Source organism: Coregonus clupeaformis, chromosome 13, assembly GCF_020615455.1.
Source record: "Coregonus clupeaformis isolate EN_2021a chromosome 13, ASM2061545v1, whole genome shotgun sequence".
NCBI lineage: Eukaryota > Metazoa > Chordata > Actinopteri > Salmoniformes > Salmonidae > Coregonus > Coregonus clupeaformis.
The window spans coordinates 37,186,742-37,415,957 of NC_059204.1; the positions used below are offsets into that span (position 1 = coordinate 37,186,742).

The window sequence follows — 229,216 nt, forward strand, 5'->3', positions numbered from 1 at the left end:
GACTCAGCCCGGTCCCGGTAACGGTCCACCCGGTCGGTTGTTTGTGCCTGAGTCGGTTCGTCCTGCTGTCCTCAAATGGTCCCACGCCAGCAAGATGGCTTGTCACCCTGGCGTGGCTCGGACAATGGCGTTTCTTCGCAGACGTTTTTGGTGGCCTGCCATGGCCGAGGATACTCGGGGTTTTGTTGCTGCCTGTCCAGTGTGTGCGCAGAATAAGAGTACCAATCGGCCCAGCTCTGGACTACTTCACCCCCTTCCTATTCCCCGGCGACCATGGTCGCATCTGGCCCTGGACTTCGTCACTGGGTTGCCCGCTTCTGAGGGGAACACGGTCGTTCTGACTATCGTGGACAGATTCAGCAAGTTCGCCCACTTTGTGCCAATTGCCAAGCTTCCCTCTGCCTCGGAGACGTCCGAGATCCTGGTTAGGGAGGTTTTCAGGGTCCACGGTTTGCCCAGTGATATCGTTTCCGACCGTGGCCCTCAGTTTACCCTCTGCTGTCTGGAAGTCCTTCTGTTTGGCCATTGGAGCTACAGTCAGTCTCACATCTGGTTTTCACCCCCCAATCCAATGGTCAGGCGGAGAGAGCCAACCAGAAGATGGAATCCACGCTACGCTGTCTGGTCTCTTCCAACCCCACCTCCTGGGTCTCTCAGTTGCCTTGGGTTGAGTATGCCCACAATACTCTCCCTACATCTGCCACTGGGATGTCTCCCTTCCAGTGCCTGTATGGCTACCAACCTCCCTTGTTCCCTTCTCAGGAGAAGGAGCTCTCAGTGCCTTCTGTTCAGGCCCATATTCGTCGTTGCCACCGGACCTGGCATCGGGCCAGAAAGGCACTCCTTAGAGTTTCGGACCGGTATCAGCTCCAGGCGAATCGTCGCCGGATCCCCGCTCCCACCTACACCATCGGAGATAGGGTCTGGTTGGCCACACGGGATCTTCCCTTTACGGACTGAGTCTAGGAAGTTGTTACCGAAGTTCATTGGTCCGTTTGTGGTGGAGAAGGTGATCAATCCAGTGGCAGTTCGACTCAAACTACCGAGGACGCTCAGAGTCCATCCCACCTTTCATGTCTCCTGCCTCAAGCCTGTCTTCCTCAGTCCTCTGTTGCCTCCTCCGCCTCCTCCTCCTCCTCCTCGGATGATCGGAGGTGGTCCTGCCTACACGGTGCGTCGCATCATGGATTCCAGACGGCGGGGCCGGGGTTTCCAGTATCTCGTGGACTGGGAGGGGTATGGTCCTGAAGAGAGGAGTTGGATTCCGCGGCGACAGGTCCTAGATGCTGACCTCATCAGTGATTTCTACCGCCTCCATCCTGGCGCTCCGGGAGGTCCGCCCGGTGGCGTTCGTCGGAGGGGGGGTACTGTAACGATCCCGGCAGTCTGAGTCGGGTCCTGTCTGGTGACTAGTTTTCCTGTTCGTGATCTCCAGTTTCCCGAGGGTTCGGGAACGCTCCGGGGAGCTCTCTTGTTTTCCGCACCTGCATCCCATCAGCAATCTGCACACCTGGTCCTGATCATCACCCTTCTTAGGCTCTGGCCAAACATCCAGTTCCTGCCGGATCGGTTAGCCATGAACAGTAGGTTTATCAGAGTATCAGTCCTAGAGCTTCTAGCGTTAGTTTTGTTGTTTTGTACCTTGTTGGTTTATTGTTGACTTACCTCCGTTTTTGTTCCATCTCCAGTCACTCGTCCGGAACCCTCACCCTACCTCTGCCTGATGGTCGGCGGCTGCCGAGCCATCATTGGACCAACACCTGCACCCTCAACAACTCATCCACGCCGCCCGCTCTGTTCCCTGGATTATCCTGCACCTTTTTTGAATCTGTAATAAACCCTCACCTTCGTTCAACTCTCCTTGTTCTGGTCTGCTTCTGGGTTCTGTCTGAGGGAACCGTGACACTTTAGGCATGCTGCAAGGAGGCATGAGGACTGCAGATGTGGCCAGGGCAATAAATTGCAATGTCCGTACTGTGAGACGCCTAAGACAGCACTACAGGGAGACAGGATGGACAGCTGATCGTCCTCGCAGTGGCAGACCACGTGTAACAACACCTGCACAGGATCGGTACATCCGAACATCACACCTGCGGGACAGGTACAGGATGGCAACAACAACTGCCCGAGTTACACCAGGAACGCACAATCCATCCATCAGTGCTCAGACTGTCCGCAATAGGCTGAGAGATGCTGGACTGAGGGCTTGTAGCCCTGTTGTTAGGCAGGTCCTCACCAGACATCACCGGCACAAACCCACCGTCGCTGGACCAGACAGGACCAGCGAAAAGTGCTCTTCACTGACAAGTTGCGGTTTTGTTTCACCAGGGGTGATGGTCGGATTTGCGTTTATCGTCGAAGGAATGAGCGTTACACTGAGGCCTGTACTCTGGAGCGGGATCAATTTGGAGGTGGAGGGTCCGTCATGGTCTGGGGCGGTGTGTCACAGCATCATCGGACTGAGCTTGTTGTCATTGCAGGCAATCTCAACGCTTTGCGTTACAGGGAAGACATCGTCCTCCCTCATGTGGTACCCTTCCTGCAGGCTCATCCTGACATGACCCTCCAGCATAACAATGCCACCAGCCATACTGCTCGTTCTGTGCGTGATTTCCTGCAAGACAGGAATGTCAGTGTTCTGCCATGGCCAGCGAAGAGCCCGGATCTCAATCCCATTGAGCACGTCTGGGACCTGTTGGATCGGAGGGTGAGGGCTAGGGCCATTCCCCCCAGAAATGTCAGGGAACTTGTAGGTGCCTTGGTGGAAGAGTGGGGTAACATCTCACAGCAAGAATTGGCAAATCTGGTGCAGTCCATGAGGAGGAGATGCACTGCAGTACTTAATGCAGCTGGTGGCCACACCAGATACTGACTGTTACCCCCCCCCTCCCTTTGTTCAGGGACACATTATTCAATTTATGTTAGTCACATGTCTGTGGAACTTGTTCAGTTTATATCTCAGTTGTTGAATCTTGTTATGTTCATACACATATTTACACATGTTAAGTTTGCTGAACATAAACGCAGTTGACAGTGAGGACGTTTCTTTTTTTGCCGAGTTTATATAATGTATTCTTCTTTAAATAACAAAAACATATCACTTGAGTAAAAGTTCTGAGGTGCAATGGGGTGTACAGTGTCCTCTGAGAGACATAGCAGAGACATTCACCAGCAAGATCACATGTGGTTGACAAAGACAATTCATTAAGAATGAAAATGGTAGGATATGAACATTGCAAGCAGAGTGAAATTTGAAAATAAATCCTCAATTCACAATTGAAGGTCTAACTGCTCTTCTGTTAGCAACAAAGATGTAGAGGCCACAAACAGAATAAGGAACTTCATAGTGTATCTAATAGGGGTGTAACGATCCATCTACTACATCGATGTATCGATTTATATTCCTATGATCCAACTACATCCATCTGTGCTCGGCGAGTTGGCCTTTTGGACAACATATATCAATCTAACATTGTTTTAAAATGTAATAAATCGATTGTATCGATACTAGGAAATAACCCATTGGATTTAAGCACGTCAGACTTTATATGGATGTTTTTTCTTAGCACTTTTAATGATAAAGTCTTTAAACATTACTCGATTCAGTCTGCCTATCCGTGACGTCATCGCCCCGCGCCAGCAGCAGCGCAAAGGCGTAAAAGACAACAAAACATAGCATGGCGGACGACAGAGGAGAAGCCGACGAGCAAGAAATTATCAAGCCACCATTGCGGTCCTTACAAGAAACAGGAATCTAGGAAACTTCACCTGAACTGTCCAGTATCCAGGTATTTATTTCAGTCACACTGGTTGAATTTTTGGCTAAAAGGTTACTGAATCGATTTCAAGTCACTGAATCGTTTCGGATCGTATCGTTCTAAATGAACCAATATCGTCCTTGAATCGTATCGACAACCACGAATCGTGATACAAATCGAATCGTTGTTAAAACGAATCGTTACACCCCTAGTATCTAATACTGTACTATAAAGGTGTATGAGAAACAGTAAATACATTATTTTCTAACTTACTAAATAGGCACATGCATGCTAAAGGAGGAAACCCTAGCCACATGGCTATTATTACTGTTGCACTGAAGGTCCAGATTTGAATTCAAACCATTGCTCTCTGGATACACTGGAAACAGTCTTCACCTACATTAGTCATCTCTGGGAATATACCATTTGATCAATGGGGAGAATTAGCCTATCTGGACCTTGTTGTTGGACCTCAAGGCTGACAATTTGGTAGAGATTATAGTCTCAGATTGGGAGAATACAATTGCATTGGGGGAAGCATAAACTAGAACAATCGCTGTTGCACACACACAAACTCACATGGGGCAAGAAATGGACTGTTTGAATGGTCGGGAGCTAGACATGGTCAAATCCATTCATATGCAAGTAAAATGCGCTAGGGTGCTGAGTTGTATCAGAATTACAACTCCAGCTTTCACTGGGCCTTTACTGTATCACCCAACAATTATCAAGAATAATTCAATTATTATTATTTTTTTATATAGTATTTCTAATCATAACAACATTATTAATATTCACCATCAATAACAATACATTCTTACGTTTACGTCATTTAGCAGACACTCTTATCCAGAGCGACTTACAAATTCTTCATATTAAATGTAACTTAAATAATAATAAAAAAGAGCCCAACTAGCTAGTTTGATGATTTCTGAAACATGAAATCAAAAGAACAATATACTGCCTTCAAATTCTACTCAAAAGTGGGAAATACGAGGTTCCGACTGGGAAATAAGCACTTGAACGACCCTCCCAAGTCAGAGACAGAGAAGATACCCAATTCAAGAGTTGCGACGTTTCATCACTGACCTTTCATCTTTTCAACCATAAGATGATAAAGCAAATAAATGTTTGACGCTGTCAAACTTATCAGTGTGGATAATAGCTAGTTTGACCATATTGTCAAAGTTAAGCAAGCTAGCCAACATTATCATTAGCAATGTTAGCTAGCTCATCTTGCTAGATGAAATCTCATTGGTTGAAGAATTGCTCTGACTTCTAAAACAGGACTTACGACTTCATAACTGGGAAATTTCCCGGTCCTGACAAGCATCTGAAGGGAGCAATATTCCATGGGACTTGGGACAGGCTGGTTCAGGTCAAGAAGGGGGTAGTGTGAGACATATTGCTCTTCCATTGTCACAGACGAAACTATATGAGAAATCTGTCAAAGAAATAGTTAAGATAACGGTTAGTTGAGGAAATCCAAAACATTTTAAAAAATGGTATGTTTTTTGTGTGCAGCGTTACTGCTCTCTCACCATGACAACACTTCCTGTTGGGGCACCTCCTCTTCCTGAGGGCCTGGTCTCTTGAGCATACTGTCCTCCTCTGTACATACACATGAGTTAGGTTCATACAAATTAGCATGTAGACCACATTCACCTCCCTGTTTACAGTTGGACTAGGCCTAAATGAAACAATCGACCAATCATGCCTCATACCATTCAATTAGGTTTCTTGATTAGAATGATATTAAAACAACATGGATAAATGTACCACTCAGGTGTCCAGCTTCTTCGTCTTCCAAGAGGTTGGCAGTGGAGGCAGCATTACCCAGTCTGGTAGAGGATGTTAAGGAGAGTGGCAGGTGTTTATACATAATACTAAGCCTGCCAGTTCAGAGTCAATGCCATGAAAGGACCTAATTCAGTACAGCCCTAATGGTACGAAAATGTATGCACTCACTACTGTAAGTCGTTCTGGATAAGAGCGTCTGCTAAATGCCTAAAATGTAAATGTAATGAAGCCCAGCATATGACCCGCCAGCTGGATACTAAACAGGACTTTCCCTGGAACTCAAACCTACTGACAACAATAGAAACAAAGGCAGATATTACAGCCACTCATCAACATGCAGGGAAGTCTCTGAGGGATAGTTAATTACATCTGTACAATGCAAGCGCATCTGTTCAGTTCATTTGAAGCTCACTGTCACTTCTGGCAAGGACAAAAGACACATTGGGCAATGACTCCTGAGCATGGAGGCCTGCCAGGGAGAGGATCGTCTTGAAAACCCAACCCTAGGCAAGGGTCTGGTTTCAGTGGCCGACTCTTTTGGCAACTTCAATAAGGGAAAGAAATCTGGGGTGGGTCCTCTCAACAAATCACAAGGCAGACATGCCAGAACGTCACGATTCGAAACCAAAGTTTGCAGGCAAAACCTTTGCAGGGGTTTTCATGAAGTTTGTTGATGCAAACTAGCCACTTGCGAAATGCACTCATTAAAAATAACCTCTGTGATCTTTATCTTGCTAGCTACTATTTTGTATTTTATTCAAGCGGATAAAGTAGTGACGTAGTTCCTCTATGCCAAGTCCGTCATTGAAACCAGACCCTAGTCACTGTTGCCTAGGGTGGAGTTTCCGAGACTAGGGAAAGGAGGGGGGAGGTGATGGGTGGTGTAGGGGACCACTGGTGAAGTGGAAGGATACGAATGGTGTTTCAGGAGGGCTCGTCTTTTCGTTTTTCTTCTTCGGGTCTTTTCAGCGAAAGCTCTAGCGATTTCAAAAAGCTTATTCCGCGTAGCTGTGGAGGATTACAGGATCAAATAGAAAGTGTTTTTTAATTTAATATGATTGTTCTGATTTGAGAATGCATATGTCCATGAATACATAATTATATATTTAAAAAACATCTTATTAACATCTTTATTCACTGATTCAAGTGCAGCGATGGTAGGAAAGTTGGTTTTCCTATAGCTTTCTGGAGCACTGACTGTGAAAGGGTCATGTCCTGCAAATGTGTGTTGATTTATCTCAATGATCTAGCTGTATATTGACAGCATCCATCATTTACAGTTCCACACACTGCTAGAACCATTTCATGCTAACTGGACATGCCCAATGTGGAAAGTTCTAATAACATTTTGAATTTGGGAGTGATAAAGACACACACATTGAGAAAATGATTTGGTTATGCCCCAGAGAGCGGAGATTGAGTGTTCTTACATTTGCCCATGTGCTTGAGTTTGTCACGGAACAAGGCATCATCTGTAACATTGATGCAGGCCTCCCCAGAGCCTGAGGCATAATTATCTCCTAGAACACAAACAAGCAGTGTGAAATAGACCACACACAGAGACATGCAAGTTCAGAGAAAGAGACACAGAGACGCACACAACAACTGAGATGCACAACAAGTCACATTTCCTCTGTGTGCCTTCAAAATATGGTGTTTCACTGCAGGAGCCTACACAGGCCCCACATGAAGAAACCTGGACCTTTTCAGAGTGAGCTGGAACGAGAATGTAGATAAATGCTATGGAGTGCAGATTAATGATATCTACCTGGAGAGGACATCCCCATGAAAGCTGGTGAATGATGGGACTTGGATGTCTTTGACTCATACTGCAGCCAATCTAAAACAGAGAGAGCCGATGTCTCAGCATCAATGGAGTTATAAGCATGGAGGCACGTAGCAGGACCTGGCAAGCCTTCCTTCATGCACTACTAGAGAAGAGGTGGAGGAAATGAGGAGGAAAGCACTGCCATGACAGAGACCTTCTTTTACTGACTCTTCATAGCTTGATTGCTTGTGATGAAAGCATAGTGATATCATCACTAAGTACTGTATAACGTTTCTATGTGTTACTGAGTGTGTGCCTGGATGTGTGTGTGTGTGCACACCTCTCTCAAGGGCGATGAGGAACTCGCGGTTGCGTTGCAGCTCCTTCATAAACTCCTCGTTCTGCAGGAAGAGGGCTATGCGCTCATCCTCCAAGAACTGCTTCAACTTCCTCTCCTGGTCCGTCTCCATGCCAACCTGGCCCGCCCTGGCCGCCGCCCCAGGCTCAACCTGCTGCGTCACGGACAACAGGGAGGAAGAGCAGGATGGCTGGGTCAGACTAGTCTGGGTTAGGCTACTGTGAGAGCGCTGCAGGAAGGGAGGGACCAGAGAGAACACTGTTAGACGTGTCAAAGTCCTATGTGGTCTGCAAGTGATGGGAGTGTGGGTTAATGGTCCATTAGGGCGGCTGACCCATAAATCTACCTACTGGCAGACTGTCCAGCTGCTGAGGCAGGATCCGCAGGAAGTCATCAGGGAGGTTGCCTAGTAACGGTGGGTTCCAGTTCCTGTAACTTCCAACCTGCCTTTGACTGGCAGGAGGGGGTGGACCAGGAGGGGGCTGGCAGGGACGGGATTGACTGGCATCAAAGCTGGCAGAGAGATGGGAAAGGATATTGTTAGTCCCATAAACCTGTCTGTTTATCTTATTTCTTCTCACATGTTCCCTCCTTGGAACACATAAGATGGACTACATCTAACAAAAGTATCACTAGTATTAGGTCTACGGATCCACCAAAGTTAGGGCACAGTACAGAACATGGATTTCATAGCTGCTGCAGTAGCATTCATTAGACAGCATGTGGAGCATTGACTGCATTAAGAACCTCTTGGCATTCAAAGCACGCCATGAATCGCTGAGCAGCCATATCATGTATTAGATATTGAGAAAGCACCAAAGAAGAATATATGCATCTCATCACTCATGTAAATAATGGTTTAAGAGAAAATGCATTCATTAATTCACACTATCCTAGCCATCTATCATTCTCCTTTAAGTGATGAAATGAGTTAAGAGCCAGGCAGACAGCCATGAGCCCTCCCTCCTTCCCTCCCCTTCTTCTCTTGCCTGGGTGGTGGTGAGGCTGTAGGCAGGACCTCATCTGGGTACTTCCTGTCGTAGATGTGCATGTCATAGGAGGGCGGGGAGTAGACCGGCGGGGGCTCCTCGTCAGAGCTGTCCGGCTCCAACGTCCGCTCCAGGATCTACAGTTCAGGGGAACCATTGAGAATGTTCTAAAAGGTCTTGAAAATCCCATCAGATGGCACATTTGGACACTTCAAAGAGCAGAATAAATGAATAACGAATCTGTATTATAACTACTCATTGGCAATGCAGCACAGCCTTTCTGCCCTAAATTAGAGGCATTGTGAGCGCTTGGTATTGAGCTGTTTTATTCAACTCGACCAGCAGCACTCTTTGGTTTTTATACTGTATTTAATAAATGGTTGATATAAATTAACTTTACTTTGAAAATAACAGCCTAGCATGTTAGGTAGAATATGCTCCACTGAGTGTCCAAAACATTAGGAACACTTGCTCTTTCCATGACATAGACTGACCAGGTGAATCCAGGCGAAAGCTATGATCCCTTATTAAAGTCACTTGTTGAACCCAAGAAGGATTTTTAAACCTTGAGAAAATTGAGAAATGGATTGTGTATGTGTGCCAATCAGAGGGTGAATGGGGAAGCCAAAATATTGAAGTGCCTTTGAACGGGGTATGGTAGTAGGTGCCAGGCACACCGGGTTGTGTCAAGAACTGCAACGCTGCTGGGTTTTTCACGCTCAACAGTTTCCCATGTGTATCAAGATTGGTCCACCCCAAAGGACATCCAGCCAACTTAACACAACTATGGGAAGCAATGGAGTCAACATGGGCCAGCATCCCTGTGGAACACTTTCGACACCTTGTAGAGTCCACGCCCCGACGAATTGAGGCTGTTCTGAGGGCAAAATGGGGGGTGCAACTCAATATTAGGAAGGTGTTCTTAATGTTTTGTAAACTCAGTGTAATTATTAAGTACAGCTCTTAATCTTCTCCTCTTTCTCTCTCAGGTTTTTCAAAATTATTTGGGGGAAATAAACAAAACAGTTAATATCCTGTGTGGAGCATGGTGGAATACAGCCAGAGTGCACAAAGGCTAATAAAAACACAAAATATGTCTGGAACTGAGAGACCTGCAGTAATTTAATCAAATACAAAGCGAACAGCTTGCCAGTCCAATATTGCACTTGATACAATCTTGTTACTACTCAGCAAGAGTTTATGTATCAGCACAAAGGGAGTTCATGACTGTCCAAAGGAATGGCTAGTCTTGGCTGTCCACAGCAGTCACCCCATTGTACGAGAGACCATAAAGTGTGTACCTCTTGCTATTGTCAAGCTTTTGAAGATAGCTTATCAAAGCTTTCTGTCCACAATAGCAGTGCATAATCACATGCCCTCCAGAGAAATGCATGTCACCTACTACAGAAGCATATTAAGAGCAACATCAAATAATTTTCCCTCCCCAAGAACAACCATCTGGTTTGAAGAGAGGCAAAGAGGCAAAATACAATGAAATAAGGCGTATGAATGAATAATTACTATTGGGTGAAAAAGTAGTTAACAACCTTGACAAACATTTCATGATATGGTCTCAGACTATCTTAGGTTGTGTTCATTTAAATGTATCTGGGCTACCCACTAGTTCTCGTACCAGTGCCCCTGCCCCCATGCAGACGTACCTCAGGAGGGATACTGTCCTCTGAGTCGGAGCTGTCGTCAGAGCCGTGTCCGTCCAGGCTCATTTGGAGCAGCTGGTTGATAGTGGAGTCCACGGCTCCGTGGTTGGCCCGCAGCACACACTCTATCACCTCCTGCTCCATGCTGGGGAACATGGTCCTGAAGTCCTCCATAGCCTGGTTGAACTCCAGACACCGCACCGTTCGCCCACCCCCACCGGGATTACTGTTGTTGAGTTCAGCTGGGACTGGGCTGTCGCTGTGCGCCGACACATCACCATGGTTACCACTGCTGCTGCTGTGGCGGCGGAACAGGCTGGTCATCATCCAGAGAGCCTCCAGCCTCCGCACGGCGCCCCTCCTCCGCGCCGGCAACACCACCCGAGAAATGGTGGCTCCTGGTCCCTGGACGGTGGGCGCCCACCGCCTGCCTCCCCTCCCCAGGCCTGGCTCAACCCTGGCCTGCTGCTTCAACTGTGCCTGTCCACCTCAGGGCCCTCAGCCCCGCTATCCTCTCATCATCACAACACCACAGACAGCCATTCTCTCTTCTTCTTCCTCTGTTTTTGACCCAGATGCATCCAATGCTGTGAGGATGTGGTGCCTTGTCTCCCCAGGCAGGCAGTGTGTGGAAGACACAGTGCTATGTTCTCTCTGAGCAGAGGTGGACTAGAAGTGCCCTAAGACTTACAGCCCACGCATCCCTTCAGCACCTGCAGTGTTGGGAACAGAAACAGGATGTCAGGAACAGCAGCCATGTTGTGGAGAAGCAGACAGACATCATGACTGAGCATCACAATGAGCAGCGGTGCAAATTGACAAGTTCCTCTCGAGCAATAGCCGAAGTGTGTGAGGTTATATAAAAGAAGGCTACACATTTCTTGATGACACACACAGAGAGAGAAAGCGGCGTTACAATGGCAAAGGTGCATAAAGATAGCAGCCCCCCATGTTCTTCCCACAAACGCCTCATTTGCTAAGTTCGCCGTATTGGTTCAAAACTTTTGTAAAACATCACAGTACAGTTGAAAAATATATGGCAAATAGAAATCCTATATGGATGGTGTTAAGAGATAGATGGGTGGTGTTGAATGGAGTTGAAGGATGGGACTAATAACAACTAACAACAACTAATAACAAGATAACTAATAATGTAAGCATACTGTGTCCATAATAAGTATATAGGTTGTAGGTTGGGAGCTTTTGTGAAAGAGCACAGTTAGAAAGATATGGCATATAAAAGCAAACCGGATGGACATCATGAAAATGATCGGAGAGGTTGAGAGTAGAAGAAGTTCAGGATAAAAAAACAAACAAAATATAATTATTGTCAAATTGACTGTGTCCATAAAATGTATATAGTAAGTATAAGCTGGAAATAGAGGCCTAAGCATTGTTGTTCACTAGTTTACTCCAATTAGGGAAAGGGTGGTGGGGTTGGAAAGTAATGAAGGGGAATATATTTTTAAAAAAGGATATGTATGTGTATGTATGTACAGTGGGGAGAGTATTTGATACACTGCCGATTTTGCAGGTTTTCCTACTTACAAAGCATGTAGAGGTCTGTAATTTTTATCATAGGTACACTTCAACTGTGAGAGACGGAATCTAAAACAAAAATCCAGAAAATCACATTGTATGATTTTTAAGTAATTAATTTGCATTTTATTGCATGACATAAGTATTTGATACATCAGAAAATGAGAACTTAATATTTGGTACAGGAACCTTTGTTTGCAATTACAGAGATCATACGTTTCCTGTAGGTCTTGACCAGGTTTGCACACACTGCAGCAGGGATTTTGGCCCACTCCTCCATGCAGACCTTCTCCAGATCCTTCAGGTTTCGGGGCTGTCGCTGGGCAATACAGACTTTCAGCTCCCTCCAAAGATTTTCTATTGGGTTCAGGTCTGGAGACTGGCTAGGCCACTCCAGGACCTTGAGATGCTTCTTACTGAGCCACTCCTTGGTTGCCCTGGCTGTGTGTTTTGGGTCGTTGTCATGCGGGGAAGACCCAGCCTTGACCCATCTTCAATGCTCTTACTGAGGGAAGGAGGTTGTTGGCCAAGATCTCGCGATACATGGCCCCATCCATCCTCCCCCTCAATACGGTGCAGTCGTCCTGTCCCCTTTGCAGAAAAGCATCCCCAAAGAATGATGTTTCCACCTCCATGCTTCACGGTTGGGATGGTGTTCTTGGGGTTGTACTCATCCTTCTTCATCCTCCAAACACGGCGAGTGGAGTTTAGACCAAAAAGCTCTATTTTTGTCTCATCAGACCACATGACCTTCTCCCATTCCTCCTCTGGATCATCCAGATGGTCATTGGAAAACTTCAGACGGGCCTGGACATGCGCTGGCTTGAGCAGGGGGACCTTGCGTGCGCTGCAGGATTTTAATCCATGACGGCGTAGTGTGTTACTAATGGTTTTCTTTGAGACTGTGGTCCCAGCTCTCTTCAGGTCATTGACCAGGTCCTGTCGTGTAGTTCTGGGCTGATCCCTCACCTTCCTCATGATCATTGATGCCCCACGAGGTGAGATCTTGCATGGAGCCCCAGACCGAGGGTGATTGACCATCATCTTGAACTTCTTCCATTTTCTAATAATTGCGCTAACAGTTGTTGCCCTTCTCACCAAGCTGCTTGCCTATTGTCCTGTAGCCCATCCCAGCCTTGTGCAGGTCTACAATTTTATGCCTGATGTCCTTACACAGCTCTCTTGTCTTGGCCATTGTGGAGAGGTTGGAGTCTGTTTGATTGAGTGTGTGGACAGGTGTCTTTTATACAGGTAACAAATTCAAACAGGTGCAGTTAATACAGGTAATGAGTGGAGAACAGGAGGGCTTCTTAAAGAAAAACTAACAGGTCTGTGAGAGCCGGAATTCTTACTGGTTGGTAGGTGATCAAATACTTATGTCATGCAATAAAATGCAAATTAATTACTTAAAAATCATACAATGTGATTTTCTGGATTTTTGTTTTAGATTTCGTCTCTCACAGTTGAAGTGTACCTATGATGAAAATTACAGACCTCTACATGCTTTGTAAGTAGGAAAACCTGCAAAATCGGCAGTGTATCAAATACTTGTTCTCCCCACTGTATGTACAGTGGGGGAAAAAAGTAGGTATGGTGTTCTTTGGATGCAAGTAGGTATGGTGTTCTTTGGATGCAACTCAGCATTCTTTGTCCTCCAAACACGACGAGTTGAGTTTTTACCAAAAAGTTCTATTTTGGTTTCATCTGACCACATGACATTCTCCCAATCCTCTTCTGGATCATCCAAATGCACTCTAGCAAACCTCAGACAGGCCTGGACATGTACTGGCTTAAGCAGGGGGACACGTCTGGCACTGCAGGATTTGAGTCCCTGACGACGTAGTGTGTTACTGATGGTAGGCTTTGTTACTTTGGTCCCAGCTCTCTGCAGGTCATTCACTAGGTCCCCCTGTGTGGTTCTGGGATTTTTGCTCACCGTTCTTGTGATCATTTTGACCCCACGGGGTGAGATCTTGCGTGGAGCCCCAGATCGAGGGAGATTATCAGTGGTCTTGTATGTCTTCCATTTCCTAATAATTGCTCCCACAGTTGATTTCTTCAAACCAAGCTGCTTACCTATTGCAGATTCAGTCTTCCCAGCCTGGTGCAGGTCTACAATTTTGTTTCTGGTGTCCTTTGACAGCTCTTTGGTCTTGGCCATAGTGGAGTTTGGAGTGTGACTGTTTGAGGTTGTGGACAGGTGTCTTTTATACTGATAACAAGTTCAAACAGGTGCCATTAATACAGGTAACGAGTGGAGGACAGAGGAGCCTCTTAAAGAAGAAGTTACAGGTCTGTGAGAGCCAGAAATCTTGCTTGTTTGTAGGTGACCAAATACTTATTTTCCACCATCATTTGCAAATAAATTCATTAAAAATCCTACAATGTGATTTTCTGGATTTTTTTTCTTAATGTGTCTGTCATAGTTGATGTGTACATATGATGAAAATTACAGGCCTCTCTCATCTTTTTACGTGGGAGAACTTGCACAATTGGGGGCTGACTAAATACTTTTTTCCCCCACTGTATGTATGTATATGTGTATGTGTGTGTATGTGTGTATATATGTGTATGTATAATATATATATATATATATATATATATATATAAAACATGGGGGATTGGAAGTGATGCAGACAATTACATTGATGGAAGTTCCAATCTATCTGCAATATTAAGTTGATCTACCCCCTAAAAAATAAAAAAAATTAAAGTTTGCCGTATTGTACAGTGCACTCAGTTACTCTTTTTTTGCGTCGGCATTAGCACAGTATACATGATCCCAATTCTAGCTCCAATTTGAAAAAACGAATGAGTAGATTGTGCTGATTTATTGGCACATGGAACCATGTTGCGTGTGTAGTTTAAAAACTCTGAGGATAGTGCTCAAACAACGTCATCATATTTTAATTTCTCTATCTTTTTTCTCCATTCAGCTGTGGGTCCCTCTCAGGCAGAGTCGCTGTCTGATAGCATTACTTTCCCGACCTCGACACCCTGCTCACTGCATCAGCCCCACCACCCTAGGCGTCCGCATTCCCACGGCAATGCTTGTGTCCCCAGGCACCATAATAGAGTCAGCCAGTGCCAGGGGAGGGCAGAGCACCGTGACCCAGAGGGCAGCCACATGCACGGCCTAAGTAGGTTACAGAGACACAGTGACGCCCAGGCCGGGCGGTGTGACTATGAAGCCAGCCTAGCCCAGCTGCGCCTCATCACAGTCAGTCAGTAGGCATTAGACAGTGTCAGATTAGGGCCAATAAGCGTTCGCAGAGGCACTGGATCAAGTATTGTTTAAATGCTAGTAGGGCCTGAGACTCGGAACAGGTGGTGTAACTGAACCTGGTACCCTGCTGCTGTATTAGAGCACAAGGAGAGCAGGCAGATTGTCCCATATCTCTGCTCTAGATCATACTGCACTGCCAGGGGAGGTCGTTTGAAAACATAATGGAGCACTCAGAATGAAATAGGGCAGTGTGACGTGAACCTGTGAATCACAGTACTGCACCAAGGACACACTGCTCTGCTCTGCACTGTCCTATGGATTGGCTGCGAACAGTTCTAAGAGTTTCTGCTCAAAAAAGTTTTCTAGACGTCATGGCACACCATTACCATATGATCTGATACAGAGAAGTGCCACAGTTCAGCAGAGGCCAGACAGTGACCATACAAAAAGAGTCAGAACATACATTAATACTTTCGCTTTAGCATAATTGATGTTAGGCTAAACTGAATGAAAGACAGGATTGACTTACAGCAACAGATTCACAAGCAGAATAACTAGTCAAGCTCTTCTTCCAGATACCTCTCTGGGATAAAATAGGCCTAATCCAACATCCTACAGGCAGACATCAATTGAAGCCAGTGAGCTGTCTGGGGGGAGAGAGCCCACAGTGTCAAATCAATCATCTCAGAGCTGGCTGAATTATATTCCCCACACACTGATCCCTCACGTTTCACTATTCAACACTAATCTGAACCTAGCGCCCAGCTATATTTAGCACCACAATCCACGACAGCTCTTTGTCCTCATGTAGGCTGTTGTAGCTGCTTACCGATATGGGAGCCAGGGGAGGACTGCTTTGCTCTTGTGAATTACACGCAGCATAGGGCTTTCTTACGTCACCCATTACTAATGCCTGCTGGTTTAGGCCCTGAGCTGATTACATACAGTGGGGAGAACAAGTAGTTGATACACTGCCGATTTTGCAGGTTTTCCTACTTACAAAGCATGTAGAGGTCTGTAATTGTTTATCATAGCTACACTTCAACTGTGAGAGACGGAATCTAAAACAAAAATCCAGAAAATCACATTGTATGATTTTTAAGTAATTAATTTGCATTTTATTGCATGACATAAGTATATGATCACCTACCAACCAGTAAGAATTCCGGCTCTCACAGACCTGTTAGTTTTTGTTTAAGAAGCCCTCCTGTTCTCCACTCATTACCTGTATTAACTGCACCTGTTTGAACTCGTTACCTGTATAAAAGACACCTGTCCACACACTCAATCAAACAGACTCCAACCTCTCCACAATGGCCAAGACCAGAGAGCTGTGTAAGGACATCAGGGATAAAATTGTAGACCTGCACAAGGCTGGGATGGGCTACAGGACAATAGGCAAGCAGCTTGGTGAGAAGGCAACAACTGTTGGCGCAATTATTATAAAATGGAAGAAGTTCAAGATGACGGTCAATCACCCTCGGTCTGGGGGCTCCATGCAAGATCTCACCTCGTGGGGCATCAATGATCATGAGGAAGGTGAGGGAACAGCCCAGAACTACACGGCAGGACCTGGTCAATGACCTGAAGAGAGCTGGGACCACAGTCTCAAAGAAAACCATTAGTAACACACTACGCCGTCATGGATTAAAATCCTGCAGCGCACGCAAGGTCCCCCTGCTCAAGCCAGCGCATGTCCAGGCCCATCTGAAGTTTGCCAATGACCATCTGGATGATCCAGAGGAGGAATGGGAGAAGGTCATGTGGTCTGATGAGACAAAAATAGAGCTTTTGGTCTAAACTCCACTCGTCGTGTTTGGAGGAAGAAGAAGGATGAGTACAACCCCCAAGAACACCATCCCAACCGTGAAGCATGGAGGTGGAAACATCATTCTTTGGGGATGCTTTTCTGCAAAGGGGACAGGACGACTGCACCGTATTGAGGGGAGGATGGATGGGGCCATGTATCGCGAGATCTTGGCCAACAACCTCCTTCCCTCAGTAAGAGCATTGAAGATGGGTCGTGGCTGGGTCTTCCAGCATGACAACGACCCGAAACACACAGCCAGGGCAACTAAGGAGTGGCTCCGTAAGAAGCATCTCAAGGTCCTGGAGTGGCCTAGCCAGTCTCCAGACCTGAACCCAATAGAAAATCTTTGGAGGGAGCTGGAAGTCCGTATTGCCCAGCGACAGCCCCAAAACCTAAAGGATCTGGAGAAGGTCTGTATGGAGGAGTGGGCCAAAATCCCTGCTGCAGTGTGTGTAAACCTGGTCAAGACCTACGGGAAACTGATGATCTCTGTAATTGCAAACAAAGGTTTCTGTACCAAATATTAAGTTCTGCTTTTCTGATGTATCAAATACTTATGTCATGCAATAAAATGCAAATTAATTACTTAAAAATCATTCAATGTGATTTTCTGGATTTTTGTTTTAGATTCCGTCTCTCACAGTTGAAGTGTACCTATGATAAAAATTACAGACCTCTACATGATTTGTAAGTAGGAAAACCTGCAAAATCGGCAGTGTATCAAATACTTGTTCTCCCCACTGTATAGGGCCTACCGGTAGTAGACAAAGGACTGTTTGATTAAGCTCTGTGATGAAAGACAGACACAATGGACAACATGTGGTGATACAGTGGCTTGCGAAGGTATTCACCCCCCTTGGCATTTTTCCTATTTTGTTGCCTTACAACCTGGAATTAAAATGGATTTTTGGGGGGTTTGTATCATTTGATTTACACAACATGCCTACCACTTTGAAGATGCAAAATATCTTTGGGGGAGCGTGCATAACTATTCACCCCAACCAAAGTCAATACTTTGTAGAGCCACCTTTTGCAGCATCTCTTGGGTTATGTCTCTATAAGCTTGGCACATCTAGCCACTGGGATTTTTGTCCATTCTTCAAGGCAAAACTACTCCAGCTCCTTCAAGTTGGATAGGTTCCGCTGGTGTACAGCAATCTTTAAGTCATACCACAGATTCTCAATTGGATTGAGGTCTGGGCTTTGACTATGCCATTCCAAGACATTTAAATGTTTCCCCTTAAACCACTCAAGTGTTGCTTTAGCAGTATGCTTAGGGTCATTGTCCTGCTGGAAGGTGAACCTCCGTCCCAGTCTCAAATCTCTGGAAGACTGAAACAGGTTTCCCTCAAGGGATGGTGTTCTCGGGGTGATGAGAGGTGTTGGGTTTGCGCCAGACATAGTGTTTTCCTTGATGGCCAAAAAGCTAAATTTTAGTCTCATCTGACCAGAGTACCTTCTTCCATTTGTTTGGGGAGTCTCCCACATGCCTTTTGGCAAACACCAAATGAGTTTGCTTATTTTTTTCTTTAAGCAATGGCTTTTTTCTGGCCACTCTTCCGTAAAGCCCAGCTCTGTGGAGTGTACGGCTTAAAGTGATCCTATGGACAGATACTCCAATCTCCGCTGTGGAGCTTTGCAGCTCCTTCTTTGGTCTCTTTGTTGCCTCTGATTAATGCCCTCCTTGCCAGGTCCGTGAGTTTTGGTGGGTGGCCCTCTCTTGGCAGGTTTGTTGTGGTACCATATACTTTCCATTTTTTAATAATGGATTAAATGGTGCTCCGTGGGATGTTCAACATCTTACATTTTAGTCATTTAGCAGACGCTCTTATCCAGAGCAACTTACAGTTAGTGAGTGCATACATTTTCATACTGGCCCCCCGTGGGAATCGAACCCACAACCCTGGCGTTGCAAACGCCATGCTCTACCAACTGAGCTACACGGGACTACACAAAGTTTCAGATATTTTTTTATAACCCAACCCTGATCTGTACTTCTCCACAACTTTGTCCCTGACCTGTTTGGAGAGCTCCTTGGTCTTCATGGTGCCGCTTGCTTGGTGGTGCCCCTTGCTTAGTGGTGTTGCAGACTCTTGGGCCTTTCAGAACAGGTGTATATATACTGAGATCATGTGACACTTAGATCGCACACAGGTGGACTTTATCTAACTTATTATGTGACTTCTGAAGGTAATTGTTTGCACCAGATCTTATTTTATACATATGCACCCACCACTTTTCCTTCATTTATTTTTTGCATTTTTCCAAACAAGTTATTTTTTAAATTTCACTTCACCAATTTGGACTATTTTGTCCATTTGTCCATTACATGAAATCCAAATAAAAATCCATTTAAATTACAGGTTGTAATAAAATAGGAAAAACGCCAAGGGGGATGAATACTTTTGTAAGGCACTGTAGATAGGCCTATACACAAATATTATGATCTTTGGCTAGATAGGCCTAGCCTAGATGTTTTGGATTTAGCCAATCAATATGAAAAGAGGGGATCTCTGACAGGAACCTCAAAATCCTCCTCCTGAGATAAGGTATCATTGTAGGCAGCGATGTAATCATATGAGAAAATGACAGTGTAGGCTACATGGTATACATTGTTGGCAGTATGGCCTCCTCTCCTGCAGTGAATAGCTCATTAGGACTATGACACTCCCCCTACCATTCTAATCATTAAACAATCCACAATTCTTTTCTCACCTTCCAATATTGCATGGATTGGACAATTGAATATGGCAAGGATGAATCAAACCACTGTATTTTTGATTCACCAATATACACTGAGTGTACAAAACATTAGGAACACCTGCTCTTTCTATGACATAGACTGACCAGGTGAATGCTATGATCCCTTATAAAAATCCACTTCAATCCGTGTAGATGAAGGGGATGAGACAGGTTAAAGAAGGATTCTTAAGCCTTGAGACAATTGAGACATGGATTGTGTATGCGTGCCATTCAGAGGGTGAATGGGCAAGACAAAATATTTAAGTGTCTTTGAACGGGGTATGGTAGTAGATGCCAGGCGCACCGGTTTGAATGTGTCAAGAACTGCAACGCTGCTGGGTTTTTTATGCTCAACAGTTTCCAGTATACCTCCAGCCAACTTGACACAACTGTGGCAAGCATTGGAGTCAACATGGTCCAGCATCCCTGTGGAACGCTTTCGACACCTTATAGTCCATGCCCCGATGAATTGAGGGTGTTCTGAGGGCAAAAGGGTGTGCAACTCAATATTAGGAAGGTGTTCCTAATGTTTTGTACACAGTGTACAGTGAGCTCCAAAAGTATAGGGACAGAGACAATTTTGTTGTTGTTTTGGCTCCGTGCTCTAGCATTTTGGATTTGAAAAAATACAATAGTGGAGGCTGTCAGCTTTGAGTGTATTTTCATCCATGTCGGGTGAACCGTTTAGAAATTACAGCACTTTATGTACATAGTCCCCCCATTTTAGGGGACCAAAAGTATTGGGACAAATTCCCTTATACTGTATGTGTATAAAAGTAGTCAAAAGTTTAGTATTTGGTCCCATATTCCTAGCAAGAAATGATTACATCAAGCTTGTGACTCTACAAATGCATTTGCTGTTTGTTTTGGTTGTGTTTCAGATAATTTTGTGCCCAATCGAAATTAATGGTAAATAATATATTGTGTCATTTTGGAGTCACATTTATTGTAAATAAGAATAGAATACGTTTGTTTCTAAACAATTCTACAATAATGTGGATGCTATCATGATTACGGATAGTCCTGAATGAATCCTGAATAATGTGGGTGAGAAAGTTACAGACACAGATATATCATACCCCCAGCAAAAATGCTAACCTCCCTTGTTATTGTAATGGTGAGAGGTTAGCATGTCTTGGGGGTATGATATTGGTATGATATTTGTGCGTCTAACTTTCTCACTCATTATTGATGATTCATTCAGGACTATCCGTAATCATGGTAGCATCCAAATGAATGGAGAAGTGTTGAGAAACATATTCTATTCTTATTTACTGTACAATAAAAGTGACAAAATACATTATTGGGCACAAAATAATCTGAAACACAACCAAAACAAACAGCATGTGTATTAAAGTAGTCAAAAGTTTAGTATTTGGTCCCATATTCCTAGCACGCAATGATTACATCAAGTTTGTGACGCAACAAACTTGTTGGATGCATTTAAGTGAATTTGAAGTGGCGTGGCGAGAAGCTGTCTCCGCACCACGTGCTCTCACCACTGGTGTCCCCCAGGGCTCAGTTCTAGGCCCTCTCCTATTCTCGCTATACACCAAGTCACTTGGCTCTGTCATATCCTCACATGGCCTCTCCTATCATTGCTACGCTGATGACACACAACTAATCTTCTCCTTTCCCCCTTCTGATAACCAGGTGGCGAATCGCATCTCTGCATGTCTGGCAGACATATCAGTATGGATGACGGATCACCACCTCAAGCTGAACCTTGGCAAGACGGAGCTGCTCTTCCTCCCGGGGAAGGACTGCCTGTTCCATGATCTCGCCTATCACGGTTGACAACTCCGGTTGTGTCCTCCTCCCAGAGTGCGAAGAGCCTTGGCGTGACCCTGGACAACACCCTGTCGTTCTCCGCTAACATCAAGGCGGTGACCCGATCCTGTAGGTTCATGCTCTACAACATTCGGAGAGTACGACCCTGCCTTACACAGGAAGCGGCACAGGTCCTAATCCAGGCACTTGTCATCTCCCCGTCTGGATTACTGCAACTCGCTGTTGGCTGGGCTCCCTGCCTGTGCCATTAAACCCCTACAACTCATCCAGAATGCCGCAGCCCGTCTGGTGTTCAACCTTCCCAAGTTCTCTCACGTCACCCCCGCTCCTCCCGCACACTCCACTGGCTTCCAGTTGAAGCTCGCATCTGCTACAAGACCATGGTGCTTGCCTACGGAGCTGTGAGGGGAACGGCACCTCCGTACCTTCAGGCTCTGATCAGTCCCTACACCCAAACGAGGGCACTGCGTTCATCCACCTCTGGCCTGCTGGCTCCCTACCTCTGCGGAAGCATAGTTCCCCCCTCAGCCCAGTCAAAACTGTTCGCTGCTCTGGCACCCCAATGGTGGAACAAGCTCCCTCACGACGCCAGGACAGCGGAGTCACTCACCACCTTCCCGGAGACATTTGAAACCCCACCTCTTTAAGGAATACCTGGGATAGGATAAAGTAATCCTTCTACCCCCCCTTACCCCAACCCCCTAAAAAAATAATAAAAATAAAATAAAATAAAAAAAATACATTGTAAAGTGGTTATCCCACTGGCTATAAGGTGAATGCACCTATTTGTAAGTCGCTCTGGATAAGAGCGTCTGCTAAATGACGTAAATGTAAATGTAAAATTTGTCCCAATACTTTTGGTCCCCTAAAATGGACTATATACAAAAAGTGCTGCAATTTCTAAACGGTTCACCCGATATGGATGAAAATACCCTGCACTTTAACCTCATAGTCATTGTATCATTTCAAATACTTAGTGCTGGAGTACAGAGCCCCCCCCAAAAAAATAATGTCACTGTCCCAATACTTTTGGAGCTCATTGTATTTAGTGCGTAAAGGCTTTCCAAACCAGTTTCTTTTTTTATTCATGAATATTTTTCCTTACCCTAAATAATATACAAGCTCCGTATTTTTTTTAATCTACCAATTGGTGCTGAAAGTTTGATGAATATTAGGGCTGTGACGATACCAGTATCCCAATATTTCTTCCATGGCAAAAATGGAAACAGTCTTTGGTCCTCTAAAAACCTGGTGTATGTAGAATATTGTGTGCTATAGGTTGGAAAATAAATAAATGTGACTCTGGATGACAACATCATCCAGAGTCAAGCCCCTCACCACCAGAAGTTTGCATTCTCTACATCTTAATGTATGCAGTCTACTGCCAACAATAGATGAGATTTGCTTGCTCGCCAGAAAGAGTAATGCAGGGGTTTTATGTTTCACAGAGACTTGGCTAGATCCTTCCGTCAAAAGATTCAGAAATAGAAAACTTCCTAATTACCCGAAAGGACAGAAATCGGAGAGGAGGGGATGTGTGCATCTATGTCAGAGCGGACATTAGTTTTAACATGAGAACTGATTTAAACCATGATCGCATGGAATCAGTTTGGCTAGATATACCATTACCTAAGAGCAAACACATTTTGGTAGGGCCTCTGTATAGACCTCCAGACCAGAGTGACTTTTATGAGATCCTTGAAATGTACAGTACCAGTCAAAAGTTTGGACACACCTACTCATTCAAGGGTTTTTCTTTATTTTTACTGTTTTCCACATTGTAGAATAATAGTGAAGACATCAAAACTAACACATGTGGAATCATGTAGTAACCAAAAAAGTGTTAAACAAATCCAAATATATTTCAGATTTTAGATTATTCAAATAGCCACCCTTTGCCTTGATGACAGCTTTGCACACTCTTGGCATTCTCTCAACCAACTTCATGAGGAATGCTTTTCCAACAGTCCTGAAGGAGTTCCCACATATGCTGAGCACTTGTTGGCTGCTTTTCCTTCACTCTGCGGTCCAACTCATCCCAAACCATCTCAATTGGGTTGAGTTTGGGTGATTGTGGAGGCCAGGTCATCTGATGCAGCACTCCATCACTCTCTTTGGTCAAATAGCCCTTGCACAGCCTCAAGGTGTGTTTTGGGTCATTGTCCTGTTGAAAAACAAATGATAGTCCCACTAAACACAAACCAGATGGGATGGCGTATCGCTGCAGAATGCTGTGGTAGCCATGCTGGTTAAGTATGCCTTGAATTCTAAATAAATCACAGACAGTGTCACCAGCAAAGCACCCCCACACCATCACACCTCCTCCTCCATGCTTCACGGTGGGAACCACACATGCGGAGATCATCCGTTCACCTACTCTGCGTCTCACAAAGACATGGCGGTTGGAACCAAAAACTCAAATTTGGACTCATCAGACCAAAGGACAGATTTCCACCGGTCTAATGTCCATTGCTCGCGTTTCTTGGCCCAAGCAAGTCTCTTCTTCTTATTGGTGTCCTTTAGTAGAGGTTTCTTTGCAGAAATTCGACCATGAAGGACTGATTCATGCTGTCTCCTCTGAACAGTTGATGTTGAGATGTGTCTGATACTTGAACTCTGTGAAACATTTATTTGGGCTGCAATCTGAGGTGCAGTTAACTCTAATGAACTTATCCTCTGCAGCAGAGGTAACTCTGGGGCTTCCTTTCCTGTGGCGGTCCTCATGAGCGGCAGTTTCATCATAGCGCTTGAGGGTTTTTGCGACTGCACTTGAAGAAACGTTCAAAGTTCTTGAAATTTTCCGGATTGACTGACCTTCATGTCTTAAAGTAATGATGGACCGTCGTTTCTCTTTGCTTATTTGAGCTGTTCTTTCCATAATATGGACTTGGTCTTTTACCAAATAGGGCTATCTTCTGTATACCACCCCTTCCTTGTCACAACACAACTGATTGGCTCAAATTCCAGGTGACTACCTCATGAAGCTGGTTGAGAGAATGCCAAGAGTGTGCAAAGCTGTCATCAAGGCAATTTTAAAAAATTTATATTTTACCTTTATTTAACTAGGCAAGTCAGTTAAGAACAAATTCTTATTTACAATGATGGCCTACACCGGCCAAACCCGGACGACGCTGGGCCAATTGTGCGCCGCCCTATGGGACTCCCAATCATGGCCGGTTGTGATACAGCCTGGAATCGAACCAGGGGGTCTGTAGTGACGCCTCAAGCACTGAGATGCAGTGCCTTAGACCGCTGCGCCACTCTGGAGCAAAGGGTGGCTACTTTGAAGAATCTCAAATATAACATATATTTTGATTTGTTTAACACTTTTTTGGTTACTACATGATTCCATATGTGTTATTTCATAGTTTTGATGTCTTCACTATTATTCTACAATGTAGAAAATAGTAAAATAATAAAGAAAAACCTTGGAATTAGTAGGTGTGTCCAACCTTTTGACTGGTACTCTATGTACTGCATACTGTGGCTTTCTAAACTCTGGAGTGATTCTCCTGGGTGATGTAAATACTGAGCTGCCCCCTGTATAAGGCCTTGTCTAACTTTTGCAAAACTTTGACTCAATGAGCCCACAAGAATCTGTGACACCAGTCAGACTGCTATTGATCTCATTATGGTATCAGATAATCACAGGATATCCCAAAGTGGTGTAATTGCATATGGAATTAGTGACCATTTCTTAATACACTGCACTAGGAAAGTGAGAAGAAACCTGGTAAATTGTCACAATACCATCTGGACCAGATCCCTCAAAGACTATGACAAAATAACAATTTAATAAACTGCTAGGACATGTAGACTGGTCTGATGTCAAAGAAAGTGAGGATGTTGATAGACCATGGAAACTCTTCCAAGGTAGATTTCTTATTACTGTGGTCAAGCTGGCACCCCTAAAAAGGACAGAACCCTGGATCAGTAGGGAAATCCTTCATTCTATCACCTTGAGAAACAATGCTCTAAAAGACTGAGGTCAAAATTGCCAGATTCCTTCAATCAATACAAACACCTAAGGAATATAGTGCAAAGGCTAGTTGACGAAGTGAAACAGTCCTTCTATAAGAGTGAAATCCAGGACGATAAAAACAACCCCAGTGAGCTCTGGAAGACTCAAGGATCTAGGCACTAGCAACAAGCCAAAAACAGTCAAACAGTATTGGACTGAACATCAATGGCACTGTAACCTTTGACAGAGCACAGGTGGCTGATAATGATTATTTTCATTTTTTACCCCACTTTTCTCCCAATTTCAATTATGATCTTGTCTCATCGCTGCAACTCCCCAACGGGCTCGGGAGAGGCAAGGGTCGAGTCATGCGTCCTCCGAAACATGACCCGCCAAACCACGCTCCTTAACACCCGCCCGCTTAACCCGGAAGCCAGCCGCACCAATGTGCCGTTCAACTGACGACCGAAGTCAGCCTGCAGGCGACCGGCCTGCCACAATGAGTCGCTAGAGCGCGATGAGCCAAGTAAAGCCCCCCCGGCCAAACCCTCCCCTAACCTGGACGACGCTGGGCCAATTGTGCGCCGCCCTATGGGACTCCCGGTCACGGCCGGTTGTGACACAGCCTGGGATCGAACACGGGTCTGTAGTGACGCCTCAAGCAATGCGATGCTGGGCCTTAGACCGCTGCGCCACTCGGGAGGCCCAGGTGGCTGATAATTTTAATGAATTTTTCACCACCATTGACATCAACCATGTTGGCCAACTCCCAGAATGCTCTGGCACCCTTGAAAACCATCCTTTTCAAACCTATTTTTCAGCTAAGGGCAACTCCGAAGGACAGTTAGCATTTTCCCAGGTTTCAATCTCAGATGTTACAAAGACTTACAGTGAGGGAAAAAATATTTGATCCCCTGCTGATTTTGTACGTTTGCCCACTGACAAAGAAATTATCAGTCTATAATTTTAATGGTAGGTGTATTTGCACAGTGAGAGACAGAATAACAACAACAAAAATCCAGAAAAACGCATGTCAAAAATGTTATAAATTGATTTGCATTTTAATGAGGGAAATAAGTATTTGACCACCTCTCAATCAGAAAGATTTCTGGCTCCCAGGTGTCTTTTATACAGGTTAAGAGCTGAGATTAGGAGCACAGTCTTAAAGGGAGTACTCCTAATCTCAGCTTGTTACCTGTATAAAAGACACCTGTCCACAGAAGCAATCAATCAATCAGATTCCAAACTCTCCACCATGACCAAGACCAAAGAGCTCTCCAAGGATGTCAGGGACAAGATTGTAGACCTACACAAGGCTGGAATGGGCTACAAGACCATTGCCAAGCAGCTTGATGAAGGTGACAACAGTTGTTGTGATTATTCGCAAATGGAAGAAACATAAAAGAACTGTCAATCTCCCTTGGCCTGGGGCTCCATGCAAGATCTCACCTCGTGGAGATGCAATGATCATGAGAACGGTGAGGAATCAGTTCAGAACTACACAGGAGGATCTTGTCAATGATCTCAAGGCAGCTGGGACCATAGTCACCAAGAAAACAATTGGTAACACACTACGCCGTGAAGGACTGAAATCCTGCAGCGCCCGCAAGGTCCCCCTGCTCAAGAAAGCACATATACAGGGCCGTCTGAAGTTTGCCAATGAACATCTGAATGATTCAGAGGAGAACTGGGTGAAAGTGTTGTGGTCAGATGAGACCAAAATGGAGCTCTTTGGCATCAACTCAACTCGCCGTGTTTGGAGGAGGAGGAATGCTGCCTATGACCCCAAGAACACCATCCCCACCGTCAAACATGGAGGTGGAAACATTATGCTTTGGGGGTGTTTTTCTGCTAAGGGGACAGGACAACTTCACCGCATCAAAGGGATTACCTTTATTTAACTAGGCAAGTCAGTTAAGAACAAATTCATATTTACAATGATGGCCTACACCGGCGAGTGGTCATTTTATTAATTGTTCAGCGGTCTTATGGCTTGGGGGTCGAAGCTGTTAAGGAGCCTTTTGGACCGAGACTTGGCGCTCCGGTACAGCTTGCCGTGCGGTAGCAGAGAGAACAGTCTATGACTTGGTTGACTGGAGTCTTTCACAATTTTTGGGGCCTTCCTCTGACACCGCCTAGTATATAGGTCTTGGATGGCAGGAAGCTTGAACCCAGTGATGTACTGGGCTGTACGCACTACCCTCTGTAGCGCCTTATGGTCGGATGCCGATATGGTAATGATTGACCTACAAAAAGCATTTGATACTGTGAACTATGATATTTTGTTCCACAAACTGTAAGCAATTGGTTTTGGCACCAACTTCTTATTATGGGTGAATTCATACCCAACTGATAAGGTCCAAAATGTGTATGTGTGAGTGACACTGTCTGACGCTAATGAGATAAACTGTGGTGTCCCCGAAGGGGAGCATTTTGGGGCCTTTGCTTTTTTGCTCTACATAAATGACATGGACTTTGCCTGTTCATGCCCTCTGTTCCTGTATGCGGATGATTCTGCCCTCTTGGTTTCACATAAGAATAAGGAGACTGTTGAAAAGACCCTAAGCACTGCCACTATGACTATGCTTGTATCTCAAGGTTCAGTGGCATAAAACTTCAAACGGCCCAAAACAAACTAATGACAATTATACTCGAGCTCAGCCCTCGGACGCACATTGGTCCTAATAATTTCAGGGAAGTGAACTGGCTTACAGTTGATCTCTGGGTGGTGCAGATTAAACAGTTGGTTTTTAAAGTTATACATGACCTTGCCCCCAGTTACCTGTCTGGTTATTTTAATTTCATTAGAGACTCTCATAGCCATCACACCAGAACCAGTTTTGCCAATATCAGACCGTTGCACTATAGAAGCATGGCTAGAAAAAGCTCTTTCCATAACACTGGTGCAGAGGAATGAAATGGTATACCAAACCATATAAAATCCATCCCTACGCGAGGAAGTTAAGATAAACCTTAAGAAATGGTTTATGGGCAAAATTCTTTAAAACTGCACAGGCTTAAAGGAAGTATAATTGTTTCAATGAATGTTACTTTGTAATCTATTTAATTACTTTTACAGTTTCTTCCCTATTGATGAGATGTATTTTGTTTTCATGTTAATATAATAATATTGTGTATGTTTTGTTTTAATGTATTTTCATGAGGAGCACAATGGAATACGTTTTTGAATTTTTTTGTGTCATCCTCAATGACTTTAATGGCATTGTACTTCTGATAACCAGGTGGCGAATCGCATCTCTGCATGTCTGGCAGACATATCAGTATGGATGACGGATCACCACCTCAAGCTGAACCTTGGCAAGACGGAGCTGCTCTTCCTCCCGGGGAAGGACTGCCCGTTCCATGATCTCGCCATCACGGTTGACAACTCTGTTGTGTCCTCCTCCCAGAGTGCGAAGAGCCTTGGCGTGACCCTGGACAACACCCTGTCGTTCTCCGCTAACATCAAGGCGGTGACCCGATCCTGTAGGTTCATGCTCTACAACATTCGGAGAGTACGACCCTGCCTTACACAGGAAGCGGCACAGGTCCTAATCCAGGCACTTGTCATCTCCCGTCTGGATTACTGCAACTCGCTGTTGGCTGGGCTCCCTGCCTGTGCCATTAAACCCCCTACAACTCATCCAGAATGCCGCAGCCCGTCTGGTGTTCAACCTTCCCAAGTTCTCTCACGTCACCCCGCTCCTCCGCACACTCCACTGGCTTCCAGTTGAAGCTCGCATCTGTTACAAGACCATGGTGCTTGCCTGGAGCTGTGAGGGGAACGGCACCTCCGTACCTTCAGGCTCTGATCAGTCCCTACACCCAAACGAGGGCATTGCGTTCATCCACCTCTGGCCTGCTGGCTCCCCTTCCTCTGCGGAAGCATAGTTCCCCCTCAGCCCAGTCAAAACTGTTCGCTGCTCTGGCACCCCAATGGTGGAACAAGCTCCCTCACGACGCCAGGACAGCGGAGTCACTCACCACCTTCCGGAGACATTTGAAACCCCACCTCTTTAAGGAATACCTGGGATAGGATAAAGTAATCCTTCTACCCCCAAAAAAAAAAAAAAAAAAAAAATTGTAAAGTGGTTATGCCACTGGCTATAAGGATAAGAGCGTCTGCTAAATGACGTAAATGTAATGTAAATGTATCCACGTGTGGTTGTATTGTGTTAAAACTGTCAAATAAATCAAACAAAAAAACTTTGGTTTCCAACATTTGGTCTGTTTCCCTAAATAAGTTAAATCCCCTTCGTGTTTTGTTTCCTTGCCACGATACTAACCAGTATCGTGATACTGGTATCGTCCCGGCCCTAACGAATATGCGTGTATTTACATGGCTTTCTTTCATTGATCCCTAATAGTTTCTATGTGAGAATTGCCAGAATAATCTTAAATACAAAAAATATTTTGCGGGCTACGCTGGCCTGGTATGGCCCTGTGACCTTGTGCACTAACAGGCACATCCAGAGCAGTACTGCAAATATATAGCTCTGGAAAAATTATAAAAGCCTACTACATCATAAGATTTATACAGTGCTTTTCTGAAACACAATGTGTTACAATAATGAAATAATACAATAGGGGGGAAATAAATGACAAAAATCAGCTAACATGATAAATAGGTGATTATAGCATGCAGATGCACCTGCCATTGAAATAGAATTGACCCCAGCCATGTACACCTGAGCCAGGAGCGGCAGCATAAGATCAAATACCCTGTGATTTCTCCTGCCCGTGGTACACCCATGGTATGTGGCTAGTGAAGCACGGTTAGTGCTATCTTGGTTCCTTGGGATGTCCATACCCTGACCTTAACCCTCTTACATTTCAACTTCAATGGGGCGACGTCAGAGTTGGACGTCCCAAGAATTCCTGATAGCAAGTAGTACACCAGTGAAGCACGCGACTTCTCATCCCCCCTCTTTATGACAGGCTAGCTTGTTGGTTATCTGCTAGCTAGCTGACGAGTTGACAGATAGTAAGCAGCAACATGCAAACCTGTAAAAACAAAAACTACTATCTATAAGATACCTAACATTGAATAGCGTATTAGTATATAAAACAAAACGCGACACATTTGAATTTGTGTATATTTGCGCAATTGAAATGTATCTAGATAGCGTTTGTAAGCTACGGTACTGCTTTGCTAGCATGATGTGTGAAACGTAAACCCCCTTACCAGGTGAAGAGCGGACGAACATCTGAAGCTAGAAAAAGACGTTAGCTACCCCGTTCCTATTATCAACATTTAAAAAAACAAAAGTGGTTTTGTTTTCTCTGGGCGCAAGTTGCAGTTGCGACCGAATGCTGTGCTGTCATTCATTGAATGATGGTCCTGACGGTGACTGGTGTCGTCTCCCTCTTACCACTTCTCTAAGACCGTCAAGCCATCACACGCAAATTCAGTTCGGCGCTGATAGCCTTGCTTGACCATGGATTTGGGCTTCAGACAGATGGAGCAAGAGAGGAGCCTAGTGGAGAAATATGTAAATCGCACATTGGGGCCAAAGGGCAACAAAGATACTTTTATCAGTGGGCGCGCGGGGTCTTCTTTGTTATTCGATTTTTGTAAATAAGGATGTTTGGATAGGGGAAAACAGCAATTATGCATCCTACGTCCCATTTGATTTTATGTATTTAAAAAAAATCATTAGCATAGCAAAATTGTAATAGCCTAATTTTGGCTGTTATATGTTATTAACTGGTGTTATATGTTAATTCATAATAGATTCACTGCAAAATAGTTGTCTTCATTCATGAAAACCAGATGGTTAACATGAGGCAACTCATATGTGGACAGTTGCCCTCTATGGGACATGAATCCTCTTTTGGAGAGGACACAGACAAAATGCTCGAAACAAAAAACACCCGCTTCTTACTTCAAGAGATTGTTTTTCCTTTGGGGTACTCACAATTCAATTTAAACTGAGCCTCTAAGAATGGTCACACTTGAATGAAATTGGTTTTTCGGTTGGGTAAGTTATGATTGGCTCTCAGATAAATATTAAGAACATTTACAGCAATAAAACACTAATTTCATTTTAGCTGATGGTCAGCTGATAACATAATCCTGCAACAACAGAGAATATTGTCTACTGAATTATACTAACCAAATAATGTAGATATTTTCTAAATGAAAACAATACGCAATATTTAAGATTAATCTCCTTTATCTCTTCAAATATTTTACCATTTTAAATAGGGAGCATCATCCAGCCACCTTGAACTGTGTACACATCAAAAGGAGGATCAGCTGAAAATGAGGGGGCAATTGACATTCGACCTGAATAAAATATACAGCACATCAGTTGTAATTTATTCTGCAGCAGGAAATAAAGACTGGAAAGGTCATTCATGCAACATCAGTAAATCAATAAAGCATCTATGGGGAGGTTTCACACACAGATTAAGTTTAGACTTGGACTAGGTAGCAATTTCAATGGTGAATCTCTATTGAAAAATATTTATAGTCTGACTAGGCTTAATCTGTGTCTGGGAAACCGTCCCTTAGTGTCTCAATCGCTAAAAAAATGCCCAAAATAATGGCAAAAAAAACACTTAAAAAGCCAAAAATGGCACAAAGCAATCTGAGAAAAGAGGAAACGATATTGGTGTCAATTAAGTGTGTGAACATCTGTACTACTGTGGGGTATGAGTGTAGAGGCTCTAATGAGTGGAACAGCTAGCCTCCCACTGCAGGCGGACTCATCAGGAAATGGCACACAGCCACAAAACCATCATGTTTTATAGTTATTTTATTTAGACAACCCAAATAAAAAGGCACATAAAACATTGCACATGTTTACGTAGTAATTTCACAAACATACATTTTTAAAAATGTAGGAATGTTTTACCTTTCTGCTAATCAGAAAGCCTAGTCTTCATAGGTATATACAAAATTACTGTTGTTAATGTTCTAATACAAAAGATTTATAAAAGGTTATCTTATCTTTCACGTCTATTGTAACTACGACATCCTCAGAACTAAAATATTTTTGTACAAAGATATACATTCAACTGCCTTCACAGAGGTCCAAGAATTTCCAAATCATTGTTATTGTCTTCTTGTTAAAAATTATGAAATGTTCAATTTAAAATATTCACTTAGTTGTATCTCATAATTGTATCAAATTTGGCAAACAGAATACGCAATTACAGTGCATCTACTCAATGCATAAGAAAACACTTATCATTGGACTTCCTTTGAAAAAAACTCAGGGGAAAAAAACGTGCATGCATCTTGTGTGTGTTCTTTCAGGACATACAGTGCATTCGGAAAGTATTCAGACCCCTTGACTTTTTCCACATTTTGTTACGTTACAGCCTTATTCTAAAATTGATTAAATAGTTTTTTCCCTCATCAATCTACACACAATACCCCATAATGACAAAGTGAAAACAGGTTTTAGACAGTTAAAAAACAGAAATACCTTATTTACATAAGTATTCAGACCCTTTGTTATGAGACTCAAAATTGAGCTCATGAGCATCCCGTTTCCATTGATCATCCTTGAGATGTTTCCACAACTTGATTGGACATGATCAATTGATTGGACATGATTTGGAAAGGCCCACACCTGTCTATATAAGGTCCCACAGTTGACTTGACAGTGCATGTCAGAGCAAAAACCAAGCCATGAGGTCGAAGGAATTGTCCGTAGAGCTCCAAGACAGGATTGTGTCGAGGCACAGATCTGGGGAAGGGTACCAAAACATTTCTGCAGCATTGTAGGTCCCCAAGAACACAGTGGCCTCCATCATTCCTAAATGGAAGAAGTTTCGAACCACCAAGACTCTTCCTAATGCTGGCCGCCCGGCCAAAGTGAGCTATCGGGAGAAGGGCCTTGGTCAGGGAGGTGACCAAGAACCCGATGGTCACTCTGATAGAGCTCCAGAGTTCCTCTGTGGACATGGGAGAACCTTCCAGAAGGACAACCATCTCTGCAGCACTGCACCAATCAGGCCTTTATGGTAGAGTGGCCAGACAGAAGCCACTCCTCAGTAAAAGGCACATGACAGCCCGCTTGGAGTTTGCCAAAAAGGCACCTAAAGGACTCAGACCATGAGAAACAAGATTCTCTGGTCTGATGAAACCAAGTTTGAACAGTTTGGCCTGAATGCCAAGTGTTAACTCCTGAGTGGCGCAGTGGTCTAAGGCACTGCATCGCAGTGCTAACTGTGCCACTAGAGATCCTGGTTCGAATCCAGGCTCTGTCGCAGCCGGCCGCGACCGGGAGACTCATGGGCGGCGCACAATTGGCCCAGCGTCGTCCAGGGTAGGGGAGGGAATGGCCAGCAGGGATGTAGCTCAGTTGATAGAGCATGGTGTTTGCAACACCAGGGTTGTGGGTTTGATTCCCACAGGGGGCCAGTATAAAAAAAAAAATGTATTCACTAACTGTAAGTCGCTCTGGATAAGAGCGTCTGCTAAATGACTAAAATGTAAATGTAAGTGTCACGCCTGGAGGAAACCTGGCAGCAGCAGGGACTGGGAGACTAGTCAGGATCGAGGGAAAGATGAACGGAGCAAAGTACAGAGAGATCCTTGATGAAAACCTGCTCTAGAGCGCTCAGGACCTCAGACTGGGGCGAAGGTTCACCTTTCAACAGGACAACGACCCTAAGTACACAGCCAAGACAATGCAGGAGTGGCTTCGGAACAAGTCTCTGAATGTCCTTGAGTGGCCCAGCCAGAGCCCAGACTTGAACATCTCTGGAGAGACCTGAAAATAGCTGTGCAGCGATGCTCCCCATCCAACATGACAGAGCTTGAGAGGATATGCAGAGAAGAATGGGAGAAACTCCCCAAATACAGGTCTGAATACATATGTAAATGTAATGTTTCATATTTTTATTTTATAAATTAGTAAACATTTATAGAAACCTGTTTTTGCGTTGTCGTTATGGGGTATTGTGTGTAGATTGATTAGATTTTTTTTCAATTTTAGAATACTTTCCGAATGCACTGTAGTATCCTGTACTTTACATCACACAGCACAAAAACCTTGCAAAGGTGATATGACCAAGTAAGAACGTCTTATCTAGTAATGGTAATCTAAGGGTCTCAATGCCTGAGATGTGCTGCAGAGGCCATGTTGGCCCGACTAAATTGTGTCCACCCTTCGGCTGCAGTAACACTACAACATGATCTAGTAGTTCATTACTTTCATACACTTCTCAAAAACCATTAGTGTTTTGTTCTCAATACATCAGTCACCTCATCCATCATCTAATCCATAAATCACCATGACACAGGCGGAGACAATGGATTTTTGTTCGAAAATATAATTACAGATGACATGATTATTAAAATGGACGGCTATGTTCACAAAATTAAAGAGTTCTTAGATCCCTAGTCTTTTTTTTCTTTTAGCAAAAAGGTATATGGTGAGTTAAATATTTACAAAGTAACATGGGAAAGGATCAAGTTGTGTTAGATGTGAATTAAATACAACAAAAAAAGTATATATATATATATATATATATTACGTTTCCAGGGCTACTCTCAGCGAGTTACCTGAGCAGAAGGTCCATACTAATCGGGGTCCTCGAAAACGATAAGAAAAAGGGTATAAAATATTTCTAACAAAACTATAATCCGTCACCAACATGATAATGATAATAATCGTTTAAGAAATACAAATTTGTGAACTTCAGGACCATTTCCTCAATGGCATTTGTAAGCCACTAGATGGCCCTGTTTTTATGTAGGCTGATTACCTAACACCAATTTGATCTTTGATAATACTGCTGTTAAGTTACACATGGGATATGCTTTCAGTGCAAGACTCATTCCTCTCTCGGTTTGTGTAAAACAATTGACATCAACTGATGACCAAATAAAAGAAGCACACCTCTGCCATCCCTAACAAAGATAAAAAACTAGCCTAACTGTACACATCTTTAACAGTCAAGAGGGACTATTTCCAGATATCCACTTCAACAAAATAATACAGATTCAGTTGATGGTGAGAATACATTAACATGTACCTCAAGAGCATACCTCTTATTTGAAAAACAAAAGTTATACAGCTGTGAAAAAAGAATAACCCTCCGTCCAAATGGAAGTCTTAGTCCCTTTTGTTGGACTCATCTCCTAAAAATATTAAATAATGATTAGCAGGCTATAGATAAAACAACTTATAAGAAACACCCATTGGCTTTGCAAGAGAACTTCTGGAACAATAAAACCAGCAATTCATACTTATTGCATTAGTCCTTTTAAAAATGATCCTCTTCCAATTGCAAAGGTATGAGATCGAAGGCGTTTAGCGAGGCTTGAGAGTCCTCCCCTCTTGTTCATCCTGCCCCGACTGTAATGTTGACATCACTGTTTAACACTTCATCGACTCACTACATCTAGGTTTGAAGTCATTCAGATAATATATAAAACCCTACCTAACTTCTACACAACTGTTCTGGTTCTCTTTTCTGTGATGTAGCATTGGTTGGGGTGGAGCCATGTGTCACAAGTAGGCTAAATGTTAATTTCCAGGTCTGAGGAGTGGGCACGGGGTCAGGGGTCAGGGGAAAGATGGGGGTAAGGGGGAGGCGTCATCATTTCTTGTTTTACCAGGGTGGGGACGAAGGCAGGACTTGGGACAGAAAAGGCATACTCTCCATGGACCTCATGGCGATGTTGAGGGGCCCGGACATTGTCATGGACATGGGGGTGCTGATGGCCAGAGGGTGGGCGATATTCATGTGTGCTGTGGAAGGGATGTTGATCGAGGCGATGTTGACGGGCCCAGTGATGGTGACAGGGTGCTGGAGGCTGACGTTCACTGTGTTGGTGGAAATGTTCATTTGCGACGCTATGGTGACGGGGTTGTTGATGGAGTTTCCCCGGTTCATCGTGGTGGTGATGGGGGTGGAGGCTGTTACAGGTGTGGCTGACGCAGAGTTGTGGATGTCATTACTGTCTAGAGAATGGGATAGAGGATATAGTGTTTAAGTTCCACTGCTAAACCAAATCAAACAAATACCTTTACACAGATTTACTGGTTATTCCCCACCATTAAAACAGAGGGAGGAATGCTGTCTGTACTCTGGACTATTTCGCACAGATTATTTTTTGCAGTGTACAGAGATTATTTTTGTAGTATATGCCTTCAGCGTTCTTCTCTTTTACTGCTACTGCCTTGACTCACCTGCAGCACCGATTGAACTAAAACTGACCATAATAGTAATAACCATTTCCCACTTTTCTTTAAAATGTGGCAAATACATGCTCTTCTAAAAAACAAATACTGAAGCAGGTAAATCATGTACAGGTTAAACTGTTTAAAAAATGAAACATCTCTAGTGGTCATTCTTGCTGTACATAGTATAGTAAAACAGTTTTAAATTAGGGCACAGAAATCTCCAAGACAACATTTCTATGAATGCAATGTTGATGCAATGTTTGTAAATGATGTGACACACTGTCATGCAGCGTTTCCCCTATATTAATTTAGCAGCCGCGCATTTCTGAGTTTACCCACATACTAACATCTATTTGCCTTATACTTGTGTGTGTGATGTGACTGTGTGTATTCTTGGGTTGCGGGCAGGGGGTTGGGGTAAGGTTTGGTTTTCACACAATGCTACATTATTATTACCTTTTCGTCCCCCTGAGGAGTTCCACTGCCAGTCCCCTATTCAGAAATAGACACACAGCGGTTATAACGGACTGTCTGCAGGCTAGCCAAGGCTGCTGCGCTAGGGCCAGGGTGCCTCTCTCTCAGTGCACTCTGCAGGCCCCACTTCAGGTGGGCAAGGTTGGTACACACACCAGAACGGTGGGCACACACCCTGGCCTGCTAGTCCATAGGTGGAGGAGGGAACGGGCCATAGGATTACTGTGGTGAGAAGCAATATCCTATTTGTAGAGTTCTCTGTGCTGTATATGTCTGCCTTGTGATGTGGACCCTTGGGAGAAGGGTGGCAGTGCTTGTTCAGATGGCAGCTAATGCAGAGTGAATAAACAACATAGTAGTGAAGGCCTTTCCCTTCAGTGGCCAGGGAAAGGCCTTGTTGCTTCTACTGTCTGTGTAACGGAAACAGGAATCTGAGAAATGTTGATTATACTTTGTTATTGACTACACCTTTTGAGCAGTGATTCATGTGTAATGCAGTGTTCTCCAGATGGGAAGAGATGAACAGGGTGTCGGCCTACATGTTCCACAGCCACAGGAGAATCAAACCAACAGGTTGGCTAACAGCACTTTGACAAATGGAAATTCACAGATGACCAAACAGGAAATACACACACAGCTATAGCGTGAAGGCTGAGGAAGAAGCCAGTTATTGGGCTGTACTTGACAACGCTATGTATTATACACTTACAGTATACACTGCGTGTACAAAACATTAGGAACACCTTCCTAATATTGAGTTGCACCCCCTTTTGCCCTCAGAACCGCCTCAATTCGTGGGGGCATGTACTATACAAGTTGTCGAAAGTGTTCCACAGGGATGCTGGCCCATGTTGACTCCAATGCTTCCCATAGTTGTGTTAAGGTGGCTGGATGTCCTTTGGGTTGTGGACCATTCTTGATACACATGGGAAACTGTTGAGCGTGAAAAACACGGCAGTGTTGCAGTCCTTGACACACTCAAACCGGTGCACCTGGCACCTACTAACATACCCCGTTCAAAGGCACTTAAATATTTTGTCTTGCCATTCACCCTCTGAATGGCACACAAACACAATCCATGTCTCAATTGTCTCAAGGCATAAAAATCCTTCTTTAACCTGTCTCCTCCCCTTCATCTACACCAGGGTTCTTCAATTCCGGTCCTGGAGGGCCGAAACACCTCTGTTTTTCACCCTCTCCTTCTAATCAGGGGCTAATTCAGACCTGGGACACCAGGTGAGTGCAATTAACTACCAGGTACAAATAAAAAACAGAAGTGTTTCAGCCCTCCAGGACCGGAATTGAAGAACCCTGACCTACACTGATTTAAGTGGATTTAACAAGTGACATCAATAAGATTCACCTGGATTCACCTGGTCAGTCTATCAAGGAAAGAGCAGGTGTTCCTAATGTTCTGTGCACTCAGTGTATTTAAATGGTTACGGTACCAGGGATTTTTCTGAATTACTTACTAAGCAGTAATAAAAAAGTAATCCTGAGTCCATAACACCAAAGATATCAATAACACTAACGAGAAAGACTGATGGAAGAGCAATCCTCTGACAAAAACCCTGCCCCCCTCTTCTAATTCTCGTGCAAGTTGCACAAATCAATTGAGTGGAGATATCACTGTGTTCCACTTTCCTCTGCTCCTTTGTGCTCAAACACAAGCCAATTGCTGAAAGCGCTTTAAATTTAGAACAGATTTTTGCCACAGGCCATTCACTTCTGTCAAGCAAAATATGTCAAATTACATACCACGTGCAGACAAAATAAATATTAAAACATAAAGTATAGCACAGCGTATACATCTCTCCACTCAACGGATTGTAACATCCAATTCATGTTTGAAAACAGAATGTAACTCAAGAGAAAATGGGGAAAATGTAACTAGCAAGGAGGACATGGTAATGCCTATCATGGTAAATGTCAGGTGGGACCTTCTATGTCCCGTAGATCTACTACACAGAATGAAACCTGCCTAAGGTTAAAGTCAGCACCAATCAAACATGAGATTTTCACTGTAATGTGAAGTCACCAAGTGAGGTTATCCCTGGCTTCTGGTACACCTACAAATTAGTGGACTTGGCTATTTCAGCCACATCTGTTGCTGACAGGTGTATCAAATCGAGCACATAGCCAGGCAATCTCCATAGACAAACATTGGCAGTAGAATGGCCTTACTGAAGAGCTCAGTGACTTTCAAGTGGCACCATCATAGGATGCCACCTTTCCAACAACTCAGCAGTTCGTTCTACCCTGCTAGAGCTGCCCCGGTCAACTGTAAGTGCTGTTATTGTGAAGAGGAAACGTCTAGGAGCAACAACAGCTCAGCCACGAAGTGGTAGGCCACACAACCTCACAGAACGGGACCGCCGAGTACTGAAGAGCGTAAAAATAATCTGACCTCAGTTGCAACACTCACTACAGAGTTCCAAACTACCTCTGGAAGCAACGTCAGCACAATAACTGTTCGTCGAGAGCTTCATGAAATTGTTTTCCATCTTCCATGGCCGAGCAGCCGCACACAACCTTAAGATCACCATGTGCAATGCCAAGGCTGGAGGGGTGTAAAGCTCGCCGCCATTGGACTCTGGAGCAGTGGAAGCGCGTTCTCTGGAGTGATGAATCACACTTCACCATCTGGCAGTCTGACGGACGAATCTGGGTTTTGCGGATGCCAGGAGAACGCTACCTGCCCCAATGCATAGTGCCAACTGTAAAGTGTGGTGAGGAGGAATAATAGTCTGGGGCTGTTTTTCATGTTTCAGTTCCAGTGAAGGGACATCTTAACGCTACAGAAATACAATGACATTCTAGACAATTCTGTGCTTCCAACTTTGTGGCAACAGTTTGACAAAGGCCCTTTCCTGTTTCAGCATGGCAATGCCCCAGTGCACAAAGCGAGGTCCATACAGAAATGGTTTGTCGAGATCGGTGAGGAAGAACTTGACTGGCCTGCACAGAGCCCTGACCTCAACCCCATCAAACACCTTTGGGATGAATTGGAACGCCGACTGCGAGCCAGGCCTAATCACGCAACATCAGTGCCTGACCTCACTAATGCTTGTGGCTGAATGGAGGCAAGCCCTCGCAGCAATGTTCCAACATCTAGTGGAAAGCCTTCCCAGAAGAGCGGAGGCTGTTATTGCAGGGGGGACCAACTCCATATTAAAGCCCTGATTTTGGAATGAGATGTTCAACGAGCAGGTGTCCACATACTTTTGAACATGTAGTGTATATCTTGTGATATGTGTTGTCCATAAGTGAAGTGGTGTAGGCTATGTGCTGTGTTTTTGATTTTGTGTGTATGTGTATGCCAGGAGATGCTGTATGTTGCGAGACACATTTCACCTAAAGGGACAATAAAGTATTAAATCAAATCAAATAAATTAAGAATGTAAAACATGAAGACAGTTCATTTAAGTTGGGAGGGGGGCAGTGGCTGGTGAGATAGGGCTGACGTGACGTACCTTTGTTAGAGGAATTAAAGTTGGTCTGGCCGTGTGTCTTTAGATGGCTGGTGATGTAGGCTGCACTCAGCATCTTGCCGCAGATGTTGCAGGTGACCTTCCCTTCATGCCGGATCATGTGGGAGCGCAGTCTGTCTTTGGTGGCGAAGGCAGAAGTACAGGCCTGGGGGAGGACAGGAGAACAGGACGGGGTCAGAAGGTCAGGCCAGAGGCACACTACTATTCATAGGGCCACCCAGCTTCGTGCTCCAGCTTGGTGCCAAGTGCAGCTTTATTCATTTATCTAACACAGCCTGCTTTCATCATTCAGACTGCATGGAACATGTCCAACTTTAAAGGCTTATGGATCATCATAAATCTCTACTGGGGCCACAGGGCATAGCCTACTGGAGTATGCTGTCATGAGCAGACTGCCATTACGGCACTATCTATGACTAATGGGCTCATTTTAAAGACACTAGTCGAGCACAGTTATCTTTATTCCTTTCAGTGCTGGAAACTAACAAGTACTGTCCGAGCTGGCAGAGAAGAAAGTGCAAAGTGGGAGAATTCATGCTAGCTGACAGACATGCAGCTCAAGTTGTCAATAATGAGCTGTTGACAAGTGGCCCTAATAAGGCCACACAGTACAGTTCTCTCTCTCGCTTACCGTTACTTGGCATTTGAACGGTCTTTCTGAGGAGTGGACATGCTTCACGTGGCAGCTCAGGTGGTCTGGCCTGGAGGAGAGAGGAGAAAAAAGTCACAATCTTGCTGTAGAATATTAATGGACACACAACAGTCTGTTTTCGGCCCTTTTCCAGTGAGACTCCACTGTTCACACAGCCCACTCATCGCAGCTCCCAGAGGTACCATTAGTTGGACTGAAAACCCGGACAACAGCAGACAGGCTAGGAGCTAAATCATTTCATCACTGTCATAAGGAATGATGTGGAGAACTCCAAAACTAACAGCTGGGCCAAAGCGAGACAGTTTCACACTGGTAGTGGTTATGTTACAAAGGAGAGGAGTCAAGTGGAATCTTTTCAGGAGTGCTGTGAACCAGAATGACTTCTCTTCTTTTTCACTGTTAACTGAAGAGGACAGCAGCTTCCACACAGAGAGAGAGAGAGAGAGAGAGAGAGAGAGAGAGACAAGAGAGAGAGGGGAGCGAGGGGAGCGAGAAGAGAGAGCGCCTGCAACCTGGCAGGCTGTCTGACAGTGACTCTGAGTTGCGTTATTCTGCCGGCCTCTCACTTTTCAGTGTGCCGATAAACCTCTGCGTCACTGTGTTGGAACCAAGCCGGGTTCTTCCCTTAACTGCCCAGCTCTAAGATTACAGTTTGGACAGACAGCATAATGTAGGGTGTTCACCCAACCCATAAAATTATTATTTCATTCAATGTTTATAAAAAAAGATTCAGTCAATAGAGAATTGCATCAGAAATAAAATAGTCCAAACCCTATGTCTACCATATATGGTTAACAAGTTACAGACAATTTACTCCGAGAATTTAGCATGATTAGAGTTAATACAATGTCATTACGGCCATAGTCAAAAAGTGGTCGCTGCTCTAAAGAAATGTGTCACTGCTCCGCGGGCAGAACGGCACCAACTTCAAAATGTCAACTGACAAACTAGCTAGTGGCTGCAGGTTAGTGTGTGATAATAGGGTTTTTCTAAATTAAATCTGCAGACTACAAAACAAAAAATTGGGTCTATATATTAATTTACAAAGCTAACAGACTGAGTTTAAAATATCTACCCTCCCAAAGACAATCTGTTCCAGTTCATGGTGTATTTATGAGTCTTTCCCTTTAAAACGCCATTGAAAACAGCCCCTCAAGGTTGAATGACCTGGGTTAGAGGAATACAATACCACGGATCTGGTGATGAAAATTACATGAGTATCAAGTTGATTTTGATTGTTCCAAAGCATGGAAACACCTCTAAATGTTACCACCTCCCAACGCCGAAAAATGGAGGAGATACAACCAACCGTTTAAATTAGCAATGGTCACAACAAACTAATGTTCTTATTTAATCTAGGGGTGTGAACGTTTAAACGTTAAAACATTTAAAGCTGCAATATAACTTTTTGGGTGATCCGACCAAATTCACATAGAATGTGTTATAGATCTGTCATTCTCATTGAAAGCAAATCTAAGAAGCGGTAGATATGTTCTATATGTGCTATTTCTATGCTTCCCTTAAGTTTTGTTTTTTTGCGTCTTTTACTTTCGGTTTTGTACACCACCTTCAAACAGCTGAAGATTAGAGCCCAACCGATATGGGATTTTTGGGTCCGATACTGATTTTAGGGAGGGAAAAGTAACCGATTACAATATATCTGCCGATATGTTTTTTTGTGTGTTTTTTTGGTGGAATGAAACAGACCTTTTTTTCACAAATTGTGCTCCAAAGGATTAACATGTACTCTAAATTACGACTCTTAAAGATGCATGATGCAGAAATCGCTGCGCTGGTTCGCATAGTTCGCTTAATTTCAGTTTATGTGACAAAACAAGAAAGTATAGTGTAGAGAATCATTGTACAGTGTGAAATATATTTTCTATAAACAAAAAAATGTATTTTCAGCTGGTGTACAAAACTGAAAGTAAGACGCAAAAACTAAATTTAAGAACGGGAAGCATAGAAATAGCGTACATAGAACATATCTACTGCTTCGACTTGTTTTCAATGAGAATGACTGATCTAGCACATATTTCTATGTGAATTTGAGTGGGTCACCCAAAAAGTTTCATATTGCAGCTTTAACTAGTTTACATGATAACCACCAAAAAGCAACTATATCCTCTATAAATACAAAACACTTGTTCAGTTTACTTCAGGTACAACGTAAAGATTTGTCTATCTAGGGCAGTGGCTAAGACTGCAGAAGTGTTTATGCTGAAGCACCACAAACACACTAATAAAACTTTGTCTCAAAGTAAATCTGTTCACAAACTATGCAGTGAAAGTTCAAACTATTCAGTGAAATGTAATAACATCGAGTTTGTAATGTCACCACTATGTGTCAGCATTGAGTAGATTCACTACAGCGCTTTACTACAGTCAAAGTTCATTTAAAACAAAAACTTTATGGCAACCTAGCAATGAAAGGGTTTCCACTAGTTACCACAATCACAAAGTAAAAATTGGCGATATCGTAAAAATTTATTAAAACAAAACATAGCTTTTTGGTCTTAATTTGAGGTTAGCAGTAGCGTTCACATTTTAAGAAGATAAATTGTATAAACCCTTACAATTACATTTTAGTCATTTAGCAGACGCTCTTATCCAGAGCGACTTACAGGAGCTATTAGGGTTAAGTGCCTTGCTCAAGGTACGTAACGTAACAAAATGTGGCGAAAGTTAAGGGGTCTTAATACTTTCCGAATGTACTGTAAGTAACGTTAGCACAGATGGCTAGCTAGCTAGGCTAACTACCTTGCTGGCTAGATAGAGCCTAAATACATTGCTGGCTAGCTAGTGAGCATGTGATGAGGACAGGGCTGCTTGCTTGGTGAAGTGTGTTACCAAAAATTGTCACTCAAACAGAAGGGGGAACTAACAAAGAGTCACTAACAACCACCAAAACAGGTACGTTCTAGGAGGGGTAATGAAAATACACTCATGGGGTGTCCACTGAAAGTAGACTAGCAACAACAACAGACTAGACATCCACCATGAGCGCCCACTAAATTTGCCCAAGAAGAGGCAAACAAAAGAAAAACCCACAGCAAACTTGAAAACAGGAAGCAAACCAAAAATTGGAACAGGGATGATCAGATAAAGGATTGTTTTTCTACAAATGAAATAGGGAGAGCCAACTAAAAGCTGTTAACCCTCCAAGACAAATGGAGCACTGTGCCAGGACAGGTGAAACACCTGACTAACAAGATGACAAGCCAGCACAGGTGTAACACATACTAACACGCTGACACCAATCGGTGCGCCCAACGTGCTAATGTCCAACCTCGAAATATAAATGGAAAAACCAAAGCGTACTTTACTTATTCAAATACGCTGTCGCTGGCTGTGGCAAAATACTCACCATCAAACCACCATGCCTCCTCTTTCTCACGTCTTGACTTGCTTCCATTCAGCCACAAGAGCATTAGTGAGGTCGGGCACTGATGTTGGGCGATTAGGCCTGCCTCGCAGTCGGCGATCCAATTCATCCCAAAGGTGTTCGATGGGGTTGAGGTCAGGGCTCTGTGCAGGCCAGTTAAGTTCTTCCACACCGATCTCGACAAAGCATTTCTGTATGGCCCTCGCTTTGTGCACAGGGGCATTGTCATGCTGAAACAGGAAAGGGCCTTCCCCAAACTGATGTCACGAAGTTGGAAGCACAGAATCTTCTAGAATGTCATTGTATGCTGTAGAGTTAAGATTTCCCTTCACTGGAACTAAGGGGCCTAGCCCGAACCATGAAAAACAGACCATTATTCCTCCTTTACCAAACTTTACAGATGGCACTATGCATTGGGGCATGTAGCGTTCTCCTGGCATCCACCAAACCTAGATTCATCAGTCGGACTGCCAGATGGTGAAGCGTGATTCATCACTCCAGAGAACGCGTTTCCACTGCTCCAGAGTCTAATGGCGGTGAGCTTTACACCACTCCAGCCGACGCTTGGCATTGTGCATGTTGATCTTAGGCTTGTGCACGGCTGCTCGGCCATGGAAGATTTCCTTGTCAAAAACGTAAAATATTAATGACCGATTTCTTGAGTTTCTATTTTGAGGAAGTGGCTACGGCGTCTCAAGATGGACAAACAGTACTATATTTTTCTTGTTTTAAAGCGTAGGTTGAAGGTATGCGAGCACACTCGTTCGGTTCACCTAGCAGAGTTTGACTAGGCACCAGCTGAACCGAAGCATGCAGAAGCCTCAACTTGCCACACAGAGCCTCGAGCTCTATTACTGTAGCCTAGTGCTGGTTTTATGACTTGTGATTGGACAACAACAAAAAGCTACACGCGCCACTCTCGTGAAAACCAAGAACAGCAGCATCATAAATGATAAGCACGATGTAGACCTTCTGTATTGTGAATTCACATGGAATTTTATGACTTTTTCTTATCGCTTTAACAGAAAACCAATAAAAATGGCAGTTTAAACATTAAGGAATTTCCTATTTGTCACATTCCTAATTGAATCACTGTTAAGTAAAAGCACATTATGGTTGTAATATTATAGAGAACAATCTAATGGTTAGTTATATGTGATTCATAATGAAATAGTTTTCTTTGCCCTATGTTTAGACATTAATTTAGTAGCACCCTCTTGAATTTACCTGTATTTCACTAATCAAATCAATTTTTATTTGCCACATTCGTCGAATACAACAGGTGTAGACATTACCGTGAAATGTTTACTTACAGCCCTTAACCAACAATGCATTTATTTCTTAATAAAATGTAAAATAAAACAACAACAAAAAAGTGTTGAGAAAAAAGGAGCAGAAGTCAAATAAAATAACATTAGGGAGGCTATATACAGGGGGGTATCCTGTCAATGTGCGGGGGCACCGGCTAGTTGAGGTAATATGTACATGTGGGTAGAGTTAAAGTGACTATGCATAAATAATTAACAGAGTACCAGCAGCGTAAAAAGATGGGGTGGTGGTGGGGGGGCAGTGCAAATAGTCTGGGTAGCCATGATTAGCTATTCAGGAGTCTTATGGCTTGGGGGTAGAAGCTGTTGAGAAGCCTTTTGGACCTAGACTTGGCGCTCCGGTACCGCTTGCCGTGCGGTAGCAGAGAGAACAGTCTATGACTAGGGTGGCTGGAGTCTTTGACAATTTTGTGGGCCTTCCTCTGACACCGCCTGGTATAGAGGTCCTGGATGGCAGGAAGCTTGGCCCCAGTGATGTACTGGGCCATACGCCCTACCCTCTGTAGTGCCTTGCGGTCGGAGGCCGAGCAGTTGCCATACCAGGCAATGATGCAACCAGTCAGGATGCTCTCGATGGTGCAGCTGTAGAACTTCTTGAGGATCTGAGGACCCATGCCAAATATTTTCAGTCTCCTGAGGGGGAATAGGCTTTGTCGTGCCCTCTTCACGACTGTCTTGGTGTGTTTGGACCATGATAGTTCGTTGGTGATGTGGACACCAAGGACCTTGAAGCTCTCAACCTGTTCCACTACAGCCACGTCGATGAGAATGGGGGCGTGCTCAGTCCTCTTTTTTTTCCTGTAGTCCACAATCATCTCCTTTGTCTTGGTCACGTTGAGGGAGAGGTTGTTATCCTGGCACCACACAGCCAGGTCTCTGACCTCCTCCCTATAGACTGTCTCATCATTGTCTGTGATCAGGCCTACCACTGTTGTGTCGTCGGCAAACTTAATGATGGTTTTGGAGTCGTGCTTGGCCATGCAGTCATGGGTGAACAGGGAGTACAGGAGGGGACTGAGCACGCACCCCTGAGGGGCACCCGTGTTGAGGATCAGCGTGGCAGATGTGTTGTTACCTACCCTTACCACCTGGGGGCGGCCCGTCAGGAAGTCCAGGATCCAGTTGCAGAGGGAGGTGTTTAGTCCCAGGATCCTTAGCTTAGTGATGAGCTTTGAGGGCACTATGGTGTTGAACGCTGAGCTGTAGTCAATGAATAGCATTGTCACGTAGGTGTTCCTCTTGTCCAGGTGGGAAAGGGCAGTGTGGAGTGCAATAGAGATTGCATCATCTGTGGATCTGTTGGGGCGGTATGCAAATTGGAGTGGGTCTAGGGTTTCTGGGATAATGGTGTTGATGTGAGCCATGACCAGCCTTTCAAAGCACTTCATGGCTACAGACGTCAGTGCTACGGGTCGGTAGTCATTTAGGCAGGTTATCTTAGTGTCCTTGGGCACGGGGACTATGGTGGTTTTCTGGATTTTTGTTTTAGATTCCATCTCTCACAGTTGAAGTGTACTTATGATAAAAATTACAGACCTCTACATGCTTTGTAAGTAGGAAAACCTGCAAAATCGGCAGTGTATCAAATACTTGTTCTCCCCACTGTGTGTGTGTGTATATATATATATATATATATATATATATATATATATTCTCTGTTCGTAGGAGTAACATGAATTTGTGCATGAGGCAGAAATAATGCGGTGCGACTTGAGTTTTGCCATCAGCTGGAAGACGGTGTCCCTTTTTGGTCAGTGTCAGCGGTGGAAAGGGAGAGTCGAGGGATGATGAGAGGCGGACCCTCAGTCTGCTGCTCTCTCCTTCCGCTGACATGCAGGCCCAGTAAATTTTTTATAAAAAGCAAATTATTTAAAATATATGCTCACTCTGCTGTGCCTCACAAGTAATACAACAACTGATCTATTACCGGTGTGATCATATAGCCTACCTCAAATTATGAAATATATATACTACCGGTCAAAGGTTTGGACACACCTACTCATTCCAGGGTTTTTCTTTATTTTTACTAGTTTCTACATTGTAGAATAATAGTGAAGACATCAAAACTATGACATAACACATATGGAGTCATGTAGTAACCAAAAAAGTGTTAAACAAATCAAAATATATTTGAGATTCTTCAAATAGCCACCCTTTGCCTTTGCACACTCTTGGCGTTCTCTCAACCAGCTTCATGAGGTAGTCACCTGGAAGTCATTTCAATTAACAGGTGTGCCTTCTTAAAAGTTAATTTGTGGAATTTCTTTCCTTCTTAATGCATTTGAGACAATCAGTTGTGTTGTGACAAGGTAGGGGAGGTGTACAGAATATCCATATATGGCAAGAACAGCTCAAATAAGCAAAGAGGAATACAGTCCATCATTACTTTAAGACATGAAGATCAGTCAATACGGAACATTTCAAGAACTTTGAACGTTTCTTCAAGTGCAGTTGCAAAAACCATCAAGCGCTTTGATGAAACTGGCTCTCATGAGGACCACCACAGGAATGGAAGACCCAGAGTTACCTCTGCTGCAGAGGATAAGTTCATTAGAGTTACCAGCCTCAGAAATTGCAGCCCAAATAAATGCTTCAGAGTTCAAGTCACAGACACATCTCAACATCAACTGTTCAGAGGGGACTGTGTGAATTAGGCCTTCATGGTCGTATTGCTGCAAAGAAACCACTACTAAAGGACACCAATAATAAGAAGAGACCTGCTTGGGCCAAGAAACACGAGCAATGGACATTAGACCGGTGGAAATTTGTCCTTTGGTCTAGAGTCCAAATTTGAGATTTTTGGTTCCAACCGCTGTGTCTTTGTGAGATGCGGTGTGGGTGAACGGATGATCTCAGCATGTGTAGTTCCCACTGTAAAAAAACATGGAGGAGGAGGTGTTATGGTGTGGGGGTGCTTTGCTGGTGACACTGTCTGTGATTTATTTAGAATTCAAGGCACACTTAACCAGCATGGCTACCATAGCATTCTGCAGCGATACGCCATCCCATCTTTTTTGGGCTTAGTGGGACTATCATTTGTTTTTCAACAGGACAATGACCCAACACACCTCCAGGCTGTGTAAGGGCTATTTTACCAAGGAGAGTGATTGAGTGCTGCATCAGGTGACCTGGCCTCCACAATCACCCGACCTCAACCCAATTGAGATGGTTTGGGATGAGTCAGACGACAGAGGGAAGGAAAAGCAGCCAACAAGTGCTCAACATATGTGGGAACTCCTTCAAGACTGTTGGAAAAGCATTCCAGTTGAAGCTGATTGAGAAAATGCCAAGAGTGTGCAAAGCTGTCATCAAAGCAAAGGGTGGCTATTTGAAGAATCTCAAATATAAAATATTATATTTGTTTAACACTTTTTTGGTTACTACATGATTCCATATGTGTTATGTCATAGTTGGTCTTCACTATTATTCTACAATGTAAAAAATAGTCAAAATTAAGAAAAACCCTTGAATGAGTAGGTGTGTCCAAACTTTTGACTGGTAATGTATAATTATTTTAATGGTCCGAACAACAGGGCAATTCAAGCAAAACATATATGCGGTGATTATGTATTGGGCCAATAGCCTACTGCACAAACCTCATTGCTACAGTACTGTTTTAAATAGGTTAATGTTGCATAGGCTTACGTTTAAGTCATGTTCGAAAACAATTCTGAGCGGTATATCTCGGCTTGCATTTTGACTCAGAAGGTGATCTTGACTCTTGACCACTGGAATCCATTTACTCACAGCAATCCTTTGCTCTTATTTGAACAACTAACAAGCTGTAAGAAGAGCCCTTTGCTTCTTGGAAAGGTTTTCAATGGTGATTTTGTCCATTTGCCATTACTCATGCCCACAGATTACTAGTGACGCATAGCTGGAAGTAGTGAGTGGATGTTGCAGTAAATGTTGAAAGAGGCCATCTTACAAGGCCACTGTTGGCTATGCCTGGAAAGACTGGAATGCTCAGTTATTCCAGGTGGGTCAGACTGGGCCCTGTAAAGGTGCATCGTATGCGGTCCGTTCCCAAATTTTGATGCACAAATCAAAGCAGCCTTTCCCCTCCCCCCGCCTCACTCCTCTGCCTGCATGCCTGTCCTCGCAGGGGGGAACTCTGGGACACTGGAGTTGAACTGCTCTCTAAAGCGTGACTGTTTAAACATGTTGGGGACCACAAAGGCACTGAGTCAAGACCATTCAACGCTAATATAAATCCATGAGGGCAGCAGCCAATGGGACGTGCACAACGTTAACGTCACATTGAACAACAGATGGTCATACACTCTCCATCTCAGTGTATCTCTAAGTGCTTGTCTAACACCATATAGAATGTGTTGGCTAATAACCGTGTACTAACATGATCTGAATTAGCTGATGTTTGATTTCAAATGAGATTGTAATAAATAGCAAGCACTTCTACTTGAAATATGTGGCAGCTAGCGAGTGTTAGTGAATGTGCATGGCTGGGCCTGGGGCCTACCTGGAGAAGCCTTTCCCGCACACGGAACAGACATAGGGCTTGTGGACTCCTCCGTCGTGCGAGCGCACGTGGTAGGTCATGCGGTCCTTCCTCTTGAAGCGCTGCTGGCAGATGGGGCATTCGTAGGGCTTCTCGTCCGAGTGGGACAGCTTGTGACGGTTCAGGTGGTAGACGTCTCGGAAGGCCTTGCCACACATCTCACAGCCATGGTTCTTCTTCACTGGCTTGGAAGGCTTCTTGGGCTGGCTCTGCTGGGGTACGTTGATCATAGAGGCTGGCGACATGATGCTAGTGGCTGGAGACATGATGCTGGAGGCTGAAGACACAGAGGAGGTGGCCGTGGTGAGCATGCCTGCGATGGTGGAGATGTAGGAGGGCTGCCCGCTATTCTCCCTGGGCAGGGTAGAGATGAGGGGCACCATGGTGGGGGCTGTCTGGGCTGTCTTCTTGGGCCGCGACACCATCTTGACGCCCGTGTGGCAGGACTCGTGGCGCCGCAGGTGGTAGCTGTCACGGAAGGCCTTGTTGCAGTAGCCGCAGATGAAGGGTGTCTTGCTCTTGTGCTCCTTCTTCACCACAGGCATGGGTCCCCTGCCGCCGCCAGTCCCGCAGGCCACATTGTCTTTGAGGAGCTCGGCGGCGCTGGCGGGGGGTTTCTGGTCCAGGGAGATGGGCATCACAGGCTTCTGGTCCACCGGCTCGTTCCCAGAGTTGAGCAGTGGCAGCAGGCTGTTCTGGGCCACCTGGTGCTGGTGGTGGAGGGCTTCATTGGCCTGCTGTAGAGACATTACATTAAATCACAGCAAGGTGAAACACAGATCAACAACACAGTTCAATTCTCAATCAACACAATATTACAGTATTACCAGTAGCCTGAATGTCTTTCTAGCAGGTGGCCCTTCCTGTTGGAATGGACAGGGTAGAACTATAGGTTGAAAATACCAGCCTTTCTTGCTCTGTCTGCTACAGGCTAGTTATAAGAGACAGAGCACTGAAAGTTCAGGTTTTATTTGTGTTACTCAATACAGCCACATTCACCTCACATCCTTTCTCCTTTATGTAACCCGGCACTTTTTGGAGATTAGCCTACATCTTCACATTCCTCCTTTATATAACCGCTTTTGCGGTGAGAAAATAGTTTGGAAGGAAATTAATTTAGCATTAGTCTCTCTTTGTGTTGTGTTACTGGCTTACATAGCCTACTGGGAATACCCTAATCTGGGAGCCATTCATATGCAACAACTATTGAGAACAGCTTAATCTCAATGCCTTTCAAAGGCCACATCTTAAAATGCTCTGGTGCTGCTGGGGAGGCTTTGCTTTGGTGACTTGTCTGCCTCAGCCATAGCCTGGGCCTAGAAGCTCCATGTGTTTGCACAACACATGGAGATTCAACACGGTCTCTGTGCGGTGGTTCTTCAATTTCACCCTGAGAGCTTGTGCCCTTTCTGAAGTTAGTTCACAGCTCCGCTGAAGTGACGCTTGAGAGAGTTGGAGAGATAGAGCGCGGCTGTCTGCGGGTGTGACTGCGAGAAAAGCCATTTCATCGAAAGCCACACCAAAATAGACAGCGAGTCCTTCTTTGCGCATGTGGCATCGCAGAGTAGACCACGGAGGACAGAACAGAGCAGTCAACAATTCCGCCCCTCTGCTGAATGACTAATGACATGCAAGCAGGACATCAGTCAGCCGAAACATTGCAACTAATACAATGGGAGGAGAAGACCTGAAAACATTCAATCAGATAATCATCACAACAACCCTGGTCTCTAGTCTAAAACCACACCAACTAGGAAGAGAATTTGCCAAAGCCCTTTACTGCACGTAGTTGCTTCTATGCTCTATTGACTTCCAAGTCCCTGATAAAGAATCACCTTTGTACCGAGCCACAGTATTGATGTGTGGAGAATCTACTTGATGAATCACGCGAAAAAAGCAGGGTCAGTGATTGTTGGTGTTTTACAGGGACAAAAATAGGCCCTGGCTCTGTCATTAGTGAGGAGGCACACAAACAGCCTGCTGCTGCTTAGGAATCCAAACCTGCTAGCAAATATGAAAAATGATCCCCCACCATGATGGTGCAGACTCTTCATGTGACTGCAAAAGTAGCCTGCCAAAATACAGGCAGGCAGTGGAAGAATTCAGTTCACTGCCTCCAGCAGCAGCCTGGGCATGAGCTCAGCTAAACCAGACCAGACAAGGTGTTCTCCTGGTAAACTGGGTGATTCTCATGAAACCAGTTTTAACCATGGCAGTAGCAAATTGAGTTAGAAAACCATGATGCATCTGCAACTATTAACCATCTATCATTCTGAAGAGTGTTTTGGTAGTACCCAATTTGCTAACTACCATCAGGTCCTAATGGCCTGGTACTTAGGGCTCTATTGTCCCCTCCAATCACTGTGACATCAATGCAAATACAATCGAAAATCACATCAAACACTTATAATCAAAACACTATCTTCCTTTTACAAAACTCACCTCACTGTGATGATCAATTTGAAGAACTACAACAGCAGGTTAAAAGTGTAAAACATGGTTGTTGTGGATGTTGTTTCAAAGCCTAACACACCGAAATGGACAGCGTTTTCTAATGTGATAATTAATTCAAAACACCCATAGCATATTAGAGCTTATGCATAGGCTTACGAGCCCAAGCCAGAAAGAAAAACCTGAAATAAAATTATGATTGTACTGTTATATAGCCTACTGCATATTACGCATGGCAGAAAAACATACAACAAAACTGATTTAAGATGTCTTTGGTACATAATTGGTCTAGCCTATACAAATTCAAGTAATCACCTTTGAGTGTGGACTGTATTATTATGCATACTGAATGGACTGGTTACCTTATGCTATGGTGGAAAATGTATATCCATGAGTATGGGAGAGAATGTATAGCCCTAGGCGATGCTGTTGGCTCGTTGATTTTGCAGGGCAGCTTAAAGTTCGCCTACAATGAGTACATTTGTATTTGATTTTGAATAGCCTAGTAATAGGGTATTGTTTATATTTTCATAATTAATTGGGTGATACATTACCTTTAGCTATACAGAATATCTCACCACCATGCATTTCCATCTCCTCCTCTCTCTCCTTTATTCTTTTCTAGAGCATGCAGACGGGCTGTCAACAGTTTAGTGAAATATGTTTCATTGCGAAAACATGTTACTACTGATGTTCCCGAACAGATTTCACTTGGTTTCCCTAATTAAGCACTGGGTATCTGCAGGAACAAGGTTGGAGAGCCCATGGCATACAGAGTGCGGACGGAATATCACCTGTCGGGGCAGGGAGAGCATGCTCCTCAAACACTGGTTGATGCTTGGAGTGAATTAAGTGTTTTTATATTTATTTCTCAGCTGCTCATCTTAAGCACATGCTCGGCTATTAAAAACGAAGTAGCCTACAAAACGGACCGGCGGAAAGCGTGCAGCCTCCATTCGCTATTCGAGTGCATACAGATGACATGTATTTTTCCCCATGCCCCTGTTCCTGCCCATTTGATAATGGGCCATTCTAATTAGAAACTAATTTGACATATTAGTAAAGATTAGATTCAATTGAGAATAGTCTGATGTGTGAAAATATGATCACTTGAGAGAACAGAGCGCAAGCTCTTTTTTTGCTACTTTCTCAAATCATCAATAGCCTATAGTTGCAACATGCAGCCCATATATGTTTTGATTTCTAAATTGCCAAATAACTAAATCTAGCATATTGGACCAGTTTCAAAATATCACTTTTACGCTACACATAGCCACTTCATATGCGCACTCGCTCTGTAATGGGAAAATTATCATTTTTATTTTATTCAGCTAAGTTAAATGATATTCTTCTTACTATAAAATCATATACATTTAAATAATGGCACGGGGCATAAGCATATCTTGTCAGCTAAATGAATAAGCCTACAGCCTATGGAATGGAGCATAGCCAGATAACATAGGCCTACAGTAGGCCAACTCATATTCTGTTCTTCTGAAATACATTTTCTTCATATCATGTTTCTTTAGACCTGACTAAAATAAAATATTGGATGTATTGTGATGGTGTATATTACATTGATTTAATTTTTTTTTTTTTATGTAGATGTTCCAAAGGCACGAATCAGCAGCTTGTATGCGTGGAGATGCTAAACGTGTTTATGTTAATTAACGGTCAATTACCGGGAGACCGGCAGGCTTTTGCATGACAATAACTGGCTGACAAAATGTCATGACCGCCACCGGCCTAGGCATGAATGGACTTTAGTGATGTGATCAATTGTTTGCCGACTCATAATGGCTGTCTCCTATTACTTGCAGATTGAGCTAAGGGCCTCTCAATACTGAAAATATACATTTCTCATACTGCATAATTTTTTTGGTCCGTTTTGGTAATGAGAACCTTAATTTCGGTAATGATAATAAGCAAATTCTAATGTATAGTCAATGGGTGTGCTATGCTGCCAACTTTAATTATTTACTAGGACCACTGCTTACACCTATTGTATAGATTTTTGAAAAATATCAGTTATTTGATTAAGTAGGGGTTGTCAAGAAATATGGGTGTATAAACCCCATTTGAATTGACTTATAGCCACAATCTGGAGTTTGTTTTTCAGCAAAGAGCAACCCCTCCAATTAAAGGAGGATATTTTATTTAATTTTTTATGTAACCTTTATTTAACTAGGCAAGTCAGTTAAGAACAAATTCTTATTTACAATGACGGCCTACCCCGGCCAAACCTGGACGACGCTGGGCCAATTGTGCGCTGCCCTATGGGACTCCCAATCACGGCCAGTTGTGATACAGCCTGGAATCAAACCAGGGGGTCTGTAGCGACGCCTCAAACACTGAGATGCAGTGCCTTAGACCGCTGCGCCACTCGGGAGCCCAATCCCCCATTGTGACATGTACCTGTTTTAGCACTTACCTATACTGTTGTTTGATTTCCCAAGGCAGTCTTGGTCCATACCCCACATATTTAGATACTTTATAAGCATATCATGTTATACCATTTGCCCAAAGGGTTCCATTCAATTTAGAAATACATCTAAAATACCTTTGAACCACACATATCCACGTCATAACACACCAATATTACCTGTTAAGACCTTAGAGAAATTACCTTTTCTAAAAAAAAAAAGAAAGTCACATTTTTTATGCTTAAGTCCACATTTGACTTTTGAAAATACTTATACTTATGCTAAAATAAGGGGTATTTTTGTCAATTGCATTAAAATCAGTGATTTTAGTATTATGCAAGTAATTAACAAATTACAGTTTGATGTATCGGGTTACTGAATCTCTAATAGAGCTCAGTACAGTTTTTCAATGGCAAACTACGCAACACTCCGAAAAATGCAGTCTCATCTCCGAAACCTGCTTATGATTACCGGAATGCACCAATATTAAGGAAATATTCAGAAAAATAAAATGTATACTTTAGTAATTTTGACTTAATCTGATAGTGCGGCTTTTGTTCTTTATCCTTTATCCAAATATGTGTACATATAAATAACATGTATACAGAAGTAATCACAAAAAAACAAGATTCAGAAAAGTTTGTGTTGTGGTAATGAGATAAATTACAACATTTTAATGTAATTGTACATGTATTCGTTTTCAGTGTTATGTTTAACCTTTACATTAGATGAGCAATGTTAAAAAATATTAGAAATGGATTTGTTTTACTTTTTTGGACTTTTACTGCATTGGTAGTAGTGGAAATTGTGGTAAAAATGCATAATATCTGATCAATAAACATAATTATTAAATAGATAAATACAGATCCTAATCTTAGTTATCCAAGAGGAAATATGTTGGAGTTTTTTCTTCTTCTTTTTTTTTCACCTTTTGGGAGGGTCAAGTGCCAGTTTTGTGAGAATCACCCAGCTAGTAGCTCAACGTTACAATAGAATTCATTCCAAACGTGCTCCTCAAACATTAAACTATAGAATTGACAGAAAATATCAAATTAATAAATGAATAAGAAACAGATGTGTTCGTTAGACCAGGGCTCGCCAACTATCCTCCTGTAGATTTTCACTCCAACCCGAGTTGCAACTAACCTGATTATTAGAATCAGATGCGCTATATTAGGGTTGGAGCGAAAACCTACTAGACAGTAGCTCTCCAGGAACAGGGTTGGAGAGCCCTGCGTTAGACAGTCGAGACAGGCCACCCACTCTCTTTCTCAGTGGTCTGACTGCGTGGGCTTTGGGGCTGCGCAGGTCAAGCCACAAGCTTAGTTTCCGTAGGCACCCTTCAGGAAGCAGAGGCGAGACACCAGGTAAGAGTGAGAGCCACAGGAAGCCACCAGTCTAACCACAGCGGTGAATCTCTGCCATATTGCACCAAACACACCGAGGAAACCTGCCATCCACATAGGGAACAGCCACATTCACCCAAAGCAGCCCAATTAGAGAAGAGCTGGCGGAGAGGGGAGAGGCCTTAATGTGCTGCAGTTTTAGAGAGAAGAGCACATGGTTGTACTGCACAGCAGGCAGAGCAGAGGTCCCCCGCTGTGCGAAAAGGTTAGTGACGTCAAAGCTGGAAGCTACCCACGTCGACTGACATTAATAAATAAATCACACGCAGCGCTGGAATACTTAGTCTGTCTGCCTGTCTCCTCCTCAGCTTCAGTGCAGACTTTCGGTAATACTATTGGTAATACCGGTACTGAACACTATTTTCTAACCCCACAGCCTCTGTAATCCGAAGGTTAGTAATGCTAACAAGTACATGTCAAATCCCATTGAGAACGCTAACGAGCACATAGCGAACATTATATACAGTCTCTGAACTAAACTATTTTCAGAACCGACATCCCAGCTCATAAAGTTATACAAGTAACTCAAAAAATACTACTCACAGTTTCCTGCACACACAAATATTAGACAGCGAGGCTCTTGATCCAGGAATTCTCTGCTGTTACCAAGCGAAGCTTGATTTTGGAAGAAGCTAACCACCTAGCTAGACAGAGAACTAGGTACTAAAATAGCAAACCAAACACACAACTGCAGAGCATTTAGCACATTTTAGACAGTTAACTTAATAGTTAAGATATCTAGCTGGCAAACATTTAGTTGTGAATTCCATACTGTATCTAGATCACCTGGTGCGTACTGCACAACAGTGAGTTACTCACAAGGCTCCGGTCTCTTGTCATTTTGTGCTTGTAAAACAAACACCACGTGACTGGGGACTACTGGTAAGCTTCATAATGAAAACTTGTTAGCGGTGAAATGAAGAACACAATGTTTTTTTAAATATCCTAACGTATTGCACAAGTTAACTGCAGGTATTTACTTAAAAGAGTTGCTACAAATATTCAAATTGATGAACAAATCTTCAAGAAATAGTTAACGGTATTGAAAAACCACCCCGTGGCTATTTCCAAATACCCCGGTATACAGTATACCGCCCAAGCCTACTAAACAGCTCTCTAAAATCTAGATCAGGCCTTTGCACTACACTTCAGGGGAACACAGACACACTGCACCAGAACCAGACAGACAGGGGCATGTTTTAAAGAAAAGGATCCTCTGACTGTGGCAGCACTGTGTGTGCAAGATCATGGACAACAATTTAAAAAGTGTATCATAATAATTGAACATGTTTATCTAGCTAAATATAGGCTACTAGGTTATTATGGTAATGTTCCCTTCAGGTAATCTATGATTAAATTATGCAGAATGTAGGTCAATGTACTGTCTTCTAGTGTAGTTCAAACAGTCATGTGACAGTGGCCAGTGTAACATCTGCAGAGCTTATAGGCCTGGCTGGATGGATTTAGCATCCAGCTCTAGAACATAATCAGCAGAATGGCAAAAAGAGCTGCTGTGTACAAATAGAGCCAAGCCCGCCTGTTAGGGTTCATTATTGCTGTTCAATGGAGCATTTAAAATAAGTGAGGCGGACCACACAAATAGTGACAGTTTCATGTAAAGCCTCTGCATGGTCAATCCGGATTTCTGAAGTGGCAGTACAGCATTTACTGCGATGCAGCCTCCGCAGACTTCGGGGCTTTCATACTTCTTGCCCTTACCAGAGCAGAGCTATTGTGAAGGAAGTTGTCAAGGAAGTGAGTTTGTTTATACAGGACGTACTACCGTCAACCAAGCATGTCAATGCAGAGCCCTTCGCATTGTTACAAAATTTGAGAGGCGCACAGCGATGCGGTATGGATATTGATTTGGCCTCTGCATGCCTCCGGAGGCTTGCGTCACACACTCCATACGAAGCCTCAGACCACATTTTCAGATCAAACATAAATTGGCTTTTAGGTTAGCCTACCACTTGACTGTCATCATTCAACAGCTTCAGAGGCCAGCTTGTGGGCTACAGGCAATTCCACGGAAATGGAATTGCGCGGAGACGCATATTCTTCACTTAAAATGTATGCAAAACAAAAACCATTGATTTCAACATTTAACAAACCATACAACTCTACGCACAAGGACTACTTTTAACAATTTACAAAAACACATTTACTGGAAGAACTGTGCAGATGTAAAGTTTGTTTCAGAAATGTTGTTATGTGTCCACGTTTTCCAGAAATTCTGTAAAATATCTGCTCCGAATTAAGATTCAATGTCTACAGAAAGAATGGTTATTGAACTACAGTAAGTGAAGTGGACTTACACGCGGTAACAGAATTGCGTTAACAGATTTTCATCATGGGTCCTTGATCTGTACTACACAGAAATGCATAATTATGGATATGAATGTCATTCTCTTCATGATGATGTATAATAAAAAGGTATAAATATGCAATATCCTCCTTTGCATATTTGGGTATTATTCTACACACTGGCTATTATTGTAATGAGTTCTGCCCCAAACAAGACCAAATTTGGTTGGTCCGGACCAAATCTGTACCAATCATAGACTTCTGTTTCACAAGTTTGGACATCAAAGTACAGCACAGTAGAGTAAAGTAGAGTTCAGTACAGTAGTGTTCAGCACAGTACATTATAGTGTACTCAACTCTAGTGTGCTCTAGTGCTGTCACGATACCAACATTTGACAAATGATACGATACCAGGCCAAGTATCACGATACCGAGTAGTATTGTGATACCAAGGTGGCCTAGCATCCTGTTCGCCCCGTCCCCCGGACACTTGTTACCATTCTCAAAAAACCTGTCACTGAAATTCACACTTCTACTCAATACAACACACTGAATTTAATTTCACAGTGTTCAGTGTATAATAGAATGCTGCATAGAATGGCTGATTTGCTCATATTTGCAAAGGCCTACCTGTGATTTGACTGGAGGAATGGAAGGAAGGAATACACAGTGCATTCGAAATTATTCAGAACCCTTCCCTTTTCCCACATTTTGTTACGTTACAGCCTTATTTTAAAATTGATTAAATAAATAAAAATCCTCAATCTACACACAAAACACCACAATTACAAAGCGTAAAAACAGGTTTTTAGAAATGTTCGAAAATGTATTAAAAATAAAAAAAACAAATACCTTATTTGCACACACTACCGTTCAAAAGTTTGGGGTCACTTAGAAATGTCCTTATTTTCGAAAGAAAAGCAACTTTTTTGTCTATTAAAATAACATCAAATTGATCAGAAATACAGTGTAGACATTGTTAATGTTGTTTATGGCTATTGTAGCTGGAAACTGCTGATTTTTTATGGAATATCTACATAGGAGTACAGGCCCATTATCAGCAACCATCAGTCCTGTGTTCCAATGGCACGTTGTGTTTGCTAATCCAAGTTTATCATTTTAAAAGGCTAATTGATCATTAGAAAACCCTTTTGCAATTATGTTAGCACGGCTGAAAACTGTTGTGCTGATTAAAGAAGCAATAAAACTGGCCTTCTTGAGACTAGTAGAGTATCTGGAGCATCAGCAATTGTGGGTTCGATTACAGGCTCAAAATGGCCAGAAACAAATAACTTTCTTCGGAAACTCGTCAGTCTATTCTTGTTCTGAGAAATGAAGGCTATTCCATGCGAGAAGTTGCCAAGAAACTGAAGATATCGTACAACGCTGTGTACTACTCCCTTCACAGAACAGCACAAACTTGCTCTAACCAGAATAGAAAGAGGAGTGGGAGGCCCCGGTGTAAACTGAGCAAGAGGACAAATACATTAGAGTGTCTAGTTTGAGAAACTAGGTCCTCAACTGGCAGCTTCATTAAATAGTACCCGCAAAACAGCAGTCTCAACGTCAACAGTGAAGAGGCGACTCCGGGATGCTGACCTTCTAGGCAGAGTTGCAAAGAAAAACCATATCTCAGACTGCCCATCTTAATCATTTATTTTTATTGGCCAGTCTGAGATATGGCTTTTTCTTTACAAAATGTGGAAAAAGTAAAGGAGTCTGAAAACTTTCCGAATGCACTGTACATGCATAATGACATGCATGTTATTGTGTCAGTAAGGGGAAAACACTGCATGAAACCTTCTTTACTCTTCAGTTTCAACCTCTCTTTCGTAACGTCTGAGATCCCCAGAGATTGGAAAGCTGCCGGGGTCATCCCCCTCTTCAAAGGGGGTGACACTCTAGACCTAAACTGTTACAGACCTATATCCATCCTGCCCTGCCTTTCGAAAGTTTTTGAAAGCCAAGTTAACAAACAGATCACCGACCATTTCGAATCCCACCATACCTTCTCCACTATGCAATCTGGTTTCCGAGCTGGTCATGGGTGCACCTCAGCCACGCTCAAGGTCCTAAATGATATTATAACCGCGATCGATAAAAGACAGTATAATAATAATAATAATAATAATAATAATAATAATAATAATAATATCGATAAAAGACAGTATAATAATTATAATAATAATAATAATATGCCATTTAGCAGACGCTTTTATCCAAAGCGACTTACAGTCATGTGTGCATACATTTTTACGTATGGGTGGTCCCGGGGATCGAACCCACTACCCTGGCGTTTCAAGCGCCATGCTCTACCAATTGAGCTACAGAGGCCGTCTTTCATGGACCTGGCCAAGGCTTTCGACTCTGTCAACCACCGCATTCTTATGGGCAGACTAAATAGCCTTGGTTTCTCAAATGACTGCCTCGCCTGGTTCACCAACTACTTCTCAGATAGAGTTCAATGTGTCAAATCGGAGGGCCTGTTGTCTGGACCTCTGGCAGTCTCTATGGGGGTGCCACAGGGTTTAATTCTCGGGCCGACTCTATTCTCTGTGTATATCAATGATGTCGCTCTTGCTGCTGGTGACGCTCGGATCCACCTCTATGCGGACGACACCATTTTGTATACATCTGGCCCTTCATTGGACACCGTGTTAACAAACCTCCAAACGAGCTTCAACGCCATACAACACTCCTTCCGTAGCCTCCAACTGCTCTTAAACACTAGTAAAACTAAATGCATGCTCTTCAACCGAACGCTGCTTGCACCCGCCCACCCGACTAGAATCACTACTCTCGACGGGTATGTGGACAACTACAAATACCTAGGTGTCTGGTTAGACTGTAAACTCTCCTTCCAGACTCACATTAAGCATCTCCAATCAAAAGTTAGATCTAGAATTAGCTTCCTATTTCGCAACAAAGCCTCCTTCACTCATGCTGCCAAACATGCCCTCGTAAAACGGACTATCCTACCGATCCTTGACTTCGGCGATGTCATTTATAAAATAGCCTCCAACACTCTACTCAGCAAATTGGATGTAGTCTATCACAGTGCCATCCGTTTTGTCACCAAAACCCCATATACTACCCACCATTGTGACCTGTACGCTCTTGTTGGCTGGTCCTCACTACATATTCGTTGCCAAACCCACTGGCTCCAGGTCATCTATAAATCACTGCTAGGCAAATCCCAGTCTTATCTTAGCTCACTGGTCACCATAGCAACACCCACCCGTAGTCTGCACTCCAGCAGGTACAGTGGGGAGAACAAGTATTTGATACACTGCCAATATTGCAGGTTTTCCTACTTACAAAGCATGTAGAGGTCTGTAATGTTTATCATAGGTACACTTCAACTGTGAGATACGGAATCTAAAACAAAAATCCAGAAAATCACATTGTATGATTTTTAAGTAATTAATTTGCATTTTATTGCATGACATAAGTATTTGATACATCAGAAAAGCAGAACTTTAATATTTGGTACAGAAACCTTTGTTTGCAATTACAGAGATCATACGTTTCCTGTAGGTCTTGACCAGGTTTGCACACACTGCAGCAGGGATTTTGGCCCACTCCTCCATACAGACCTTCTCCAGAACCTTCAGGTTTCGGGGCTGGCGCTGGGCAATACGGACTTTCAGCTCCCTCCAAAGATGTTCTATTGGGTTCAGGTCTGGAGACTGGCTAGGCCACTCCAGGACCTTGAGATGCTTCTTACGGAGCCACTCCTTAGTTGCCCTGGCTGTGTGTTTCGGGTCGTTGTCATGCTGGAAGACCCAGCCACGACCCATCTTCAATGCTCTTACTGAGGGAAGGAGGTTGTTGGCCAAGATCTCGCGATACATGGCCCCATCCATCCTCCCCTCAATACGGTGCAGTTGTCCTGTCCCCTTTGCAGAAAAGCATCCCCAAAGAATGATGTTTCCACCTCCATGCTTCACGGTTGGGATGGTGTTCTTGGGCTTGTACTCATCCTTCTTCTTCCTCCAAACACGGCGAGTGGAGTTTAGACTAAAAAGCTATATTTTTGTCTCATCAGACCACATGACCTTCTCCCATTCCTCCTCTGGATCATCCAGATGGTCATTGGCAAACTTCAGACGGGCCTGGACATGCGCTGGCTTGAGCAGGGGGACCTTGCGTGCGCTGCAGGATTTTAATCCATGACGGCGTAGTGTGTTACTAATGGCTTTCTTTGAGACTGTGGTCCCAGCTCTCTTCAGGTCATTGACCAGGTCCTGCCGTGTAGTTCTGGGCTGACCCTCACTTTCCTCATGATCATTGATGCCCCACGAGGTGAGGTCTTGCATGGAGCCCCAGACTGAGGGTGATTGACCGTCATCTTGAACTTCTTCAATTTTCTAATAATTGCGCCAACAGTTGTTGCCTTCTCACCAAGCTGCTTGCCTATTGTCCTGTAGCCAATACCAGCCTTGTGCAGGTCTACAATTTTATCCATGATGTCCTTACACAGCTCTCTGGTCTTGGCCATTGTGGAGAGGTTGGAGTCTGTTTGATTGAGGGTGTGGACAGGTGTCTTTTATACAGGTAACGAGTTCAAACAGGTGTAGTTAATACAGGTAATGAGTGGAGAACAGGAGGGCTTCTTAAAAAAAAACTAACAGGTCTGTGAGAGCCAGAATTCTTACTGGTTGGTAGGTGATCAAATACTTATGTCATGCAATAAAATGCAAATTAATTACTTAAAAATCATACAAATGTGATTTTCTGGATTTTTGTTTTAGATTCCGTCTTTCACAGTTGAAGTAAAAATAAAAATAAAAATTACAGACCTCTACATGCTTTGTAAGTAGGAAAACCTGCAAAATCGGCAGTATATCAAATACTTGTTCTCCCCACTGTATATCTCACTGGTCATCCCCAAAGCCAACACCTCCTTTGGATGCCATTCCTTCCAGTTCTCTGCTGCCAATGACTGGAACGAACTGCAAAAATCTCTGAAGCTGGAGACTCTTATCTCCCTCACTAATTTTAAGCGTCAGTTGTCAGAGCAGCTTACCGATCACTGCACCTGCACACAGCCAATCTGAAATTAGTCCATCCAACTACCTCATCCCCACATTGTTATTTATTTTGCTAATTTGCACCCCAGTATTTGCACATCATCTTTTGCACATCTATCATTCCAGTGTTAATACGAAATTGTAACTATTTTGCACTATGGCCTATTTATTGCCTTACCTCCATTATTTACTACATTCGCACACACTGTATATATATTTTCTGTTGTATTTTTTACTTTATGTTTGGTTTACCCCATATGTAACTCTGTGTTGTTGTTTTTAATCGCACTGCTTTGCTTTATCTTGGCCAGGGCGCAGTTGTAAATGAGAACTTGTTCTCAACTGGCTTACCTGGTTAAATAAAGTTTAAATACATTTTATTTTTATTTTTTAATAACACTAACTATCTCTCTCTCAAACACGCACACACTGCTCCCGACTTTTAAAACGTTAGCACCAAACAGAATTTAAGGAGCACCAGAAAGAAACACATTCTTGATATAGTTTAGCCTTACATTAGGCCTATATGGATCCTACCTTTGAAGCACATCTCATGAGTAGCAGACCCTATCCTTTTCTTCCTGTGCCAATCAAATTAGCCTAATCCTAGTGTCAAGTTGCTAGGTTGTTAGCTAGCTAAGAAACATGACTGAACAACGGTGTTTGTTATCAAACCAATAATTAGCGACCAGGGATTAGTTTAAAACGGCACACGACATGGTTTGTGAAATTATATACACTGAACAAAAAATATAAACACAATATGTAAACTGTTGGTCCCATGTTTCATGAGCTGAAATAAATAAAATAAATAAGAATTGCTGAAATTATTCATCCATTTTGTGCACAAATTTGTTGTTAGTGAACATTTCTCCTTTGCCAAGATAATCCATCCACCTGACAGGTGTGGCATATCAAGAAGCTGACTAAACAGCATGTTTATTACACAGGTACACTTTTGTGCTAGGAACAATAAAAGGCAACTTGTTTTGTCAGACACAGATGACATCTCAAGTTTTGAAGGAGCATGCAATTGGCATGCTGACTGCAGGAATGTCCAACAGAGCTCTGGCCAGAGAATTGAATGTTAATTTCTCTACCATAAGCCGCCTCCAACGTCGTTTTAGAGAATTTGGCAGTATGTCCAACTGGCCTCACAACCGCAGACCACATGTAACCATGCCAGCCCAGGACCTCTACATGTGGCTTCTTCACCTGCAGGATCATCTGAGGGGCGGGAGGGTGCTGAGGAGTATTTCTGTCTGTAATAAAGCCATTTTTGTGGGGAAAAACTCATTATGATTGGCTGGGCCTGGCTCCCCAGTGGGTGGGCCTATGCCCTCCAAGGCCCACCCATGGCTGTACCCCTGCCCAGTCATGTGAAATCCATAGATAAGGGCCCAATTAATTTATTTCAATTGACTGATTTCCTTATATGAACTGTAACTCAATAAAATCTTTGAAATTGTTGCAAGATGCGTTTATATTTTTGTCCAGTATAAAATAAGCGTAAATCCCAATAGAAAGAAAAAAGGCATCTCTGGTAATATGGGTGATATTTTTTTAACCGTTTAGGTTAGAGACAAGCCGTGCTCCATTTTCCCTCTCTGACACGCAGAGGCTGCATGACAGTGAACATGCAAAGTCACTCGGACTGGTCTGTGCTCTTGGTTACAACAAGCGATGCAATGATACAATGTTACAACAAAACTGACTTCAAACATTTTATAACAGGCGCCAGCAGGTTCTTTAGATCGGTAGGGCTGAAAAATGTTGTAGTTTCATATGAAACGGAACTAGGGTATTCTAAAATGTTGGTATCATAGGTATCATGATGTTTTGGTACCGTGATATTACCAAGGTACCAGTATACCACTAGTGTGCTCTACTGTGTACTGTAGAATACTGTACTAGAGCTGAGACGATAAACCGAAAATGACCAAAATTGCCTTCCTCTTCCCGAAGCATTTTGCTTAAATTGCAACTTTTTTCGGTGATTTTGCTAGACAATGTTCCTGTAGATTGTTCTAAAACCATGAATTGGTCAACAGTAATATACAGTGGTTCATCAATTAAATGTTTCGAGCTTATACCGTGACCGTTTGTGGCAGATTGTGGTAAATTGTGTCATTCTGTCATTGCACCACACTATCACAAGGGGGAGTTAGAATGCTGATCTATCGGTAGTCTAAACTGTGGCACAAATGGACTATCTTTTCGTAAATGAATGGAGGTGTGAATGTTTCAGTCCGAGAGTCTCTCTTCTCTGGCACTAGAGTCCTGCATCAGGCAACAACAAAAAATTAGCTAGCGGGTGGAACTTGGGTAAATACAAGGGCGCAATTACACTTGACATGTGGGCCGACGATGAAACACGGAGTCCTTCTTTGCTTATGTCCAGCGATGATAGGGAGGGGAAAAAGGTTGCCCATATTTTCAAGACCTGAGCTACTTAATTAATTAATGAAATGTACTTGTTTATTTAGGCAATTTAATATATGCGTTTAGGCTTGGCCTATTTAGTAGGCTATTTCGCGGCATAAAGCTATATTTGTCAGCATAAAGCTAAGTGACTCACTCATTCGTGGCTGTGGATCAAAATAAATAAGTCTTACCTTGTTTCAAAGTAGCCTAACCAAAATCCGACCATAGGCTAAACATTTCCTCATTAACATTATGCCATTGAAACCAGCATTTTCTCTTGTTCTGTTGGTTTTCAAATAAACATTATTTTCGATGTCCAGAAGCCAAACACACAATCCTAATCATATTAACAACCCATACTAGTTGTTAGATCTTCACTCTTTTTAAATTTCTCACAAATATTGGTATCTAGGTCACATGAAACCACTCGCATTTGAGGCGGCGGTGGGCTTTGGGAGAACGGTGCGCTTTGAGAACGTGTTTTCCAGTCTGTTGCATTTTTGGAACATCCATGCGAATAGCAGCAGTGTGCGATTGTTGCACTTATAATGTGAAGAAATAGTTGTCAACATTTTAAGCTAAACGTTTTGATCGGTTGTATCTGCCTCGTGGGCGTGGCTTTTTAATTACAGGGTTTGTATGAATTTTGTATTTATCGTCCCAGAACTGGTCCAGTCGGTTTTGAACAGGCCATTACATATTTTTTAAGTAATCCCCGGGATGGTGGGATGCCTATAATTGAGCCCTGAGTCACTGTAGCAATTGTTGTTAGTTTATTGTGTTGAATTCTGTCTATTGTACTTTGTCTAAAACGATTATTGATGTGCCTGTTTAAAGTGCGCATTTATGTTTTCTACTAATTTGCGCCTGTGCATCTTGTTCTTGATAGGACTGCTTGGAAAATATAAGTTCTCAAAGGAATTCTCAGTTGTGTGAGTTGTCTAGGCCTGTTTACAGTCGTTTTGCCAATATCGTTTGGTATATTGCTCTTTATTTGGACATACATTTCATCCTTTTTGTCTACTGTGTACTGCGTTCTTGGACTCAAACGTTAGCTTTTTTTGTAAATATATTTGTCACATATTCACTACTCTTAGCCTATAATAAAACCTTACTTCCATCTTTATCGAACCAACTGCACACCCTCTGCATAAGCTATCTTTTTGTTAAATGTGATGTTTCTGTTTCTCTGTTCCTTGTTTCTCTCTTCTCTATGCTGGAGTTATTTTAAGAACTTGATGGTAAAGCAATAGTCTAATAAACTTGACATTAACTTGAATCTTCCCTCTTCATTTTACCCACAAAGAAAATCACCTATAGTCTAGTAAAGCATATTGTTTTTTATTATTGCCAGTATAATTGAGCTAATAATCTTTCTTATATTTTCCATTCAAATTCGATGTTTACACTCATTTGGTAAGGGTAATTCAAATCGTGTAGTGAAACATTATTTGCTGTTGGATCAAATAAAGGTATTTTTGATGTTGTCTGTAGAGTGGCTAGGCAGCATGCAGCTTTGACATGCATCGTCCAAACAGCGGCTGAAGGGCAAATGAGATCTAATGTGCAAACGCTCTCCATACTACATCGGCCCGATATCGGGCTGACGTCGGCGAGATGTGTGTGCTGTCTGGGTAGGCTATTTCGCAGCATAAAGCTATATTTGTCAGCATAAAGCTGAGTGACTCACTCATTCGTGGCTTTGGATCAAAATAAATAAGTACCAACATTCTTTCTGATAGTCTTTCATAAAGAATTGTTTTGAGGGCCTCCCGTGTGGCGAAGCGGTCTAAGGCACTGCATCGCAGTGCTAGAGGTGTCACTACGGACCCGGGTTCGTTCACGGGCTGTGTTACAAACGGCGGTGATCGGGAGTCGCATAGGGCGGCGCACAATTGGCCCAGCGTCTTCCGGGTTAGGGGAGGGTTTGGCCGGGGGGGCTTTACTTGCCTCATCGCTCTCTAGCGACTCCTTGTGGTGGCCAGGGTGCCTGCAGGCTGACCTCGGTCGTCGGTTGAACGGTATTTCCTCCGACACATTGGTGCGGCTGGCTTCTGGTTTGGCAGGTCATGTTTCGGAGGACGCATGACTCGACCTTCGCCTCCCGAGCCCGTTGGGGAGTTGCAGCGATGAGACAAGATCGAAATTGGGGAGAAGAATGGGGTAAAATACAACATAATCTGCTCTTGTTGTGTGTGTTCAATAATTTGTGACATTGTGGTTACAATGAAGAACGTAAAGAAAATAAATCCTATTCAAATTTAATAATCAGATGTGTGTTGCAAGCTTGTCATTTTTCCTTATTCTTTTTTTGTAAGATTTTATTATATATTTTTTGACAATAAAAAACACACATACAAACGACAACTACTTCACGCCTGCCCAGACCCACCTGCTCACACCCCCATTTCCAGCGGCAGCATCACTCTCCGCCACACGGCCTAAGACCTATGGGTTTAACCTTCTGAATGAATGATTATATTAAAGATAGAAGCCGCCTCTTAATGAGTTCCGAGAGCCGATCCGCTACCCAACAAAATAATATCCATTTATTTAGCCTAATTGTTTTTATGAGTACAGACAGTATTATTTTTTTATATTATTAATATTTTCCTGCATTAATTGATTTGTCTGCATGTCTATTCAACATTTGGCTAAAAAGAAACCATGCCATGAATTAAGAACAGATACACTACCGGTCAAAAGTTTTAGAACACCTACTCATTCAAGGGTTTTTCTTTATATGTACTATTTTCTACATTGTAGAATAATAGTGATGACATCAAAACTATGAAATAACACCCAAAAAGTGTTAAACAAATCAAAATACATTTTATATTTGAGATTCTTCAAATAGCCACCCTTTGCCTTGATGACAGCTTTGCACACTCTTGGCATTCTCTCAACCAGCTTCATGAGGTAGTCACCTGGAATGAATTTCAATTAACAGGTGTGCTTTGTTAAAAGTTAATTTGTGGAATTGCTTTCCTTAATGTGTTTGAGCCAATCAGTTGTGTTGTTACAAGATAGGGGGGTATACAAAAAATATCCCTATTTGGTAAAAGACCAAGTCCATATTATGGCAAGAACAGCAAGAACAGTTGATGTTGAGATGTGTTTGAGAAAAAGCCATATCTCAGACTGCCCATCTTAATCTTTTATTTTTATTGGCCAGTCTGAGATATGGCTTTTTCTTTGCAACTCTGCCTAGAAGGTCAGCATCCCGGAGTCGCCTCTTCACTGTTGACGTAGAGACTGGTGTTTTGCGGGTACTATTTAATAAAGCTGCCAGTTATGGGGGCCTACATAGGCTACTGTAAAATACATTTTTGTTTTTCTTGGAATAGAAACACCAGCGCCGGAGAAGATGGCTGCCGTTTTACAGCCCTCTAACCAATTGTACTATTATGTGTGTTTCCGCATTATTTGTAATTTATTTTGTACATAATGTTTCTGCCATCGTCTCTTATAACCAAAAAGAGCTTCTGGATATCAGGACAGCGATTACTCACCTCGTATTGGACGAAGATTTTTTCTTCAATGAGGCGGCCGCGAAGGATATCATACAGACACCCGACAAGGCCCAAATCCCCGTCATTCGCGTGAGGAAGAGACGGAGATATCGTGGACGTAGATCGGGGTGCCTTGTAAGGATCCGACGGCGAGCGAGTAAACTGCCTCTTCCATCAACCCTATTAGCCAACGTTCAATCATTTGAAAATAAATTGGATGACCTAAGATTACGGTTATCCTACCAACGGGACATTAAAAACTGTAATATCTTATGTTTCACCGAGTCGTGGCTGAACGACGACATGGATAACATACGCTACATCGGCAGGATAGAACGGCTGACTCCGGTAAGACAAGGGGTGGCGGTCTGTGTATATTTGTAAACAACAGCTGGTGCACAAAATCAAATACTAAGGAAGTCTAGAGGTTTTGCTCGCCTGAGGTAGAGTATCTTATGATAAGCTGTAGACCACACTATTTACCAAGAGAGTTCTCATCTATATTTTTCATAGCTGTCTATTTACCACCACAAACCAATGCTGGCATTAAGATTGCACTGAATGAGTTGTACAAGGCCATAAATCAACAGGAAAACGCTCATCCAGATGCAGCGCTCCTAGTGGCCGGGGACTTTAATGCAGGGAAACTTAAATCCGTTCTACCTAATTTCTACCAGCATGTTAAATGTGCAACCAGAGGGAAAAAAAAACTCTAGACCACCTTTACTCCACACACAGAGACGCATACAAAGCTCTCCCTCGCCCTCCATTTGGCAAATCTGACCATAACTCTATCCTCCTGATTCCTGCTTATAAGCAAAAACTAAAGCAGGAAGCCCCAGTGACTCGGTTAATAAAAAAGTGGTCAGATGACGCAGATGCTAAGCTACAGGACTGTTTTGCTAGCACAGACTGGAACATGTTCCGGGATTCTTCAGACAGCATTGAGGAGTACACCACATCAGTCACTGGCTTCATCAATAAGTGCATCGATGATGTCGTCCCCACAGTGACCGTACGTACATACCCCAACCAGAAGCCATGGATTACAGGAAACATCCGCACTGAGCTAAAGGGTAGAGCTGCCGCTTTCAAGGAACGGGACTCTAACCCGGACGCTTATAAGAAATCCCGCTATGCCCTCCGACGAACCATCAAACAGGCAAAGAGTCAATACAGGACTAAGATTGAATCGTACTACACTGGCTCTGACGCTCGTCGGATGTGGCAGGGCTTGAAAACTATTACAGACTACAAAGGGAAGCACAGCCGCGAGCTGCCCAGTGACACAAGCCTACCAGACGAGGCTAAACCACTTCTATGCTCGCTTCGAGGCAAGCAACACTGAAGCATGCATGAGAGCACCAGCTGTTCCGGATGACTATGTGATCACGCTCTCCGTAGCCAATGTGAGTAAGACTTTTAAGCAGGTCAACATTCACAAGGCCGCAGGGCCAGACGGATTACCAGGACGTGTGCTCCGAGCATGTGCTGACCAACTGGCAAGTGTCTTCACTGACATTTTCAACATGTCCCTGACCGAGTCTGTAATACCAACATGTTTCAAGCAGACCCCCATAGTCCCCGTGCCAAAGGCCTCTAAGATAACCTGCCTAAATGACTACCGACCCGTAGCACTGACGTCTGTAGCCATGAAGTGCTTTGAAAGGCTGGTCATGGCTCACATCAACACCATTATCCCAGAAACCCTAGACCCACTCCAATTTGCATACCGCCCCAACAGATCCACAGATGATGCAATCTCTATTGCACTCCACACTGCCCTTTCCCACCTGGACAAGAGGAACACCTACATGAGAATGCTATTCATTGACTACAGCTCAGCATTCAACACCATAGTGCCCTCTAAGCTCATCACTAAGCTAAGGATCCTGGGACTAAACACCTCCCTCTGCAACTGGATCCTGGACTTCCTGACGGGCCGCCCCCAGGTGGTAAGGGTAGGTAACAACACATCTGCCACACTGATCCTCAACACGGGGGCCCCTCAGGGGTGCGTGCTCAGTCCCCTCCTGTACTCTCTGTTCACCCATGACTGCATGGCCAGGCACGACTCCAACACCATCATTAAGTTTGCCGACGACACAACAGTGGTAGGCCTGATCACCGACAACGATGAGACAGCCTATAGGGAGGAGGTCAGAGACCTGGCCGTGTGGTGCCAGGACAACAACCTCTCCCTCAACGTGACCAAGACAAAGGAGATGATTGTGGACTACAGGAAAAAAAAAGAGGACTGAGCACGCCCCCATTCTCATCGACGGGGCTGTAGTGGAACAGGTTGAGAGCTTCAAGTTCCTTGGTGTCCACATCACCAACGAACTATCATGGTCCAAACACACCAAGACAGTCGTGAAGAGGGCACGACAAAGCCTATTCCCCCTCAGGAGACTGAAAAGATTTGGCATGGGTCCTCAGATCCTCAAAAAATTATACAGCTGCACCATCGAGAGCATCCTGACTGGTTGCATCACCGCCTGGTATGGCAACTGCTTGGCCTCCGACCGCAAGGCACTACAGAGGGTAGTGCGTACGGCCCAGTACATCACTGGGGCCAAGCTTCCTGCCATCCAAGACCTCTACACCAGGCAGTGTCAGAGGAAGGCCCTCAAAATTATCAAAGACTCCAGCCACCCTAGTCATAGACAGTTCTCTCTGCTACCGCACGGCAAGCGGTACCGGAGTGCCAAGTCTAGGTCCAAAAGACTTCTCAACAGCTTCTACCCCCAAGCCATAAGACTCCTGAACAGCTAATCATGGCTACCCGGACTATTTGCACTGCCCCCCCACCCCATCCTTTTTACGCTGCTGCTACTCTGTTAATTATTTATGCATAGTCACTTTAACTCTACCCACATGTACATATTACCTCAACTAGCCGGTGCCCCCGCACATTGACTCTGCAACGGTACCCCCCTGTATATATAGCCTCCCTACTGTTGTTTTATTTTTACTTTTTTTGTTAAAAATAAATGCACTGTTGGTTAAGGGCTGTAAGTAAGCATTTCACTGTAATGTCTGCACCTGTTGTATTCGGCGCATGTGACCAATAAAATTTGATTTGAATTCAATTAAGCTACATTTCTAACAGTATAAACAGCACAAATACAATAATAATATACAAACAAATTATAATCAATCCCATATAGTCTGTTCTAACAAAAAAAAAGGGTTTAAAGTCTCTAGTACAGCCAATATTTAAAAAAGTCAAATGCATTCGTTTATTCATTGTTTAATTATTCAAGGCTCCCTTGGTTATTTCATTTTATAAACAGAAATGCTTGACTGTATTTAAAGACATGGATGACTTGTATGCCGTGTGATGACATGAACAAATGAATGATTGATTGATATACTGCATATTGAAGTAGGCCTTCATGCCGAATAAGTAAGTTACGCTAAAACAGCTAACAGGACTCTTTGGCCTACAGCTCCATGTCATTTCGATAACTTAGCTTCTCAGAGATGCCCTCTGGTGGTCGAACTAGCATTAATGACAACAATGGCTGACAGTAAAATACTATGGTGTCATGCACTACAACGTGCCATACCATTCCACGGCATGCCACAAGCTGTGCTGCAGTATGACAACTTTTAATGGAAGAACCACTGTATGCATTGTGTTGATTCCTGCTATGAAAGTATCTGCCTGTCCCGGTTTCGCTGTTGGCTGCTGACTCTCACTCCCTCTGTCCACTGCATTCTGAGAAACACAAGCATATGACCGTTGCTCAAAATGCTATTGCCGCAAAAAGTTTTCAAAGCAACTACTGTTGTTCTAGTGACAAACAAGAGAGTCACAGCTTTCTGTGAATATATAATGTATTTCTCACCTCTTAATATTGAGTTCATGGCACCACTTTTTGGCTGTAGTTAGTATAGTTTTGATGTGTCCGCGTAGCGGAGCACACCATTTCCATAGTGAGTAGGCCTACATTAAGTAGCCTAGGCCTAGCGGTGGAAAATGTGTAGGATATTGTGTTTTGAGTTCCCACTTCCTCAGGTGGTGAATAATATAGCCTTCAGAAAGTATTCATACCACTTTACTTATTCCACATTGTGTTGTGTTACACCCTGAATTCAGAATGGATTACATTGAATGTTTCCCACCCATCTACACACAATACCCCATCATGACGAAGTGAAAACATGTTTTATGATTTTTCATTCTTAAAATTGAAAAACTGAAATATCTAAATTTACATAAGTAGTCACACCCTTGAGTCAATAATTTGTAGAAGCACCTTTGGCAGCGATTATAGGTGTTAAGTCTTTCTGTGTAAGTCTAAGAGCTTTCCACACCTGGATTGTGCAACATTTGCCCATTACTCAAAAAATTCTTCACGCTCTGTCAAATTGGTTGTTGATCATTGTTCAACAATTTTCAGGTCGATTTAAGTCAAAACTGTAACTCGGCCACTCAGGAACATTCTTCTTGGTAAGCAACTCCAGTTTAGATTTGGCCTTGTGTTTTAGGTTATTGTCCTGCTGAAAGGTGAATTATTCTCCCAGTGTCTGGTGGAAAGCAGACTGTACCAGGTTTTCCTCAATAATTTTGCCTGTGCTTAGCTCCATTGCTTTTATTTTTTATCCTGAAAAACTCCCCAGTCCTTAACAATTACAAGCATACATATGACATGACGCAGCCACCACTATGCTTGAAAATGTGGAGAGTGGTCCTCAGTAATGTGCTGTATTGGATTTGCCCCAAACATAACAATTTGTATTGAGGACAAAAAGTGAATTGCTTTGCCAAATTCTTCGCAGTATTACTTTAGTGCCTTGTTGCAAGTTTTCAAATATATATATATACAGTGGGGAGAACAAGTATTTGATACACTGCCGATTTTGCAGGTTTTCCTACTTACAAAGCATGTAGAGGTCTGTAATTGTTTATCATAGCTACACTTCAACTGTGAGAGACGGAATCTAAAACAAAAATCCAGAAAATCACATTGTATGATTTTTAAGTAATTAATTTATGACATAAGTATTTGATCACCTACCAACCAGTAAGAATTCCGTCTCTCACAGACCTGTTAAGTTTCTTTAAGAAGCCCTCCTGTTCTCCACTCATTACCTGTATTAACTGCACCTGTTTGAACTCGTTACCTGTATAAAAGACACCTGTCCACACACTCAATCAAACAGACTCCAACCTCTCCACAATGGCCAAGACCAAAGAGCTGTGTAAGGATATCAGGGATAAAATTGTAGATCTGCACAAGGCTGGGATGGGCTACAGGACAATAGGCAAGCAGCTTGGTGAGAAGGCAACAACTGTTGGCGCAATTATTAGAAAATGGAAGAAGTTCAAGATGACAGTCAATCACCCTCGGTCTGGGGCTCCATGCAAGATCTCACCTCGTGGGGCATCAATGATCATGAGGAAGGTGAGGGATCAGCCCAGAACTACACGGCAGGACCTGGTCAATGACCTGAAGAGAGCTGGGACCACAGTCTCAAAGAAAACCATTAGTAACACACTACGTCGTCATGGATTATAATCCTGCAGCGCACGCAAGGTCCCCCTGCTCAAGCCAGCGCATGTCCAGGCCCGTCTGAAGTTTGCCAATGACCATCTGGATGATCGAGAGGAGGAATGGGAGAAGGTCATGTGGTCTGATGAGACAAAAATAGATCTTTTTGGTCTAAACTCCACTCGCCGTGTTTGGAGGAGGAAGAAGGATGAGTACAACCCCAAGAACACCATCCCAACTGTGAAGCATGGAGGTGGAAACATAATTCTTTGGGGATGCTTTTCTGCAAAGGGGACAGGACGACTGCACCGTATTGAGGGGAGGCTGGATGGGGCCATGTATCGCGAGATCTTGGCCAACAACCTCCTTCCCTCAGTAAGAGCATTGAAGATGGGTCGTGGCTGGGTCTTCCAGCATGACAACGACCCGAAACACACAGCCAGGGCAACTAAGGAGTGGCTCCGTAAGAAGCATCTTAAGGTCCTGGAGTGGCCTAGCCAGTCTCCAGACCTGAACCCAATAGAAAATCTTTGGAGGGAGCTGAAAGTCCGTATTGCCCAGCGACAGCCCAGAAACCTGAAGGATCTGGAGAAGGTCTGTATGGAGGAGTGGGCCAAAATCCCTGCTGCAGTGTGTGCAAACCTGGTCAAGACCTACAGGAAACGTATGATCTCTGTAATTGCAAACAAAGGTTTCTGTACCAAATATTAAGTTCTGCTTTTCTGATGTATCAAATACTTATGTCATGCAATAAAATCCAAATTAATTACTTAAAAATCATACAATGTGATTTTCTGGATTTTTGTTTTAGATTCCGTCTCTCACAGTTGAAGTGTACTTATGATAAAAAATTACAGACCTCTACATGCTTTGTAAGTAGGAAAACCTGCAAAATTGTAATGTCTTTCTACACAATAGCAGAACACATTTTTCCAATCTGGGAGGTAAAGTCAATAAAGTATTCAATAATTTCACTGTGTTTATCAGATGGGATCAAGGCATTAGAATGTACCAGAGGCCACATTGTTGAATTCAAACGTTCTGCTGACAGGTCCATGACAATTTGCCATTGTTTTCTCTTTCAGAAATGTACAGTCCTTTTCCAGATACAGCATAAATTACTGCTAAAGATTAAAATATTCTGCCAACACAGTAAATAGACCAGTAGTTTATGTAAAATATTTGACAGTACAGGTAGGCTACAGTATTGGTGCGTGATAGGAGCGTGACATCTTTGCCCATTTAATCTCAAAGCCTACACCAAGGCAGGACAATGAGTGCGGTTACATGCATTTTACATTTTAGTCATTTAGCAGACGCTCTTATCCAGAGCGACTTACAGTTAGTGAGTGCATACATTTTCATACTGCCCCCCCGTGGGAAACAAACCCACAACCCTGGCGTTGCAAGCGCCACGCTCTACCAACTGAGCTACAGGGGAGCTACATGCACACAATAATGCAATTATTGTGGATAGTCAGATTAATATAATAGTTTGATTAAAACGTTTACATGCTTTGCAAGTAGGCTTGGGCGGTATACCAGGGTATTTGGAAAAATCCACGGAATAGTTTTTCAATAATGCTTAAACTATTTATTTAAATATTTGTAATAAATGTGAATATTTGTAGTTACTTTTTCAGTAAATACCTGCAGTCAACTTGTGCAATACGTTAGGAGATAAAGAACATTGCATTCTTCATTTCACCTGTCACATTATTATTTAGCTTACGGTAGTCCCCAGTCACGCGTTGTTTGTTTACAAGCACACAACGACGAGAGACCAGAGCCTTGTGAGTCACTCACTGTCGTGCAGCATAAGCCAGGTGATCTAATTACAGTATGGAATTCACAACTAAATGTTTCCAGCTAGACATCTTATAACTATGAAGTTAACAGTCAAAAATGTGCTAAATGCTCTGCAGTTGTGCATTTGATTTGCTAATTTAGTAGCTAGTTAACTATCAAAATCAAGTATTGCCTTGGTAACAGCAGAGAATCCCCTCCTGGAGCAAGAGCCTTGCTGGCTAATATTCATTTTGTGTGTGCAGCAAACTTGTGTGTAGCATTTTTGAGTTACTTGTATAGTTTAGGTCAGAACCTGTACAAAATGTTCGCAATGCGCATTCTCTATGAGGATTCCTTAGTACTTGTTAGCATATTGTTAGCATTCTAGTAAGGTACAATATTTTGGCAATTTTTTTACACCAAAAAATAGCACCCCTTCTGTGCACTATCTGCAATACCGTATATCCTGGGATGGCACAGGCACGGTATGAAGGTATGGAAATCTGGATACCGCCCAACCCTATTTGCAAGAAGAATGATTTCCCTAATAATCCTGTTTCCATGGACATCTGAAATCAGGCTACCTGATGGCACTCAAAATAAACGTTCTACTACAGCAAACATGTTATTTTTGGGAAGCATAATTCACTCGGAGTTCGGACATATAAAGTTTGTATGTGAAAACTACTATTCAGTTGTTCCGAACACACGTCACTCGCGCTAAAGAGGGAGGCTCGCTCGGCTGGTGCTAGCACATGCGCAGATCAAATACACTGCTGGAACTCCGATTAAGGCGTTTACGTGTCCTAATAATTTGAAAGACTGCTCAGAAAATTATTAGTATGCATGTAAACGTACTCATTGAAACCCAATGATCTATTGATAAACTGAATATTAAACATAATTAGGTATTTTGCATGCTGTGGCCTAATGCCAACAGTTCCAAATTATACAGCAAATAAAGGCTGTTATTGTCACCATAAAAGGTGAATGGCGGAGTTAATGCATGCAGTTTTATGACAGGTCTGATTTATAATGGGAAATGTGTATGTATGGCGTGCGCCAAGTTCATAAATCTCAATATTTTTGTACGTGTGCAGATTTCAGAAATGGCGCACGCAGAAATTGTGTGAAATTTACACTACGTTTCTAAAATAAGTCCCCAGGACTTTGGACAGGACTCCCAGAGTAGATACAGGCATGTAGTTACCTTGGTCTACCTTACTACATTTCTTGCATAGTGGGATAACCCTAGCAAGGTTCAGGTCATTTGGAACCCTCCCTTGTTCTATTGAGAGATTTATGATATGGGTGATGCAGGGTGAAAAGTGTTGCCACTATATTCATGGAGTGTTTCATCAAAAGAAACATAACTGTCTGGAGACAGACAAACACACCCGTCTCATAGTGACCAACTGAAATAAAAGGGGGGGATGCTGCAATTAAGACAACTACGTTCTCTTCCGCAAGCACGAAAGGCCAAGGTTAAATACCTGACCCTTCCCGTTCACGTTCAGCCATCCATCCAACAGGGCAAGCTGAGAGGGGTATTGAAGGAGGGGAGGGGGAACAGAGAAGAAAATAAAAACGAATCCCACATTCTCCTCCTTATTTCATCTGCCCTATTGTGGAAGACACAAATCCGGCCAGTGATGTGCCCAACAGGAGGTCTTTGTGTGTGCATCTTCTCTGATTTGGCTCCTCTATTCATGGGATGGGCTGGATTTCTCCACACACAACTCAGCACAGACGAGCCATCGCGCTCTCAGACCGAGGGGGACCTGGTAACTCAGGGAGAACGCCACCGTGCCCACCCGCCCCTATTGTCTGCGCACCTGCTCGCGCTCACTACCTTCCAGGATTAGTCATCAACATCATCATTTTCAAGCGCTCTTTCTGTCTGTACCCGACCCACTGATCCAGACAGCAGCAGACACAGCCACTGCAGACAGCCTGGCCCCAAGACAGAGGTGCAGGGCCTGCAGCCTGCTGTGCCTTCATGCCGCTCTGACCATTTTGATACAAATGTGCTCTGAAGGCTGGGGTCACTCCAACGTAAATAACATCAAAATGGAAGGCAGGGAGAATAAGCGATTCTGAAAAGACTAACATTACTGATCGACGACTGGCTTATACTTAATTACATGTGAAATATACTGAACAAAAATATAAACGAAACATGTAAAGTGTTGGTCGTATGTTTCATGAGCTGACAAAAAAGATCCCAGAAATTTTCCATACGCACAGAAAGCTTATTTCTCTCAAATTTTGTGCACAAATGTATTTACATCCCTGCCCAGTCATGTGAAATCCATAGATTAGGGCCTAATGAATTGAAATTGTTGCATGTTGCGTTTATATTTTTGTTCAGTATAGAAAATAATAGTTGGTAGTCTTGGTAGCATGGTTGTTCATTTCCTACCCAGCCTTTAGAAAAGTTAACAATTTGAAGAACTATCTGAAGAACATTGATGAATAACCTTCATTTGAGTGCAAATGTATTGCTCTGCCACTGTTCAATGTCAGATTAGCTAACAAGTCTGTACTGAAAACAGAAATTAACAATTATTTTTAGAACATTACATCCCTGCCTGGGGGTTTTCTAGTAGGCCATCTAAATGTGAAAGAATCACTGCTCGGGCAGTTCCAAAATTCTGCTATGGGATAGGCTATAACTGGAGGTATTTCACAGCTGGTACTTACAGGGCATAGGTGGAGCAAAAAAAGCTCCACAGGCTAACCTATATGAAATGAATACTTGGGGTAGCCTATTCAAATACTGCAGGGAGGGATTGGGTCATATAGGAGAAGGTCATTGTGGCCATTCTCTAACTCATTACCATGCTACCCTGCTGCCAACATCCTTGGGATCAATGAGTGAATGAGGGCTCCAGAGGGGAGAGGCGTTTAGCGTGTCATACGGATGCAGAAACCAGTGTCACACAGCCTTTCTGTCAGGAACAAGGCAGCCAGTGACACACACACCTCTTATTTTGTGCTGTTGCAGGTGAGTAATAAAGGTAGGAATAGGATCAAATCAAATGTTATTGGTCACCTACACAGATTTGCAGATATTATCGCAGGTGCAGCGAAATGCTTATGAATCAATGAAGCATCAAGACAACTGACGAAGTAATAATATGTTATGCTAAGCAGACAGTATTTAGGTTTCCTGCACTGTCTGCAAGATGAGGAAAGTGAACATGACTCACACACGACACTGATTCATGTCAGCTAGCAGTTGTGTGGGAGAAATCAGCAAGAGTGCTGCATTAACATCAACTTTCACCCCATGTGTCACTTCCTAACACCTACTGATCAATGACTCTGTTCACATTAGCATAATCACATCACACAAACACCATACCATCCTCAGCAAAATGGCTGCACTGTACTCAGTATTTGGAGACAAACTGCAACTTTGCCTCTACTTGCTACCTACACACAGGCTTTGGGACCACTACAATTAGCAAGCAACAGCTACACATGTCCAATACTTTGGGAATAGAACAGTTAGCTGTACCTGGGACAATTACACTAATAACTTCAAAGCAGAAACAGGGCTAAAAAGACCTTGCCCACTCCAATAATCTGAGCTCCCATTCAAAAGAATCTATTTTTCAAGATGGAGCCATTTGCCACTTGGGGGAATCAGGCTACTCCGATTTCACCTCCTGCAGACTGGCTGCAGGGCCAGCGGACACAGTTAAACTGATCCAGTCCTGCTGGGGGCCCATACTTCCATTTACGAGTGAGATCAACTGCAAGGAATGTTCATAATCGAAAGTATAAAATGTGTGTGATACTATAACAAGGAAGACCTATATCAGCCATCTGAATGTTATATTCAGGTTTAAAGCGCTCTGGATAAGAGCGTCTGTTAAATGACTTAAATGTAAATGTAAAAAGCAGTTTGAACACCATTACTTGAATTGCCACATTGTATGCCCAAATCTGTGTAGGCCTAATGGGTTGAACAGTTTTGTGGTTGTGGATCTTGCCACAAAGTGGAAAATGACAAGATTATAATTTATTCCAACTCTCCCCAAGGATCCAATCAAACAAAACACAAGAAGCCTGCTAATGTATAACATCAGCGATGTATTATGATGTTTCCTTGGCCTTAATTTGTTGAAAGACAAACAGTAATCTAATCACTAATCAAAATCTAATCATTCCACCACATATTAGGGCTGGAAATTGCCAGGTACCTCACAAAACGATATTATCACAATACTTTGTTGCCTAAAAAGGTGCATCGAAATAAGTGCTGAAAACAAATTGACTCCCTATTTAAAAAGAAGATAGAGAAAAAGCTATTGGTGCAGGTACAGGAAACCTCCGCAAAAATGATATTGTGATTGTCATATACAACTATATGATATCATCCAAAATAATATCCCGATATGTAACTATCAATTTCTTTTACCCAGTTACTACCACATTTGTAGGCTACGCCTGGGTTTATATCTTCATGCCAAAACACGCTGTAGCTGTATAAAGACAAATAAACAGGGGACAGCATTTGCTTACTGCACACGCAGGCTTGTAGAAATGTGTCCTATTTTATGATAAACCAAATATGATCAAAGTTGGTGCAGTGAGTATGATGTAGACTAATAATTCAAACTGTAAACAGGTAAGAAACCTAATTTGTTTGAATGCAGGCCAAAGACAAAAAGAGACTAATGTGACCAGCTACCCATGTTGCATAATATAAATGGTTAAACTTCTAGATCATCTAGCTATATCTGAGATATTTATACAGTACAGATTTAAATCTCCATCACTGAATCAGGATGTCACACACTGAAATAAATGTGGCAAAATCACTGCTTTCATGCGTGCATAGTTTGAATTCATTCTCTACCCGCATTCACAATGTTTAGCTAGCTAAGCTAGTTAGTTAACTAGCTGGCTATTTCGAATTGAGGAGGGAAGGAACAAGTTCTACGCTGACTAGCGAAATAGTAAGGAAGTAACGTTAAACGTCAATCGGAAAAGTATTTTTCGTTTTCTAGTGATCTCTGGACGATTATTTTAGGAGACTAATTGGCTAGCGAGACGTTGTTTATAAAGTAAATTCCCACCATCAGACCGAAATGAAAAAAAACAAGAGACTCAGACTGGCTGGCTCGTAACGGTGCGGTGGCGTTCTTGGAGCCTGCGAGTTATCCCTCATGTTTGCTGGCTTTTATCTAACAAGCTAACTTAGCTAGCTTACATAAACAAAGCATGAAGTTATTTAGATCATTAAGTCAAAAAATATTTTAACCATCATAGTAATACAAAAAAAAAAGGAAGAGAAGAGAACTGATTTTCCCTAGCGTTATGCCCTAACGTTAGCTACCTCACAGCTGGAAGCCTGGATTTATGTACCATTGTTTTTGCTTGAATAGCTTTACTTAAAATTATACCTTTGAAAAACGTCAAACAGTGAATGTCTTTAGTTTACTACAGTTATTCCGTCAATTATCTTACTTTCCGGGTATCAAAAATGCACTTACTTGAAATAGAAATGTACTCCAGCTCGGTTCCATTGCAACACTTTAAAAAATCTGCAGGAAACCTACAAGAAACCTGAACAAAGCAGCCAAACATGGCAGCTGCTACAACTTCCTGTAACCCTTGGATTGTTCCACTTCGAAAGCATTTTAGGGGGGTAGTACTGTTGTTGTCATATGAAAGTATATCACTTATTTTTAGCACAACAAAGGTTTCACATACATTGTACTTATATATACTGAATATCCAACATATCAAATATAATATACAACTGTGTTACTATGTCTGGTGTAGCCTACTAAATGTATCGAACACACCTAGGTGCATTCATTAAATGGCAGAGTTGATAAGTGAGGGGATTCGATTAACTGGTCCGGGTTACCTTGCCTGGTTACACAGACTCCTTGATCCGGCCAAACGCTACGCCACGCCCACGGGCGTTAGTTTATTCGATGAAGTACGTAGCGAAAGTATGTAGCAAAGTATGTTACGAACGGCAGAGCAGCGGAATAATTTAGTGTGAGTCGTCAGAATACGGGTTGTGTTAGTTTTGGAACCGGGCTGCCTCCCAGGCGTGAGCCAGGTGCCCTGTTCAAAGCCCACAGCGAAGTCGGCTCAAAACAAAAGTGACGTATGCGAGGCTATATTAAGCATGTAATGAGTAGGATTCTATTTTTTCACATGCAAAAGTAATTGCTTTTGATAAAAACACATTCTGCCTTCCCAAAGAAAACGAGTTTGAAAGTTCGAACATATAATTTATGGAAAATACATGGTGTATGTTTCTGGACAATGCACCATGTTGACAACATAACCGAGCAGAGCAGATTACTGTTCGATTTAAGAAGGGAATCCTCCCTCACCGCTTTTGCCTGTTCACATCACGGGCCATAGACTGGTGCACCGCAGCTCAGGTTAATAGAACTCCCTCAAGTGCTCCGCTGATCGCATCATGTGGCGTGTTGGGAGACAGAGAGCTAGCTGTTCATTAATTTTGACTGATCATTGAGGAAAATGTTGACCTCGCAATTGTATTACCCTATAAATAAAAGCACCATGGTAATACTTTTTGCTCAAACTCGTACTCTCTATGGAAGCACTAGCCTATTTATTGAAAGAATACAGTTTCATAATTAGGGCAATCTTATTCATTTACATTTACATCATTTAGCAGACGCTCTTATCCAGAACGACTTAAAAATTATTCTAGTTTGTTTGCAGATAGCATTAAGAGCATTTTTTCTAGTCTTATTCCAACTCACATTTCCGTCTCAACCAAAAATCTAAGTAAAATAATATGACTAAATCATTTCAAACTTTAAATGCACTTAAAATAAAGTTTTATTTGATTTAGTCCCATTCCCTGAACTTTGATTTATGGTTGAGATGAAGACGTAAATCCAACATATCCATTATTAATTTATAGACAAACTGGAATTAAACCCTGAATGGTAACTGCTCTTAGCAAAGCGGGTGTATTTACAGTGCCTTCAGAAAGTATTCACACCCTGTGACTTTTTCCAAATTTTTGTGGTGTTACAAAGTGGGATTAAAATTGATTTAATTGTCATTTGTTTTGTCAACGATTTACATAAAATTCTCTGTAATGTCAAAGTGGAAGAAAAAATAATATATCTTGATTACATAAGTATTCAACCCCCTGAGTTGACGCGTTAGAATCACCTTTGGCAGTAATTACAGCTGTGAGTCTTTCTGGGTAAGTCTGTAAGACTGTCCCCTGTAGCTCAGTTGGTAGAGCATGGCGCTTGCAACGCCAGGGTTGTGGGTTTGTTTCCCACGGGGGGCCAGTATGAAAATGTATGCACTCACTAACTGTAAGTCGCTCTGGATAAGAGTGTCTGCTAAATGACTAAAATGTAAATGTAAGAGCTTTCCACACCTGGATTGTGCAACATTTTCCGACAGATTTTTCACCTAGTCGGCTCGGGGATTAGAACCAGCGACCTTTCGGTTACTGGCACAACGCTCTTACCCACTAAGCTACCTGCCGCCACCACCATGCTTGAAAATATGGAGAGTGGTCCTCAGTAATGTGTTTTATTGTATTTGCCACAAACATAACACTTTGTATTCAGGACAAAAAGTTAACTGCTTTGCCACATTTGTTGTAGCATTACTTTAGTGCCTTGTTGCAAACAGGATAGGTGTTTTGTACAGGCTTCCTTCTTTTCACTCTGTCAATTAGGTTAGTATTGTGGAGTAACTACAATGTTGTTGATCCATCCTCAGTTTTCTCCTATCACAGTCATTAAACTCTGTAATTGTTTTAAAGTCACTATGGGCCTCATGGTGAAATCCTTCAGCGGTTTCCTTCCTCTCCGGCAACTGAGTTAAAATCAAATCAAATCAAATTGTATTTGTCACATGCGCCAAATACAACAGGTGTAGACCTTACTGTGAAATGTTTACCAACCAACAATGCAGTTAAGAAAAATAAGAGTTAACAAAATATTTACTAAATAAACGAAAGTTAAAAAACTAAAAAAACTAAGGAACACAATAAAATAACAAAAACAAGATGATATACAGGAGGTACCGGTATCGAGTCAATGTGCGGGGGTACAGGTTAGTCGAGGTAATTGAGGTAATATGTACATGTAGGTAGGGGTAAAGTGACTATACATAGATAATAAACAGCAAGTAGCAGCAGCGTGAAAAAAAAGTGGGGTCAATGCAAAATAGTCCAGGTAGCCATTTGATTAACTGTTCAGCAGTCTTATGGCTTGGGGGTATAAGCTGTTAAGGAGCCTTTTGGACCTTGACTTGGCGCTCCGGTACCACTTGCCATGCGTAGAGTCTTTGAACATTTTTAGGGCCTTCCTCTGACACCGCCTGGTATAGAGGTCCTGGATGGCAGGAAGCTTGGCCCCAGTGATGTACGGGGCTGTACGCACTACCCTCTGTAGCGCCTTGCGGTCGGATGCCGAGCAGTTGCCATACCAGATGATGATGCAACCAGTCAAGATGCTCTCGATGGTGCAGCTGTATAACTTTTTGAGGATCTGAGGACCCATGCCAAATCTTTTCAGTCTCCTGAGGGGGAATAGGCTTTGTCGTGCCCTCTTCACGACTATATTGGTGTGTTTGGACCATGACAGTTTATTGGTGATGTGGACATCAAGGAGCTTGAAGCTCTCGACCTGCTCCACTACAGCCCTGTCGATGTGAATGGGGGCGTGCTCGGCCCTCCTTTTCCTGTAGTCCACGATCAGCTCCTTTGTCTTGATCACGTTGAAAGAGAGGTTGTTATCCTGGCACCACACTGCCAGGTCTCTGACCTCCTCCCTATAGGCTGTCTCATCGTTGTCGGTGATCAGGCCTACCACTGTTGTGTCGTCAGCAAACTTAATGATGGTGTTGGAGTCGTGCTTGACCACGCAGTCGTGGGTGAACAGGCAGTACAGGAAGGGACTAAGCACACACCCCTGAGGGGCCCCTGTGTTGAGGATCAGCGTGGCAGATGTGTTGTTGCCTACCCTTACCACCTGGGGGCGGCCCGTCAGGAAGTCCAGGATCCAGTTGTAGAGGGAGGTGTTTAGTCTCAGGGTCCTTAGCTTAGTGATGAGCTTTGAAGGCACTGTGGTGTTGAACGCTGAGCTGTAGTCAATGAATAGCATTCTCACATAGGTGTTCCTTTTGTCCAGGTGGAAAAGGGCAGTGTGGAGTGCAATAGAGATTGTGTCATCTGTGGATCTGTTGGTATGCAAATTAGAGTGGGTCTAGGGTTTCTGGGATGATGGTGTTGATGTGAGCCATGACCAGCCTTTCAAAGCACTTCATGGCTACAGACGTGAGTGCTACAGGTCGGTAAGTCATTTAGGCAGGTTACCTTGGCGTTCTTGGGCACAGGGACTATGGTGGTCTGCTTGAAACATGTAGGTATTACAGACTCGGTCAGGGACAGGTTTAAAATGTCAGTGAAGACATTTGCCAGTTTGTCAGCGCATGCTCTGAGTACACGTCCTGGTCATCTGTCTGGCCCTACGGCCTTGTGAATGTTGAACTGTTTAAAGGTCTTACTCACATCGGCTACGGAGAGCGTGATTAAACAGTCGTCCGGAACAGCTGGTGCTCTCATGCATGCTTCAGTGTTGCTTGCCTCAAAGCGTGCATAGAAGTCATTTAGCTCGTCTGGTAGGAAGGACACCTGTATCTTTGTAGTGACTGAGAGTATTGATACACTATCCAAAGTGTAATTAATAACTTCACCATGCTCAAAGGGATATTCACTGTCTGCTTTTTTATTTTACCCATCTACCAATAGGTGCCCTTCTTTGCAGGGCATTGGAAAACTTCCCTGGTCTTTGTGGTTGAATCTGTGTTTGAAATTCACTGCTCGACTGAGGGACCTTACAGATAATTGTATGCGTGGGGAACAGAGATGAGGTAGTCATTCAAAAATCATGTTAAACATTGTGAGTCCATGCAACTTATTATGTGACTTGTTAAGCAAGGTTTTACTCCTGAACTTATTTAGGCTTGCCATAACAAAGGGGTTGAATACTTATTGATTCAAGACATTTCAGCTTTTCATTTTTAATTCATTTAAATTAACGCACTTCCTCTCTGCTTACCTCATGTCAAAAGAAACCTCCCCCACAAGTCTGTTTAATAATACAATTCTTAAAATATTTGGTCTCAAAGTCCCCCTGCAATAATTACCAAATGTCCTGCCCACTAGCACAGTAAGTTGAAATGGAATTGTATTTAACTTCTGCCTTCCTGTGGACTGTTTTTGTGCAACCCAATACAATTAAAAGCAACTCTAGTGTATGTAATAACACCCACGTTGCTAAGAGCAGCTACAGTACCTGGATGAACGACCAAAAGGTAGCTTTACATAGATAGATTATCCAGTAGGAGATGATGCCCAGCCTTTTTTTCTGATAGTGGTTATACAGTATCTTTGAAGATCTGCTGTTGTTTTAAAGGTACACATTCATATTTTATACAGGGTTTGTCTATGTTGAAATGTAGTTACCATGATGACATAACCCTGTGGTTGAAATGTCACGCTCAAAACAGTTGATTACTTTTTGATTACTTTTTTTCAAATCGAATGTATTTTCCATGTAGATTCGAATTCACAATACGTTGGCAAATTACGTTGAGACAACGTTGATTCAACCAGTTTGTGCACGGTGTGTTATGATGTTTTGAAGCTTCCTGAAATTAAACCCATAGAAAGGTTCTTTGGGGAAGGATGTTTTGCATACCTTTGAAGTCTGTATCCAAAATTATTATTGAGAAATAATTGAATAAAGTAGGGGAATGTAATTTTTTTTGGCTTACCCTGACCTTCTTGTGATGAGTCTGTAGACGCTACAAAGCCAATATACTCTACAAGTACATTACATTTCCAGAGTGGGCTCTCTGCTACTTCTGAAGTTATGATAAATGTTATGAGCACTATCAACACAGTGAATGGGCAACTGGATTCAAAGGGAACTCCCTCTGCTGGTGATTTGCTGAATTTGTAATCCAATTTATATGTATAAAATTGGTAATATTTTAAAAAGTAGCAGAGAGCCACTCTGAAAATTTGATGTACTTGTAGAGTATATTGTTGAACACATTACGAATAAAAATGAACAAAATCAAAAAGGGTACTTTTGAGATAATTACGTTTATATTTTTAATTATCCATAAATAAATGTAAAGAAATTGCATTCTTAATCTAAACTCTACTCATATTTCAGAGCACTTGGTAAGGTTTCAAATGACACCAAGAATGGCTTTGTAGCATCTACACAAGGCCAAAATGTCTTACATTGACTAAAGTTGGGAAATTACTTCTCAATAATAGTTTTGGATACAGACTTCAAAAGGTACACTATGCCAAACGTCCTTCCCCCCAAATACCTTTCTCTGTAGCTCAATTGGTAGAGCATGGCGCTTGTAACACCAGGGTAGTGGGTTTGATCCCCGGGACCACCCATACGTAAAAATGTATGCACGCATGACTGTAAGTCGCTTTGGATAAAAGCGTCTGCTAAATGGCATATTATATTATTATATTACAGGAAGATCCTAAACATAATAAATATCTTTGGGCCACCCTGATGTGGGATTGCCCTATGTTGCTGTGTCTGATGTGTTTTTCAGAGGTTCATCATCTGCATCATGGAGAGAATTTGTACATGAGATGCCATATTTGACAGAAAGAGAATAAGAAAGAAATTGTTCACAAAATATGATAAAATGGTGGTAATTCGTGGTCATCATTGGAAGAAATCTTTCCATCGTACTATACTGTTCTATTCTTAATTGGTCCTACTAAAACCTATGGTGTATGTAATTTAGACAGTAATGTGTAAGTTGCTTCAACAGAGGTTATTTCCACATCCTTGAAATTGTGCAAGATGCAGACGTGTAAGTTGTCTGTGTCTAGGGATTCTGTTTTGTGCTTCACTCTATAGCTAGAGTACTCCACTTGTCACTCCTGGAGATATCAGTTGTCTAGTACTGTCATTTTGCTAGCTAGGGCAATCTACTTTAAGTGCTTCCTGTCTTCCCAGAAGTTTACTTGGTGTGTGAACTGCTGACTGCACATAAATTGCAGTTGATTGTTGACACATTTTTACATTTTACATTTTAGTAATTTAGCAGATGCTCTTATCCAGAGCGACTTACAGTAGTGAGTGCATACATTTTAATACTTTTTAGGTAGTGGTCCCCCATGTGAATCGAACCCACAACCCTGGCGCCATGCTCTACCAACTGAGCTACACGGGACCAATCAACCAGGATTAAGGTGCAGGGCAATTTGTGACTGTTGTGGTTTTGGTAATTAGTGTCAGCGGCGGTCTTGTTGTCAAAACTAAGACTGTCGCCGAAACAAAGACGGTTCTGCCAAGTTATTCGAGGAAGGAAAGAGAGGAAGGCTCCACACCACTCTCTCACACGAGTATCTTACCTAGTTATTTTCAAATGATCTCATTTTGCTCTTTTGTAGCTTTGGCAACTATGTGTGTGTTTTCTATCCCAGTTCGCTCCTCTCCCTGTAGGCTTTACAAACACTCCCCACCCCTTGGCTGCAACCTTTCTAATTTAGTGTACCCTGCGCGCATAACCCATGTGGAATTCCTGGTCTCTGGCAGCGTTTGGAACTGCCATTCTGCAGTCAAGAACGCAGAGTTCATCTCAGCCTATGCTGCCCTTTAGTACCTAGGCTTTTTGGCCCTGATGGAGACGTAGATCACCCCAGAGAACACTGCTACTCCAGCTGCTCTTTCTTCATCTGACAACATTTTCTCTCATAGTCCAAGAGTATCTAGTTGTCGCGATGGTGGAACAGGGCTGCTCATTTCTCCTAAGTGGAGATTTTCTATTTTCTCCCTCACTCACCTGTCATCTCCTCATTTGAATTCCATGCTGTCACTTTAACTTTTCCACTCAATCTTAACATTGTTGTCATCTATTGCCCACCAGTGTGCCCTTAGAGAGTTCGTCAATGAGCTTGACACCTTGATAACTCATTTCCTGATGATGGCTCACCACTCTTCGTACAGGGCGACTTCAACCTCCCGATGTCTGCCTTCAAGTTTTTTCTTTCCAACTCTTTATTTCCCCTCCTTGCCTCTTTTGACCTCACCCTTTCCCAGTCCCCTCCCACTCACAAGGCAGGCAATACGCTTGACTTCATCTTTCCCAGTCCCCCCTCCAGGTCTCTGATCACTACTTTGTTTCCTTTTCTGTCTCCCTCTGCTCCAACCCTAGCCACTCAGCCCCTACCCAGATGGTCATGCGCCATCGCAATGTTCACTCTCTCTCTCTCCCACTACTCTCTCCTCTTCTGTCCTTTAATCTCTCCCTTCTGCTAAATCCTTCTCCCTCCTGTCTCCTGATTCTGCCACTTCGACCCTACTATCCTCCCTTTCCACATCCTAGGACTCGCACTGTCCCCTTTCCTCCCGGCTGGCTCAGCCCTCCCCTCCTGCTCCATGGCTAAGCAACTTATTGTGAGCTTACACAACAGGGCTTCGGGCAGCTGAGCGAAAATAGAAGAAAAACTAAACTTCCGGAGGACCTATCATCCTTTCACTCCCTCTCTACCTTATCTTCCTCTGTATCCGCTACTAAAGCCACTAGGAATCTCTTCCTCCCCCTCCCTCCTCCCTCTCCGTGGACAACTTTGTCAACCACTTTGAAAATACGTTTCAAATAAATATCTCAGCTTGAATGTCGGCCCACCACCTCAAGCTCAACCTCGATAAGACGGAGCTGAGCTGCTCTTCTTCCTGGGGAAGGCCTGCCCGCTCTAAGACCTCGCCATCACAGCTGACAACTTCATGGTGTCCCCTTCCCAGAAGGCAAATAGCCTTGATGTGACACTGGACAACACCCTGTTATCCTCTGCAAACATCAAAGCAGTGACTCACTCCTGCAGATTGATGCTCTACAACATTCATAGAGTACGACCCTACCTCACACAGGAAGCGGTGCAGGTGCTAATCCAGGCACTTGTCATCTCCCATCTGGACTACTGAAACTTGCTGTTGGCTGGGCTCCCCGCTTGTGCCATCAAACCCCTTCAACTTATCCAGAACGCTGCAGCCCGCCTGGTGTTCAAACTTCCCAAATTCTCACGTCACCCCACTCCTCTGCACACTCCACTGGCTTCCAGTCGAAGCTCACATCCACTACAAGACCATGGTACTTGCCTACGGAGCAGCATGAGGAACTGCCCCTCTACCTTCAGGCTCTGCTTAAACCCTACACCCCAACCCGAGTACTCTGTTCTGCCACCTCTGCTCTATTGGCCCTCCTACCCCTATGGGAGGGAAGCTCCCACTCAGCCTAGTCCAAGCTCTTCTCTGTCCTGGCACCCAAATGGTGGAACCAGCTCCCCCCTGAAGCTAGGAAAGCAGAGTCCCTACCCATCTTCCAAAAACATTTGAAACCCTACCTCTTGAAAGAGTAGTGCTAGGGCAAAAACCAAAACGTGCACCCGGGACCGAGTTTGGGAAACCCTGCACTAGGGGCACTCGCATGGGGTTATATGCATAGATATAGTTAGAGGACCCATTTTTGCATGGATATTGCCTTTGAGGGTTTCCACCATTTTAAAGTAGTCAACTGGGTTGGGAGCAGGGGAGAACGACTGGAAGAGATAAAGCAATTTTTGAAGACAATCATGGTACTAATAATTGTTTCTAATATACCAGATATATGTCCTTGAACTGATTATTAAAAAATCTCACAATGAAGAAGTTAAGGATAATTGAATTGCTAGTGGCAGCCTGCAGTACCCCGGTCGGCCATCAACTTGACTTTTTCAATGAGAGGGGGCAGCACTGAGCTAGCCTGCAACGTCACTTCCTGGAGTGGTTCAAACTGTGTATGTTGTCTCCATGAGACGCCATCTTAACCGACTTAATTTGGCTTCAATGCACTATTGAGTCGTCACATAGGAATGAATGGTGTCACGTGATCAATGGCTTTGTCCATTCATATATACAGTCATTGGTTGGGAGCAATCAGACAATGATCAGAGCAATGTCTTCTTCTTCAAATTGGGTGCTATGATTTGTAAATGGCTTTACGCTATATCACTGCCATCTAGTGGCCACAATAAATGACTGACACGCACGATTTGGTTCAGGACTCCAGCACTGCAGGTGGCGGTACATCACCAATATTAGCTTTAGACTTTTTTCAAACACAAAAGAAGAAGAAAATTGACTACTTTAAAATGGTTTTCACTAGTTACCAAAGCCACAAAGTCCATATCGTAAAAATTAATAAAGACTAAAATTAGCTTTTTGGTTTTAATTTAAGGTTGGGGTTAGGCATAAGAATAGCAGTGTGGTTACGGTTAAAGTTAGCGTTAGGTTTAAATTAAGATTTTAAGAAGATACTTTTAAAAAAGAGGCGGGATTTAGAAATAATTATGGATTTGTGGCTGTGGTAACTAGTGAAGACCCTTTAAAAGGCTGGTCATGGCTCACATCAACACCATTACCCCAGAAACCCTAGACCCACTCCAATTTGCATACCGCCCCAACAGATCCACAGATGATGCAATCTCTATTGCACTCAACACTGCACTTTCCAACCTGGACAAGAGCAACACCTATGTGAGAATGCTATTCATTGACTACAGCTCAGCGTTCAACACCATAGTGCCACTAAGCTAAGGACCCTGGGACTAAACACATCCCTCTGTAACTGGATCCTGGGCTTCCTGACGGACCGCCCCCAGGTGGTAAGGGTAGGTAACAACACATCTGCCACACTGATCCTCAACACGGGGGCCCTCAGGGGTGCGTGCTCAGTCCCTTCCTGTACTCCCTGTTCACCCATGACTCCAACACCATCATTAAGTTTGCCGACAACACAACAGTGGTAGGCCTGATCACCGACAACGATGAGACAGCCTATAGGGAGGAGGTCAGAGACCTGGCTGTGTGGTGCCAGGATAACAACCTCTCCCTCAACGTGATCAAGACAAAGGAGATGATCGTGGACTACAGGAAAAAAAAGAGGACTGAGCACGTCCCCATTCTCATCGACGGGGCTTTAGTGGAACAGGTTGAGAGCTTCAAGTTCCTTGGTGTCCACATCACCAACAAACTATCATGGTCCAAACACACCAAGACAGTCATGAAGAGGGCACGACAAAGCCTATTCCCCCTCAGGAGACTGAGAAGACTTGGCATGGGTCCTCAGATCCTCAAAAAGTTCTACAGCTGCACCATCGAGAGCATCCTGCTCGGCCTCCGACCGCAAGGCACTACAGAGGGTAGTGCGTACGGCCCAGTCCATCACTGGGGCCAAGCTTCATGCCAGCCAGGACCTCTATACCAGGCGGTGTCAGAGGAAGGCCCACAAAATTGTAAAAGACTCCAGCCACCCTAGTCATAGACTGTTCTCTCTGCTACCGCACGGCAAGCGGTACCGGAGCGCCAAGTCTAGGTCCAAAAGGCTTCTTAACAGCTTCTACCCCCAAGCCATAAGACTCCTCAACAACTAATCATGGCTATCTAGACTAAATAGTTCTTATCTTACTAAAATTTGATTTGAAATGGAGATTGCTTCAATGGCGCTTCCCATGCTGTCACAGTTGCCATAATGGCGCAGATACAAAGTTGAGACCTCTTTCCATCTCTATGTTGGTTATAGGTCATTAGTCACATGTCTACAGGTGACCAGGAAGTGTTATCACAGGTGAGAGGAGAGAGCGTGCTTCTTACTGTCAGACTAAGCCATATGGAATGCACTTCTCTTAAAGTACAGAATGTATTCTATGCACAGTAGTTGTACGTCATTTATACTTTATATGTGCAATAAATGGGAATATTATCACCCAACCAAATCTACGTCTGGAAAGCCAATTCTATGTGAACGCTGAACGGGAATCGCTATTTGCCTACAAACTGTGTAATTAATCTAAAAATCTATTTGAGGATGAGAGAAGGTTTAAAGGGATACTGTTGTGATAGGAGTTGGAATGGAGTGTTTTTAAGGTGTTTTAGAATGGATGGATGTTTAGATGACAATAGATAATATTTAAAATCACGTACAGTAACCTAAATATACTGAACAAAAATATAAATGTAACAATTCAATTTCAACGTGTTTACTGAGTTACAGTTCATAGAAGGAAATCAGTCAATTGAAATAAATTCATTGGCCCTAATCTATGGATTTCACAAGACTGGGCAGTGGCGCAGCCATGGGTGGGCCTGGGAGGGTATGGGCCCACCCACTTGGCAGCCAGGCCCACCTACTGGGGAGCCAGGCCCTGCCAATCAGAATGAGTTTTTCCCCACAAAAGGGCTTTATTACAGACAGAAATACTCCTCAGCACCCCACCCCCTCTCCCCTCAGGCGATCCTGCAGGTGAAGAAGCCGGATGTGGAGGTCCTGGGCTGGCAGGGTTACACGTGGTCTGCGGTTGTGAGGCCAGTTGGACGTACTGCCAAATTCTCTAAAACAACGTTGTAGGCGGCTTATGGTTTGAAATGAACATTCAACTCTCTGGCAACAGATCTGGTGGACATTCCTGCAGTCAGCATGCCAATTGCACGCTCCCTCAAAACTTGAGACATCTGTGGCATTGTGCTGTGTGACAAAACTGCACATTTTAGTGGCCTTTTATTGTCCCCAGCACAAGGTGCATCATGCTGTTTCATTAGCTTCTTGATATGCTTCTTGATATGCCACACTTGTCAGGTGGATGGATTATCTTGGCAAAGGAGAAATACTCACAAACAGGGAAGTAAACAAATTTGTGCAAAACATTTGAGAGAAATAAGCTTTGTGTGCGTATGGAACATTTCTAGGATATTTTATTTCAGCACACTTTACATGTTGCGTTTATATTTTTGTTCAGTATACATAGGCCTATGCTTCAATACAAAATATCTCAATGAAAGAGAATAAACATTGCCAATGTCTTTTGTAAGGGATTGTACACCTATTGTTTTGACCTTGTGTCCTGAGTGTTCCTACCTGCTTACTGATGATATACAGCGCCTTCGGAAAGTATTCAGACCCCTTCCCTTTTCCCACATTTTGTTACGTTACAGCCTTATTCTATAATGGATTAAATTATATTTTTTCCTCATCAATCTACACACAATACTCTATAATGACAAAGCAAAAACAGGTGTTTAGACATTTTTGCAAATGTATTAAACATAAAAAACATAAATACCTTATTTACATAAGTATTCAGACCCTTTGCTATGAGACTCGAAATTGAGCTCAGGTGCATCCTGTTTCCATTGATCATCCTTGAGATGTTTCTACAACTTGATTGGAGTCTGTGGTAAATTCAATTGATTGGACATGATTTGGAAAGACACACCACTGTCTATATAAGGTCCCACAGTTGACAGTGCATGTCAGAGCAAAAACCAAGCCATGAGGTTGAAGGAATTGTCCGTAGAGCTCTGAGACAGGATTGTGTCTAGGCACAGATCTGGGGATGGGTACCAAAACATTTCTGCAGCATTGAAGGTCCCCAAGAACACAGTGGCCTCCATCATTCTTAAATGGAAGAAGTTTGGAACCACCAAGACTCTTCCTAGAGCTGGCCGCCCGGCCAAACTGAGCAGTCATGGAAGAAGGGCCTTGGTCAAGGAGGTGACCAAGAACCCAATGGTCACTCTGCCCAAGCTCCACAGTTCCTCTGTGGAGATGGGAGAACCTTCCAGAAGGACAACCATCTCTGCAGCATTCCACCAATCAGGCCTTTATGGTAGAGTAGCCACTCCTCAGTAAAAGGCACATGACAGCCCACTTGGAGTTTGCCAAAAGGCACCTAAAGGACTCAGACCATGAGAAACAAGATTATCTGGTCTGATGAAACCAAGATTGAACTCTTTGGCCTGAAAGCCAAGCGTCACGTCTGGAGGAAACCTGGCATCATCCCTACGGTGAAGCATGGTGGTGGCAGCATCATGCTGTGGGGATGTTTTTCAGTGGCTTGGACTGGGAGACTAGTCAGGATCGAGGGAAAGATGAACGGAGCAAAGTACAGAGATATCCTTGATGAAAACCTGCTCCAGAGCGCTCAGGACCTCAGACTGAGGCGAAGGATCACCTTCCAACAGGACAACGACCCTAAGCACACAGCCAAGACAACGCAGGAGTGGCTTCGGGACAAGTCTCTGAATGTCCTTGAGTGGCCCAGCCAGAGCCCGGACTTGAACCCAATCTAACATCTCTGGAGAGACCTGAAAATAGCTATGCAGCGACGCTCCCCATCCAACCTGACAGAGCTTGAGTGGATCTGCAGAGAAGAATCTGAGAAACTCCCCAAATACAGGTGTGTCAAGCTGGTAGCGTCATACCCAAGAAGACTTGAGGCTGTAGTCGCTGCCAAAGGTGCCTCAACAAAGTACTGAGTAATGGGTCAGAATACTTATGTAAATGTGATATTTCCGTTTTTTATTTTTAATACATTTGCATTATGTTGTATTGCGTGTAGATTAAGGAGGGGAAAAAACAATTTAAGGCTGTAATGTAACAAAATGTGGACAAAGTCAAGGGGTCTGAATACTTTCTGAATGCACTGTACACCAAACTGGGCCAAACCCAGCCTCAATAATAACAGGATTGAAATGAGAACATGATTTATTTTTAGTTAGAGGATCACTGATAACTCATCTGGTATCTAGGTTTCAGGACATTGGGATGAATTAGTAAAAGCAACAGTTATGAGCGGCACTGACTCAACAAGTGGATCTGTGGAATAACGATACATCCAATAGTAGGTCTACTAGTACTGCCACCTGGAGTTGTCAATGCAAATTTAGCTGGTTATATTGAAATAAAGAGGTTGATATAAAGATGCTTTAACATTTAATTATTCCACAGGATGACAATTACTTTATTCTACTGCAATTATCCGGCAAATTCTTAGTTTTATTGGTTAATTTGTGATTGATTATTTCATCTATGATAGATGAGGTGAACATTATACTGTTACAATATTTCATAGCATTTTAAAGTAAATAGGAGTAAAAGTAGGTATGGGTGTATGAGCAGTCTCACATTATTAATTTTTATCCCAATTCCACAGCTCAAAAGCAGACAAATATCCATTTACAAATCAGTACTGTTGACATTTTTTTCCAGCACGTTCTTTGAACTCTGTGCTTGACTGAACAGCTGTTCAGAAAAGGTGCCCCCCATTGTGCATTTAAATCTTTGTCCCACTGTACATTGAAAGCCTTTGTTCGCATACAGTACAATGAGTGTTTCAGATGGAGTCAGGGAATATGTGTGGTCAGCCCATTCTCTCCTCATCCAGCTCAATAGACTCCATAACATCCAGCAACCAGCTCCCACTTCAAAGATAGTTATGCAGATTGCTTGCTTTGGCATTTTTCCAGATTTGGATCGGAAAGAAACACATTTTCACAAGGTAAGTTCCTCCAGAAATCAGTCATTAGGATTTATGTATCTGTATGTGCTGTGTGGACATTTTCAGCTGTTTTTGCATTTGGACAATGACACCACCATGGACTGTTGTTAAATAGGTTGAGTGGAGGGGTAGGCTGCATTTACAAAGTGTACATTTATACAATTAGTGAGGTATTATTATTATTAGTTAATGATGTACTGTAGTTTGTGTGTCTGTCAGGGACAACGTAGAGCTGTCTCTGTCTGTATTATGAAGAGTGTAACCTATATTAAATTTTCTCTTTCTACTTCATAATCATTTCATGTATCAAATTAAGCATTTTCTCATAGTATTTAGAATAACCCAGATCACTAATTTAAACAACACATACTGTATATAAAACAAAGATCATCTACATAACACATAGAGACATGTTCCAACATACCCTACAGTATATTGTGTCTTTTAAATATGTTGTGTGTACATGTATGTTGTGTGACATTGTGAATGGGCCATACATCTAAGTATTTTGAGGCCCCTCTTATGGATGGTGGATGACATTATGTGTTGACCTGTTTTATGGCTTCATGGTTCTGCTGACTTAGCATGTGCCCCTCCCGCAATAGACAATAGACACAAGAGACTAAACTGTATTGATGGCTTACTCATTAAAGACCTGATAAATTACAAGGAAATATGCCAGTGCTGCAGATGTGCAGGTTCCATCCATGTTTCACTCCTTCAAAGACTGTAGTACTAATATTGATTTGTCTGTGGGGCATAATGTTGTTGTAGTGTGGTGGGTTCAACACACCATAGGCCTGCTGCTGTTTGTTTTTCCATCTGTGCTTCCCCACAGGTTAAGAAATGGGAGACTGGTCCATTCTTGGTCGCTTCTTAACGGAGGTTCAGAACCACTCCACGGTGATCGGCAAGATCTGGCTGACCATGCTGCTCATCTTCCGCATCCTGCTGGTGACCCTGGTGGGGGACGCAGTGTACAGCGATGAGCAGTCCAAATTCACCTGCAACACCCTGCAGCCTGGTTGCAACAACGTCTGCTACGACACCTTCGCCCCCGTCTCACACCTGCGCTTCTGGGTCTTCCAGATAGTGCTTGTCTCCACACCGTCCATCTTCTACATTGTCTATGTGTTGCACAAGATAGCTAAGGATGAGAAGTTAGAGACTGAGAAGATCCAGGTGGTCGCCAAGCCCCCTCCTGCACATGAAAGTCTCAAACATGTAGGGGTGGAGGATGGGGAAGCCCTGAAGGCCAGCAACCCCTCCTTCAACCACTGCAATGAAGAGGAGTGGGGCGCCCGGGAGGGGGAGTGTGTGGAGCAGAGCCTGCTGGAGGAGGACTTGAGGGAGGTGGGGAAGGACCCCACTGAGCTGTCCAGCCAAGTGCTGCTGACCTACATCATCCACGTGGTGCTGCGCTCCATCATGGAGATAGCCTTCCTAGTGGGCCAGTACTACCTGTTTGGCTTTGAAGTGCCTCAATTGTTCCGCTGTGAGACCTACCCCTGTCCCAACCGGACTGACTGCTTCGTGTCTCGTGCCACGGAGAAGACCATCTTCCTCAACTTCATGTTCAGCATCAGCCTGGGCTGCTTCATCCTGAACATTGTGGAGCTGCACTACCTGGGCTGGGTCTATATTTTCCGTGTGCTGTGCTCGGCCTGCTCCACATGCTGCGAGCCAGAGAGGGACCCTGTGGAACGTGTGGACCTGTATCACAACCCCAACCCTCTGCTGCTGCAGCTCAAACACTCCCTACGAGGCAGGGTGGTCCTGCAGACCCCCCCTCCCATATCCCAGGAGAAGGGCAGTGGTGTGTTGCCCACCCACACCCCAGCCATCTCCTTCGAGACGGACTCCACAGTAGAGTGCACCTCCAAGAGGAGCCCAGATGAGAAAGAACGCACTAAGGCCAAACTGGCCAACATAGCTAAAATAGGAAGAGGCAAGAAGTCCTGGCTGTGAACTCTCAAACTGTGTATTTTTCCTTTCCGTTGAATATTCTTATTTTGCTTCCTCCTATCAACTGAAGATGGATTACAGTTGTTTACAGTAAGACTGCAAAAGCAACAGTCCTTTGAGTCTTTTGCAGTGAATCTTTAGAAATTCCATAGAAGGAATACCCATAGCAAGCAAAAGCATACAATACTGTATGTGCTCACATTTCTATGTGTACATGGGTAGAAATTATTCACTTTAATGTGCAACCACTTAGGTAACTTGGTCGTTCCACCAATTAGGTGCCTTTTGAGTATTGAATTTTTTAAAGTTTTATTTCACCTAATTTTAACATTCTATCATAAAGAGCACATGTTCAACTTAATGAAAAACATATTTTTGACTATAGTAAGTGCCTAACAAGTGCCAAATAAAGTAACAGGGTTGACCGTAACAGGGTTGACCACTTCATCTTAAATCAGCCATAAATCCACTTCTGACAGGGGGAATGGAAGCTTGTTGTGTGCAACAGGGAGGGGCAATTGAATGTGAGCTTCACCAAAAATGTTTAATTGTTAAAACATTTCTAGCCTGTCTCTCTATGGGTAACAGGATTGATGTGTTATGCTGGACCTGCTCTGTTTTCCACCACAAAACACCAGAAAATAGTCATAAAGAGTAGAACCAGCTCACCTGCGTTTACACTATGATTTGACTATGAGATGATGTTCAATGTCTCTTTTGAATAGTTTTACCATACTAAAACAAGAGTTCAGATGACATAACAGGATTGACCTTAAATAACATGAAATAAATAATCATCTTCAGAAATTACTTTGTCAAAGCAACAACATAAGTAGGGCTTTACAATGATGGTGAAAACTTGGAGAAATGTGGTTAAGTGGGTTAAAATCTTCCTAAAAGTCACAGAGGATGCACAGAGGCACATGTCAAAATGCAGAATTTTGGCACTTTAGCAAGTATTTTATTCATATACAAAATCAGATTGATAGAATTTTCCCTGTGGTCTATATTACAGGGCACTTTATTAAAAATAACAGGCTTTTAAAATTCAATATTTGTGCAAAATCTTACTTAGAATGTCAAAGTGATGCAGAAGGCACTAATATTGTGGAACGACCCAACTATTCATATCACATCTGTAATATAACCAATGAAATGGTTTCAAAAGGAAATAATACTTGCCACAATTTCAACCTATATAATATACAAATTATTTTGACAATTTATCAAGTTATTATTACAAAAAGGGTTTTGATGGCAGTTTTTGTCATAAAATTATTTTCTTAGTACGATACCAGTTTTACCTCATGTTAAAATCTAGAGATTCTAAGAGAAAATTGCCCTTTTCTCTTGATTAGAAGATTACTTTAGTAACTTTAACAAGGTATCTTTAGAGCAATTACGTATATAAACCCTGGATGACTAACATGGGGTGTTGTATTGAAGCCACAGCGCAGCCATCTTGGTACTCCTCCCCATTGTAAAAAAAAAGTTTGGAAGCTATAGAAATGCATTTATTAATGTCTACATTCGTTTTTGACACATGTATTATATTACAGACACCTTAATGCATACTTTTAAATTATATTATGTAAGCTAAACATAAAAATAACAAATATATAAAAACATTTTCCTTAAAATATATTTTTTTGAGAGTACTAAGGTTACTGTCCCCACAGCAACAACAACATTATTAAATACATGTAATTTTGTCCTTGAAACATTTAATTGAAATAAAGGGGATGGAAACTGGGGGGGGTAACCTTAGTAAACTGTTGATACTGTTCTTTATCTTTGTATGCATTTCTCGGATTGTTTTTTGTTGTGTTGTTTTTCTTCAAGTGGCAGCCTACAGGTACAACAAAATATAAAATATGAAATGAAAATATGATAACTGAATATATATACACATATATGACTTTGAATGTTATACCTGTACCTGTAACCCCCCTTCTGAAAAAACTAAATAAAAAGTTGGTCACAAAAAACTAAACAATGCCTTGTTGAACTGTGAGCTCATTTCATAATCAAACACTTTTGGTTTGGTAAATTCGATCTCCAGGATATTTTTTCTCATAAATTTTTTTGGGGTGTCATGAAGATGTTTTGTTTGGTGTTAATTGATGTAATTGACTTTTAAATACTGTGATATGGAAACCAGGCATCTTTCATCCCTGGCATTAATGCTGTATAAAATTGCTACTGAACTGATTTGAGCTGTGTTTGCTGCTTATCTAACTGACGGTGCACTTTCACAACAGATTCAGCTCTACTGACTTTGAGCTGAAACAATGCAATGTTATCATGACTGAGTAGATCACTGAATAAAATAATTCCAGGATAAACAGTGGATACTATTGTGTTTCGTTCCATGTATGAAAATACACATTCAATCAAAACAGGTAAAGAACAAAGAAGGATATAGGCTACACTTATATATGAGCTTCGTTATGGTCATTTGGATGAGGAACCAAATGCCATTCAACTTTAGTCCAGATGAGGACGCTACTGTGTTAAAAAAGCTATTGTTTTGTTTTCCTAATGGTCATCATGTGAGATACAGTGGGGGAAAAAAGTATTTAGTCAGCCACCAATTGTGCAAGTTCTCCCACTTAAAAAGATGAGAGGCCTGTAATTTTCATCATAGGTACACGTCAACTATGACAGACAAAATGAGATTTTTTTTCCCAGAAAATCACATTGTAGGATTTTTTATGAATTCATTTGCAAATTATGGTGGAAAATAAGTATCTGGTCAATAACAAACGTTTCTCAATACTTTGTTATATACCCTTTGTTGGCAATGACACAGGTCAAACGTTTTCTGTAAGTCTTCACAAGGTTTTCACACACTGTTGCTGGTATTTTGGCCCATTCCACCATGCAGATCTCCTCTAGAGCAGTGATGTTTTGGGGCTGTCGCTGGGCAACACAGACTTTCAACTCCCTCCAAAGATTTTCTATGGGGTTGAGATCTGGAGACTGGCTAGGCCACTCCAGGACCTTGAAATGCTTCTTACGAAGCCACTCCTTCGTTGCCCGGGCAGTGTGTTTGGGATCATTGTCATGCTGAAAGACCCAGCCACGTTTCATCTTCAATGCCCTTGCTGATGGAAGGAGGTTTTCACTCAAAATCTCACGATACATGGCCCCATTCATTCTTTCCTTTACACAGATCAGTCGTCCTGGTCCCTTTGCAGAAAACAGCCCCAAAGCATGATGTTTCCACCCCCATGCTTCACAGTAGGTATGGTGTTCTTTGGATGCAACTCAGCATTCTTTGTCCTCCAAACACGACGAGTTGAGTTTTTACCAAAAAGTTATATTTTGGTTTCATCTGACCATATGACATTCTCCCAATCCTCTTCTGGATCATCCAAATGCACTCTAGCAAACTTCAGACGGGCCTGGACATGTACTGGCTTAAGCAGGGGGGACACGTCTGGCACTGCAGGATTTGAGTCCCTGGCGGCGTAGTGTGTTACTGATGGTAGGCTTTGTTACTTTGGTCCTAGCTCTCTGCAGGTCATTCACTAGGTCCCCCCGTGTGGTTCTGGGATTTTTGCTCACCGTTCTTGTGATCATTTTGACCCCACGGGGTGAGATCTTGCGTGGAGCCCCAGATCGAGGGAGATTATTAGTGGTCTTGTATGTCTTCCATTTCCTAATAATTGCTCCCACAGTTGATTTCTTCAAACCAAGCTGCTTACCTATTGCAGATTCAGTCTTCCCAGCCTGGTGCAGGTCTACAATTTTGTTTCTGGTGTCCTTTGACAGCTCTTTGGTCTTGGCCATAGTGGAGTTTGGAGTGTGACTGTTTGAGGTTGTGGACAGGTGTCTTTTATACTGATAACAAGTTCAAACAGGTGCCATTAATACAGGTAACGAGTGGAGGACAGAGGAGCCTCTTAAAGATGAAGTTACAGGTCTGTGAGAGCCAGAAATATTGCTTGTTTGTAGATTACCAAATACTTATTTTCCACCATAATTTGCAAATAAATTCATAAAAAATCCTACAATGTGATTTTCTGGATTTTTTTTTCTCCATTTGTCTGTCATAGTTGACATGTACCTATGATGAAAATTACAGGCCTCATCTTTTTAAGTGGTAGAACTTGCACAATTGGTGGCTGACTAAATACTTTTCCCCCCACTGTATATAGCTTGCCAAACTTGTGTTAATTGTTAATATGAATCTACATAATGTTTTTTGAAATCAGAAATTAGCCTATTAAATTGAAAAACAAATAGACAAAGTTAGGAAGGATGGTTAAAGTAGCCTAGGCCGATATGAACACTTTTGACATTATTACTTTAGTATGATATTATGGACAGTATCAGTACAGTAGGGGCCTATAGTCTGTCAATGCTTCTACCAACACCATTTTTGCACACACAATCATTATAGTATGCTGCTATGCACAAGTTAGTCATTAGGCTACTACCACTCCAGTATCCCGATCAGTCTATGATCCTATGGAGGACCAAACCTGTCGTAATTTGAATTAAATGAATAAATAAATGCACACATAATTAGATAAATAAATAAATCCACACATACTTAAATAAATGAGCAAGGAAATACAAAAGTACAGACTAAAATGTATTCATTTTCTTCACATATCTGTATGTATTTAATTATGTGTCTATGTATTATCTAATTATTCAAACTTTAATTCATTTAATCATATATATATATATATATATATTCATTTATTTATTTCTGTATTTCTTCCTCCAATATGATAATGAGGGGGTGTCAATCAAACGTCTGTGCGTGGAATCTAACACACCATTGGTCGATCAATGTCACAGCGCACTGCACAACTGCTTTTGCACCACCTATGTGAAGCTAGCCATAATAACGATTAGCCAAACTAGTAGGTTCGCCATCAAAATAAAGGTCCCGCATTGAAACTGACGCAAACAGATACAAATAGTGGAATCACGCCATTTTGAACTGGATAATGTTTGGAATGTTTTTATATAAATTCAACCAAAGACAATAATTTGTTAATAAATAAAAAAATACAACTCTTTTGAAATCGCACTGTGGATGTATTAGACTTCAGAATTGCATTGGGAGCATACTGTATGCACTGTACAGCCTTGCCAATGGATCTTGGGTCCATGAAATGTTCAAACTGTGAAGAGTTTACACAATTATTAGCATCACAGCTCTTATTGCAGGACTTAAACTGTGGGAAATCACCTCACCAGTCAGTCTATTGTGCGTATTGGACATTCATATTGCAATGTAAAGCTTTACCTATGGATCTTGGGTCCATAAAATGAGGTATCAGCCTACTCAGTGACACCCACAGAACTGTGAAGAGTTTACACAAATATTAAGGTCTTAACTCTTATTGCTGGACTTTGACACTACTGTGAAATGAGCCACATTAGCTCACCAGTCAATGGGCTGAATAGTGATGTGATTTGGTGATGGTGCAACTCAATATTAGGAAGGCATTCTGTTATTATTATTATTATTTTGGAATACTCAGTGTAAGTATGCCCCAAATGCAATTATGAAGTCTGATATATCCACAGTGCGATTTCAACTGATTTGTCCTTCTTTGTCAAATTAACGAATTATTGTCTTTTGTTGAATTTGACCTTTATTTTGAAGGCAAACTGCAAATTCCACTAATGAAACAAGATGTGGAGATTGGGAAAGATGGCAGAAGTGGATGCTGAGTTCGAATCAAGTTGTTGAAGACGAATGTTCAGAATGGACAACAGTAGTATCGAAAACTGGAACAAAAATGAAATTGACAAAAATTGGAGTGGCGGATATGTGTATGAATTATGATGAATCACTTCTTGTTGGGATGCGTTTGTTGTGTAAGAATGCATATGTGGGAGACCTGTTTGAGGTGTCGAAAATTGTGAAGTATGCGCTGGGAAAAGTGGAGTCTGTCAGAGTGACCAGGAGTGGTATTATTTTGATTGATTGTATTTCTGAAGAACAGAGGAAGCAGCAGAAAGCAGCAGAAAAGTTTTTGGGACTGAAAGATTTTACATCTGAAGACTTGCAAGGGGTACTGGCGCCGGAAGACCCGCCCTCCCATGTTTCCTTGAACCTGTGTCGGGATCTGATCTGTTTTATTTTTTAACAGAAAACTTATTTGATTTAGTTTATAAAAATTTTTCTAGTTTGGTTGTTTTTTGGGGGGTATTTTGTTCCATTTTTGGGAATACTGTTTCCATCCCGCACAGTAGGTGGGGGGATGCACATAAAATTGTGCGATTGCCAATATACCATAGAAGAAGAAGAATTCCACTAATGTGGCTCATCTTTGTGGCTAGATTCATGTACAGTGCTGGCCGCTGCTGAAAACGACGCTTCTCCAGATTAGCTGCTTTTCCGTGTGGAGGCATGCATCGAAAACTTGGATCAGCTAGCTGCTACAATGGACACATAGGTGGATGAATATATTTGCTAGCTATTCATCTGATTGATGAATTTCATAAAAATGCCATTAACCTCTTAAGGATCGGACCGTTTTTTCAATTTTCCTCTTAAATGACGTCCCCAAATATAACTGCCTGTAGCTCAGGACCTGAAGCAAGGATATGCATATTCTTGATACTATTTGAAAGGAAACACTTTGAAGGTTGTGGAAATGTGAAATTAATGTAGGAGAATAACACATTAGATCTGGTAAAAGATAATACAAACAAAAAAACGTTTGTTTTGTTTTGTTCCATCATCTTTGAAATGCAATAGAAAGGCCACAATATAATATTGCAGTTTAGGCACAATTTAGATTTTGGCCACTAGATGGCAGCAGTGTGTGCGCAAAGTTTCAGATTGATCCAGTGAAGCATTGCAATACTGGACTATTTTGTATGAAGTCTGCCCAAATGTGCCGAATTGGTCAATTGATACATTTTCAAGTACATAACTTTAGAGAACATACAAAAAGGATATGGTAATAATAATGTAAGTTTATACACTCCCAGGATTGTCATACATGATGGACCATTAGCGTATACACTAACTTTCACACATCTAGATGGCCGGGTTGGGTGGGTGTGGAGCCAGAGACAACAGGTCCCCTGTAGCTCAGTTGGTAGAGCATGGCGCTTGCAACGCCAGGGTTGTGGGTTCGTTTCCCACGGGGGGCCAGTATGAAAATAATGCACTCACTAACTGTAAGTCGCTCTGGATAAGAGCGTCTGCTAAATGACTAAACATGTAAACAGGGGTTCAAACTGTAGAACCCAGTTCCTACATTTGAATATAAAAATGTGATTTGATCAAACAAAACTATGCTAAATTTTATGTCTGGGACCCTTAGGATGACAAATCAGAGCAAGATTACTGAATGTAAGTACATTATTTACCTTCAGAGGTGAATGTATCAAACCAGTTGCAGTGATACGTTTTTTATTGTTGTGCACTCTCCTCAAACAATAGCATGGTCTTTTTTCACTGTAATAACTATTGTAAATTGGACAGTGCAGTTAGATTAACAATAATTTAAGCTTTCTGCCCATATAAGACATGTTTATGTCCTGGAAAGTTTGCGGTTACCTACAACAGTCATGCTAATCACATTAGCACATGTTAGCTCAACCGTCCCGTATCCGGGACACCGATCCCGTAGAGGTTAACTAGCCAGCTATCTTGAAACAGCTGGGGGAAAGCTAGCTAACGTTAGCTTACCCCCACCAACAGAGTTCTCCTTAGCTAGCTAGCTAAGTGGACTCTAGCTAGGTTTCTCGAAAAGAACAACTAGCTATATCATTTGGTAGCTGTATTTCAAAGACTAGCTAGTTACTGACTATTTGAATAGTTTTTGTCAAACTACTTTGTTCCCCTGCCTGTTTATTGATGTGTTTGTGACTGAAAGTTGGCAAGAAAAATGCCCTCCTAATTTTACTGCAAATAAGCTGTGTTTATATAATTTGTCTGATTTAGGGGGCTTGTGCATATTTGCATTTGTGTTTCATTAGCTAGTTAGCTAAGTTAGACTAAGCTAAATCTTATTCATGTTTTTGTTGTTGTTGCATTTCAGGTGGCGTGGCATTGCTGACAAGCCAGCAGGCTGACAGGCCAGGGCCCATATTCACAAAGAATCTCACAGTAGTACTGATTTCTGGATAAGTTTTGCCTTCACACCGAGTACAAATACATTGACTAGCGGGTGGTTATCCTAGATCACTAGCCCTACTCTGAGAGGCTTTGTGAATATGGGCCCTGGAAGAAAGCTGTTGCCCAATACCTTGCACATCAGTCATTTCACCACAGGACCCTAGAGCAGGGGTAGGCAACCCTGTTCCTGGAGTGCCGCAGGTACTGCAGGATTTTGTTTCAACTAGGCACCACACCAGGGGTGCGTTCAGTTCGCTTGAACATTTGCTACATTGTGGAACGGCAAGTTTTCCAAAAACATTATTGTACGTTCTTGAACAGACTTTGAGATACGTTTTCTCCGTTCGGTGGGTGAGCCGGTTTGTGGCTTGAAGCAATGAGTGAATTTAAAGGGCAGCTGTGCATTTTGAACCCACAACCCAACCCCATTTTTTTCAACTAATCGTTCAGTACAGAACAATTTCCGTTCAATTGAACGTTCTATACATTTGTATGTACTGAATGCAGCCCTGACCAACTGAGCTAATTGAGCAGTTCAATGATTGTTTAAATTCAACACACCTTGTCTTCCAGGTCGGTGTGCCTGCAGCACTCCGGGACCAGGCTTGCCAACCCCTGCCATGGAGGTATTAGTCAATGCTTATGAACTGAACATTGAATGTGAATTTCCATATATCAATGACACTAACCACGGGTTGAATTGTTCAGCAAATGCTAACATGGCTTTGGTGATGAAAGGTACATAATGTATTTATTGTAATCTCCCTGTCAGGCCACTGCATGCTATGACATGGGCCTGGATGGTGACATCTTCAAGCTGCCAGACTGAAGACTGGGGCCTTCAGTGGTACCGGAAGCAAGGGCCTTACCTGGGAGTACAGCAACCGTCTCTCTCTGTCTCACAGCCATTCTGTCAACATGTATTGTATGTAACCACTCAAATTCATACCAACAGCTACGGACGCAAGCACTGACTTATATTCACTTTGTCTACTTGCTCCATGTTCCTGCTGGTAGCAAGGCTCAACCTGGATGCAGAGAAATGTCCTGCCTTTTAGTATGGTTGCATCCATCTCCACCAGGCTCCAAGAAATCACATGACAAACCTGCAGAGATTAACAAAATAAAATGGTACCTGTATTCAAGTATAAGTTTGCCTACTTCACATTCATGTCTGTAAATGACAACAATAGATCTGATTAAAAGTATGCAAGCCATTTTGTGATAACGGATTTACATTTGTCATTTAGCAGAAGCTCTTATCCAGAGTGACTTACAGTTAGTGTATTCATCGTAAAATAGCTAGGTGGGACAACCACGTATCACAGGCATAGTAAATACACTTTTGCTCAATAAAGTAGTTATCAGCAAATTACATTGCATACATGTGAATTTATAGCTAGCAAAGATATTATGTATATTATGGCACCACGTCTCATCTCAGTAACAATTGCTAAGGCGAACAGCAAATTCCACTATTGTGGCTAATCCATATTGTGGCTAGCTTCACATAGGTGATTTATTCCATCATGACAACATGCTCCTCCTTATTTCACTGTAGTTAGCTAGTTGCTAGCTTATTAATTAAGTATCCACTATTGCTTAGTAAGTGATCTAGTTAACGTGAGCTAGCCAACATGCATTTCTTCTGACATGACACAATCCTGCTTGCTTTACATCTGACACATCTACCGCAGCTAGCTAGATAATAATGGTTTATGATAATTGCAATTTAGTTCATTAACTAGCTAGCTAGCTAAGTGTAAAACTCTGAGTCTGGCTGTAAAACGCATCTAGCTAGCCAACTCGACTTTATCAGTCGTAGCCAAGCCAAGCTAGCTTGATACTCCGTAACGTGAGCTTACCATGCTTTTCTGGCCAACTGGACATTATTCTCACCCATCTCGGTCGACTCCTTCTTGCCTACTTCCCTCTCTTGGTCTTCTTCTAGGTTCAAAACTATATGGCTGTAGTCCGGTGCCTTATTGTCAAAAGCAACCCACTCGTAACACAGTCACCCCAGTGCAGGCAGGGAGTCAATGGCTCAGTGTTCCAAAACTGTTCATCTGTTTCTATGTCAAGCAAGGACCCTGTACTATTTGTTATTTTTGTGTGTTTTTATGGTGGATGTGCAGCACAGCAGCATATAATAGATTTCATCTCCAATTTCCCCCCAAAAGTTCTTTAAACTTTGTCAGACTGAATGCAGCCCAGGCAAATGCAATTAATCAATGTGCCTTGGCATTGATCAACCAATGATGTTTTAGATACCAACCACATATGTTTGCTTGACACCCCCTCATTATCATATTGGAGGAAGAAATACAGAAATAAATAAATGAAGAAATAATATAAATGAATAAAATGAAAGAAAGTGGGATTAATTATTGAAATAATTATTGATCTATTTATGTGTGCATTTATTTATTCATTTATCTATTTATGTGTGCATGTATTTATTTATTCATTTAATTCTAATTATGGCAGGTTTGGTCCTCCATATGATCCCTCTGTCCAGATAGTATAATGTCCCCAAACAAGCCAGTAGGGGTCACTGCAAACCAGCTGACGGTAACTCATGCCTTAATAGACTGGACTGCCCTGCAAAGGCAGACACTCCAATAAAACTGCTGAAGCTACTGACAATCTCACTCAACCCTTCATCGGACTGCTCACCAACACTAAACCTGCATATCACTGAGCGGTGAGTAACCTACTATTCCATGTATTTATTTTTATTAGACCACGGTGTGTATGCTACATCTTTTCTCTCTCGATAAAACTGTTTGTCATGTGAAGCCACCGGTGTGATAAAGAATGAGGGCAAAGCAGCTTAAAGGGAGCGCATTATGACCAAGCTGTGACTAGCAGCGACAATAACCTCTCCACAGTGTTGGATACGAGCAGGCAATAATTCAGCGACAATGTATAAATTCTGTCAGGAATATGTTGTTGCAGGTGTAAACGAACTGCCCACTGGGCACAGACGTCAGTACAACGTCTAGTTTTGATGTACAATTGGTTGAGTTGTCAACTAATGTGAATTCAACGTGATATCAACAAAACATGTCACCTTGTCATTGGATTTAGGTTAAAAGTAATGTGGGGAAAAAACCAGAAATGCCCTTAAGTTGACTTTTTGCAAATCAAATCAAATCCAATCAGTTTTTCACGTTGATTGTACATCATCACATATATTTTTTTGGTTGAAATTACGTGGAAACAACATTGACCCGTTTTTACACTGGGTAGTTACATTTATATTAATTTGTTTCTATTTCCAACTAGGTATATGTCTAGGACAAGTGGCTCGCATAGGCTATAGGCAATCATAGCGCAGATATTATATGCTACTGTTCATATTCAGTTTATAGGCTATCCTTTTGTTTTTAGATATAGTCTACTGTATAGTCAAATATGTCCACGCATGACTGCTTCTCATTGCAGTGCCATGCGGCACGAGACGCATGGGGAGGGTCAGTAGCCTAGTTGATGTGTAACTTTATTGATAGGCCCATGTAAATTGGAGGATGGCAGTGTCTTATTTATTTTTGTCAAGTTTGGTTTATCAATGTGTCGCAATAGTAGAGAACACTATCACTACTGTCATTCACTGACAGCTTTCAGCTGCAGGGCGTGGTTGGAGTGAGGTGGTCAGGAAGTGAATGGCTTCTGATTCAGCAACCTGATTGGAAGATGATGATCCATACACAGATATATGGTGCTTTCAAGACAAATGGGAACTCGAAAAAAAGGGAGGTCAAATCATGACGTCTGTGATCTTCAGGTCGGAAAGTCAGAGCTCTAGAAAGATGCCCGAGTTTCCGACTTGGAATTCCGAGTTGGATGACCGTTCTAAATGATTTTCCCAGTCGGAAGTCGGAGATATCCGAGTTCCCAGTTGTTTTTAACTCGGCGATATAATTGATTAAGATTAGATAACAGCCAGCACACTATTTGGCCGTTCAGGACTGGGACTGTACTGGTGTAAAGGGAGTCTATTTCGGAAACCAAGAGAAAGTGTACTGGTCCCTTTTCTTCGGGCACATTAGTTTTCAATGAAGGGTCAACAGGGACACACTCTTTTGCCTTAGCCCTCCCACTTACAACTTGGAAATAACATTATTTGTGTCACATCAATGGAAATGTACAAAAGACATATCAGCATACCGATTTATTTTGGAAACCCCATAGTAATCTGCCCGAAAAAGTGTGTAACATCACTTATAAGTGTAGTGGTTTTGAACAGTTTACTGACAGAAAAGAAGCAACATTGTTATTTAATGAAAGGCAGCCTCCAACACATCTGATACCCTCACTACAACAATGGTGTCTGGTAGCTTCTACCAAGCCCTTGGTGAGCAAGTTAATTGAGACATTGAAATGCATTGCTGTGTAAAGCTGACCCACTCCCAGGCCCTGACAGTTTAAAGGCCAAGTGCAGTCAAAATTCAGTTTTTCCTATGTTTTGTATCATATTGTACAACAGCTGATGAAAAATGTGATCAGTGTTATTTCCTGATAGTTGCTGGTTGAAAATATAATCTACACAGAACCTTCTAAACTTCAGGTTGGCATGGGCGGGAGTTTCGGCTTTCGATGGTGCCATCACCATGCGGTAAATTGGTTAGTAGACCAATAAGAAAGAGTTCCAAACCTCTCTGCCAATAAACAGCTCATTTTCAGTTTTCCCCTTCTCAGACCACTCCCAGACAGTCTTAGCAAAATTATTGCTTGAGAAATAATTTTTTGCTAAAAAGCAATTTTTGCCTATTTTAATGGAAATCTTTTACAGTTAGGCACTAAATTATTACCCAGAAATGATTTGATATTGATATTAAAACAGCTGCATTGGGCCTTAAATTTTTTTCTTGCATGTTCATGAGAGTACTTTTCTAAATTCCAGCATAATATACTGTATCTTTAAATTGAAAGTAACTGTGAAAATTAGCTGTTATTAGAAAAGAGATTTGGAACTCACTTTCTTATTGGCCTATTAAACCACTTAAATATTAAGTCCCCCGTTTAGGGGACCTGGGTGGTTCTGGTACCGGTTCCGACTGACATTTTTGCTGATAAATTGATCTGTGGACACCGTAGATCGAAATGGCTTGCATTGAGCGGTAGGCATGGTTCTCACAGACACAGAAGTATATCCAAAGATTTTTACAACTAACCCAAGATGGACCACAACCTGTCGTTTCCAATGTGAGCAAATTAATCAAATCGGGGAGAACAAACAAGGAGCTGGGCAGAGCCAAGCACGAGCTAACAAGATGCTATTAGCGCGTTCAAGCATGTATTCACATATTTCCATTAGGGAACACCTATTCTGTTAAGTGCGCGTGTGCAATAACTCAACCCTTGCACTCCTTCTAAACAGCACAATTGTTTGAAACTTTGGGAAAGGGTCAAGTCTACAAAACCTAGTCCAGTCTGTTCGTAACAGATTGTAGTTTTGGGAACAGAAAACTGTATTGAGATCAAATGTTTAATCGATGAGAAAATTAGCAGAATGTCGGCCACTGGGCTTCCTCTTATCACCATATTTGGTGCTGAGTGGAAATGCCAGCCGGATGCTTCAGATTTATACATCCGGTGAAACATCTGGCTCATTGCAAAGATTATAGATATACTGACAAGATACTTGTCTCTCCACCCTAACAATGGGAGTTGTTGTCCGCAAAGCAGCACTGCGGTCTGTCAAGCTCCCGCCTATTACTCTATTTGGATTGGTGGATACATCTCATTATTTTATTTAAACATTTTACATTCAATGAAGGTTGTTGACGTCAACCGCTTGTATTCAATGGAGAGAGATGCTATGCTACTAGCCTCGTGTCATTAATATGCATAGCCATCTCGAGACAACTCAGATATAAAGGTTTTTTTCACAAAGTTGCCGGGACGTCACGTGTCCTACTTATATCAGTACACTCGTAACAACCTTACGAAACTTCAATTAGATCAAATAAACATCATGTAGCAAATAAGCCATTCAATTTATTTTGTTGACCAAATTTGACTGTCATTGACCTCCATACAAAAACTCCTCACTTGGATACCGAAAGAAACTAAACACCGCCACCTGCTGGCAGAGTTGGGACTGTCATGGCTAGAAGGGATCCAGTTTGTGTCAAATTAAAGTCAAAAGTTGATTTTAGTTTTTGCATTTTAGCTAACCATGACCCTTTTCGTAACCTTAACCTAATTATCCCAACCTGCTTCATTAATTCTCCTAACCTGCTACGAAAAGTCAAATCTGACGATAATTTCACAAAAGCTGGATCCCTTCTAGCCATGACCCTTTCGGTCCTTTCTTTCACTTAGCCTCTTCCTCTCTGCTTATTGTTCTCTGTGGTATATATTTTCTGCCTGTGTGAAGTAGGATGTGAACTCTGACACCACTTGAAGCTGGGATGTCCCTCCTACCATTTCATTCTCTTCTCTCTTCCGACTGTCCATTTAACTTCATAAATGTGAAGTCCCCATATTTGGGGACCCAATTCAGTCTGGTATGAGAACGGTAGCCCCAATCTGCAAATGCAGGGTGTCTGCGGAAAGCTGAGTATATTGGCTATTGATTGGTGCCTTCAAATCTTTGGTGTGACTTACTACCATAGATGGACATACGAATTTATAAGGGCAGGCCGAGCCGATGACCTCATTTCAAGATGGCTGCTACCTACATTCTGGTTAGCGTTATTAAGCATAAACGAAATAAACATGGAATATGTTGATACACACCGAAAGCCGGGACTCCACAGATCATGAGGATATCTTATTTGTCTGCCTGTGACCTACCGTTATTGATCACCAGCCCCGAGAGTCAAAAGGTTTATTTTACACAACGTTTTCACCAAACATCTTTCAAGGGAAGCTTCCATTTGGTCTGTGTTTGAGCTCTAGCTACATGGGGGGGTATCAAATTAATCATTAGGTTGGTAGGAACAAATATTGCCAATGTTATCTGATGATGTATGACTTAATGGCAACATCGAATGTCCACCGAGTGCCTATATCTTTGCTCATCAAAAATATGATGTCGCCTGCTTACGCGCTGTAGGCATCCATTACACAGGGGATTGGCTACTATGGCACCTTGACAGTCTTGTAGCCAATGAGATACGTTTTCCAGGGATATGTAGTTGACCTGGGTGGGACAAAGCAAGGCCTAGAACCTTCTATGCGTAATGCGAACTATTGCTACCTTGCTCAGAGACGAGATGCACCGAGCACGCTACATTACATTGTAAACAGATTTCATCGCTTTAATTGAATGGCTTTAGCATAAAAGAAGGTAGCTATTAATAAGTACACCGACATAGAAGCTTTGAATAAAATACTGGAGTCGGACTCAGATCAGGGGAGCGATTTGGACAACGAGGATTTCGACTCGGCCGACAAAGATTGCTTCCTAGAAGGATTGGATCCACTTTTAGATCTGTAAGTAAATTATTTTCATGATTTTATATAGCTAATTTACTCTATTTATTTCGATTTTTATAAATTCTCAGCTTTTTGTGCTTTGGATTGAGTTTACATAGGCCTATGTAACAAGTAATGTCAATGTTATATAATTCCAAAGTAGATATTGTCTGTTTCATATTAGTTCACTTTTTTCTGTTCTAAATTTCATCCTTCATAACTTTGGAGAGGCCACTAAACTCTCATGGCCATGGTTTATTTGTGGTTCTCACGTCTGCCTTTGTCTCCAAAGTGTTACTGTTTGCATCGTGTGTGTGTGTGCTTCACACCTTCTATGTGAGTAACTGTACAGATAAAGGTTAGGCTTGGTGATTTTACTTTACAGTAATGTCATTTTGTAAATTTAGTCAACTGTAATTCTGTTTGTCTTACAACAATATATCCCTTTATTTTATTCACCACAGAGTGGAGGATGCAGAGGGTTTGGATGATGACATTTGTGAGCCACCCCTCCCCAGCAAGCGCCTTCACCCCCCACTGATGAAACTGAGGACAGGTGGCATACGGTCCTTGAAGATGATTAACCAGAACAATTTAGGTTTAAACCCAAACGACCTGAAGGCCCACAGTTGGTTAGTGATGAAACATACACCCGCTTACAGCTGGTTCAGCTCTACTTTACCACCTCTGTACTGGGAACACTAATTAGTAATACCAACAGGTATGGGGACAAGAAGCAGCAGGGGGGAAGGAAGATGTCCTGGAAACCTATCACCATGGGTGACATGCTCAACTACATTTCCTTGGTGATTTACATGGGACTGTTGAAGGTATCAAGACTAGTTGACAACTGGAGCAAGTCCCCACTCTATCGGTTCGAGTTCCCCACCTCCATCATGAGTGAAAACCGATTCTTCACATGAGTGACCCACAAAAGGATCAGGAGAATGACCAGAAGAAGGGGACTGCAGGGTATGATCATCTTGCAAGAGTCAAGCCCCTTTATCATGACATGGTGGAGGGATGCAGAACTTACTTCAAGCCTGCTCAAAATCTATCAATAGATGAGCGCATGGTTGCCTCAAAGGCTTGAATTGGCTTGAAGCAATATATGAAAAATAAGCCAACCAAATGGGGCTACAAGCTCTTTGTGCTAGCCGATTCAGCCTCTGCCTACATATGGAACTTATTCATCTATGAAGGCAAGGCGATCACACCCACTGGGAAGGGCCTTAGTTATGACTCTGTCATGCAGCTGATGGACTTCCCCTTACTTGGCAGTGGGTACAACATCTTTGTGGACAATTGTTATACTAGTCCCATGCTTTTCATAGACATCTTGAAAAAGGGTATAGGGGCACCATTCGTCCTAACAGAATCAAGGTAAAGGTAAACAACATGACAAAGACAGCGGAGAGGGGGACCATACGTTGGATCAGGACTAACAAGCTGCTTTTTGTGAAATGGAAGGACACTAGGGAAGTACCCATGCTCACCACACAGCATAAGGTATTCAATAATGACGGTGGTGAAAAATGCCAATGGGGCATGGGTGAGGAAGAATGTCCCCGTTTCTGTGAAGAACTTCAATGTCAGCATGGGGGGTGTCGACCTATCTGATGCTCTGATAGGCTACTACCAGGTCCTCCACAAGACCAGGAAGTGGTATAATACTTTTTTTTACCACATTGTGGACATTGCTACAGTAAACGCTTTCATTCTCCACAAGCAGATGGCCAAAGCAAAAGGTCAAACCTCTCTCTCCCATTTGGCCTTCCGAGAGCAGCTGGTGTTGGAAATGGCTGAATTGGGGGCCCAAAGCAACCTCACAACCATCACAAGACCCCCCACTCAAGGTGAGCGCCACTATCCAACACACATGCCAAAAGACAAAAGGAAGAACTGCAAGCATTGCACAAAACACGGGGGGAGGGTGAAGGGTGAAATGCCAGATCTTCTGTCCGGACTGCTTCAAAGAAAGTGAAATCTAATCATTTACACCTGGGATGTAAAACGAACACGAATGCCATTTGTAAATAGTTCCGCTTATTTAAAATTGTGCACCTTTTTTAGTGAAGGACACGTGTGTAACCAAGTTTTTGTTTGATAAGACGTTTTTATATATTTTTTTAATGAACAGTACCAGTCAAGTTTGGACACACCTACTCATTCCAGGGTTTTTCTTTATTTTTACTATTTTCTACATTGTAGAATAATAGTGAAGACATCAAAACTATGAAATAACACATATGGAATCATGTAGTAACCAAAAAAGTGTTAAACAAATCAAAATATATTTGAGATTCTTCAAATAGCCACTCTTTGCCTTGATGACAGCTTTGCATACTCTTGGCATTCTCTCAACCAGCTTCATGAGGTAGTCACCTGGAATGCATTTCAATTAACAGGTGTGTCTTCATAAAAGTTAATTTGTGGAATTTATTTCCTTCTTAATGTGTTTGAGCCATTCAGTTGTGTTGTGACAAGGTAGGGGTGGTATACAGAAGATAGCCCTATTTGGTAAAAGACCAAGTCCATATTATAGCAAGAACAGCTCAAATAAGCAAAGAGAAACCACAGTCCATCATTACTTTAAGACATGAAGGTCAGTCAATACGGAACGTTTCAAGAACTTTGAGTGTTTCTTCAAGTGCAGTTGCAAAAACCATCACGCGCTATGATGAAACTGGCTCTCATGAGGACCGCCACAGGAATGGAAGAACCAGAGTTACCTCTGCTGCAGAGGATAAATTCATTAGAGTTACTAGCCTCAGAAATTGCAACCCAAATAAATGCTTCACAGAGTTCAAGTAAAAGACACATCTCAACATCAACTGTTCAGAGGGGACTGTGTGAATCAGGCCTTCATGGTCGAATTGCTGCAAAGAAACCACTACTAAAGGACACCAATAAGAAGAAGAGACTTGTTTGGGCCAAGAAACACAAGCAATGGACATTAGACCTGTGGAAATTTGTCCTTAGGCCTGGAGTCGAAATTTGAGATTTTTGGTTCCAACCGCCGTGTCTTTGTGAGACGCGGTGTGGGTGAACGGATGACGTGTATTTCCCGCCATAAAGCATGGAGGAGGAGGTGTGATGGTGTGGGGGTGCTTTGCTGGTGACACTGTCTGTGATTTATTTAGAATTCAAGGCACACTTAACCAGCATGGCTGCCATAGCATTCTGCAGCGATACGCCATCCCATCTGGTTTGGGCTTAGTCCCACTCTCATTTGTTTTTCAACAGGACATTGACCCAACACACCTCCAGGCTGTGTAAGGGCTATTTGACCAAGAAGGAGAGTGATGGAGTGCTGCATCAGATGACCTGGCCTCCACAATCCCCCGACCTCAACCCAATTGAGATTGTTTGGGATGAGTCGGACGGCAGAGTGAAGGAAAAGTAGCCAACAAGTGCTCAGCATATGTGGGAACTCCTTCAAGACTGTTGGAAAAGCATTCCAGGTGAAGCTGGTTGAGAGAATGCCAAGAGTGTGCAAAGCTGTCATGAAGGCAAAGTGTGGCTATTCGAAGAATCTCAAATATATAATATATTTTGATTAGTTTAAAACTGTTTTTGGTTACTACATGATTCCATATGTGTTATTTCATAGTTTTGATGTCTAAAAATAAATAAAAACCTTGAATGAGTAGGTGTGTCCAAACTTTTGACTGGTAGTGTATATCTGTTGCTTTTATATTGTTTTTGTAAACAGTTCATTTGTATGTGGGATCAATACATTGGATATGCCTAGGCTAAACGTTCAGACACTTTGGAGAGGTTGAAAAAACACTTGGATATCCCATGTATGTCCGCCGACACCACCACAATGTTTGAGAGAGGTTGGTGTTGTAGTAATTTAGTTTTTATAGTGAACAATAACACATCCAGTGTGCAAAAACAGTGCAATTACCACATTCTGACACTTTGGAGAGGCTGAAAGGACACTTGAATGTACCCTGGATACCCCATAACACCACCACAATGTTTGAGTGAGGTTGATATGGTAGAAATTGTGTTTTTATACTGAACAAATTGCATTTAGGGATTGCAAATATGTAATAGCACTGGAATTATCTAATATACAGACATGCCACTTTGGAGAGGTTTAGAGACACTTGGAAACGTCCCGTGACCACACCTGACACCACTTACTATAACATCTGCCCATTTCTAGTTGCTAGGTCTATCAATCACATTTTTTTCTGATATAGTTCACATGTTGTGGAAGCCATCTGATGTGTTTCAAGCTCTAGTCATCAATAATTCACTTATAACTTGTCAATGAAAGATGACTTTCAAAATAAAACAAATAAAAAATGGTTATTGTGTATTCTGAACTATGTAACTCATATCTTCTGATCATTTCCTCATAATCTCCCAGATGTCTTCTTTCAAAGTTTTTGCATGTCAGAATCATGTAATTACACATGAATAGCAGTTACTTTTGGGTATGTCTCTTTAGGCGGAAATCTACATTTACCATTACATTTAAGAGGTTAACTCCTGGCTGAACCCTACTTCACAGCCACTGACAAAGCACATGCCTGCAATCCTTACATGGTAGCGCAGCAGGTTTCGTTACTGTAGCGGGTCAATTTATAGACAACTTGATGAAAGTAATCTAAAATAATTCATAGATTTCTGTTTGTCATAGATGGACAATATTAATATGGGATGAAAGACGAGTTCAGGAAGCCAAGTTAGTGCTCGTGTGGCGTTCACAGCAGTGGGGGCAGACGTTTTGATCAATAGAGACCTTTAGAAAATATGCAAATATATGTATTTTACAGTTTAAGGAAGGTGAAATCTTATAGTTAGCCATTTTATAATTTGATTATACTATATTTAGAAAGCTTAAGTCATTTCAAGCCTTATTCATACAGTTTTGTTGAATAGTAAATACATCATATAAAATAGTTAATATTTTCAAATTTGTATCATATTTGTACTGTGTACTTGACCTTATGTCCTCAAAGGTGACTACACCTCAGCAATTTATACAAATGTTTACAAGAAAGGTGAGCTTTGTACCTTTTTGGCATATGCATTACTAGTTACTGTTTATGCTCATGCTAAATAATTACTTATGAGGATTACGTAGATTACAATTTAGATTACATGATGTCACCAGGCAGACCAATACTGCATCCCACAAAAACTGGCAGGAATTTCAGGTGGTCTTTTCAAACAGCTCTTACACTAAAAGGGCATTATCATCATTTTCACAAGTTCACAGTATTATTCCAACCTCATAGTGTGGATATACTGTATATAAAACACAGGACAATCACGATTTTGTCTGCACTAGGCCTTAAACATAAAATAAAAATATTTCACTCATATTGTAATTAATTATAGGTCATATTTCATAGATATCTGGAAACACTGGACAGCTACTTTAAATGAGCCTAGACATTCCCTGGTGACAAACACTCTTTCTGTCATTGTCTCTAGCCATGGGCATGCCACATGATCTGAAATGATATCTCATTGCCATTGTATTGGGTGATTGTTGGATTATGGCCTGGCCAAATACTTACTTGACTGTCTCTTCTCTCCTCATGGCCCCTCTGTTGATGACATTTCAAAGTGTCACCCAGATGCTTCCATGACCTGAGTCAAAAGCCTGAACTGATACTTCACTTGTGTATGGAACCCCCCTGGTGTAAACCTACACAAACCAACCTTGAGGGGGTTGCTATTTGGAGCCAAATATGTTCCATCTGATCAAGAAAGACAAGGATGAGAGGAAGAAGGACAAAAAAGACAGGAAGGACAAAAAGGAGAGGATGTCACAGGCAGAGCTGAAGAGCCTGGACGAGATGAGCCAGAGGCGGGGCTTCTTCAACCTCCACCGAGGAGGCTCTAAGAGGGACTCTAAGGTCAAGCTGGAGATCTCCAGCCCCATCCCTATCAAGGTGGCCATCAACACAGAGCTCAGCCTTACTGATCTAGACGCTGATCGCTTCAGTAACCGTGGCAGCATGGTCCTGGACCCGGGCCAGATGAGTGCAACCAGCTCCAGTGATGACATCAAGGGGGAGGGGGGACAGGACCCCCATCGCATCTCTGTGAAGGAGCGGGCGGCCAAGTTCGGCGGTCTGGCCAAGCAGAACTCCCAGGTGGGCCAGATCATGAAGCCCTTCTCCCAGAGGAGCAAAGAGGAGAGTGCCTCTGAGGCCTCCACACCGGGCTCAACTCAACCGTCTCCCCAATTAGAGAACAAGGTGTTTGACCCCCACCACAGACGGGGTTCCCAGCAGCATCCCCAGGTCCACAGCAGGGCTGGGAAAAGGGTTCACATCCCAGAGGTGGTGGAGAAGACCTTCCCTGCAGACCTGCGGCTGCCTGGCGTCATGGCTCCACCTATGCCTGAGCCCAGGGAACTGGAGCTGCAGCGCCGCAACACAGGAGACTTTGGCTTCTCCTTGCGCCGCACCACCATGTTGGACCGAAGGTCTGATGGTGGGGTTTACCGGAGGGTTGTACACTTTGCTGAGCCTGGAGCTGGGACCAAGGACCTGGCGCTGGGTCTGGTGCCTGGAGACAGGTTGGTGGAGATCAACGGACAAAACGTGGAGAATAGGAGCCGGGACGAGATCGTGGAGAAGATCCGTCAGTCTGGGGACTCTGTGAGGCTAAAGGTTCAGCCCATCGTGGAGCTGAGTGAGCTGAGCCGCTGCTGGCTGAGGAGCAGTGAGGGGCTGCGCAGCGAGGCCTACGATGTAAGTACCTAATTTGTCGTGCCTTTTTAACCTTTTCAACCAAGGTGCTGTCAGTAATATATTCCACATATCAGGGGACTCTTTGGTGATTGCTGATGATTGTGAGTCTGTACCTGAGAGAATTTGTGAAGGGCCTGTTGGAAAAGGCCAGTTCCTAATGAGGAAGTGTGGGTATCTTATTTTCTTACAGTTTGACAACTGCACTGCACATGCTTTGTGCTGCTTTTATCTTCTAAAGTTTCTAAACACATTCGTTTTCAGCAATCGATCACACTCTATCACTACCCTTCCATTGAACTGAACTGTGTGTGACAGGAAGAGTTGACTCTCTTTCTGGACCTGTATATCCAGTTGATGACTAAATCAGGGGCCTCATTACGAAAAGTAGTGTTTACCTTACTCTGACCTGAGAATGTGAAGCATGGCTGTACAACCCCATACTGAGTGTGTTTTCTTATGTTTGGCATTCTTCAGCAGAGATGCCTGCCTCTCAGTTAGGTAACCACAGTACTACAGTGCCTTCAGAAATGATTCATACCCCTTGACTTATTCCAGATTTGGTTGTTAAAGCCTGAATTCAAAATGGATTCAATAGATTTTTGTTCTCACACATTTACACACAATACCCCATAATGACAAAGTGAAAACATGTTTTTAGAAATTTAGCAAATGTATTGAAATGAAATACAGAAATGTCTCATTTACATAAGTATTCACACCCCTGAGTCAATACTTTGTAGAAGCACCTTTGGCGGCGATTACAACTGTGAGTCTTTTTGGGTAAGTCTCTAAGAGCTTTGCACACCTGGATTGTACAATATTTGCAGTATTACTTAAGTGCCTTGTTGCAAACAGGATGCATGTTTTGGAATATTTTTTATTCTGTACAGGCTTCCTTCTTTTCACTCTGTCATTTAGGTTAGTATTGTCAAGTAATTACAATGGTGTTCATCAATCCTCAGTTTTCTCATATCACAACCATTAAACTCTGTAACTGTTTTAAAATCACCATTGGCCTCATGGTGAAATCTCTGAGCAGTTTCCTTCCTCTCCGGCAACTGAGTTAGGAAGGACGGATGTATCTTTGTAGGAACTGGGTGTATTGATACACCATCCAAAGTGTAATTAATAATTTCACCATGCTCAAAGGGATATTCAGGGTCTGCTTTTTTTAGTTCACACATCTACCAATCGGTGCCCTTCTTTGCGAGGCATTGAAAAACCTCCCTGGTCTTTGTGGTTGAATCTGTGCTTGACATTCACTACTTGATTGATGGACCTTACAGATAATTGTATGTGTGGGGTATGGAGATGGGGTAGTCATTCAAAAATCATGTTAACCAGTATTATTGAACACGGAATGAGTCCATGCAACTTATTATGCGATTTGTTAAGCACATTTTTACTCCCGAACTTATTTAGGCTTGCCATAACAAAGGGGTTGAATACTTATTGACTCAAGACATTTCAGCTTTACATTTTTTTATTAAATTCTAACATTTTCTTCAAGCAAAATTCCACTTAGACATTATGAGGTATTGTGTGTAGATCAGTGAAACAATCTCAATGTAATACTTTTTAAATTCAGGCTGTAACACAACAAAATGTGGAAAAAGTAAAGGGGTGTGAATAATTTTTGGAGGCACTGTACGTGGTTCCACAGTCACCTCACAGAGAGGGTGACACGTTTCTCTCTGTATGCCGGGTGTGAGGAGCTGCCTCCTGTGGAGAGGCTTGATGACGCTGTCCTGTGTGTACTGTGTGTGTCTGGTATATGTAATCCCATACTCCCCCTCCTACCTCCCCCTTTGACTCCAAACAAAGACGAGCTGGAGGGGAGTTTTGTAGGACAATAGCACAAAGATTACAACAGCCCCATGGCCATATGTTGTTGCAATAACAAACGAAGGCCCGGTTTGCAGTTGTCTGTACAATCTCATGACATGAGTTTGTAGTTCCGAGTTGCACTGCAGTAGTTACAAGAGAAGCATATTGTTATGGTTTTTATAAGGATTTTATGAACTTTTGGTCAATAATCTATGCTCTGTTCGAATAGGGAGTGAGTGTGGCAGTTGAAAGTGTGGATAAAAGCTCTGTCCTGCCCCTCCCACTTCTAACCTTTCAACCCCACACACTTGTCCCATGTTCCTGTGTAACAGGTCTTTCTACTGTTATCTCTCTGGTAGGCTACCAGAGTAGGATTCCTGTCATTCCTACTCTTCTCCAACAGTTACTGTATATGACAAGATTCCCCAACATTTTACTATCCACTTTTTATTACTCATGATTAGGTCCTAATCATGTCCATTTGTTGTGTAGAGATACAGGGACATCATCACAAACTCAAGGATCCTGCAGACTCATAATACATGGTCCAAAATGGAACTGAAATTGAATGGGCGTTTTTTGCTTCCTCATGTGAAGAGGAAGTGAAGGTCACAGCTCCTTTTTTTTTTTTAGAGTTGAATTGTTTTATTAGACTGGTGGTGCATATCCATGTCAGTCACCAGAGGGTTTGTTATTCTGGTGCCCAATGCCTGGTGCTTTGTTCCAGAAACAAACAAACACACAGGGTGACAGGGCTTCAGCAAGAATCTGAATAAACGCCTGGGAAAGTTGGTCATCACTCAAATCTACAGAGAGAAGGGTGTCCAGTCCGAGCCTTTGCCACTCCCAGGACAGAGTATGTATAAGTCTGTATCCTGGTTCACTACTGCTAGGGCAATTCTGAGGTTCTACCCAGATGTGTGCCCTATCTCTCACACCCCCTGCTGGGTCAGGGCAGTGGGTATGTCAGCTAAGAAGCTTAGTACCAACCAACCAACCAACCAACCACCCAGCAGGCCAATGCCCACTACAGACAGATGCCCCACTGACTTAGGCTCCAGATAGACCACTGACTGGGGTATTGTTGGCAGGTTCAGTAGACCTAGCAGAGCAGCATCAGACAGGTCTGGACTGGTCTTATGATTTACATCATGTGCTGTACTTGATCATATCCTCTTTTCATACCCTTGTATTGTGGACATTGTCCTCTTGGTCCTGTACAGCAAGCTGTGGGTTGGTATTGAGTTGTGCTGGGAATGTGTGACTTTCTGCAGATGGTTAAACGAGCTGGAAGGGGAATTTACGATTACGATGTGTTAATTAGAGAGTTTAGAATGGATTGGGTAGATGGATCTCTAGCTGTGTGCTAAAAAAAGGATCTTCTCTCTGGTTCCTGTAGCCCTAGATATAATTTGAGAATATTTATAGTATCAAAGTCCATTTCCTTCTCTTTTGGCAAGGTGTGTGGAATGTTGGATTTCCTCCTGCATTGCCCAGGGATGTGGACTTTGCTCGGTACTGTAGTCTACGTAGAGTCTAAATTAAAATAGAACTGCACAGAATATGGCACTATCCATTTGATATCACAATTCCTCAAAAATATGTGTTTATACATTTGTTCATATTGGCAGTGTGACCAGGTCACCCCCGCTAGTTAAATGGATGGGGGTGAGTGGGTGGGAATGTACATTGTGTGGCTCTGGACTGCACATAAACAAGCAGTGTGAACTGTGAAGGTGTTGTGTTTCTCGTTACTCTCCCATAGCCTCCACCAGCAGGCTTGTCAGGCAGGATCCACACACCTGGCAACCAGATGCTCAGAGGCTTACACATAAAATGAAATCACATTTTATTTGTCACATACACGTGTTTAGCAGATGTTATTGCGGGTGTAGCGAAATGCTTGTGCTTCTAGCTCCGACAGTGCAGTAATATCTAACAAGTAATATCTAACAATTTCACAACATATACCCAATACACACAAATCTAAGTAAGGAATGGAATTAAGAATATATATATATATGAATATATGGACTAAGATACAGTATATACATATGAGATGAGTAATGCAAGATATGTAAACATTATTAAAGTGACTAGTGTTCCATTTCTTAAAGTGGCCAGTGATTTCTAGTCTATGTCTATAGGCAGCAGCCTCTTATGTGCTAGTGATGGCTATTTAATAGTCTGATGGCCTTGAGATAGAAGCTGTTTTTCAGTCTCTCGGTCCCAGCTTTGATGCACCTGTACTGACCTTGCCTGCTGGATGATAGCGGGGTGAACAGGGAGTGGCTTGGGTGGTTGATTTCCTTGATGATCTTTTTGGCCTTCCTGTGACATCGGGTGCTGTAGGTGTCCTGGAGGGTGGGTAGTTTGCCCCCGGTAATGCATTCGGCAGACCGCACCACCCTCTGGAGAGCCCTGCGGTTGCGGGCGGTGCAGTTGCCGTAGCAGGCGGTGATACAGCCCGACAGGATGCTCTCAATTGTGCATCTGTAAATGTTTGTGAGGGTTTTAGGTGCCAAGCCAAACATAAAGTCACTGTGACCATTACGATATACTATATTGGTTTTTATTCATGGCCTCTTTTCTATTGTTTTATGTAAACAAATCAATTATTGATTTATGAGTGTGAACATGCCAAAGCTCACAGAACTACCAACAGTCTGTTTTATTTGTTTCCAGCCAGCTCTATCTAGGCTTTTCTTCCAAAACTCGAAATTATTATCATAATGTTTTTTTACATTTAATAGAAGTACAGACTCAGAGCTTCAAACGGGTATATCATACACTGTAGTTGGGTGAAGTTATGCTGCTTTAAAAGTTGATCAACCTGCAACCCCACTTTTGCGAAAAAGCCCCTGAGAGATTTTGTAGAGGTTTTCACACTAGCTAGAGAGCTCTTCTTTGTGAATGCCCATTCAGCATCATTCACACTCTCTTAAACCTTAGCCCCATCCTTCTCTTTATAGATTTCACATGTGAACGGGTCTCTTTCTGAATGGGTCTCCTTTGTTTAGCACCAGCTAAATTCAGGGAGCAATGTGTAGCAACACTTTAGCAGTTGTCCATAGCTGTGTATTAAAACAAAATCTGTGGTAGTAAAGATGATCAATACTGACCAGGGAAGGCCCCATTCTGTATAGACTGAAGCCTGCCCCTCCATTATCTCAGCCAATCATGGCAAGCCAGGAAGGAACCTGCATTTCTCTCTATACAGTGGGGAAAAAAAGTATTTAGTCAGCCACCAATTGTGCAAGTTCTCCCACTTAAAAATATGAGAGAGGCCTGTAATTTTCATCATAGGTACACGTCAACTATGACAGACAAATTGAGATTTTTTTTCTCCAGAAAATCACATTGTAGGATTTTTAATGAATTTATTTGCAAATTATGGTGGAAAATAAGTATTTGGTCACCTACAAACAAGCAAGATTTCTGGCTCTCACAGACCTGTAACTTCTTCTTTAAGAGGCTCCTCTGTCCTCCACTCGTTACCTGTATTAATGGCACCTGTTTGAACTTGTTATCAGTATAAAAGACACCTGTCCACAACCTCAAACAGTCACACTCCAAACTCCACTATGGCCAAGACCAAAGAGCTGTCAAAGGACACCATAAACAAAATTGTAGACCTTCACCAGGCGGGGAAGACTGAATCTGCAATAGGTAAGCAACTTGGTTTGAAGAAATCAACTGTGGGAGCAATTATTAGGAAATGGAAGACACTGATAATCTCCCTCGATCTGGGGCTCCACGCAAGATCTCACCCCGTGGGGTCAAAATGATCACAAGAACGGTGAGCAAAAATCCCAGAACCACACGGGGGGACCTAGTGAATGAACTGCAGAGAGCTGGGACCAAAGTAACAAAGCCTACCATCAGTAACACACTACGCCGCCAGGGACTCAAATCCTGCAGTGCCAGACGTGTCCCCCTGCTTAAGCCAGTACATGTCCAGGCCCGTCTGAAGTTTGCTAGAGTGCATTTGGATGATCCAGAAGAGGATTGGGAGAATGTCATATGGTCAGATGAAACCAAAATAGAACTTTTTGGTAAAAACTCAACTCGTCGTGTTTGGAGGACAAAGAATGCTGAGTTGCATCCAAAGAACACCATACCTACTGTGAAGCATGGGGGTGGAAACATCATGCTTTTGGGCTGTTCTTCTGCAAAGGGACCAGGACGACTGATCCGTGTAAAGGAAAGAATGAATGGGGCCATGTATCATGAGATTTTGAGTGAAAACCTCCTTCCATCAGCAAGGGCATTGAAGATGAAACGTGTCTGGGTCTTTCAGCATGACAATGATCCCAAACACACCGCCCGGGCAACGAAGGAGTGGCTTCGTAAGAAGCATTTCAAGGTCCTGGAGTGGCCTAGCCAGTCTCCAGATCTCAATCCCATAGAAAATCTTTGGAGGGAGTTGAAAGTCCGTGTTGCCCAGCGACAGCCCCAAAACATCACTGCTCTAGAGATCTGCATGGAGGAATGGGCAAAAATACCAGCAACAGTGTGTGAAAACCTTGTGAAGACTTACAGAAAATGTTTGACCTGTGTCATTGCCAACAAAGGGTAGATAACAAAGTATTGAGAAACGTTTGTTATTGACCAGATACTTATTTTCCACCATAATTTGCAAATGAATTCATTAAAAATCCTACAATGTGATTTTCTGGATTTTTTCCCTCATTTTGTCTGTCATAGTTGACGTGTACCTATGATGAAAATTACAGGCCTCTCTCATCTTTTTAAGTGAGAGAACTTGCACAATTGGTGGCTGACTAAATACTTTTCCCCCCCACTGTATATAGTAGCTCAGTACTTTCTCCTTGACTAAACTAGCCTTGTAATTTAACATTTTTATTCATATTTCCAGATCACATACCAGTTTGTTATTAAGGCACATGAAAGTTCACATGTTCATGAAGGGATAAAAAATAAATTAAAAAAACTACTGTGAAGTAGGAACTAGCGTCAAATGCCCACCTCCTATGTGTTTTCCTATTCTGAAATATCCTCTGATAAAGTGGGAGAAAATTCTGCGATTTTTAATCTGCCGTTTATTATATCCCACTCTCTTGTTTTGTTGGGAGGAAATGCCAAGTATTTCCTGAAGTTTGGTGTGTGCGGGTGTCAAGGAGAGGTACATTGAGTTCTTCTGATTTTCTGCCATTACTCTGAGTAATTTCTTCTTTACAGTTTTTTTTTTTAATTGCTTTTATTACACTATATATACAAAAGTATGTGGACACCCCTTCAAATGAGTGGATTTGACTATTTCAGCCACACCCGTTGCTGACAGTTGTATAAAATCGAGCACACATCCATGCAATCTCCATAGAAAAACATTAGCAGTAGAATGGCCTTACTGAAGAGCTCAGTGACTTTCAATGGGGCACCGTCATAGGATGCCACCTTTCCATCAAGTCAGTTCATCAAATTTCTGCCCTGTTTGAGCTGCCCTGGTCAGCTGTAAGTGTTGTTATTGTGAAATGGAAACGTCTAGGAGCAACAACGACTTAGCCGCGAAGTGGTAGGCCACACAAGCTCACAGAACGGGACCGCCGAGTGCTGAAGCTCGTAAAAATAATCTGTCCTCGGTTGCAACACGCACTACTGAGTTCCAATCTGCCACTGGAAGCAACGTCAGCACAATAACTGTTCGTCGGGAGCTTCATAAAATGGGTTTCCATGGCCGAGCAGCCGCACACAAGCCTAAGATCACCATGCGCAACGCAAAGCATCGCCTGGAGTGGTGTAAAGCTCACCGCCATTGGACTCTGGAGCAGTGGAAACGTATTCTCTGGAGTGATAAATCATGCTTCACCATCTGGCAGTCCGACGGACAAATCTGGGTTTGGCGCATGCCAACGCTACCTGCCCCAATGAATAGTGCCAACTGTAAAGTTTGGTGGAGGTGGAATAATGGTCTGGGGCTGTTTTTCATGGTTCGGCCTAGGCCCCTTAGTTCCAGTTAAGGGAAATCTTCACGCTACAGCATACAATGACATTCTAGACGATTCTGTGCTTCCAACTTTGTGGCAACAGTTTGGGGAAGCGAGGTCCATACAGAAATGGTTTGTCAAGATCGGTGTGGAAGAACTTGAATGGCCTGAACGGAGCCCTACCTCAGCCCCATCGAACACCTTTGGGATGAATTGCACAACATCAGTGCTTGACCTCACTAATGCTCTTGTGGCTGAATGGAAGTAAGTCCCCCCAGCAATGTTCCAACATCTAGTGGCAAGCCTTCCCAGAAGAGTGGAGGCTGTTATAGCAGCAAAGGGGGGACCAACTCCATATTAATGCCCATGATTTTGGAATGAGATGTTCGACGACCAGGTGTCCACATACTTTTGGTCATGTAGTGTATGTGGTCAATTTTCACAACACAAAACAGATCATCAAAAAGGCAGTTGTTTCAAAACTCTAAGCACATTTTCAATTGACTAAGTACAACACACAAAATGATAGTCACTTTTTTTACTGAACTTAATCAGTGTTTCATCTAGAAATACATGTTTCACATCACAATACCTGTTCATATAAAGTAATTGCCTTTCACAATGCAATGCTCACATTCATTTTAATAGGATTCTCTTTTCTTTTGTTAAAATACATTTGATTATTACTTCATCCGACTGCTCTTAATTGATGATCACTTCAACGTTTGGTAAACCTATAGATTTTACATGTACAGATGTAGGATCTTCATTTGAGCCAGTTTGCTACAGCAGGAAAATAATCCTACAGCAACAGGAAATGTGGATTATAATTAAAATACATTTTTGTAGGTGTTGATACATTTTTCGTTAGGGCAAATCACGTCTGAAATTACAAACTTTAGAAACCTTTTAAAAACTCAAATACACTACAAGTTAAAAAATTCTCAGCAACAAAAGTGATCAAATTAAGATCCTACATCTGTAAACTGGTTTGTGTACTACAGATTTTGAATACTACATAATAAAAATGTACAGTACCAGTCAAAAGTCTGGACACACCTACTCATTCAAGGGTTTTTCTTTATTTTTTACTATTTTTTACATTGTAGAATAATAGTGAAGACCTATGAAATAAACTATGAAATAACATATATGTAATCATGTAGTAACCAAAAATGTGTTAAACAAATCAAAATATATTTTATATTTGAGATTCTTCAAATAGCTAACCTTTTCCTTGATGACAGCTTTGCACACTCTTGGCATTCTATCAACCAGCTTCACCTGGAATGCTTTTCCAACAGTCTTGAAGGAGTTCCCACATATGCTGAGCACTTGTTGGCTGCTTTTCCTTCACTCTGCCGTCCGACTCATCCCAAACCATCTCAATTGGGTTGTGGTCGGGGGATTGTGGAGGCCAGGTAATCTGATGCAGCACTTCATCACTCTCCTTCTTGGTCAAATAGCCCTTACACAGCCTGGAGGTGTGTTGGGTCATTGTCCTGTTGAAAAACAAATGATAAGCCCAAACCAGATGGATGGCGTATCGCTGCAGAATGCTGTGGTAGCCATGCTGGTTAAGTGTGCCTTGAATTCTAAATAAATCACAGACAGTGTCACCAGCAAAGCACCCCCACACCATAACACCACCTCCTCCATGCTTTACGGTGGGAAATACACATGCAGAGATCATCCGTTCACCCACACCGCGTCTCACAAAGACACGGCAGTTTGAACCAAAAATCTCAAATTTCGACTCCAGACCAAAGGACAAATTTCCACCAGTCTAATGTCCATTACTCGTGTTTCTTGGCCCAAGCAGGTCTCTTCTTCTTATTGGTGTCCTTTAGTAGTGGTTTCTTTGCAGCAATTCGACCATGAAGGCCTGATTCACACAGTCGCCTCTGAACAGTTGATGTTGAGATGTGTCTGTTACTTGAACTCTGTGAAGCATTAATTTGGGCTGCAATTTCTGAGGCTAGTAACTCTAATGAACTTATCCTCTGCAGCAGAGGTAACTCTGGGTCTTCCATTCCTGTGGCGGTCCTCATGAGAGCCTGTTTCATCAAAGCGCATGATGGTTTTTGTGACTGAACTTGAAGAAACTTTCAAAGTTCTTGAAATGTTTCATATCTCTTAAAGTAATGATGGACTGTCGTTTCTCTTTTCTTATTTGAGCTGTTCTTGCCATAATATGGACTTGGTCTTTTACCAAATAGAGCTATCTTCTGTATACCCCTCCCTACCTTGTCACACCACAACTGATTGGCTCAAACGCATTAAGAAGGAAATAAATTCCACAAATGTACTTTTAAGAAGGCACACCTGTTAATTGAAATGCTTTCCAGGTGACTACCGCATGAAGCTGGTTGAGAGAATGCCAAGAGTGTGCAAAGCTGTCATCAAGGCAAAGGGTGGCTATTTGAAGAATCTCAAATAATTTATAAAATATATTTTGATTTGTTTAACACTTTTTTGGTTACTACATGATTCCATATGTGTTATTTCATAGTTTTGATGTCTTCAATATTATTATACAATCTAAAAACATTTAAATAAAGAAAAACCTTTGAATGAGTAGGTGTGTCCAAACTTTTGACTGGTAGTGTATGTCTGTAAATGTACTGTATGTCTATACTCGAATGTACTACTATGAGGACTATTATGATTTTACTTCAGAATAAGTAAAAAATAAATCTGATGTTGACAAAATCAGAGATGTACTGTATGTAACAAATCAAATCAAAGTTTATTGGTTGCGTTCACAGATAAGCAGATGTTGCAGCAGGTGCAGTGAAATGCTTGTGTTTCTAACTCCTACAGTGCAGTAATACAATATCAACACTATCAATGCCAATACATCAATAATCCAGAAAGTCCAAAACAAGAAAGAAATGCATCCCATATACAGTAAACATCAGTGGTGTAGTGGAGGGTATATTTTTTCTGTGGGCATTGCATATACTCACTCACTCCCCACAATGCGTATCGAAGTAGTGTAGTAGAATTATACGCCGTATCAAATGTTTAAAATGTTGATCAACTAAAAAAATATATACTTTTTTTCAGCACTGAGCAAATTTCAGGTCTGCTGAGCGCAAACTTGAATGTTGTGAAAATTCTGTGTATCTTCCAGCGCACGTTTACTGTGAACACTGAGGCTGTACCCGCTTTAAGTTACAGTTTTAACAGTGGCCAAGTAGGCTACTGTGGCTATTTGATCATAATGTACATTTACATTTACATTTTAGTCATTTAGCAGACGCTCTTATCCAGAGCGACTTACAGTTAGTGAGTGCATACATTATTTTCCATTTTTCATACTGGCCCCCCGTGTGAATCGAACCCACAACCCTGGCGTTGCAAACGCCATGCTCTACCAACTGAGCTATATCCCTTCCGGCCATTCCCTCCCCTACCCTGGACGACGCTGGGCCAATTGTGCGCCGCCCCATGGGTCTCCCGGTCGCGGCCGGCTACGACAGAGCCTGGATTCGAACCAGGATCTCTAGTGGCACAGCTAGACCTGGATCTCTAGTGGCCTTAGACCACTGCGCCACTCGGGGCCTACCATTGCATCCCGTAACATTTTAACATGGAAAACGCTGTTCTATCATTCAGCCTACAGTAGCAGCCAATGTGTGGTGTTCAATGTAGGCCTACATTCCATGACACTTTTGAAAAAATATAACATGCAGGGCTTGACATTAACTTGTTTATCCTTCAGACAAGGAGGTGACTGAAAATGTTGTGGTGTTTGATGCAAGAAACCACTTTACAAAATAAAATGCATTATTATTCCCATACCATTATTACAGAGAATCAGACATTATGCTATCCTTTTCCTATTGGCTAATTAGCTTATTCAAGCTTGTCTGAAAATACAACACTGCCCCTTTAAGACAAAAAAAAGCTATTTTACCTGACTGGCTTTTCAAAGATGTCTAGAAATGTATACGTTTTGTGCTCTTGTAGGAAGCAATCACTCCCCTATTGTGGACTACAAATGGTCTATAACTGGGCTAATAACTCACTAACTAGCAAAGGATATGAACAAAATGTGCACAGATGCACTCATGCTGTAAACACAGTCCAGTTCAAACTGAATGGCACATATCCATACAGTGTATATGGCAATGGTCTATTTGCATATACAGTGTATTCAGAAAGTATTCAGACCCCTTGACTTTTTCCACATTTTGTTATGTTACAGCCTTATTCTAAAATTGATTAAATAAAACAATTCCTCATCAATCTACACACAATAACCCATAATGACAAAGCAAAAACAGGTTTTTAGAAATGTGTGCAAATGTATTTAAAAAAAGCAGCCTTGAGTCTTCTTGGGTATGACGCTACAAGCTTGGCGCACCTGTATTTGGGGAGTTTCTCCCATTCTTCTGTGCAGATCCTCTCAAGCTTTGTCAGGTTGGATGGGGAGCGTCGCTGCACAGCTATTTTCAGTGCTCTCCAGAGATGTTCGATCGGGTTCAAGTCCGGGCTCTGGCTGGGCCACTCAAGGACATTCAGAGACTTGTCCCAAAGCCACTCCTGTGTTGTCTTGGCTGTGTGCTTAGGGTCGTTGTCCTGTTGGAAGGTGAACCTTGGAGGTCCTGAGCGCTCTGGAGCAGGTTTTCATCTAGGATCTCTCTGTACTTTGCGCCGTTCATCTTTCCCTCGATCCTGACTAGTCTCCCAGTCCCTGCCGCTGAAAAACATTCCCACAGCATGATGCTGCCACCACCATGCTTCACCGTAGGGATGGTGCCAGATTTCCTCCAGACGTGACGCTTGGCATTCAGGCCAAAGAGTTCAATCTTGGTTTCATCAGACCAGAGAATCTTGTTTCTCATGGTCTGAGCATCTTTAGGTGCCTTTTAGCAAACTCCAAGCGGGCTGTCATGTGCCTTTTACTAAGGAGTGGCTTCCGTCTGGCCACTCTACCGTAAAGGCCAGATTTGGTGGAGATGGTTGTCCTTCTGGAAGGTTCTCCCATCTCCACAGAGGAACTCTGGAGCTCTGTCAGAGTGACCATTGGGTTCTTGGTCACCTCCCTGACCAATAATCTTGCTCAGTTTGGCCAGGCGGCCAGCTCTAGGAAGAGTCTTGGTGGTTCCAAACTTCTTCCATTTAAGAATGATGGAGGCCACTGTGTTCTTGGGGACCTTCAATGCTGCAGAAATGTTTTGGTACCCTTCCCCAGATCTGTGCCTCGACACTATCCTGTCTCGGAGCTCTACGGACAATTCCTTCGACCTCAAGGCTTGGTTTTTGTGCATTGTCAACTGTGGGACCTTTATATAGACAGGTGTGTGCCTTTCCAAATCATGTCCAATCAATTGAATTTATGACAGGTGGACTCCAATCAAGTTGTAAAAACATCTAAAGGATGATCAATGGAAACAGGATGCACCTGAGCTCAATTTCGAGTCTCATAGCAAAGGGTGTGAATACTTATGTATTTTTTTTATTTGTATACATTTGTAAAATAATTATAAAAACCTGTATTCTCTTTGTCATTATGGGGTATTGTGTGTAGATTGATGAGGAAAGTTTTTATTTAATCAATTTTAGAATAAGGCTGTAACATAACAAAATGTGGAAAAAGTCAAGGTGTCTGAATACTTTCCGAATGCGCTATAGGCCTACTGCAGCTCTGATTGGTTATGCCGCACCGGTCTGTGTAGAGTACGGGCTGAGTAGTACATGTCAATGCAATAGAATCCTACTCCGAAGTGTTCTGCCTACAACAAAATCTCTTGCATATTTCGTTTTGTTTCGGTATTTTGCATTGAAAGTGGCTAATATTGCGCTGATTTGATCACAATTGCCACAGTAAATGGAAACGTTGATAGTATTAACAGTCTTAAACGTAAGCCTATGCAACATTAACCAATTAAAAACAGTACTGTAGCAATGAGGCCCAATACATTTTCACCGCATATTGGCTTTGGTTGAATTGCCCTGCTGATGCATTGTTGTTCGGGCCATAAAATGTTTTTATATTTCAAAATTTGAGGTAGTCTATATGTTCACACCGGTAATATATCTGTTGTTGTATTATTTGTGAAGCACAGCTGAGTGAGCATACATTTTAAATAACGTGTTTTTTATTTTTATTTTACTGTGCTGATGTTACCTGCATCTGATGGTCAGTCTCAGTGAAGGGAGAGAGCAGCAGACTGGGGGTCCACCTCTCAAAGTCCCTCCACTCTCCCTTTCCTCCACTGACACTGACCAAAAAGGGACACCGTCTTCCAGATGATGGCAAAACTCGAGTCACACCGCGTTATTTCTGCCTCATGCACAAATTCATGTGGTTACTCCTATGAGCAGAGAAAGTAAAATATTCCTCAATATAAAAAAAGTCCCAAGCCGCTAATAAAACAACAACGCAAGCCTATCGATACACTTTCCTACCCATTCATTACTGCTGCAGTGCTTGTTGTAGCGCTGAGTGGAAATAGGAATAATGTGCATTTTATGGCTTTTATAAAAGTGATGAATACAAATTGTTGACAGTGCTAAGTAAGAACTTAAACATGAACTCTCTCATAAAAACAGCAGCTCTTTGCTGTGTTCGTTGACAGTCTCTCTCTAGTCATGGTTTTAAATGTTTAGAAATCTCACAGTATCAATTTTGCTGTAGCTTTCTTTTATGCCTGCTACGTTACTGCACATATGTGTGAAAATGGCACCAAAGCAATAAAAAAGCAACAGTAATGAGCCATCCCTGACCTGCAAGAGACAGGCAGACTCAGATCTGTGAAGATATTTATATCTGTTTTAACGTCTGACAGACAATGGAGTTGTTAACTGGATTGAGTTCAGCTGGCTGCCTTTCAGGTTTCACCACTTCCAGTCAACTCTGAGAGGTGTCCTATGGGGGAGAGAGAGAGAGCTCTACTTTGATCATGTTTCATACAAACTATGTGTCTCCATTCTAAATGTCTCTTATCTCCTCCATAGAAGACTTTGGTCTGAAGCAACACGTCACAGCTCCTCCGTTAGGATCTGTAACTCTGCATCACATTGGCTCTTTGCGATTTCAACCGATAGTTTGGGATGAAGTGTAAAAGTGTTTGTGACACCTGGAGTGTGGAACTCCCTTTGTCACAGGAACAGGACTGTCAGAAACAGTTGTGTGGAATGCACCATGAAACAGGTGTGAATACTCAACATGGTGCAGTCTGCTTGTTCTGAGTGTTCAAACTGCCCATCCCACCACACACCTGAGCAACCAGTGAACTTTAGGAGCCTAATTGATGCCTGGGACTAATTGGTCTATGGATTGTGTTGGTTATACCCAGCTAAGGGACTCTACCCCCCGCTACCGTGTCCCAGATACCACTGATCATGACCATGATCGTCAGAGACAGGCCATTTGAAACGGTAAGAAATGATAGCATGAGAGAGTGACCTAGAACCAACCAGCAGCTCTATTAATAGGAGGTTATAATAAGATCTAGATCAAGTCAGTGCTGTAGAAGTAGAACTCTATTTTATTGAATATGGTGTGGCGACTTCTTCCATTTGTGCAAGGATGATCAGGCTTTAATTGCCGCTTTAAACAATGAAAAGATTATCTATTGACATGGATACAATGGATAGGATTTGTTTGAAGAGGGAATTAGATGCAATACACTAGCTAGTACCAACTGGGCACACCACGTCCTTTCAACGTGGAAATGTGAGTAACATTTGGTTGAGACATTGATCAATTTCAACCTTTATTCACCCACTCAAAAAGACAGCCAGAAGTTTGTTGATTTTCCGATGGGTTATCACTATGCTAAAAGCACAACCAAATTCCAATGGAAAAACAATGTCAGATTTTTGGTTTGGTTGTCATCTAAATGTGTTATCACTGTGCTTTCAACCATTTTTAAAAGCACAACAACGTTCAAATGGGAATCCAATGTCAGATATTTTGTATTTATACAACTATTTAATGTGTTATCACTGTGCTTCATCTAATAGCACAACCAAATGACCTGGATTCAGTTATTACATTAAAAGTACATAGTGCAAGTGTTCAATGCTGTTCGAGATTCTGCGCAGATTATTATAGCAATTGTGAATATATCCACAGACCTGCGACCTCAATGTGGCCATGGATGTGTTACTCATTTTAAGGTTGAATAAATACTGTTACATTTGTTTGTAAGATAGACTTAACTTTAGGCTATTTACTGTATTACAAAAGTAATATTGAATTGTGTTCGGTTGACAACGCAACCAAATATCAACATTTAAAGCATATATAATGCTTGGATAGTTTCACCTGAGCCACTTGCTTAATCCTACTCTTTAACTTGTATATTTTGTTTAGTTGAAGATGTGAATCCAACATATAATTTAATAGGCTATTTACTGATATTGAATTGTGTTTGGTTGTCAACGCAACCAAATATCAACATTTGAAGGAGATGTATCTTTTGTGCCACTGACTTAGTCTGGCTTTAATTCCAGTTTGTCTTCAAATTAATAATTGATATGTTGGATTCACGTCTCCATCTCTCAACCAAGAATCAACATTAAAGAATTAGCTAATTAAAATCAAACGTTATGTAAAGTGTAATTAAAGTTGATTTAAACGTAGTCCTATTATTGAACTTCAGTTTTTGGTTGAGATGGAGACGTGAATCCAACATATCAATTATGAATTTGTAGACTAACTGGAATTACAGTCAGACTAAATCAGTGGCACGGATGGAATTATCCAAGTAGAAGATACATCTCCTTCAAATGTTGATATTTGGTTGCGTTTACAACCAAACACAATTCAATATCCAGTTTGTCTACAAATTAATAATTGATATGTTGGATTCACGTCTAATCTCAACCATATAAAGTATGCTTACATTTAATTTGCTCTGTTAAACCTACCTTTGAGAATGACTTTGATAGCATCAGTGAATATATTTAGTTATTAAGGGATCTCTCAATAATCATTTTCATGGTAGGACATTGGTAGTAGTCAGTGACAAATATCAAAGCTAAGCAGGGCTGGGATTGGTTAACCCTGGTTGGGAGACCAAATGAATAGCTGTAGATTGACTCTCCAGTAGGAGGTGCTGCTGGGCCTATTGTTTTTTTCTGTTAGTGGATATGTCGTTGAAGATCTGACGTTGTTTCAAAGGTACAAATTCAACTTATTTTATACAAGGTTTGTCTATGTGGAGAATTGGTACAATGATGACAATCCTTGATGACTTTTTACAAATCCAAAGTATTTTCCACTTAGATTCCACATCACAATACGTTGACAAATGACGTTGAAACAACGTTGATTCAACCAGTTTGTGCCCAGTGGGTAGCTACCCCAATTACTTCCCCATTATACACCAGCATTGATCTTTGGACAGTAAACCTGCTTATGGCTCTCTCTCACTATCAACAGATTACATTTAATGTGAAGTCTGCTTGTGATATGGAAGTCAATATGCAGCACCACATACTGCACACTACAGTGATTGAGGCAAGTGAGCCTGTTTTGTGAAAACCAGCCAGGCAGGTTTCAGAAAGTCACCTGTTTGTGTGTGCGTGCACGCTTTACCACCCTCTGATGGTTTGCATTTAGGTTGCATACCAAACCCTTCCTCCGTAGGCTGGAAGCTGTTAGCAAATACTACACAATTCAGTAATACCAACACAGTTGTCACTGCTGGGTTTAAGATACTGAGATATTAACGCCCACTGATGTCCACAGCTTGTTGTGTAGCACAAACCGTTTCTGAATAGACTCAACAATGAATGTTTGGACCAAATTAGGTTATGTAATGGATAATCAGGGCCCGGGAACAGCTGCTGAATCAATGGAACCAAGAGTCTGTCTGTTGGACCACAGCCACTGTCTACACTACAGGACGCTAAAGATGTATTCTTCTGCACAGGCCTTTCTGTTTTCCTCTCTTCCCCAGAACTGTCAGTGTGCTTCCTGGCCTGTTTTGGAGCTGTGTGTCCCTAGCTGTGGCTGTTGATCGCTGGCCTCTTCTCTCTCCATGGTGAGCAGGAAGCCACTCTGTCCCAGGCTACCGGCCTGCCATGCTGCACTCTGGCCACTGCCAGGAGTCCTCCATTAAATTCTCTGTGTGAAGATGATGGGTCAAGATGTGCTCCCGACAGACTCTAGAAATCGATGATGTGCTAAAATTGTACATTGTTCACAAAAAATGTACTGAATGTCTGTCATGGCCTAACTCACCATGTACTTGCCGCCTAGTTATGTATTTGTATTTATGTAAGAGTAAAGGCAATTCAAATTAGCTTACAGCCTCTTCTTCAGCGGCTTGAGTTAGATGGGTCAGTTGTTCACATCACAGACTACTGTAACGTTACTCACACAGAGTCAACCGAAGCATCAAATTACAGTTGAGTGCTAGCTCTTATCCTGTGCAACCTTATAGTTTGATTTAAATTGAAGGAGATGTTGGTGGAAGAGCTGGAACAATGCTCTTGATCAAAGGTCTTATGTAAGCATCAGAGCTCATGACAGTGTTAGGGGTGGAAGGATTAAAGAAAGAAAGACGATAGACATTTGTTTCTTTATGGCAGACAGACCTAGTTTGCATTAGACAGATTTGTGTATATTCTGGGCATGGCTTTGCATGGGCTGCTGCTAGGTGTACCTGTACATTCTGCTGGTGTTTTGTCACTGACAGTATGGTTTGCGCCTTATCTACCAGGATGCTCACGTCATCATTTTCCTATTAATCATAGGAAAACATCCTCATCATTCCAGAGTCAGTCAGCTTTAGAATGAGCAGCACAACAGTGAACCGACTGGTTTCAATTGTGATGTTGAAACATTCATTGAACAGTAAAAAAGGAGCATGTAAACTTATCATTGACTGTATGAAAATAAGGAACGTATGCATGTTCATGTTAATATGAGTACTAAAGGACAGTATATAATTGAATGGGCTTAACTGGGCCAGTGTTCTACACTAACTTTTTCCACTGGTGGCACCAGCACATGATTTGGTCGCAACAATTTGTTTATACAAAAATGAATAATTGATAATGACCTGGGCCCAGTTTCCCAAAAGTATCTTAAGGCTAAGTTCATCGTAGGAGCAACGTTAAATCTCCAAGTGGTTTCCCAAAACCATCGTTATTAATGTTGCACTTAAACACTCGTAATCAAACGCCAGCCTCAGACCACTTAGAACAGCTAAGTGCGTTGTTAGATGTTTTTTTGCACTCCTGCATTACTTTATACACAGAAGATCTCCGCTGAACATAGAATCACATGGTTTATCAGTCTCTCTGTGACTGCCGATAACTTCAAAACAAAGTTGACTACAAATACAAAGTTGCCAATGTCTTTGCAATTGATACAAACAAGCGATGTATAAAAATATACTTCAAATGGAAACCAAGATGACTGCATTAAAATAGAAATACAGTAGGCTAAAGGCCTAGTTCAATCCCCTTTTGCCCTCAGAACAGCCTCAATTCATCGGGGCATGGACTACAAGGTGTCAAGCGTTCCACAGGGATGCTGGCCCATGTTGACTCCAATGCTTCCCACAGTTGTGTCAAGTTGGCTGGATGTCCTTTGGGTGGTGGACCATTCTTGATACACACGGGAAACTGTTGAGCGTGGAAAAACCCATCAGTGTTGCAGTTCTTGACACACTCAAACCGGTGCACCTGGCACCTACTACCATACCCTGTTCAAAGGCACTTAAATATTTTGTCTTGCCCATTCACCCTCTGAATGGCACATATTCTCAAGGCTTAAAAATCCTCCCCTCCGTTACACTGATTGAAGTGGATTTAACAGGTGACATCAATAAGGGATCATAGCTTTCACCTGGTCAGTCTATGTCATGGAAAGAGCAGGTATTCCTAAGGTTTTGTACACTCCGTGTATATTTCATGTTAAGTAAATGTAGTTATATTTTGCTACTTGTAGGCTACTGTCTGTAATATTTCATGATGTGTAGCTTAACGTGCGCAATGATGTGCCAAATCTGTGATTTTGTGCATTATTATTGGGTAAGCATTAGAATAAGCTGCCTCAATATTTGCAGCCGTAGGTGGTAATATCTCTCTAGGAGCTGATCCGTCGTCAGTATGTGAAATAATTATAATTTTAAGGGAAGATTTGATTTGAGTAAGCGGACCCGAGAGCAGCGCTGCCTTTCTTTCGATCCTATCAGTTCCAACGACTGTTCTCTCTGCGTGGTGTTTTGGGAAACGCATGTTACAAATTCGGCCATTGTAGGAAAGATACATCGTTAAAACACTCGTAAGCCTTACTTCCATCGCAATCGGGAAACCGGGCCCTGGCCTGTGTCCCTTAATGTACCTGCATTCCATATAGAACCAGGCTAATAATGACTAGTGGCGCAGTGGTCTAAGGCACTGCATCGCTAGCTGTGCCACTAGAGATCCTGGTTGGATTCCAGGCTCTGTCGTAGCCGGCCGCGACCGGGAGACCCATGGGGCGGCGCACAATTGGCCCAGCGTCGTCCAGGGTAGGGGAGGGAATGGCCGGCAGGGATGTAGCTCAGTTGGTAGAGCATGGCGTTTGCAACGCCAGGGTTGTGGGTTCGATTCCCACGGGGGGCCAGTATGATTTTTAAAACAAAATACAAATATAAATAATGTATGCACTCACTAACTGTAAGTCGCTCTGGATAAGAGCGTCTGCTAAATGTAAAATGTAAATGTATGACTAGCCATCTTTTAAATTAGAATGCCCTTATGTTCTCACATTGGTTTGGATATATTTACTGTAACAGTAAAGAAAGGAGACTGTTAAAATAAAGTGCAAAATGTATTTATTTCAGATTCCAAAGTGCCATGTGTTATTGTTCTGCGAAAATCCTCTAGAGGGCAGAATTAAAAAAATATATACAGTACCAGTAAAAAGTATGGACACACCTACTCATTCAAGGGTTTTCTTAATTTTTACTATTTTCTACATTGTAGAATAATAGTGAAGACATCAAAACTATGAAATAACACATATGGAGGAATCATGTAGTAACCAAAAAAGTGTTAAACAAATCAAAATAGATTTTAGATTCTTTAAAGTAGCCACCCTTTGCCTTGATGACAGCTTTGCACAGTCTTGGCATTCTCTCAACCAGCTTCATGAGGTAGTCACATGGAAAGCTAGCTCGCTCTCTCTTTCGCGCTCTCTCTCTTTCTCTCTTGCTTCTCCTTCATTTTTAAAGAAAATAATTAGTTCGAAACTGTTCAACTATTGTCTTTCTCTCTCTTTGATTAAACTACTCACCGCAGAAATGAGACAGTTCGGCCTCCAACACGGTGTCCTTACCAGGGCCCGACTGGTAAATTTGACCCCGCCCATTTATACATCAAAATCAAATATTACAGGCGGAGGCATATCATGTTGTTCACTTAGCCTACTACAGAGATGAGAAACATTTTCCCCAGCGCTTTTTATGGAAACCCAAAGGAATCATACCTAACTGCCCAGTGGCTTTCCATAGCTCCCCTACACACACCACGGTGCGCTCTGTCCATTGTGCTGACACAGCGCAGCGGAGATACAGATTTTTTTTGCGCCGACCTGTCATTCAATCATTTTAACTTTTTTGCTATTTTTATATAGAGACATAAAACTAAAACTGAGGGGGCACAAGTTTGAACTGAGGGGCTAAGCCCCCTTTAGCACCCTCGTGGAGACGGGTATGCCTGTCTATACCACTAGGACCAACATGCTCCTCAGACTGACATTCCTTTCTCACTCTGTGGCACGACAAGACACACCTGGTTATTGTGTGTGTGTGTGTGTGTGTGTGTACACGTTTAACTCTGGACAACTCACTTATTCTGACTCACCGATTCGCTGATTACTGACTCAGCCAAACAGAGACATTAAATAACTCTCTTTTGCTGTCAACACCTATTTCTGTGTGCTCAGGTCAAATTCCAGTTTGCCACACACCCCTCCCCTTATTCTGGTCTCGACATTTTAAATGATGCTGGAGACACGTTCCTCACACATAAGCAGTAACCTCATAAACATTGTCAGTATGTAGCAGTGTTCATTTTCCCTTCAACTGAAATCATTACGGTTCAGTATTTCTAACCACCCTCCTTAAACGCACACACTACCCAAACTAATGGACATGTGACCGCAAGGCAGAACGGCACATTCCAAACGAGTACTGGGTACATGGTACATATTGACGAACATTGTATTGGCGGAGCAAATAGAGGATCATAGCATAGCCACGAGGTAGATGGACACTTTGTCCAGGCCCTAAACACTATCCACTAACCTTTTGGCGATGCGGGGGCACAAACTTCCCTACATGGGCCTTTGCTGATGCAAGTAATGGAGCATTCTCCCGAACAATGCACAGTGGACAGTGGAGTTGTCTCTAGCCACCCCAGCAGTGACACAACTTCCGTGCCACACCAAGGAACATTTTGCGGTGCAGTAGTTTTCTCTCCATGCCTGGGGAAAGGGTCAGAGCACACCCTCTCCTCTCCAGGCTCCGGAGAGAGCTCGGTCATAATCAATTCAGTGTCAGTCAATGTTGGTATGAAAACCTCACACACCCCATCATAGGGCAGACACTCCTGCAGAGCAGGAGGAGCAGAAATGAGACAGTTCGGCCTCCAACAGTGTCCTCACCAGGGCCCGACTGGTAAATTTGACTCCGCCCTAATAAATCAAAATCTAATATTACAGGCGGAGGCATATCATGTTGTTCACTTAGCCTACTATAGAGATGAGAAGTGTTTTGTCCCGTTTTTTATGGAAACCCAAAGGAGTCATACCTAACTGCCCAGTGGCTTTCCATAGCCCCCCTACACACACCACGGCGCGCTCTGTCCATTGTGCTGACACATCACAGTGGAGATACAGATTTTATTAATGCCAACCTGTCACTCAATCGTTTGTTTCAAATTTGAACTGAGGGGCTAAGCCCCCTTTAGCACCCTTGTGGAGACGGGTATTTACATTTACGTCATTTAGCAGACGCTCTTATCCAGAGCGACTTACAAATAGGTGCATTCACCTTATAGCCAGTGGGATACCACTAGGACCAACATGCTCCTCAGACTGACATTCCTTTCTCACTCTGTGGCACAACAAGACACACCTGGTTATTGTGTGTGTGTGTGTACGTGCGTTTGGAACTCCGGACAACTCATTCATTCTGACTCACAGATTTGCTGTTTACTGACTCAGCCACACAGAGACATGAAATGGTCCTGTTTTACAGTCAACTCCTATTTCTGTGTGCACAGGTCAAATTCCAGTTTGCGCAAGGGTTTTCTCGTGAGATAATTGACTGAAAAGGGAACCAGTCTTAACTTCCTGTACTTCAACTTGGCTCCTGAGATGCACAGTCTAGTAGTGGAGCCCCCCATCTAACCTGCCAACAAGATGTACTGTAGACAAAAAATTTGATTTGAAAGGCTGCTGTGGCAGCTGCATGTGGCTATGAGCAGCACACAGAAACAGTCTGGTTCTTTTCAAGTGCCAGGTCCTCTGAAATTATCCCATGATGTTTTCACTACAGAGAGTCAGTTGTTCCATCAGGGGATTATTAGTTTAGCCAGTGATCCATTACACTGGTCCACCATGGACACCTGCAGCAGCTCTGACATCACCGCTTGGCTTCCCCACTCATCTCATCTCAGACCAGCTCCCAGGGTCATTCATTTTACATTTTAGTCATTTAGCAGACGCTCTTATCCAGAGCGACTTACAGTTAGAGTGCATACGTTTTCATACTGGCCCCCCGTGGGAAACGAACCCACAACCCTGGCGTTGCAAGCGCCATGCTCTACCAACTGAGCTACATAGCGTTTCAGCAAGCCATGACACCCACCATCTCAGATTGTTGTAAAATCATTTCTATAGTTAAAGACGGATATGATTAGGATTCCTGAAACATTATTTGGTTTACATTTTATTTGATCTCTGAGAAATTAAGCTAATTGATTGCAACCAAATTGGCCCTTTTAATTTATAGGATTCACATTATATTCCACAAATTATAGTACCCAACATCTGATTTGGACCAAACTTCTTCCTACCATTGAGTAAGACATGAGGAATCCAATAATATGGTCAAAAGCCACCCACGGACCCCCCACACCCCATGCCAATCCCACCCCAACAACCGGTATACAGTGTCAGTTCTCTATGTCTGACAAGAAGTATGGAGCTGCGGCTTCGAGTATTACTTATTCACCATTTGTAATGTATTCCCTGTGAATCTGGTGACGTTTTCCCCTCCCCTGTTTAGAGAAATTAGCCATTGAAGTTGCTTGCATTATTTACCATAAATTAGTGTGAAAGTACCATATTTTGCCCGCTAGGTGCCGCTGTTCCTTCTACTGCCACCACACCCTTTTGTCAATTTTGCTGGTTTATTAAATTAATCATTAAAATTAAACATTTTCTTTCCAACTTTTGGTAGAAAGCCAATAGCTTTTGCTCATGATGAAAATACATTGTGTGGGGTGTGGGAGGTCCGTGGGTGGCTTTTGGTCATTTTATTGGATTCCACATGTCTTACTCATTGTTAGGAAGAATTAAGGTCCAAATTGGATGTTAGGTACTATATTTATTGAAGATTATATGAATCATATAAATTAAAATGGCAAAAAAAAAATCTCAGAGATCAAATAATATTTCAACAAAATAATGTTTCAGTAATGCTAATTGGATCTGTTTCTACAGCAATCTGAGATGGTGAGTGTCGAAATCCTCTTGTGCTTTTTGAGGTGGAATGACTCCCAAAGGCTTTTTATCCCCAGTTAGTACAATTACCCCACCCCCACTTATAAGTAGCAGAAAACAAGTGGAGTTAATAACCCCTCTATCATTTATCCTTTATCTCAGGCATATTTCCTGCCTAGCTGCAGACAAGCTTTTGTCATTAGGAAATTAGTAAATCGTCTTAATCTCCCGCCCAAGCAACAGCCCAGTCCAATGACATCATCTCCAGTCCCAGTGAGGCAATGCTATCTCAGTAAACACTCAGCGTTAGTACACTACAGACGCTGGGATTAGAGGGGCTGGGCTACTGTGGCTAATAATAACGCTGTCAGGTTTACAGGGGGGTGAATTGTTTGTTCTCAGGGCACCATTGAGAATAAGACCATGGTATCAATTGGTCTCCCCTGAATAAATCAAAGTAAAACACATTTTAAAAAATCATGACTCCTACCACCGTAGCCAGTCAAGCTCTCACATAGGCTATCCAGTTTAAACCAGGAAGGGAATGATTTTTTTTGCAGTTTAATTTCTCTGATAGGAAATCATTCTGAATGAACATTCTGAATGTGGTTGCGTCTGCAAAGTGGGTGTGTTGAGGAAATTAATTGAAATAGCCTTCCTTGTTCTGCTGTGTTTGGACATCAGCACTTAAACAGACACACCCTCAGCTTTTCAGCTTTCTGATAGCAGCTGCCATTGCTCTTAATCATCACTGTGTGTTTTATGTCTGGAATGGTCTAAACCTATTGTTGTTGCCCTGAAACCCTTTTTATCGGTGGAGAGGGATATGTGGTGTTTTGATTGACTTTATCACCCAGTCCCACCCCTAGTGGAGTCCACATTCGGATGGATCTGTTCTGTTTCCTGACTCCCTGTGTGTGGGTCTCTCTGCCTCCCTCTCTTCTCCATGCTCACCCCTCTATTCAACCCAGTGAATGGCTCCAAGCTGCCATTTGTGCCCATGCCGTCAGTCTCTCTGTGTCTGGGGGCTGAATGGTGCCCAATGTGTGGCGGAAATAATAAGCCTGGCCTTGCCCCTCTGCCTGCCTGCCTGCCTGTGAGTTTTTTAGAGTTGGTGTGCGTGTGGACTGAGGAGTGTGTGTTTGTGATGGGTGTTGTGCAGTGCACTGAGTGGCAGGCTGAAGGGGACACAATGGGGTCATTAATGGCAGTGTGGTGGTGTGCCTCTTGTATCCTCACATGTCTGAGACCATAGCCTGATAGCCTGTTGGCAGTGTCCTTAATGTCCCCAACACTGTCCCCTCTGTCTCTGTGACACTCTCCTCACTGTCTGTGTCATCCTCTATAGACCTGCTGTCTGTCTGCTTCCATTTCCCTTCAGCTTCCACATGTTGATGTGTAATTCACCTCTTGTTAAATTACTCTATTTTCATCAGCTGAATAAAATGACAATTCGCTGTTATTGTCTTACCTTCCTCTAAAGGCTCATTTTCACCTCGCTAATTGAGCTTGATAATCACTTCCTCTTAAATCATTTGTCAGCCTTGCGTGTGATCACACCGCTTTCTAACAGAGCGGTAGCAGGTTGTTTGTAAGCTACTCTCCAACTGTATGTTGTTTGACGGTAACTCTTGGCCTGATTTCTATAAGTGTGCTGTAATCAGGTCTGTATTTAGTGTATTTACTGTGACTCTGGATAATCTAGGTCATGTTCATGACAGAATCTCATAAATCCTATGGGTCCAGCCTCAGTTTGAACTGGGTCAGAATCAGAGCTGTGTGTGGAGTTAGAGGCCGGTAATCTTTGATCAGTGTTTAACATGTATATACACACACACACACACACACACACACACACACACACACACACACACACACACACTGTGGGGAAGGAAGGATTAGCAGGCTGGGCTGTGTTAGATGGAGCAGATCAATTGGATTCCACCAGCCTGGGCTAGCCCGGCTGCACCGCCTGCAGTTCCATGTTGTCCTCCTGCAGCAACTCCCCCTGCCCACCACACCCAATCAGCAGCTGAATGCTCTTCTCTCCCTCCAGGCTAGGCCCAGACCATGTGTTATGTCACACTGGTTTTCCCACAATGGATTTTCTTCTGGAGTAATATTATTTTCTCAGCCACAGGGTAAATACGTACTGTTATCAATGTGTCTTGTTGTATTTTTTCAACTCCAATTCTGGTAAAAGGACAATTCATATGAATGTTGAATATAGGGAAGTAGAATGATTAACTGATACCTTCCTAGAATTGAAAAGCAGACCTAAATGTTTTAAGGCTTATAGCTCCCTCTTGTGGTGTAAGAAGCAAAGTGAAACTCGGTGAACAAAGAGAAAAGTAATATGTCCATCTAGTGGTGGTCTGTGCACTCTCTGAGTCTGAAGTGTACTGATCAGTATGCCTACTTTTCTGATGCCTTTTATATGCTGAATACAGAATTTAGTTTAAAAAAACCTGTGATTCTAAATCTAGATGAGCTCTTAATTTTTTCAGTCATTGGCATGGATGATTTGTGCTTGCACATGTGTTTATGGCCTTATCACATGAAGGGCCTGTGTTGGTTTGATACATTCTCAGTCTTTAACCTACTTCTGTGTGTGGCTCTAAAGGACAGAGGAATAGACTTGCCCATGCCCCTCCAGGTTTACTCTGGCATACCTCCACAGGCCTAGCTAAGACTGGACCAGGAGAGGTAGGGAGGGCCAGTGATTTGGGCCTGAGAGGGACAGTGAAGACCTAAACTCTGTCTCTCTCTGTCATTCTGCTGGGTGGGGCACACACTACAGGAGATGAGAGGGGGTGCCAGGGATAATTGTCATGGTAGTGTCATGGTGCTTGTTGTGTGCTGCTATTTATAGCCCCCTCTGTATCCCAGCAGCTGTCCCCCTTCCATCTGTCCCCCTCCCCGCCCTCCCAGCATTCCACCCCGGGTCCTATCGCGTTACGTTCCACCTCTGATCCTCAGACAGACAGAGCCCTAACCCAGCCCTGCCTGCAGTGCTAGCTGGGACGTTTTCAGCTCCTGTGGTTCTACTCAACCTTCTACTCTACCAGGACTAGCAACCGCGTTCTTCTCAAACCCACGTCCAATCCTTCCCTGATCCGGTTAGGGAGACAACACTGATCGGGCCTCCAGACGACACAAGGTAACAGAAGAGTGGCCGAGACTCTGTAAGGGCCTGGTAGGGTGGTCCGTTCGGAGTGTGTCTGTCTGCTGTACCATGACCAATAGTGCTCTAGTTGCATCTCAGAATGGCCTCCTCTGCTGCTGGTAACTATTAATAGGAGTGGAAGCTGTCTGATGAAAGCTAGGGCAGGATGGTGAAACACGTTACTGCGCCACTCATTTCAGCCCTGCTGCTTATAGAGAATGCCCAGCATGCCCACTTTCTGTACTGCACACTCTGTGGCTGTCATGTACCACCGTTTTGAGCTTGTTTTGGGCTGAGATGACAGTTGGCAATGTTCTTGGCTATAACTGAATGGTAAATCTGAATGAAACAATATTGGAGATGGAGACACAATATTGGAGACTGTGTAATACTCTAATGAAGGCCTTTAGAGGTTGACCTGGTAGCATGTTTACAAAGGATAGCCAGGTCCACAGATCTGTGTAGTGCCTCCTAGGTGCGGTGTCCATGTCAGTTACACGTCTATGTTATCATTTATTGGCTGACTGTTTGCTTCTTGTGATGTCATCAACATGAGACAAATCCATATGTTGTTTGTGGTTTTGACTACATGGTATACAGCTACGGACAGAATTGACTTTTCGTAGCAGGTTAGGAGAACTTACGAACTTGCAATTTATGCCTCACTTCCGTCCGTAGCTGTATACCATCTAGCCACAACCGTTGTTTGTGTGTATGACTATTTGCTTGCTTCTATTTTGGCCTGTACCCTTTTTTCTCCAAAATGGAACCAATGCAAATCCTAAATTCTTTACTTTAGGGGCAGTTACTACTGACACAAATCTGAGGTCTGGTGACAATTGATTCTCCTGTGGTCACCTTTCACTGACCTTTCTCTTAACTCTCATAACAACATAGAGAAACCACAGGATGTCACCTGATGCACTGAACAAAATAAATTGAGTCTGATATGGCAGTGATAAAGTCAGTGACACTCTTAGCCTGCAGATTAAACCACTGGTATGTCCGACATTTACACTCTAATAACAGGCAGACCTAATGCAGCATTCACAGCATTGCACTACTTGACGGTAGTAAACTGAAGTGTTTGCCTCACATATATCAAATATATGACATATTGTAGTCAAATAAAAGCAGAGGAAAATATTTGAATATATAATGATAACTGTAGCTGTCATCTATTGATATTGAAATAATTTTTTGATGAAATAAGAATATTTGCAAAAGGTTGATCTATTTCTATAGTGTGAATGTGAACTGATGTCCTGTCTCCCTGAGGTATCCTTGTCTCTCCTGTCTCCCTGTACTGTATGTATCCATTTCATCCTGTTCTTCATGTCTTCTGTCCTCAGTGCTGCCTCAGACTGCATGGTCCTACTGCCCTGCTGGTAGTAGTTAGAGTGAAGAAAGACGCCAGTCCTCGCCCCCCTACCTACCTGTCCACCCCGAAACACACTCCCTCACTCCATCCTCATATCCTCTCCTTCTACTCTCTATCACTTTTCTCTTTCGTTCTGTCTATATCTACATCACACTCTTTCTCTCCCTCCTGCCCCTCATCTCCACTCTCCCGGTTCAGCCCATGACTTCTGGGCTACTACCATGGCTTACAGTTCACGCTTTTCATTCTGGCGGCAAAAGGGAAGTCTTGTTTTACCTTTATGTGTTTTCACCGATGCCTTCAGTAGATTACTGCACATTTACTGTTGTCAGCTGAGCTTTATGCTGAAGTGGAAGATTCTCTTCTCTGTCGACAGAGGAAGGATGTTATTGGTAGAGATATGCATGTTGTTCTTGCATGAATAAGCTAAACTAAAGTTCTGGGTTTGATCGGCCTCTCTTGACCCTCCTCTCTTGTAGGTTGAAGTTGAAACCAAGCCAGCCTCAGATGTAAGTGTAACATCGCTGTGTGCTTTTGGATAATAGCATCTAACAATCTAGAAGTAGGTCCCTTAAAGATTTCTTCTCTCAGCCAAGTGGCACGCTTTCACCCGTGTCCTTTTCAGTTTTCAGGGTGTTAGATGGGTTTTTCACAAGACTGTCATCCCTTCAGCCGTTAGTTGGGTTTACAATATAGCACCATATTGCCATGCAGTAGTGGTGTCACCTGCAGGTCTTGATGTAGTCACAGAGTAATAAACAGTACAGGGAGACTAATACTGGGCAAACCGTGAGACAGCCATCCACAGATTCCATCTGAAAGAGGTCTTTATAATGGGGGACCTGTATAAGCCAACATAAACAACATTTATTCTGATGATGACAATCTGTGAGAAAGGAATTCTTCCCGTCATGGTTTATGATCGGAGGTATTATAGCTTATCTCTGTGTAGCGAAATGAAATATAAAAAGTAGAAACATTGATGTGTATAAATTACTCACATCAATAAAGTCAGACATGTAGTTTGTGTGCTGGTGGATGTTTGACACAGCTGTCCTTCCTGTAGAGTAGACAGCTGCTTGGTAAATAAGACTACAGGATGGCAAACAGCCACTCTAAATAACATAACTATAGCATTGGCTTTGGCCAGTGAACAATTATGGTGCTTAGTTTATGAAACACTATTCTAAAGCTTTGGGTCTCCTATACAGTATCTCTGATATTGGCTCCTTCTTACCTATACCTGTGTGTGTGTCCAGTCTGACGGTGAGGAAGTTGAAACAGAAGCAAGTGGTGACCCACAGCCGGTGACATCATCAAGCAGCGACACAACCAGAAGTGACAGTGCCATGGGAGGCCCTGACCCACCAGCTGCCTCCTCCTCCAGGCAGGAGAGCACAGAGGACCAGGGTCCCACTCAGAAGAAGGTGGTGAAGGTTATTAGGAGGGTGGTGAGGAAGGTAGTGCCTGGGGTGGAGGAGCAGCCTCAAGCCCCCAGCACAGAGCCTCCTAAAGCTGCCCCTATAGCCACATCTGTACCCAAGACTGCGCCCCTCTCTGGCAAGAAGGATGAGAAGGATGACATCTCCATGGGTCTGGCCAGCCTGATGGGCCGAGGGAGGACCAAGGATCACCGGCCTCGCACCCGCACTCAAGACCGCAAGGAGGACAAAGAGGAGGAGAAGGAACAGGAGGAAGGGAAGGAAGTAGAGCGCCAGGAGCCTCCAGCGGAAAAAGCCACCCCAGCTCCCCCCACCCCAGCTCCCCCCAAATCAAACCCCATCATCCCTCCAACAGGGTTCATACCCACACCTGCACCCAAAGCCAACCCCCTCGCCCCTCCTCCAGGCTTCATCCCTGCACCCAAACCCAAAACCAACCCCCTTGCCCCCCCTCCAGGTTTCATCCCTGCCCCTGTGCCAAAAAACAACCTTTTTGCCCCCCCTCCAGGCTTCATTCCTGCCCCAAGACATAATTCCCTTGCCCGGCCCCCAGGTTTTATCCCTGCCCCGAAATCCGACCCCCTTGCCCCCCCTCCAGGGTTCGTCCCTGCCACTCGCTCATGGGCTGTAAAGAAACCAGAGGTACAGAGTGTGTGCTCTCAGATTGCCTTACTAAAGAGAGTATTACATCATTCAATGTAGCATGTGGTTCTGATGTGTGCACTGAACACCTATTAACCCATTCTGTGTGAAATTAACACAATTAAGAATTATGCCTATGGATTTGATCATACACTATATCTAGAAAAGTGTATAAAATCGAGCACACAGCCACGCAATCTCCATAGACAAACATTGGCTGCCCCTGTCAACTGTGAAGTGGAAACGTCTAGGAGAACAACGGCTCAGCCGCGAAGTGGTCGGCCACACAAGCTCATAGAACGGGACCGCCAAGTGCTAAAGCACTGTCTGTCCTCAGTTGCAACACTCACTACCGAGTTCCAAACTGCCTCTGGAAGCAACGTCAGTACAATAACTGTTCGTCGGGAGCTTCATGAAATGGGTTTCCATGGCCGAGCAGCCGCACACAAGCCTAAGATCACCATGTGCAACGCCAATAGTCGGCTAGAGTGGTGTAAAGTTCGCCGCCATTGGACACTGGAGAAGTGGAAACGCGTTCTCTGGAGTGATGAATCACACTTCACCATCTGGCAGTCCGACGGACAAATCTGGGTTTGGTGGATGCCAGGAGCATACAACGAAATTCTAGACAATTCTGTGCTTCCAACTTTGTGGCAACAGTTTGGGGAAGGCCCTTTCCTGTTTCAGCATGACAATGCCCACGTGCACAAAGCGAGGTCCATACATAAATGGTTTGTTGAGATCGATGTGCAAGAACTTGACTGGCCTGTACAGAGCCCTGAACTCAACCCCATCGAACACCTATGGGATGAATTGGAACATCGACTGCAAGCCAGGCCTAATCGCCCAACATCAGTGCCCGACCTCACTAATGCTCTTGTGGAAGCAAGTCCCCGCAGCAATGTTCCAACATCTAGTGGACAGCCTTCCCAGAAGAGTGGAGGCTGTTATAGCAGCAAAGGGGGGACAACTCCATATTAATGCCCATGATTTTGGAATGAGATGTTCGACGAGCAGCTGTCCACATACTTTTGATAATGTAGTGTATGTCTCTCCACAGGATCTGTCTTGTCTTGGCTGCAATGGTAGAAATTAAACTGCTGCTTCATTAATTTGCGTCAGCAAAGTGCTAACTGGCTACTAACTGACTCATTTACTTCAAACAGTAGTCTTGCTGCAGTGAGAAAAGTGGAGAAAGGGTAAAAAAGTAGTGAAAACTTAAATAAAAGGTATTATTTCCTACTTCAGCCTCAGTAGTTATAAGGGTCTGGTCATGGCTGGTCCACAGAGAGCCAGGCTGGTCTGAGGCACTGATCCATTACTCATTAACACCAGGCTCTGGGAAACACTATCCAGACTGGCCTAACACTAGACCACTGAGGACAACTACTAATGGCAGCCTTATTAATGAAGAATAACCACTGAACATTGCAGTGAATAATGTACCAAAATGTTGGGAAGATCCTTGTCCAAAATGTGAGGATTTTGTTTAAACTGGAATGGGCTTGAGGAACTCTGTGTGCATATAGGATTTGAGCATGATGTGATTGAGTGTGTTGTCCTTATCAGGAGCATGGTGTGTGGAACACCTTATGTTAGAGGTCACTGACTCTCCTGTGTGTGTGTGTGTGTGTGTGTGTGTGTGTGTATTGATATATCAAGGTGAAGGCAGCTTCTGGTCCCTCTGCCGCCCCTGCTGGGAAGACCTCCTCTGGGAGTGCTCAGTCCCAGCCTCAGGGCACCCCTGGCTCCAAAGAACAGGTGTGTGTCCTGCAGCTGGTATGCTTCTGATTGGCTAGGTGTTGTAGATTTTAGAATATGCAGTGCAATGGTAAATTACAGTAATCTTTTTTTTTAAAGTGACATAATGTAAGCTAGTTTGACTTCTGATATTTATTGGGAATCCCCCCCATTTGATTTAAAATAGCAACCTTTAGTCAGACATTAGATGGATCACAGTACAGTACATTACCTGGGCTTGGTCAAAGGAAATGACACATGTACAAGGGGGCCCCAACATGCATAACAAACTTTTTAGAAGTACCATGGCATCAATAGACTCTGGAGTGGCTGGGTGGGGACTCACCGGTGTTGGTGATGTGACATCCTGTAGGTTCCAGAGCTGGTCCCTACAGACGAGAACCACAGGCGTCTGAGGAAGATCCTCACCGGAGCTGGCTCTACCGTAACTTCACCTCTCTCTTTCAGCCTGTGTGTCTGCCTGCTCTGCTGTGCTATTACCCAGTCTTACCCTGTGATGGGCCTGGCCACCCTGCTGTGCTATTACCCAGTCTTATCCTGTGATGGGCCACCCTGCTGTGCTCCAGCATGGGGACAGGTGCACTGTCTCATGTGGCCCCAATCTGGTGTTGACCACTAGCAACAGGGTTTGAATTATGGGGTGCCCTGTGGCGCTGTAATTGGAACACTGACTAGCAGCATCCATTTTATGTCTTTCAGCTTAGAGCTCAGAGTCTATGTCAGTCACATGGCCTCCTAGCATCATGACTAAGGAGTTCTCCCTAGTCATATGGATAAGGGTTCATATGAATGGAGGTCCCTTGTGGGTCATGTGTGGGTTCATGGTGGGCACTGGGTAGCACTATCTCTCTGCCTGGGAGGAGCCTTGGGTGTGACTTCACAGCTGGGTTTTCAAACTCAAACTTCATGTAAGGCAGTGCTATAACTAACTAATTACAACATGTTTGTACAGTCACAATATAGAATTTTGTCAAGTGAGAAAATTCTAATTATTTTGATATGCTTGTAACGCCAAGGTAGTTAGTGGGTTCGATCCCCGGGACCACCCATACACAAAAATGTATGCACGCATGACTGTAAGTCGCTTTGGATAAAAGCGTCTGCTAAATGGCATATTATTATATTATTATTATATGACATAGTACACACGGCTTTACATCTGTACCTAGACTCCTCTCCTCTCCTCTCTCTCCTCTCTTCTTTCTTTGTCCCTTCTGTTTTCTCAACAGGCAATATCATTACTCAGTCATGTCCTCATTCACATATCTATGTCCTGACATTTATGTATTCTGTCCTTTTGACATTCACTTTCTGACAAATGGGTGTTCATTTCCCTTGAAGTTGATGTCTGTTTTTAACCACTTGGTGAGGATATTGTGTTCTTTGATGTTGGATTGAGACTGAACAGTTGATCCCAGATCACAGCTGTCACATCCACTCTAAAAAACACTGTGATCTGTTTTTAATATCTCCCTTTCTCTCATCTCCTTGCTCCTCCTTCCCAACTTCTACTGTCTCATCTCTTCTCCCCTCTCCTCTGTGTGTTGCTCTGCTGTCTGCTGCTGTCCTGGTGGCCGTGGCTATCCGGTGGTCTCCTCATAGCTACTATCTGTCCCCTGTCACACCGCTCCCCAGGCTGGCCACTCACCCACCGCCCTCACACAAGGCCTGGCTGGACTGTGTGCTCGTGTCTCGTGTTGGGGTGTAAGCCTGCTCTCCTTAACTGACCCCGCCGTCCCCTACCCCTGTCTCACCCACCTAGGGTTCTGCCTGCACCCCTTACTCATTCCCCACTATGTTGTTATGGACTGAATTTTTTCCCTATGTCCGTGCAGCAGTGCTGGAAGTCCCAGTAATATGACCTAACCACTCCCACAGAGACAGGCTCTGCTGGACTTAGTAACTTAGACTGGTAAAGCTAGAAGGATTAGCATCTTCTTTCAGTTGTTTTTTTCCACAGCAAACGTGTGGGTGTCAGTTATTTTCTTCATCTGCATGTGTTATCCTACCCTCTACCAAAATTCATTGAAGATACTTGTTACATGGTTGTTGGCATGTTTGAGCATGCAGTATGGACTTCAAAGTTGGCCTCTGACCTTGATTAAACCCAACTATTCCTGCCCTCCTCCAGACACAGTTGGATCAGGACCCCGTGGCCCTCCTGCAGGCGGCCCACACGGCCGCCTCTCAACCCAAGGTCTGGCCACTGCTATGCCTGATTGCAATACCCCATGCATCTCTCTGTCCCTTCCCTGGAGTGTTCTGTTGTGTGTAAATCACAGAACCAACATCCTCAGCTGGGATTTTGTATCTGTGATGATAAACCAGTAGAATAGTGAGAAACTCATGAAATACATGACTTATTAAGCCCTTTTTAACTGACGGTGAAGTGAGTTCCTCAGTATTCTACCCTTTCTAGTAGGTTTGCAGTGAGTGTCTATGCTTTACCAGTGATGTGGCTTGCTTTTCAGTATGATTTTCAGATCGTGTTAGAGGAAAACCTAGTAACTCAAATTGCATGATGTGTCCACAGATGAATTGTCATAGGATATGTGTCTTTAGTTTGCTCATATTTTACTGTAGATCAACCACATTCTTCATAAACATTGTGGTGAAGTGATGTGGTACTGATGTGCAGCCAGTCCAGTCATGTGTTGTGTTGTGCTGTGTTATGTTGTGGCGTTATGGAGCATGCTTTATTCATGAGTCCATATCCTGTTATCGTCAGTGAGAGTGGGCTCTCAGTAGTTTGGTTACAGAGAGTGATCTGATGGTAAACACACAGAGTGGGGACCAGGGGCCTGCCTAGTGGGTCATGAGGGGATGCTAGGTGTGGAGTGGGGGGTTTTGGAGGGTGAAGGGGTGGGCAGTTGGGTCAAATGTTGCGTGGGGAAGAAATAACTCCTCGCTTAAGGAGATGGTGAAACCAGAGCTCAGTCCACACCTGTTCATGTTCTCCTGTTCAAAGATGTCAGGTTACTGCGGAGACGATGCCCCCTCCACTGGTGTTATTAATTCATCTAGCTAATTATTCTCTCTGGGTATTCACCTCTGCTCCTGCCTTTGAGCGTTATAGCAGTGTCCTAACCCTGTCTGTCCTCTCTCCTAGGTGAAGTCCGAGGAGCAAATAGCTGCTGAGAAGGCCTGGTACGGCACAGAGAAAGTATGGCTGGTTCACAAGGATGGATTCTCCTTGGGTTAGTAGAACTGAATCACTACGTCATTCACCACAATAGGGGCCAAATTAAAGCATATTACATTTACTTGTAAATCACAGATTCCATTTGTTGATTTATCTGACAGAAAGAGTAAACAAAATGTGTATTGATTGTGCACTATTTTACACTTGCAACCTAGACAAACACAACGTTTGAGATGACTCAGTCTGTGGCTAGTCAGTGGCTGTAGATCATATTGACCCTGTTCTGACTGGTCACCACAGCGACCCTGTTGAAGACGGAGCCAGGCAGTCTGCCAGAGGGGAAAGTCAAGATCAGACTGGAGAGCGACGGCTCGTTGCTGGATGTGGATGAGGATGATGTGGAGAAGGTAAGCCTAAAAGATATATACATGCTGTTTAGCCCCAGCAGTGCACCAAACATTTTCTCATATTGATTTTTTGGCTCATTATCTGAAGTCTGTGATGTATGATCCCCTTGACCTCTGACCCCTGTGTGTAGGCCAACCCTCCATCGTTTGACCGCGTGGAGGACCTGTCCTCGCTGCAGTACCTCAATGAGTCCAGTGTGATGCACTCTCTGCGCCAGCGCTACGGGGGCAACCTCATCCACACCCACGCTGGGCCCAACATGGTGGTCATCAACCCCATCAGTGCCCCCTCCATGTACTCTGAGAAGGTACAGTCCTGGGTGGAGCCTGGGGTTAGCAGGATAGGGGAGGGGATATCATCTAGGAGAGTAGCAAGTAGACCAGAAAGAGCAAGTAGGACTGGATTTGTTTAATTCTTGAGATTTTATATGGTGAGAATGCACTCTCCCTCTCTCTCTCTCTCTCTCTCTCTCTCTCTCTCTCTCTCTCTCTCTCTCTCTCTCTCAGGTGATGCACATGTTTAAGGGGTGCAGGAGGGAGGACACTGCACCTCACATCTATGGTGTTGCCCAGTCAGCCTATAGGAACCTGTTGACCACGCGTCAGGACCAGTCCATTGTGCTGCTGGGCAAGAGCGGCAGCGGCAAGACCACCAACTGTCAACACCTGGTCCAGTACCTGGTCACCATCGCTGGCAGCACTGGCAAGACCTTCTCTGGTAGGTGTCGAGGGGAAAGAACATGCAGTAAGTTAGAACACAGTTTAGGGAACAACTTGTTTTTATTCTTCATTTAATAGTCCACTATTTGCCTGATATTTACTTGCAGCATGTATGTACTATTTGGTTTGTTTCTGTGTGTCTCCCAGCGGAGAAGTGGCAGGCGGTCTACACCATCCTGGAGGCCTTTGGGAACAGCTCCACCTCCATGAATGGGAACGCCAGTCGCTTTTCCCACATCGTGTCCCTGGACTTTGACCAGGCTGGCCAGGTGGCCTCGGCCTCCATTCAGACCATGCTGCTGGAGAAGCTAAGGGTGACCAGGCGGCCAGAGGGAGAGTCCACCTTCAATGTCTTCTACTACATGATGGCTGGAGCTGACAGTTCTTTAAAGTAAGCTGTCATCTTCCTCAGACCTCTGTGTAGAGTGAACCTTTACCTAAACCCTTCTCTCTCTCTCTCTCGCCTTTCTCTCTCTTGCCTCTCTCTCTCTCTCGCCTCTCTCTCTCTCTCGTCTCTCTCTCTCTCTCGTCTCTCTCTCTCACTCTCTCTCTCGCCTCTCTCTCTCTCTCGCCTCTCTCTCTCGCCTCCCTCTCTCTCGCCTCTCTCTCGCCTCTCTCTCTCGCCTCTCTCTCTCGCCTCTCGCCTCTCTCTCTCTCTCTCTCTCTCTCTCTCTCTCTCTCTCTCTCGCCTCTCTCTCTCGCCTCTCTCTCTCGTCTCTCTCTCGCTCTCTCTCTCTCTCTCTCTCGCCCCTCTCTCTCTCTCGCCTCTCTCTCTCTCTCGTCTCTCTCTCTCGCTCTCTCGCCCCTCTCTCTCTCTCTCTCTCTCGCCTCTCTCTCTCTCTCTCGCCTCTCTCTCTCTCTCGCCTCTCTCTCTCTCGCCTCTCTCTCCTCTCTCATCTCTCTCTCTCTCCTCTCTCTCTCGCATCTCTCTCTGTCGCCTCCCTCTCTCTCTTTCTCTCGCCTCTCTCTCTCTCGCCTCTCTCTCACTCACTCTCACTCTCTCTCTCTCTCACTCTCACTCTCTCTCTCTCGTCTCTCTCACTCTCCCTCTCTCTCGTCTCTGTCTTTCTCTCTCTCTCGCCTCTCTCTCACTCTCTCTCTCTCTCTCTCTCGCCTCTCTCTCTCTCTCGTCTCTCTCTCGCTCTCTCGCCCCTCTCTCTCTCGCCTCTCTCTCTCTCTCTCTCGCCTCTCTCGCCTCTCTCTCTCTCTCGCATCTCTCTCTCTCGCCTCTCTCTCCTCTCTCTCATCTCTCTCTCTCGCCTCTCTCTCTCGCATCTCTCTCTGTCGCCTCTCTCTCTCTCTTTCTCTCGCCTCTCTCTCTCGCCTCTCTCTCACTCACTCTCACTCTCTCTCTCTCTCACTCTCACTCTCTCTCTCTCGTCTCTCTCACTCTCCCTCTCTCTCGTCTCTGTCTTTCTCTCTCTCTTGCCTCTCTCTCACTCTCTCTCTCTCTCTCTCGCCTCTCTCGCCACTCTCTCTCTCTCTCTCGCCTCTCTCACTCTCTCTCGTCTCTCTCTCTTTCTCGCCACTCTCTCTCTCTTTCTCTCTCTCGCCTCTCTCTCTCTCTCTCTCTCCTCTCTCTCTCTCGCCTCTCTCTTTCTCGCCACTCTCTCTCTCTTTCTCTCTCTCTCTCTCTCTCTCGCCTCTCTCACTCACTCTCACTCTCTCTCTTTCTCTCGCCTCTCTCTCTCTCTCGCCTCTCTCTCATCTCTCTCTCTCGTCTCTCTCACTCTCCCTCTCTCTCGTCTCTGTCTTTCTCTCTCTCTCGCCTCTCTCTCTCTCTCTCGCCTCTCTCGCCACTCTCTCTCTCTCTCTCGCCTCTCTCACTCTCTCTCGTCTCTCTCTCTTTCTCTCTCTCGCCTCTCTCTCTCTCGTCTCTCTCTCTCTCACCTCTCTCTTTCTCGCCACTCTCTCTCTCTTTCTCTCTCTCTCTCTCTCATCTCTCTCTCTCTTTCTCTCTCTCGCCTCTCTATATCTCTCGTCTCTCTCTCTCTCTCTCTCGCCTCTCTCTCTTTCTCCTCACTCTCTGTCTGTCCTTTATTTACTTGTGAGTATCTGTGTTGGTCAGACACTCTGAGTAGCTCTGTCAGGTATAGTCTTGTCATGGTGACTGACTCACAGCTTGTCTCTCCTTGCCTTCCCAGGACTGAGCTGCACTTTAACCACTTTGCTGAAAACAGCGCCTTCGGAATCGTGCCTCAACCCAAGGTAACTCTAGCCAGGGCCCCAAAGACCTTGTGGCAATGACGTTGTGGCAGGAAAGTTTTCTTTGGTTTTGAGTGAATAGACTCACACTATGATTTTTATAATAAAGACAGTCCATATAGACACCTGTTGTTTCTCCCCCCATGCTCACCCAGTCTGAGGACAAGCAGCGGGCCTCCCAGCAGTTCACCAAACTGCAGGCAGCCATGAAAGTCCTGGGGATCAGTGGGGAGGAGCAGAGGGCCTTCTGGCTGGTCCTGGGGGCCATCTACCATCTAGGGGCTGCAGGGGCCACCAAGGGTAAGAATTACAGTACACTACACACCAGGAGCCCACTCAGACACTGTGTCAGATGTTCATTCAGAGGCTTATAGTGTTAATGCAGCTGCATTCTGTATTTAAATTACATGAATCATCTACTACTAACAATGACAGATGCACGTTTTCTGTATTCAACAAAAATATTCTGAATTTACATAATGGAGTTGAAAGTAAAGTAAAGCAAAGAGACACTGGGTCTATTCCAAAATAACAGAGTTCATGATGCTGCAGCTGCCATCTATCTAGGGCCTTTATTTGTTTGTTTCAAGGAGCTTCTCAGGCAGAGAACATTTGTGAAAAAGACAGTTGTGAAGTCTAGAAGCACTGTCAATAATGCCAAGTTTCACTGTCTGCAGGGGAGATGTTAATTGCATTCCTTTACCGATCAGCCATGCGCAACACAGAACCAAAATGGTTGATGTCAGTTTGAGACAATCGGGCAACAACTGAAGAGTTTTAAGTGTTCCAGCTCAGGAGGCAACAAAATCCCAGCCCAACATCAGCCTTAAGCTGACTAAATGCCTTGCCTTGCTCCCAGTGTCTGCTTGCTGCTGTGCCTCAGCAGGGAACAACCCAGTGTGCTTGATTGCTATTTGCCTGACAGCCCAGAACAAGACAGATTGTTTACACTGTAGTAATGAAAACGGATGTGTGTGCAGCTGGAATGTTTATTCACATTGTCTAACGTTGCCTTCTCTGCAGTGTCAGTCATCGAGGAAATTGGTAATGAACCCGAACAAACACCCTTCTGGGTGTTTTTGTATCTTCTACTGTGTTGATCTCCTTTTCCTCTCTTCCTCTGAAGGGTTAATTGATATACTCCAATCTAAATATACACATTTTGTTGGGTTACGATCTGTCAGATGATTGACAAAAAAATCAGTCGGTTGCCACTTGGTGGAAATCAGTTACCACTTGTTGCCCTCTTGTAATACTACAAGATCTTAGTAGTGTTATAGAGAGTTTAGAAATGGGTGAGTTAATTGCAGGTTTGAAGAAACAAACGTCCCCATGATAAGCAGTGCAGTTTGACTAGGTAACACCAGAGGGCAGCATAGACCCATATTCATCATGAGTTGCAGTGTCGATACAGTAAAGAAGTGTATGACTTTATGCACCTCCTATCAGTAGATCTGACAATGAATGGGAGGTTGATTGGGTGTGCTGACAAGTGTGGGCTGTTTCATTCCTCAACTCTCAGAAGAGGTTTTTCAATAAAGCTCCTGAATGCAGTGTGTTAGTCAGACCCTCTTAAAGCATGCTCATTCTCCCCTGCATCTCGATGTGGCCTTGCTGCTGTTAAAGGGATAGTGCTGTGTGTGTGTGTTTGTGTGAGAGAAGGCTTATAATACACATTTATCCGATCAAAGTTGATCTGCTCATCCACATGGTTACTGTTGCTCCAACTGTTGTTCTGTTCTAACCACCTGTTCTTACTTACATGTTGCATGCTGCTCCCCTTGCATTGCAGATGCAGACAAAGGTAAAAACACCCTCTCCATATTGTTATGTTCTGCCTCTGTGCTTTTATCACTGTGAGCAGACATGGTGTCATTAGCATTTTAATGAAGTTCTCAGTCTTTCTCTTTGATCGTCTTCACAACTCTCTTGTTTGTCACAACACGGCAGCATGTGACACTGTCATAGGCCGATGAAACAGGGAGATCCCAGCATGCCTCAGTCAGAAGCCCAACTGTTTGATGTTCCCTAGTCAGTCACCCTCTTAAGTGTATGTGAAGGGTTTCTCTCCAATACCGCACTGAAATGAAAACCTACTCATATCCACCTACTCACACACTCACTCACTCACTCACTCACTCACTCACTCACTCACTCACTCACTCACTCACTCACTCACTCACTCTCATCACCCATCCACCAGATTAAAGTCAAACTTGGTTTGCAGACCGAGGCTTGTGTTTATGCAAAGTCATTGTACTTTGGAATGATAGTCCCTGTAATCATTTCCTGTGGATGAAGGACTTGTAGCTGTGAGAAAAATAACATTGAAAAAGTAGCAGCAAAAAGGCTTTTAGCTAATGGGACTGTGGACAAATGAGACAATTCTGGGTTTGTACCATTTGGATGCCCAGTACCGTGAATGTCCTTTGTAGGCTACATTTCACTGTCCTGATGAGGGTATTATTATTAGCTCTTATACCATCGCAGCTGTGTTAGCCTGGGGCAGGGTCGATTTAACCCAGAAATACACCTCCTACTCAGTAACTGTAGTCTCCTGTCGTGGATAGACACTGTATGACCCATGGTTATTGGCAGAGGAGATAATGGTGGTATTTCTGTCCGTCTCAGCCGGCAGGAAACAGTTTGCACGTCATGAGTGGGCACAGAAGGCTGCCTACCTGTTGGGCTGCACCCTGGAAGAGCTCTCCTCCTCCATCTTCAAGCACCATGCCAAGGGCACCCTGCCCAGAGCCAGCTCTATACGCCAGGGGACAGACGATGCAGCAGGAGAAGCATCAGGTACGCCTGGGACTACACACATGCACCAGCACCAGCTCATCACCTAGGGGAAACGACACACTTCTCTGAACGTTAAAGCTTATCTTAGTAATGACTACCACATAACCAGAGAGTTATTGATAGGTAGGTATAACAAAAATATATCAGGACAATTTTAGAAGTCCTCTGTGCGTTGCCCTTGAAATGATAATTGCATTCCATTGATTTTTCCACATGTACAGTACCTCTGAAAGTTTTATCAGAGGTTGACACACAGTTCGAAGGACATATACAGTCAGGGGAAAAAAGTATTTGATCCCCTGCTGATTTTGTACGTTTGCCCACTGACAAAGAATTGATTAGTCTGTAATTTTAATGGTAGGTTTATTTGAACAGTGAGAGACAGAATAACAACAACAAAATCCAGAAAAACGCATGTCAAAAATGTTATAAATTGATTTGCATTTTAATGAGGGAAATAAGTATTTGACCCCCTCTCAATCAGAAAGATTTCTGGCTCCCAGGTGTCTTTTATACAGGGTAACTAGCTGAGATTAGGAGCACACCCTTAAAGGAGTGCTCTAATCTCAGCTTGTTACCTGTATAAAAGACACCTGTCCCAGAAGCAATCAATCAATCAGATTTCAAACTCTCCACCATGGCCAAGACCAAAGAGCTCTCCAAGGATGTCAGGGACAAGATTGTAGACCTACACAAGGCTGGAATGGGCTACAAGACCATCGCCAAGCAGCTTGGTGAGAAGGTGACAACAGTTGGTGCGATTATTCGCAAATGGAAGAAACACAAAAGAACTGTCAATCTCCCTCGGCCTGGGGCTCCATGCAAGATCTCAGCTCGTGGAGTTGCAATGATCATGAGAACGATGAGAATCAGCCCAGAACTACACGGGAGGATCTTGTCAATGATCTCAAGGCAGCTGGGACCATAGTCACCAAGAAAACAATTGGTAACACACTACGCCGTGAAGGACTGAAATCCTGCAGCGCCTGCAAGGTCCCCCTGCTTAAGAAAGCACATATACATGCCCGTCTGAAGTTTGCCAATGAACATCTGAATGATTCAGAGGAGAACTGGGTGAAAGTGTTGTGGTCAGATGAGACCAAAATCGAGCTCTTTGGCATCAACTCAACTCGCCGTGTTTGGAGGAGGAGGAATGCTGCCTATGACCCCAAGAACACCATCCCCACCGTCAAACATGGAGGTGGAAACCTTATGCTTTGGGGGTGTTTTTCTGCTAAGGGGACAGGACAACTTCACCGCATCAAAGGGACGATGGACGGGGTCATGTACCGTCAAATCTTGGGTGAGAACCTCCTTCCCTCAGCTAGGGCATTGAAAATGGGTCGTGGATAGGTATTCCAGCATGACAATGACCCAAAACACACGGCCAAGGCAACAAAGGAGTGGCTCAAGAAGAAGCACATTAAGGTACTGGAGTGGCCTAGCCAGTCTCCAGACCTTAATCCCATAGAAAATCTGTGGAGGGAGCTGAAGGTTCGAGTTGCCAAACGTTAGGCTCGAAACCTTAATGACTTGGAGAAGATCTGCAAAGAGGAGTGGGACAAAATCCTTCCTGAGATGTGTGCAAACCTGGTGGCCAACTACAAGATGTGTCTGATACTGGTCAAATACTTATTTCCCTCATTAAAATGCAAATCAATTTATAACATTTTTGACATGTGTTTTTCTGGATTTTTTTGCTGTTATTCTGTCTCTCACTGTTCAAATAAACCTACCATTAAAATTATAGACTGATCATGTCTTTGTCAGTGGGCAAACGTACAAAATCAGCAGGGGATCAAATACTTTTTTCCCTCACTGTAGGTAGAACCGTATCAAAATAAAAATGGACAGTTAGCCTTTATTTTACCTTGCCTATGGCCTCCCTCCCTCCCTCCCTCCCTCCCTCCCTCCCTCCCTCACCAAACACACAGAGGTTTCTCCCTCCAGCCACCTCAGTAGCTATATTCCTGGATATGGTAGATGATTGTATCATAGCAGCTCTGTACTCTGAACCTTCCTAGATTACACTGTGCTTTATGGTCAGATTCAGACTTGTCAGAAGTTCTCAGATCAAACCACACAACATCCACATCAATGGCACTGGGCACCTGGTACCAGGGTTTCCCAAACTCTGTCCTGGGGACCCCAAAGGGTGCACGTTTAGATTTTTGCTCTAGCACTACACAGCTGATTCAAATGATCAACTAATCATCAAGCTTTGATTATCTGAATCAGCTGTGTAGGGATAGGGCAAACACCAAAACGTGCACCCCTTTCGGTCCCCAGAACCGAGTTTGGGAAAAGCTGTAGGTAAACCTTTCTGACATCGGATAGCTATCTTATCTACTGAAAGGTTTAACAGCTGCCCACTGCCATGAGGAATACATGTGGATGTTGTGTGTGGTTTGATCTCTTCTGACAAGTCAGAGTCTGAACCTTCCTGGATTACACTGTGCATTGTGAGTAGAATACAGAGCCAGTAGGATACAATAACGTTGTCACACATAAGACATGGCTGTGATTTACCTGTCTTCCTCTAACACCGTCTCTGAGATTCAAGGGCAATAGCACTAGGTTTAGCTGGTTCCCTGCAGTTATCCCATTTCAAATCAAACACTCACTAGAATGAGCAGAGCATTCTGTGCCTCTGTTGCGATGCATGCTGTCTGATCTGATGATGTTGTGAATTTGTTTGTCTCTTTTTGCATGTTCTCCCACCAGGTTCCAAGGCCACAGCCATGGAGTGTTTAGAAGCCATGGCTTCTGGGCTGTACTCGGAGCTCTTCACCCTCCTCGTCTCCCTCATCAACCGGTTAGTCACCACTTTACCAGAGATGGAGGGAGATGAAGCACAGATGCACCATTACAGCTGGCCTCTCTGTTTAGGCTCTGCTGCCTTGTACTTGTTGTCTTGATGAGTTTTCTTTTTTTAGTCTTCCTGTTTGTGTCTCTAACTGTGATTGTGTGTGTGTGTGTGTGTGTGTGTGTGTGTGTGTGTCAGGGCTCTGAAGTCCAGCCAGCACTCTCTGTGCTCCCTGCTCATCGTGGACACCCCAGGCTTCCAGAACCCTCGCCTGGCCAAGCAGGAGCGCGGAGCCACTTTTGAAGAGCTCTGCCATAACTACACCCAGGAGCGCCTGCAGACTCTGTTCTATCAGCGCACCTTTGTACAGGAGCTGGAGAGATACAAAGAGGTATATTAATATGCACATACACTAACACATATACACACACACACACACACTAACACACACACACATACACTAACACACACAGTAAAACAAGCTTATATTTTGGGTTCTGATGGGGTATGACAGTTGAACTAAGCTCATGAGGCATTTCTAAGTTCTGTTCTACATGAATCATTGGGTACATACAGTATCATTCATTTATAAGTTAAAAAATTGATGTAGCACAGCGTTTCCAAAACTCGGTCCTTGGGACCCCAGGGGGTGAACGTTTTGGTTTTTGGCCTAGCCGACACAGCTGATTCAAATAATTAAAGCTTGTTGATTATTTGATTCAGGTGTGTAGTGCTAGGGGGAAAAAAGTACCCCTTGGGGTCTCCAGGACCGAGTTTGGGAAACCCTGATGTAGCAACTGCTGATTGCCCCTTTAAGGCAGGGATCATCAACTAGATTAAGCTGCCGGGCAATTATTTATTGAGTGGATGGTCAGGGGGCCGGAGCATAATTACAAAACATTTGTATACTGCAAATTGACCGCAATAAGCCCAAACAGATAGAGTGTTTGACTAAAACATAATCATTTCAAACCTTGCTTACATTAGTATATGATCACATATATCTCTCTATTATGCGTGGGAATACTTTGGAACATATTTCCTAAATTAAAATCACTTGGAGCTGATTTGCTGGTGTTTATACAGTATTTTATGTCCAACAATAAAAATAAAAATAAATTATGAATAGTTTTTTTGCTCAGAATACTTGGGGGGGGGGGTGGCAAATAAAATCACCTGCGGGCCAAATTCGGATCGCGGGCCGCCAGTTGGGGAACCCTGCTTTAAGGATTCAAATATACATACTCGCATACAATCCATACATCACCATAAAATATGCACTATTACTGCCTGTAAGCCATGGCAAGTTAGAGCTACATAGAGCTCATGGTTTCCACCCTCTCATCAATAGTGTCACACAGTGAGCCTATATAATGGCCATATGATTGCCATTTCTCCTCCCCTGCCGAGCCCAAAGCGAGGTCACTCATCACTGGCTGTGTGAACTGGGCTGAGCTGCACAGCAGTGGAGCTGCTCGCTCGATGAGGAAGAATAACACCCCTCTCTTTAACTCCCCCTCTTCTCATAGCAGAATACTAGACTATACACCCATCATAATAGGGCTGAATTATCCCTGCGAACACTCTCCTAACTGATGTGTGTCTAATCACTCCCCTTGTAAAAAACACAATGCTTTCACTTTCATAGCCTGTAGCAGTTTAACAGCAGTTTATGAGCAGTTTACAACAGTTTTATTACTATTTATTATGTTATGTATATACTGTAGCTGATAATGAACAAATTCCTATAGTAGACAACTAAAAACTTGGCTCCCTTTCTTCAGATCTATGTTGTTGTCATTGGTTACTAATCACCTCCTCTGTCACCCCTCTAGGAGAACATAGAGCTTGCGTTAGATGACATGGAGCCTAACACATCTCTGTCTGTAGCTGCAGTAGACCAAGCGTCAAGTCAAGCGCTGGTAAGGACACTCCTTTAATACCTACAGTGAGGGGAAAAAGTATTTGATCCCCTGCTGATTTTGTACGTTTGCCCACTGACAAAGAAATTATCAGTCTATAATTTTAATGGTAGGTTTATTTGAACAGTGAGAGACAACAACAACAACAACAACAAAGAAATCCAGAAAAACGCATGTCAAAAATGTTATAAATTGATTTGCATTTTAATGAGGGAAATAAGTATTTGACCCCTCTGCAAAACATGACTTAGTACTTGGTGGCAAAACCCTTGTTGGCAATCACAGAGGTCAGACGTTTCTTGTAGTTGGCCACCAGGTTTGCACACATCTCAGGAGGGATTTTGTCCCACTACTCTTTGCAGATCTTCTCCAAGTCATTAAGGTTTCCAGGCTGACGTTTGGCAACTCGAACCTTCAGCTCCCTCCACAGATTTTCTATGGGATTAAGGTCTGGAGACTGGCTAGGCCACTCCAGGACCTTAATGTGCTTCTTCTTGAGCCACTCCTTTGTTGCCTTGGCTGTGTGTTTTGGGTCATTGTCATGCTGGAATACCCATCCACGACCCATTTTCAATGCCCTGGCTGAGGGAAGGAGGTTCTCACCCAAGATTTGACGGTACATGGCCCTGTCCATCGTCCCTTTGATGCTGTGAAGTTGTCCTGTCCCCTTTAGCAGAAAAACACCCCCAAAGCATAATGTTTCCACCTCCATGTTTGATGGTGGGGATGGTGTTCTTGGGGTCATAGGTAGCATTCCTCCTCCTCCAAACACGGCGAGTTCAGTTGATGCCAAATAACTCAATTTTGGTCTCATCTGACCATAACACTTTCACCCAGTTCTCATCTGAATCATTCAGATGTTCATTGGCAAACTTCAGACGGGCCTGTATATGTGCTTTCTTGAGCAGGGTGACCTTGCGGGCGCTGCAGGATTTCAGTCCTTCACGGCGTAGTGTGTTACCAATAGTTTTCTTGGTGACTATGGTCCCAGCTGCCTTGAGATCATTGACAAGATCCTCCCGTGTAGTTCTGGGCTGATTCCTCACCGTTCTCATGATCATTGCAACTCCACGAGGTGAGAACTTGCATGGAGCCCCAGGCTGAGGGAGATTGACAGTTCTTTTGTGTTTCTTCCATTTGCGAATAATCGCACCAACTGTTGTCACCTTCTCACCAAGCTGCTTGGCGATGGTCTTGTAGCCCATTCCATACAATATTGTCCCTGACATCCTTGCAGAGCTCTTTGGTGATGGCCATGGTGGATAGTTTGGAATCTGATTGATTGATTGCTTCTGTGGACAGGTGACTTTTATACAGGTAACAAACTGAGATTAGGAGCACTCCCTTTAAGAGTGTGCTCCTAATCTCAGCTCGTTACCTGTATAAAAGACACCTGGGAGCCAGAAATCTTTCTGATTGAGAGGGGGTCAACTACTTATTTCCCTCATTTTAAATGCAAATCAATTTATAACATTCTTGACATGTATTTTTCTGGATTATTTTGTTGTTATTCTGTCTCTCACTGTTCAAATAAACCGACCATTAAAATTATAGACTGATCATTTCTTTGTCAGTGGGCAAACGTACAAAATCAGCAGGGGATCAAATACTTTTTTCCCTCACTGTATATTCACATAAGAGTTTACCTGGTTATAGAGTTTGATTGAATAGGGCCCTGCTGTGCTGTCTGTGGCCATGGCAGCTTCATGCTATACAGCAGTACTCTGTCTCTCCACCTTTCTATGCGATTTCTCTTTGATAATGGCACATTCCAGAGCATCATTATCTAAAATCTCTTGGCACTTTGTTCTGTAGTCATGGCACCCTGCCTCTCTCACTGCCCACACAGTTTTTACCGTGTCCTTTGTGACTCACAATGAGTCAGTTGTATGCATTTGCTGAAGATTTTAGAGTTTTCAGTTTAATGTAAACTTTTTCAGTGAGCATAATATACAAATGCTTCCATAGAGGAATCGACAGGGAGAGGGTTGAAGGAAAAGAGAGACATTTCATCCAGTAAACAAAGACTAGAAAACCCACTCAGGTGGAAGAAAAAAATCTGTGTTTTGCTTCACCTCCAGTGTGTGAAGTGTGTGCCATGGAAACAGAAATGACAAGGTGTTGACAGTGTCAGGGTCGGCTGTGTAATAAGTTGGTTTGAGTGCTCTGCCTTTTAAGGGGTCCTGGTCCTGCTGGAGCTGTCATCAAAAGCACTGAACCAGTGTATAGCAGATGGCTGCAGAAGACCAAAGCCTTTGAAGGCTGACAGAAACAAAAGAATGGGACAGCACAGCCCACGCTCTTAGAGATCACTCTCTGTTGATGTCGAGACACTAGGATGAAAGCTGACAGTTGGATTTACACTGACACTTCAAATGTTGTCCCCTGACATTAAAAACTCAGTACCCATGGGTTCACTGGGGTCTGTTTGCTTGCTATGAAGGCTTTTAGAGAGGCACAGGAACAGGCTTTACTGTGTGCGCGTCGCGTTCCTAACAGAGAGTCTTTATATGGCTTTGCTGAGCTTTTTCTAGGTCTAAAAGGTCATTGCACTCAACAATACTACAGTAGTTATCATTCTCTATTGATAATACAAATGTGCTAACACTGATAATAAGCATTTTCTTCAGAGTCTGCCAGTAAGTGGGTATACACTGTATATTCTTGAAATCAGAAAGAGACATTTGAAGAGAAAAGGGGATAAAAGCTAAATTGTGGCCAGCATTCTAGTGATAATTCTTGAAGTGGCCTGTGCAGAGTATAGGCTTCCTGAACGCTCCAGTGCTTTCTGAGCTATTACTCTGATATTAGGCGTAATGAAAGTCATGGCTAATGGCCTGTCTCTCTCTGCCATCTGGACCTCACAAACAAAACGACTGCAATTGCTTTATGAAAAAAGCTATTGTATTTTTTGTGGTTGTTATTTAATAAAAGCATGAATCTGAAAGCAGTGTTTCACTGTGTTGTCAGTGGAATATTTTGGTTCTCAATATGATCAGCTGACTCCTTTACACTATTATGTGTCAGTGTTTTGTGGAAATAGTCGGGAGAGTTGGGGAAGGTGTTGTGCTATTCCAGGTGAAAGCCTTACAGCAAATGTTGGCAAAATTTCCTCAGGCTTACGGAATTATTCCCACAAAGTACAGTTGTGGTCAAAAGTTTTGAAAATGACACAAATACTAATTTTCATAAAGTCTGCTGCCTCAGTTTTGATGCAAAAAAGTATTTGATCCCCTGCTGGTTTTGTACGTTTCCCTCTTTGCCATGAAAATGAACTTAATCCCCAAAAAACATTTCCACTGCTGTGATGAGTGTGATAGAAAGGAGTCAGGCGCAGGAGGGTAATCACCGAATACAGTGTTTATTCCTTCGTAGACACACAAATGCGCTCAAATAGCGATCAACGAAACAGGCACAGGGGAAACTATCATCCCTGGCAAATACACTGTAACGGTAGATCCAACAATACATAGGCACAGGGGGAAATCTACCCTGGCAACACAATGTTACGAGTAGCTCCACCGAGTTACCCTACTCTCACAAATAACAATCACCCACAAGGACAAGGGGGCAGAGGGAACACTTATACACAGACTAATGAGGGGATTAGAACCAGGTGTGTGTGATTAACAAGACAAGACAAAAGTGATGATTGGGGCGGCAGTGGTTAGTAAGCCAGTGACGACGAACACCGAAGCCTGCCCGAACAAGGAGGGGGAGGCAGCCTCGGCCGAAGTCGTGACAACTGCATTTCAGCCCTGCCACAAAAGGACCAGCTGCCATCATGTCAGTGATTCTCTCGTTAACACAGGTGAGAGTGTTGACGAGGACAAGGCTGGAGATCACTCTGTCATGCTGATTGAGTTAGAATAACAGACTGGAAGCTTTAAAAGGAGGGTGGTGCTTGAAATCATTGTTCTTCCTCTGTTAACCATGGTTACCTGCAAGGAAACACATGCCGTCATCATTGCTTTGCACAAAAAGGGCTTCACAGGCAAGGACATTGCTGCTAGTAAGATTGCACCTAAATCAACCATTTATCGGATCATCAAGAACTTCAAGGAGAGAGGTTCAATTGTTGTGAAGAAGGCGTCAGGGCACCCAAGAAAGTCCAGCAAGCGCCAGGACCGTCTCCTAAATTTGATTCAGCTGCAGGATCGGGGCACCACCAGTGCAGAGCTTGCTCAGGAATGGCAGCAGGCAGGTGTGAGTGCATCTGCACGCACAGTGAGGCGAAGACTTTTGGAGGATGGCCTGGTGTCAAGAAGGGCAGCAAAGAAGCCACTTTTCTCCAGGAAAAACATCAGGGACAGACTGATATTCTGCAAAAGGTACAGGGATTGGACTGCTGAGGACTGGGGTAAAGTCATTTTCTCTGATGAATCCCCATTCCGATTGTTTGGGGCATCCGGAAAACACCTTGTCCGAAGAAGACAAGGTGAGCGCTACCATCAGTCCTGTGTCATGCCAACAGTAAAGCATCCTGATACCATTCATGTGTGGGGTTGCTTCTCAGCCAAGGGAGTGGGCTCACTCACAATTTTGCCTAAGAACACAGCCATGAATAAAGAATGGTACCAACACATCCTCCGAGAGCAACTTCTCCCAACCAACCAAGAACTGTTTGGTGACGACCAATGCCTTTTCCAGCATGATGGAGCACTTTGCCATAAGGCAAAAGTGATAATTAAGTGGCTCGGGGAACAAAACATCGACATTTTGGGTCCACGGCCAGGAAACTCCCCAGACCTTAATCCCATTGAGAACTTGTGGTCGATCCTCAAGAGGAGGGTGGACAAACAAGAACCCACACATTCTGACAAACTCCTAGCATTGATTATGCAAGAATGGGCTGCCATCAGTCAGGATGTGGCCCAGAAGTTAATTGACAGCATGCCAGGGCGGATTGCAAAGGTCTTGAAAAAGAAGGGTCAACACTGCAAATATTTACTCTTTGCATAAACTAAATGTAATTGTCAATAAAAGCCTTTGACACTTATGGAATGCTTGTAATTATACTTCAGTATACCATAGTAACATCTGACAAAAATATCGCATAACACTGAAGCAGCGAACTTTGTGAAGAGCAATACTTGTGTCATTTTCTAAACTTTTGACTACGACTGTAGATAGATAGTTAGATTATCAAAGCTGGCTTCGCCTCAGGCCTTGGAGTTTGAGTAAGAGTGGGCTGGCTAGCTGTATGTCTTTGCTAAGGTGAGTCAGTATGTGTAGGTTGAAAAGCAAACTGAGGCCCAGTTAGTCTGTTTTTATGTATTTTGGTGAGACTATTGGTTCTACAACCATCCGAAGGACTGAAAATGTGTCAGAGTACAGTAGATGTTATCTACCCAGTGAGGGGTTAGAAGTGTGTCTGACCTGTGTGTTGGTGTGTGTGTGTGCCAGGTGCGGACTCTGAGGACTGATGAGGCGCGGGGCCTGTTATGGCTGATGGAGGAGGAGGCTCTGCAGCCTGGGGGTTCTGAGGACACTCTACTGGGACGTCTGTTCAGCTACTACGGCCCTGCTGAGGGCGAGAGCAAAGGTACGGAGACACACACGCCTCACTAAAAAAAGACATCACTATTGTTATACTTCAAATATTATTTATTTTTACTGAATATTTATTTTGATTAAATAGACACTAACCTAAACGTATCACACCTACTATACCTTCCAATCTCATTTTATATTATCCAATCTTATCTTATTACTACTACTCCAAAATAAATCAATAGAGATTCAACAGAGGGGCAGAGATTCACAGGAAACAAATCTCTGCAGCCAACTCTAACACCCGTGGAATGGCTTCCAGTTTCTCTCTTCATCAGAAAATAGCAGCTGGTTGCCTGAGGTCACACGCTGATCGTAGAACTCCCTCCTCGCTTTTCTGTAAAACCCAACCTTGCGCTTCAGCTCCATGTGCTTGTTGAACAGCCTGCGCTTCTCCTGCACAGGCCGGTGCTGGCCATGTTTAGGGACCGGGACTTCCAGTAGCACTCACAATGCCAGATCTCTGAGAAACTTGGCAGGACCTGACTGAAATTCACACATAAAACCAGTTCTATACAGTGAGGGAAAAAAGTATTTGATCCCCTGCTGATTTTGTAAGTTTGCCCACTGACAAAGAAATGATCAGTCTATAATTTTAATGGTAGGTTTATTTGAACAGTGAGAGACAGAATAACAACAAAAAAATCCAGAAAAACACATGTCAAGAATGTTATAAATTGATTTGCATTTTAATGAGGGAAAAAGTATTTGACCCCCTCTCAATCAGAAAGATTTCTGGCTCCCAGGTGTCTTTTATACAGGTAACAAGCTGAGATTAGGAGCACACTCTTAAAGGGAGTGCTCCTAATCTCAGTTTGTTACCTGTATAAAAGACACCTGTCCACAGGAGCAATCAATCAATCAGATTCCAAACTCTCCACCATGGCCAAGACCAAAGAGCTCTCCAAGGATGTCAGTGACAAGATTGTAGACCTACACAAGGCTGGAATGGGCTACAAGACCAAGCAGCTTGGTGAGAAGGTGACAACAGTTGGTGCGATTATTTGCAAATGGAAGAAACACAAAATAACTGTCAATCTCCCTCAGCCTGGGGCTCCATGCAAGATCTCACCTCGTGGAGTTGCAATGATCATGAGAACGGTGAGGAATCAGTCCAGAACTACACGGGAGGATCTTGCCAATGATCTCAAGGCAGCTGGGACCATAGTCACCAATAAAACAATTGGTAACACACTACGCCGTGAAGGACTGAAATCCTGCAGCGCCCGCAAGGTCCCCCTGCTCAAGAACATATATACAGGGCCGTCTGAAGTTTGCCAATGAACATCTGAATGATTCAGAGGATTACTGGGTGAAAGTGTTGTGGTCAGATGAGACCAAAATCGAGCTCTTTGGCATCAACTCAACTCGCCGTGTTTGGAGGAGGAGGAATGCTGCCTATGACCCCAAGAACACCATCCCCACCGTCAAACATGGAGGTGGAAACATTATGCTTTGGGGGTGTTTTTCTGCTAAGGGGACAGGACAACTTCACCGCATCAAAGGGACGATGTACGGGGCCATGTACCATCAAATCTTGGGTGAGAACCTCCTTCCCTCAGCCAGGGCATTGAAAATGGGTCGTGGATGGGTATTCCAGCATGACAATGACCCAAAACACACGGCCAAGGCAACAAAGGCGTGGCTCAAGAAGAAGCACATTAAGGTCCTGGAGTGGCCTAGCCAGTCTCCAGACCTTAATCCCTTAGAAAATCTGTGGAGGGAGCTGAAGGTTCGAGTTGCCAAACGTCAGGCTCGAAACCTTAATGAGAGAAGATCTGCAAAGAGGAGTGGGACAAAATCCCTCCTGAGATGTGTGCAAACCTGGTGGCCAACTACAAGAAACATCTGACCTCTGTGATTGCCAACAAGGGTTTTGCCACCAAGTACTAAGTCATGTTTTGCAGAGGGGTCAAATACTTATTTCCCTCATTAAAATGCAAATCAATTTATAACATTTTGACATGCGTTTTTCTGGATTTCTTTGTTGTTATTCTGTCTCTCACTGTTCAAATAAACCTACCATTAACATTATAGACTGATCATGTCTTTGTCAGTGGGCAAACGTACAAAATCAGCAGGGGATCAAATACTTTTTTCCCTCACTGTATGTACCTACAGTGGGCAAAACAAGTATTTGATACACTGCCGATTTTGCAGGTTTTCCTACTTACAAAGCATGTACAGGTCTGTAATTTTTATCATAGGTACACTTCAACTGTGAGAGACGGAATCTAAAACAAAAATCTAGAAAATCACATTGCATGACATAAGTATTTGATACATCACAAAAGCAGAACTTAATATTTGGTACAGAAACCTTTGTTTGCAATTACAGAGATCATACGTTTCCTGTAGGTCTTGACCAGGTTTGCACACACTGCAGCAGGGATTTTGGTCCACTCCTCCATACAGACCTTCTCCAGATCCTTCAGGTTTCAGGGCTGTCGCTGGGCAATACAGACTTTCAGCTCCCTCCAAATATTTTCTATTGGGTTCAGGTCTGGAGACTGGCTAGGCCACTCCAGGACCTTGAGATGCTTCTTACGGAGCCACTCCTTAGTTGCCCTGGCTGTGTGTTTCGGGTCGTTGTCATGCTGGAAGACCCAGCCACGACCCATCTTCAATGCTCTTACTGAGGGAAGGAGGTTGTTGGCCAAGATCTCTCGATACATGGCCCCATCCATCCTCCCCTCAATACGGTGCAGTTGTCCTGTCCCCTTTGCAGAAAAGCATCCCCAAAGAATGATGTTTCCACCTCCATGCTTCACGGTTGGGATGGTGTTCTTGGGGTTGTACTCATCCTTCTTCTTCCTCCAAACACGGCGAGTGGAGTTTAGACCAAAATGCTATATTTTTGTCTCATCAGACCACATGACCTTCTCCCATTACTCCTCTGGATCATCCAGATGGTCATTGGCAAACTTCAGACGGGCCTGGATATGCGCTGGCTTGAGCAGGGGGACCTTGCGTGTGCAGCAGGATTTTAATCCATGACGACGTAGTGTGTTACTAATGGTTTTCTTTGAGACTGTGGTCCCAGCTCTCTTCAGGTCATTGACCAGGTCCTGCCGTGTAGTTCTGGGCTGATTCCTCACCTTCCTCATGATCATTGATGCCCCACGAGGTGAGATCTTGCATGGAGCCCCAGACCGAGGGTGATTGACCGTCATCTTGAACTTCTTCCATTTTCTAATAATTGCGCCAACAGTTGTTGCCTTCTCACCAAGCTGCTTGCCTATTGTCCTGTAGCCCATCCCAGCCTTGTGCAGGTCTACAATTTTATCCCTGATGTCCTTACACAGCTCTCTGGTCTTGGCCGTTGTGGAGAGGTTGGAGTCTGTTTGATTGAGTGTGTGGACAGGTGTCTTTTATACAGGTAACGAGTTCAAACGTGCAGTTAATACAGGTAATGAGTGGAGAACAGGAGGGCTTCTTAAAGAAAAACTAACAGGTCTGTGAGAGCCGGAATTCTTACTGGTTGGTAGGTGATCAAATACTTATGTCATGCAATAAAATGCAAATTAATTACTTAAAAATCATACAATGTGATTTTCTGGATCTTTGTTTTAGATTCCGTCTCTCACAGTTGAAGTGTACCTATGATAAAAATTACAGACCTCTACATGCTTTGTAAGTAGGAAAACCTGCAAAATCGGCAGTGTATCAAATACTTGTTCTCCCCACTGTAAATGCATTCTAAACATACACTGAACAAAAATATAAACGCAACATGTAAAGTGTTGGTCCCATGTTTCATGAGCTGAAATAAAAGATCCTAGAAATGTTCCATACGTACAAAAAGCTTATTTCTCAATTTTTTTGCACAAATTAGTTTACATCCCTGTTAGTGAGCATTTCTCATTTGCCAATATAATCCATCCACCTGACAGGTGTGGCATATAAAGAAGTCGATAAAACAGCATGATCATTACACAGGTGCATCTTGTGCTGGGGACAATAAAAGGCCACTCTAGAATGTGCAGTTTTGTCACACAACACAAAGCCACAGATGTCTCAAATTTTGAGGGAGCGTGCAATTGGCATGCTGATTGCAGGAATGTCCACCAGAGCTGTTGCCAGATAATTAAATGTTAATTTCTCTACCATAAGCTGCCTCCAACGTTGTTTTAGAGAATTTGGCAGTAAGTCCAACTGGCCTCACAACGCCAGCCCAGGATCTCCACATCCGGCTTCTTCACCTGCGGGATCGTCTGAGACCAGCCACTCGGACTGCTGAAGAAACTGAGGAGTATATTTATATGTAATAAATCCCTTTTGTGGCAAAAAGCTCATTCTGATTGGCTGGGCCTGGCTCCCAGGCCTATGTCCTCCCAGGCCCACCCATGGCTGCGCCCTTGCCCAGTCATGTGAAATCCATAGATTAAGGTCTAATGAATTTATTTCAATTGACTGATTTCCTTATATGAACTGTAACTCAGTAAAATCGTTGAAATTGTTGCATGTTCCGTTTATATTTTGGTTCAGGATAGAATATTGATAATACACAAAAATAAGCAATTAACCAAATACTGGTAAGAAAAAACAATTAGATTCTTACCTTTGATGATGATAGGAAGATATTGATGGCCCTGTACCATCCATGGTACAGACCGGTTAAATTGCTGGGTGTAGAAGCTCATTTTTTAAATAATATAATATATGCCATTTAGCAGATGCTTTTATCCAAAGCGACAGTCATGCGTGCATACAGTAGGTTTTCTGTATGGCTGGTCCCGGAAATCGAACCCACTACCCTGGCATTACAAGTGCCATGCTCTACCAACTGAGCTAAGAACTGATCATCTTGGATAGTAGAAACAAGTTGCACGTCTAGTTTTGAGTTTGGTGCCACCAAAACTGATTTTCAAATCAACATTGGAGCCTATCAACCTAACATTCTAACATTCTTAATTCTACAAAAGTTGCTCTTTTCAATTTTGATATCATCGTTTTCAAATGTAATTTTATTCTTATGAATAGAATCACCATGGCAAAGAAATAAAATGGGTTTCAAATCAACACTGTCACTCTTATCGACCAAACATTCTAAATTCAAACATTCTACCAACTTTGCTTTGGATGATTTTTATGATTCAGAATTGTCATGACAATGAAAAGGAGTGAATGGATGTGCATCATCAGGTAATGTCAGTTTTACAATGAACCCACCAATACACTAGCCTGGTCCCAGATCTATGTGTGCTTTTGCCTACTCCATTGTGATTGTCAAGCCAAACAATTGCATGACAATTCCATAAGGAGTTGGAAAGAGGGCAGAAACAGACTGCCAGTCAGGCTACCAATACAGTGGCAGAGTTGAAAAATGACTCTAAACACCCAGATGTGTTGTGGTATGCAATTTGCCACTCAGTTTCTATTATTCTTCATTGTAAAATGATGGGGGGAAAGATATACCAGTAAACAGTATTTATTTTCAAAGAATTCTCTGTTTTCTAAATTATCATATTTAAAAATAATTGAAGTGCTAAAACACAAAAATACAGGTTTATAGAAAATATATTGTCTGCTCAAAGGTGACATAATGATTTGTTGTTGTTGTATTTTTCTTCTTTTTCACATTATGTTCATTGCCAGACATACAGCATAGACATCCATACACGCAAACATTGACATACATCATTGTTATCTACTCCTTTTGCCTCTCTACCGGTCAGGTCACACCTTGCTGTTGAAGAGTGAGAGACTACACCACTTCCTGCTGGGCCACAGTCATGGTACAGACTGGGTGGAGTATGACGCCCGTGGTTGGCTGAGCCATGCTAAACAGAACCCTGTCTCGACCAACGCAGGGTGTCTCCTGCAGGACTCCCAAAAGTAAGACGCATCCCACATAACATTTTAGCTTGATGGGCAACACTTGCAACAGACATTTCTGACCCTGTCTGATTTGTCGCTCTCCTCTCTAGGAAGAACATCAGTGGTCTGTTTATGAGTCGAGGGGGTGGGGCCACCATCCTGTCAGGCTCCATTGCTGGCCTGGAGGGCGTTTCCCAGCTGACCTTGCGGCGCGCCACCAGCATGAGGAAGACCTTCACCACCGGCGTGGCAGCCGTCAAGAAGAGGTCCCTCTGCATCCAGATCAAACTACAAGTGGTGAGAGGCTAGGGGCCGTCTGCAGGGGCAGGTCTGGTGGAGAGACCGTGAGAGGGAGAGAGATGGAGAGGGCCCCCAATAGCTTATCATATTTCTACTTCTATTCATGTTTCATTATGGGTATATCCAAGTTGTGCTGGGCCACAAGCCCCTCATTTAAATCCTATACACAGGCTGATTCAGTAATAGGAGTCTTAATTAGCATTGCCTAATGCAGGGTTCTTCAATTCCGGTCCTGGAGGGCCGAAAAACACCTCTGCTTTTCATCCTCTCCTAATCAGGGGCTAATTCAGACCTGGGACACCAGGTGAGTGCAATTAACTACCAGGTAGAAATAAAAAACAGAAGTGTTTCGGCCCTCCAGGACCGGAGTTGAAGAACCCTGGCCTAATGTATGCCCTCCCTCTGAGAGAGGTGTTCATACAGCGTTTGGGGCGGCAGGTAGCCTAGCGGTTAAGAAAGTTGGGCCAGTAACCTAAAGGTTGCTGGTTCGAATCCCCAAGCCAACTAGGTTAAAAAATCTGCCAATGTACCCTTGAGCAAGTCACTTAGCCCTTATTGCTACTATAAGTCACTCTAGGTAAGATCTTCTGCTAAATGACGAAAATGTCATTTTTATGTTTTTACTGTGTTATAACAGCTTTAAAGGGTAGGAGCTAGGAGCTGTCCCTGTGCAGGGCTTAGGCATTAGATTTCCTGGTCCAGAGTACAATCCTTAACTATACCATTTATTAAAACTCAAGCTGATTATTTGATAAGATTGCTTAATGTATGACATTTGTGAGAGCCACTGTGTGGCGCCTTTGCATATGATTAAAGAGGTTTGGTCTCTGATTAAATTGGGCTACTCTCTCAGTGCACGGTGAGGCCTTGCCCTATCCTCTAGCCCTCCATCACTGTTACCATTTGAGTCCCAGCTAACCCTTCTCTCCTTCAGGACGCTCTGCTGGACACGGTGAGAAGGTCCAGGGTTCACTTTGTCCACTGCCTGCTGCCCAATGCGGATGCCCTGCGGGCGGGCAGAGGGGAGTTGGAGGCCCAGGGGGAGAGTGGAGACTCTGGCCTGATGCAGCTGGATGTGGCCCTGCTCCGGGCCCAGCTCCGCGGCTCCAAGCTGCTGGATGCCCTCAGAATCTACAGACAAGGTGAGAAGGCTGACAGAACTAGAGGCTGTGGTTGTTAGACTAGGAAGGTCCTGAAGGGTTTGACCTGCCTAGACTGGAGTCTGGTTTCCTTCACAAACTTAGAAGCTCACCTGATCTCTCCAACCAAACAAATCAAACGATTAACACTGCTCTACTGTATGTCACATAGACTATGTGGTTAGAATAAATATTTCAGTAAAAAATTATAGCTCTATAACCTTGCCCCATGTCGTTGTCTTTACAGGATACCCTGATCACATGGTCTTCTCAGAGTTCCGCCGCCGCTTCGATGTGCTGGCGCCACACCTGACCAAGAAACTTGGCCGCAACTACATAGTGAAGGATGAGAAGAGGGTGAGTCTATTTTTCTGTGTGTGTGTGTGGAGCATAGAATATGATTCAGCTCAATAGCTGAGGTCTGTAGTTTTAGATGAATAAACTGAAGAGGCCATCTCCTTCCTGGCTGTCAGTAGCCCACTGACAGAGGAATACACCTCTGTTAATCAGAGCCATTGTGATGACCTAATCAACATAGCCCCAGCAGACGCAGAGACAGGAAGGAAAGGCCTTTCTAATTGCACTTGGGTTTAGGGCTGAACAAAATACCCAAAACTTGATACTGCAATATATTGTCTACCCTGGAGGCCGTCTGGCTGGTGGTTTTGCCCTAATGATTTTCTTAGAAAAGGATCTCCCCACTGCAATGGTTTATGTGCGATGCAAATGGTGAGAGGGCCTAAAAGTGTTTTAGTGTGACCCAACCTGTGGAGGGAGAATTGCTAATGAGGGTTCCACTCTGAGGTTAACTATCAATGAGTGTCAATTGTGTATTGGTCCCCTGAAAGAGGAGCCAGGCTGAAGTGAAATGGTGGGGAAAAGAACACAAAAGCTACTCTTTACAGAGGAGTGTGAGAGACTGAGCGAAGGTGGTAAAAAGAGAGAAAAGCAGATTTCCCCTGCGTCAGCGTCTCGTAGCAGGGTTTCTGTGGAAACGGCGTTAGACAAAAGGCCTTCAGTGCTCTGGGCTGCAGCCCCTCTCACAGTGTAATCTAGATGGGGCCTTTCAGGCTGGGGGCTCAAGTGGACCTGTCCACACCACCCATGGAAGGGGAAGGCAGAGAGATACACAGAGACAGACAGTAACACAGAGAGGGAGAGCTGCAGGCGGTGCCCCTCTGCAGAGGCTGTATGTGTTCAAGGCTGCTATGGGGCCGAGACCACCACGGCGCCAGGAGGAACAAGCTTGGAGCAGGTGGATTCTGGAGGACGAGCTGTCTGGTCAGTTTTTGCCTCTCTCCCTGCACATGCTCTGTGTCCTTGAGAATAGGAGAGGAGAGTGTGGGGATTGGGCCGGAGGTGTGAGGTAGAATGCGAAAGGAGTACTGATCAGGATTCTGTCAATCTGTCTGATTAGAGGAGTGGTTGTTGGGATGCTGGGATTGTGTCAGTTGGCAGCTCTACGGGACTGCTGTAGAGGGAGAATCCGGGGGTAGAGGGGCAGGGAATGATCTATGTGTCTGTGTGTGTTTCCAGGCTGTGGAGGAGCTGCTGGAGTCCCTGGACCTGGAGAAGAGCAGCTATCACATGGGACTGAGCAGGGTGAGTACCACTACTACCACAACACATTAAAACACCACACACCTTGAATTAGTCACTGGTTAAACTACCTCTGTTCATATTATATTGAGTGAAAGAGGGGTTATAGAAACCCAGAAACCAGATGTTGTCCCTTGCATACAGTAGGTTTCCTCAATTTGTAGCTAAAGAGTCCTCCTTCCAGGTGTTTTTCCTTGAGGAATCCCATCAAAAAATTCTAAGGAGAGATAACGTTTTTGTAATGTTACCCTTAATGTTCCCCTAATGTTTGAGGGTCCACTTTTCCTTTAGTTAGGGGAACATTCTATCTCTGTTAGCAAACACTTTCTGAGAACCGTTTTAGTATGTGTTGGTGTTTAAGTTAGGAGAACATTCCCTTAATGTCAAACAGAACTTATCTAGAACATGGTTACAATGTTCTCAGAATATACAACGTTAATGTTATAGACGCGTTTCATGGGACGTTGCAAGAACATTCATGTGTCCAGTTTTCTGAGGGTTAGGAGAATATTCAACGTTTCACCAAACATACACAGAACATGGTTTCCATGTTCTCAGAATACAAGATATTAATGTTCTAGACATGTTTTATGAGAACGTTTGCAAGAACATTTCTGTGTATAAGTTGTCAGGACGTCACCCAATTAAACGTTCTCCCCCCAAAAAGTTTTTTTTATCACACATTACGCCTTGTTACTGTTGCCAAGCCCATCAAGGCCCTGATTGGTGAACCACTGATCCATTCACAGCTCTTTTTGTCTGTTGGTTAGGGATACACACACAGTGCATTCAACTTACGTATTTGACACACATAAATGATTACATTGTTCATGTTAATTTATACAGTAATTATTATTCAACATTTGAACTCTCACAACCTTTTGGTTCATGGCATTCATATATTTCTGCTACGCCACCATGTCTGTGTCCATTATCAGTTATTTTGACTATTCCAGGGGTGAAAGCAAGCCGGAATGGTCCGGTATGGACTTCCGGCAAAATAAATAGTGTGGGTACACCATACCGGTAAAACATGAGCCTATCACAATAATGAAAACAGATTCCATGAAAACTGTAGGCTATTACACTATTTATCGTTACGTCATGTCAGTCGCATGAACAATTTGTGAATAGACTTGAAAACTTGTGGAATATGCTCCAAAATGCGGTGTTTCAAATATCACAGATATTTTGCCAAGGCAGAGATAAGTGGCCGAGACCAAGACGCACACGGACAGCAGTGTATGCATCAATTCGAGTTACAAGACTTGTGTAGGAGGCTTAATAACACTTTTTGGTGTTTTATAAGTGATGCCTCTTTGCATTCATAAAATTGCATGGTATGGATGCCAGAATATACACTGCTCAAAAAAATAAAGGGAACACTTAAACAACACATCCTAGATCTGAATGAATGAAATAATCTTAATAAATACTTTTTTCTTTACATAGTTGAATGTGCTGACAACAAAATCACACAAAAATTATCAATGGAAATCAAATTTATCAACCCATGGAGGTCTGGATTTGGAGTCACCCTCAAAATTAAAGTGGAAAACCACACTACAGGCTGATCCAACTTTGATGTAATGTCCTTAAAACAAGTCAAAATGAGGCTCAGTAGTGTGTGTGGCCTCCACGTGCCTGTATGACCTCCCTACAACGCCTGGGCATGCTCCTGATGAGGTGGCGGATGGTCTCCTGAGGATCTCCTCCCATACCTGGACTAAAGCATCCGCCAACTCCTGGACAGTCTGTGGTGCAACGTGGCGTTGGTGGATGGAGCGAGACATGATGTCCCAGATGTGCTCAATTGGATTCAGGTCTGGGGAACGGGCGGGCCAGTCCATAGCATCAATGCCTTCCTCTTGCAGGAACTGCTGACACACTCCAGCCACATGAGGTCTAGCATTGTCTTGCATTAGGAGGAACCCAGGGCCAACCGCACCAGCATATGGTCTCACAAGGGGTCTGAGGATCTCATCTCGGTACCTAATGGCAGTCAGGCTACCTCTGGTGAGCACATTGAGGGCTGTGCGGCCCCCCAAAGAAATGCCACCCCACACCATGACTGACTCACCGCCAAACCGGTCATGCTGGAGGATGTTGCAGGCAGCAGAACGTTCTCCACGGCGTCTCCAGACTCTGTCACGTCTGTCACGTGCTCAGTGTGAACCTGCTTTCATCTGGAAGAGCACAGGGCGCCAGGTGGCGAATTTGCCAACGTCCTGCACGGTGTTGGGCTGTAAGCACCACCCCCCACCTGTGGACGTCGGGCCCTCATACCACCCTCATGGAGTCTGTTTCTGACCGTTTGAGCAGACACATGCACATTTGTGGCCTGCTGGAGGTCATTTTGCAGGGCTCTGGCAGTGCTCCTCCTGCTCCTCCTTGCACAAAGGCGGAGGTTGCAGTCCTGCTGCTGGGTTGTTGCCCTCCTACGGCCTCCTCCACGTCTCCTGATGTACTGGCCTGTCTCCTGGTAGTGCCTCCATGCTCTGGACACTACGCTGACAGACACAGCAAACCTTCTTGCCACAGCTCGCATTGATGTGCCATCCTGGATGAGCTGCACTACCTGAGCCACTTGTGTGGGTTGTAGACTCCGTCTCATGCTACCACTAGAGTGAAAGCACCGCCAGCATTCAAAAGTGACCAAAACATCAGCCAGGAAACATAGGAACTGAGAAGTGGTCTGTGGTCACCACCTGCAGAACCACTTCTTTATTGGGGGTGTCTTGCTAATTGCCTATAATTTCCACCTGTTGTCTATTCCATTTGCACAACAGCATGTGAAATGTATTGTCAATCAGTGTTGCTTCCTAAGTGGACAGTTTGATTTCACAGAAGTGTGATTAACTTGGAGTTACATTGTGTTGTTGAAGTGTTCCCTTTATTTTTTTGAGCAGTGTATTTTAGTGCAGTAGCCTAATAGTTGGAATAGTAACTGAAGTCTGGACACTGACTATAGGCCTCACATGTATTCTATTACAATATTAACTTCTGCAGAATTAAGTGTTCCTGGCAGTAAAATAATAGACCAAATGTTAATTTTGTCTCGGGAAGAAGAGTGGAGAAATATTATTGATTTCTTTCAACATTTTGAGAGAATGCGAATGCGCGCTTAGGGACCTGTTCTGTAGCCTACATGCAATTTCTTTCAGCAACATAAAAGCTGACAGTATTTTATTTTCAACCACATAAAATATGCATCCTAGACTTAACTAAAATACTTATAATTTCCTTAAAACTGGTCAATATGATGTGATTTGGAAATATCCCTGGTCCCTAGAGCGAAGCAGAAATTAAAGAGAACTTTACCGATGTCAACTAGATTGTTGATGATGCATTGATCATTCAATCGATTTATGACATTCTGGTGAGCATGGCTTTATTTAGTATTCTAGACGAGCGTCAAGTAATGACAGAAGAGAAGCTGCATGTATCTAATTGTAGACAAGTTGACTAACAAATAGCCTACCAAATGTCGGAAATTATAAGCAGAAAAATATCTGAATGAGGCTTAAAACATGTATTTTTTTTTGCACCTCCTGTCATGCCGCTGTCCATGAGTAACGTGCGCAGGTAGCCTACATTAAGTAATTGTTTGACAATCAGTTAACATCATGACTAGTTGTGTTTATGCCACATTAAAAAGTAGGCTAATACATTGAAGTTAAAAGACATATCTTTACTATTAGGCCCATAGACATTCTATTAAATTATTATGAATACTATATGTAATTACTGTATATGATAAAATAACAAAAGCGTGTGCACACATAGGAGGTCCCGTGTACAGAAAGCCCTTCAGTTGCTGAAAAAAGAAAATAAATGATGAAAGAATTGTCAGATTAACTGATACCTGACACGGACATGGTGGCGTAGCAGGGAGATCGGAGTACCATGAACCAAGAGGTTGTGAGTTCAAATCCCAGGAGAGGACATGTTGAATAATAATTACTGTATAAATGAACATGCATAATGTAATCATGTGTGTCAAATATGTAAGTTTAAAACACTGTATGTTAAAAGCACTGTATGTGTGAGTATCCCTTACCTTGCCAAACAAAGAGATATGAATGGATCAGTGGTTCACCAATCAGGGCTTTGATTGACTTGGCAAAAGTAACAAGACGTGATGTGTAATGATTTTTTTTTTTACACAAATGTTCTCGCAACATTCCCATGAAACGTGTCTAGAACATTATCTTAAGTTCTGAGAACATTGTAACCACGTTCTGGGTAAGTTCTATTTGACATTAAGGGAATGGTCGCTTGGAAACATTCCTTGCACATCACATGACAGATGATGCAATCTCTATTGCACTCCACACTGCCCTTTCCCACCTGGACAAGAGGAACACCTACGTGAGAATGCTATTCATTGGCCACAGCTCAGCATTCAACACCATAGTGCCCTCAAAGCTCATCACTAAGCTAAGGATCCTGGGACTAAACACTACCCTCTGCAACTGGATCCTGGACTTCCTGACGGGCCGCCCCCAGGTGGTAAGGGTAGGTAACAACACATCTGCCACACTGATCCTCAACACGGGGGCCCCTCAGGGGTGCGTGCTCAGTCCCCTCCTGTACTCCCTGTTCACCCATGACTGCATGGCCAGGCACGACTCCAACACCATCATTAAGTTTGCCGACGACACAACAGTGGTAGGCCTGATCACCGACAACGATGAGACAGCCTATAGGGAGGAGGTCAGAGACCTGGCCGTGTGGTGCCAGGATAACAACCTCTCCCTCAACGTGACCAAGACAAAGGAGATGATTGTGGACTACAGGAAACAAAAGAGGACCCAGCACGCCCCCATTCTCATCGACGGGGCTGTAGTGGAACAGGTTGAGAGCTTCAAGTTCCTTGGTGTCCACATCACCAACGAACTATCATGGTCCAAACACACCAAGACAGTCGTGAAGAGGGCACGACAAAGCCTATTCCCCCTCAGGAGACTGAAAAGATTTGGCATGGGTCCTCAGATCCTCAAAAAATTCTACAGCTGCACCATCGAGAGCATCCTGACTGGTTGCATCACCGCCTGGTATGGCAACTGCTTGGCCTCCGACCGTAAGGCACTACAGAGGGTAGTGCGTACGGCCCAGTACATCACTGGGGCCAAGCTTCCTGCCATCCAGGACCTCTATACCAGGCAGTGTCAGAGGAAGGCCCTCAAAATTGTCAAAGACTCCAGCCACCCTAGTCATAGACTGTTCTCTCTGCTACCGCACGGCAAGCGGTACCGTAGTGCCAAGTCTAGGTCCAAAAGACTTCTCAACAGCTTCTACCCCCAAGCCATAAGACTCCTGAACAGCTAATCATGGCTACCCGGACTATTTGCACTGCCCCCCCACCCCATCATTTTACGCTGCTGCTACTCTGTTAATTATTTATGCATAGTCACTTTAACTCTACCCACATGTACATATTACTTCAACTACCTCAACTAGCCGGTGCCCCCGCACATTGACTCTGCACCGGTACCCCCCCCCCTGTATATATAGCCTCCCTACTGTTATTTTATTTTACTTCTGCTCTTTTTTTCTCAACACTTTTTAGTTGTTGTTTTATTTTACTTTTTTATAAAAAATAAATGCACTGTTGGTTAAGGGCTGCAAGTAAGCATTTCACTGTAATGTCTGCACCTGTTGTATTCGGCGCATGTGGCCATTTTTATTTTATTTTATTTTATTTTATTTGAACATTACTATGAAAATGTTAGTTAATGATCTAATGAGACTCTTAAGGGAATGTTCTCTGAAGTTGTGGGAACGTTTGTTGTTAGCTAGGATGTATTTGTCACTCTGGGTGAACTGTCTGGCAAGTATTGCCTGCCCTGAAAGTCTCTTGGCTGGGGAGGATGGATCTGAGAGGCATGCCTGCCTTCCAGCCTCACCGTGAGACACACAATCATGTCTCCTTTGTATTCATGTCGTTATGGAGTAATTTCTGGCAGGTGATGGGCTTCGGTGTTGTCTTTCGCCCTGGCACTTGTAGACTAATCACAGTAAACACTGCTTGGCACACTTCTGTTTAATCCCATCAGCTGAGAAGTGGCCCATAGCCAACAAGAAAGTATTGTAATTAAAAATGATAATTTTTTGGGAGACAGCTGTTGTTGCCTTCGGGGTTTGGATATTGAAATGGGCTTCGGAGTAGATTAGCACCAAGATGGTGGTTCACAAAACATTCCAACGGCGTCCTAGCAACAGCAGTGGCCCCAGCAGAATGCCAATTAACAGCAGCACCAAATCTTCTGATGACACTGGGTCCACCACACAACTCTCACTGTGGTAAACACTGCCACAACAGGAAGTCACATGTCTCATGCCACCTTTTGATTTACTCATTCTGATCATAATATAACGCAGACACCCAGAGATCTCCTTACTAGTGGTTTTCTGATGTAGACCTACAGTATGGACAAACATGACTTTACTGTGGAGCCATTTTCTAAGAGGGTAAAACGAGAAACAGCAGTTTTATGTTGAAGCCAAATTCATGACATTCTCCCTCTAACATTGCATTGCAGTACATTTCAAGTCAATTATGTGACCATTTTGTTTGATTTAAATCAGCTCCATACTTGAACAAATGTGAATATATCTATTTTGTTTGATGATGAACTAAAAGGTGTGTACTTTGGTCCCCAGTTGTTCTTCAGAGCGGGGACCTTGGCTAAACTGGAGGAGCAGCGGGAGGAGCAGACCAGACACAACATCACCCTGTTCCAAGCAGCCTGCAGTGGGTACCTGGCCAGACAGGCCTTCAGGAAGAGGAAGGTAGACTACAACACGGCTTCACGTCATAAAGTTATAAGCAGGGAAGGAGACAAAGATGCACTGTGTATGTCAAGGCTATGACTGTGACTGTCCAATATGATCAGAATCTGTCTTATAGGTTGAAATTCAGGATTTATTTTCCATGATTTACATTGATAGTTTTTTTTTGTGGAGAGCAGTTCAGTCTTCCTACTGTATATTCCCCCTGTTTCTGAAATATTTTTTAGACTACAGCAAGCTCTACAGTAAGCTCTACAGAACAATATTTTACTATTGATTTAGAAACTTGAATGTGATCTATAATAGAGAGATGTGGTTGCCTAGGAGTCTGTAGAGTGATGGAGCCTCTTCCAGGTCAAATTTTAGAGGCTGTTTGCTCTGCCATAGGACCACAGCTAGCTCTGCTGTAAATCTCAAACTAATCACAACAGGACTTAGTAAATCCATCGGCCTAACCCCTCCCCATCCCTCCTCCCCTCACCTTCTACCTGATTCACCCTATCACCATCTGCACCAGGGATAGGGGGGTGGCATGTCCCCCTTAATCACACTCTTATTGATCAGCTCTTTCTAAAAGCAGCCCTATTATACGTGCCAGCATCTCCTTCTCCTCAGTTCTATCTCTCCTTCTCCCTCTATTAATCTCTCGCCCCATGATATGGGGCCATCTCTCTGGCGCTGATAGCATTTTTGCAGTTGATGTATGGAATCCAGCACTCCTCTCCTTCACTGTGTGATTACGCTTTGAGTGAGCAGGCTGCCTTCATCTGGCCTGGCTATCCCTGAACTCACTGGCTGGTACATAACCACCCACAGGACATCACTACACTTACTGGCTGGTACACAACCACCCACAGGACACCACTACACTCACTGGCTGGTACATAACCACCCACAGGACATCACTACACTTACTGGCTGGTACATAACCACCCACAGGACACCACTACACTCACTGGTTGGAACTTTCCTTCACCTCCACACATACTGTACACTACCTACATTTCAGCCATGGCTGTGTACTCTCTTTGTTTCCAGGAAGCATCCATGTGGCTTTAAGCGTTCTGAGAAACGGACATACGCTGCAATATCATCCCAAGGTGGTCTATGGGAATAGTCTTTTAGCTAGTTTTGCGAAAAGCTTAAGTTTTTAGCCTTTAGACATTTTTGTTATCTCTGCTTCTATTAAAGAGTTGTGCTTCTCATAAGCAGCTTTTGAGTAATGGGCATGTGGTGGAAATAGGAACCCGGGAATGGCCAAGGTTTTCTCTTATTAAGTTCAAAGGGCATCGTTCAGAGACTGAGGCAGGCTGAGGGAGAGGAGCACTTTATAATCCACTGGAAAGGGCAGCAAATCAGCACTGAGGAACTGTATGAAGGCTAACTGTACCATTACTAAGTCCATTAGTCGGGTCGCTTTTATTTCTTCTGAATGCTCTCTCCTCTGTTTCTTCCCCTACATTTATCTTTAATAGAAAGATAAGATTAAATTAATTTTTTCTTGTAAAATCTTTGCCTCTGAACTAAAGTTCAGGTTTTCGTGAGGTAAGATGTAGTATGGGTGAGGGCTAAGGTTCTGTGATTTTTTTCTGGTTAGGATTGGTTGTTTCATATCAGTGTATGGAATCAGTTATTTCTATTCCAGTGGAAAATAGAAGTCCAAAGTCTGCCCTGAAAATCACCTGAAAGGCAAATATATGCAGTAGGTAAAGAAGCAGCCCTAGAAAAGTGTAATTGGAGGAATGCGTTGAAGTGGTATATTACTGTGTGAATCAAGTTCCCTCCTTCCCTCCTCCCTCTTTCCTTCCTCCCTCTCTAGCAAGATTAACTGAGTGTCTCTATCCAGAGGCCTGTCTTATAATAATGATTGTATAATGAAACCCACTAGGGCTCTCACTCTGTCTTCCCCGTCCATGAAATTTGATTAGGCTTCCATGATGTCACTGTATGATGTATCCGTTCTCAACAAATGTGCCATGGTTAGATGGAAATCCCCTTGGAGTGTTAGGAATGTGGTCTCTGGCAGCGGCAAACATACTTAAAGCCCATGGTGCTTGATGAGCGGTAGGCCGTGTCATAGAATGTCTTGTAACTTTTGATTGATTCATCATGGTTTCCAGAGCTTTTTGAAGTCATCCCAGCATGACTTCATCAGAAATATATATCTCCCTTTCGAGAAACAATTTCCCTTTTGAAAGTGTGCCTGTCTCTCTCTCTCTCCTCTCTCTCTCGTACAGTAGTGGAGGGGGCATATGGAAGACAGGATGTTTTCTTTTGAAACACAGTCCAGTGTTCCGCTGTGTGTTTTCTTTCCTGATGTATACCTCTGGGAGCCGGGGGGAATTGAACAGAGCATCCGATGGGTTTCCTAATTAAGCGCTTGTTTTAAGTCAGGGAGTGCGGTGCTGAGTGGAAGCAGGTGGTGTGGGCGGGTGCTTCTCATGCACCGTCAAGTAGCGCTCAGTCTTCACACACAGCGCACGCATGCATGCACACCACACACACATTCACGCACAGGCACACGCACACCTCAGGCAAGGAGAGCGACACACCGAGCCAAAGCTGTTAACCTGGAAATGACATCCACTCCTACCTAGCCCTACACTCTTACAAAAAAGGGTTCCAAAAGGGTTCTTCGGCTGTCCCCTAGATAGCATACTTTTTTCTAAGAGTGTGGATGATTATGTCAGAATCTTGGCCCACGATCCACGTCCTCTCTGCAGACTGACATACAGTAGAAAGACAGACCCTCTCAATATGAAGAGCCCTTTGTTTAATCTCGTCTTGCAAGTGGCCTAATCTTCTGTTTGCCTTATTCATTATGGGCTATACATCACAAATGAGTCCTGTTGAATATGTCTGTCTGAGATTTGCTGAATATAGCAGTGTGTTACGGCTTTCATGGTGTAACAAATCCTAATTGGTCATAGAGGCTGACTTCAGGGCGGAATCTACTTGATGCTGGGAATATTGAGTTTTGCCATAATCTGCCACTACTACAGATGCTCATGCACAAGCTGCACGGAAATCATGTAACACTTGGAATCGGCTTCCAAGATGTATTGATGTTTGATTTAATTAATCAAAAGAGCTTCTAGCCTTGGAAAATGGTCTGCAGCAACCCTCCAGAGAAGGCTGACTGACGAAGCCTGGCTGGTTAGTCGAAGCTGCAACACATGATTATTGGATGTGTACATGTCCATCCATCCTGTATGTCAATAACATGGAGACTAGGGCTAGGGTTTCTCAAGATCAGAAATGGCACGTCATTCAATAGTAAAGAGTAAATCACACTGAAGTTTAGGCTGATAATACTAATCAGATGAGATATTCATTCTCTATAGTTAGTCAGTGCATTGAGTGGCTCTCTGTACTCTCTTTCTGTAGTAGAGCTAGCTCTGCTGCACTGTACCTCCTCTGCACTGTACTGCACTATGCTTAGTGTGCTTCCACTCTCTCCTCTCCTCTGCATTCACACTCTCTCAGCCCAATACAGTACAGTCCAGTACCGTCACACCCACTCTCTTTCTCTGTGGGCTGTGTTTCTCTCTCTGTGTTCTGAGCAGACTCACGACCTGGCCATCCGCTGCATCCAGAAGAACATCAACAAGAACAAGGGAGTGAAGGGCTGGCCCTGGTGGAAGCTGTTCACCACCGTACGGCCCCTTATTGAGGTGCAGCTCACAGAGGAACAGATCCGAGGAAAAGACGTGAGTATCTCTCTCTGTCCTTCTGTCTGTCTGACTATACATGTTAGCCTCTTTAGCCATCCAACCTCACCCACTGCAAATCTGCTCCACATGACTAAAGTAAGGGTTTGCATACTTGTAAATGAGTGATTGTACACACACAACCAACCATGAGTCAAGTCTCCAGAGTTGCTATATGATGTCAGGTGGGAGTGGTGAATATCTCCATAGTGTTGCACAGGATTCCAACATGGCTACCTCTGCTGTAGCTATTTTCTACTGTCTCTTTCCTGTTCTTATAATTGTCATTGTACTGTATGTTCTCTTCCAGGAGGAGATCCAGCATCTGAAGGGGAAGCTGGAGAAGACTGAGAAAGAGAGGAACGAACTGAGACTGAACAGTGATCGACTGGAGAGCAGGGTGAGTCTCCTGGGGCCTTTCTTCTATGCACTACATTCTGGGAGATGGTGTTTGCCGCAGAAGTAGTATACAGTAACTCAGTCATGCTGCCTTCATTAACCAGAAGCTGTGTCAGGTTATCAACTCAAACAGTCCACCTTTGTTCAATGTTTGACTCAGTCTGTGATAAGAAAAGTAGGCTGAGGATATGACTCTCGGGCTTCATAGGTAGCCTTTTGATGGTGTGTTTGTAGTGTGCTGTGACCGAAGATAGGCCATGGGGCATACACATTAAATACTGTGTGTGTGTTCCTCCAGATCACAGAGTTGTCAGCGGAGCTTGCGGATGAGAGGAACACTGGAGAGTCGGCCTCCCAGCTGCTGGAGACAGAGACGTCTGAGAGACTGAGACTGGAGAAAGACATGAAGGACCTACAGGTACAGACAGACACATGCACACACTCACTCTTGAGTGTCTGTACTTACACTTTTGTGAGCCTAAGTAATAGGACAGGGAAGATGGAGCACAAATGTAACATTTAGTACAGAGAATATTCAATATTCTGTCTACCTCTGTCTACCTCAGGCTAAGTTTGACTTGATGAAGAAGCAGATGGAGTCTATGGAGCTGGAGGTGATGGAGGCTCGTCTCATCAGAACGGCAGAGCTCAACGGGGACATGGACGAGGACGATGATGATGCAGGTGAGTTCTTCTGATGCCTAGAGTCCAGTGGCGGTCAGTGCTGTTTACGATGAGCATGGCCTTATTTCTATTACAGCATATTGGATGACTGTCATTTATATTCCATTCACTCAGTTCAATGTAACAGCGATAGGTTTAGGCTACTACATGATACTCAAATTTTCCCTATAACCATCAAGGAGGTTGCTACAACCTAGCCTATGAATAAAAGTTTACAACGTAGGTGCACACAAGTCGAGAGACAAATTTGAGGTGACAGACAGTGACATTCAATACCGCCTTGCACACTCTTGCCTGCATCTAGCTGATATAGTGTGTAATCATTAGTCCAACAGTTGCAAACAAGAGTTTCTATTGGACAAATTCAGGTATGTTTATCCCCGTTTTGTTCTGTTTGCTTCCGTTTAAGAAACATTTTTCAACACACTCCTGATCACGCATAAACAGAGTTCACTCTCATAACAGCCACGTTGTATTCCTTCTCTTCCCTTCATTTGTGGATTTCAATGCACAGCACATCAGCTGTATGTGACCAGGCGAAAAAACCTTTCCAAGCCAAACCGCTACACACAGCCTACATCGTTGTCACCATATTAGCTCAAGTAATGTCATAGTTAGCATAACTAATAGAACTAACACGTTAGTAAACCCGCTACAATCATGCACTAACGTTAGTCTACAGTCAGTAAGCAGTTACACTGGTGGGCCCCGGTGGCAATAAATTAGTAATACCAAAATCTTACCTTGACTTAGAAGAGTTCCAGTGTTGTGTTGGAAAGTCATAGCCAGCTAGCTAACATAGCATCCCTCTGTTTGAGCAGGGTGTTTCAGTAGGCTAAACTAGCTAGCTGCATTTGCTAGCTAAGTAAGTGAAACTGAAAGTGACAAAAAATGACAATGTCTCTCTATTTCTCTCTTGCTTCTCCTTCATTTTGGAAGATATTACATTTTTCAAAACTGTTCAACTATTGTCTTTCTCTCTCTTTGAGTCAACTACTCACCACATTTTAATAACTGCAGTGCTAGCTAGCTGTAGTTTATGCTTTCAGTACTAGATTAATTCTCTGATCCTTTGATTGGGTGGACATGTCAGTTCATGCTGCAAGAGCTCTGATAGGCTGGAGGATGTCCTCCGGAAGTTGTCATAATTACTGTGTAAGTCTATGGAAGGGAGTAAGAACCATGAGCCTCCTAAGTTTTGTATTGAGGTCAATGTACCCAGAGGAGGACGGAGGCTAGCTGTCCTCCGGCTACACCGTTTTGCTACCCTACCTAGTGCTGTTGAGGCTACTGTAGACCTTCTTTACAAAATAGCGTGTTTTAATCAGTTATTTGGTGACGTGATTATATTTAGTATAGTTCTATCTAAAAAGGATAACTTTTTAATGTTTTACAATTTAAATTTTTATGAAATTCACTGAGGAGGATGGTCTTCCCCTTCCTCCTCTGAGTAGCCTCCACTGCTAGAGTCTCTTATCCACACAAACCCACTGAATGCATGGTGACTATTCTGTTGTCATTATGGCTGAGTGAAGGAAAGGCATTAGAAATATAAAAAATCTAATAAAATTGTATTTGTCACATGCGCCGAATACAATGGGTGTAGACTTTAACGTCAAATGCTTGCTTACTAGCCCTTCCCAACGATGCAGAGTTTAAAAAATATGTATAATAAAACTAAAAATAGTAGCACAAGGAATAAAATACACAAGAATGGAGCTACTGTATATACAGAGAGTACCAGATGTGCAGGGGTACGAGGTATTTGAGGTAGATATGTACATGAAGGCAGGGTAAAGTGACCAGGCAGCAGGATAGATAATAATAATAAGAGGGGTAACCATTTAATTAACTATTTAGCAGTTTTATGGCTTGGGGATAGAAGCTGTCTCGGAGCCTGTTGGTCCTAGAGCCAATGCTCCGGTACTGTTAGCCGGACGGGAACAGAGTGAACAGTCTATGGCTTGGGTGGCTGGAGTCTTTGGCAATTTTTCAGGCCTTCCTCTGACACCGCCTGATATAGAGGTCCTGGATGGCAGGGAGTTTGGCACCACCCTCTGTGGCGCTTTGCAGTCGAGGGCGGTGCATTATCAGACCAAGCGGTGATGCAACCAGTCAAGATCCTCTCGATGGTGCAGCTGTATAACTTTTTGAGCATTCGAGGGCCCATGCCAAGTCTTGTTCAGCCTCCTGAGGGGGAAGAGGCACTGTCTTGCCCTCTTCACGACTGTGTGTGGGCCATGTTAAGTCCTTAGTGATGTGGACGCCAAAGAACTTGAAGCTCTCAACCCACTCCACTATAGCCCTCTCTACTGGTATGATTTTTATTTTGTATATTATCTTTATTTAACTTGGCAAGAGGAGTTAAGAACAAATTCTTATTTACAATGATGGCCTACACCGGCCAAACCCGGACGACGCTGGGCCAATTGTGCGCCGCCCTATGGGACTCCCAATCACGGCCGGTTGTGATACAGCCTGGAATCGAACCAGGGGGTCTGTAGTGACACCTCAAGCACTGAGATGCAGTGCCTTAGACCGCTGCGCAACTCGGGAGCCAATAAGAGGATACTCACATATTACATAGGAAAGAGTGGGTTGTAAGTTGTATTATGATCACCTGTGTTTTTCAGAGGCAAACAGACACAGCTTAGAAAGTGGCCCATGGTATTTAAAGCTGCAATATGTAACTTTTTGGGGGCGACCCGACCAAATGCACATAGAAATGTGCGTTATAGATCTGTCATTCTCATTGAAAGCAAGTCTAAGAAGCGGTAGATCTGTTCTATGTGCACTATTTCTATACTTTCCCTTAAGTTTCATATAATATTTGTGGTTATGGAAAATATGTTTCACAGCGGTTTAGATGGTACAATGATTCTCTACACTATACTTGCTTGTTTTGTCAAATAAACTGAAATTAGGCGAACTATTCAAATTTTTGCAACCAGGGGCGATTTCTGCATAGTGCATCTTTAATAGTTCCAAACTGGTAATATGAAGGGTATTGTGTGACTCGTCCTTAGTACAATATTTGAGACTACATACAGTAGAAAAAATGGGTCAAAAGTTGCATAATAACATATAGTGCCTTGCAAAAGTATTCATCCCCCTTGGCGTTTTTCTATTTTGTTGCATTACAAACTGTAATTTAAATTGATTTTTATTTGGATTTCATGTAATGGACATACACAAAATAGTCCAAATATGTGAAGTGAAATGAAAAAAATAACAAATAAATAAATAACGGAAATGTGGTGCGTGCATATGTATTCACCCCCTAAATAAGATCTGGTGCAACCAATTACCTTCAGAAGTCACATAATTAGTTAACTAAAGTCCACCTGTGTACAATCGAAGTGTCACATGATCTGTCACATGATCTCAGTATATATACACCTGTTCTGAAAGGCCCCAGAGTCTGCAACACCACTAAGCAAGGGGCACCACCAAGCAAGTGGCACTATGAAGACCAAGGAGCTCTCCAAACAGGTCAGGGTCAAAGTTGTGAAGTACAGATCAGGGTTGGGTTATAAAAAAGTATCAGAAACTTTGAACATCCCACGGAGCACCATTAAATCCATTATTAAAAAATGGAAAGAATATGGCACCACAACAAAACTGCCAAGAGAGGGCCGCCCACCAAAACTCACGGACCAGGCAAGGAGGGCATTAATCAGAGAAGCAACAAAGAGACCAAAGATAACCCTGAAGGAGCTGCAAAGCTCCACAGCGGAGATTGGAGTATCTGTCCATAGGACCACTTTAAGCCGTACACTCCACAGAGCTGGGCTTTACGGAAGAGTGGCCAGAAAAAAGCCATTGTTTAAAGAAAAAAAGAAGCAAACACGTTTGGTGTTCGCCAAAAGGCATGTGGGAGACTCCCCAAACATATGGAAGAAGGTACTCTGGTCAGATGAGACTAAAATTGAGCTTTTTGGCCATCAAGGAAAACGCTATGTCTGGCGCAAACCCAACACCTCTCATCACTCCGAGAACACCATCCCCACAGTGAAGCATGGTGATGGCAGCATCATGCTGTGGGGATGTTTTTCATCGGCAGGGACTGGGAAACTGGTCAGAATTGAAGGAATGATGGATGGCGCTAAATACAGGGAAATTCTTTCAGTCTTCCAGAGATTTGAGACTGGGACGGAGGTTCACCTTCCAGCAGGACAATGACCCTAAGCATACTGCTAAAGCAACACTTGAGTGGTTTAAGGGGAAACATTTAAATGTCTTGGAATGGCCTAGTCAAAGCCCAGACCTCAATCTAATTGAGAATCTGTGGTATGACTTACAGATTGCTGTACCAGCACAACCCATCCAACTTGAAGGAGCTGGAGCAGTTTTGCCTTGAAGAATGGGCAAAAATCCCAGGGCTAGATGTGCCAAACTTATAGAGACATACCCTAAGAGACTTGCAGCTGTACAGTTGATGTCGGAAGTTTACATACACTTAGATTGGAGTTATTAAAACTCATTTTTCAACCACTCCACAAATGTCTTGTTAACAAACTATAGTTTTGGCAAGTCGGTTAGGACATCTACTTTGTGCATGACAGAAGTAATTGTTCCAACAATTGTTTACAGACAGATTATTTCACTTATAATTCACTGTATCACAATTCCAGTGGGTCAGAAGTTTACATACACTAAGTTGACTGTGCCTTTAAACAGCTTGGAAAATTGTCATGGCTTTAGAAGCTTCTGATAGGCTAATTGACATCATTTTAGTCAATTGGAGGTGTACCTGTGGATGTATTTCAAGGCCTACCTTCAAACTGAGTGCCTCTTTGCTTGACATCATGGGAAAATCCAAAGAAATCAGCCAAGACCTCAGAATTTTTTTTTAGACCGCCACAAGTCTGGTTCATCCTTGGGAGCAATTTCCAAACGCTTGAAGGTACCACATTCATCTGTACAAACAATAGTACGCAAGTATAAACACCATGGGACCACGCAGCCGTCATACTGCTCAGGAAGGAGACGCGTTCTGTCTCCTAGAGATTAACGTACTTTGGTGTGAAAAGTGCAAATCGATCCCAGAACAACAGCTAAGGACCTTGTGAAGATGCTGGAGGAAACAGGTACAAAAGTATCTATATCCACAGTAAAACAAGTCCTATATCGACATAACCTGAAAGGCCGCTCAGCAAGGAAGAAGCCACTGCTCTAAAACCGCCATAAAAAAGCCAGACTACGGTTTGCAACTGCACATGGGGACAAAGATCGTACCTTTTGGAAAATGTCCTCTGGTCCGATGAAACAAAAATAGAACTGTTTGGCCATAATGACCATCGTTATGTTTGGAGGAAAAAGGGGGATACTTGCAAGCCGAAGAACACCATCCCAAACGTGAAGCACGGGGGTGGCAGCATCATGCAGTGGGGGTGCTTTGCTGCAGGAGGCACTGGTGCACTTCAGAAAATAGATGGCATCATGAGGAAGGAAAATGATGTGGATATATTGAAGCAACAGCTCAAGACATCAGTCAGGAAGTTAAAGCTTGGTCGCAAATGGGTCTTCCAAATGAGCAATGACCCCAAACATACTTCCAAAGTTGTGGCAAAAATGCTTAAGGACAACAAAGTCAAGGTATTGGAGTGGCCATCACAAAGCCCTGACCTCAATCCTATAGAAAATGTGTGGGCAGAACTGAAAAAGCGTGTGCGAGCATGGAGGCCTACAAACCTGACTCAGTTACACCAGCTCTGTCAGGAGGAATGGGCCAAAATTCACCCAACTTATTGTGGGAAGCTTGTGGAAGGCTACCCGTAACGTTTGACCCAAGTTAAACAATTTAAAGGCAATGGTACCAAATACTAATTGAGTGTATGTAAACTTCTGACCCACTGGGAATGTGACGAAAGAAATAAAAGCTGAAATAAATAATTCTCTCTACTATTATTCTGACATTTCACATTCTTAAAATAAAGTGGCGATCCTAACTGACCTAAGACAGGGAATTCATTAAATGTCAGGAATTGTGAAAAACTGCGTTTAAATGTATTTGGCTAAGGTGTATATACATTTCCGACTTCAACTGTAATTGCTGTATAAGGTGGCTCTACAAAGTATTGACTTTGGGAGGGGGGGGTGAATAGTTATGCACGCTCAAGTTTTCTGTTTTTTTGTCTTATTTCTTGTTTGTTTCACAATACAAAATTATTTGCATCTTCAAAGTGGTAGGCATGTTGTGTTAATCAAATGATACAAACCCCCCAAAAATCTATTTTAATTCCAGGTTTTAAGGCAACAGAATAGGAAAAATGCCAAGGGGGGTGAATAATTTCGCAAGCCACTGTAACTGGCCCATGAATTGGCATATCTTCTATGGATTTACAGGTGTGGAATTAAGATGCCCAGTCAGGCCTTAGTCCTCTCTCTCCTCTGATCTTCTGCGCTGAGTGAGGCGTCATGCTGTGAGTGTATTGTCCTTGAGTCTCTCTGTGCCCGTGAGTCAAGGCGCTCGAATACCCGGCCTCCACAAAGCCAGAGTGGGGAGGTTTCAGATAAATTAGAAAATAATCTTGTGGATCAGAGCCAGTGGCCCCTGGAAGCTGTCATTATGCTATATATATGCAAATGTCTGTTCGTAATGGAAAGCCACAGTGTTCCTGTGTGAAGGGGGAATGGACAGCCTCTCAAACGATAAGTCTGAGAAATGAACCTGGACCTCCCTCTATTCTCCACTGCTTTAGTGTAGATAGTCTCTGACAGCCACAGCTCTGGGCCAAGTTAAAGCTCTAGATTAGATTAGATAGATTAGATGTGTTTATTAGTCACATGCACAGGGTCGCAGATGTAATCGCAGGGTACAGTGAAATTCGTATTCTCCGAGCTCCAACAGTAAAGGTAAAAAAAGAGAAGTCAATGAAATAATAATAATAATAATAATAATAATATATACACATTTACAACTGTATCTATGCTGTTATGTTCTGCCCTTCCACTATAAAACTCTTACGGATTCCATACTCTGTGTTTCAATGGTGTCAAGTCAATTTTTAAATTAATCTACTGGTAGTTGATGAACTTCTTCATATGTACTGTCACTGGTCTGTCTCACAGGAGGAGAGTGGCGGCTGAAGTACGACCGAGCCATCCGGGAGACAGAGTTCACCAAGAAGAGACTTCAGCAGGAGTTTGAAGACAAGCTGGAGACAGAGCAGCAGAACAAAAGACACCTGGAGAGAAGGGTACAGCCCTGGTCTTACACTAATGCTTAATTCCATATTGCCCACAAGTGTACTGTAGTGATATCTCATACTGTATGATATTAGAGTACTCATACTGTGTGTGTAGCTGACTGATTTGCAGGCGGACAATGATGAGGTGCAGCGCTCTGTGCAGCAGCTGAAGAAGAAGTGTAGCAGACTGACGGCTGAGCTGCAGGACACCAAGCTGCACCTGGAGGGCCAGCAGAGCCGCAACCACGACCTGGAGAAGAAACAGAGGAAGTATGTACACGCACGCACACTCACACTCGCAGGCACACGCACTATTACACAATGCCAAAGCCTTCATTCACCAGCTCTGGTTATATAACACTGACTATAGAAATAATAAACCTCCATTTGGACATATACAGCACTAGATGCCTTACCATCCAAAGAGTGAGAAGTGATGAACATGTTTCTTTGTCTGCTGAAATGTCCTCACACTCACTAGCTGACCTACCAAGGAGACTACTACAAGTTTCTTAATTTCAACAGAGAATAGACTGGCTGTAATCTGTGGAATTGCATTAGCCAAGGGAATGAGTCAGACTTTTAGCACTTGAGAGGTTTGTGCTGTGACAGAATGTGATCTCTCCCCTGGGGCCAATTGAAGATGCTCTGTGGGAGTAATCATTTTCAGCTGTGCAAAGCCGAGGACGGCTCGTCTTAGAGAAGAAAAAGAGAATTAAGAGACCTGACAGTTCAGAACACTTCACAATTCAGCTGAACACTCCTAAGTATAGCCGCCCCAGACAACTGAATAGAACATTATGCTCATGATGAGAATGCTATTGTAAATTAACAGACCACACTTTTAACATTTAAAGGTGAGTGCTGATAATGAGGTTAAAATGGAGGCTATACTGTTTGTAGTAGTCCCCAGTGGGATCAAAGGAGGTGAAATTGTTTCTTATTGCAATGTATTAAGTTGTAAATGATTTAACTCAACAAATGGGCCTGGTTAAATATTTGATCTTAGTCTGAAAGTGTTGTTTCTTGCTTGATCAAATCTTCTGCTTCATTTTGCTTCATAACATCCAACAACATTGGATGAAAATGGTCTGTAATATTTATGATTTTTGGGGTTTGTCTATTAGACCAAACTCAGTGCAGAGTGAAGGAGAGGTCTTGAGGCTGTATCAAGGCCTGTCAGTAGTGTAACATGAGCGTTGTGTGTTGCAGGTTTGACTTGGAGCAGAACCAGGCCCAGGACGAGGTGCTGAGGGAGAAGAACCTGAGAGAGAAGCTGGGCCGGGAGAGAGACATGATGACTGGGGAGCTGTTCAGTCTGCGCCAGCAGCTGCAGGTACAACCTGGACACAGATGATAGATCATAATGTTATCGTTCCCCCTGGGGAGATCATGTTCTCTATGTCCTCTGTATGTCTGGCCTGGTCCAGGAGTCCTCTGACTATCCCTGTCTCTTTACTGCCCCCTGCCTGCCTGCCTGCCTACAGGACAAAGACATGGATCTGTGTGCCGTCCAGCTGAAGGTGGAGCAGCTGGATGCGGAGCTACAGGACCTGACCTCCCAGGAGTCCAAGGACGAGGCATCGCTGTCCAAGACCAAGAAGACGCTCCGCGACCTGGAGGCCAAGGTCAAAGACCAGGAAGAGGAGCTGGACGAGCAGGCCGGGACCATCCAGATGCTGGAGCAGGTAGAGGAGGAGGTGAAGAGGGGAGGAACACAGAGTCCATATAGGAGTTGCCGGTCTATAACAGTCTATTTGTGTGTGTCCTTCAGGCCAAGCTGCGTCTGGAGATGGAGATGGTGAGTCTGCGGCAGACCCACTCCAAAGACATCGAGGGCAAGGATGAAGAGGTGGAGGAGATCAGGCAGTCTTGCAGTAAGAAGGTATGGAGGCCTGCTCACACTCAGCACACAACTGTATTTTCCACAGCAGTCCTATTTGTGATTTTATCAGCTATGCATAACCTCCCCACTTTAGAGAAACAACATGCAGACACATGTCAAGTATACAACACAAACAGCTCTGACAGGCACTTCAACAAACACACACAATAATGTGTAGGCAATCGTGTCAAATTACACTACACTCTGAATTCCTATCTTGACTGCCTTAATTTCCCCAATAGCAAAAAGTCATGGCAACCAGATCTGGAAATGACAGTTGACGTGATTTGTTGTCGTTTGGAATGTTTTGATTACATACTTCTATAATTGTATAAATTTTTACCCACAGTAATTTCACATTGACAGTCAGGCATATGGTGCCGCATAGAGTACGACATTGATCTGGCCCTCTACCTTTAGACCTATGAGGACGACATGTGGCCTGATAGATGTGGCACTGCAGTGATGGTCATCTATCAGCCTGTCCCAATGACTGTGTAGTTAATGTCCTGAGTCTACCGACCTTCCTCCTGACTGTCTGTCTGTCTGTCCATCCTACAGCTGAAGCAGATGGAGGTACAGCTGGAGGAGGAGTATGATGACAAGCAGAAAGTCCTGCGTGAGAGGAGAGAGCTGGAGGCCAAACTGCTGTCTACCCAAGACCAGGTACTCCATCACACTGTCACTGACGTGTGTGTGTGTGCGTGTGAGCACATCTGTGTGCTCACAACTCTAACCTTGATGTGCTCTGGGATATTGATTATTATGGCCTGTAACCAGTATCATCACATCTGGATCCAGTGTATTGTGGTTGTGACTGTGAGGTGAGCTGCTCTGTAGTGGGATCGTTCCAAGAAAATAGTACCTTTTTCATCCCTTTGATATTTGTGCACCAATATTGAGTTTTAAAAGCCTGTTATTTTAAATGAAGTGCCCTTTAATATAGACCACATGGATAATTCAATAAAACAGATTTTTAATATGTCCCTATGTCAACCCTGTGTCATTTCTAGGAAGATATCAACCCACTTAATCCAAACATTTCTCGCAAGTTTCACCATAATTGTAAAGCCCTAGTGATTTTGTTGCTCTGACAGTCATTTCTGAAGATTATTTAATGTGATTAGTGATTAATTTACGTCTGTCTCTCATTTTAAGGTCAACCCTGTTACGTGAATTGAACTCTCGGTTTAATATGGTGAAACTATTAATTTTTAAATATTTTTTTCAAAAGTAACATTGAACATCTAAGAATCAAAGTGTAAAAGTGCTGGTTCTACTGTTTTTGGTCATTTTCTGGTGTTTTGTGGTGGAAAACTGAGCAGGTTGAGCATAACACGTCAACCCTGTTACCCATAGATAGACAGGCTAGAAATGTTTTAGCTATTTCATTTTGTTTGTGAAGCTTGCATTCAATTGCCACTCCCTGTTGCACAAAACAAGCTTCCATTCCCCTTGTCATGAGGGGATTTATGGCTGATTTAAGATGAAATCGTCAACCCTGTTACTTTATTTGGCACTTAATAGGCACTTACTATAGTCATTTTTTTATTGACCCTCTTGAGATGGAAAAACATGTATTTTATGAAGTTGAACATGTGCTATTTATGACAGAATGTTAAAAGAAATATGTGACCCAGTTACACTTCTCAAAAGGCACCAAATTGGTGGAATGACCCAGAGACTGTTTGCGTGTTCTCCTCTAGGTGGGCTGCAGGGACGTGGAGACAGAGAAGAGGCTGAGGAAGGACCTGAAACGCACCAAAGTGCTGCTGGCCGACGCCCAGATCATGCTGGACCACATGAAGAACAACGCCCCCAGCAAGCGAGAGACCGCCCAGCTCAAAAATCAGGTACACCACCCTACATTACACTACATGGTCCATCTTATTAACATCGTGTCAATCAGGTACTTATTTGACATTCTGACAAAAAATCCTGTCAAAATGTATTGCACTTGCTCTCCTGATCAAGGACAGGGTGTTACATTTTGTGATTTCTTAAGATTTCTTATTTTCCCTGACCTTGACCTTCTAATCCCTCTCCCCCCCCCTCTTCCTCCTCCTCCTCTTCCTCCTCCTGTTATATCTCCCTTCACAGCTGGAGGAGTCAGAGTTCACGTGTGCGGTGGCGGTGAAGTCTCGTAAGGGCATGGAGATAGAGATCGAGGACCTGCACATCCAGATGGAGGACGTGGTCAAAGTCAAGATGTCGGTGAGTGAGAGCTCCCTCAGCTGTCCCATCTCACTATGAGAGGATTCCCTACCATTATAGCTACCTAGTGCCGAGTGTGAACTGCACACAGAGTATGGAGTAAGTCCACATCAGTGTGCTGTATTTTAATTTCCTATTTTAATTTAACTATGCTTACAGCCTTATTAAATCAGTCTCGATATCCTTTTTATCTAGGTAAAACATACACCCCCCCCCCCCTTATGCCCTCAGAACTGCCTAAATTCGTCATGGCATGGACTCTACAAGGTGTCGAAAGCGTTCCACAGGGATGCTGGCCCATGTTGACTCCAAAGCTTCCCACAGCTGTGTCAAGTTGTCTGGATGTCCTTTGGGTGGTGGACCATTCTTGATACACATTGGAAACTGTTGAGCATGAAAAACCCAGCAGTATTTTCAAACAAACCGCTATGCCTGGCACCTACTAACATACCTTGTTCAAAGGCGCTTAAATCTTTTGTCTTGCCCATTCACCCTCTCAATGGCACACATACACAATCCATGTCTCAATTGTCTCAAGGCTTAAAAATCTGTCTTTAACCTGTCTCCTCCCCTTCAACTACACTGATTGAAGTGGATTTAACAGGTGACATTAATAAGGGATCATAGCTTATATCTATGTCATGGAAAGAGCAGGTGTTCTTAATGTTTTGTATACTCAGTGTAGATGTGACATGAACGGTTTCTATCCATGCAATGTTAATTAAATTGAACAGAAATGCAGATTGATATATTCTAATGAGATGGCTTGCTTGATGACCTTGTTTATTGTAGTGATACACAATCGACACATCCTTTTGTTATGGAAATCATTCCGTATTTGTGAGTACCACTTGTCACCTCTAGGTCAGAAAAATATTGACAGAATCGGCAGCAACAAGAAATGCGTTGTATTATCATGTGATGGCAGGGTGTATTTTGTCTGTGTGTCCTTCTCCCTGTGACAGTGTGTATGCACTCCCACGGCCATCTGTGTGTCACACAGCCAGGTCTTCATAGTGTAGAGACATGGAAGGGAGGTTCAGACATGGAATCTCTGCCACTTTCTACAACACCAAATGACCATGTGTAATTACAGCGCTTCACCACGTTTTTTACGACACAACAAAACCAAACCACAGGGTTATTAAAAACAGCAGTAGTCCTAGTCGTTTCTTTTACTCTCCCACACGGCAGACTATTTTAGTATGTGTTAAAACACCACCATGAATATGCACAAATCTCTCCGCCATCATTGAAATTATGTTTGTTTTTTCTGGAAATGGCCCATTTCTCGATTATGTGCTAATGGCTTAATTAGCATTGTTGATATTTTTTTGTGCTCATTAATGCGTTCCATAATCACCTCCCCAGGAGAGTGCTTTCTGTGTTTTAGAGGAAATTGTGGGAAGAGAGTGACAGTAGTGGTCCTCTGGGGACAGAGAGTGACCCTGTAGAGCTGCTAATTGCTGTGTTTATGGCTATGAAAGGTATTTTAAATTTCTCCATTTTGGGAAGGCATACTAAGAGGCTGGGTGTCTTTTCCTCCAGCGTAGATCTGATGATCTGCCTTAGGACACTAGTGCCAAGCTAATACATGGTGCATTGGCCACACAGGTCTGTCTGCAGGGCTAAATGACCCAATCAGGTTTGATTATAGTAAATCACACTAATCCACCACCAGGGCCAGGCCACGGGTAGATATCCATTAGATGACTGGCCAGCTAATGACCATTGATTCCTTTCACTGGCTCTGGTTGAAAAACAGCTTGCGATTAGGTGTTAAAGTTTGCTTCTCTCGCTCACTCGCTCGCTCTCTCTCCCTCTCTCCCTCTCTCTCAGCTTGAGGAGCAGGTGTCCCGTCTGCAGAGGGAGAAGAACGACCTGCAGTCTCGTATGGAAGAGGACCAGGAGGACATGAACGAGCTGATGAAGAAACACAAGGCTGCCGTCTCCCAGGTAACCCTGCCCCTACACAGCCTCTGTTCTGTAGACCTGCACTGGGCGCCAGTATCCGTATGCTTTAAAAAGCTGTTAATGTATTTTCCTATGTGTAGGTGGAACGTATTTGAGACGCTAGAGATAAACAAACCTAATTTTGCATTCAGAAAGGTGCAATCTGTTCCACAGGAGATTACGTTAATTATAATATATTGTCCTGAATACTTGACTGTTGGATATTAATCCACCTCCTAAGGAAAAATACCTATGTTCAAAATACCTATGGAGCATTCCACATAAGAATATCAAGAGTTTCATTCCAAAACGCTATATATATCCATTTTTCAGAAATGTTGGTAAATAGCTTTTATTGTTTAAAGAAATTATGAAAGAGATTGGTGTGTTTTTTCACTATCTAATCATGGCATGGGGTTGTTCAATGACAGACATGTATTTGTTTAAAATCTATCACTTGATGGTTTCATTTCAGAGAGACAAATAATCATGTTGTTTTTCAAAATGCTATATATCCGCCTCTGCTAGGTTTTAAATAGTCAAATGTAGCAAATAACTATATATTTTTAAAGAAATGTACAAATGATACATGTGACATCAATATGTAATAAAACAAATAAAACAAATAACTCAATACAGTAATATGAAATCTGTATGTAATACATTTACATTGACATTTTTGTCATTTAGCAGATGCTCTTATCCAGAGCGACTTACAGTAAGGGTATTCATCTTAAGATCGCTAGGTGAAACAACCACATATCATAGTAAAATATACAGGATACGAGCAGCAGGTAGCCTAGCGATTAAGAGCGTTGGACCAGTAACCGAAAGGTCGCTGGTTCAAATCCCAAAAAAATCAAAAATCTGTCTGTGCCCTTGAGCAAGTAAGCGTGTCTGTTAAATTACAAATATTCCATTCAAGCTAAACAATGAATATATAGCACATTTGATTTGATTTGATTTGATTTTTGATTTTTGATTTTGTGATGTGTCAGTCTGCCAGAGACCTGGCCCAGATCAGTGACCTGCAGGCCCAGCTGGAGGAAGCCATGAAGGAGAAGCAGGAGATCCAGGACAAGGTAACTACACACTGCCATGGCTGCCTGCCAGGGGAGCCCCGATTTGCCCCTGCTTGCCTGCCCCCCACCCATCCCCATCTACTCACACATTCACCAGCCGCTCAGAGGACGACATGCCCTCAGCAGAATCATACAGGTTGTCCTACACCTACACCATTAGCTTGGCCTTTACCTGGAGCGGTTCAGAGCTCTGTGTGTGCTTACAGCCTGATCTTACCGCTCACTCTGCTTGCTGTAAGGTCGTTTTAAGAGCTGCCACCTAAGGCAGCGATAGATAAATACGGTAGATAGATAGATAGCCATCTAAATCCTGTAGCCCTGCAGTGATTAACAGATCCAGTATGAGAGCAACACTGTGTTCTTTAATGACATGAAAGGCCAGCTCTAAATCCTCCTTCTCTCAGATGCAAAGCTCCTCATTAGGAGCCCTGGTGCATTTTGGGTACTTTTATTTAGTGTATGTCTTTCATCCTCTTATCAGATATGAGAAAAGTCCTAAGACGAAACAAGTTTGCAAAGTATTGATCTTCTTCCCTTCACAAAGCTGTGTAGTGGGATCTGTGATCGTTATTTAGGTCTGTAGAGGCTACTGGGGTTATCCTATCCTCGGCTTATTGGCTATTCACATCAGATAATCCTAGCATTAAAGGCAACAAAAATGCTGGCTAGATTCCCAAAAATTCAGCCAGGGGGATGCTATTCACAATGCAGATGAAGGTAAGAGGTGAATTTATTTATTTTGGGCATAAACATGTATCTGTTGTATGCAGGCCTAGTATTGATTATTGAAGAGATAGAGGGAGGGTTGCATAGGGCAGAGTGGAGGTGTTCAGTGTGGTGTAATCAGTACTTCAGTATGTCACTGTGTGTGTGTGTGTGTGTTGCCCCCCTCCAGCTGCAGTCCCTGCAGAGCCAGCTGGAGTTCCAGGAGCAGTCCATGGTGGAGAAGTCTCTGGTCAGCAGGCAGGAGGCCAAGATCCGCGAGCTGGAGACCAAGCTGGAGTACGAGAGGACCCAGATCAAACGCCTGGAGGTGAGACAAGTGGGAGGGAGAGAGAGAGAGAGAGAGAGTGGGAGAGGGAGGGAGTGTGTTTGTGTGAGAGCAAGAGAGAGGGGCTTGTATGTGGGAGGTAGAGGGCAAGCTGTGAGGCCACATTTTGGGTCATTTAACAAATGCTGTGAGGGAAATATATTTTACGACAGCCATACTATCTTTCTCTGGCCAGCTGTAATTTCTGCACACCTGAGCTCAATTGGAATTCTTAGTGACCTCAATTTGACCCTTCTCCAGCTACATTAACCACACCACAAACTTCAAAGTGAAATGTGCTCACTGCTCAGGCACCTATGCTGGACGTCTCAGCTGTGTTCTGATGTTCTGACCCAGTTCCGTCTCCTCGTCCCCAGAGCCTGACGGGTCGTCTGAAGGAGAACCTGGAGAAGATGACGGAGGAGAGAGACCACCGCGGGAACGGAGAGAACAGGGAGAAGGAGCAGAACAAGCGCATGCAGAGACAGATGAGGGACATCAAAGAGGAGATGGCTGAGCTGTCCAAGAAGGAGGCAGAGGCCAGCCGCAAGAAGCATGAGCTGGTAAGGAAGAGGGCATAGTCAGTATAGTACTAAAGTATGGACTGGACTCTCCTTGTTAGGTCGTACAGGGGTAATATCCTCATTTAGGTTGGGGCTGTCTTGGTTTACGGAGTTTGGGGTGACAGTCACTTACTCTGCATCATGATCCATCAGGAAATGGACATAGAGAGTCTGGAGGCAGCCAATCAGAGTCTGCAGGCGGACCTCAAGCTGGCCTTCAAGAGGATTGGAGACCTGCAGGCCGCCATCGAGGACGAGATGGTCGACAGTGACGGCGACGATGACCTCATAAACAAGTAGGTGCCCCTCACTCCCTCTCTTCTTCTGCCGGAGGACAGATTCTCTTTGTAATAAAGTTGTAATAAAGTTGTCAGAAAACAACTGCCCGTTATTTAATGTCTGTCCTGGTTTAATCCTCTCCCCTGTGCCTGATTCTTTGTTGGTTTGTCCTCATGTTTAGCTGCCTGCTGAGGTCTCTTTATGGGCAGGTTCAGGGTTACACTACCTCTGATCCCCACTGAAGTAAACACTGTTGCCATACAGGGCCTCTGAGAGGGAGTTTAGACTCCCTTTTCCCTTTTAAACAATGGGGTCAGAGAGAGGATGAGTGAGCTGGTATTCTGAATCACTGCCCAAAACCGTGCAGTATGGAAGATGTTCATCAGATTTTCTGCAGCAATTGTTTTTAGCCTTCTTGTCCTCTTTTCGCACACAATGTAGCTCTATCTATCCTGAGGCATACTACATCCCCGGTTGGGTTCTTCTTAATCTGTTGACTGTATTTCTCCTTTTCTGTTTCTCTCTTTTTCCCTTCTCTTTTGTTTCCTCTCCCACTCTTCGCCCAGTTTACAAGACATGGTGACAAAGTATCAGAAACGAAAGAACAAAACGTGAGAACGGACAATGCATTCTTTATTTTTCGCATGATTGTTTGGTTTCCAGGTTTTAAAATCATCGTCCCACATGAGAGAATGATGCTGTATTAGGGGGACATGCACTTCTGCTGTTTACGATGACATTTTGAGTAGAAGGAACTTAGTTCAAATTACTTTAAGATTAGCATCTCTGCAAACCTACTGTTTGAGGGATGCTCACCGCTGTGGAAAAATCATTTAAAAAATAAATAAAACACAGTCATAGAATACCTGTAGATACTGCATCACTCTCCCATGAAATATCATGAACCACTCCCATTTTTAAACAACAACCATGGACCTTCACCCTGTGTTATGTGACATGCCAATCTACATGCATGCTTTTGAGAACTTCCATAACCAACCAACTAACTCATTTCATTGTGTTCAAGAACATGAATATATTTCTATACATTATGACCTATTAATAACAAAAGGTTTAGTCTTTGTTTACTTGTTTACATCTCTCTGTGATGGAAGGTAGGTTTACTCTCTGTAGAGTGTGGTTGAGCTGCTTGTTCAGCAGGGCCTAGCGTGCTTTACTCAAGTCACCGTGCTGTCTTATTCACTTTGAAATTAGACATAAAATAATTTAGTTCAAAGCCCCATAATGAAAGTTAACATTCCAATTCCAGTTTAGCTCGTCATGTTTTGATGGAAGAATGCAAATGTGTGTCACGTGATTTGTATGTGATTTGTAGTTAGTGTCAGCAGTTCATTTTCTCAGCATGTATTATTTGTGTCAGTATTAACCTCTAATTGCTTGTTCCAAGAGAGAACACTTCGCTGCCCTGTGAGTCAATTTCTCTCATTGTTATTCATTCATTTGCCATCAGACAGGCAGCTCATGTGAATCAGCACAGTGCACTGTGTCTGTCTGTACGTCAGCGTCAAGCCTGTGGGTTCCTCACTTAGCTATGCTCAAGAGAAAATAAAGTGAATCACCATGGTTACTTAGGAGCAAATGTGTTCTCCCTTTGATCTGTATGTAATAGCAGCGAGATAAACATTAATGGAATAATTGATTTGCCAGTGAATTGTGAAGGGAATGTTCAGCAGGATTAGTGCTTCTGTTTGATTGTATTTTAGTAATTGCACCAATAAAAGGTGATACTGGTAGGAATGGTTGTTGTGTGCGTGTGAAGGGGAAAAATAATAATAAATAGGTCTGAAACCTTTGGACATCTTTTTCCAGGTTTCTGAGATGCACTTTGAAACACTAAGAGGGAAGGGTGTGATCTTTCCAGTGCACTCATCATTTTCAGGCAGTTCTTTATCCAATGTACCCTTTCATGGTCATAAGAAGATCACACAAAACATATTCTTAACAGTACAGATCCTTGAAGACTGTAGAGTGTGTGAGTCTGACTGTGTACACAGTGTACTGCAGCACACTGCTCAAATAACATGGATTTAGTGGATCTGTCTCTGCTATAAGCAGTGAGCAGTTTGACCATGATATGAAATGCTGGGACCAAGAGGATGCAAGTGTGGAATACTGTAGACAGGAACCATCAATAGGAGTTTTATGAGGATATACTATAGGTATGTGTAACAGAGATATACAACCAGTGGAGGCTGATTGTCAGAAGCGATTAATGTCGGGCTTTAAATTCTCTGTGCTTGTTTGCTCCCTGCAGCGTCAGCGCTGCTTAGCCAGTGGTGTGAGGCCAAGGACATAAATTGTGTGTGACACCATTTGCAAAGCACTCGATTACAAGGCGCCTCTGTCTGTCCCACAGCTGCTCCAGTGCAGGTGTTTGTGTGTTTGTGTCTGTGGGAAAGAGAGAATAGTTTTGCCTTGTATGTGGGAGTCAGTCCTTAAACTATCTTTCCCAGAAAGTTCTGTTTGATACATTGAAAATGAGAGAGACCCTAAGTGACTGAGTCTAAAAAGGTAGCTAATGTCGATGTCCACAGACGGCCACCATGTTTTTGGGGATTTCTCACCCCTACTTTGTGCGGCTCTGTACTGTATGCCTCCATCCATTCTGAGCGCACGTCTCTGTCTCTATGCAGGTAAATGGAACTGTGGTTCTGCCCATGCAGAGAGCGGAGGCAACACAAACACTTTGTTCATGGAGACTTGATTGAATGTGTGATATACCGCCTTATTGCTCTCTGCAGTGGGAGGCTTTAATGGCAGGCATGTAAATATGTGAGCAGGGCGATGCAGCCCAGCGGTCATTAAAGGAGGCTGTCATCTGAGACCTCTTTGAATAAGATGCACTATGTTGGCTCATGATAAGCACTTTGCATCCTGTCCCACAGCCTTGCCAGATAAGCTGGTCAAAGAAGACAGGAAATCTGTCCTTTGCTTTTGGTGTTTATCTCTCGTCTCAAAATAGTGCCATTTGGATTGATGTCAAGTCACAACAGACACTGAAAATTGTTGTTTGGATTGATGCAGAGACTGAAGTTGTTGGTTATGATCCACATTTTTGCTCCTCCTTGACTGCAGTGTGACTTTTCTATCAATGTTCATTTATAGTTCATTCTGGTACTAGAAATTAATGAACACTGCTAGGCTTAATTGTTCCCAGACACGTTTGTCCATTATCTAAGACTTTAGCCCCTGTGGGTCCCCCCCCTCTCCCAACACCTCTTCTACTCCCCCTCTCCCTCAGACAAGAGATGCATAATGCAGAGTCAGGGAAGCTTCACCTCCGGGATTGAGGAACAGATGAATCAGGATTGAAATGCACCCTCCGACCTTTCCCAAGCGTGATCTAATATACTTTCTCCTCGGGTTCCCTCCGATATCTGTTTACTGCTTGTTATTGTCAAGGCCAGGGCTAGAGGGCCATCTCATCAGCTCAGCCACAATAACAATCTACATCAACAGGCCACGCTCAGCCACAATAACAATCTACATCAACAGGCCACGCTCAGCCACACGCCACAGAGATCCTAACAGCCTGGCTATGGCCACAGAGTTAATTACGCCTTCATGAGCTCCATTCATTTGCATTCTGCTCCGCTCCGAGGCACCATGACTTGTTTTGCTCGTCCGCCCCCATCATAAGCGATTATACATTTAACAGGGGAAGAGAAAGCACTCCGGACTATACACATTCATATTTATGTATGCACCAATATCTAATATCTCATTTTTCTCTCTTTCAAATGAGCCTTGTTCTTGGTTTTTCATCAAACTTACTTTGGCCTAACTTTAGGTTTGTTGCTGATATTTTTTAAATCAATATTCAGGAAGTAGCAGTGTAGTCCAACACTAGATTTTGACTGGTAAACTAGTTTGTGACTGGGTGCATAATTCTAGATCTGTCATTGCTCTACGTTAACAGGATGCTGTTGTCTCCCTAAAGCTTGTTGTGACTGCCTGTCTTTGCATTGCTCAACCCCAGGTTACTGTCACAATGAATGGAACACAGCTGCTGTCTGACTAACTAAATCAGAAAGCTGTTATCTTATGACATTCAAAACATTTGATTTGTCTGTGTGGGGTTCAGCTCTGTGTTGTACTTCCTGTCCAAACCAACAGTTGTCCTCTGTGGTGGATCCTCACTAACCCTCCCAGATGACTCTTGGCTTAAACAGCTCTGCCTCCTGCCAACACCAACAGCAACATAACAACACTGTTTGCTCTCCTTCTGTCTTCCTCACAGTGGTGACGAGTCGGACACGGACTCAGAGGTGGAGGACCGTGTGGACGGGGTCAAGTCCTGGCTGTCCAAGAATAAGGGCTCCACCAAGACCCTGTCAGACGAGGGCAGTCTGAAGAGCTCCAGGTCAGTCTTGTCTTGTCTGTCTGTCTGCCTATCAGCCTCCCCAGTCGACAGCCTCGTCATTATGTTATCTTCCCCCTTCCTTCTGGCTGGGCCCTGATAAAGCAGAGATGGCTTCCTCAATCCCATCCCATTCCTATATGAGTTTACCCTGCTGAGAGCTAAAGAGCCCAGGATTACCTGAGGCAGGTTGGAATGGAAGGGTGAGTATTTCATGAGATTAGGTGTCATCTTTCTGTCTCCCTGTCATCCCTCTAATGACAGCAGGCGGCACGGCAGAGGGAAGAGGGAAACGGGCGCTGTGCTGCCTGTCAGATTTATTGAAGTGGCCCATGGCCAGCTGGCATACCTGCTAAATGGCCCCTCTCTCTGCTCTGCCTGAGATGAATGCATTTCCTCCCCCCTGGCAGACAGCACAGGATAGCCCCAAATAGACCTGCTCTCTTTGATGAGCTTTAGCAGATCGACTCACAACTTAACTTTCCTTATTAGACTCACTTCAGAGGACAAAGTGTCATCAGGAACTTCAGTTAGATGCTTCTGGAATATTTGGGGAATGTTGACAAACTTGACAAGGCTCAGAGATCTGAAAGCCTAAGCATTTCTCATTCTACACTTCAGGGATTCAATCAAATGTATTTCATCCTTCTGAACTTTTAATTTCATTTTCGCTCAAGTCTCTAAATTCTCATCTCTTCTCTCTCTATGTTTCTTTCATGTGTCTCTGTTGATTGTTTCCATGGTGTTCATGTTCCTACACCCTCCTCCTCATGGCATCTCAGATATGCAGTGAATGTAGATGCCAAGGAAGGCAAAGAGGTTAAGGAGATGAAAGAAGGTAGCAAGGAAGGCAAAGAGGGCAAAGAAGTAGACAGCAGATCGGTGTCTGTGATGAGTTCCCTTAGCTACAGGAAGCGCTCCAACCTGAAAGACTCCATCGGAGGCCAGGGGGACGAGAGCTCCCTCTTCAGTACGCTGAAGGAACAGTCCGACACCCCGGACCGCTCCTCCCTACGCAAGGCCAAGTCTAAGTCCACAGACCAGGACGACAGGAAGAAGTCCCAAGATGATGACGACCGTGGTTCGGTCATCTCCCAGGCCTACTCTGAGGCCACCAGCAGGGCCAGGAAGGGTCTGGAGCGCCGCTGGGCCCCACGCAGCCCTGACTTTGACAAGGACTCCATGGTGTCTTCCCTGGCCCCCAGCAGGTCCAGCCGTAGAGCCATGCCGAACATGGATGATGACAATATGTCCACCATTAGCAGCATCACCAGTGTTAGTCGTACCAGCCCTCGTGGCCTGCGACGTAGCACCTCCTGGAAGGATGATGGGCGTAGCGACTCGTACGGGACCTTGGTCAGCCCCAGCATGAGCAGGCGCTCTGGGGGTCGCAGCCCAGGAAGCGTGAGCAAGGCTGACTCCCGTATATCTGTTGCCCGCAGCAGCCGGCTCAGTGAGTTCGGCCTGCGCATGGACGACGATGATGATGATGATGCTCTGAGCACGGCCTTCAGTCAGGGAACCTCTGCCTACAGCCCCCACTCCCTGGGCCGCAGCTTGTCCACCCCAGCCCAGCCTCGCTCCTCTGACGACAACCGCCCAGACACCTCTGACATTAAGGCTGTCACCCACCGCAACTACCTTGACCCTGACCTGGAGAAGGCCATCAACGAGGTCCTCAGCTTCAAGCCCATCAAGTTCAAACGCAGCAAACTGGACGAGTCTGACGACGAGGAAGAGAAGGAGGAAAAGAAAGAAGACGAGGATGACCGGAACAGTGTGAAGGGGGATGACGAGGGTCTGGGCCGTAGTGCGTCCAGCTTGCGTCGCTCAGCTTCTGGCTCGGCAGTGGACTACAGCACCAGGTCCTCCAGCAGTTTCAGCTCCCACAGCACCACCAGCTCCAGCTCCCGCAGAGGCAAGGCCAAGAAGAAGAGGTCCTCAGACAGCTCCTCAGACTCAGACGACCGCCACAGCAGGAAGAACTCCAAGAAGAAGGGAAAGAAGTCCAGGAAGGGCTCCAGGAAGAAGGAGAGCGAGTCTGAATCCTCCTCTTCTGAGTCCTCCTCCTCCTCCAGCTCGGCCTCCACCGTCTCCTACCGCAGCTCCAACAGTGTGAAGAGAGGTCCAGCCCGCCCTGCCTCAGATGAGGAAGAGGCCGCTGAACAGAGACCCCCCAGTAAGAAGGATGAGAAGAAAAAGAAGAAGAAGATGGACAGCATGGTGATGAAGTATCTCTACAAGCCTGATAGTGACTAAAGCCCCTGGCCAGCAGTAGGTGATGCCTGGGAATGGAGTGAAAGCATGGTGTGGCTCTAACCAAACATGTAGCCTTGGGTTGACTTTATAGCATTATTACCATTAACACTTTAACCTGATTTGATTACTTATTTATTCATTTGACATAAACACAAGTTTATTCCATAAGTGTTTGCCATTGTGTGTATCCAGGTTGATGTGAAATACCACTTAATTAATAATGCCTTTCTTTCTGAATTGTAATGTTGACTCATGACCATTGCTAGATGAGACATGTGTTGTGTTGCCAGGTTCCCGTCTCTAAGCAAATAAAACAGGACACATAATTGTCTCTGCATGTTAACCCTTTACACTCGTGGGAATTGGGCTAAATTGAGATGTTTCTTACAGAAGATATATGAAAATGCATAAAAATGGTAGCATTTGAAAGGAACAGTTGAAAGGGGAAATTATTAGACCAAAGGTGAGGACACAACAGTTCATCTGACACAAGACTAAATCCAAATATTACACTGTTGATTTTATGTGCATTTTACATTTACTGTACTTTTTGCCGCATTTGTTGGTAAAGAAATCTGAAAATACTCTGGATACATTGAGTAACATGATAAGAATATTCCTGGAAAATGTGAGGTAGGTGCAACATAAGACAAAAAAATGACAAGGGTTTGAGTGAGAGGACTAACTGGTGTCTCCAAGTGGCCACACAAATGTGCACAGTTCCTAAATAATTTCAATGCACTTTTATTACTCAAAGAAGAGTCTTCAACTATAAGGTGTTTTTTATAACTCTCCTAGCCAATGCCGTTGAGGAACTAGAGCAAGCACACTTGTAGTAGTTTTGTTTGGAACACAACCCTGCATCCCCGCCATCACACAATTACTGTTTTCGCAATCCAAAAACGTTCCATTATAAATCGCAATCTGGGTCAGGTGGGTGTCATTTGAAAGCCTGTTCTATTGCCAACATAACTAGCTAAGTTATAAAATACGGTATTACAGTGTTAGGCTTTCACTGTGAAATTCAGGGAAACAGATCACATTTTCTTCACAATAGACAAACATGAACATTCTGTTCAGAACAACCCAGGGTATGATGCCATGTCATCTTGTAACTGGACATTAAACATAGTGATCATGAACGTTGACACTGTATATGACATGAGTTTTATGATTTGGAAATGTGAAGTGCACATTTGGATTCACAGGTGTTTGGCTTGCTTGTATGACATCAAAGCGGTATTTATTATAATCCACAACATCTCATCTTTCAAAATACATAGAGTCCTCTTAATTTATAGCGTTTCCCTCACTCAGACAACAAAAAATGTGCCCCCCAAAAAGTTGCCAAATTAGCGGGAGGGATGGGGGCAATGTCTTGTCGCGCGAGGTGCTCAAGTTCAGAACAGCTGTCAGTGACAACCCATACAGCGCTGTGATGCGCAGAGCAAGAGCTCTGATGTCATGTACAGTATAGCATGTTAATGTTCAGCCACTGCGTTCAAATGTAGGTGTTTATCAGTGCCTAAATCTGCCATTTTCAACCCGTATACGGGTACGAGTGTAAAGGGTTAATAGAGATTTCTTCCCTGATGGTGAGGTGGTGATGGTGAGGAAGCTAACTGCATGTTGGTGTACATATCAATAGACAACCATCCATCTAGCACGGCCACTTTAAATGTGCTCCCTCCGGGCCTCAACAAGACATAACTGTTGACCTGATTGAACATGAACACTGATTACTTCATTAGCATATATCCACCATGTATTTAATATGCTAGATTGAGGGGAACCAGTAGGTCAGTTACTTCAACAGCATGACAATAATAATAGAAACAAGTGGGCAGAGTCACTTTCCTGCAGAGTCATCATGCTACACTACATGGCCAAAAGTAGATGGACACCCCTTCAAATTAGTGGATTCGGCTATTTCAGACATCTGTTGCTGACGGGTGTATAAAACCGAGCACACAGCCATTCAATCTACATAGACAAGCATTGGCAGTAGAATGGCCCGTACTGAAGATCTCAGTGACTTTCAACATGGCACCGTCATAGGATGCCACCTTTCCAACAAGTCAGTTCCTGAAATGTCTGCCCTGCTAGAGCTGCCCCGGTCAACTGTAAGTGCTGTTATTGTGAAGTGGAAACGTCTAGGAGCAACAACGGCTCAGCCGCGATTGGTAGGCCACACAAGCTCACAGAACGGGACCGCGAGTGCTGAAGCACGTAGCGCGTAAAAATGCGCGTCTTTCCTCAGTTGCAACATTCACTACCGAGTTCCAAACTGCCTCTGGAAGCAACGTCAGCACAATAACTGTTCGTTGGGAGCTTCATGAAATGGGTTTCCATGGCCGAGCAGCCACACACAAGTCTAAGATCACCATACGCAATGCCAAGCGTCGGCTGGAATGCTGTAAAGCTCGCCGCATTTGGACTCTGGAGCAGTGGAAATGCGTTCTCTGGAGTGATGAATCACGCTTCACAATCTGGCAGTTCGACGGACTAATCTGGGTTTGGCGAATGCCAGGAGAATGCTACCTGCCCGAATGCATAGTGCCAACTGTAAAGTTTAGAGGAGGAGGAATAATGGACTGGGGCTGTTTTTCATGGTTCGGTCTAAGCCCATTAGTTCCAGTGAAGGGAAATCTTAACGCTACAGCATACAATGACATTCTAGACGATTCTGTGCTTTGTGGCAACAGTTTGGGGAAGGCCCTTTCCTGTTTCAGCATGACAATGCCCACGTGCACAAAGCGAGGTCCAAACAGAAATGGTTTGTCCAGATCGTTGTGGAAGAACTTGACTGGCCTGCACAGAGCCCTGACCTGAACCCCATCGACCACCTAATGCTCTTGTGGCTGAATGGATGCAAGTCCTTGCAGCAATGTTCCAACATCTAGTGGAACGCCTTCCCAGAAGAATGGAGGCTGTTATAGCAGCAAAGGGGTGGACCAACTCCATATTAATGCCCATGATTTTGGAATGAGATGTTCGACGAGCAGGTGTCCACATACTTTTGGTCATGTAGTGTATATTCACTGTACCACTGCTTTGTCCTTGTTTCATCATGTTGTTCAAAGTCAACTTTGAAGCTCTGCTTTATCCCAGAAGCAGGGTTGTGACAGCCCAATCCCAAACCCTAACCATTCCGACCTTGAACCTTTTCTATTTTCACTCTGTCCTTCCACCTCACCATATGGCTATTATGAAAGCTTCAAGACAAATGAATACAACACTGGAAAAAACTTCCACATTCTGACTTTGAAAACCTTTACTGTTTTTTGTGCATGAAACTAGTGGTGTGGATCTAGTAATGTTGAAGTGTTTTGGTTTGTTTGGCCCTTGGCAGCCATGCATGATCTTTGCTCCAGCATTGATTGATACATTGAAAGAGGTAATTGTGCTGTGTTCCTATTGGAGCAGCTTATACTGCTGACCCTGGCCCTGGCCCCTGGAGGAAGATGGAGGAGTCAGTAGGCTTGATATGTGACCTGTGACCTCTGCAAATCTCAAGCATCCATAGTGTTCAGGCAGGGTTCAATTCAACAGGGTTTCTCCTATATAAAACCCTCTCTCTCTTCTCTTCTCCTCTCCTCTCTCCTCCCACAGCCCTCCTCTGTACCGGAGACACCTCAGTGAAGAGGACAAGGAGAGGGGTTCGAACAGACACTCCCTGAAGGAAAGTGACAGTGATAGCAAGCTGGCAGAGTCCACAGCGTAACAGAGACTAATACCACATCTCTCACTACCACCACCATCCTACACATACACACCAGAGACAGATATAATGCTTTATTTAATAAAAATACCCCTCCCCATGCCATCCTCATTTGAACATCAGTGAGCAATGCTAGCTAGCACCAGAGGCAAGAACAGGGGAAGGTCAGAGTGCACATACTGTAGAACTCACCGTGGTTCAATATAAATGGAATGTGGCATAGCCATTTTCGTTTGCTACTAAGAGCTTTGAAGAATTCTTTACAGAGTGATGTGGTGAGCCCATTGACTCTCACACCATAGTGTCCACCTCAGCTCTGCAGCTTTGAAGCAATATAAGTATAGAGCTTATCATATTTTAAGAGATATCTGTAGAGCTTATCACCACTGGCTTATTTAAGAGAACTGCTTTTCATAGGCTAATTTATGCTCCCGCTGTCATCAGTTGTTTTAGGACTGGAGAGCTTGTGGTTTATTCAAATGACTGTAGCAGGCTCGGTCTAAGACTCCCTTACAACGTGACTTCTTACTGCAGGCCCATACGCCTGACAGTCCAGCATATCCTCCTTACCACTTAGAAATGCCATTGTCTCCTCTACATGTGTTTTGGACTGTTTCTGGTCATGCGCTTCAAGGAATATTTAGCCAATATCAGTAACTAGAAGAAAGAAAGACATTAGTATTTATCTTGCTTCAAGACTGTTTTGTTTTTCTATCAATGTTTGAAAGTATGGTTCTTAGTGAATGGGAGGGAGAGCTACTTTGAGGAGAAAAGGATTTATGTCACATGCCTTGGATCTGCTACTTTGCATACAGTAGTTCATGCTGGAATGGTTTTGTCCTGGCTCGTTTAAAGCTCAGCCATGCTTTTGTCTCCTCGTGCCTCGTGTCATGTCTGTTGGTTTTAAAAGGGAATGTATTTACTATCTGTTATGACGGGGGGCTTTCTAGGGATCATCTTCTGCTTCTTCATCTATCAAGATACACATGCACTGGATATCAGAAAAATAATCTGTTTTAATATGAGACAAATTGCCTAAGTGCTTAAGCCCCCCTTTCCCCAATGGGGAAAAACATGTAAAAACAGAAGTTCTAATGTATACTGAACAAAAATATAAAGACAACATGTAAAGTATTGGTCTCATGATTTCATGAGCTGAAAAAAAAGATCCCAGAAATGTTCCATACGCACAAAAAGCGTATTTCTCTCAAATCTTGTGCGCAAATTTGTTTACATCCCTGTTAGTGAGCATTTCTCCTTTGCCAATATAATCCATCCACCTGACAGGTGTGGCATATCAAGAAGTTGATTAAACAACATGATCTTTACACAGGTGCACCTTGTGCTGCGCACAATAAAAGGCTACTCTAAAATGTGCACAACACAATGCCACAGATGTCTCAGGTTTTGAGAGAGTGTGCAATTGGCATGCTGACTGCAGGAATGTCCACCAGAGCTGTTGCCAGATAATTTAATGTTAATTTCTCTGCCATAAGCTGCCTCCAATGTCGTTTTAGAGAATTTGGCAGTATGTCTAACCGGCCTCACAACCGCAGACCACATGTAACCACGTCAGCCCAGGACCTCCACATCCGGTTTCTTTACCTGCGGGATCGTCTGAGACCAGCCACCCGGACAGCTGATGAAACTGAGGTGTATTTCTGTCTGTAATAAAACCCTTTTGTGGGGAAAAACTCATTCTGACTGGCTGGCCTTTCTCCCCAGTGGGTGGGCCAATCTCCCAAGTGGGTGGGCCTATGCCCTCCCAGGCCCACCCATGGCTGTGCCCCTGTCCAGTCATGTGAAATCCATAGATTAGGGCCAAATTAATTTATTTCAATTGACTGATTTCCTTATATGAACTGTAACTCATTAAAATCGTTGAAATTGTTGCATGTTGCATTTCTATTTTTGTTCAGTATAAAATCTTCTGAGATTCCTGGAATAATTGTCTCATGTAGGATACACTGTATCTGTATTTGGCCTTACTGAGTGACAATGATATCCTTTAAATTAACGTGACCTTATGAATTTTCATTAATAAATATGCAAATTATGTATATCTATGTAGTGTGGGGAATGGTGTGTGTGTCTGTGTGTGTGTCTGCGTGAGTGTATGTACACAAAAGTGTATATCCGTGTGTGTTCGTGTGTGTATGTGTGTATCCATGTTTCTGTTGCTCCTGTCTGTTCATGTGCATTTGAAGGAAATACGTTTCAAGTGTGTGGGACAGACTATTTGCATATCTTTTCTTGTTTTCCCATTTCCAGTTTTTTTATGCATTAGATATGAATATAATATGGAACACTGGACACTTTGTCAATGCTTCTGAGTAGTTAAATAAAAATATGTATGTTAAATGTATGTATGTTTGCATCTGAAGAGGCATTGTTGGCTTTACACAATATTAATATATAAAACGTTTGAAGTTATTGTATATTCATCGTAGCTTTTCAAACAGGTTTGTTTATTTTCATTATATTGAACAATTGACCACTTGTGATAGGAATGCTTTTTTTTCCATTAGATTGAATGTAAATAAATGCAGGGGTTTGTTTACAGTAACATTCTGTCTTGTTATTGTGTGGTGGAATGGTAATACGGTCCTAGTTTGTAGCTGAATTAATCATCATATGGAAATGTTTGGATGGAAATAAGGATGAGTTATTTATTGAAAACAGCAGGAACATTTGACTAATGTGCTTGACTGAAGTTTTTTTTCTCATCTCCTCAAGTGCATCACTTGATCATACCATCCATCTTCCCCCTGTAGAGGGAAAACAAACACTTTATTGAAATGAATAATTACAACCAGACACAACAGCAGCAAATGTTGTGACACTGTTGTTAACTATGCAACTAGATGGTCTTACATTTTGCTTACCGGTATAAGCTAAGGGCTCTATTCAATCAGATCCGCGTTAGCCAACATCCGCATGAGGTGTCAGAGGTGGAACTGCATTAGAGCTGTCAAATCCACAAGCGGCTTTTGGCATTTTACCTAAAGCGGACATTTCCATTGGCTGTATAGAGTCGCATTAAGATAAATCCCATGCAGCCTTGTTTGCGAGTTTGAACACTGGACTGTGAGCTAATGTACATGTAGGCTAATCTAGCCTACACATCGATTAGGTTGATAGAAATTAGTATTATTTTGTTGAATGATTTTCAATTTGAGCGTCATTATTTCTATATAGCCTACACTCTCATTCTGAACTTCTAATGTGAGTGGGACGGGTGTGGCTTTGTGACAATGATCAAGAGCAGCTGCTCACCAATTTGACAGCTCCGAAGCAGTTACACCTCCGACACCACCAAAACATCAGCTATGCGGGTGTCGGCTATCGCCGGTTAATGCTTGATCTGATTGAATCTAGGCCTAAGCTTGGTACAGTGTCAACAACAAAAAGCAATCAATAAGAAACAAACTTGAAAATCAGGCATCGTGTTAGAGAAATTAGGCTTACATAGATGCTAAGTAACTCTGGACTATAACTCACTACATTTGTTGACATTCAGCCTAACTTCAATTGTATCCCCTGTTTAGTATCTAGAATCCCCTGTTTAGTATCTAGAATCCCCCGTTTAGTATCTAGAATCCCCCATCAACCCAATCAGTAATCCTCTATTCCTCACCACGAACCGTTCTGTGCTGCCCCATACGAAGGGGAGATTTCTAGCATGAGTCTGGGTGGCTGCGTGTCTCTCTTTACTTAAAGCCTTTCCACTGAGTGGCAGATTAAATTCTCCTCCTGATTTCACTTCTTTGGCGGTAACGTTGTTACACGACCCAGTGGAGCGGGGAGGCGTCAGCCTAACAAAGGCAGGCAGCGCTGCATTTACTGAGCTCTTTAGTTGTTTACCATCACTTTTATTGGAATTTCACTCGCTGTCGTGCCCCCCCAATAGCTCTCTGTTGCAATGAGTCGATATGCTGCCACACCGTGTTACATGGGCCACAATATTCAGTGACCTTGCATTTGACTCTGCTGTTGACTCTGCTGTCTAGACTATTCTGTCCAAGTTCACCCAAGAGATTGGGTTCATTCATCCTAAAGTGTGATTTTGTCCACATTTTGACCTTGGATGGAGCCCCCTCTCTCAGGCAGTACGGCCTGTCAGGGTACAGGCAGGCAGAGCAGGGGATGTGTCTGAACACAGGCCTCATTCTCTGTGATTAGTGCACACAGTTTTCTGCAGGCAGCCTTCTGTCAATAACACAATGATTGGAGACGCTGGGATACTGCCTGCAGGGACCAGGTGAGGAAGCTGCATTCATTTGCAATTCTGAGATGAAAAGACTCAGCAGAGTGTGCTGCTTTGGGCGCTTCTCTTTGTTTGCACATATCATTTCCACTCTAATGAACACTGAACAGTCGTGGGCCTTTGTCAGAGGGCTCAGAGGTAAGCTCAAACAATATTTACATTTTGCATAGGTCCTTACAGGGCCTGTGGAACAATACAAGCGTTTTCCTTCTGTGTGTGTGGAACTTAACATGAAAGTGATTCAATGATATCGTAGAGGAAAAATATTTGATTTCCTTTTTTCTTACCACACAGCTATATCCAAGCTGACTGTGAGCCAGAAACAGAATTATTGAAACCTTTTGGAGTGGAAAAAAGCAAAAGCTGTTATGTCTCCCACCACATTCAGCACTGGAGCTCTTTCTCCATCTTCAACTACTAGCATGCAGGTGGCCGAAACACTCCTGCCATGCTGTGTCCCTGCCATAGGGGAAGTGCTGTGCCTCTGTGACGAGGTCCCAGATGTTTCCCAGAGCAGCTTGCTCTGTCTTAGGGATTGGAGAGAGAGAGAACCCTCCCTCAAGGGCCTCTGACAGTGAGAAGCTGTAGAAAAATTGTTTGACACTTTCACAGCTTCCCAGAATCACCAAGCTCATTACACTTCTAAATATTGCCGCTGGTTTCTATTCTCACTGCCCTGTCGGTCTCCCTAGTCGCAACATTCATGAGGATGAATATTTTGCTTTTTTAACATTGCTTTGGTGTTAGATCCATATTTACAGCGCATTCTGAAAGTATTCAGACCCCTTGACTCTTTCCACATTTTGTTACGTTACAGCCTTATTCTAAAATTGATTAAATTGTTTTTTCCCACTCATCAATCTACACACAATATCCCATAATGACAAAGCAAAAACAGGTTTTTAGAATTTGTTGCAAATTTATTACAAATAAAAAAATTGAAATATCACATTTACATAAGTATTCAGACCCTTTACTCAGTACTTTGTTGAAGCACCTTTGGCAGCGATTACAGCCTTGAGTCTTCTTGGGTATGACGCTACAAGCTTGGCACACTTTTATTTGGGGAGCTTCTCCCATTCTTCTCTGCAGATCCTCTCAAGCTCTGTCATGTTGGATGGGGAGTGTTGCTGCACAGCTATTTTCAGGTCAGGTTCAAGTCCGGGCTCTGGTTGGGCCACTCAAGGACATTCAGAGACTTGTCTCGAAGCCACTCCTGTGTTGTCTTGGCTGTGTGCTTAGGGTCGTTGTCCTGTTGGAAGGTGAACCTTCGCCCCAGTCTGAGGTCCTGAGCGCTCTGGAGCAGGTTTTCATCAAGGATCTCTCTGTACTTTGCTCCGTTCATCTTTCCCTCGCTGAAAAACATCCCCACAGCATGATGCTGCCACCACCATGCTTCACCATAGGGATGGTGCCAGGTTTCCTCCAGATGTGATGCTTGGCATTCAGGCTAAAGAGTTCAATCTTGGTTTCATCAGACCAGAGAATCTTGTTTCTCATGGTCTGAGAGTCCTTTAGGTGCCTTTTGGCAAACTCCAAGCCAGCTGTCATGTGCCTTTTACTGAGGAGTGGCTTCCGTCTGGCCACTCTACCATAAAGGCCTGATTGGTGGAGTGCTGCAGAGATGGTTATCCTTCTGTAAGGTTCTCCCATCTGCACAGAGGAACTCTGGAGCTCTGTCAGAGTGACCATCGGGTTCTTGGTCACCTCCCTGACCAAGGCCCTTCTCCCCTGATTGCTCAGTTTGGCCGGGCGGCCAGTTCTAGGAAGAGTCATGGTGGTTCCAAACTTCTTCCATTTAAGAATGATGGAGGCCACTGTGTTCTTTGGGACCTTCAATGCTGCAGAAATTTTTTGGTACCCTTCCCCAGATCTGTGCTTCAACACAATCCTTTCTCGGAGCTCTACGGACAATTCCTTCGACCTCATGGCGTGGTTTTTGCTCTGACATGCATTGTCAACTGTGGGACCTTATATAGACAGGTGTGTGTCTTTCCAAATCATGTCCAATCAATTAGATTTACCACAGGTGGACTCCAATCAAGTTGTAGAAACAGCTCAAGGATGATCAATGGAAACAGGATGCACCTGAGCTCAATTTCGAGTCTCATAGCAAAGGGTCTGAATACTTTTTTTCACTTTGTCATTATGGGGTATTGTGTGTAGATTGATGAGGAAAATGTTTTATTTAATCCATTTTAGAATAAGGCTGTAACAAAATGTGAAAAAAGTAAAGGGGTCTGAATACTTTCCGAATGAACTGTATCTGACTAAGTACATTCAAGAGTATTGATGCATCATAGACTTTCCCTTTAAAAGGTATGATGAACAAACTTTCAGATCTGTAATACATTCAGTGATACAGTATTTTTGTTGCATTTTCATGTAACTGATGCTGAAGGGAAATATTGTTTGAATTTAGACTTTTTAATATAGCTCATGCATTTGTCCCCAACTGGCCAGGTCTGTGATCTTGAACTCCATATAAAAAAATTATAATCAGAAGGTAAATATTTTGGCACTGTGAGCCCCCACACTGTTCTTTCTCTCTCAATTCTCCCCCTCCATTAGCATAAGTGCACCAGGCCTCTCTACCTTAAAATAAGGTGTTGTCAGTTACCTGTTGACACAGTGCATTTACTATGCCTGTGTTTTAATTTCAAACTTCTCTGCTGTATAAATCAAAAGTAATCTAGGCCACCACGAAATATGGCGTTGAAAAGTTGGAAAGAAACCATTAAACGTTGCATTTCTGTTTCCCTAAAAGCAGCCATGAATCTCACTTTGTCAAATTCTGTTTGGATGCAGGACAGGAGTGCAGCTAGATAATCGATGGTGGAATTAGAAAAAGTAGCAAAACAATTGACTGAATAATATATGCTAAGAGCATTAGAAGTCACAGATCTGATGAGTTTCTAAATGCTTTTCATTTCATGCTGAACACAGAAAAGCAGAACCATAGACCAGAGTTTGAAATGTGTTGCAGGTGCTATTCTGAATGTGGGTGTTTTGTTATTCGTTTTATCTTATGTGTTGCCTTTTTCAATTGACACACAAACATGACCCCATTTACTCAACCACAATTTCAACTTGGCTAGCTCATTGCAGAGATCCAATTGTTCCAAAATAAAAAAAAATCCAACTGTAACAATTGAATGCAGCAGAGTGCATGAGGTGTAAAAATGGCCCAAGTGTGAAGTCACCCCTGACAAATGGATTTGTCTGGAGAATGTCTCATGTAAATGGTGTAATGTAATTCTAGCCTCCTTCTGTCCTCTGAGGTGCTGTATTCCCCTGGTTACTCAGCATGGAGCACCGCTCTGGCTCTGGCCCAGCCCCTGCTCCTGCTCCTGCAGCCTCTACTGCTGCTTAGGGACAGGCATGGATTTAGCCCTGTGCTGCTGGTGTAATGGCCTTTTAATGTGGCCATTGTCTGGCTCAATCAATAAAATTCATTTCCAGCTCTGTGAATAAATATCCTGGTGATCACTGTATAATTTCCCCATTGAAGCTGATGAACTGTGGTCATTGTGTGACTTGCTGATTAGTGATGAAAATGTTTACAGAGAGAACAGGTACTATGGAACATTACTGGGTTAGCTGTTATCTGCCACGGCAGAAAGACTAATGGCTCCACAGCTGATGGCGTTTTAACAATG

General features: G+C 43.3%; 4 protein-coding genes across 10 annotated transcripts; 2 read left to right on the forward strand and 2 right to left on the reverse strand.

The window, feature by feature from the left end:
* Positions 1-3,903: 3,903 nt before the first annotated feature.
* LOC121580345 (CUE domain-containing protein 1-like) lies at positions 3,904-30,849 on the reverse strand. Of its 3 annotated transcripts, none has more exons than XM_041895394.1 (11): positions 30,586-30,849; positions 10,335-11,044; positions 8,674-8,810; positions 8,035-8,197; positions 7,667-7,838; positions 7,327-7,398; positions 6,989-7,078; positions 6,473-6,566; positions 5,538-5,599; positions 5,300-5,369; positions 3,904-5,202 (listed from the first exon to the last, which is right to left on the reverse strand). In XM_041895394.1, coding segments are annotated over exons 2-11 (1,185 nt in total). In that variant the 5' UTR covers positions 10,659-11,044; positions 30,586-30,849; the 3' UTR covers positions 3,904-5,201. The 3 variants fall into 3 exon arrangements, with proteins under 3 accessions (XP_041751328.1, XP_041751326.1, XP_041751327.1); XM_041895392.1 differs by having other exon boundaries at positions 7,667-7,913; XM_041895393.1 differs by lacking the exon at positions 7,327-7,398 and having other exon boundaries at positions 7,667-7,913.
* Positions 30,850-34,304: 3,455 nt separating this feature from the next.
* On the reverse strand, positions 34,305-82,841 carry LOC121579910 (vascular endothelial zinc finger 1-like). Of its 2 annotated transcripts, XM_041894887.2 has the most exons (6): positions 82,749-82,841; positions 50,361-51,136; positions 41,147-41,216; positions 40,498-40,660; positions 37,007-37,042; positions 34,305-36,328 (listed from the first exon to the last, which is right to left on the reverse strand). In XM_041894887.2, exons 1-6 carry the CDS (start codon positions 82,779-82,781, stop codon positions 35,976-35,978), a joined length of 1,431 nt encoding a protein of 476 aa, XP_041750821.1. In that variant the 5' UTR covers positions 82,782-82,841; the 3' UTR covers positions 34,305-35,975. The 2 variants fall into 2 exon arrangements, with proteins under 2 accessions (XP_041750821.1, XP_041750822.1); XM_041894888.2 differs by lacking the exon at positions 37,007-37,042.
* Positions 82,842-97,503: 14,662 nt separating this feature from the next.
* Positions 97,504-99,975, forward strand: LOC121580344 (gap junction delta-2 protein-like). The gene is made up of 2 exons (XM_041895391.1): positions 97,504-97,645; positions 98,484-99,975. The coding sequence occupies exon 2, from the start codon at positions 98,492-98,494 to the stop codon at positions 99,611-99,613; it is 1,122 nt and encodes a 373-aa protein (XP_041751325.1). The 5' UTR covers positions 97,504-97,645; positions 98,484-98,491; the 3' UTR covers positions 99,614-99,975.
* A 10,363-nt stretch (positions 99,976-110,338) lies between these two features.
* Positions 110,339-221,264, forward strand: LOC121579909 (unconventional myosin-XVIIIa). 4 transcript variants are annotated; one of them, XM_045224356.1, is made up of 47 exons: positions 149,331-149,495; positions 150,854-151,142; positions 151,362-151,391; positions 152,142-152,966; positions 154,629-154,727; positions 155,080-155,151; positions 156,859-156,924; positions 157,837-157,924; positions 158,170-158,276; positions 158,408-158,584; positions 158,784-159,021; positions 159,144-159,387; positions 161,141-161,204; positions 161,357-161,501; positions 162,994-163,005; positions 163,833-164,003; positions 166,728-166,818; positions 167,008-167,200; positions 168,645-168,731; positions 174,138-174,276; positions 179,963-180,122; positions 180,215-180,401; positions 181,339-181,546; positions 181,791-181,900; positions 183,080-183,145; positions 189,809-189,937; positions 193,504-193,647; positions 193,958-194,047; positions 194,345-194,464; positions 194,613-194,730; positions 201,805-201,932; positions 202,039-202,193; positions 203,136-203,259; positions 203,411-203,611; positions 203,698-203,808; positions 204,370-204,474; positions 205,515-205,661; positions 205,909-206,022; positions 207,862-207,978; positions 208,974-209,057; positions 209,953-210,090; positions 210,465-210,650; positions 210,804-210,946; positions 211,496-211,540; positions 215,191-215,313; positions 216,093-217,584; positions 221,182-221,264. In XM_045224356.1, the coding sequence occupies exons 2-46, from the start codon at positions 151,104-151,106 to the stop codon at positions 217,567-217,569; spliced, it is 7,617 nt and encodes a 2,538-aa protein (XP_045080291.1). In that variant the 5' UTR covers positions 149,331-149,495; positions 150,854-151,103; the 3' UTR covers positions 217,570-217,584; positions 221,182-221,264. The 4 variants fall into 4 exon arrangements, with proteins under 4 accessions (XP_041750820.2, XP_045080291.1, XP_045080293.1 ...); XM_045224358.1 differs by having other exon boundaries at positions 158,784-158,994; XM_045224357.1 differs by lacking the exon at positions 162,994-163,005.
* The last annotated feature ends 7,952 nt before the right edge of the window (positions 221,265-229,216 follow it).

What these genes read in the sequence shown, in the direction of transcription:
- LOC121579909 (XM_045224356.1), top strand. Translation starts at nt 151,104, where the DNA reads ATGGCTTACAGTTCACGCTTTTCATTCTGGCGGCAAAAG. An exon ending in CAAGGATGGATTCTCCTTGG is followed by an intron (nt 157,925 to 158,169) that starts GTTAGTAGAACT and finishes TGGTCACCACAG; the next exon opens with CGACCCTGTTGAAGACGGAG. An exon ending in CCCAGATCAAACGCCTGGAG is followed by an intron (nt 210,091 to 210,464) that starts GTGAGACAAGTG and finishes CCTCGTCCCCAG; the next exon opens with AGCCTGACGGGTCGTCTGAA.
- LOC121580344 (XM_041895391.1), top strand. Translation starts at nt 98,492, where the DNA reads ATGGGAGACTGGTCCATTCTTGGTCGCTTCTTAACGGAGGTTCAGAAC.
- LOC121579910 (XM_041894887.2), bottom strand. Translation starts at nt 82,781, where the DNA reads ATGGAACCGAGCTGGAGTACATTTCTATTTCAA. An exon ending in GGAGTACATTTCTATTTCAA is followed by an intron (nt 51,137 to 82,748) that starts GTAAGTGCATTT and finishes ATGTCTCTACAG; the next exon opens with CAGGCCAATGAAGCCCTCCA. An exon ending in CTTTAATTCCTCTAACAAAG is followed by an intron (nt 37,043 to 40,497) that starts GTACGTCACGTC and finishes ATTTCTGAATAG; the next exon opens with GGGACTGGCAGTGGAACTCC.
- LOC121580345 (XM_041895392.1), bottom strand. Translation starts at nt 10,658, where the DNA reads ATGATGACCAGCCTGTTCCGCCGCCACAGCAGCAGCAGTGGTAACCAT. An exon ending in AGCAGCTGGACAGTCTGCCA is followed by an intron (nt 7,914 to 8,034) that starts GTAGGTAGATTT and finishes CCCTTCCTGCAG; the next exon opens with CGCTCTCACAGTAGCCTAAC. An exon ending in GCCCTCCTGAAACACCATTC is followed by an intron (nt 5,600 to 6,472) that starts GTATCCTTCCAC and finishes ATCCTCTACCAG; the next exon opens with ACTGGGTAATGCTGCCTCCA.